The 288,358-nt window shown below is 37.9% G+C and overlaps 1 protein-coding gene and 2 pseudogenes across 4 annotated transcripts; 2 read left to right on the top strand and 1 right to left on the bottom strand.

Annotated features, from left to right (window-relative positions):
- Nucleotides 1-43,677: 43,677 nt before the first annotated feature.
- On the top strand, nt 43,678-50,923 carry LOC105067730 (uncharacterized; annotated as a pseudogene).
- A 74,794-nt stretch (nt 50,924-125,717) lies between these two features.
- TUSC3 (tumor suppressor candidate 3) lies at nt 125,718-265,751 on the top strand. Of its 4 annotated transcripts, XM_074353607.1 has the most exons (11): nt 125,718-126,075; nt 165,373-165,542; nt 182,491-182,608; nt 186,482-186,622; nt 188,041-188,181; nt 195,894-195,983; nt 238,503-238,566; nt 249,296-249,370; nt 252,676-252,766; nt 259,300-259,362; nt 265,274-265,751. In XM_074353607.1, the coding sequence occupies exons 1-10, from the start codon at nt 125,938-125,940 to the stop codon at nt 259,316-259,318; spliced, it is 1,047 nt and encodes a 348-aa protein (XP_074209708.1). In that variant the 5' UTR covers nt 125,718-125,937; the 3' UTR covers nt 259,319-259,362; nt 265,274-265,751. The 4 variants fall into 4 exon arrangements, with proteins under 4 accessions (XP_074209708.1, XP_074209709.1, XP_074209710.1 ...); XM_074353608.1 differs by lacking the exon at nt 259,300-259,362 and having other exon boundaries at nt 125,719-126,075; XM_074353609.1 differs by lacking the exons at nt 238,503-238,566; nt 259,300-259,362; nt 265,274-265,751 and having other exon boundaries at nt 125,719-126,075; nt 252,676-252,771.
- LOC105067731 (acyl-CoA-binding protein pseudogene) lies at nt 160,776-165,002 on the bottom strand (annotated as a pseudogene).
- Nucleotides 265,752-288,358: the final 22,607 nt, after the last annotated feature.

The following is a 288,358-nucleotide window of genomic DNA, read 5'->3' as shown; positions in this document are numbered from 1 at the left end:
AACAGGGACTGCCAACATTTCTACTTTATTAAAGCATACAACGTGGGAGAGCAGTTGTCCAGAGGTTGTTAGGATCCACCTGCCGTGCTTCGAAGCCTCGGCTTGTTACTAGAAGGATGTAGGAAAGGGAATGACATTTTCTGATTAACATTTTAATCAAGTGCTCTTCAGTATTTTTAGTGGTTGGTTTAAAGACTGGAATCAGAGAGACCAGATAGGAAGCTATTGCATTAAACAAGGTGAAATAAGAGAAAACCTAACGAGCAGAACAGGAGAACAGGGCTTGAAAACATCCTGAGGAGGGGAAAATAAATAGAACCTAACTATGTCGGGGGGGATGTGGGAGGAGGAACCTAGGATGACTTCCATTGTCCAGATCAGCTGGGCTGATCAGCCTTTTGGACCCTCAGTTTCCTGGTCTGTAAGGTCCTATAATATTGTAGACACATCACAGGATTAAATAAGATTTCATATGCAAATCCCTGTGGATAGCCTTGGATACACAAGGCACAGATAAAGTACAGCAACCTTTGCTTTCTATTTCTGCAGAAATATATATACACATATATATAGCATTGAGGAAGTCTTTCTGTGACTTTATAAGAGATTTTCTTTCAGTCTCTGTGTTACTGAGTAAGGAAAGTGAGGTACAGGGATTCTGCTGCTTAGATACAATCCACTAAGTTTATTGACTTTAATAAAAATATCTCATTAATAAGTTGATACATAGAGTCATTGTTATCATTTAAGTCATATTGTGTAAAAAAGAACTTGTTGAGCACTCTTATTAAATGCTAAAATATGCAGGCTTATGCTAGTGAAAGAAAAAGGAATTGAGCCAAATTACTTTCCAGTGAGCCTGCACAAGAATTCCCGAATGTATAATCCCATGTATAATGCCTTTTTGCTATATCCGTGCACTGTGTTACTAGGATGGTAAATATGTTGGGGTTTAATTGCCAATTAGTCCATAGGATTTTATACAGCTTTGTTCTCAGACTATTGTGACTTTATAGAAAAATAATTTTTAAACATACAACTTAAGTACAAATACATCTTAAAGAAATAAAATCACAAGATTATTGAGAGCTTTGCAAAAAACTCTGAAAATGAGAGCATTATTTTAGCAACAGTACAGCAATAACATCGCTCATTGTCACTACTGCTAAAGAAATATGAACGTTTATATGTTACAGTTTCTATTCAGATTGTACATTACTGGGATGCTTGTATTCAAAATCATATTACAGGCTGATAATCTGGTTATAGTCCCCTATGATAACAAGACCTCTTGCAGTTCATATGTAAATGTTCTTTTGAATATGCCTACTGTGGATTTATTAATGTGTAGTAAACATTTGGTATTTTTAAATAAATCAAAGACTAAATCTCAGGCTCTAGAAATAAGGACTTCCTAAAACTTCCACTTATTACTCCCCAAAAAATGGTCTGAATTTTGTCTTTGTTTACTCAAGATCTGAAGTTCCAGTATTCTCGAGGTTGCTCTCTAGGGTTATTTTTTTTTTCCACCGAAAAGGAGTTTTCACGAGGGACGGGTATAGCTCAGTGGTAGAGTGCCTGTCTAGCATGCAGGAGGTCCCAGGTTCCAGTTCCTCCATTAACATAAACAAACAAACAAACAAACCTAAGTACCTCCCCCACAAAAAATTTAATTTAATTTAATTTAAAAAAAGAAACAGAGTTTCCAAACCTTATAGAATTATATTTTTAATCCTTGAATTTTGCCCGATAGAAACATTAAAAAGTACTTACAAGTTTAGAGCCTATATCATCTAGATGGAGTAAATAGTTAATAACTATTGGATTTAATCTAATTAACATGGGCACATCTTACTGAGAACCTATCAAGAGTCTGTTTTTAAAAGAAAATGAAAACAGAAATGAAAAAAGGGAAAAAAATATAGTATTCTTTTAAAAATACTCTTACTTGATTTTTTCTTAAGGTCAAATCAAATTTTAGAACATGTAAAAGAATTCTTGTTAAGATGGTGAGCTGAGAAACAGGCCTCTAAATTCCTTTCATTTTTACCTTTAATCCAAATAAAATGTTAAAAAGATGATGCGCTGGAATTAAGGAAGGGTACCCCTCATGTGCCTTACAGTTAGAAGAACTGCTAGAAATGTGGTGCAGATAAAAATTTTAAGATTAGGAGGTATGCAGAAGTCAAAGTTAGATGTGCAATTTTATTTTCTGAAAAAGAATTGATAATATGAAAGTTTTGCTCGATTTAGTTCTATTAGTACAATATATGCTAGAAATGCAACCGGTCCAATAACACAGGGCTGGAAAGATGACAAGAAATCACCTTTTTTAAAATAAGCATTGACATGATAAAGAGTAAACAAATTTTAGTGTGATTCACTACTGAGGGGAGTAAAAATAATAATAATAAAGAAGGAAAAGACAATAGGTCTAAGACTTTCCTTAACCATTTTGTATCTGTTGCAAGGTACTTAAAAATAAATTTTCAAAATCAAATTAATACGTACTTGTGAAATAACTAATCTAAGATAGATTGATAAATATAGATATGTTGTATGTTGAACAAAAATATGTAAACAAGATAAATTTTAACAAAATTATCAACATATTTGCAGAAGTCCCCAAAACAAAGACTGTAATATATTCATCACTGCGACTGGCCATACATAGATATAAATTATTCCCTTTTTAGAAAAAAAGTGTTAATGTAATTTAAAAGTACTAACCCTCTCTTCATTCCTTTTTTGTACTGTAATATTCATTTTATTTTTCAAATTTTTATTTTTTGTTTGAAACTGGAACAGTTACTTAGACATGTTCAAAGTAGAAAACATTTTATCGTTTATATTTCTTTCCAGCCATTATTCTTTCTTTTTTTTTATTTCATTACTATTAGTAAAAACCATTTGTCAAATATGAGGGGCATATATCATTTATTTACTGTTGCATAGCAAATTATCCCACAATTTTGCAGCTTAAAAACAAGAAGAATGTATGATCTCATTAAAGTTGCTGAGAGTCAGAAACCCGGGCTCTGCTGAGCTGTGTGGTTCTGGTTCACGGTCTCTCACGAGACCGCGGTGAAGCTGCTGGGCTAGGCTACGGTCTTCCATAATTTGATTGGCTCTGGACACTTTCATTCCAAGCTCACTGACATGGCTTTTGCCAGGAGGCGTCGGTTTCCCACCAGATGGGCCTCTTAGGGTACTCACCACACGGCTTTAGAGCAAGTGCTCTGAAACAAAGAGAATATTCAAAGCAGAAGCCTTTTTTTTTTTAGTAACCTAACCTTAGAAGTACATAGCATCACTTCCACCATGTTCTATGGTCACACGTACCATCCCTGGTGTCATACAGAAGGAGACGACACAGGTATAGTAATACCAGGAGGCAGGGATCCTTGAGTGCCGTCTTAGAGGCTGCCTACCACATGGCAAGTGCTGGCAAATTATCTGCTCTGGGTTTCAAAATCCTAGGTACATCGCTGATTTCTGTTATCTGGAATAATTACTCATATTCACTACTTTTATCTTCCATTTCCCATTCTACATCCCATTTGTCTTCAGTCAGCATCTCAGCCAGTCAGTGTGCTTTCACAGAGGAGCTCCAATTTTTATTTCTAAAAGAGGTGAATTTTTGGTAGACTTGCTTGCTTGTGGTTGCAGTAATGTCCATACCCCAGGCATGGCAAAATTAGAAAGTGACCCAGAGGAGGCACGGCGACAGGACAGACTTCTTTCCTTTTCCACCATATATGAGCAAACCTATTCCTTCCTGCTAGTCAGAATTACACTGTAACCCTCCTTGTTGTTTGTTCAGTTAGTACATAAGGAGTAACAAAGGGCATGCTGGTGGTCAGCATCCAACTCCCTGGACCACTGTTGTATAACCTGATGAAAGTGTTCCTTTCTTGGGAATAAAGTCATATACCCTACAAGAGTACAGGGTTGCAGGGAGAAAAACAAAGACTTCCAATTAGATTATTTCTTATGAAGTAAAAATCACTGTTCACATTTTTATCCCTTGTAAGCTGGTGCAGTTAACATTACTGCCCTTCTATCTATGACACTTTCCAAAGTCAGTGGAAGTGAAAACTTCAGTGTGAGCCAAAGTGGTAAAGAGAGCTACTCATGACAGCAACCAAAAGCAAAAGCAGACAAATTACTTTTCTGAACTCTCCGAAGTAGCCAACCAATGCACACTGTGACTCAGAAGAGAAACTGCTTATTGCATAGGTTATGATTAATTTTCCAATTTAGGTACACAGGAAAAAAAATAAGTATGTGTCCAGGACTAAAAGCAAATTATTCTTGTGGATCAAAAATAAGTCAAGACTACTGACCCCATGTTTCTTAGGTTAGTGAGGAAAAGGATAACATTAAATATCCTTCTTTTAATTCTTCTATTTGGTTCTCCAATATGGGACTTTTCCCTTTCCTCACCTCTTTTCCTGAGAATAATTCTAGAGAGATGGTGAGAGAGTAAAAAGGCATTCTAAAACTAGCACACTTCCAGAGTTGACTTGGGAGAGCTGCTTCATTACCAATATCTGATAGTCTTAGATTTATTGTCTTTTCCATATCAGTTTAGTAATTATAATTTTAAAAGGGCTTAATGCTCTTATTTCTTTTCTCAACCAATTTTCTCTTGTTACAAATTGCTTCTTTAGTGAATGCACAGAATACACCCTGAATTCATAACAACAGCTCAGATTGATCAGGGGTAAGGTCTTGTTAAATATATTGATAAAATCACATTTCCATTTGATTTCCTGTTCCTCTATAAGGACTACATTAACTTTAAAGTTTAAACCACTGAGTAAGTCCAGTTAACAAAAGATGAAATCACTAGCAAATTGTTCTTAGGGAATTTTGGCAGACAGGAGAAAAAAAAAAAAAAAGGCTGTTACCTCTAACAGGAGACATAAATCTCCAGAAAACAGAAGCAAGCATAGTGCTTGGAAGTTGCAATTACTCAGAAGTACGTGTTGATTAACTGAATCATTCATTTGATTAAGTCACCTATTTCCTTATGAAGGAGAGTAGCCTCCCCTTGCCTGGAAAGATAAACATTTGTCAAGTATCTTGGCATATAATGCTTATCCTACTCAGCGTCTGCTCCCAGCATTCCACATTGCCTCCAGAAAAATAGCTAGGTCAGGGCTCAGCACAGCCTGAACAGGAAGACAATCTATAGTACAGGAAGAATATTCATAAAATGAAAGAAACATAGGACCTGGCTAATATCTGCCAGCAGGATCCTTGGAAATGTAGGTGAGATGGCTTTGAACTGGTTGAGTGTAGAACAGAGGATGGTTAAGGGAGGATTTATTGAAATAATTCAGTGTTCCACCTAATAGCAGGAATATGTGCAACATAGCCTGATACACTGCTGGTATGGCTTTTTGAGGCTTGGACATGACAATGGGCTATTGTAAATGAGGTGGAAATTAGAGAACTGCTTTGTAGAGCACCAAGAAACAGGTCAAAAGCCTCAGAGAAATGGGTTTATGAGAGTGGACTTACTAGATGAAAATAGAGGATTCTCTCCTTTCCTTCCTATGTTCCACGGGATGGCTCAATGGGCATTTGTGGGGAAAAAAAGGATTATACTGGTGAACACTTCATTTTTAAGATGCTGGTAGGACATAATCTCATGACACTGGGCTCTCTAGAATCATTGGGGACATCAGATTACAGAATGGCAGAGCCAAGAGGTAGTACTAAAAGTAAAAAATTATTTATTTGTTTATTTGCATTTTATTTTGAAGTTATCCTACACTTTAGAAAAATGTCAAAAGCAGCACAGAGAAATCTTTTCAACAGATAGCATTGGAACAACTGGATATCCACATGCAAAAGAATGAAACTGAACAGCTGCTTCCCACTATATCCAGGAATTAACTCAAAATGTATCGCTGACCTAAATGCAATGGCTAGAACAATGAAACATTTAGAAGAAAACATAGAAGTAAATCTACATGACCTTCGATTAAACAATGGTTTCTTAAATAGGACACCCAAAGCTCAAGTCAGAAAAGAAAAAAAAGATATATTGGAAAGCATCAAAATTACAAACTTTAGTGCTTCAAAGGACACCATAGAGAAAATGAATAAACAACTCACAGGAGAGAAAATATTTGCATATCATCTATCAGATAAGGGACTTTTGCCTTGGATACATAAAGAATACTTAAAACTCAAAAATAGAAATATTAGTAATCCACAATTTTTAAATGGGTAAAGGATTTGAATAGCCATTACCCCCCAAAATATATACAAATGGCCAATAAGTACATGAAAAAATGGTCCACATCACTAGTCATTAGGGAAATGCTATTCAAATCCACAATAAGATATCACTTCATACCCACTAGGATGAGTAAAATTAAAAAGACAGAAAATAACAAGTGTTTGGGAGCCTCCATATTGCTAGAGGAAACATAAAATGGCGAAGCTATTTTGAAAGAGTTTGAAAGTTCTTCGAAGTATTAAATAGAGCTACCACATGAACTGTAATTCTATTCTAGGTATATACCTAAGAGAATGGAAGATGCATCTCCACATTCACGTGAATGTTCATAGTAGCATTATTCATCGTAGCTAAAAATAGGGAAGAGCTGAATGCCCATCGACTGATGAATGGCTAAACAAATGTGGTATATCTACACAATGGAATATTATTCAACCATAAAAAGGAATGAAGTATTGACATGTTACAATAATGATGAATCTAGAAAACACTACACCAGGTGAAAGAAACCAGTCATAAAAAGACACATATGAAACCTTAATGTCAAGAACAGGCAGATCAATAGAGGCAGAGAGTAATTTAGTGCCTGCCAGGAGTCAGGGGCAGAGGAGATGAAGAATGAGCGCTGATGGGTATAGGACCTCTTTTTCGGGGTACAGAAAATGTTCTGAAATCAAGTAAGTGTTGACAGTTTCACAGTTCTGAATAGTACTTTTTAAGAGAGCAAATTTTCTTTTATCACAATAAAGCTATTATTAAAAAAAAAACACCACCACAAAAATCCAATAGGAAAACATTAAAGCCCTATAGCTGTCAAAGAAAACTTTAAAAAGTAGTACAGAGAGTTCAAATATACTCTTCATTCAGCTTCCTCTACTGATAACAACTTACATAACTTTAGGATAATGATCAAAACCAGGAAATTAACATTAGTGTAGTAGTTACTAGTAACTAAACTACAGAGGTTATTCAGATTTCACCAGTTTTCACCAGTTTTGCCCCTATTGTCCTTTTTGTGTTCCAGTATCCAGTCCATTCAGGGAGAAGCATGTCTGGAGCCAGGGGACACTCAGAGATCTCTTCAATCTTTTAAAGTATTTTTCAACTCAGAGATTAAGAATTATAAGATTCATTGAGATAGATTAAAAAGGGAGTGGGGGAGGATGAGAAAAGCCTTCAGGACAGAGAAGTAGATGCTAAATGAAATAAGTCAGGCAGAGAAAGACAAACGTTGTATGACCTAACTTAGGTGTGGAATCAAAAAAAAAAAAAAAAAAACTTAAACTCATAGATACAGAGAAGAGATTGGTGGTTGCCAGAGGTAAGAGGGGAGGAGAGGGTAAAATAGATGAAGATGGTCAAAAGGTAGAAATCTCCAGTCATAAGATAAATTAGTCCTGGGGACGTCATACTGCATGATGAATGTAGTTAACCATATTGTTTTGTGTATTTGAAAGTTGCAAAGAGAGTGGATCTTAAACGTTCTCATCACAAGAAAAAGAAAATTTTGTAATGGTGTGATTACAGATAGTAACTAAACTTATTATGGTAATTATTTTGCAATATGTACATATATCCAGTTATTCTGTTGTACACCCAGAACTCATACAATGTTATATGTCAATTATATCTCAATTAAAAAAAAAAAATCAGTGGTTGCCAAGGACTTGCAGTGGCGGGGAGGGGGCAAGAAAGGATAAACCAGGAGAATAGGTAGGGCACCAGGAATTTTAGGGAAGAAATCACGCAATCGTATCACTAGATGCAAAAAAAGGCGTTTGAAAAATAAGTGAATGAATGAATGAATGAATGAATAACAAGACAGAGAGGTGGAACAGAAATGCCCTGAGAGTGTGGCAGCGGCATCGTGAGTCTGCATCTTAGTCCACAAACTGGGCCATGCAAGATCTATAGCATTTCTTAATTTTCTTTAATCAGGCTAAATCCTTTTCATAGTCCTCACCTTAGCAGTCTGGCAGGAAGCTCAGCATCAGTCTTTGTTCTCCTCCAGCTCCCCACCCCATCTCCAGCGCATCCCTCTTGTCTTTATCTGGCCACCCGCATCAGGTCCCATTGGCTCATTCCATGTGGTCTCCCACCCCACGTCCTTCCATCTGATACATCTGTATCTATCATCCTTGGGCCGTAGAATTTTAGATGAAGCTGCAGGTCCCTGTGTCTAGGAAGCAGCTTTCCTAGGTTTCACAGGGGAAGCCCCTGTAATCGGCACTTTTCTTGGCTGCTTCCAGAGAGTAAGGAACCAGTCCCCACTTCTGGCGGCATGCACAGACGGAAATCTCCTCAATGTCCAAGCCTATCCTAAAGTCATTTCTAACTTAATCTCTTCAGTAAGCTTAGGTTTTACAAAAGATAAGCTTTCTTAAGCCCTGCAAAAATGCCCACGGCAAAGAATATGCAAAGGACCTGGCTTCTTCCTGGGAGAAAGGAAATGAAGCAAAGGAAACATAAATCATAGTAATAAAGGTACAATGTTACCTTTTCCAGAGACAAATAGCCAATTCAAACGGAAGTAAATGCTCACTGGAGAATTATCAAATGTTACAGAAAAGGCATCTTTAACCTGGACTTGGGGAGGTCAGGGGAATTTCATGGAAGAACTAATGTCTCAGCTGAAACCTAAGAAATGAACAGGGAAAGGAGAGTGGGGGAGGGAAGTTAGTGTGTGTCATCCCCAATGAAAGAAAAACGGCCTGCTTGAAACACTGGAATAAATTCAGTGCGTCTGCAGAACACAAAATGAGATAGAGTATTGAGAATTACACGTGGGTTAGACTGATGCAGAAGCGTGCGAGCCACAGTGAGGGGTCTGGTTTTCACTCTGTGAGCAACAGAAAGTCATTAAAATGTTTTACGCCTGGGGAAGCCAAAATCAGAATTTCACTTTTAAGGCTTATTTTAGTTTCAGAATAGACAACTGGGGGTGAAGGGTAACCCTGGTGCCTAGGGAACCAGAGCAGAAGCGATGAGACGCTCGCCATGATCCCCAGGAGAAAGGAGAGCAGTGTGACCCTGAGAAGTGGCAGCAGAAACGGAGGAAAGTGGGCATATTTCAAAGATACGAGGTTGTACCATCTACGAGATGTGACAGTATTGTACTTCATGGAATCTACGACTCCATTGATGTAAAGTATATCATTTTATATAGCACTGGGAAGGGAAAACCTGCCAGTTACTGAACTATGATAACAGCACTGATTGTACGAAGCACCACGATTTCAGAGATGTAAAATGTGGGGGGGAAACGTTTGGTTTGGAATCGATGAAACACAGTAGATTGGAGGTAGGAAGAGAGGAAGGAGGTGCAGATGGGTCTGGGAACTGAATGAAAAATGAGTGAGTGGGCAACTGAGAGAGCAATGTGAAGACTGTCAAATAACGTGAAATGATTAAATAAAATAGAAACTTGTGTGTTTCAAAGGGGTATGTTTTTAAAAATTGGCAGGCACTGATTGTAGAGGCTGAGGACAAGTTAGGTCCTCAACAGGAAAGCCAAGGTAGATGAGCCGCAAGGAAATAGGGCATTAGCAGAACAGGTTTACTGCAGAAGCCAGTGTTGAAAGCAGGTACAAGAAGAGAAGAACATTAGAAATAAACTTTACCGAAGTCACAGATCAGCCAAGAAGGGGTCTCGTGGACACTGCAACGTACATAACCTAGGACATTGATTTTTTTCCTTCAGTAAAAATTCGGTTGCATTTACTTCTTCAATTTTATAATTTGCTAAAGAAGAGTATGTGGTTTTAAGGGAATAGAAAACCTTCTTGATGAACTACCATTTATGTATGTGTTATGGATTGAATGATGTCCTCCCCTCCCCCAAACTCATATGTTGAAGCCCTAACCCCCAATGGGTCTGTATTTGGAGATACAGCCTTTAAAGAGGTAATTAAGGTTAAAAGAAGTCATAGGGTGGAGCCCTAATCCAATAGGACTGATGTCCCTATAAGAGGAGGAGGAGACCCCAGGGATGCTTGTGCGCAGAGGAAAGGCCACGTGAGGGCACAGCCACTTGCAGGCCAAGGAGAGGGGCCTCCGGAGAAGTCCTTGATCTTGGACTTCCAGTCTCCGGAGCTGTGAGAAAATAAACCACTGTTGTTACAGCCCCCCGGCAGGAGAGAGGGTGGGAAGGAGAGAATGTGGGAAGGAGGAAGGAAGGAGAAAAGTGAATGCTGCCGTATTTTCATTCACAGATGATGGTAATGGCCCAGCTTTACCAGTTCCTTACCCTTAAGTTAGAATTTAATATTTAATTAAAACTTGAGTTTCAAATGTTCCGTCACAAGTTTTCATTCAAATAGCTTTTATTAATATTTTAAAATCTGGTGTTTAAGCCAAGGAAAGTATAACCAGAATTATTCTAATGAGAACACCCCAAAATGTTTAGCTTGTTACCTGAAATACTTAGCTTAGATATTGCTAGACATGACTTTTGGCAGAAAACTGGCACTGCTTTCCCAAGTATCAAAACACAGCAATGTATTTTTTATTTTATTGATCTAGACTTTTCCTGCCCTGACATTCCTAAAACTCATGGAGCTCACTGAACCACTAACTAGTCATGAATTTTAGGGTTTGGCTTTTTTCTGACTCAGCACTTCTAGTTGGTATAACCTATTAACTAAAAACAGTTTCTGCCTTCCTTTTCCAAGCTTCAAGTCAATAAATCTTTACAAATGTACAGAACAAATCAAGAAAGTAGATTTGGAATCACTGAGCATTTGATACCACATTTAGGGACGCTCATTTTGTATATCACACTTATAATAATGATGCTACAAGCACATCAGCTTTAAATGCATATGTCATTGATCAGTTCAGTTGCACAGAATTCCCCATGAAAGGGTATTTTTGTACAGCATAAATATGAGGCATTTACACTTGGATATCTCTCAAGACTGAAATCTATGCCAGCCTCACTCCAAATTTCCATATTATGTAGTTACATAACGGATTCTATTTTTGACTATTTGCTATAAGTGTTGATGCTAATCTTTGTCTTGAGGACAGCAACCATTTTGGAAAGAAATCTGCGAACATAGAGTAGACAGTATTTTCACTGGGTACCAAGCTACCTAGAGAAAAATTTAAAACTCCCTTTTCTTCTAAACTGTGTGGTTGAACACTTTAACAAAAATACTAATTTTACAGGATCTGCAGCTTGAACTTTCATTCCTGCCCTAGAATGGAACCAGAATACACTGAAAGAAAATGCTGCCCAACTTTCAGGATACATCCTATATTTCTTGTTTCTGGCATGTGGGAATAATGCTAGGTGTGCCGGGGTGATAGAAAGATTGAAATGACAGATTGATTGAATCAGACCCTAATAGGGCCAGCATGTTAAAAGGATACCAGAAGTTTAGAAAAGTCTGGCCTCTCTGGAGAATACGGGGCACTGTATATACGTATTGCCCGCTGCGAATGATTCCAAGCTGGTGAAAGGTCAGTTGAAAAGAGACCTGAGGAATAAATGGTTCAAGCAAATGCTTGCTGGAGGGGTTGTTTGGAAAGTGATTTCAGGGAGCAATAAGCAAAGTCAAGGTGAGGAAAATAGGAAAGAATGTGTTCTGCAAGGTGGCCACAGCTATCAAGGACGCTAGCTCCATTCTGAGAAATATTCTGAGGAGCCCTAGGAAGTGCATCTCATGAGGGAAACAAAAGGGGAAAGCGTTTATCCATCCGTGTCCACCTCCCAGGGTGGAGGAGAGTGGCCTCAGGGCATCGGCTCCCCAGCCCTTCTGCTGTGTGTGTGGATGAGTGTCGGGTGGGCTGCGGTGGGCGTTCCAATCTGTGGCATCAAAGATGCCGCAAGGAGACACCATGCCGTACTTGCCTGAACCTAGTTCGTACTGGTCCCCACAACAGTGGGGGATGTAGGAGACGGGCTCGGAGGATCTGGCCTGAGCTGCTGCACGAGAATGCACCACTTTCCCTTCGCAGAGCCACTCGTTCCCACTGTTAAATCCACACCTTTGGGTGGTGGCCAGACCGATACCTGAACGATCGTGAGACTAGTAATGACAGCCCTCTTGCTCAGCTGGTCCCAAAGCCCTAAGTGACGTTCATCTCCTCCCTCCTCCATCATCCACTCTGGACTTCCCTCACTCTGGGTCAGGTCAGCTGGTCTAGGACTCTTGCATTGATCCAGACCTTCATCTTCCAGTGGCTTGAATCTGGGATAGTTAGTTTTGTGTATCAACTTGACTGGGCCATAGGGTGCCTAGAGAGTGGATCCAGCATTATTCTGGGTGTTTATGGCAGGATGTTTTTAGATGAGTTTAACATTTAAATTGGTAGACTGAGTAAAGCAGATTGCTTTCCCTAATATGGGTGGGCCTCATCCAATCAGTTGAAGACTTTAATAGAATAAAAAGCTCACTCTCCCCTGACCTAAAGGGAATTCCTCCTGCCTGACTACCTTCCAAGCTGGGAAGTTGATTTTTTTTTCCTGCCTTTGAACTTAAACTGAAACATCAGCTTTTCCTAGGTCTTGAGCCTGCCAGCCTTCAGACAGAACTACATCATTGGCTCTCCTGGGCCTTCAGCTTGGCGACTGCAGATCTGAGGATTTGTTCTCTGGGAAGCCTTGCTGTTCAGCTACCTTGTCGTGGTTGCTGAATCTCCCATTCACAGTGACCTCCAAACACAGAAGCCTGCCTCCCCATCCCCTGCCCTTCTCTCCTCGTACCTTCCTCCCTCTTCATGCCTGCACCCGGCTGCATCATGAGTGATTTCCTTTCTCAACATTCTCAAGAAGTCATTTAGTTTCTGCTTAGAAAGTTGCAGAGACAAGCATCTCACTACCTTGTAAGATAGCCTAACCTCTCTCCCAAAAGCTCTATTAGAAATCGCCTCCTTACAGTATTCCCAAATCTGTTTTCCTGTAACTTTGACTTGTTTACTTCTTGGATCTACCAGGGGCCACATAAAGTAAGTCTAACCCTTCTTCATCATAACAACTTTAAAAATCTTGAGAATAGAAACCGTGCCTTTCCTTCAAACTAAAGTCACCTCACATTTCTTCCTATTATATTGTGGTTCCTAGTTCTCTCATCTCCTTGTTTGCTTTCCTTGAACACAAGGCAGTGTGTCCGTGGCCCTTTTAAACAGTGTTGTCCTGAAGCAAGCACAGATCTCAGCTGTCATCTGACCAATGTGAGATGAAGAAAGACTATTCTTGCAGCTGACGAGTGCTGTCCCACTTCAATCACCTCTGCGTGGGACCCACCTATTTGTATTTTTTTCCCTCTGACAGTTCTGTTTCCTGCATACGAGCATCCTCAGTCTCACTGGACGTGTCTCCTACACAGATAGACATTCTTCTAGGAGTATTTCAGTCCTCCCGTCACGTCTACTAGTGGTAAACTCCGGCCACCCCACCTGACCATCTCCTCCCAAACTCCTTGCCGTGGTTTGAGGAGATGGAGTATCAATTGAGGTGAATTTGAAAATTTGCAACTGTCCCCACCTAGGTACACAGAACTCCATCTGCAGGTAACAAAAACCGGCCTCGGTCCTACTGGAGGAGTATTTCTTTTAGGAAGCTTTGGAGCCCACAGAAACATTGACTTCCACTCACTATTGCTGAGCCAATGAAGAGACACTAAATGACCCTATTTCTCCCAACCCCGGCATCACAGAAACCCTCTATGTCAGGCAGTCCCCCTCTCAGAAGGAGCGTGTTCTCCACCCCTTTGGACCACGACTTGACTGAACAAATTGCTTAATTTTGCTGACAAGAGTCAGTAAGTGTTCTGCCCATTGCATTATAATGAAGTTTCAATTGGACTTCACCACAGTCAATCAAATAAATTGCAAATAAAGTCAGAACACCTCCTTGCTTTGAAAAAAATGTATCCCATTATGGGCAGTGCTTTCTGTGTATCACCTCCAAAAGTGAGAAGAACTAATTTGCTCAGATATTCAGGGGGTAAATAAAAGGCCATATGGCAGCTTATTGGTTTTAACTCCTATTTTAGAACAGTTCTGGAGCCACAGGGAATTTGCAAGGATAATACAGAGAGTTCACACAAACTCCACCCCTAGACTCTGGTGCATTGGTGACAATCAGTAAACCAATATTAACACATTATGATTAATGAACGCCCACACTTTATCCAGATTTCATTGGTTTTCCCCTAATACCCTTTCTCTGCTCCAGGGACTCATTCAGGGTACCACACTCCGTTTCATCGTCGTCTCTTCTTAGGCTAATATTGGCTGTGACAGTTTCTCAGACTTTTCATGTTTTTTGTGACCTTGCCAGCTTTGAGCAGTACTGACAAGGTATTTGGTAGACTGTCCCTTAGTTGGAATGTATCTGATTTTTTTTCATAATCAAACTAGGATTACGAGTTTGGGGAAGGAAGAACCCAGGGGTTAAGTGTCATTCCCATCGCAACACATCAAGGGTTCATGCTGTCCACACAACTTGTGACTGTTGAGGTTGACCTTGGTCACCATGCTGAGGGATCGAATTCATTGCTGTTTTAAAAGCACCAAACTTAGGACTACCTCTGATTTAAACCATGTCTTTAAACCTTTGTGTGCAGCACATAAGGAGTGGGGAGTTATGCATGCCTTCCTTGAGGGTGGAGTACATGTGTATATTATTTGTAATTCTTGTAAGTGGGGTATTTGTCTATTCTCTCCCATTTATTTACTCATTTAATCATTGGTTTATATTGGCATGGATCATGGATATTTACTTTATAATCAGGGTTATAATCCAATACTACTTTATTTATTTATTTATTTATTTATTTATTTATTTGCTCAATTTGTGTCAGTTTTGGCCATTCAGAGCTATTTCAGTTGGCTCTTATGTCCCTTTGAGTTACCCCCATCATCGTGTGTGTGTGTGTGTGTGTGAGAGAGAGAGAGAGAGAGAGAGAGAGCATTTCCTTATGTTCTGACACTACAAGATACTCTAGGCTCATCTTGTGTATTTCCTGCTTTGGTCCTATAATCAGCCGTTTGTCCAAGGATCCCTGGTTCTTTTTCCTGGAGAACGGTATTAAAGACCCCGATAATTGTGCTAGGTCCCATTGCTACTGGAGTGTCATTGCTTCTAGACCCTCTCAGTTGACAGATCAAGGAAATATGTGCATATACAATAAAACCATGTGTATCTACCTTTCTATTGCTATTTATTTACCTAACCATCTGTTTAGATGCAGATAGCATATTAAGGCAAGTAGGTTTTAACCAATAAAATATAACTTACTAGGTCAAACTGTAGAATGTTGCTATTTTGTATATCACACGATAATCGGTCTCATGTGGCTCAATCTAATAGATCTAGAAAAGAGCATAAAACCAAAAGGCACAATTTAACAAATATCCATGTACCCATTCTCAGTTAAAAAAGGAAAAAAGAGCATTGCCAGCACTCATGTCCCCACCATGGACCCTTTCTCTCTAGACGTTATTCCCCTCCTAATGTTTGTCATGATTATTTTTCCACTTATTTTATATATAAAGTAAGTTTTAACACCCGAGTATGCATTCCATAAATATATAGTATTTCATGTTTTTACTTTTATGAAAACGGAGTCATAATACATGTAACATTATGTGTCTTGTGAGATTTTTTCATGTGCTACATGTAGATCTGGTTCATCCATTTTCACTGTGTATAATAATTTATGGTATGAATGTGCAATAATCAATTTACCCATTTTATTGTCGGCCGGTATTTGGTAATATTGTTTTCAATAGAGGCTGAAGAAGCAGCATATTTACATTTTGACTGATCTTCAGATTTCCTGTTGTCATGCAATTTCAAATTGATTGCTATTTTAGAAGAACCAAAATGAGGACTACCCCTGATTTAAACAATGTCTTAAAACACATAATCACCAGGAAACTTTCTGATTATCATTTGGCCTCTCAAGTAAACCTGCTGACGGAGAGAAAATTAGATGACCCGTTACAAGCATCCCCGTTTCCGTGACAATTGGACTTCTCGTTGTGAATGAAATAAATTGGCAGTCGGTTTTCATACATCTGTCTCAGGGGTTTGGTTAATAAGTCCATCTCAAAGAGACGGATCTTCTTTTGCTGCGTTGGTAAAATCAGGTTATAAATTCCAGTTCCCGAGTCCCCTTGGGAGGCAAGCAGGCAGCCTTCCACAGACAGGAATGCCCTGCTCTGCTTCAACTCTGAGCGTGATCAAGCAAGAGCCTCATTTTCCACTTGAACTTGTACAATATCTCACTCCTGTGCTCCCAACTGTGGGCAAATTGAACAAGACAATTCAACAAAAATCCTCCCAGAAGTATGAGTTTCTTATTTATAAGGATTTTTAATAATACTCTATCTTTCAATCAATTTCTACTTTCCATAATTTACTCCTTCTTTTTTACCTGTTCTAATTATATACTATTGTCTATGACAGAGATAAAATTAAAAATGCAGCATTTTAAGAAAGCAGCATTAAAGATTGTAAAAGAAAAAATAGATAACTGTATTTCTGAATGCACTGTATGTGTTCAAAATATCTTCAGGGGGTTGCATTTAATTCAGAGAAAAGTAGGTCAAACCTTCTAAGATCAATTTCTAATCAAATAGCTACTCTGCACTCTTGTAATATTTATTTTATATCTCTTTCATTAATGTCATTCTATCTTTCTCAAACAAAATTACACGACTTCTATGTTAACCACAATAATATTTTTCATTTCTTGTATGGATTTGTATTGTTAGAACAAAAGCAAGAACAATTTACCTTTAAAATGAATTGTATAGAAGGTTTTAATTTTAATCCTCCCTAAATGTGCTTTGATTATTTTTATAAGAAATTCTGGGAAGTGAAAAGAGTAGAAATCTATTTCTTTAATTCCCCTTTCTCATACTAGGTTCTTTGAATGCATGGATCTTGTAGATGTAAACAAGGCTTTATGAACCCTATCAGTTAAGTTCAATGTACTTCAAGCGTTTAGTTAATGTCTGGGATAGTTTTATAGTCTCATTAGAAAGAGCCCACGTTGAAATGAAGGCTGAGAAATGAACCACCTGGCTCAGGTGCAGCTGCCATTCACTGTATATCGCCATCTGCTGGGAATATTGGGCACTGCAATTGTGTGCAGAACCCCAAGTTTAGTGTAGATGGAAGGGGGCGAAAAAATAAAGAAGCAAGTATTAAGTGAATTTGAAAATAATACCAAATGTATTTAATAATTGAAAATTTTGCATTATATTATTAACTATTATCTTTTAATCATTATAATCAACGGTCATTTAAAAACAAAAAAAGATCCTTGTACTTTCTATGAAAGCAGGTACCATTCCCTAGTGTGTCTATTTTGCAGTCACCAGAAGGGGGCGCCGAGCATAGTTTCCAGTAAATAATAAGTATTCAAAAAGTCTTTCTTGAATGATTGAATGGCAGCCACTATATCCAAGTCCCTTGTTGACATATACCTTCCTTACAGCAGACAATGATTTCTGTAAAGTGTAATTTGAGCGGAAAGCATTACCTAATTGAAAGCACAGTTAATTTCTATTCTAGTGCTCCGTGGACTCATTTTGGAGGAAATCCATATAAAATGAATATTACTAGAAATGCAATGGGGTTTCATAAATATCTCAACACTGAGAAACACTTTGAAGTGACTAAAAGATTTTCATGAAATAAAAATGATGCAAATATGTGAAATAGTGTACCTGACTGAAGTGTCAGTTTGAATTATGTCCATGCCTAAAGACCTTTAGACAGACTCTGAATATTAATGACTCTTTTATAAGTTTATAACTTTGACACTACTATAGACTAGGGTATAAACAGAGAATAAACTGTCTGATGTATATGAGTTTAGAATTTTTAATTTCTAATGCTAATGCTTTGAATAAAAACGAAGTCAATAATTCTCCAAGAGCCACAGTCTTTGTGACTCTGGCTTCTGACATAGGGCCTAGCATAGAGTAGACACTCAAGTTTCTACTAAGTTATTTGAATTTAATTTAGGTACTATATGTAAATGTCAGGTGCAAGCAAGATGTAGACAACTATTTATATGGCCTTTCCATTAGTAGAATATACAAGCTTATTGAGAACAGAAAGTATATTTTTTTGTTTGTATATACCACAGTCTGCTTAGTGCTGGTAAACAGCAGACACTTAATAAATGCTTATGATTCACAGTTAAGGAGAAGAGATTATAAAATACTTTAAGAAGTAAATAGAGACTGGCATTAAGATGGGGTGAGGTGAAATAATGAGCTCACTTTGGGGTGTAGATTACTGTTATTTTTCTGGAAATTTATCATTTCTCATATCGGTGTGATACGATGAAGATTGAAACTTAGTTTAATCAAGGTCATGCAGCCAAGGAGGCTGAAGACTCAGGCCCAAGTCTACCTGTAGACTTCCCTCCAGCCCTGTTCCATCCCTGCCCTGTCATTGTTGTATCCCACCACACCGCAGTTCCATCACCTCCTACCCAATGGTTTTAGCATGCCCTAAATTCCCCAAGTCCTAGTTCTCAGCCAAATGCCTCTTTCTGTCTTTATGGCCCCTCCCCTTAGAAAGTGAGTGCACGCTAGGAATAGCTGGTAAAAAACACTAGCCTAGATGCTGTATAGGCAAGTCCTGTGGCAATAAGGCACAGTAAGCTTCTCTCTTATTCTAGAAATGAGGAACCCAATCTCCTCTTATGCAAAACAGTTACGAGCTGCTAGAGAAAGAAGTCATGTCCTTCGAGGGGGTCATTTATTTGCCTTGGCCCTTCAGCATGTTTTTAGCAAAACACCCCAGTGTAATATTACAAGGTAATGTTTAAGACTGCCTAGAAGTGTTCATTGATTTACTGCTCAATTCAAACCACCACAGTTATGCACTGAGCTATGTTTCCCCGAAATTCGTATGTTGAAGCTCTAATCACGAGTACCTCGGAGTACCTTGGCAGCCCTAGCAAACTAACACAACCAGGAAGGTTCTGGCTTCAGCAGAACCTGTGGCCTTCTGCTACACAGACGGAGCAAAACATGTGCGTCCGTGTGTCTGAGCGTGAGGTGATGTTGGTTGGTTGTTTCATCGCTAATGACTCTCCGGAGAGATACTGCTATGCTGAGTATCCATCTTCATGATTTACGTGTCTTTTATTTATTAAATATCTGAGAATAGCTCACATGAATTTTATTACAGCTTACTCTAAATGAAACCTTTTAAAAACTCAGGAATGTTTTTACGAATCTGTCATCAGCTGTGAGCTCTGTGATAGTCTTATAAAATGTGCCTGCTAGTGATTTGTCTGTCTGTTTCTTGGCAACTGAATGGCTTCTGGAGTGTCAAATAATGAGGTGGAGGAAAAATAAGGTTTTGTTAAAAATGCGATGAAAGCTGAGCCCTTATTATGGGAAATTTGCATAATTTCTTGGGGACTTAGAAGTTCCAGATCAAATCCTGTCAAACTATACCATGCCACCAAACTTAACCTGCCCCTTTCCAGCACAGGTTTTAAACTTCTAAGATCAGAGTTGTGTGACTTGTTAGTCATTTCCCCTTTTTCCTTTTTTTTTAATAGAAGTCTAGTCAGTTTACAATATTGTGTCAATTGCTGGTGTGCAGCATAATGCTTCAGTCATCCATATACATACATATATTCCTTTCATATTATTTTTCATTATATATTACTAAAAGACATTGATTATAGTTTTCTGTGCTATACAGTAGAAACTTGTTGTTTATTTATTTTATATATAGTAGTTAGTATCTGCAAATCTCAAACTCCCAATTTATCCCTTTCTACCCTCTTTCCCCCTGGTAACCATAACTTTATTTTCTATGTCTGTCTGTTTCTGTTTTGTAGATAAGTTCATTTGTGTTTTTTTTTTTTTTTCATATTCCACATATATGTAATATCATATGGTATTTTTCTTTCTCTTTCTGACTTACTTTACTTAGAATGACAATCTCCAGCTCCAATCATGTTGCTGCAAATGGCTTTATTTTATTTTTATGGCTGAATAGTATTCCATTGTATATATACACTACATCTTCTTTATCCAGTCATCTGTCATTGAACATTTAGGCTGTTTCCATGTCTTGGGTATTGTATATAATGCTGCTGTGAATATCAGGATGCATGTATCTTTTTGAATTAAGATTCCCTCTGGATATATGCTCAGGAGTGGGATTGCTGGATTATATGGTAAGTCTATTTTAAGTCTTTTGAGGAATCTCCATAGTGTATTCCATAGTGGCTGCACCAAACTACATTCCAACCAATAGTGTAGGAGGGTTCCCCTTTCTCCACAGCCTCTTCAGCATTTATCGGTCGTGGACTTTTGAAAGATGGCCATTCTAACTGGTGTGAGATGATACCTCATCGTAGTTTTGATTGCATTTCTTTGATAATTAGTGACATTGAGCATTTTTTCATGTCCCTATTATCCCTACCTCTTCTTTTATGTCAGTATACTTGTGCTGGGCCCTAGGCAAAGGTGAGGATGGTCTTCTCACAACCCCAAGTCGCCTCCCCCACCAACTTATACATAATATAATTCTGTGCACCCTGAAGGCACTCAGTAAGTATTAGAAGAATTAATATGATGCAAGTGTTTGGAAAGTGAGTTTCAGTTGCCAAGACAAGTAGGTAAAATGAACTGAGAAAATTAAGCAATTTTGAAATAACACGATAAAGTGTGGCAGGTGAGGAAAAATCAAATTTCCTAGCAGAAGTAGAGTCTTGGAGTTTTAATTACCTAAACCAGAGTAAGGAAATGTCGTCTTAATTCCAATGCATACACAAAGCTTAAAACTATGACAATTTACACTAGATTGGTGGTTTTCCTTTTGAATCCCGACAAGAAATGTGTTCATTCCTGTTTTACTATTGATGCCAAGTGCTAAATTAGAACTATTATCATTGGCTGGGAGAGGAATATGCTTAGCAGGGTTCACAGCATTGTCACAGCGTTTTCACCGCGTTACCCATGGCGGGGGCGGTGGGGGGCAGAGGTTGTTTTTAGCTCAAACCCTGAGGAAAAAGTGACCTTCTCATTCAAAAGCAGCTAAATAAAACCTCTTCTTTTGAGATTAGAAAAAAACAGCAACAAGCTAGAATGAACAGTGAAGTATCAGAGTGTAGCTGACGAGAGAAGCAGAATTGAAGTACTCAGATTAGAAAAAATTCTACAGATGTGAACAGAAATCAAGCTGTTCTAAAGGACCACAAGCAGAACACACAGCAAGCATGTCACTGAGCGTCACTGGCGGGAGGCCAGCTGATTAGGGCTCGGGACCCACTTTGCCCCACACCGGCCAGTGGTGGTGATATACCTGGAATAAACCACACCAAAAGCCAGAGCGCCTTATTAAGGGTCTGATGCTCTTGTGAAATTGCATCTCTGACAGTGGTCAGCAATAATGGCTTCCAAACAAACAAAAAAAAAAAAAAATTAAAAACTAAAGAAAACAATCAACAAATAGAAAAAAAAAGTATGATAAGCTGACATAGAATTTAAATAGCATTGCTAAGGCAAAATGTTGTGCGAATTCTAACTTGAGGCGCATCCCCTGTTGTGACGTTATTTTATCTCTGTGTCTTTTTAAGTTGGGTATTCTCAGTTGAAAGGTGGCCCCCACTGGCTTCTCTGACGAGTCTTAGAACACTGTTTCTCTGCACACCCAGTACCAGCTGGCTTTTTATAATATCCCATGGAGAGATCTATGCCACTGTTGCCTTTATACTAACCACCCCACTAGGAAACAGTTACAAGTTCAGAACTGTCCTTGGTCAAGTTCTACACTGGCATTTCATCAGAGCTGGGCTTGCTTTCTTCTTCTTCTTTTCGTTTTTTTCTGGAACAGACTGGAGTTGTCACACTTCTGAAGCAAACCTCCGTGATGTGTTTTGTCCTTTTGAAGTAGTCCTCTCTCTCGGAGATCTCTCTGACGTACGTGTCTGAAGTCAGAGTCCATTTCCCTTTTGATCTGCTAACCCTGGTGAGAGCCAGTCTCCCTCTGAGCTGCCCTTTGTTAGAGGAAAGATCTAGGATGAGTTCATCTCTGCCCGGCGGGTGTCAAAGCAGCCATTCGTCCAACCAATATTTGAGAGCTTGCGATCGGCTCACCGCCGCACTGAGCCAGGCACAAAGATGACACAAGGCGGCACTTCACATACAACGGATTCAGAATTGGAAATGGAAATTCAGAATGTGGACACCCATCAGCAGGTGGGAGAAGGGGTTCATTATGCCTGAGGGAGCCTGGTCACACTTTACGGAGGGTTTGGCTTATTCTAGGTCTTAAAAATGAAAGAGATTTTTTTTTTTTTAAAGTAAACTCTAGTATCTAAATTGATGAGGGAGATAAAGTCGAGTAAGGGAGAAAATGGTGTGAGGGAGAGCAAGGCGCTGGCAGCCGACTCCACTGTGAGTAACAGGCATCCGCAAACAGCGGCCAAAGTGTGTGCAGGTGAGCAGTCTGGGTCAGCTGGTAAACATTCTGTCCCGCAAGGTCCTCGGGGACTTCGGCTTCTTCTGTTTGGTCGCTTTGCAATATATGGATGCCGTTGCCCTGGTCGCCTCAAGGTCCAACCAAGATCGATGTTTCAGACCCAACAATATGTTCTCATTCCAGACAGAACAGGCGCACATTCAATCTGTGCCTCTGACCCTCTTGAACTCCATTTCAGTGATCACGTCTCTCACTCCTCTCCAGATACCTACTCGCATGCTGATGGTCATCTTCAAGATCTTGTGTCTGTAAATACCTGCAACCGGTCTTTTGTCTCCACTGCTGCCCGCTTGCCGACCCCCACTGCCTGACCCTCCCATGTACTCTGTCAGTGCATCACCAGGGCTTCCAGCTGTCTAATCTTACCAGTTACCTCAGTTCCCTCAAGTCCCCAGCAGCCTCCTTAATCAGCTTGAAACTTTGCTGTCAAACATTACGTTCATCCCTTGCATACACCCCCAACTCACTTACCTCCCTGTCAATTTGCCATGCTCCCTTAGCAAAACCCAAACTCTGCTTAAGTTCAGCTCTCTGCCTTCTGCGTTCCTGCACCTACACAGCTGAGCATAGTTGGAGAAAAACAACGACCTCAGCTATTCTCAATAACAACCTATAGGCAGGTCCTTGAAAGCCCGGCAGTTAGACTGTGGTTCCCAGCCCACTCTCTCCATCTCCTAGACCCTAAATTACACCTTGTGCTACATCCTCAAGCCTCCAACACTTCTCCTCCATCCTCAAGCCTCCAACACTTCTCCTCCATCCTCCATCTCAGCTGGTGACCTCTGATGCCCACCACATGCTCCCACCTGTCCACACCCATCCACTCTGCACTCCTGATTGTTCCACCTTCTGTCCAAGGATGTCTTTCCTCTTATTAACTAGACCCCATCCACTTTCTTTCCAGTGAGCAGCTCTGTTCTCTCTCTCTCTCTCGTGTCGTTAATGTTTCCTTCTCCCTGGTCCATTCCCAAAAGTCTTTTCTTGATCACAATTTCCCTGTGAGCTACTGACCCCATCTCTCTGCCATCTTTTATATAGAAACCTACTGCTCTTTGGGTATAGGAGGCACAATTCTATAGTGTCATTAACTTTTTGCTTTGTCTGGAATCTTCTTCCTCCAGGTACTTCCTGCCTAACTCCCTCACCTCCTTCAATTCTTTGTTTAATCACCCTCTCAGTGAGGTCCACTCAAACTACCCCATTTTAAATTGTCATGAGAACTAATCTCCACTTCTGCCTCCTGCAGCTCCTTATCTCCCTATCCTGCTCAAACTTTTCCCATAGAACTTACCATCTTCTAAGATACACTAAAGTTTACTAATTTATTATGACTGTGTTGTATTGGCTCTCTCCTTCAACCAAAATGTAAGTTTGAAAAGGAGGTGTGGTTTTTTGTTTTTGTTTTTTTTGGTTTTGGTTTGGTTTGTTGCATACAACAAGATGGTCCAATATTTACATTAATTTCAGTCTCAGCTGAATCCAGGTCCTTGGAGAAGGCCAACATTTGATTTCTAATTCTTTTTTTAAAATTGAAGTATAGTTGATTTACAATGTTGTGTTAGTGTCTGATGTATAGCATAGTGATTCAGTTATATGTATACATACATTTTTTCATATTCTTTTTCATTATAGGTTATTACAAGCTATTGAATATAGTTCCTTGTGCTACACAGTATAAACTTGTTGTTAATCTATTTTGTATTAGTAGTTTGTATCTGCTAATCCCAAACTCCTAATTTGTCCCTCTCCCCCTTCCCCTGTGGTAACCATAAGTTTATTTTCTATGTCTGTGAGTCTGTTTCTGTTTTGTAAATAAGTTCATTTGTGTCTCTTTTTTTTTAGATTCCACATATAAGTGATATCATATAGTATTCGTCTTTCTCTGTCTGACTTACTTCACTGAGTATGATCATCTCTATGTCCATACATGTGGCTGCAAATGGCATTATTTCATTCTTTTTTATGGCTGAGTTGTATTCCATTGTGTGTATATGTGTGTATGTGTGTGTGTGTGTATATATACACACACATATAAAATATATATAAAATCACAACTTCTTTATCCAGTCATCTGTTAATGGACAATTAGGTTGTTTCCATGCCTTGGTATTGTAAGTGGTGCTGCTATGAGCAATGGGGTGCATGTATCTTTTCCAGCTAGAGTCTGATCTCTGTCTCTTAACTCTGTTCCCCTCCCTTTCTTCTGCATTGTCCAGGAAGATTTCTCCCTTGGGGGAACAGTGGCCACAAACAGCTTAAGGTTTACATGATTCTTGGATTCCAGAGATCACAAGGGCACCTCAGAGTCCCAGGTGGGACACTGTCTGGGTCAGTTAATGAGCCCATCACACTCTGGCGATAATCTATTAGGCCAAACCTGAAGGCCCCTCCTGAAGAGCCCAGGGTGAGGCACAGTCAGAACAATCACGTCAGGGCTGTGTGGGTGGGGCAGGCTCTCTTTGGACAGGGGAAAAGATGACTTTCCCGAAATGGAATGCTGGACAAATTTTTATCTACTCTAGAACTATGGGAGACCTGAGAAACATTTACTTTTTATTTCTTTCTTATTCCTTTAACATGAGATTCAGCCCCTGGAAAACTGAACATGAAAAAAAAATCAAACAAAATCCTTATTTGAGTAATACCACTTTCAAGTTAGCAACATGCCCCATCAGAAATGTTTCTAAAAGTTCTTAAGCCAAGAAATAAACAACACTTTGCAATTTCAGGAAAAAATTAAGCATATATTAACCAAAAGGTATAATTTTTTTCCTTACCCTGCCAAAAAGTACTTTACTAAAATACTTTCCACATTTTTATTAAAATTTTATTATTAAAATATAATTAAGTTACACAGGACTTAACTTTATATCAAGTTCTGTATACTCTAGAGGTATTTTTCATTTATATATGTCTCTTTGCCGGCATGAAATTTGGTTCACATTTATAAATAAAGTTTTAGAAAACTCAAGTTAACATTAGGTTTAAATTGTTTTAAGGAAATGTATCTAAATTTCAACAAGTTTTAAAAAATCATTATTCTCTGTATTTAAATGCAAAGAATATCATTATAACTTATTAAAATAGCATATAATCTAGTTTATTTTCTTATTAGGGATCATTAATATATATAAGAGAGTTGTTTACAATTAGTAGCCTTCTCTCATCTTAACCTTTGCCTTAGAAGGCATTAATTTACTTATACACAAATGAATAGTTTATCTCTAATTAGTCAAGGCATTTATTTTTAAATACTTTAAAATTAGTTCTTCCCTAAAATATGTAACCATTACAAAATAGTAAAGATCATAATTTAGACTGTGTGGGGTTATCCCATTAATTAAAATTCTATCTATGGCACTAAGTAATTACAACTTTAAAACAGTCTAAGTTTCTGTGCCTCAAAGGCTAAATATAAATTATAATTGAATATGTAAATATGCAAAATAATTACGGGAGAAAATCTAATATTATGAAGACGTACCTCACTCTAACAAATACTTCCTTGGAAAATTGTGTGTAAATTGAACTATATTTGAAAGGATGAATAAGGAAAACTTACAACTGATACCTCTGTACAATGATTTTTTTAAATTTGCAACGTCTTTGTAAAATGGATGAGTCTTAATTTCTTCTTTTAAATTTCTGAATTTTCTTAAATAAGACGGGGTAAAGTACTGTCCTCTCTAAATCACTGAGCACAAGGACTGATGCTGGATCCACTAAAGTCAGAGAGAAAGAACATGGGATAAGTCTGTCTGGGAGATGGGGTTGCCATCTTGTAAATATAGGCAGGTGTGGAAACAGGTAGCATTGATATTTCTGGATTCTAAAAAAATTACCAAACTGTCATTTTTTCTAGGTTTTTCAAGTCACTTACTTAACTATCCCCAACATGTGATGGCTTAGAAAATTAACCTTTACTATTCAGGTTTACTGTAAAAATAATTCTAAAGATGAGGTATACGATGCTGTGTAGTACCCACATAATTTTTACTGTATGTAGTTTTCAGCAAAATACATCCTTATCCTCTTCTGTCACAGAGATAGCATTATCTTAGAGGCAGTGACAAAACATGAAAACCATTATGTTGAAAATTTTAAAACTTTTCATTCATTAGTGAGTTTGACACAGCTGACTCAAAGTGTGAAAGTAAATTTGTTAAAACTAATTTGTACTGCATTCTTAATATTCCTCCCATTTAAACATAGACTGTTCTTTAGAAATTCTTATTTTGGATTGAACATGTATGCTTGATATTTGTGAGATTTTAAAATAATGATGTACAGTGTAATAGGTTTATAACTTTTCTTAAGTCAGCTCAAATAATTAATTGCAAAATACAGAATTCACCATTAACATCCTCTTACTTCAAAGAGCCTATAACCTATGTTAGCATTTTTCCCAGCTTTATTGAGATATAATGATATATAACCTTGTGAAGTTTAAAGTATACAATGTGTTGACTTGATACATTTATATATTGCAGTATGATCACCACTGTAGCACTAGCTAACACCTCCATCACTTCTTCATGAGCATTTTTAAAAATGTGTACTGAGGAACCCTAGTACTACAGAATATAAATAGATGTTGCAGAAAAATGAAGGTCTTATGATCAATCAAGTTGGAAAACACAGGTTTAGAGAAAGATAAAGACATTTCCTTACTCTGGAATCATTACTATCCTAATTAACCCAATGGGACACTCTAAAAGAGTGGTAAAGAGAATTTTCCAACTTTATTTGCTAAGTATTTCTCTCGTTTTGAGAAGTTTTGTTTGTGGACCCTGTGTTTCTCAGAATAAACTGTCAGGACAGTCAAGAAAAAATACACTGTAACACCAGGAAGGACATGGCAGGAATCCTGAGAATACTGCTGCAACCAGTAGCCACATCTGCAATATTGTCACATAACGCTTGATTTTGATTCAAGAACTATTCAACTATTATAATTTAGAATCCTTAATCCTGATCTATTTTTGGATTTTTAAAAAATATTTGTACTTTTAGATATAATAGTGACTGGTACATTGTATGTGATAAAGAAATATTTACTTAGCAAATAATCAGTCTGAATCTCTACACAACCACTTTCTATCCATGTGGTTCTGGACACTGTCTAATCTCTTTAAACCTTACATTATTCATATGTCAAATGGAAATAATAGTAGTACTTTATTAGTCTACCAGTCTGCCATAACAAAATAACACAGACTGGATGGCTAAAATAACCAAATGTGTTTTCTCACAGTTTTGTGGCTAGAAATCCAAGCTCAGGGTGTCAGCAGGGTTGGTTTAATTCTGAGGTCTCTCTTCTTGGCTTGTAGATGACCATCTTCTCCCTTTGTCTTCACAAGGTTGTCTGTCTGTCTGTGTGTTGCCTGTGTCCTAATCTTACATATCTATAGATAGATAGATACATAGATAGATAGATTAATATAATATAATATAATATAATATAATATAATATAATATAATATATATACCAGTCATATTGGATTAGTGCCCACCAAATGACCTCATTTTACCTTAATTACCTCTTTAAAAGCCTATCTCCAAATACAGTCACATTCCTATGTACTGGAGATTTGGACTTCAACACATGGTCTGGAGAAGCACATAATTCAACACATAACAAGTACCTTAATTATTAGGTTGCCATATATGTCAAATAACACTCATAAAATACAGCACAATGTCTGGGATGTAGCAAGAACATACTAAAATGTATTTTTATTTTTATTGGCCTTGATTATTTCCATTTGAAAAATGTACTGGTCTAAGATTTTCAAATAAAAGTCAAGTATTTTGAAAATAAAATAAGAAACTATAGGAAAAATGATATAATGATAAATTTTGATGATAAAGAAGTAGAATTTGAGGGGAAAAAATGTCATACGATTACCAAATGTGGCAATCTTGAACATGCACCCCAGTGTTTGTAGCAGCACTATTTACAATAGCCAAGACATGGAAACAACCTAATGTCCATCAACAGATAAATGGATAAAGAAGATGTGGTATGTATACACAATGGAATATTTCTCAGCCATAAAAAAAAATGAAATAATGCCATTTGCAGCCACATGGATGGAGCTAGAGAATATCATATTAAGTGAAATAAGTCAGACAGAGAAAGACAAATACCTTATGATACCACTTATATACAGAATTTTAAAAATGATACAAATGAACTTTACAAAACAGAAATAGACTCATAGACAGAAAAAAACCTTATGGTTACCAAAGGGAAAAGACGGGGGAAGGATAAATTGGGAATTTGGGTTTAGCAGATACACACTACTATATATAAAACAGATAAACATCAAGGACCTACTGTATAGCACAGGGAACTATATTCAATAGCTTATAATGGAAAAGAAACTGAAAAAGATAAATATATATATCTTTTATAGCTATATAACTGAATTACTTTGCTGTACACCTGAAACACTGTAAATCATCTATACTTCAACTTTAAAAAGCATTTTTTAAAATGTGCAGTTCCTAAAAAGAGTTGAAAGTATAATTTATATACACAAGTCATTCTTTGCATAATCCTTAAAATTGTATGCTCATATTGGGCCTGATTCTTCCAGTTACAATCTAATATTATAATCAATGGATATATCAAAAAAGAAAAGATATTCAATTAACTGGAAATCAGAATCAGAAAGCAGGTACCAGCATATTTACTCTCTGAAAGTTAAACATGGCTTCAATATCACCATAAATGGCAAAGTGTAAATACTAATGAAGAGGAATTTTCTTTTAAGTATTGAGAGAAAGTTAAAATAAATCCAGTACTAAGAGGTGTACAGTAGATGAACATAAATTGAAGATCTCAAACTTTTAGCCTAAAAATATAATTTGCCATTCTCCTTATGAACGGGCTATGTCACATTTTAAGTTTTGTCAACTTAAAAGATTTTTATGTTTCTATGACTTCCGATTTTTGTAATAACTGGTGACTGACTAGCTTGGGTATTGAGCCACGGAAGAAGAAATGTTTGTTACCAAGCAGAACAGCAGATCAACAGCGAGGAGTAGGGTCATAATCCCAAGTAAGTTTTCTTGGTATCAACAATAGCTGCTAACCAGACTAATTAATTCTTAAATATGTTGAAAGAACCATCATACCTGTACTCAGAAGAACAGCAATAGAATCCGTACTCTTGATTTAATATGAACAATTACATATTGTGTTAATTAAGCGTGTAGCCTAGAATCAGTGTCTGCTGCCTAGTACACACTGTGATAACCAGGACTACTACTCAGAGGCCCTTAACTCAAGTCTGTGCTCTCTAGTTGTTCAAGTCAGAAGTGCATTCTCCTGCTGCCTAAATGCCTTCTGTTTTCTGATGACAATGCCTGGACCCTCTTGGGTGTGCTCTGGTGCTAAGGTGTTTCCAAGCCGCCATCACAGACTTTTCTGTCCTTTTTACTATCAGCAGCTGTATTGCTCTCACGCTCAGGACGGCTTGATCAAGTAGAACCAGTGATGGGCTGGTGAAAGTTTAACGGCTGACTCTTGGGGAAGGGGGCCTGATTTGTAGAGTTGCTGATTTCCAGCTACCAGCGTGCTAGCAACCATCTTGTTAAATTCCTGGTAATTTAACAATCTCCTCTGGCCAGCAGGTACAAGCGAGCTCTGCCACCCCACCGAGAGAGAGCACAATTAGACTTTCCCCTGTTTTTCCAGCAGAAGTGATTTAGCCGCTGCAGAATTCTAAGTAAACTCAGAACTAGAAGGGTCGCCACTCCAGCTCTTGTATTTTAGAGGGGAAGAAATTGCCATCCAGGGAGGTCAGTCGTTACTGTCCCTTGCACTGCGTCTTTATGACTTGTCTTTAAGCCGTGTCGCTCAGCAGACGGGAGTGTGCACGAACGTTCTTTCTTTATGGTACCGGATTAAAGATCAGCCTCTGATTTGCAGCTGCTGTCACTATTTGTCGAGCTTTTGCTGTTTATCACTTCAAATAATAAAATGATGAGATCTTTAAGTTCACTGTGACTGCAGAGGTTACCTCGTGCACAGGACAGTCCGTCCTCTACCCTCTCAGGCATATGATCATCCATCTCTTATTTCAAGTACTTTACCTTTTTCATTATTGGTCAGCTCTAACTGTGAGAAAATTCTTTTGAAATAAAAGGCAGGTAGTAATAACCCAACTTTAAAGCTGAGATAGCAGAAGAGACTCCAGGAAGCCTAGATCCAAAAGAAAGCCAGTAATATAACTGGAATTAAAACCCTGCATATAAATCTAGGCCAGTAATCTTTCTCCTGTTCCAGGTAATACCTCTCTTATTCCCGCATACGATGTGAAGAGGGTAAGGCAGGGATTGGGTTATGTGGATTGATTCTACAAAATTGATAACTTTTCAGAAGTACAAAGCCGTTTTCTATCCTCACATATCTGTTTGGTATAACTACAATATTCCAAAAACTTAGCTAGGTGCCACACAGCTTGCAAACAAAGATAAAAGGGGCTCTTCCCTTAAAAATCTTACAATCTAGTTGGAAAAATGACAAAAAGATATGAAATGATAGCTGATGGCAAAATGTCATAAATAATAAATGGCAATGAATAATACAGATACAAAGTATTACTAGAAGTCAAAGGAAAAAGAGTCTTAACTTTGGTGGATACAAAATGCACAGAAGATTTGGAATTAGACTCTTTACAGCCTGATCTCCACCTGTTTTTCCAGAATTACTGTTTTTTACTTTCCTACACAAATAGCGCAAAGAAAATGTGCTTTCATGTTGAAGTGCCTAGTGTACTTCCTCCGGGTGCCTGCTGACTCTATTCCCCACTCTTCTTCACTCTCCCTGCTGTTTTCCAGGCTCAGAACTGACTTTCTCTCTTTATATTTACCATATGTATTTTTTTTATTTTAATTTAAATTTTTAAAAAGTTTTTGTATTCTCTCTGTATTTATCATTCTTCAACCAGAGGAAGTCATCCCCAAGCATTTGAAATGCTTTGACACTTCTTCACAACCATTTTAGGATAATTTTCCTTTAAACAAAGCATTGTATTTGCATATGCAATTAAACACTTTTCTTTAAAGTAAAACCTAGGAAGTGTCTACATATTTATTACAATGTAGTTACCATTGCTTTAAACATTTTTTTTAAATTCTACTTTGGAATTGCCACCAGAGCTAATTTTAAAACCAAAAGAAGTTATGATTATTTTACTGCCAATTGTCATTTGGTTGTTGTTTCTTTCTTAGTCATTATTTATGGTTGTATCACTACTTTAGCTCTGCGGTTGACAATTGTCTACCTGGATTTAACTTTATAATTTCAACTATTATGAATGACACAGGAAACTAATGACTCACATAAGAGGCAATTTTTCTAAGGTAAAAAATTGAGTGGTATATGATGTAAGATAGCTAATGAGCAAACTTATGTAACTGCCCAGCATCCATGTTTCAATGCAGGCGTCTTTGTTCTCTACCCATCACCTTGTCAACTCCTGTACAATGCTTCTTTTAAAATGATTCTGGGGAGGGGAGGGTACAGCTCAAGTGATAGAGCACATGCCTAGCATATACAGGGTCCTGGGTTCAATCCCCAGTAACTCCTCTAAACATAAATAAGTAAACCTAACTACCTCCCCGCTTAAAAAAATGATTCTGAAAATAAAGCCACTTCGAAATAAAGCCAATTCTTTGTGCTAGTTTAAGCAGAGTATAGACCTTTGGATTGAAAAACAAAATGAAATGTTGACACTGATAATGTATCAAATTGATGCTGTGAATAAGGTACCTATACTTCATACGGAAATAAATAACAGATTTGTGAAACTTACAGTGAATGCTCCACTCAGGACAATAAGCACTCAACAAGCGAGAGATAAAACTGGAAAGAAAATTGAGAGTATAAGTTTTTTTCTTCCTTCCACAGAAACAGTATTATTCAACAGAAAATTCAGCTGTTACTTAAATTACTTTAGATTCATATTTATACATTCATTTCAAGTATGAAGGAGTCATTTCCTGTATTTTAAAAGAAGGAAATTACCTATCTAGTTCAGTAGTTCTCAACTCCTTTGAGATTAAAAGAACTTTGGAGAAAAAAAAAAAAAAGAACTTTGGAGAAATGATGAAACATTTAAAATATAAAAATATTTTTATATATAAACAAAACTTTGCACACAAGTTCACAATCCCTGAGGACCATCCAGGGAGAGCCCAAGATAAGAAAACCAGTTATCACTAAATTTAAAGATTCTTTAGACACAGAGTAAAAAGCATCAAGGCGTTTGCTCTATTTTATATTTTTCATCATGCTTAGCACATCGCTTTGTAGTCATCTATGTCCAGGAATATTGTAAGAATTGTCAGCTGTCACATCTTTTGAGTCTAATCAAGAGATATCTGCATATAATTTCCAGGATATCTATTCATTATATTTAGCTAATATACACAGTATAAGATCCTATTAAAACTGATCATTGTTTGTATCATTACAAGTATGCACATAATGGGTAACCCAGTATTTCCTTCTCTTTCAAATGCTGAAAACTTCCAATATGACTTCATGACTCTAAGATTAAGTGAGACAGAGCCCAGAAGACATGATTAGCAGCATGCTATTGTGTATTAAGTGGTCTCCACCATTTTTTTTTTATCTACTTGACATGCAGTAACAACACATCAAAGCTATTAAGATTAATCGCCTAATGATTAATGCTAGAGTGCATATGTGTAATCAGTCTGGAAGGGAGATTGCTGTGAAACATGTGGAAAATACCTGAAACCTAAATTCACTAGTGTAGTGTTTGCATCATTGAGTATCTTGCACCTAATGTACAAATGAGATCGTGTATGTGAAAGTGGTTTGCACTGTGATACGGAATGTAAAATAGAGATTCTTACCATCATTGCTTTCTCACCAAGTTAGGGGTTTGTACTGAAATGTTTAAGAAACAAAATAAAATCAGAAAAGTTTAAGTAAATTCTTTAAATAAGAAATGGGAATCTCCATACTGTTTTCCATAATAACTGCACCAAACTACATGCCCACCAGCAGTGTAGGAGGCTTCCCTTTTCTCCACACCCTCTATTGTTTGTGGACTTTTTAATGAAGGCCATTCTGACTGGTGTGAGTCGATACCTCATTGTAGTTTTGGTTCACATATCTCAAATAATTAGCGATATTGAGCATTTTTCTTGTTCCTATTGGCCATTTGTATGTTTTCATTGGAGAATTGCTTATTTAGGTCTTTTGCCCATTTTTGGATTGGGTTGTTTGTTTTTTTCTTATTAAGTATTATGAGCTGTTTATATATTCTGGAAATTAAACCTTTGTCAGTCACATCATTTACAAATATTTTCTCCCTTTCTGTTGATTGTTGTTTTGTTTTGCTTATGGTCTCCTTTGCTGTGCAAAAGTTTATAAGTTTAATTAGGTCCCATTTGTTAATTTTTGCTTTTTATTTCTATTGCCTGAGTACACTCCCCTAGGAGAACATTGCTAAGATTTATGTCAGGGACTGTTTTGCCTATGTTTTCTCCTAGGAGGTTTATCATGTCTTGTAGTTTGGTGGAGCCATTATGGAAAACAGTATGGAGATTCCTCAAAAAACTAAAAATAGACTTACCATATGATCCAGCAATCCCACTCCTGTGCATATATCTAGAGGGAACTCTAATTTGAAAAGATACAGGCACCCCAGTGTTCATAGCAGCACTATATACAACAGCCAAGACATGGAAACAACCTAAATGTCCGTTGACAGATGACTAGATAAAGAAGCTATGGTATATTTATACAATGGAATACTACTCAGCCATAAAAAGAATAAAATAATGCCATTTGCAGCAACATTGATGGACCTAGAGATGGTCATTCTAAGTGAAGTGAGCCAGAAAGAGAAATATCATGATATCACTCATATGTGGAATCTAAAAAAAAGAAAAAAAAAAGAGGGCGCTAATGAACTCATCTACAAAACAGAAACAGTTTCACAGACACAGTCAACAGTCTTATGGTTACTGGGGGAAATGGGGTGGGAAGGGATAAATTGGGGTATTTGAGATTTGCAAATGTTAACCACTATATATAAAAATAGATTTTAAAAAAACAAAATTTTTCTGTATAGCACAGGAAACTATATTCAATATCTTATAATAACCTTTAATGAAAAAGAATATGAAAACAAATATATGTACACGTGTACATGACTGAGACATTGTGCTGTACACCAGAAATTGGCACACTGTAACTGACTGTACTTTAAGTTGAAAAAAGAAAAAGAAAGAAATGGAGAAGATTCATTTAGGACCTAATCTCAACAATATTACTCTGACACACATAACCGAGCGTGCTCTGGTTACAGCCCCGTGGCTTAGACTGGCATCTATAGGTGCTTATCGGTAAGCAGTTTTGGGGTAAAGAAATCATCAGAGAACAAGCATGTAACATGTACTCAGCTGGTAAATGCTTTTCAGAAGTCCTTTCATGGCTTATTCATAGAAATTCTTTAGATAGAAAACAAGTGAGCTTTAGAATACACAGTAATTTGTTTTCATCGAAGTGTTCACGATCGTGCCCCTTCATTGCCTGAAGTAGCTAAAGTTATAGCACCTCGGCACATCCCGGGCAAAAAGCTCTAATCTGGATTGAAATAAATTGGTAGAAAGCACTTTTGAAACATGGAGACCATGAAACAGATTTACATTTCTCTCAAAAAATAGCCTGGAAAAGTATAATTGGAATTCACTAGAGAAGATTTTATCACTAGCAAACCCCCTGTACAAACTCATTTGTGCTGTAAATATTTCACTGGCTTGAGAATGGAATAAGCTTCCTTCTGAAAAAAAAAAAAAAAAAAAAAACAACCCACAAGGTAACAATGAAATAGCCTTTTCTGTAACTGCTTGTCCTAAGTATCACAATCAGTAATTAGATTTCCAGACGCATTCTTTATCATTTGCAGTTTAACTTGGCACTAGGGTGAATATAATTTTAAAAAAAATTGTAAGTCGTTAAAACTGTATATTCTTATGTAAGTCCACTCTCAAAGACCTGTACTTAGATAAGCCTCCCAACCCTTTCTTTTATTTGAAACAGGAAATCATTTGAGGTTTATCCCTGTAGGTTTGAGGATAACTTTCGCCTGGGAGAACTCGTCTAAACTCACAGATCTTTTTGAAGACACTTATGCAGTTACTGCTGCTGATGGAATACAAAAGAAAAACTAGAACTCTGAGTTACAGACTTTCTATATATAAAAACAAGAAATGACTCACCTCCAAAAATATTACACACATATTCTTGATTAATATTCTATACTATTCTTATTTCAGCAACTGGAAGGAGATGAAAAGGAGGCAGACTTTCCAGTGCTGTAAATAGCTGTGTCCTGTAACACCCCCACAGGCTAGCTGGCCACTGTATGGTCACTGGTGGCAATTCCAGCTTTTCAGCCTAAAGCAGTGTCTTGATTAAGGGCTGAGACCAGCAGCTCAACTCATACATAAACGTTTCATCTGAGGTCCAGTTCAGTAGCTTCAAGTGCCCATTGAGTCTTCACTCCCTTGAACATCCCACTATCAGCTCCATGTCATTATTTCTGAAATGAAACCCCGCTGCTCGCCCACCCCTTCCCACATGCTCCTTCTCCTTATCAATTGCTCTAGTTCATCATCGATTCCAACTTCTCTCCAAAATTTGGCTTGAAATAATTTCATTTTCACCTCCCTCATCAACCATCAGGTCTTCTTTTGAAATATTTTTAACATTTGACTCTCCTCCTATTGTTTATTCTGATGATGATAGTCATTAATCCACTGATAATCCTGACAGCCAACTCATTCATCTCCCTGACTGGGGTGCCCCCCTTTAACAATCCAACAAATCAAATGATTTCATCTTTCTTATTATTCAAATGGTGGAATTACAGCCCCTGGGAGCCACTAATTCCACTCCACACACATCATGACCACAGCTAAATTTTGAACACAGATTTGTTTTCTTCAAGAACACATTATGAAGCATTAAGTATAAGTGGAAATAGCCTCTCATTCCGGAACCACTGTATCACCTTGTTTTTAAAACTTAGGAGTAATCCTAAACTCTTCTCTCTCCATCCCCTCACCTTAAATCAGTCCCCAGGCCTCTCCCTGTATGTCTCTCAAATGAACCTCTCCTTCCTAAACCCTCTCAACCATTTTAGATCAAACTTTCCTCTTTTCTTCTTGAACAATTCCAGTAAATTCCAGTCTCCTCTCCCAGCTTTTGCCTCATTTCCAGCCTCTCCTAATCCATCCTCCCCAATACTATCAGAATTATGGTTCTAAAATATGAATTTGATTGTGTTCTCTCATAGAAGTTGCTTCAAAGCTCACCATCACCTGTATCAATTTCTCAAAACATAGTCCAAGATCACCTGCATCTGAAGAATGGGTTTTTTTTTTTTAAACAGACTCGCCGGTCCTACTTCAGACTACTGGATGGGAATTTCTGAAACACCCTGAAATAATAATACTAACCAGAATCCGGGGGTCTTCAGGCTAGTGTCTACTTCACATGCTCCCAGGATCTTATTCTCATCTACTTTCTGACTTCATATCCCCCTGCGCCTCCTTCCACCTACACCTGTACTGAGCCCTGAAGAATTGCTTGCATCCTCTTAGAAATGTGTGCTCTTCCATACATCTGAGTTTTTAAGCATGATGTTTCTTCTGTCTTGGCTGCTACCCTTTGCCACCATATCTGTGTAATAAATGCCAGTTTTCCCTCAAGACTCAGCAGAAGCAGCATCTTTACCTGGGAAGCTTTTATTGTCCTCCCCTCCCTGTTCAATTTAGTAACACACTTCTTACTTACCTGACAGTCCCTGCAACACCACTGGGCCATTATTTGCTTCCATGCTTGTTTCTTTTAGAGGGCGATGAGCTTCTTAAGAACTGCTAATATAGCTCCCTTAAGTTTATGTTTTTAGTACCTACCACAACACTCAGTAAACATTTGTTAAAAGGACGAATTGAGTCAATAAATGAGTGAAGGAGGAAGAGAAGATGAGGGTGGGTACCTGAGTGACCTCACAGTATCTGAAATAGTGTCTTACCAAAATATCCACTGCAAATTTTATTGTATGGCATTTAAATCGAACAGGAAATATCCAAGTAATGCAGGACTCTCAAACTCACAATTCTTTTTTATTCTCTCCCCAATTTCTTTTTTCCCATCTGCCAGTTTGATGTAGTTAAAATTCCTACCTTGGGGTAGTGGAAATTAATTGGCTTGGAAATAATGATAAATTAGCCACCGTTTATAAAATGCTCTCCGGATGAAAAGCACTCCATCACCTCTAAGCATTTTTTATTTATTATAAAATAAACTGATGCATTATCAATATTTAGACCACACTTGTGATTTATGCCCTAAATACAGTGAAACTTTTTCTCTGTCTAGTTCTAAAATCCAGGCTACCTTTCATTCTGGTATGTAGAACCTTATATCACTGTCACTGTGGTTAAGGCATATGATGAAATTAAATACCATTTTGCAAAGCCTAAAACAGTATTGTGGATTTGGGGATTTGTAATACTTAATGTATTTGGGCTCTTACTTCTGTGATGCTCTGGTTAAAATTTTATCTGCAATCTTGGATGGTCAAGAGCTAGTTGGGTTGTTTATGGCTAGTTTGGGAAGTATGTTACCTCAAGCTCAGGATATTTCAGGAAATACAGAAACCTACAGGTCTCAGCAAAGTGAAAAAAAAAATGCTAAACAGCTTCAAAGGATTCATGACTATATAAAGATATATACATATGTATATATAGTCATGTGTCTATATATAGTCATGTATACATATAAAAATATATAAACATATGACAGAGAGCGATATGAAGTTGCCAATTCTCTTTTCTCAGTAAGTACTGTCCTAGATTCTATGTGCTTGCTGTTATAATGTAATTTCTGTCCTGAAATTGAGACAATGGTAGATGACTTTACGTAGTAAACCTTTATTTCTCTCCTTTCTTCCTTTTTTTTTGGTGTAATTTTACTGATCCGTTAAACCTAAAGTTCTTGAAACAACACAATACATCTTTTAACATTCACAACTATTATTATGTTCATTTTACAAGGAAATTTAGTCTTTGAGACATTTTTTTAAAACTCGTCTGAAGGCATTCAGCAAGTCAGTAGCAGGGCTGGGTGTCAAACCCAAGAATGGCTCAAACTGATGTTCCTCCTCATAGTTACTATGATCTGTGTCCTTTAGGATAAAACAATGAACGGCCAGGCATACTAATTAGGTCCTGAGATTGAGGAGAACTGGGATTCTCAATACAACTTGTAAATATCCTTCGGTCTTCCTACTTCGGTTTTCCCAAACTCATCTGTGAGTTCTAGATTGAGGATGTTGCACGGAAAGACATTTTTTAAGTAAGGACTCTGTCATTGGTTAAGCAGCTTTCTTAGCTGCCAAAGAATGGCGCTCTGTATCCAGAGAGCAGGTGCCTCGCCAGAGCCCAGGCACCCACTGCGGCAGGAGCATCAGTGGAGTGACCCCTAATAGCACCTGCAGAAGCAGCACCATCTTTGGAGGGCACTTTTGATGGCAACATAAGCATTGCTTCAAAGCTACCACTTTGGGCTCCAGGATGAGATGGGGGAGAGGAGCAAATGTCTGATGCTTTGGCAGAACAAGAGGACTTTTTTTACGAAAAAAAGTGCAAGCTATTCCTGGAGAAATTATTTGAGAAGGGTGTGTTTTGGAGACAGATGTTCTCATAACAATGAATGATGTCTGAGCTAGGAAAAAAAAAACATTGTGACAGTTGTATCATGACTGTATTTTACTAGAACTATTCTAGTTTTTATTATTTTGAAGGCTCTCTTTAGTGCTAACGTTTTTTAATTTTAAAATAAAATATTTTATTTTATTAATGTGTTCCACTCAAAGCAATCATCTTAAGGTCACCAGCTCAAAAAAAGGAGCAGACATCAGAATAGTGTTAGGCTGCAAAGGGTTCAAAGGATGAATGGAGCACCACATTGGAATTTTCTTTTAAATATAATGCTAAACAATAAAATGGAAATGTGAGTTACTAATCATTTTTTTTTTCTCGCTCTGAGAGTAGGAAACTTTAGAGAGATCATTTGTTCCCTATGTATAATAAGTTGTGAAATGTTACATGATTTTATACATAAACTCTGTGAAGATCAAGAATACCTATTGAAACCATTGGCTGATTCAACCAGCCCATGATTTTATCATTTCCTCTCAAGAAGTGTGATTGTATGAAACAGCTCAGTGTGACCTCTTAGGGCAAGCCAGTCCCCAAAAGGGTATTATCCATGCTCCTCAGAGCAGAAAGCTCTTGAGAACAATGCCTATAAGGGTGAGAGAGAGAGAGAGAGAGAGAGAGAGAGAGAGAGAGAGAGAGAGAGAGAGAGGGAGAGGGAGAGGGAGAGAGAGAGAGAGAGAGAGAGAGAGAGAGAGAGAGAGAGAGAGAGAGGGGCAGGCAGGACTGGACAGGAGAGGCTGACTGCAATACTCTTGCAACAGAATTCTCAGACCACTGGAATTAGAATGGCCTAGCAGAGTTGTTCTGAATCAAAGAAAAGGGACTGGGACTTTGCACCCTGCAGTGACTAGTCATTGGCTGCAGACTGATCTTTGCAAGGGAATGCCACCATGGATGTGGCAGCAACCTTCAGAGATGATAATTCCAGGAGAGAGGTTCAACTGTGAACGGTCAGCAGCCAGCACACCTGGAAGCTGGGGAAATGGAGGGAGCTGATCCTGACAGCGGATCTGGACGGCACACCACCACGTACAGTGCAACCTCATTCTTGACCTTTTGCCTTTGTGTTCAGTGTTCAAGCCTGCTCCTTCGCCTTGGTTTCCTTGTTTTGATCCTATAGACTTTCTTGGACACTGGTTTGGTTCCGTCCACTGGTGCTTCCTTCTCTTGGCTATTCTGGATTGTAAGATGTACTTGCCATCTGCCCAAGGGTGAGCTAAGACCATGTGACTAGGATTAAGACAAAAAAAAAATAGAGTTGAGGTAGAGTTGTCAATCCTACCACAAAGTGATTCCTCCACATTCTACTTCGAGAATGATTATACGTAACTAAGTTGAGGGCATGTGACTTTCTTGTCTCTGTATACTTGTCCTTCTGTTTTATTTCACTTTTTCTCCACAACAACTAAACCAGCATCTCAACTTCTAGATCTTTGCTGAGGTTTGTATTCTCATGATGGTATTCTTCTCTCCCACGTATATCTAAACCCAGTGCCAAACTTGAGTTACACCTCTGCCTCAAATATTTCTCCAACTTTCTTGCCTCCTTAGCTTACATCATCTGTGCCATTCATTGGGTATTTGATGATAACTTTTGCCTTTGCCATTTTATACTAACTGTTGTCCATGTTAATAAGCCATGAATTTCTTGCACTTTTTTTATAATACTCAATGCTGAGCATAGTACCTCTCCCATTGCAGGTTTTGGTTGGTTGGGGTTTTTTTTTAAAGTTTCTTAGTGTTGTAGATTCTATTCTCTTACTCTTGTCAGGAACTATCATATCTATTGTTTTCTATAAAGTAAATGGATGATCATTTGCTTAAAGTTTATATTTCTCTTATTGAGAAATAACTGACACTTAACATATGTAAGTATAAGGTGTACAACTTGATGATTTGATACACATGTATGTTGTGAAACACTTACCACGATAAGGTTAGTCAAAACCTCTATCACCTCACATAATTACCACTTTTTAGCACGTGTTGATGACATTTCAGATCTATAGTCTTAGCAGCTTTCAAGTATATAGCACAGTATTATTAACTAAGTCATGGAAAGGGACCACACAACAAGCGTGGGAACCAAGAAGAGATGGCAGCCACTCGAGGCTAAATACAGCTAGACAAGGTCAAGACCAGGAAGGTGGATCCCACTGTCTCTCTCTCGTCCTCTCTTCTGATCTGCTCATGCATACCACTGGCCAAATCCAACTGGAAGTCAGGTGGCAAGAAACTTTGGATAATAAGTCCCTGGCTGTGAACTTTCTGGGGCACAGAGTAAGGCAGAGAAAGGTGGAGACTGGGTTTTGAGCATGTGTGTTAAAGATTGGAGAAGGGAGTTGGGAGCAATGAAGCCAGTGTAGCCAGGAGGACTTGGAAGGGTTGAACACGGTAGTCATGGAGGTGGATTTGCTCCCTTCCCCAAGCTGTCACACCACAGGACAGGGTTAGAACCATTGCAAATACCAAAAAAAGAAAAGGTTTGAGTCATTGAAGTTTTATATAGTCTTAATATTTTTATTCTCATAATTTAAGCATTTATTCATGATCCTGAAATGTTCTGCTAATAACCTTTTTTTTTTCCTGCCTGGAAGAAGTCATTTTCTTTTGAATACTAGAAACTTCTTTTTCCCAGATACTTTAAGCTGAGAAAATTTACTAATTAGGATTCTGTGGAAAAGATAATGAACTAGTGCCCAAATAATAATTATATGAAGTGATCTGTTACATTAAAAAATTTTTTTATTATATAAGTTTCAGGTGTACAGCATTACAATTCAACATCTGTATGCCTTACAGAGGGATCACCACCACCAGACTAGGTTCCATCCGTCACCTGACAGTTGACTCCTCCATTTTGCCCACCCCCCCCAACCCTTTCCCCTTTGGTAACCACTAATTGTTCTCTGTACCTGTGGGCTTGTTTTTATTTCATTTTTTTATTGGTATTGTTTTCTTTTGGATGCTATTTATGGGTGAAATCGTAAGGTATTTGTTTCTCTCTGTATGACTTATTTCACTTAGCATAATGCCCTCAAGGTCCACCCATGTTATCATAAATTACAAGGTTTCATTTTTCATGGCTAAGTAGTATTCCATTGTACACATGAACCACATCTTCTTTATCCATTCATCCATCAATGGATAGTTAGGCTGTTTCCATATCAGATTGATCTATGCTTTCTTAGTGTCCTCATTCTCACTTTTTCAGCTCTCTCCTACCTGTTTAACCAATTCCCTGCATTCAGTTATTAGAATAATTGGTGGTCTGTCTTTTCCTGGTTGGACTTAGACAGAGGCACTCTTTCTCACTGGGCCACTATCTTCATCCTTCTTCCCACACTCAACCCAATACATTCTTTTAAGAGTATTTATCCTCATAGACACAAGTGTATTGCTTCAGACAGTTTGAGACAGAATCTCAATGATTCCAGAAATACAGCAGATATATTTGCATCTTCTGTGTGTCGGGCACTGTGCTTAACATGGTAGGAAATATCTCTGTGTCATCCTAAACCTACAGTCTGTCAGGGAAGACAGATTCTACAGATGTGAGGGGAAAAACTATCACAAATGCAAGGCATGCTTATCCACGATATGTGAAATTTGGGGGTAAAAAAAGATTAGGTGAGGATTTAATAGTTAAAAATAATTTCATGCAGGAGTTGGGACTGGACCTCTCTCAAATGATGGGAAGAAGGTAATCAAAAAACCAGAGGACATTAAAAGCGGAAGAACAATTTGAGACAAAAAAAAATGGATCCAATATTTGTGGGGTTTATTTTCATTCATTCATCCCCTCCACCTATGTATTCATTTATTCTACACATATTTGTTCTCTATGCCAAGCCCTCCGAGATGGATGGGAGACCCTGAGATAGGTTGGGAGACCAAAACGGACACAGCCCTGTCCCTCAGTCTCGTATTTTAATTGGAGAAATGGGATTTGACAAATAATCACACCACAATTGTGTAATGGTCATTGTGCCGTGTCTGTCCTATGAAAAAAAGATTCATGGGCCCCTGGGAAGATACAATTGAGGAAACTAAGCAAAGTGAGGAAGGAATAGTTTTCCAGGTCCAGCCGTCGGCATGTGCAGGGATTGACAGGGAAAAGGAATGAGGAGGGTCCTGGTACCTGGAAGGAAAAGGAATGAGGAGGGAGCGGGAAGGCCTGGGTTCTAGAGTGACTGCCACTGCCATCTACCGGGTGCAAAGTTAGAAGCATTGCAGATCCATAGATAACAGGAGACCGAGAAGAAACAGGAAGGAAACTGCCCGAGCCACTTTGAATTTACAGAAATCATCAGCCCTTGGTCAGAGTCAGAGCCCCAGGAAATAACATTTCAGGCCACAAGCTGAGAGAATAGAAGACTTGAGTCCTCACCCCAGTGTGTTATAGCGGAATCTTGCTCACTAATGATTCCACAGGGGAGAAAGAACCAGGAGCGGTACCTGCTGTGGAAACGAAGGACTAGCTCTCTCAAGCGGGGCATTTTAATTTCCCATGCACAGACCAGAGCATGCTAGCATCCCCTGCTGACCTATCCTGTGGGTGTCCAAAATGCATGAATTGATTATAAGTACAGGTGACTTGGTTATAGAAAACAGTTCTGGCATTTGGCATAATGAATGTAAATGTTGCATGCAATAGAAAAGGAATCTAACACTTTATTTAAACAGGTTTAATTGATGTCAAGTGCAGTAACAAGTGGCAATACCCCCCGGCTTGCCTCGCTCCTCAGCCCGGGTGCAGATGCTCCCTGCTGCCTTGTTTACCTGCAGATTTAAACATCTAAACGCACAGGAGGGAGTTTCCGCTTTATTTCTAAAGCTTTCCCTTTTCTTTCCTTCAGAGATAGCATCTTTCTTTCAGTAGGAGAAACTGTTCCCAAAGCCTCTTGAAAATTCTTTTCCTGTAGACAAGTTCTGTGTCTTACGCTCTCTGCAACCAACGACCTACTCAGACTCGCTCCGGGTTGATGAGCCCAACCATCGGGAGCGGGAACGTAGGTCGTCTTTATTGGCCACTGCTTAACAACTGGACCCCTTCCTCCTCTCACTCTGCCTTCACATTGACTCCACGGGGATCCTAAACAATAGTAAGAAACCTGTTGGGGGTGTCAAAAGCAAATGTCAAGAAAACAGAGAGAACTGTATTAGGCTTATAAAATAGCCAGGAGGGATTTTTCTGGGGAACCGTCTTCCTTCGGACTGAAATGGCGCACCTACTTAGCATCCACAGTTTAACGTTAGCAAAGGGACTGAAGTCACTGAAGAATGCATCCATTTCTCTGTCTAGCAAACATTTGCATCCTATTTTATAATTTCTAAAGCAAGGCACGTTCGTATTCTTAGTGATCTTCCGGGTAGCAGTTTTAGACTTGGACCACTAAAGAGGTCTAAGAAGTTTTAGAGATACAGGTCTTCAATCTCTTGGCTGATGGTGGGATATTACCACACAAGAAATGTTCGGTGTTATTTTCTAATTTCTTGGACTATCTAGGAAAATAGTTTTTGGTTAACTCACCAACAGGATGAAATGACTGAATATCAAAGAGCCTGTTACTCACCACAGCTCTTCTAAGTATTTGGAGCATCCTAGCTGCCTGAGGTTTACAAGTGGCAGATTCTCCATCGACTTGAGTAATTTTGTTTTGAAGCACAGTTTCCATAAGCCAGAGGCCTGGGCAAACACTAATATCCCTTTAAATCAGAGGTCTTCAATTCCAGAGTCTTAACCTCGTGAAATTATTCTCTAGCAGTCCAAACCTGAAATGACTGGGTGTTTTCCTTGTCAAGCAGTGTCAGGACTTCGAGGGTTACCTGCTGTTTCAGAGATGTAGTGTTCCTTCATATTTAAACATGAAGGAAAACATTGGCCCCAAAAAGTACTTTTCTTATAGTGAAGTTTTGTGTTGCTATAAAAATACTCTGATTTGCTTAAAAGTCCTTTAATTATTCCCAATCAAAATATATTCATATTTATAGTGGATTTTTTTACTTGAAAAATGAAGCTAACCTTGATTTATCTTAAATATGATTAAGAACATTTACACTTTAAAATGTATATCGGCGGTTGTGAAATTTGCTTGCTATTTTTATAGAGTGTCTGATTTAAAACCAAACATCGCAAGGGAATGGATCAAAGCTAAAGATGTTGTAATTGCTTCTGTGAAAAGCTCCCTGAGCTCTGTCAAAAAAAATTTTTTAAATATTCATAGTGTATTTCCTGTAGTGTAAAAGCTTTCACGAACGAAGCAGAAATCCAAACATACATGCCCCTTGTCAGAGTGACAATGGGGAAAGAAATACCCCAATTTCTCCTACCATAGATCAGCCTGAAGACATTGCCAAAATTTGTTCTCCCACATCTCATTCTATCTTTGGACTTTTGATTCCTTCTTGCGGATTGACCACCTTTGTCCTGTCAGTCAGCGGTCCCTTACTGGGACAAAGGGGGATTGTTAATCCACTTCCCCACACCTGACACCTCCCGTCCCCACTCCTAGTCCTTCTGGGCTCTACGCTTTACAACTGGAACAGAGAGTTAATACTTAGACTATGTAACATGACTCCTGGGCCAGCTTCCCAAGGTGTTTGACCTCCCATTTACCTGTGAGAACTCAGCATCTCTCAAACATCACTGACAAGTGACTCATGGAAATCATTCCAGGGCCCTTTGGTCGGTGGCTGGGGCCGACAGTACTGGAGTGTAAAGACAGCTGCTTTGCCAGCTCTGTGTAAGGCTTTGCCTCCCTTTAATTTGCCTCCCCTCACCACCTCCAATAAGCCTCCGGAGACTGTTCTCCATGGATTTATGACAACTGCTTCTCTGACAAAAAGGTCAAGAACCTGTTAATCAGGAAGTGAACAGCAGCAGTACATTCTCTGCAATGCGCTAGGCACCTTGGGAACACAGAAAGAAGTGCAAGCTTCCAGTGGTTGTGAAACAAGAATCCTGGTCCCCAGTGGTAACTAGAGAGCCAGATGCGCCAGCAGGCTCCCCTGGGGGTGCTCGTAAGAGAGGCTGAAGGGGTTGGAGAAGAGAAACCCTCTACAGCGCCGACAGGGCTTGAGAGGCTGTACCAGGACGTGGGACTTGCTTAAAGCCACACAGGGTAAAATGACTTAGGTGGATAGTTAGCAAGCAGCCCTCTCAGGGCATTCAGAGATTAAATATGTGATTTTTAAAGCCAGAATAGTAGCCAAAAATGTCACAGTAAAAACAGGATGGGCCAGTCACCCTGGAATCGCTGGGGCTGGCACTTGCTTGGAAATGCAGGTGCACAGTGATTGGCTCCAAAAATCCTGGGAGAATGGGCTAAATAGATGTGAGTTTTGAAATTTTTAGAGGCTATGCCATACCTAGAGAGTTGGTCACAGAAGAGGAAGAGTCAGCGGGGTCCTAGTTCTGGAGAGCTTCAGACCCTGGTACCAGGACCAGAACAGCTTTCCTGGGGCCAATCCTGCCTATGACCCAGTTCCAAAGCCACATCCACAAACTGGATGGGTAAAACAACAGAAATGTATTCCCTCATTCTGGAGGCTAGAAATCTGAACTCCAACTGTTGGCAGGGGTTGGTTCCTTCTGAGAGCTCGGATGGAGAGTCCGTTGCATACCCCTCTCCTAGCTTCTGGTAGTTGTTGGCAATCCTTGGCGCTCTTTGACTCCAGTCTCTGCCTCTGTCATCCCCTCCTTGTGTTCCTCTGTGCCTTTACATGGAATTCTCCTCTCTGTATTTCTGTCTTCTTCTTATAAGGACACCAGTCGTACTGAAGTCAGGGTCTACCCACTCCAGTGTCACCTCATCCTAACTGCATCTACAATAATCATGCTTCGCAATAAGGCCACATTCTGAAGTACTAAAGGTTAGCTCTTCAGTACATCTTTTTGGAGGACACCATTCAACCCATGACCATATGTAACTTGAAAAATGGCAATAACTCAGGCCTTTCAGGCATGATGGCCCCTCAACAAAGTGTGATAATAGGAAATTAGTCTTCCAAAGAGCACGGAAAGGCAGCAGCTGGAGCAGAGAAATATCTTTATTACTGTAGTTTAGACGTGAATTTTGAAAATAGATTTGTGATATGGGTGGGTTCACTGTATTCCTACAGCCTCTATCTTTGCCCAGAAAAGCTCACTTGTTACAGGGATGCTCCTGGGGCAGTAGTGATTCGGCAGTCACACCCGTCGTCATCATCTGTTTAATCAAAATTAGCTCAGTCTCACACACCTCATGCATTTAAAGTGGCAAAGGATTAAAATAGTCTTAACGTAAGCATTCTGGTCACTTTGGCTCAGAACCTACCTCTCAGTGATTAGCTACTTTAGTGTGGCAGATTGATTGTATTAGTGGACAAACCTTTCATGTCTTTCTGTATCTATGCCCTTTAGTGTATTCTCTGATGCTGAATCTGGCCAAGTTACTTGTTTTGCCCATGGAACAAACGTGATTCAAGTTAAATTTTGAAAAACTCCTTGCACATTTCTGGTCTTTCTCTCTCCACCTTGCCCCTCTGCCTTTGACTTGATGACATGTCAACATGCCCAGGCTAGACTGCCTGAGGATGAGACACATTAAACAAAGCCTTGCCATTTGCCATTTGTCTCAGGTGAGAGCCTAGATGAGTAAGCGAGCCCAGTCAATATCAGCAGTCACCTAGACAACCTACAGTTAACTGAAGATACATGGAGTGAGCCTCCCTGAGCCCCGTCCAGCAGAACCAATTTACTCATAAATTTGAGAGAATAATAAATCATTGTTGATTTAATCTACTACATTTGGGGATGTTTGTTATGTAGTATTATTGTGGCAACAGATAACTGATACATGCAACAATTAATGCTACTCTAACACCCATGATTTTTACTGCAGCTACAGAATATGGTCAGCATCCATGCTTCAAACACAATTCATGACATTCTGGTGCAAGTGTTCAGAATAGGAAGGGTGTATTTTGGAAGAGAATAGATATTTTTGGATTAATGAATGTATGATTTTTTTCCAAGGAGCATCTATCTCTTTAAAAAAATGGAAACTGCAGAAGGAAATATCATGTCTTCTACATCTTATATTTCCCAATTTTGCAATTACATTGGTGACCGTACAGTAAGAACTCAATAAATAGTACTTGCTTATTTGTTAATTGATGGATGAGAATCAGCCACTATCCATTACCCTTGAGGAATGAACCAAGAAACAGAATTAAACTTCATTAAGAAAGATTTCATTTGGCCAGGAAGAAGACTTTTGTGACTTTCAAGGTTCCTAAACCCTAGAAAAGGATATTGTATTGCTTCTCTAGAGGACTGGTGCCTCTTCTGTGACTTGCAGAGAGCACTCTTCCATACTGACGTACAGCGTGGTCCACAGTCATGGGACAGGCTGATAATTATTCATAATCTTTTCTCTTTTTACAATTCTACATTCATGTGTTGACTTCAAGTTCTTAAGACAAAAGAAGCATTTCAAATTGTATGCTATTTTATTTAATAAAATATTTTAAGAAAAGTGTCCCAGATATAAAGGAGTAACATTTTATGAAATAACACCAAAACAGAACTATTAACACGAGCCACCCATTCATGAAACATTGAAGAGCCTTCATGATATTCAAGCACCGTGCTTGGGACTGGACAGACCGTGTAAGCGCTAATTTTGACTGTTGGTGAGGAGAACGGGCAAATAACTGTTCATGACAATGTGATTCTATAAGGGGCACATAAAAGAGAGAGTAACCAATTCGAGGAAAAAAAGGGAAGGCTTCCCAGTCAATATTTGAGCTGAAAATAAGCAGAAATTTACCAAAGAAGGAGAAGGAGAACATTTGGGCCAAGAGAACAGACTGTACCATCATCGTGAGTAGCTCAGTCTGAGGCTCCGTGGACTATCTGAGGTTGCGTTGGGAGATGAGGCTAGAACACAGACTTGGATCCTTACCCGTAAAACCAGGTATGCCCATCTAAGAAGTCATATCATTGCAAGCCACGGCAGGATTTTTATTTAGTTGGGACTTAACATGCTTATTCCAGGGAAGAATGTAAAGGATGGGCTAGAGTAAACTTGCACCAGAGAGGAAATATCGCTGCACATTCTCATGTGTAATACGTAAGCAGCCTCATTAAGGGCTAGCCTCGTGGTCTTGAAGATGACATGCCCAGCTGGTGAGACACTCTGTGAGGTGGCCAGCTGTAGTATGCTACAGTGAGTGTTTCTGACTAGTGTTGGCTTATGGTGAAGTTGTTGTGCTGTTACCTAAGACCGTGGTCTTTCTCTTCCAGTCTCAGTATGAAACGATCTTAATTAAGTCAAGGAAAGGGAAGAAGGTGTGGAAACCTGCCAGTGTTACTGAAATGTGGGGATGTTCTTAGCAACATTACAGAACTGATTATGAAAACTCTGTAAGCCTGGGAAACTGCGACATTTTATAACACTTGAAAACAAAAGCTTTTCAGATATCTGTTCCATTAGATGGACAGTTATGAGAATTCCATACTCAATGAAAAAGGGAGACAGGAATATACTAATTCACATTGAAGAAACAGACACTGAGAATCAGTTACAATTAAACACAGTGCATCAGCCAGTCAACAACAGTCACTGAGCGCCTACCACAGAATCCATCATCAAATGTGTGTGGGGTTCCTGCGGTTTGCGCAGCTCCTGCCGTAGGTAGCCTACCAGCAGTGTGCACAGACCTCGTCTCTCCTGGTGTAGAGATGGCTGGTGTTCCTATCTGGGCGGGCGGGGGAATGTCAACAAAGGGTAGTTTTTGAATAGACATTTTCCAACTTAGATTATACTGTTTTCCAAATAAAAACCATTTTCATCTGCCAGAGCCCTAAAAGTTTTAGGTCTCAACCAAGGGCACGGATGTGAGTCTGAGGAACGGAAGTGGCCAGGACAATCTCATGCTTGCGTGCTGTGCGGGCACCTAGATGTTGTGAAATATCTCTGAAGACATGGCGCTTCTTGGGACACTGGAGACCTAGGAGGCACTGGGCTGCAGACGGAGCCAGTGCCACATGGCTGAGGGGGTGACAAAGGATGGCTGTGAGGCGGATGTTGTGGACACAGGCTCGGGATGGACCTCACTCAGGAGACTGTCTGTGGTCTCAGGGAACCAAGGGGCCGTCTCTCTGCTAACCGACGCAGGAGCCGACATGAATGAAAAAGACAAAGATGGAAAGACACCTCTAACGGTGGTCGTGCTAAATAATCACGAAGAGTTAGTCCAGTGACTTCTTGACAAAGGGGCAGACGCAACTGTAAACAATGAGTCCGGCAAAGGCAGCCTAGAAATGGCCAGTTTCTGACAGGCAGAACGTAAACTCCTTATTAAAAGAAAGGAAAAACAAAAAGCTAATGCCCAAGAAGTCATCTATTCACTGACGGGGTGCCTCATATCCAAAAGCCAAGTGAAACAAAGCAAAACAGGGCTTGAAGTAGAGATGAAATTCTGCATCTTCAAGGGTAATACATTTGATTATTTATTTAGTTGAAGATTCACAGGCACTTTTGTAACATACGAGTGTTTCCACTTTGACAGACATCTTTTTACCTAAAAAACAAACAAACAAAAACTACAAGTAGTGTTTCTCCAACAGCTGCTACGTTAGAAACGTTTATTTTATAAAGCTGTCATTAACCCCACAGGACTGTCAAGAAACACTATTAATAGATGGAGAAGGGAAAAGATTAGGAATCAGATTTTTGTCAGAAAATAAAAATGAATACATTTGGCACCAAAAGGCAATGAGAAGGAACGTGAGAGAGCAGGAAAGGAATGGGTTCAGTGAGGGCGACGTCCAAAAGGTTAAGTCTAAGTGCTCAGTGCTGTTTTTTGTCAATACAAAAGAGTTAGAATTAAACGCTAAATGTTGAAAGTACATTGCAGCTAAATTTCATCCAGACATCTTCAGACAGAACGATTATGCATTTCCCTTTTTCCAAATAATTCTTTTGATGCCCCTGTGTAAAGAAATGCTTTTGTCTTATCACAATGAACAAGAACTCTGCAGAGAACTGTGAGAAAAGAGAAAAAGTTTTCTGTCTCAGGATAAAAGATATAGGAAAAAAAAATTTTTAAGTACTTTCAAAAATTGTCAAGCATCAGTGTTTTAATTATAAGAGATAGAAAAGCAGCCGTTGGGGACAATTAAGACGCTGCATTATCGTCACTGTTTCATAATTGTGATGCACTAAAGGTCCAGAAAGACTGTTTGAGTTTTGCATATCTTATAGCTAAAGTCAGTTATCTTCTGATTTCCCTTCTTTGCTTTAATTAGGAGATAGCGATCATAATATTTTAGAATGTTTATTCATAAATTTTGCAAATATTTGTTGAACACAGATGGTACCAAATTTGGTGTGATGCACATATGAGAAAGAGATAGCAATACAATTCCTCCTCTCAAAATGTTTCTAGTCTAGGGGTGTCTATGCATGAAATAACGCAAAGAGGTCAGCAAAAACGGTGAGTGCAAAAGAACAAACGTAAACATAAACGCCAAAGGTGTTCATCTCTTGCATTCAGAATTTAACTCAAAAGACTAGAAAGAAGACTGAAGTTTATCTGTACAATCTTCCACAACTTGCCTTTTGCCATGTGCATCAATTTCCTCATCTATAAAATGAGAGTATGTGTTTAATATCGTGTACTCCACAGCCCATTTCGTGGAAAGTACAGTGGAGAAAAATATCATTTAATACAATGCATGATGAATACACTGAGAATATTTACATTTGGCAGAGTTCGTACTATCTTTTATAAATCATATTCTTGGCTATCTCAAAGGGTTCCATATATTCAATTAAAATCACCTGGTAAAGGTCAATATATTGCAAAGGATTCATCCAAAACATACATTTTGAGCATTAATTTTTTTAGTCAAAAAATAAAATGTAGCTGCTGGTAGCATGTAATCAATATATTAGTTTTTTTTTTAATGTAATGTTGCAGAAGATATAATATTTTAACCAAGCTTATGCACACTAAATGGAGTATCATGCTGGCCTTTGAAAATTCACCTTTGGAAAGTTACATTTAAGTGATAAATTGTTGGCTTTTATAAAGGCCACTAAGTAAAAGTCATGTGGAATCTGCTTCTGTATCAAACGAAACCTCCTCTGGCCTCATTTTCCCCTCCAGCCACCACCTGCTTTGTCTGCTTCTCTTCCCTACAAAACTCCATGGAAGATTATTTCATTCCTTCCCCTTCTCTCTTAAACCATGTCCAGTCAGGCTTCTTCTCGTCCCCACTTCACAACAGTGCCTCTGTCAAGGTGACCAGTGACCTCATTCATCAGAAAATGTTAACAATAGCGGCCACTCCCTCTTCGCTGAGACACTTTCTTCCCCTGGCCCTAAACCGCTCTGTTTCATCTGACCTTACAGGTCTCCAGTTCTGTCTCCTCAGTGGCTGCTGCCTTCTCTGCCTCGTGGCCTGACTGTGGGGTGGCCTGGGGCTCAGTCTTCACCTTCTACTCTTTAGCACACAATCTCTTGATGATTTCAGCTAGCCACTTCGATTTCATACCCTTTGTATGCAAATGAGTAGACTTTTTTTTTTAAATCTCCTGCCAAGACTTCCATCCTGAACTCTAGACTTTGAATATCAACTACCTGCTCAACATCTCTGCCAGAATGAGGCACAGCCACAGCGAGATTAACATGTCCAACACGGAGCTGCTTGTTTTGGCTCCCTTTCCCGAAGTATTCCATTTATTATCGCCCCTGTCTTACTTGATAGCAGCTCTATCCTGCCAGTTACTCAAGCTAAAATTCCTGGAGTCATCCTTGATTCTTCATAGATCTGCTATCCAATCAGTCATAAAACCCTGATGGGCTGCAAAACCTGTGTGGGATAAATACGTCTTGTCACCATCTCCATTCATGGTTGGAGACACCATCATCCTTTAGCTGGATTGCACCCCTCACCCCATAACCTTTAAAGTGGTTTCACTGCTTCCAGCATTGACTCCTCTATGGCCTGTTCCCAACAGCAGCCAGAGTTATCCTTTGAAAGCAAAAGTCAGACCCTGTCCCTCCTCTGCCCTTCCGATAGCTCCCCATCTCATTGAAAGGAAAAGCCAAGGTCCTCACCATGGCCTACAAGGACCCACAAGGACATCTGACTCTATTACCTTTCTGATGGAATTTCTACTCCTCTCTCTTTATTCTACGAAGAAGACATGAAGCGCCCAGTATCTTAAGGCCGTTGTACTGGCTGTTTCTCTTCGGCTGAAACAATCTTTCAGGTATCCAAGTCGCCAGTTCCTTCACCTTCTTCTAGTCTTTGCTCAAGTATCACCAGCTCAAAAAAGCATCTCCAACCATCCTATTTAAAGTGGCCACGTGAACCCCCAGTTCCCTTACCCCATTCTGTCTTTTTGTACCACTTATTGCCATAATATAATAAGGTGTAAATTTTATTTTTATTATATTTATTTGTTATGCTCTCTTATTTCCCAGCTGGAATGAAAGCTCCACACAGAAGGAGACTTTTGTCAGTTATGTGCATTCACAGGACAATGAACCATGAACATAGCAGGTACTGAACACTGTAGGTACCTGTTCACTAAACAGAACTGAGAGACAGAGAAAGAGAAGGAGGTCTGCACGTCACCTGAGACCCTGAGATCTGGGCATGCATGGCATTATAACAGGGTGACACACACTCAGATTTTTATCAGCAAAAAAATTCCAATTCAGTTTTAACTAGTTTGATTTTATTTTTCTTATAATGAAACATATTAATAATTTTTTAAATGCATCTTGAACTCAAATTGCTTTTTCTTTCCTTTCCTCTTCTTCCCTAGGAGCAATCTAAACTACTGACTCCACTTACTATATCTTTCTTGTCCCCTATTCCAAACAACATTGTACTTTAACTCTCTCTGGATCCTTTTCTTTCCCCGTCTTTCTGGTACTCCTCTTTCCTTTCCTACTCCTCTGCCAAAATAAATTTTGTGAAATAAATTCAAACTGTAACTAATTAAATATTTACAAGTATTATATTCTCTTATGTACTAACTATGTGAGTCTTATGTTACTATTAGTGTTCTCCTGCAAGTTTGTGATACTGAGTAGTGAATAGCCAGTGTCTTCAAAAAGGCTTTTGGTTTATTCTATTCAATTCTGTTCTATTCTATACCATTTTTCTATTTTTACCCCTTGACTCAATACCGTAGTATCTCAACTTCTATCACTTTGTAACAGGTCTTCTTATTGACTTGAGAGATTATTACTTCCTTATTATTTATAAATGTCCTTTCTATATTGGCCTTTTATATTTCCATTCCATTTTAGAATCAGCCTGTCAGTTTATACGCACACAAGTACATGTGCAGATGCACACATGGCATTGTCTATAACACACAGTCATATATGTTTACATACATATGTATTTGTAATATGTAGATACATAGATAAATAGATAGATTGATAGATCAATCGATCGATCTGGTTTGCTAATATTTTTGCATCTATGATGATGAGATGAGAAAGACTGGTCTGTAATTATCTTTTCTTAAAATGTCCTTGTAGGATTTGATTTTAAGGTTATGCTTGCTAACTTTAAGATGAGTTGAATTAGGTCTACTTTTTTTCAATTTCAAGTTCAGCCTTACCTCTAGGGTGCAGCACACCAAGTTCAGCCCGACCTCATAGGTCAGGCCCCACGGGGCTGTCAAAATTCAGCCTCACTGGGACTCAGCACGTGCATCCAGGGGAACAGTATCTTTAAATTCTAAATTTGCTTCTCTCAATGTCCATCCTTGTCTGGATCTCGGCACAATTTTTCAATTCCTTGTTTGCTCCCAGTATCTATAAAATTTTAGTTTGATTTTCCAGTTGCCTTCAGGAGGAAAGTAGGTCTGGAGTAGCTACTCACTGTTACCAGAAGTGCAGGTCCCTCCAGAGATTCATTCTTGACTGTCCGAGGGGAGAATGTGGACTCACTCCAAGTGAAAGGACATGTCAGAGGTTCACTTTGACCCTCTCTTTTATGAAGTATGCCTGACATAAATGGGTATTTCTCTGAGCTCCATTACCCTCCCTGCCCTCTTGAGCATTCATTACAGGGAAAGGACTAGAAATTCTCATTTCTAAGGTTAGTTTTGATCCCTGTTGGGGGAGGATGTTTGGAACCTTATTGACGTCAGGTGTTCTGGGGAATACTCTCATTTGTCTCTTTCTGCTGTCACACTTTCACAGAGAAGACGGTCACTGGCAGCTCTGGGATGACATCATCCCAACTTAGCAACTCTAGCAAGTGGGAAGATTTCTCCCCTCTCCCAATAATTGTCTATCAGTCTCAAAATGGAACAGGACTAACCAAATCTGGACTATGTCTGAAGGGAGCAAAGAAGGAAAAACGACAATATTCTAAATAATAACCCATAAAACCAATAGGAAATGGAATAAATATGATGTCCCAATTGAAATTTTCTGGGCAAACAAAAGTGCAATCTGCTCACTGTGGCTTTCTATGTGCCCAGGACTACAGTCTTCAGCCTGAGGGATGCAAAGCTGAATAAAAAATAGTCAGTGCCCTGCTTTGTTACCAGCTTTAGGGGAGGAGTAGACATGTGCCATACCAATAATGGTGCTGTAACAAAGGTATTAAAAACATGCTATTTCCTTAGGGCTAGAAGTGCTCAATTCCACCTGTGGAGGTCAAAACATTTGCTTGGAGAAAGAGGTAAAACTGAGATCTCTTTAGGAGTAAGTAAGCTTTGCCAAGGTAGGCAAAGGAATAGCACGATTGAAATGAAAGATCATCTCCTGCTAGCGAGGGGGTGGGGGATTAGGTAGACTAGTAAAGGTCTTAATTTGCAATGAGGAATGTCAGAAGAAAACCGGTGTAAAAGTTACTAAGCCATATTCAGAGCTCAGCTGAGTTTGGGAAACTATAAATTTGTTATGATACCAACCTTCATGGTTGCGTGATTCTTTTTTTCTCAAGAATGATTTAGCAGCCTCTGTTTAGGATTGGAAATGACAGATGGATGTGCAGCAAGGTGAAATGTCCTCCCCAAAGAAAGGACATAATCTTATGACAAAAATGAAGGGGAGACTGCCAGACTGAGAGAAGGGGAGATTGCTTTATTTGAAGGATTGAAGATACAGAAGGTGAGAGATGGTTTTTCAAGTAGAGCGTGCATGTTGCCTGGAAAACCCATCCGTCGGACACTGTGGGAAGACCCTGGGGAGCAGATGTTTGTGTGTAAGTTCAAAGTGGTGCTGAGTCTGAGCCGTTAGTTCATGAAGTTCAAGCGCCTGCATGCTGAGCACCTGTGGACCAGAGCCAAAGATTATATTATTCTCTACCTTTTACTCAGACAAATCTCTCATGCCCTTGTTCTTACGGCTAGGAAACCCTATACTAGCTAACTGTGCTGTAAAAGGACAGGGATTATGCCAGGTTGCCTGATCACCAGTACCCTCCCACAAATATCAATTTATCCTGCAACACAAACCACAATTAAGATATGCAAATATATTCCTGTAAATATGCAAATAAGATGATCCTCTCTTACCCACCCAAAAGTCATCAAAGTCATCTTTCCTGTGATCCCTCTATTTCTCTCAAGGACATGTACCTCATCCAAGCAGTCAGTTCTGGTTCTTAGGTGCTCAAAGTGAGAAAACTGGGACTTACTTTGGTTTTTTTTTAGGAATTTTCTGCCAATATTGACAGAATAGGGATAAAATGCAAGTAGCCCATTTATACTGCTATCACTCTTAACTTAGTTGAACTTAGACTTAACTTAGTTAACTTAGTTACCTCCATTGATAACTTTTAGATTAGGAATGGCTTCTATCTTTTTTAAATTAATAAATATTTTTTAGAGCAGTTTTAGGTTCACATCAAAATTGGGCATAAAGTATAGAGAATTCTCATATAACCCTCTCCCCCCACAAACACGCACAACCTCCCTACCATTGACACCCCTCACCAGAGTTGTACGTTTGTTGCAGTTCATCAACCTACATTGATACATCATTATCACCCAAAGTTCATAGTTTCCAACAGAGTTCACTTTTGGTGTTGTACATTCTGTGAGTTTGGGCAAATATCCAGTGACATATATCTAACATTGTAGTCTCATACAGAATATCTTCACTGCTCTAACCATGGTCTTCAAGTGTGCTTTTCCACATGGTCTAATCAGCAATACATTTAGCAGAAATACTTCAGATTTACGATAGGTTCATGATATTCATTCTCTTTTCAATTACTAATCTATGTTATATTATCTATATTTACTATTATTTATATTATATTTGATCTACTGATAAATGACTTTATATTTTATAGTACATTCTTATATTAATACCACCATCTTGCCAGCAAATCTAGATTTAAGTATTTTTTTATTTGTAGAACATGTAATTATAAGTTTTTTCCATGGCAAAGAGAGTAAGTTATATTGTTGGATTCTAAATAAGAATATTGTAGGATTATAAATAAGACTATTATAAAAAGATATTGGGGATAATAAGTCCTAAGCAAGAAGCAGGTTTATGGAAACTAAATGCAGTATACTGAAAACAGCAGGGAGATAAAAAAGAGAAGAAAGATAATTCAAGATGATTGATTACACATTTAAGTATTTTAGAGGGTCAAAGACTTCAGGGAGGAATAAAGTCAAAGCCATGGGTCACTTGCTGATTTTGGTGGAGAAATTTACCATACTGGCAGTAGTTTCTACTAGAAGACAAATAGGTGTGTTCCTAAAGTCCAAACGAGAGAAGACTTTCTTCCTTGCAGACTAGTATTAGTAGCTTCCATTGAAACTGGGAGATGAAAGCAAGATAAATTAACTCAAAAAATAAAACCACAAGGCTGAGGATAAGAAAGTGTCCTTGTCTAAATTTAGCAGAGTTATTTATGCTCTAAAGCTGCATTTATCATTTACTGTAATTGATTCTGATTAGAATATGTTCACTCAAATCCCTTCACATCATGCTTTCAAACCAAGTTGTTGACTGAGTTCAACACACAGAAAGGTTATTGTGAGAGAAGAAAATCAACAGAGAAAAGCTCATACTCATATTTTTTTGACTAAAAAACTTTTGTATTTAGTACATTTGAATGAGATAAGAATGAATTCCAAAATGAGTATCAGCCTAATGCACATTAAATATTGTTGACTGTGCTTAAAAAAAAAACTATCAACGTTGCCATTTAATCATTCCCCATAGATTTTATTTTATTACTTTTTCATCAAATGTATATCTCTTTTCTGAGTCCTTTCCAAATATCCCTAGTTCTTAAACTGTGTAGTCAAAATCTTACACATATCCTGGTCTATCCTTTCTGGAATATAAAAGGGAAAGCATTTCACAAATGTCAATGAAGTGACAATCCAAAGGAAGGTGAAGTCATGAATTTAAATATTAGAAACTAATTTCTTTAACTAAAGGAAAAAAGTCTTTTATATAAAGGGATCTTAAGAGCAGAAATGTTCAATGGTCCACGGCCCTCTCAGTGACACATTAAATGGAGAACAATTGAGAATTCCATCACAACAGGGAAAAAGTACACACCCCTGTAGGAAAACCAGAAAAAGAAACAGTGAATTAAAAAAGAATGACTCATTTGAAAACAAAACAACAACAGAAAGAGAATTACAGAAAAGTTCATAACATTTGCCTTCGCCCACTAGTCACAAATGCAAAAAGAACCCTTGAAAAATGCCGTGTTTAAGTTAGACAGCTAGTATGTGAGTTGAAAAAAAGACTGAAAGTCTCTCAACTCAAATGTTAAGAATAAAAACTATTTAAAGATTCTTCATAGCTTAATGATGCATGCAATATTGAATTTTACTGAAAAGAATAAGCTAAGAACCATTTTTTATTTTTATGAGCATTTTCCCTATGTTGGATGCACCTCTTTGACTATAAATCTAGGCTGTTATAATTTTGAAATACTGAGTTAACTTATATAACTTTCTAAAGTGTAGCAATTCCTATGATTACTTTGAATACTAATATTCTACACTATATAAAAAAACTGTTCGGTCCCAAAGAGATTCACTAGAGAAAGGTAATTTCTAAGTGATTTCCTCTTGATGTTAAGAGTTCTTTTGGATAGATTGAAATTGTTCCAAAGAAATATGTCTGCTACAGTTAGGCCCTGGTAGGAAAGATATTACTTTGAAGAGATAAACAACTTTAAAAATGCACCTTTCAGAATAATCCTGATTTCATTACAGTTTGTTTCACTAAAACTAATGTAAGACTGTTTGGTCCTTTATAATGTGAGGTATTGTTCCCTGGAAGTAAAAGGGGTATGAAACTTCAACTCGGTAAGCAGAACCATCAACCCAGTTGGCGTTAATCACTCCATATCTCCTCTGTCTGAGTTAAACAGACTCCAGTTCTTATCTGGAAGAATCGATAATCTTGGTAACCAGTAAACGATAGTGACCAATTTACCATGCTCCAGTTGACTGTACACATTGATGGCTCGATTAACTCTGAGGCTTTTAGAGGAGAGTTTGATAGATTCTTTCTAAAAAGCATCTTAGAGCAACTTCAGGAATCCTTTTCACAAGTCCAGCAGCTCCTTCCTTCGTGAAACTGTACACTTTGAAAGAAATGCACACATGTACTCGTGATCAGAAAGGTGACTAGAGCTTCAAAAAGGAAGAACTTTATACATACAGTCCTGAAACGCCTTGATGTCATAGCAAAGTCTAGGGTACTCGGTATTGAGTAGAAGTCACTTGATGACAGCAGCAGAATCGTCATGGTTTTGGAGAAACTATAAACTGACAGCCATCTCTGACACCAGAACATAAGCCAAGCTCTGTGAGTTTTCCCTTGGTGTACTCTTTAATGCAGGTGAATGAAAAAGATAACTTAACTTAATGGTGCTTTGCAGCGCTAATTATTTGGTAATAATCAAAAGGTTTCACGAGCTGAGAAAGTTGTTTCAGTACAGCCCATTAAACAATGTGAAGATCTATTATTCCATCCTGCTAACTTTCTGCCACTCAGGTGTTCATTTGCCAGCTGTTTTCTAATTAAGAGCATATAAAAGGAGACTAACATGAGTGCACAATCAGACAAGTTTATCTGGTCCAATTTGGGGGCCAATAAAAAATACTATCTTTTATTATCATTTTGACCAAGACAATTATTAACATTCATGTTGACGCTATTCTAAGTCAGTGGAAAAATCTCCTCTGAGCCTGATTTACTATAGGAATCATAGAGATGAAGTCCTCTCTAACTTTAGTTAAAGTAACAGCATGTATTTTTATTCTTATGAATATGTGTAAGTTTATTTAAAATCAGCCGAACTCCTTTGTAGTAAACCAGTCTCTTTTTATTTCATGTATTTTATAATTAGTTAGTTTCAATACTTATGTGTTGATGGATCAAAACGATGGTCTCCTAAATGTCTGTAAACCAGAGAGATGAGCAGAGAAAAAATTAATAAAGGAAAAGAAGGGAACAAAAAAGAAAAAAGAAGAAAAAAGAAAAGAACTGAAGTAGTGACCCAAAGACATTCTTTTTCTTGTCTCCCTTTTTATTGTCTCCCTTTATTGCCCCTTCACAAGTGAGAAATTGGTTTTGGAATTGTTTCACTCTTGGGAGAAAAAAAAGTTAATTATCTTTCCCTTGACTTCTCTGATCCAGGGAGTTGGTCTCTCAGAATTATTGTTAAGGGAACAGCACCCCTTCTGCTCATTGTTGGACTGTATTTCTGAAGCCAGAGCTTTAACAGCTTTATACAGGTGCAAAGGTAAATTGTCAGGCAGAGAAACAGATATCAGTACTACCACATACCACATGCCAATAAAATAGACTGAATTTTAAGAATGAAATGCCTCTAAGCCAACTTTCTGCCATGGCTGTTAAGGAAAAATCCTGGTTTAAACATAGTGTTGGCTTCTGTTCAAAATTATGCAATTCATTAAGGCAGTGATACTTAGAAACTTCTGGAGAAAGAGTATCCTGAATTCTGAAAATGGATTTAATACTGTAAAAGAGATAACTTCAAAAGGTGAGCATCGTGTAGTGATTACGATCCAGTGTGCTTAGGTTCAAATCCTGACCCTGTCACCATGGGTAATCTCTTTAGCAAACTCCCACACCGTGTATCTCCGTTTCTTCATTTACAAAATGAGAACAGCAGTCGGTCATTTGTCTATATTCTTTAGAGAAATGTCTGCTCAGATACTTTGCCCAGTTTTTAGAGATGCCTTTTTATTATTGAGTTGTAACAGTTATTTTTATATGTTAGATAGAAGTCAGTTATCACATATATAATTTGCAGAAAATGCTCCGCCTCATAGAATTGATGTGAGGATTAAATGGTTTAAGGTAAGCAAAGCGCTCAGAATTAGAACCAGCATTTGGTATACACTGAATATTTGCTGTTGTGAAGCTTGGACCATGTTTTCTTAGTAACCCAATAGTCATGACTCTTAAATACTTTTCATCTGTTAAAGAACCGTTGATATTTCATAGAATCCAGGGATCTTATGATACAGTTTTCTCAACAGAAAGTAAAGAAGGAAACGAATGATCACCAAAGATTAGATGCCACATTCATCGCCTGAAGCCATGCTAGCCACACTTTAGCCATCTTGTCACTTTTCACCTTCCTGATTTTGCTATAATCACCTAATACCGGAATTATATTTTCAAGACACTTCTTTATATTGAACTAAGTAAATTTATTTCAAATCTGCAAAACAAAAAACTGAGTGATAAGGCCATGAATATAGATACTCATGGAAATATCAGATGTAGAACATTTGGGGAGATCATAAAAAGGGTAGTTACCTCAATAGGAATTTAATAAAACTGAATCTAGTTTATTTGGTAAAAAAAATCAAGTCAACTTTATATCAAGAAAGGCAAGATTAAGCCTGGTTTTAACACTTTCCAAGACTCACTTTTGAGCTTAAGCCCTTTTAGTGTCCTTGGGCACCAAGGACACTGTGTCCTTGTCTGTAAGGTACTAGCAGACTCAGAAGAGGCTTTCAGAAGTAGAGGAGCTTACGTATGAATACTTTGTTATCTGCAAAGCTAAAGCCTAAAACAATTTTTAAAATATTACCTAGAAGGAGCTGGCTTTTGTCCTAGCAAATCCAAGCTGATGATTCTTCCCTACAGAAGATTAGTTTTCAGTCCCAAGTTACTTATCATTCTGAATGCTATAGAAAGCCTATGCACTCTAACTTTTTTTACTTGGACCTCAGGTGCAAGAATTGGGTTATAGATTCCTTTTAATCTTTGACACACAGCACACTCATTATTGGCCCATACGTGGCCTGACTTCATTTAACTGGCTATTTGTAGTAACAAGGTAAGGACCTGCAAGCACATCACCCCAAACGAAAGTGAGGGCCTTGAACTTTAGCCTACATTTGGCCACCTGATTTCGAACCCAACCCATCTCCCTGCTTCCCCCACTGCAGGTAACTGTCATCCTGAATTCCATACTCCCCATTCCATTGCTTTCCTTTTTACATGGTGTTAATGCATCTAGATGTAGTCCTAAAAGGTACATTCCTAAAAAGTACACAAAGCGTACATAACACTCTTTCCTAATTACTCTAACTTCATACTAGGTCCTGGTAGCTGATCGGGCAACACTGCCTATGTGCTCTTATTCTTCTGTCGTATCCTGGCTATTACTAATTTACATCTGCATACATATTTTAGAATGGTCTTTTATATTTTCTATTTGATTTGCTTTTCTTCTTCCTTCCAGCTGAAAGGTCAGCAAGCTGGGGGCCAAGTTGACCTGAAGTCTGTTTTTGTGTAACCAGAGACTAAGAATGGTTTTTACACTTTAATGATTTCTTTAATATATACAAGCATACCTCAGAGATGTCGTACATTAGGTTCCAGATCAACACAATAAAGTGAGTATTACAATGAAGAGTCACACAAATATTTTGGTTTCCCAATGCATATAAAAGTTATGTTTGAACAATACTGTAGTCTGTTAAGTGTGAAATAACGTTATGTTTAAAAGAATAAAGTACATACCTTAATTTCAAAAAGTATTATTGCTAAAAAATGCTAACCATCATCTGAGCCTTCAGTGAGTCATAATCCTTTTTACGGCTGAAAAGTTTTGCCTCAATGTTGATGGCTGCTGACTGATCAGGATGGTAGCTGCTGAAGGCTGGGGTGGCTGTGGCAATTCCTTAAAATAAGACAACAATGAAGTTTGCCACATTGATTGACTCTTCCTTTCATGAACAATTTCTCTGTAGCATGCAATGCTGTTTGAAAGCATTTTACACACAGTAGAAATTCTTTCAAAGTTGGAATCAGTCCTCTCAGACCCTGATGCTGTTTTATCAACTAAGTTTATGTAACATTCTAAATCCTTTGTTGTCATGTCAACAATCTTCACGGCATCTTCACCGGAAGTCAATTTCATTTCAAGAACCACTTTATTTGGTCATCCATAAGAAGCAGCTCCTTTTCCATTAAAGTTTTGTCATGAAATTGCAGCAATTCAGACACATCTTCAGGCTCCACTTCTAATTCTAGTTCTCTTGATATTCTCACTACATCTATAATTACTTTCTCCACTGAAGTCTTGAACTCAAGTCATCCATAAGGCTTGGCATCCACTTCTTACAAACTCCTGTGAATGTTAATATTTTGATCCATTCCCATGAATCTTCAATGTTCCTAATGGCATCTAGAAGGGTGAATCCTTTCCAGAAGGTTTTCAATTGACTTTTACCAGATCCATCAGAGGAATCACTATCTGTTACAGCTATAGACTTAAGGAGTGTATTTCTTCAACAATAAGACTTGAAAGTCAAAATGACTCCTTGAGGCACGGACAGCAGAATGGATGTTGTGTTATCAGGCATGAAAACATTAATCATGTACGTCTCCATCAGAGGAGACCTCTTGGGTAAGTAGGTGCATTGTCAATGAGCAGTAATATTTTGAAAGGAATCTCTTTTTCTGAGAAGTAGTTCTCAATATTGGGCTTAGAATATTTGGTAAACCATCTTGTAAACAGATGTGCTGTCATCTAGGCTTTGTTGTTCCATTTATAGAGCACAGGCAGAGTCGATTTAGCATAATTCTGAATGGCCCTGGGACTTTAGAATAATAGATGAGCATTCAACTTAAATGCTCAACTTAAGGTCATCAGCTGCATTAGCCCCTAGCAATGAGTCAGCCTGTTCTTTGAAGCTTTGGAGCCAGGCATGGATTTCTCCTCTCTAGCTATGAAAGTCCTACATGCATCTTCTTCCAGTAGAAGGCTGCTTTGCTACATTGAAAATCTGTTGTTCAGTGTAGCTGCTTTCATTGTTTATTTTAGCTTGATCTTCTGGAGAACTTGTTACAGCTTCTACATCAGCACTTGCTGCTTCACCTTATACTTTGATGTTATGGAGATGACTTCTTTCCTTAAACCACATGAACCAATGTCTGTTAGCTTCAAACTGTTCTTCTGCAGCTTCCTCACCTCTCTCAGGCTTCACAGAATTGAAGAGAGTTAGGGCCTTGCTCTGAGTTGGGCTTTGGTGTAAGGGAATGTTGTAGCTGGTTTGATCTTCTACCCAGATTACTAAAACTTTCTCGATCTCAGCATTAAGGCTGTTTTACTTTCTTATCATTCATGTGCTTACTGGAGTAGCACTTTTAATTTCCTTCAAGAACCTTTCTTTTGCATTCACAACTTGGCTAATTGTTTGGCAGAAGGAGCCAAATGGAAAAGTTTTAAGTTTTACAAGAATTACCAAAATGTAACACAGAGACACGAAGTGACCAAATGTTGTTGGAAAAATAGTGCTGATAGACTTGCTCAATGCAAGGTTGCCAAAAAACCTTCATTTTGTAAAAAATGCAAAGTACAATAAAACGAGGTGTGCCTATATATGACAAAGACCATTTATGGCCACAAAACCTAAAATCTACTCTCTGGCCCTGTATGAAAAAAAAACTCCCAACTCCTGTTTTAAAGATTTACTCAATCTATATGTCCAGTGCATAATTCATTCTTCAATTTTATGTTTTCAGAATTTAGTTCATAAATTTTGTTCATTTGTTCAAAAAATTATGCTTAATATTTGGGTTGGTTCTTTTCACATGTTTTCTTGCTTATAGACGTATGGCTAATCCCTTCCTAGTAGCTTGTAGAACATTTCATTAGACTAGTTTTATATTCTCAGTTCATCTTTCTAATATGTCTGCCCCTAATGAAAATCTGCAGTCTGATATGCCTTTTTTCCCTCTTTTTAAGTAGTTATATATCTCAAGATCATTTTAAAGTGTAGGCCCTGTACTGAGGAAACCCAGGCATCAGAAAACCAATCACTGGCTCTTCAGACTATAAAACAGATCTTTGGATTAGGACTTTTTACTTCCCAAAGAGAAGCTATATTGGACACTCCTTGTATTATGATTTTCCAGCTCTGGGACTTTGGAGAAGGGATTGTAAGCAAATGCTAGATATCAGTTAGTATGCACTCATTTTTCTGGGATATTGACTCACAAGTGTCTATCTGAAGACTATTGTGAGGAGAAGCAAGAGCAGGACTCCAACGTATGTCTCATTTTCTTTCTTTTGGCCTTGAGCCTCTGAGGTTGTCTCCTGTCCCAAGTCAAAGTCATCACCTTACCCAATTATCTCAAAAAACGGTGGTCCCCACCACCCACTGCCTGGGTGGTGCTAAGAGAATATTAGCTGCTAAAAGAATAGTCTAACATTTTAAATTGATATACTTTACACAGACTTGGAAATTATACAGAAAAAGATTGTATTTAGTGTGAAAAATATACATGAGGTACTTAACATGCTTATTTAAATCATTGATTAAATTATATCCTGACAGATTTAGGATATAATTTTCCAAATCAACTCTGCCTACTTAGCTGGAAGAATTGGGCAGGCAGTTCAATACCTCCTTCTCAAAGTTATTTCTGGTTCCATAACACACAAAAATAAGAGCTGCATCTGAGTTACAGAAATACTTGATTGATTTTTACAAAGTAAAAGGAACCCTAAAAGAAGACAACGAAAAGCTAGCCAGAGAAAGTTGTATTCCTGGTAGAGGACGGACTGGAATCAAATAGCTGGCTGGAGGCTAGGCAGAACATCACGACCTGTCAGAAAATCTAGAAAGACACAATAGACTCCTTTAGCTAAAATAATCTATACATAACCTATAGACTCCACGTTGGGAATAAATAGTTATCCTATTTCTAAGAATTAGTCCTCTGTGTGATTTTATAAAGTCCCAAGTGATTGCCCCAAGTAAATGTTCTATGAATATATTTAAATCCTGTTTGTCAACTTTTTGGCAATTCAGGAAATCCATGCATTTATGCATGTGTTGAAGATATGTGTCAGTCCTAGCTAAAGAATCTATAACTGGATAGAAAAAGAGAGTGATTTGTTAAATACTTGATAGCAGTTGCATCAAGTCAGCTTGCACGTTGACAAGTCAAAGGTCTGATGGAAAATGACCAGTTTTTCTTCAAAGATGCTGACAGGAAAGGAGCTATTTGCTATTTTAATGGCGCCATGAAAGTAAACAGGCAATGTTACTGAGATGGAAATGCATGTCGGATAAATGTACATACTTATTCAATTCATTTTTAATGATAGGGAAAGAAGAGTCTGTTGTTCTCATGGTTTGGGGTCATCATTAAAATTTGAAATAATTGTGATAAGCAATAATCATTACCATACTTAATGTAACGTCACATGGACAGACATTCTTCAAAAAATTTGTTCCAATTAGCGGTTTTTGAGCAATCACATATATAAGCCAGCCATGCATTGCCCTTTACAGAAAGTGAAACGGATGGATGTGGTCACCCATGTCTGCCTTCTAAAACCACCGGCTTATGTGTGTATTACATTCTATCCCAGCCTGATTCTAGTTACCTAGTTTATCCATAATGCTATGAACAGGAGTAGCAGTAACATGTTTTGCCTTTTCTTAAAGTTTGGGAAAGTTGTAAAATTTAAGTAGATATCTACAACTAGTAAACTGTTACTCTGGTGGGGAAAAAATAATTTCCACATGCCTGTAGTTAGAGGAATTAGTACTCATTGGCCCTTTGCCTTTATTGATGGATCTTCTGATATTTAATTTGTAAGTCCATCCAAATTTCCTTTTTGACTTTGAGAAATGTAGTATTTAAACCAAGAACTCAAAACATTTTTAAACAAGTTTGGAGAGAAGGGGAAGTGAAAAGAAAGTCAGCAAAGAAAATGTTCCATCGCTGACAAGTGTTATCTTTCCTGGAAAAAAAAACAACAACTTGGCATTTTGCATGCCTATCACAGCCTCAGGACCAAGATAAACCAAAACAAACAAAAGCATCCCAGGTTCACCCTAAACAAGGTAAAACAGAGCAGCTACACTGATGGGGAAATGAGAGCTTTTTCTCACCTCTTTATTACTGGAATGGAAAAATATTCTAATAAATCTGGTTAAGAGTAAATATAAATTCATCTCCCACCACCACAGAAGTGTTATTTGAGTTATATTGGAGACAGCATAGCCTCCAACTTAGGCGTGCAAACTCTGGAACCAAATTTTCTGGATTAAAATCTTTATCCTATTTCTCATCGTCATTGTGCCCCTGGTCAATTTCCACAACTCAGTGGCTAAATTTATGCAGATACTAATAAGAACTACTTAACATGGTTCTTTATAGAAATTACATGTGATTTTACAGTTAAAACATCTTTAAAAGTGTCTTTTTTACACCCACAGCAAACCCTCAATAATTTTATGGTTCAACTCATACCAAATATTATTACCATTAAATTCATATGGTAATTATTTCAGGGGCATGAAGGAGTTAGGAGGCAGACCACGGTGCTGAGTGCTTTTGTGTTTTGCTCTAATTACTCTTGTGAGACATCATGATTTTGAGGGGCTGCCCACGAACTACAAACACCTCACTTTATAAAAGCTGAAATTGCCACATACCGGCTCCTCTAAATCCTCTTTGCAGCGCGGACGCAGACTCATAACCCAACATCAATTGAATGTTGAATCAAGAGCTAAAGATGCCCAGGAACGGGGTTTGAGTGAGTCCCCCCTGGCAGCGGCACTTCTCACACTGGATGCCGGGAGCGGAGCCCATTCACTGCCCGCAGGGTCAGCAGGGCACACCTCCAGCCACCCCCCAGCAGTGTCCTCACAGGGTGCCCTTCGCAGCATTTCTTCTGGCTCTGGAGGCTCTCAGCCCACTGCCCAGCCCCTTCGAGGTTCTGTGAGCTACTCACTATCCTTTTAGTTAGTTTCTTTTCTGCTTCAGTCAGCCAGAGTCTATTTCTATGTACCTAGAATTAAGATCTGTGACTGATAGAACTTCAGTGTTCTTGAAGCTCTCACCATAAGAGTCTATTAATTGTGTGCTTTAAAAAAAAAAATCTCTTCAGTGGTGAAAAAGAGCCCTAAATTCTCAGTTTACCAAATAAAGGATGTATCAAATACATATAAATCAGCTGTTTTCTGAATTATCTTTTAATAATAGTTTTTAAACTCATTGCACAAAAACCGTGATCCTTGTTTTTAAAAAAAAGAGAGAGTAAGGATAAACATATACACACACACGCACTTTAAACTTCCACTACCCAGAGATAAATATTAAGAGTAAATCCTCCCCAATTTTTCTATATGAGTTTGAACATTTATGTGTAAATATATACATAAAATTGTCATGTATCCATTTTAGCACGACTCTTTTTTTTAAAATGCATCATAAATATCTTTCCACTTCGATTAAAAAGTCTAAATCAAATTTTAATGTTTGCCTGATAGAGTTATAAACCTTATTTATTTCACTAACACTGTAATATTACTGGGCAATACATTATATCTAATATTTCAATATGGTAAACAATACTGAACACTACTCAACTCTCCATATGCTTTTTTCACATCTGCCCCATTATTTTCTTCGAGTAGTAGGACATTTGAAAGACTGAGTGGATCCATCTGTAAAACAGCAGGAGGCTGCAAAGGTGATTCTGTGCCTTTTACCTTTGATTAATATTTATGTACTCTTTTTTAAAGATGTTTTTATCGAGGTAAAGTCGGTTTATAATATTATACAAGTTTCGTGTGTGTGACATGATATTTCTACTTCTCTATACAGTACAGCATGCTCACCACCAAAAATGTAGTTTCCGTCCGTCAGCATGGGGTTGACCCCCTTTATCCCTTTTGCCCTCTCCCTGTCTCCTCTTCTCTGGGAACCACTACTGTGTTCTCTTTATCTACGTGTTTGTTTGTTTTGGTTTGGTTTGGTTTGTTCATTTATTTTGGTTGTTTGTTTTTTCTGTTCCACAGTTAAATGAAATTCATGTGGTGTGTCTTACTGCATCTGACTTACTTCCCTCAGCACAACACCAGTTCGAACAGCACCATGTGATAGAATTTTCTACCGTGATGGAGATGTTCTGTCTCTGTGCTGTGTAATGCAGCAGCCACTAACCATGCGTGACTCCTGATCGCTTGAAATGTTGCCAGTGTGAATGAGAAACTGCGCTTTTAGTTTTTAATTAATTTATTTTTTATTAATATAGGTACTCCCATGCATGCAGGGGCTACCATGTCAAATAAAGCAGCGTTTCACCTTTTACGACTCTTTTTGGACTGTACATTGTAACAAAATGCTGGTTTTTTATGTTCTTGTGTGAAATCCCTTAACATTGCTTTTTTGGGTAATGATTTTTTGACATTTTTCTTCACGTACACTTGATTTCCTGCAGAGAAGCAAACATAATGTCCCCTAAATAGGAAAAATAGAAATAACTGAACAAGTGACATAATTGCCTTTATGGATTTTCAAAGGTACTCATTAGCCTATATTTCTGAAGCATGTTGGTATCAAGAATGTCAAAGTGACAGAGAATCTGTGTGTCAAATCTATTTTAAAGCATTTGGTACATTTTTTTTTTGCTTTTTTTCACTGCTCTTTAACCATCAACTTTTTAGTTTTTGAGCATTCCAATTTAGAAGTAGTCTCTTTCATTCAAAGTTTCTTCTTAGAAAACTTCTTAATGTTCATTTTTAGTTTTGTAATGAGGTATCTAACAGTAACTTAAATTTGTCTTTAATCTCTGTTAATATCATATCTTCTTCATTCATGTGATTTTATTTCTTTTCAATTTTTACCTTTATTCTTCTAACACTTGAAGTACTGTCATGTATATAAACTGAGTTAGTTATAATGTTTTCCCATCAAAAATCCTTAGATCTTGTTCTATTGTATTCTAGATTTTAAGGTTGCATCCTTGAACAATAATACTGCTTGGTTTGACGGTTTGGGGAAACCTGTGTTTTCCTGAATGAATATTGTTATGGACTGACTGGTGTCTCATCCAAAATTCATATATTGGGGCCCTAACCCCCAATGTAACTGTATTTGGAGATAATACCTTTATGGAAGTACATTAGGTTAAATGAGGTCATGAGAGTGGGCCCTAATCTGGTAGGACTGTTGTCCTAGTAAAAGGAAGAGATCCAGAGAGCCTGTGTCCACCTGTACGGGGAGAAGAGGCCATGTGAGGACCCAGTGAGAAGGTGGCTGTCTGTAAGCTAGGGAGAAGGGCCTCACCAGAAACCAACCTTCACGGTCCGAGCAGACTAACACAGATACTCTCGAGGTTTCTCCTTGTACTGTGTCTCAGACTAAGTTTAGGAACATCTGTTATGCATGTGAACACTCCTCATTCTCTGTCATATTATCTCATTATTTTAATTGTGTGGTTCATCCCCTGCCTTTAGGAAACAGTGTTGAAATTGCTCTCCACATCACCATTTCAATTTTGTTCAGAAGCATTTCTATTCTTTGCTGTCAGTATGAATCTCCATTTGAATAGTGTTTTTATTTATTTCAAATCCTTTTTTTACTTCATCTACCCCCATGTTTTGTCCTATTTGGTTACCTATGCTTCCATTTTGTTCACTTTTCATCTCAATTTTTTCTCTCCACGTGACCTGTTGTCTCTTTTCTAAGCAGGCCATTATCTTTAGTCCGTAGATTATCACAAACATTTTCCTGGAATTTTTTAATAGATCCTGGAATAGATCATTTTTAGAGTTTTACTCTTCCCCACCAGGAGAGACTTTTTCTCTTTACTCTGCGATGATTTTAATAGCCTACACTTAGTTTTTATTCTTACTCATCCCTGATTCAAGATCTGTATGGACCTGGGACCGTTTCATTTTCCTCATTCCCTGTTCCTCGTTTCTGTCCTCAGAGCTGCAGCCGGAGGGGAGGAAGGTGTTAATAGCGTCACGTCTAATTTCTTGTTTCTAATATGCCTTCTCCTAGTTAATCCACTTCTTTCCTCCACTACCCAGTTTTCTGGTGCCTACATTGGCAGAGCAGAGGAAAACAGTCAATTTCCCAGTTTGTCCTTCTCCCAGAATGTTCTCCATCAGCACTCCATCCTGTTTTCTTCCTTAATTTGCTGGGATTTCTGTATTTCTCTCAAGATGAAGAAAACTGACAGATGAAAGGATGAGGGACAGGAAATGGTTATCTACCTACCTCTCTTGGTATTATTTTAAGGATATAGGAAAATATGTATCATTCTCTCTACAAATAATAAATTCCAAGTTTCTGAGTCAGAGAGCAGATATTTGGGACGTATTGACAAAGATTCTATCCTTGACCAAACTCTAATGAGGCTCCTGTGAACTCTCCTCCACTAGACCCTGACTTTGGGTCCTCCTTATACATCTCTACATTGACCAATTTTAGCAGGAAACCTGCTAAATCAGTTTAGCCAGATTCCCCTTCTCTCAATATCTGATCACTCTCAATGTCTGGTCGGGCTCCTCATCTTGCACCATTCCCTGGGTGATGTCTATTCACCCCAGCTTGCCTACAGCCAAAATTCTGTTAGGTCAATCCAGCCAGAATCCCTCTTCCCCTTGGTGTTCCCTCTTAGTAATTTTCCATTACCGGTCCTACCTGCACACACCATGCTCCTTGGCTATACATTTTCATTTTCCTTGTTGTCTTTGGAGTTGAACCCAATCTCTCCCCCTATTGTAAAACCCCATGAGTAGTCTCTATATCTGTTGCAGTAGCCCTCCTGAATAAAGTCGGCCTCACTGTTCTTTAACAAGATTCATGAATTTTTTTTTCTTTAAAAATACGGAGCCTCTTCTTATTTTTCAGTGCTCTGTTTTAAGAGGCAAAGATGCAACGTGTCGTATGCTATAGCCTGAATAGAATGAATGTGTGTGTGTTTAATTGCTTGCTAATGTAAAGAAAAATGTTGCATCAGACATTTGTTAAAGATGGCAGGACAGATTTTATTCAAACTGCTGCAGTAGAGAAGAGGGACTTGGGTTCAGTTGAATTCAGTTGAGAACCAAGCTCAACTCTGAATAAAGCAAAGAGAGATTTATACCTACAAGCAGAGTGAGGGAGTCAGTGGATGAAAAATTACTCAAAGGAGATATCAAGGGTAATAGGAGTCCTGTTAAACCGGTTTAATGAGTTTCTTGCTAAAAGCAGACCAACAACTTCATGCCAAGGATGGAGGATGAGGAACTTGATCACATATCAAGGATCAGGGGATTCTCATCAAAACCAGGCTTAGTAAGTCAAGGACACAGAAGACCAAGGTTGGGGCATAGACTAGAAGAGGGCTCAGGGGGTTTTTACCCAAGTTTGGTCACAGAGGCCAATCAGTAATGGCATTAATTCCTTCCAGATTGTATCATCAGGCTACTACTTATCAGCCCTGCTTTTCAATATTGTACACCTTCATCCTGTACTACACCTTTATGGAAGTTTAGTAAGAATGTAAGCAAATAATCCTCTGGGAACAGATAATCAGATATCCTTTCCTAACCGAAATTTAATTTTATTAGACCGTAGCAAGTTCACAGTCAGTGCCGTATTTCTTTCATTGGAATTTAAAATAGAAAGAATGGGAACTCTGTGTTCAATAATGCACTCAACATTTTAAATTAGCCCTTCTTTTAACTTTATCCTTTTTTTCTGTTCTTTACTGTTCTGTATAATTTATCAAATAAATACCTTTTAAAATATTTCCCTTATGTCACTTTTAATTATGTTCTAGCAGAAATAATGTATGTAACTTAAAGCTGAAAATAAAATACAACATTATGGTATTAATAGTATAGATAGTACAAATTTAGGAAAAGAGATAATTGAAAAAATCATACATATGTGTGAATGTGAATGCATATATATGTGTGAATGTATAAACATGTATAAATACATGTATGTATAAATATATATTTATAACATAGGAAGAAAAGTAGACAAGAATAGAAGAAAAACTAAATCCATGAAAGAGTCAAGCAACACTCATATTTAACAGTTTTATAACAGTTTTGATACTAGACTTTGTCTAGAAGTCATTTAAAAAAAAAGTTTGGGAAACCTGATCAATTCAAGTTCCCACGAGACAAAAAAACAAAACAAAAAACCTCCCCCACATTCTCAGGAAAACAGCAACTATTTGGGGAGGAATACTGGATAGAAATTTCTCCTGGGGATCTGCTTTCAGATCATTAAAACATCCATTAGTATAGTTTGTACCTGTTAAGATCCTTTATTTGCTCTATGCTTTGCTTAGGGAAGCACAAAGAGCGCTAAGTTCCACCCTGTCGAGTCATTCAATATGAGCACGCAGGACAATTCATGGAGCTTTCATTACAGCTTCCATGTAGCCCCCCACATTCTCTCTAGTCCCTACAACAGCCCCATTTCGCAGATGAGAAAACCGATACTCAGAAAAAGGGAACAACTTGCTAGTATTAGATAGAGTTTAAAATAAGATCCAGCTGGTTGTGAAAACATTATTCTGTCTACTTCTCACACAAGCATTTTGGCTTTACTTATTCAAGTTGGGATTATCCTGTTCTCCGGGTAGAATGCATTCATTTTATGCATCGCAGACATGAGTTAAATGGATTAGTTTGCAGAGAAGGTGTTTGCCTCCTGAGTTCTTGAGGATATGGCTGTAGGAGAAAATATGAAACTAGAGATATGGATACTGGTTTCCATGAAGGAATAAAGAGTCTGGTTTCTGGGAATGTCCAAAGGGCATGGCTGTAAGGATGCAGAGTCTCTTGCCTCTTTCTGTTATCTCAAAGCCAGTCCTGCTTTTAGCTATACATATACCTTTTAATATCTGGGTAGAGCTTATATCTTAGTATAAGGTAAGTGTCCTAATGTATTTCATCTGTACTATATTTTTAATGCTTTGAGAATTCTAAAACAGTGCAAGGGAAATTGTTGCTACATCCTTCAAACTCAAATTAAATAGTTGAGCTCTAAGCACTTTATAATAGCCACAGAATAAATGAATAAAATCATGAATCTCCTCCAGGATGACATTAGCCTTGAAAAATTAAGAAACATGCCAGATATCTTAGGAAAAATAAAAGCTGCTTAGAAATGTAGTGAAAGGAAGTGTGTACTGACTAGACCAAACAGCCTCAAGCTTTCATCCTCTTTTGCTTTTATCTGATGAAATAAGTGGAACACATCAACTGCTGAAAAGCTTTGCCCTTTGAACTTTGCAATGATTTACTATTTTTTTCATAGAATATAATTAATACAATTACAATGGTGCTAATGATTAGTGCAATGTTTCAGAGCAAACGTAGAACTTTTCAGGACTGCAATTTCAGAGATTATTTTAATATTTTATCCGAAAAGGCTAATTTTTTTCTTCAACTTTTGAAATAATGGCAGACGAATAATTTTTTTTTCAATTTGCCCATTTTCTGTATTTCCTCAACAGTTTTGAGTGGCAAACTGTGTAATAATTAGTGTCAAAATTGCTATAAAATTGAATTTGCTTACTGGAAAAAGATTGATTGAATTAACAGCAAGCTAGAACATAACAATAAGAAAAAAACATTTATTGCCCTGGAAGTCCAAAGACCTCAGTCTTACTTCAAACTGTCTCTTCGTAGGTGTCGGATATCACCGAATCTCACGGTTACCCTCGCTGTAGGATGATCTCATAGGTGTGAATGAACTGAGTGACATTTACTGTAAGCTGTGAAGCATAATATAAATGATTCATTTTATTATTATAAAATATGCGGACATCACTAAAAGTTCTACATTTTTACAGCTAATTATTCACTCTGCTTTCAATCAGACTTTGAATAAGTAACAGAACCAGAATCCGAACTCACATTTAACCTAAATCATCATGCTCTGTTGTCTATACTGCTTATGTGAAGAGCTCAGAAAGATGAATGAATTCTCTTAAGCTCGGTTTTCTCTGCCTACAATGGAGACAGTAATATCCAGCACACAAGATGACTGAACCGATATATGCTTCATCCCACATGTTCTCATTACAATCTGACAGTGGCATGATTCCATCCAGGAGTGGTCTCTGTCCCTTCCCTTTTGTAACCGTCTCCACCAGCAGTAAGCATCGGAAGTCACCTGTGTGACATTGGGAAGGGGTCCTACAACACAGCATGGCATCTACCTGGCTCACTCTCTTGGACCACTCGCTCTGGGGAGAGGCAGCCTCCTTGGTGAGAAGACACTCAAGCAAAACCCTGTGAGAAGAACTGAGGCCTCCAGCCCATGGCTAATGTCAAATTGCCAACCACGTGAGTGGGCTGTCTGGAAAGCGAGTCCTCCAGCCTCAGTCAGGCCTTCCGATGTCTGCAGCCCCAGACAGCAAGTGCCAGTGGCCGCAGAAGAGACCCTGCTTTTGAGAGACAACTGCCAGCCAAACCTGCTCTAGATCCCACAAACAGAAACCGTGTGAAAAGATAAATGATTGCCGTCTTCAGCCACTAAGATCTGGGCTACTGTGTTATATCAAATAGCTAACAGTTAACATATTCAAGAACCATTGTTCAATCTGTTGATTAACCTCTAAATGGAAATTGCCTGGTTATACCTATTTAAATTCAAGAGCAAATAAGGCAGTTTAAGTTTCTCAAAATCTTTAGTTTTGACTTTATACACTTAAATACAGGGAGAAGTTTTACCCCTCTAAGTTAACCTTCCAAAAAGAGGGAATATATATATATATGTATATTCATATAAAGTCCTTTGTATTTCTTAGGTACTAGATTGCTCTAGAGTTTCAATAACATTTATGACATAGGGAAGTGGGGGAAAGTCCAATATTTCTATATTGGTATCTTATTTTATATAATAGGCTATTTGAAATACTCATGTACTACCAAAACTAATAAAATAAATATTTTATGTAAACATTTGACTGCTTCATATGTATTCCTTAAATTCATATATTTAAGTCTTCAAAAAATTTAGAGGTCTTTTCATTAAGCTATATACAGTGCTTTATAAATTAAGCATATATGGTGCTTCAGATCAGTGAATAAACCAACTGCTCCCATTAAAAAAGATTTAATCCTTGAAAGACATTATTTACAAAAGAAAAAGCAAGTCACATTCTGGAAGATTTTGATCAAGTAACATTTATAATTGGAAGAAAATATTCCCAATACATATATCTGACAAAAAAATTTGTACCCAAAATATATAAATAACTTTTAAAACTCAAATAATGGAAAGATAAACAACCAATTTGTAACGTCAAAAGATTTTAACAGATACTTTACCAGAAGAAAAGATAAACAAATGACCAATAGGTGCACAAAAACACGCTCATTATTAGTGGTAGAGTAATACAAGGTAAAACTACAATGAGATAACATTACTCACCCACTAGAATGGCTAAAATTTAAGTTTGACAACAGTAAAGGCGAGCAAAGCTATGGAACAACTGGAACCTGACATGTCGGTGTTGAGAACGTGGAATGGGACAGCCACGTTGCAGAACTGTGCTGCCAATTTCTCATACACTTTAAACTCCTAGCAAGCAACACAGTTATTCTACTTCTAGATAATTACTTAAGAGGAAAAAAAGTATGTCCACCCAAAGACTTGTACAAAATTTTCATGGTCACTTTACTTCTAACAGCCCCAAACTGCAAAAGAATCCAAATATCCATCGATATGTGAATACATTTTGGTGAATTCATATAAGGGAATACTACTCAGCAATAAAAATGAACCAGTTCCTAAGACACACAACATGAATGAATGACAAAAACACTTCTCTGAGAAAACAAAACCAAGAAAAGTAATATAAACTGTATGATTCCATTTCATTAAATTCTAGAAGTGACAAAATTAATCCTGAGTGACAGAGGGTGGGTCAGAGAATTTTCTGTGCTTTGGCATGCTGTGGGGTTTGTGTGTGTGTGTGTATGTGTGTGGTGTGTGTGTTGGAGGATGGAGATGGTTTGACTGGAAAGAGACATAAAGACTTGGGGGGTGATGGAAACATTCTATAGTTTTTTGGATTGTAGTGGTTACACAGGGTATACATCTGTCAAAACTCAAACTGTATAATTAAAATGCCTCCATTCTACTCTATGTGAATTAGACCTCAGTAAAGTTGTTTCAAAAATGAAGAAAAAATAAAGAGACACGTTTGCAGCCGCTGACAGCGAATATGACTTCATTGGTGTGGTGCGATGTAGCCTCAGGCCGGCTGTGTTCTAACCTACACATGAACTATGTTGTTTCTTACTACATTTAGGAATAAATTTCCTAAATGGAATAAAACTTTTCTCTAGAATAAAAGAAGTTACTCCAAACAAGAAGTTGTCTTTTTTTGTCATTTTATAATAAAAATCTGAAACTATAAAAATGCAAAAAAACCAACAACATGCCCAGATGTTAAGTAAGAAATTCAAGAATAAAATGTATTTATTTGGAGATCGGGTGATGAGACTTGATTTCCCAGTCAACTCCTTCCAGACTCAAAGGAAATCAATATATTTTTGGAGCACTTACTGCGTGCAGGCACTATGCAAACATCTCATTTCATCCATTTAATATTTCAACAGCCAATTAGATGTTTATTTTAGTTATTTCCACTTTACTTAGAGGATACTCAGGATTTCGCAAGCTAAGGAACTCTAGTCAGGTAGCACGAGGGAATGGCATAGCAATGATTGGAACCCAAGATTATGTCACTCCATACTCTTTCCACAATATCACATTGCCTCTCAAATGTAATGTCGTCTGTTTTATTGAGAAGTGGATACAAAATAATTTGCACGAAATTTGCTTCTTAGTGCTCATTCATTATAACAATCATTGTGATTTGCATTTTCTGCCTATTTCCAAACTGAACAAAAACACTGTTCTGAAAGAATGTATTATTATTCCTGGAAGAAGATACTTTCTATTTATTTCCATTAAATTTTTTCTTCACATCACCTCTGAGAGCAAATATCTTAAGCTTACTCAATTTTTGAGGGAAGAATTGGATACTCACATAAAAGGCCTCATGAATCATAGCGTTGTAAATTTATGACTGTGAAATTTCTTTCCAGTTCCACTGATTTAATATCATAATTCAATAACATAATTCACAATTTCAGTGTGTCTTCTGGCTATGTGCATTAAAGAAAAATTAATTAAGATAGGCTAGCCTATTCAACCAAGTTATAATCAGAGTGAACAGATTTTTTTTGATTATCCAATAATACTTGAGAAATATATAAGATAATTCTTAGCTTTGAGAAAATTTATTTGGAGTATTCCTGATGGGAATATTTGGGAGGAATTTTCCAAACTTAAATTGGGAATCAGCCTGTTTCAAATATCATATGGAGAAAGCAAAATAAAAATCTCTCTAACTTATGCCTAAAACCTGACTCGCTTTTCTGTGTGACCTTCCAAAATGTCTGCTTCAAATGATTTCTGTAATTTAAAGCCTAAGAGATGGGGAAATATATTCTGAGATCAAGGATAATTGGCCACAAAAATGAACAAAAAATAAATTTCTAAAACTTTGTCCTCCATTAGGCTCAACTAAAGATTCTATATCATACTTACATCAATTTATGATATTGCCATGAATAAGTCATTTTTGAAAGTGACTTTTGAAGGTCTGAATTTTGTCTCTGTCTGGCCATTCCTTCTTTTGTGGAAAAAAGTTCATACAAGGTAGTCAAAACTTCCCTTATCATCTTAACGTTCTCCTTAAACATTCGTCAAGCCCAGACTTTCTGCCTAGGGTGGGGCTCTTGAGTTGTAAACTGGAAATGATGTCAATTTAAAATGTTCTACTCCATATGGTCAGTTATTCACATTTCTACTTCTTAAAAAAAAAAATTCAAAAATCTATCATGCTGCAAAAATCTGTTCAAAAATTTTATGCAATGAAATGGCAAATGCATTACAGACATAATCAGGCAGACTGCCCAGGCTCAGGGTGGATTATAGTCACTGATTGGACACAAATATTAGTTTATGGCTAGGTTATCTGAAGTTGTAGCTGAAATTGTGCACAAACTCTGGATCTATACCTAAAGCAAAATCTGAAATAATTGACTACATTTTCACCTTAATGCTATTTACATCAACTGCATGACACTATTTCACCGTTTCATGCTTTCTGTGTATGAATGATTAGACGTGGTAGAAAAAATACTAACTTTGGAATCAGGCAGACCTGGATTCTAGTCTCAGCTATGCGCCTCACCAAGGATGTGAGCTTGAATAAATTGCATCATTTGAGTCTCAGGCTGATGTGAGAAACAAGGTTTTCATTCTATCAATTCTTCAAATACGGGAAAATATTTCTAGAGAGAAGAAATTATTGGGCCGTTCCTCGGCCATAGCGTCAATAACACAGCTTCTCAGACTTCCCAAGAACTCATCTACACAATTGGCTTTCAGAAATATTTGCCTGGACGTGTTTATCAGCCAGGAATGAAAAAAGCTAAGCCCATATAGTTTAAACTTGCAAAGGAAGAAACCAAAAAATAATACTCTCTTAATAGGCAGATTTTTAAAAAAGTCCTCTGGAAAAGACAGAGCCATAAACTGAAAATGGACTGATTTCTCAGTGACGTTCAAGAAAGAATAAGATTATTTGATGTCTTTGTTGCTCCTATTTCAATAAAAAAAAAACCTGCTTTCATATACTTAACTCCTATCATATGCTTAGCACAATTGGTACTCAGTGGGGGGCTTGTAAACTCCGCAGGGGTCTTATCTAAGGGGTGCACAAGGGGAAGGTCATGGAAGGCGCGAGAGACTGCAGGTTATAGGCTGCTGGGGAAGTAAGGAATTTACGCTAATGCGACTCTGCGGGCTATTCTTTAGGGCTTGTGCCTGCATGAGGGGGCTAGGTTCAGGTTAAGCCCTACAGGCAGGTCGGCCAAACAAATGGATGCCAAGGCAACAATAGGACAGAGAGTTTAGCTAACCTCAACAGTCAGGGTGCTTTGTAAAATTTTTTAGATCTTTATTTTTTAATGTACATTGAATAAAACATTCTTTTGGTAGATGGCCCTGTGTGTTTTGACTGTGTGTACAGTGTGTAACCACCACTATAATGAAGATACCAGAGGAGCATCTCCCCCTCAAAAAACCCCTCCTGCTCCTGCTGTCCCTTTAAAGTCAATCTCTCCTCCATCCTCCAACCTTTGACAGCCCCTCATGTGTTCTCCACGTCTACAGTTTTCTTTATCCAGAATGTTACTTATATGGACTCTTACAGCATATAGCCTTTTTCATCTGATGCCTTTCATTTATTTGCAACTGGATTTATCAGTAGTTTGTTCCTTTTTCAATTGCTGAGTAATCTTCCATTGTGGGGACATACCACCATTTATTTACATTCCCCAATGAGCATATTTGGGATTTTCCCCACATTCCTCAATGATGAGAGAAGCTGCTGAAGTATTCATATACAGGTTCTTGTGCGAACATGTTAGAATTGTCCTTGGGTAAATTCCTAAACGAGGGACCGTTTGATTGGTGTATATTTAACTTTGTAAGTAACTACTAAACAGCCGTTGTTTTCCAAGTTGTGCCATTTTGGATCGCGCCAGCAATGTGACGCAGAGGACCTGCGTCCTCGCCAACGTCTGGTTTTGTCAGGTGGTCTGTTGTAGCTTCTTTATTTGTTGGTTTTGCTGTCTTAACAGGTGTGAAGTTCTATTTCATTATGGTTTTAGTTTGCATTTCCCTGGTGACTAATGACATTAAGCGTCTTCTCATGGGCTTGTTTGACAGCTGTATGTCTCCTCCAGTGGAGTATCTAGTCAAGTCTTTTACCCTTACTCTTATTGTGGTTGTTTGGGTTCTTATTTCTGAGATTTTAGAGTTCTTAATATAGTCTGGATGCAAGCATTTTGCCATATATGTGATTTGCAAATATCATCTCTCAGTCTGTGGCTTATCTTTTGTTCTCTTGACAGTGACGCTCATGTATAAATTTTTTTCATAAAGTAAAACTTAGTAATAATAGTGGGTAGCGAATCCTATAAATGTCAAATAGGTGAAGCTGGTTGGACTGTCATTTGGGGCTTCTATATACTTAGTGGTTTTCCGCCTGCTTGTTCTGTTGCTTATGGATAAAAGGTATGTGAAAGTCATCAAGCGTAAGTTGTCTTTACTGCCTTCCAGCTTTCATGGTTTCTAATGTCAAATTTAGAGCCGTTCACGTCATTGCTTACCTATAAATAATGTGTCATTTTTCCACTGATGCTTTCACGTTTTTCTTTGTCTTTGGTTTTCAGCAGTTTGGCTATGATGGATCTGAGCTTATGATTCTTTGAGTTTTCCTGTTTGTCATTCATTGAGCTTCTTGAAACTATAAATGTGTGTCCTTTACCAAATGTGAGGCCATCATTTCTACCTATAATTTTACCTCACCAGTCTCCACTCGTGATTCCAGTGACACTAACTTAAGACATTCTTACATTGCTCAGTTCATTTTTTCCAGTATTTTTCTCTCTGTTATGCAGACAGGGATGGGATCTACTGATTTATCCTCCGTTAATTCTTTCCTCTCTGATTTCCATTCTGCTATTTATCACATTCAGTGAATTTGGGTTTTTTTTTTACTTCAGAAATTATATTTTTCTGATTCTAAACTGTCCACTTGATTCTTTTTATAGTTTATTTGCAGAAAAACTCTATTTTCCTATTCAATTACATACCTTTACTTTCATTGGAATATACAAACTCATAAGAATATGAAATCATATGAAATCTGCTCTAAAATCATTGTCTGATAAGTCAGAATATGTTGATTGTCTTTTCCCTTGAGAACTGGTCACATTGTCCTGGTTCTTCTTATGCTGAGTAAATTTTTGAGTCCCACACATTTTGAATACGACATTGTGAGACTCTGGGTCTCATTAAAATCCTGTGCAGAATTCTAATGTTTTTAATTTTGCAGGGAATCAAGCCAGTTAGGTTAAGACCACAAGTTGTGTCCTGCCTTCTGTGGCATGGATGGAATGCTAGACGTGGTGAAACCACAGGCTGTCTGTTCATGAATGTCGGGTATTGCTGTCACCTTTGCCACCGTCTGCCCCAGAATCTCTGCTCGCTCACATCTTTGCACCAAAAAACTCTAGATTCAAAGTCTGGGGTGAGTGCACCTAAGCAGAGAAACGCCGCTCCTATACTCCTCTTCAGACTGACAAAGTGAATTTTCCACCACTTTCCAGTTCCACAGGTAGATGAGGGCTCTGGGTAACGCCAGCTAACAAGGCTCATAGGTTAGCAAATTCTCCAGACATAAGAGGTGCATTTACTTAGAGTCATACATCCATCCACAAATGCAGGCTCATTTACTCTAACTGGTTAAACATAGGTTAAAACCAAAATATTGTCAACAATAGCCACATCTAAGAGTAAAAATATTTGTTTTGTCAGACTGAGTATGTTATCAGAGAAGAGAAGACATTTATAGACAGAGCCAAAGCAAGTCTAAAGTTAAAATTTGCTTGTCTTTATTTGATCTTCTATATTTCAATATACAAATGGCTAATAACTAAAGAAAATGGTAATCAAATTAAATTTTATTGGCAGCATCCCTCTGCATCAAATTTAGGTATGTTTCTAATTTTTGAGGACTTAGACCAGAAAAAAAAAGCAAAAAATGTAATAAAAAATAAATACATGTATATTATACATATATACACATAGAGCAAATCACATTTGGTCTTAAGCAAGTTAATAGGTCCTTTAAATTTTTTTTCTAAGTTGAAACTGTCCTTAAGTTGAAGTCCAGCATGAAATACCTTTCCTCCCCGGCCACTTCCAGAATAGTTTTGATTGAATTATCTAAGTCACATTCTTAAAGCTATAGATGCTTAATTTTTGCCTTGAGTATTATTCAGTTCTCTATCATTCCTTTAGACTAGGAGAAAGATGGAGAAGAAAACACCAGCTAAGTGGAAAGATAAGTGTAGTGCTTGCCTATTCAAATCTCGACAGAACAGAGGTTCCCGTTTTGTAGTCCATGTTTTATTGAATCTAAGTTCTGCCATGATTTTGTAACACAATTCCCTCAGGAATTCTACATTTTGCATATTTAAATGTATTTACATTTTATAGATATTTATGTATTTTGTATTTCTTCTTCAAAATGCTAACATGAGCCCAAACATACTTACAAACATTCTTATCCTTGAGTAAGTTAGCATTTAAATATCTTGTTAACTATTCTTGAGAAGAAACAAATGCTGTCGTGAAAAATCCATTTTTCTGGAAGGAGATTTTGTATTTATTTTGTTTCTTTTCTTTTTTATTTCTTTTTCTTTGGGGTGAATGGGAGACCAGGCGTATGAACATGAGTAAAGGAGTGAATATCTCACTTTAGAGATTCAAAAGGAGGGAAACAATTATAAACCAGTCATTCAAAAGGGCAATGCTGTGCGGATGAGTTAAGGGGCTAATCTTGAGGAAAATGATAATAAAATGGACTACAGTACTCACTTTCAAAACCAAGTCATGTTAGAACCCCTCATCTGGAAGGTTGAGGAAAAAAAACTGCCACTGATAAGTGACTTCCGTATACTGGGGTCACACACAAGACACCTCCCCAAATCATCTCAACAGCTCGACGTGAAGAATGGATGTATTTTTGTCATTTTACAGATAGGTAAATAGAATTAGGCACCCTGCCTAATGTTATCTAACCAGCAAGTGGCAGAAGGATTCAAACTCGTGGCCATTTGGAGACAAGCCAAACCCAGGGTCTTTACAGTGTGTGCTGCCCTCATGAAGTTGGATGAATGGAATCCCAAACTGGACCTGTGTTTCTAACTCTTTTTCTTTCCCCCATATAAGACCCAATACAATAAGTATTCAGTAAATGCAAATTAACTCCCCTCTGAGTTGACATCCATTTTCAATAAGGTTAATTGTTAATACTATATTTGGAAGATATGGTATTTACCTGGAACTATGTGGTCACAACTTCTGAGGATGAGGATGAGGGGTACAGCCTTGAATAGTTACAACAGTGTTTCAAATACAATTCCTGCTCAGTTTAGCTGAAAAGAAATACTGCAGCCCATGGTCTGTCCTTGCTGGTAGAATAAATGTCACTCTAATATGAAACATTATAGCAAAGAGCTTGCTTCCTCTGAATTTTTTCTTCCAGTTGAAGTCTTGTTGGCACTGTCACTCAGAGCGTTGGCTTAGAGTTCATAGGGTTCATAGAACAAGAAAAGAAAACTCCAGTCCTGCTGAGCAAAGTTACCTCATTTCATTGACACAGTAATTGAATTTCACCAGGAGTAACAGGCGGAACAGGTATAAGAAAAGCTGCACGCATCCTGGAATTTAACTTCATTATTGGGAAAATTCAGGAAAAAAAAAAAGCATAATGCATAATTTTACAGCTGTGGGTTCGTGGTGATTTTTTTTAGCAAATGAATATGTGCACTTGTTTTTGCATAGTGAAAAAACTTAAAATTGAACATTCAAAGAAAGGAGAACACATCAAAAATAAGTGAAATAGCTAGGAAGTGTTGGCAGTGTAGAACTTGGGGTTTTTCCATAATCTCACTTTTATTCTTCCTCCGAACTCACATGGCTACATCCCATTCTCATCCCTTCCTAACCCTGAGCATCCCTGGCACCCTCTGTTCACATCACTCTGCTAATGCAGGCATTCTTCATCTGTCTTCAAGCCATGCCTCTCTTCCATGACATGTGTTGATACCGGAAATTCATTTACTTTATTTTGCAACTCCCACTTAAATGTTTGGATAACTGTCAACTGCTACAATCCAACTACTGCATTTATAAGTGTCACCTTTATACAGATGTTCTGCTACGTGATAATAATAGCTAATTTTACTAAGCAATTAGTACATTGCCAGGCACTGCTGCTAAGCTCTGACGGTTTACATTATCCTATGTCATCTTCTCAATAACCTGGAAAGGTTTATATAATTATTAGATCCATTTTATAGATGAATCTAGAGATGTTAAGAAACTTGCCTAAAGTTATAGGACTGGTAAAGGTCAGAGCTAAGACCAGAATCCAAATCAATCTGTCCACAGAGGTAGGCACTGTTTCCCTGTCTTTGGCTGGTGTTTACACGGTTAAGGCAGCATTTGAGATAATTTTTTGGTAGTATCATCTTTGGATTCAGCTAATTAGTACCAATATTATTCTTCCCATCTGTCAGTTTTCTGTTTATCTCTCAGCCTCTTAGCCAAATCCCTAAAGTGATTTTTAAATTCCCCTAGATAAACTTTGAGATCAGAAGCTATTTAACCCTGTCAGATACTCTCATTGTTTTAGAGCTGAAAGAAAAAATATAAATAAATAAACTGGAAATTTGAAACTTTAGAGTATTTGGGGATGTGCACCATTACAACAGCTATTTTTCTAATAAAGTAATCATTTTAGTTTTATATGAACATTATTGGCTTAAGTGTGTTTTTGCCTTAGTTTAAATTGTGCACATTAACATAAATACACAGAGCAAGGGGAAGTAAGTAATTTGCATTTTATAAATGTAATTAGCATTAATAGGATGTATGCACTCTGAAAGTCTAGATGATATAGTTGCATTAATTTTCTTCCCCTGATAGATTTAAGTGATTCCAGAATATATTCCTTTCTAATTAGATTGTTCTAACAAGGATAACTCAGTCTGATGAACATTTAGAGCTCAATAGAATAGGACTTCTGGAATTTTAACAACATAATGAGATATTTTTTGGCTTTCTGTACATAAAGCTTTCAAAAATATCTTTAAAATTATTCCTACAATACTTGTTTGCTCCTACGTAGAAGTTTCATTCTGAATAAAGTGAATTTTTTAAGACAGCATAGTGCAACTTGTATCCAAGGAATGACTACGTAATTGTGTGATTTTTCAAATAGGTTTTATGTTCTTATGTAAGAAAAGGATCCATTTAAAGGAAAAAAACCCCAGTAATATCTAATTCAATGTGAACACTGAGCCGAGTATAAGACTAATTTTAAAAACCTACAATAAATCCTAGGAAATACATTTAATCACCCCAAATATGTGTCTTATTTTCTAATGTATTATATTCTTTTGTGTCCTATTACAGCTTATCTTTTTTGAATAGTTCAGAATTACATAGTGTTTTGACTTTAACACACTATGGTCTTTTTATTGACTGATTAAACTGATTTTCCCCCCTAAGGAACATAGTACCTGTATCACCAAAACTAGGAAATCCTCAGATATTAAGGTTAAAGCAGGGTTCATTTATATTTTTAAAATGTTATTACAAAGGAATTTATTCTATGTTGTGCTCAAAAATTGGAATTTTCCAATTCCATTGACCAGAGAGCCTCCATTTAGTTGTCTATGAGGGCCCCCCCACCTTTTCTTTTTGAGTTTCCCGGAATGGAAACTCGAAAAACTGCCTACAACCTAGTATCAAACTTTCATTGTAGAGGTAGTTTAACTCTGCAAATAATGGCTTTCAATCAATTAACTAACTTCAAAAATCAACCTCACTTTTCACATTGGACTATTTGCAAGAAAGAAATATAGTGAGAAATATATTTGTGTATATACATACGGTGTTTTCATATAAATTGTCAAAGAATTGTAGACCATAAACCACATAATGTTGACTAAGTTATCTCCTTGCTTTCCTGCTTTATTTTTTTTTTCTTATTTTTCTCTTCCTTGCCTATTTCTAAATTAGGGTCCATAGTGCTACACAAATCAGTAAAACCTCCACGGAAGTTTTCCTGCGGAGAGGCTGTACTTGCCTTGCCTTGGTCTGGGCTGTCATACAGACTGAGTGGCTGCAACAGCAGACATGTATTTTCTCACAGGCCCGGCCTCCAGAATCCAGGAGCTGACGTGGTGATTTCTTCTGAAGCCTCTCTCCGTGGCTGGCAGACGGCTGCCCTCTCGCTCTCTCTTCACGTGGTTGTCACACGTGCCCCTGGTGTCTGCCTGTGTGTTCTGATCCCCTCTTCTCATAAAGACGCCTGTCTAATTGGATTAGGGCCCACCCATCCAACCCCATTTAACCTTAATGACCTCTTTGGCCCCGTCTCAAATACTCACATCCTAAGGTCCTAGGGGTTAGGACTGCAACGTATGAATTTTGGGACCTCATGAGGACACAATTCAGTCCATAACATAACTAAACTGCTCTTCTGCCAGTCTACTTTCCTGTATCCAGTACCCTTCCCTACAGAGAGGTTACCATTCTGTATTCCTGCCTTTTGGTCTTTGGTGTGGCCAATGAAATATAAGCAGAATTTGTTAAAGCCAAACGAATGGCTCCTTGTGGCTTGTGGCTCCCACGATCTCTTTTCCTTGGGCACTATTACGGGTAAAGGGTTCTTTAGCAGTCTGGAGCCCAGAGTAAAGACAACATAGAGCTTATCCGAAGCTTACCTTCAGTGGATATCTATGGTGAGCCAGAAATACATCTTTGTGGATCTAAGCCACTAATGTTTGGGGGATCATTTGTTTTTGTAGCATACAGCTTATTTTGGTTAGTATAGGCATACATCATTGATGTCCTATTAAATCATTCATGGTCCTTTATGCCCAAGAGTAAAAATTAAGTACCTGATGCCTCATTTTTGTTTACACTGGCTTTGAAAACAACAAAAATAACAATATTTTATTGATTAATAAAATGGGTAAATAAAAATTTATGAACCAAATATTGCATCTTAAATCCAGGAATCTTATGCATTTAACCTCATTCTCCAGAACTTTATTCAAGACACGTAAAGAAAACTGTTACAGCTTCTACTGGTGATTTCATGACTTCTACTGGTCAGAAATTAATATAAATAAGAAATACGTTGGAGGGGGAGGGTATAGCTCAGTGGTAAAGTGCATGCTAAGCATGCACAAGGTCCTGGGTTCAATCCCCAGTACCTCCATTAAAATAAATAAATAAGTAAACCTAATTACCACCACCCCCAATTTTTTTTTTAATTTATAAAGAAGAAAAGAAAGAAGTTGTGTATCAGCATGCCAAGCACTGTTCCTTTAATCATGTGTTTGAACTCCTACAAAACATTCAAGGCTATTTGTATAATTGTTCTTTCAACTATATGGAATATACTTAATCTAAATATGGTGTGTGTGTGTGTGTGTGTGTGTGTATAGACCCAATGAAATATTATGCAGACATTAAAATGATGCTTATAAAATATTTATATTGACATGGAAAATTAATGCTGTGTAGAGTAAAGCATAATATACACAAAATAATAACAAATTTGTACTGAAATTCTTAGAAATGGGGAAAAATATCAGAAAAAATCCAGGAAACACAATTTTAATTTTGGTATCTTTATATGGTAGAATGAATGACTTTTTTCTCCTTTTTAAAGTTTCTTTTGGGTTCCAAAGTTTGTACCTTGAGTACCTATTACTTTAAGTAAGGACTTTCAACAAATTAAAATAGTCTCTGCACAAAACACAGAAATTCAAACCGTATAAAATGTCAAGGGGCAAAATCATTTAAAACCACAAACACTCACAGATTGAAAACCACCTCAAACAGAAACACACAAAATATTTCTGTCTTCATATATATTGAACAGGAGAAAAGAGAGAGGAAAAGAGAGAAATGTGTTAATACCATACATGCTCTTTTAAGTTTAATTCTGTTCAACGTTATTGTTAACTATAGTTCACAAAAGAAAAAGAAACTGGAGGAAAACTGGATACATTTCAGAATTTCATATAAATGTTCTTAAGTTATATGAGTTATTAGTTCCTTTAAAAAAAAAACTTGAAAGTTAAGAATAAAGGAAAACTTTGTGATTTCTAACTACAGGCTGTTTCTCTGCTATAAAAGATACTGACATCGCTGTGTGTCCTCCTCTCCAGTCCCACCAGCCTACCATATATATTACATCGTGTCTTCTTTAGTGAGACTTTGAATGTTTCTGTTTGGTTATGCTGCCCCCAAATTTCAAACTGTTTGCTTTTTTTTTTTTTTTAACATTTTTTTAATTGAGTAATAGTCATTTTACAATGTTATGTCTAATTCCAGTGTAGAGCACAATTTTTCAGTTATACATGAATATACATACATTCATTGTCACATTCTCTTTTGCTGTGAGCCACCACTAGATCCTGTATATATTTCCCTGTGCTACACAGTACAATCTTGTTTATCTATTCTACATTTTGAAATCCCAGTCTGTCCCTTCCCAACCCCCTCCCCCTGGCAACCACAAGTTTGTATTCTATGTCTATGAGTCTATTTCTGTTTTGTATTTATGTTTTTTTGTTTGTTTGTTTTTTGTTTTTTTAGATTCCACATATGAGCGATCTCATACAGTATTTTTCTTTCTCTTTCTGGCTTACTTCACTTAGAATGACATTCTCCAGGAACATCCATGTTGCTGCAAATGGCATTATGCTGTAGGTTTTTATGGCTGAATAGTATTCCACTGTATAAATATACCACCTCTTCTTTATCCAGTCATCCGTTGATGGACATTTAGGCTCTTTCCATGTCTTGGCTATTGTAACTAGTGCTGCTATGAACATTGGGGTGCAGGTGTCATTTTGAAGTAGGATTCCTTCTGGATACATGCCCAGGTGCGGGATTCCTGGGTCATACAGTAAGTCTATTCCTAGTCTTTTGAGGAATCTCCACACTGTTTTCCATAGTGGCTGCACCAAACTGTTTGCTTTTGACTTAAATGGAGGCAATGTTCTCCACCAGCTCTTTGCCACACACTTGCCCTTTCTGATTTCTCTTGGTTGGCTGGGAGTTTTACCATCGTGTAGTTTTTTATAGTAGGGCACTCGTCCCTAATCTGTTACCTGAGATCTTTGTGTTCGAAAAAATCTGCCTCTTACATTTATACGTATTCTAGAGGCAGACTTTCTTTCCTTTGTAGACTTTACTTCATTTCCTTCTTGCAGGAAATGTTGGCTGTGAAAAATTCTGAGGCTGGTCTGATTTTCCCTGCTTGGAGCTGACTAATCTTTATTACCTGGAATCCTGAGGAAGTCTTTCATTATCATAGACATTCAGTTACTTAATAGGACATGTATCAATGGTTAAGAATTTTTCTTGGTGTGAATGATGCCATTTAGAACTTTCAGAATCAGTTTTTTTTTTCCTTTCACTAAAATTATGCCATATTTTATCTGATTACTTTATGCATAATGTTGTTTGGAGTCAGTATATCAGGAACTCCCTTTTCCTTTGTTTCCTTAGTTTTGGCCGTGTTCTTATCTGTTCGTTGCCATAAGCTTTTGTTTTATGAAATTCATCGTCTTTAAAGATTTTCTACTGCACTAGGCATTGTAGGAAGTGTCTCTATTCCTTGGCCTATCTTTTACAGCACGGTCCTTTCTGTCCCCTTTTTCTGTCTAATTATTGTGTCTGCAGTATGTGTACATAGTCACCATGTTATTTTATGCACATTATTCATGATTACTTAAAGCAGCTCTGCAGACCATTTTTGCTCTAATACATTAGGTGAACTCCCTCTGACACTATTCCCATTAATTAGAGAATTCTGTATCATCGTCTACGAGCTATCTGTCGAAAACCAGATGTTATTCCATCCATTTTTTCACAGTACAACTGTTTATCTGGCCATTTTGTTCATGCTCTGTCAACAGTTGTCTTCTGCCCTTCGAAACTTCTAGTCCGTCTTCCCCGCATTTAATTAAGTGCACCAATGCAATGCTGCCACCTTCAGGTCCCAGGCTACATGCAATTGGAAATTATAAATAATTGATGCCTTCCTTAAAAGGAAATGTGTATTTCCTGATGGGGTGGAGGTGGAAGTCAGGTACAAAAATAGTGTTCCTAGAGTTGACGCTGTCCTTCAAGTTCCTGAATGTCTTTCTAGCCTTTGGAATTCAGTATCTAACTTTGTGTGGTCCTCGGTAAGTGGTAAATTCACCCCCTATTTTCTCAGATTCTGGTTCTTCTCTGGTTCTGACGTAGGCACTGACCTACAGAGGGTAACACATTTGGTTCCAAGCGATCTATGCTCTCCTTTATCTGTGGACTCGCAAATATTTATTTGTGTATCCTGGCAAACTCCTTTGCTACCCCGTGCCCTAGGAATACCAGGCACGTGGAAAGAGACAACAGCCACTGATGATCTTGTGCTCATGTAATGAGTCTCCTTCTCAGAATGTAGTTCTCTCCATTTTTCCAAATCCTGATGAATCACATCTTAATTCACATCCCCACTCTGCCATAAGCCCAGTTTGTTTCTCAGGAAGCCTGGCGTCACATTAATCTCTCCTTATCAGAAATGAATATATTTCAGTACCTAATTGTTTTCTAGTTGCTTCATTTGTGCTCGTTTAGATTTATGATTATTTTTAAAAGCTACTGAAGAAAAGCTCCTTTAGTTTTCTTCACATTTTCTGGCACAATAGAAGACACAGTAAATGCTCAATAACCTCATAATTGTTATTTATGTGAGATACATCTGAGTGTTTGGTAAATGAGATCTAACGTATCTATCCCCTTCTCATTCCTTATTAGGAGTGATACAGATGAAAAGTAATATTAATCTCTTCACAGAATAATTTGGCAATATACCTTACTATTCTTGGTATGTACAAACCAGTTGCTTAATGTAAGCAGTACTTGCTTTGCAAATTAGTGCAGAGCCATGAAAATGACTGAGGAAGCTGAAACCATGCAAAGCAATCTTAAAAATCAATGGGAAAAGTTATGATCGTAGAAAGAGCGTTAAAAATGTTGTCAAAATGTTAAAAAGTCATACTGTGGGTTATAGAGAAGTGAAAAATAGTAGAAACAATTGTGTTTTTGCATATTTTAATTTAAAACATTTGAAAATTTTAAAGTAAAGTGTTTTATTTCTTTGCAAAAAACAAAAAACAAGAGTAATTGGAACAGTGCTTCCTCTCTTCTCACAGAGTAGTTTGTGACTGGAGCGAGCACCTTGTCTATGAGTTGGACAATCGTAATGCCCCGTTCTAAATCTGGACCAGTTCATTTACTTATCTCTTGCACTTTCAGTGTCAAAAAAAATCTCCAAGAGTATCTTGAAAGTGAGGGTTTTGGCCAGCATCACTTCCCCTGGGACACTTTCATCCCTTTGGTCACAAGCACATTCCTCCTTTGTGTCTGTAAGTTCACCTTCACCGAGCTCTTCTGTCTCCACATCTAGAGTCTTTCAAAAAGCAGCCGTGTCAACATTCCCACCACCAGCCACTGTAACTCCACTTCTGTTCAGTGTGAATAGCGCTTCCAGCGCCACCACTTTGGTTTCTTTGCTGCACTTTTATCTTTCGTGGCTAATTCCCTCTTTCAGTGACCATTTTCATAAAATGTCACGTAGATTTGTCACTGGAAAACAAGGAAGCAACATAACTACACACTTTCGCTGTCTGTGCAGGAACCAAATAACAGATACACAGTGAACAATTACCCACAGATTTTGAGAAAAGAGATGTGATTGGTCATTGATCATAATGTGCATCTATTATTTATGTAGAGATTGGTGGACTGAAGAGCTAAGTAACTAATTTTGTACTTTATGCAATTATTTAGAGTTAATATGTAGGGTAACTGAAACTTGCACTATGTTCCCAGCGGACTGGTATTGCTTAACTGAAATGTGATAAGGTAACTGAAATTTGTGTGAATCTGGACCATGCAAAGTGAGACTGCCTGTACTTGGTTTTGGATCATTCTGTAATTTCCAAGAATAATCCTCTCTTCCTACTCTATAATTATCTAAGATAAACATTTTTTGCTTTTATTAAATTTCAGGAATTTGTTCTACATTACTTGTTTTCAAATTTTGAAGTTAATAACAATGCAGATATACCTGTAGCTTCTTTAGTATATCTGTTATTCAGTACTAGGAATATATCCAGGTACTTCATGTATTCTCCTAGCAACTTAAGTCTTGCATCTTTTGAATATAATTGGAACATGATTCACCCAATCATTAAACATGTGTCTTATCTGAAGGGTCAGAAATATATACCTTGAAAACTTCCAGTTTTTATGCCATTATCTTGCCCTCAGGGATTGAACTATTGGGTTAGGAAAAGAAGGCACTATATATTAAAGGCTAACTAACAACCCAGTCAAAAAGATGAGTGCAATAGATCAACCTTAAATTAATCTTACATCTAGAATACAAACTTTATCATCTTCTTCTTAGTCTTTGGAAAACCAGTTGGAACAACTTCGTCTAGTCATTGTGCTATGACCCCCAAAATTCAAGTAACAGTGGGTGACCTTTTCCTGCTAAGAACTTTCCTTTGAATGTTTCAATCCAAACTACTTGTCACAGATGTCTGAGACTGTGTCAAAAGCGGAGAGCAGCAGAATATAATCCATATCACCTCTTTTCTTGTACTTCATGTGTACGTTTTACTGTGGTGGGAAAAAATACAACTATCACACGTGAAATTGTAATTATCAGTGGAATCTATCTCCCATTCTTAAGTACTTCCTCCAGGTGTTAGATGTTCCTCCTTCCCAGAAAAAAAAAAATCTAGCAAATAAAAACAATTCAGAACAAACAAACAAACAAAAAAGACCATACTAATTATTTTCACTTGGCCAATAAATACGCCATCATCCCTTCAGTGACTTGTTCCATAAAATTTGCCCTTTGATTTACAAGTCCAGCTGCTACTTACACAACATGGTATTGTTTGCACTTTTTTCTTTTTAGACTCGCAACATACTGGAATCTTTGCTCAGGAATAACCCCGCCTTATCCCAGCCCACTGCTCCACCAGCTGCCCTGCTCTCTGCCTCTGCTGTTGTCCTCACAGTGTTTACTGGGCTGTGTTGTTTCAAGTGGTCTTCCAGTGTGCCATCTGTAGTGAATGCATTTTGAGTCAGAATTCCTTCACGGTTGTCTTATGGATGTCATATGGAGTCTAAACTGTAGAAGGGACATGCAGCAGGGTTCTAGTTAACACGCATGAAATCATGTACTGTAGATAAGAGATACCTACGTCACAATGAGACACCTCTAGTCCAGTTTCCAACCTATGGGCAGCCTATCTCTCTTGGACTAAAGAATTACTACAAGCAGTTCTCAAGCTCATATTCCTGACATAGGCAGACTATATATCATAAACATGCATGTACTACTATTTTCATATATGTATGATTAAGAAAACACAAATCTATTTGGGTACTGAATTTATATAGTTTTTATCATTTTTTTAATCAATGGATACTTGAGAAATCTGTGGCAGATTAGGTTTTGGGGGAAAGCAGACTCTGAGATGGAGTTTAGCGTGCAGGATGTTTATAAGGGGTATCTGTGGAAGGGAGAAAAGAAGCAAAAATGGACAGAGAGAGAATTTGAGTTCTGATGCAGGACAAGAAACAGCCTCAGCTAACCCCATGGGGGATTCTTGAGTCAGAAGTTCCCTTCAGAGTAGCCACAAGTCAGCCTGAGATTCAGTCATCGGATGTGGGGTAATCAGGAAGTGCTGGGATCTTGGACAAGGAGGCTTTTGGGGAGCGAGGGAATTTCGGAAGGAGGTCTGACTGCTGAAGCTTTCCCAGCAGCTTTTTTTAGCAGCTCGAGTAACAAGTACTTCACTGAAGAGGGAGCTGTGCAGCATATCACAGTGTCCACTACAGCCCTTTCCTTGTGCCACTCGGAGTCACAATTTATACACATCCGGTGAACAGCTCCTCCAAGAAACCAATATAGCGCTCCTCCAGAGGGACACTTAGAAGAGAAAGGTTACTGGAGCTGTGAGATAATCGAAAATGCATATACTGGTCTCTGCTGCTAGTTGCTGGCACAGAGTCACTAAAATTCTTGTCATTTCCTAAGTGATAAAAGCAATAGGAGCATCTTTTGTTCTAATATTTGGTTTCTGGCCCCAGTTCCTGACACAGAGCTCCTAAATCCCTTGGAATTTCCTGGGTGATAGCAGAATCATTTGTTCTAATGAGGTGACTTTTGATGAACTCCTGGATGGGAGCTGGTTGCTTGTCCCATATATGCCCCATTCCTAGCAGGAGCCTGTCATGTTAGTGATAACTCAGCTTATCTCTATATATTGTAGCCCTTGAAATGTTTATGTATTCCCCCATCCTTGCTGTATAATTCTACCCAAGAAAATAGCCATAGGTCCCTGTGGGGAAGGATGGGAACCTTTACCAAGTATACTTGCCATAATCTTTCAGGGTTATTATTCCAAGGAAAGCATATTTTTCTTTAATCCATAGGCTCCGGATCCAAAGACTGGCTCAGATATAGAAATTGGGAAGAAATGTATAGCTTTATATTGAAGAAATTGCCCTTGAACTCATAATCATCCCCTTTTAGTTTCTTTTCATGTTACAAATTGACTGTATCTTTGTTTATTGCTCATTTATTTTGTCCCTATGGTCTTTGTGCTCTATTAAATTTGTCAAGTTCTTCTTCTCCTTCTGTTTTGCCATTAAATATGAAAATTGCATCTACCTGACTTCCGACAGGTAATTCTACCAAGTCACCTTTACTGGTCCAGGTCCTGTCATCCCTGTTTCAATCCGTGGTCCTAGTTCCCTAATGCTCTCTTTTCTCATCAGCCATGTCCTAAGGGAACCAACACTGCTAACTGCAGTGACGCTGGTGCCCCTCCTAACAACATTCTTTATAGCTTTATGAAATAGTGGACCCTCTGGGCCTCCCCATGGCACATAATCACCTGGTACATCTCTTAGCCTGACATAACCTGCTCCCTTCCCTGAGCCTTCAAACACATTTCTGTTCTCTGCCAAAGCCAAATCTGGCAGTTCAGCCTCGCTTATCACAGGCTGTTGGTTACCTATCCCACGCTTCTAGGAGCCATCCTGTTCGCAAATTTGCACTGTCTTCTAGGGTCATTACCACTCGAGTGTTAAATTCAGTACTCTGGGAGAGTGATCTCAAATTAATAAAATTCATCCTTTTTCCAACTTTATGCATTACCCTTTTGATCCAATACCTGAGCTCAATCCAACATAAACTTCCCTGGCTTTTGCTGGCATGTTGCTGGCAAGATCTTGCAAGTCCTTTAGGATAGAGTCATTTTCCTCCCTTACCAGGCTCAGCACATCCCCAGCTGGGCTACTCTAGCCCCAGGGCCTGAGTGGAGATAGGAACAGATCCCAAAGAGGGAACATGTTGTCTTCCATGGAAGAAGCCACTTCTTATCTCCAAGCAAAAAAAAGTGGCTTATCTGAATAGGGAGCGCTGGGTCACTTCAGCACCTCACTGTCTTTAAACTTAACTATTGCTCCCATATTTCTCAAACTCATGGTACATTATACCAGTGAAGTCAGTCCTTTTATTTGCAGATCATACCAATTCACTATTGGTAAAAGTTTTAACAATTAGTGCAGGGGGGCTATCTGTATTCTACCTTCCACCAGCTCTAGGGTCCTCTTTGTCATGAGGCAGTGAGGGATGCAGCTCCAAACCCCAACTTAGCATCTGCTTTCTCAAAACATTCCTGATATCAGGTGTCACTGGTCAGTTTGGGTTCCCTGTGAAGCAGATTCTTATGGAGTTTAGCAGGCAGGATACTCATTAAAGAGTGCTCTTGGGATCAACATCTGTGGAACAGAGGGGAAGAAAGTAGAAATTTCTATTCATGACCATGCAGTTATCTCAAATGTTATCAAATGTGTAAAAAGTTAACCAGAGGAAACTAAAAATTATTCTGGAAAATCCATTTGACAAAGTTCTTTTTCAATGTTGGTATCTTAAGTTAAATCTGAAGATCTACTATTTTATTTTGAATGAATTTTCAAAACCTTGACTAATGTGCACAGAGAATTTTCATAGCAGAATGAAAAGAAGCTGGTAGTAGAAGTCTGGGAAGAAGAAAAGGTGAATTTACTCATTATTTTAACAGATAGTTATTAAGCACCTACTATGTATGCCAGACCCTGTTTTTAGACACCAGGAATACTTCAATGAACAAAAGAGAAAAAGATCTTTGTTCCCAAGAAGATGAGGGAGGCATCAATGAACAACAAACACAATAAATAAGTAAATGATATTATGTGGGAAATGTGATTCCTGCTAGGGAGGAAAATGAGCAAGGTAGAGGGGATAAAGAGTGTGTTGATGATAAATTTCGAATTCATGGTGTCTGCACTGTAAGCATCTCTGAGAAATTTAGGTCTGAGCAGAGGTTTGATAGAGAAATGAACTGTGGGTACACAGAGTGTCAGCATTTGACCCCAAACCCCAATTTCCAAAGGATGATGTAAAGAGAGCCAGTAATTGAGCCGTCATCCACTTTTTGACCTTTTACGGTCAGCCTTGAAACTGTCGTGGTGCCTATGGGAGTGCCATTCAGCATGCTATTGTATTTCAGTGAGTGGATATTGAAGGTCACGGTCTACTGGGAGTTGAACCTTCCGCCATCTTGGTGCTAATTGCTGTGCCATTCTTTTAATGGTTCTGTCTCATAATTATACCACATTATTTAGTTAAAGCAGCAGAGTTAAATTATTTTGACAATGTAAACAATGTTCACATGTAAGCCAAATAGTGAACTGTGATTATGTCTTCCTACCATTTGCAGAAGCACATCTTTCAGTACCTTCCCAAAAAAGTGCAAGTGAGATACTATTTTTAGTTCTTGTATTTTTAAGGATGTCTCCATTTGACTTTTCATCTGGTCAGTAATTTATCTGGGTTTAGAAACCTCAGAGTTTTGAACTTTCTACACTCTAAAATATTTCTACATTGACTTCTAGTGTAGTTAGAAAAAATCTGGTATCATTCTGAGACTGATTCTTGCATGAGAGCCATTTTTCTTTCTGGATACTTCTAGGATATTCCTTTTATGCCTATTGTCTAATTTCACTATAATTTTCCTTGACATGGGTCTTTTAAATTCACTATGCTGTGCCCTCAGAGCGAGTTTTAAATCTCAGGATTCATACGCTTCACCAAATTTGGCTAGATGCATACAATTTGCCATTTTTGAGTGATTTGGTGAAAGACTTCAGAATTGTCAAGTGCATAATCTTCTCGCTGTACAGGTTCCGTAAGACAAGGCACCCAGAAGAGGAAAAGGAGTGGGAGTGTATTTTTTGCACAACTGCTTATCTAGGCCAGCCTCCTATTTTCATTTTCACTTGGCTCGTGTGCAGACATGCTGTATCATATAATTTCCATTTTCTCTTCTAATTTAAGATTTTAAAAGAAACTTGAAGAGCCTAAGCTATTTTTCAACACTCTATTCTTTCTTGACCTCAATTTCTCCATCAGTATATATTAGTCTTTTCTTGCAATAAAATCCTGTAGGATAAATAACATGTACACATAATACCCTTGAATTTATTAATCCAGTTGTGGTAGGCTGAATAACATCCCTCTTAAGATGTCCATATCCTGAACTTCAGAACCTGCAAACATGTTACCTTTGACAGGAAAGAGACTTTGCTGATGTGATTAAGGATGCTGATGGGCTCAATAAAATCACAGGGTCCTTATAAAAGGGAGGCAGGAGGGCCAAAGTGAGAGAGGGAGAGGTGTTGATGGAATCAGAGGTCTGAGAGGGAAAGAGACTTGAATATGCTACACTGCTGGCTTTGAGGATGGAGGAAGCAGTCTCTAGAAGCCTCTAGAAGCTGGAAAAGAAAACATCTCCCCTAGAGCCTCCAGAGGGAACCAGCCTGACTGGCCACTTGATTTTAGCCTAGTAGGCTCCTGACATCTGGAACAATCACATAATACATTTGTATTGTTGCAAGCCACCAAAATGGTGGTACCACCTTTCAGCAAAGACAGGAAACGATGTGTGAGTTTCCTAGCTTGTCACCTGTGGAATTTATATTAATCTGATATTGATATATAATTATAGGACTTAGTGACCAATTCCATAGCAATGTCTTTTAGGGGATTTATCCTGAACTTTGACTTTATAACCCAGATCCTTATGTTCCTGGGCTGAAAGACCCAAGAGGTATGGCTATAAAAAGGGTTTCTGTAGAAGAGAGCACACAGTCCATGTCCCCATCCACTGCTCACGTCAGGCTCTCAGCAAAGGCAAATCCCTAGTACTGCAGAGTAATTGTTAATAGTGTAGGTCTGGGTCCACATGACGGCTGTGCCGCCAGCCAGCTTTCTAACTTTTTAAACCTCTGTCTCCTTGATTGTAAAATAATAAAGATCATTTGAATTCTTAACTCATGAAAGTTTTGTGAGAATTGAGTTAATGTGTGTAAACTACTTTGCGCAATGCCCGACACAAGGTAGGGGTAAACCCTCGGCCAGGATAAGTTATCATTAGGATTAGTTAGTATCATTATTGTTAACATCAGTTTGTTAAATTATTCAAAAGGAAATCTCTTCCTATCGCGCCATATTGTGATTGCTCTTTTTTTTGGATTATGCCCCTCTGTTGCCAAACCCAATTCTTCTATGAAAGGAACTTTTGAGCTATGTTTTAGAAATTTGTTTCCTTCTTTTTTGTAGTTCATGTGTTTTCCATTTAAAAAGAGTTAGAGACTCTAAACAATACTATTCCAACATGCATTAAACATTAAACAAAATAATAGAAAGCTTATTGCCAAATGGTAGGAGTCGGGAAATCTGGCACCCAGACAATGAAAATAGGACAGATTGCCTTCCATCCACCAAGCCTCCAAAATATCCATCAGATAGAATAAATCACTTCTGTTATCAACACGAGAACTGGCTTTACTTTACAACTCTTTTCTTGCGTGATTCATGTCCTTTGTCACAGCTACTTTTTCTGTGATAAAATAGTTCAGGAATATTTTTTCCAAAGAAGACATCTATGTCAGTAAGTGAAACTGAGCTGTCAATTTGAAAGAAAAAGAGGAAGGAAGGGAGGGAGGGAGGGAGAGAGGAAGGAAGGGAGGGTGGGAGGGAGAGAGAGAGGAAGGGAGGGAGGAGGAAGGACCCAGAATGCTGTTCTGACAGCCAGGGGCTTTGTCTGTTATCATGGCATTGTGCCAAGTCTAGTTGTTTTCTGACATATTTTTAGGTTCGTACTTAATGGACTATGTCTATTTCTTTATCAGTCAATTTGAATGTTAATTGCTGGTGCATAATCTCAGCAACATTACTATTCCTGTTGGCAGTGAACAACGGTGCATTTCATAATTGCATGTTCCATGGCCACACTAGTGGCACCTTCCCAGTCTGGGGCTTCCTTTACCACCGGATTTCCCAAACTTGTCAGTCCTAAGAATCATAAACTAAAAATAGAGATATTCAGGCCTCTACTATGGAGAATCTGATTTGGCAGCTCTGTAGAGGGGCCAGAAAAACTATATATTTTAACTGATGACATCTATGGCAAATTGGGAGCACTACTTTATATTTGCAGAGTTACGGGTCTGGTTTGTTTTGTTTTGTTTGCTTTAAACACTCCAAGGAAGCAAGGATTGAGAGTAAACACATGAACGGATTTGATAGGCTTCCATGCGTGAGTGAGAACATGTCTTTCTTGAACTTGATTACAGATCACTGTAAAATCCTAAGGAACAGTATTCTTGCCGAGTCTGGTCACACAAACAATAGGACACAGCGAAGAGGCCAAAAACAATTTTTTAAAATCAGATTTATCAACTCTTGATCCCTGTCCACAGCAACCTGGTATATTGGTGCTTGCAGTCGCTTCCAGATGAGAGAGTCTGCATCAAAAATTGTAAAAATGCCTTGAGTAGAGACTCGTAAAAGAAAGGACGAGAAAGAAACTCCCACCTCACGCCAGAGCACATAGTATATTGTCTGAACTACAGAAGAACTTGGCATCCGCATTCATTAAGTGGAAACAAAGAAGAATAAGGTAAGCCTTAGTTTACCATTTCAAACATAACTTCTCCTCTTGCATATTTTGATTCTCTGGCCTCAGGGTCCCTTTTAATTGAAAGAAAGAAATGTTTGTTGGTTATTGTTTTTTCAGATATCTTCTCTATATATAACTCTGAAGCCTTACTAAAATTCTCTTAATAGAGATCGGTACAGTTGAAAGTGGAATATTTGTTGAAAATCAGACAGATGGTGACCTGGGGGGAAGAATGGGAAAATATTCATTTCCCTTATATCTTTTAGATTCCAGCTACTGTTTATAGTTAAGGAAAATTAAGAGTGTGTGCCCTTTCTAAGTTTTATCAAATTTTTCAAACGTTGATGCAGGAAGAGATAACAACCACAATCCTGCTATAAATTCCGGGTTTATGAGGCCTGAAGGACAGACCACGGCACAACAAGGTAGTTACACAATGCAGCGACTGACAGAATGGGTTTTCCTTTGGTAGATGTTATGATGATCTATGTAAATCACCTTTGGTCCCTACGGCGATGCATTCCTGCCTGTAACTCTTCACCATTGTACAGCTGAGAGGTCCTATCAGAGTTGAGAAAAATGTGCACGTTTCATTATTCGACTGCTTTCTCTAATGAGACTTAGATCACCATTCTGAAAAATAAAATACAGCAAGTGTTTTAACATCACAGCTGTCTGATATGATGGATAACAGTTCGAACAAATAGTAGACTAACCGAAGAGCTTAAAGGGGAAAGCTGAGGAATGATATGTAGGGCTATGTACATGCTCAGGGAAGACCTGAGAAGGCCCTGAGCTCTCAGTTCAGAGTGCTTGAGGCTCTGTGCAAGTAGCAAGTGAAAGCTAAAACAGAGTTGTCCACTGTTTGGTTGAATGATGAAAGCGTGGCCAAATGCAAAGACAACACCTTAGCAAAGACTAGGAGACTTGGTGATTCTAGGCATTTAAGCAAATCTCTGTCTAATCCTTTGTTGACCCCTAAGCTAATGAATAGAGACTTCAGTGGCCACATATGACAAGGAATACAGATTTTACAGAATTAATTCTGAAAAGTCACTAAATAAATCAACAGTTATAAGCCACAATAAGAAAAAGCCCTGGGAAGAAGAAAGAATCTGATTTGCAGAATTAGTACATTATCTTATTTTAAGTGTCCTGTTCCCAACACAAAATGATAAGACACACCAAAAAAACAGTAAGTATGGCCCATACCCAGGAAAACAAAATGATGAATCATGATGGTTCCTGAGACATACATCTGCAGGAAACTCTAATTTAAGAAGATATACGCACCTCAATGACATTCACAGCAGCGCTATTTACAATAGCCAAGACATGGAAACAACCTAAATGTCCATCAACAGATGACTGGATAAAGAAGATGTATTTTATATATTTTTATATATATATAAATTGGGTTTTGGGTTTTTTTTTTTCTTTTAACTGCCTGAGTTTCCAGACTGCTGGTCTGCCCTGCGAATTTTCAACTTGCTAGCCTTCAAAATCACATGAGCCAATTTCTCAAAATAAATCTCTTACTACACACATAGATAGAAGATAGAGAGATTCTGGTTCTGTTTCTCTGGAAAACACTGACTGACACAACCTGTAAAGGTAATTACATAGGTAAATATAAAAGAAAATAGAAATATATTTTTATTTAAAAATTCTTTTATTTCTTCTGTGTCTTTTTAAAAGACAACTGCATAAACAATAATTACAAATTTATGTTGGTTGGCATACAATATTAAAAGTTATAATGTAAGACTAAAACTTATGAAAGGGAGAGGAGCATGGAGCTATCTATTTAGGAGCAATAGTTTTATATACAACTGAAATTCAGTTGGTATTATTTCAAACTAGATTGTTATAAATTAAGATGCAATTGGTAACCTCCAGGGCAACTACTAGAAAAATAACACAAGTATGTAGCAAAACAAGTGACAAGGAAAATTAAATGATACACTAGAAAATATCTATTCAACACAAAAGGAGGTAGTGATGAAGAAATTGAAGAACAAAAAAATACATGACATATAGAAAAAATTAGCAAAAAGGCAGATATATATCCTACCTTATCAGCAATTACATTGAATGTAACTATATTAAATTCTCAAATTAAGAGAAAGAGGCTGGCAGAATGGATTTTTTAAAATGATCCAAGATTCAAGGTGCTGTCTACGAGAGAATCAGTTTAGAGTCAAAGACACCAATGGTGAAACTTACAGAATAGTGGAATGTATACCATGCAAACAGTAACCAACAGGGAGCTGGAGGGTCTATGCTAATATCAGACAGAATAGAATTTAAGATGAAAGTTATTACTAGAGAAAAATAAGACTTTGTAATGAAAAAAGGGTCTACACATCAAAAAAGACATACAACTCTAAGCATATATACACCTAATCTCAGAGCCCCCAAAAGATGTGAAGCAAAAGCCGACAGAACTGAAGAGAGAAATACACAATTTGACAGTAATAGTTGGAGACTTCAATACCTCACTTTCAATAATGTATAGAAAATTTGACAGAAGGTCAGTAAGACAACAGAAGATGAATTTGGACCCCTACCTCATACCACATACAAAACTTAACTCAAAATAAAGACTTGCATGAAAACGATGACACTCCTAGGAAAAAACATAAGTGTAAATGGTTTTAATGTTCAATTTAGCAATGATTTCTTAGATATGACACCAAAAGCACAAGTTACCAATTGAAGTTGCTCAAAATTTTAAAAAATGTTTTGCATCAAAGGACACGCTAAAGAAAATAAAAAGTCAACCTACACTTGGGAGGTAACATTTGCAAATCACACATCTGATAAGGATCTGGTATCAAACATATATAAATAACTCTTACGTCTCAACAATAGAAAGAAAAAGAGCCTAATTTTAAAAAGGGCAGAGGACTTAAATTAACATTTCTCCATCATTGTGAAATGATGTAGCTACTGTGGAAAACATTTTGCAGTTCCTCAAAAAGTTGAACATAATGTTACTGTATGACCCAACAATTATACTCCTAGGTATATACACAAGATAACTGAAAACATGTGCTCACACAAAACTTGTACATTAATGTTCAAAGTGGCATTACTCATAATAGCTAAAACCTGGAAACAGCCCAAACATCCAACAATCAATAAACAAAACATCGTATATCCATACCATGGAATATTTTTCAGTTGTAAAAAGAAGTGAAGTTCTGATTCATGCTGTAACTTGAATAAACCTTTAAAACACAAAAAGCCACATATTGTATGATTCCATTTATATGAAATGTCCAGATCCATAGAGAGAGTAGATGAGTTGCTGCCATGTGCTGGGGAGGGAATAATGGAGAGTGACTGCAAATGGGTATGTGGTTTCTTTGGGGGATGATGAAAATCTGCTAAGATTAGATACTGGGTGATGGCTGCCCAACCTTGTGAGTATACTAAAGCCCACTGAATTGTGCACATTAAAAGTATGAATTTTATGGTGTGAGAGTTTTCCCTCCACAAAAAAGATAAGACAGTGACACACACAGGGACCAGCAGTGTCAGGAAGCCATCACCTGCTGGAGCAAGGGGATGGGACTCTTCATGGAACCTGGATAGAGTTGTAGCTGAAAGAAATAGACCATGTAGCATCAGCACTGGCATTAAGTAGAAGATTGCAGCCACTGACAGATTGCTCCCCACCAAGGAGGGGAATCAGGAATAAATGTCTCTCTCTTCTCACCCTCTGATTCTCTGCCAGTGCTTCTGCTTTGCTGGACTCAATGGAAAGGCTTCCAGGGCACAGATCAGGGAGAAAAGGATGGAGAATAAATCTCGGGATGGGGTGAGGGGACACAAAATCACAACTCAGCACATCTCTTGTCAGCTACCCCCCTTTATAGTCCGTCTTTTATCTCTTCTTTAAAGCCTAGGTTTCACTAAGAGCTTATTACTTAGATTCTATTCGAATATTAGAAGTTATCTTTCAGAAATATCTTCTAGTGTACACACCTTACTTAGCATTTGTATTACACATTCACAGTCAGCCATTATTTGTTTCAGTGTAACTAAATACGTATTTTAACTTTCATTGTTCCACATTATTTTCCTTCCTCATGCATCCACCTACACTGAGGTTCTGATTTGATTTATTTGTTCAATTGGAGTTGTTTTTCAAGCATCTTCCTCAGATGTGGTATAACAAGGATATGATTTCTAAATCTTTGTATATCCTAAAATATCTTTCCTTATGATAGATGAAAGATAACTTGACAAGAAAGAGGATTTGGGGGTTAGAATAATTTTCTCCAAAGAATCTATAGATTGTTTTCCATTTTCTTAGCATTCAGTGTTATTACTAAGAATTCCAGTGTCATTCTGTTTTTTTTTTTTTTTCCTGCATAGATAAATTGTTCTTAACCATCTGGAAACTTTTATGATTTTTCTCATGGGGTTCAGAGATTGCACTAGGATGTAGCATATGTGTGCTTTCTCAGCAAGCCTACCTCCCTGGCACTCTGTAAAATCCTTTTAATCGACTGACTCAGCTCAGGGCTAGTATATCCTATTATTTAATTAAATATCGCCTCTCCTCTCTCTTTCTTTTTTGTTGTTGTTCTGGAGGACAGAATAAGCAAGCAATATAATTGATACGTTCATTATTTAAAATAAGGACATGTAGAATAGGTTTGAGACAGTTACAAAATATTCTGTAAAAAAGAGCAAAGATACCAAGGAGATTGTATAGAGTAGTCGCTTCATTGACATAACAAAAGTCACCTTTAATTACTCTCAAACGCTTAGGGAATTCCAAGTGTTTTTAGGAGCTGTGAGCCAAGAACGGGACGCCTCTCTCTGCCGGCACATCTCGCACATTCATTAACAAAGACTGTTACTTCCTGTGGGTGTTCATAATTTACACTGTAAAATCGAAGTGGAGTTAATGCCATCTATACGTTTTACTCTATGTGGCGTTACTTAAGGGAGAGTCATGCTCTTGTAATTGTGCAGATACTTAGAGCCGCTTTGTTTTTGCCTATTACGAATAATGACAGAGTCATTAGGTGTAAGCTGCCACCATGGATGTTTTCTTTCACAGTAACGTTCACGTTTGTACTAGTAATTTATTTTTATATTTTAGATATTTTTTATAACAGTGTGCCCAGCGTGGATTGGGCAAGAAAGTAATTATATAAGAGAGATTACAAAAAATTGTTCACCACGACAAAGCAGACAAAATAAAACATATTCCTTAGATGTTGTAATATTTTTAAATATATTAGCTGTAAAGGCCCAATGTAGAAGGCTGTGAAATCTGAAGGGCAGACTCAGCTTGTTATCACACCAAAGGCAAAACTCCACTCTTCACGGCACAGAGCTTCATGCCTCCTGCACATTCAAGGAAAACATAATCGCTGTGTTTTGTTTTGATTTTTGGTATGCAAAAGCCTCCTATATTTATTAAACCATTTTTACAATTATGTTTATTTGGTGTTAACATTTTTCAATTTCCGCTTTATCTTATTTACTTTCTAAATACGTATCAGAGTAATAACATAAGGTGGTGTTCATGATTCCTTTGGAATCAGCTCTAGAACCAGGTGGCTCTGGGTTAAGAATTATGACTCAGCCATTTACTAGTCGGTTGATTTACACTCTCTCAGCCTCAAATTCCTTATAAATAGAATGAGTATAATAAAAGCTATCTTGCATGGGTGTGGTTAAGATAGGGAGAAAATATGTAAATATTCTAGCTCAACGCCTAGCGTATAATGAATACTCCATAAATGATAGTATTATTTAATTTTGTTTGGCAAATCAGTGGATCACAGATGTTGTTGGGTTTACTTCTGGAATCAGTTTTTTTTCTATTAATAATCTATATGACTCTTCATATGCCAAACCACATTCTTGATGATTGTAGCTTTGTAGAAAGTTTTGGAATTGGATAGTGTGAGTGCAATCTTTTTCAAGATTGTTTTGGCTATTTAGGGTCCCTTGCATTTCCATATTAGGATGAGAGTGTCAGCTTCTATGTTAGTCTTTTTTAAAGGACATTTTTTTTTTAAATCCAGCTCTGTCAGCTGCCGATCCTCAGTAAGTCAGTTAAACATACTTACTTTTTTTTTCTAACTGGCTCCATTAAGGAATAAATATAAGACCTCTGGATGAAAGATTGACGGATAATCTAGATATATATTTTACTCAAATTATACTCCCTTACTTCTATTCTTTTTTGTGTGTGTATATGTATATTTTTGTTGAGGTATAGTCAGTTTACAATGTTGTGTCAATTTCTGGTGTATAGCATAATGCTTTAGTCATACATGAACATACATATATTCATTCTCATATTCTGTTTCACCATAAGTTACTACAAGATATTGAATATAGTTCCCTGTGCTGTACAGTATAAACTTGTTGTTTATCTCTTTTATATATATTAGTTAGTATCTGCAAATCTCAAACTCCGAATTTATCCCTTCCCATTTCCTTCCATCCTTGGTAACTAAATTTGTTTCTATATCTGTGAGTCTGTTTCTGTTTTGTAAATAAGTTCATTTGTCTTTTTTTTCCACATGTGAGTGATATCATACGGTATTTTTCTTTCTCTTTTTTGCTTACTTCACTTAGAATTACAATCTCCAGGTCCATCCATGTTGCTGCAAATGGCATTTTATTCTTTTTTATTGCTGAGTAGTATTCCGTTGTATAAATATATCACAACTTCTTTATCCAGTCATCTGTCGATGGACATTTAGGTTGTTTCCATGTCTTGGGTATTGTAAATAATGCTGTGATGAATATTGGGGTGCATGTATCTTTTTGAATTAAGATTCCCTCTGGATATATGCTCAGGAGTGGGATTACTGGATCATATGGTAAGTCTATTTTTAGTCTTTTGAGGAATCTCCATAGTGTTTTCCATAGTGGCTGCACCAAACTACATTCCTACCAACGGTGTAGGAGAGTTCTCTTTTCCCCACAGCCTCTCCAGCATTTATCATTTGTGGACTTTTGAATGATGGCCATTCTGACTAGTGTGAGGTGATACCTCATTGTAGTTTTGATTTGCATTTCTCTGTTAATTAGTGATATTGAGCATTTTTTTCATGTGCCTGTTGTCCATTTGTGTGTCTTCACTGGAGAATTGTTTAGGTCTTCTGCCCATTTTTGTATTGGGTTGTTTGTTTGTTTCCTTATTAAATTGTATGATCTGTTGATATATTCTGGAAATTAAGCCTTTGTCAGTCTCATCTTTTGCAAATATTTTCTCCCACTCTATAGGTTTTGGTTTTGTTTAGCTTATGGTTTCCTTTGTTGTGCAAAAGCTTATAAGTTTAATTAGTTCTCATTTGTTTATTTTTGCTTTTATTTCTATTGCCTGGGTAGACTGCCCTAGGAAAACAGTGCTAAGATTTATGCCAGAAAATCTTTTGCCTATGGTTTCTTCTAAGAGGTTTATAGTGTCTTGTCTTATGTTTAAGTCTTTAAGCCATTTTGAGTTTCTGTTTCTGTATAGTGTGAGGGAGTGTTCTAACTTCATTGATTCATATGCAGCTGAAGAGACTGTCTGTACTCCATTGTATGTTCTTGCCTCCTTTGTCAAAGATTAATTGACCAAAAGTTTGTGGGTTTATGTCTAGGCTCTCTATTCTGTTCCATTGATCCATATGTCTGTTTTTGTACCAATACTATGCTATAGCTCTGTAGTATTTTCTGAAGTCTGGGAGGGTTATTTCTCCAGCTTCATTCTTTTTCTGGCAGTCCTTGTTTCTATTCTGAATAGTCATTCAGCGTCTTCCTGACCCTTGCAAATGTCCAAATGTTACATCTTCCTTGGTTTGTTACTAGTTGTTGAATTTGAAACCAAAATTGGAGGTCATCCTATTAAGATCAACATAGAGCGCAAAAGACAGTGAAGTTTTTATTAATCAAGTGTTTTCAAATACAAAAATATATATAGTATATTTTAAAAGAAGTGTACTTTTCAAAAAATTTTACTATACCCTTGGAACTTTCTCAGAATTTTCTATTTTGTGAAACTATCCTACCTCAAAAGTTTTTAGGGGACTTTGGAGGAATGTATAAAAAGGTCAGGTTAGTATAGATTTTTATAATTATTTATCGTTAATGACTTTCATGGTTGAGTTAACTGAGTTTGACTCATCCTCATCCCATCGTATCAGAAATGCTTTACTGATCTTAGAATTTATATGTATTTGCTATATTCTTTCCTTCATATATTCAGCTATAGTGGTCATTAAAACAATTGCAGAGGAAGGCACTGCCAACCAATATACAGAATTCATGATCTATTTGAACTTTTTAAAGCAGGTTATTAAAAATGTCTCTAATGTTCCCACCTGACCTTAATTACTGACAATTTCATTTTGTTCACTAGCTTCCTTTGTTGCAGACTTGCTTCCCACTTTGATTACTTCATGGCGTTATTCATTTACAATACATTACACTTGGGCTCTACGTATTTCTCTTGATACATACATAGCTTCTTGGTACTGTGGCAGGTGATTTCACCCTCCTCCCCAAAATGGTTTGCGTTTCCATTACCATGCAGATTACTTTTCTTAATTAAAGTGGGTAGGTTTATAAATTGGAGCTGAAAGCATTTTGCTCCTCTATGAACTCTCTGTTCTACCATTCATTATGTGAAGTGTTCTCTCTCACAGTCACACTACCAGAGGGCAAAAATGCTTCTGATTTAGACAGGCAAGATTTAGACAATTAATTCTACGAACTATAAAAGGTCACTCACTATTCCCTCATTGTTTGCTGAATAATAACAATGATGAGTAACAGACAATCAGACAAAATACAAAAATGTGGGTCATCCATTACAAAGTATATTTCCAAATAAGTATGATTTTAACAGTAGTATAGATTGTTAGAGTGTTTATATTACTTAAGTTTAATTTTAGGGAGTAAGATGATTAATTTTATGCTCACTTTAATACAGTTAGTTTAATTGTATGCCAACTGGGGAAAAAATCTTAATAAAATGTGATTGAACTTTAGAAATATGAAGTTCTTTAAAGATCATTTAGTTCATGGTATCCGTGCTTAGATACTTTACAGACATGACCTGTCACTAATCAATGCCTGCACGTGCTTTGGAAGCCTGGACCTCTTCTGAACAAATGACTCTAGGAATCCTCTACCACTAGCTCAGAGTTGTCCCTGGAGATTATTCCTATTTGCCATAATTTCTCTCAGTTAAATCCCTTTATTTTTAGAGATGAGGATACTGAGAAACAAAGAAGTACATTGATTTCTGTAACATGTTAAAAAGTTATTCCCAAAACTGAAAGGAGAACTCAGATCTCCTACTTACCAGGACAGTGTTACCTGTCCCTTATCAAGCTCACCTCCACCTGATTCCTCCCAACTCTGTTGTCAACCACACACACACACACACACAAAATGAGACTTGGAGATAGCTATATACACACACACCTAGTAGGGTTAAGGTGAATAACAACTTAAACTCTGAATGATTGTGAGAGCATCCTAATATGTAGTATGAGACCAAAAAGCCACAACATTCACATTCAAGGTTAGTACACAGCTATTAGATGATTGTACTTTCTGGCAAAAGTGATCAAATTCAACAATGTATAACTCACAGGGAGACTTTCTTCATATTTCATTTTATGGTGTACATTACCCAATTGCTAAACATCACATTTAACAATTTTTAAACATCAGACACATCCTAACTATTTCACCTTCAATTACATATTTCCAAATTTTATGCTTGTTTGGTTTTTGCCCTGGGATATAAGGAACAGATTTCTGCAAAGATGTGTGTCATCCTGAAAAAGAAGGAGTAAATGTCCTGTCTTTTGGCACCATTAAAAATTTTATTTTTATTTCCAATTGACACATAATTCACATGCAAAAAATTTTACCCTTTTAATGTATATAACTCAGTGGTTTTTACTATGTTCATTAAAAAAAAACCTCTATGCTTTAGCAGTTATTCCCCTCTCTCCCTTCTCCCAGCCTCTTATAACCACTAATCTACATTCAGTCTCAATATATTTACCGATTCTATAGATTTGATATACATGGAATCATACAATATCTGGCTTCTTTCACTTAGAGTAACGTTTGTGCTTATCTCTTAAAGTCTCCATTTCTAGTTTTAGGTTTGTTTAGTATTTTTATAATGATTTCCTTTTACTATTTAAAAGAAAGTTTTTTGCACAATAATATATGCTTTTAATTTTCTGGCTCTTATATTTACAATAATCTCAAATTATACGTGTTATGGTTTTATCCTTGTAGTGTGTGACATGGAGAAAAAAGTAGAAAAATCAATAGAAAATAAAGAGAAATAGGAAAAAAATGTTATCAGGTCCTTTTAAAATCTTTATTTATTCTCCATAATGAAGGAAATTTATATACATATATAATACATTAATATATCTATGTATATAATAATATCTTATTTTAGCATAATGTTACTATATTGATAAAATAAGCTAATATATAGATATAATATATCTTATATAGAGAATATTATGTATATATAGATATATACAAAAATGTATATATTGTATATGTATATATAGTATGTATATATAAAATGTAATATATATAGATATGATATATCTTATGTATAGAATATTATATGTGTATAGAATATATACACACGCAATGTGTACTATATAGGAGAATTTTTTTTAACTAGTTGAATTGGATTAGGATATCATCAAGTCACTTCTCCTCATCAAAAGATACCCTCAGTTTCTATAATATTTATGTCTTTTTCTTTTTTTCCCCCCAGAATTATAAAGAGACATTAAATAAGCTACATAGGTGAAGAAATGGTGACTAGTCATGGCGGTAAATTCAAATTTTGAGAGGAGAATAAAGGGTTAAAGCAGCTTTATGTCGCTGAAGGTTTATTTTAGTAGGCACTTGAAAGTGTTTAAAGTCAGCTATGTTAATAATCCCTCACCTTTTCATAAAACTAAACATAAACTTTACACTCAAATTTGCATCTAAATAGGAAGAAATAATTTCATTTAAAAAATAAAAGTGGAATCATTGTAAATTTTATCATTCTCTCTTCTCTGTTTGAAAATGTTTATCACGCTATGCCCATGACACTACAAGACTCTCCTAAAACTGAATCAATAAATGAAATCTCTGTAGGCAAGTAAGTCACAAAGTAGCATTTGCTTATACAACAAAACCATTATTACGACAGCGTTGTGTCGTCCTATACTTTGGCTCATTGATTTGGCTTCCTACTCACTCTCAATACACATCTGCTGGCATGAGATTTATCACCCATCTTTTAATTAAACTGTTGGAGCATGATGAAGGAGTCATGATTGCGAGAATAATGATTGCATTTTATTCTCATATTGGGCTAATTTTAGGGTAGTTTTAAAACTTTTTTGGAGATAAAACCCTAATTGAAACTTACTAAAGACTGTAAAGACTAATATCTTTTGATATTAATCCTAGGAGCGTATTTTATATCGTCATCACTTTTCACAGTCCGTTGCTGTGTCACAGCGATACAGGCTTTCGACTGGTTTATTACTCATCAGTTATGGAACCCTGAAGCCAAAATAGACCTAGCGGTCTCGGAGCTGCAGAAGGGTCTACATCTATCATCAAAGGCACCTGGATGCTTGCTCTATTTTTAAATGTTTTTATGCATAAAAATGTCTCTAGTTCATTGACTAGCCTACTCAACATGGAATGATAGTTTTGACAAGCAGTTACAGCCAGTAGAACTCTCAATATACCTAGAAGGAAAAACTGGGGGCACCCATGGACATAGGAGAGCATATGCCCCTGCTATACCTAACTGGCTTCAGACAGATTCAGAGATTCGCCTCTTTGTCCTCCTATCCTTTCAGCTCCTAATTTTTCTCTAATCACATGATATATTTGTTAATCGTATTTTGAATGAATTCAAATTCAACAAACACTTCCTTTTTTGCAAGCCATTATGGAAACACTGAGAGAGGGAGAAAAAAGGAACGAGGCATGGTCTCTGTCAGAAGGGTTCCTGATTCGTTAAGTAGATAGAAAGGTTTAAATATCTTTAACATCACAAAGACTGAGATTAATGCTACAGTAAAACTGGATTTTACTTCCAGCTGTACCACTTAACAACATTATGACCTTGAGTAAGATATTAAACCTCTGAAAGCCTTCATTTCCTCATTTTTAGTGAGATAATTCATGCGAACCACCTGGTCCAGTGCCTGGTACGGTTCTGAAAAAAAAAATTAGCTACTCTTAGCTACTTGTTATTTAAATGATATCAGTCTGTACTTCTATGAAATCAAGAGAGTCCTATAGGATGCCATGAAACATCTCTTTCTCTGTATTGAATGAAACTTCTGCATTATATGATAACAAAATTTTTCTTGCATGTACCTGGAAATATAGAGATATATGAATAATAGAGAAGATTCATGGATTTATCACTCCATCATTTTGCTCACACATTCATATTTCTCTCTATCTGTTTAATTCTAGCCTGCAACCTGTTGTTGCCTCTACTCACAGGAAATCTTCCACAAATGTTATCATTTTTTTTAATACAGTAGAGTTTTTCTAGGTGCTAGGCCTAGAAGGAGTAGAAATGAATAAATGAAAATTCCTGTTCTTACAGTCTCATTGGGAGGAGTAAGGGGCAGTGGACCACATCTAATGGGAAGGAGTTAGTTGTGACCTAATTCCTAAGATCATTTACCTTTGAATTTATAATATATTATGGTCTTATAACAAAGAAAAGTCTTACATTTATGTAAACTCAGTGGCTTTTGCTTAAACTGATACTAATTTTTTCCTTAAATTAAGAATAGACTTTGTGGAAATGATATGCAGAATTAGTATTAGGAGGAATTTTATTTGAGATTTAAAGCCACAAAGAGAGTACTCTGTGTTTAAATAATTGTGACCATATGTGACTTCCCTGTTTCTTTTAATTTTTTGCAAGTAGATATAGATAATAGACAGACCTAATGAAGGACCCAAACCTATGGCTTATTCTACAGCAAAACTCCTTTCACTGTCATTGTCTCATATGCGGAGTTTTCCAGAAGTTGTAAGACGTGTGATATCACAACAGAATAAATGTAGAAGTAGTACGAGAATACAGCTGTCCTCTATTAAGCCAGACATTAACAAGACTGGCAAAAATGTAAAACAATGCCACTCTTTTCATTACCATCTTTAAAAGTAAAAATGTTTTTTATGTCAACAAGCAGTGAACTTACTATTATTTTTATTTTATTTTATTTTATTTTTTTAAATTATGTTTTTTATTGAAGTGTAGTTGACTTACAGTGTTAGTTTCATGTATACAGCAAAGCGATTCAATCATTCATACACGTACTTTTTTTTAGATTCTTTTCTGTTATATGTTATATATATGTTATATGTTATATATATATATGTTATAAAAAACTGAATATAGTTCCCTGTGCTATACAGTGGGTCTTTGCTGTTTATTCCTTTGTATATAGTAATGTGTATCTGTTAATCCTAAACTGATTTTTCCCTTTCTTGCCCTTTCCCCTTTGGTAATCGTAGTTTGTTTTCTATGCCCAGGAGTCCATTTTGGCTTGTAAATAAGACTTGTATCATTTTTACTATTATTTTTAAACAAATTATTTAAATTTTTTCCCAACTTTAATTTAGAACATGGCAAATATTGATAGATACAACCCACATAAACAAAAGCTCTCCGGGTCCTCAATAATTTTCAAGAGTATAAAGGTGTCCTGAATTCAAAAAGTTTGAAAACTGCTGCAATATATTAATATGTCCAGTGACAGGACTAGGCCAAGAATTCAGAAAGAGAGCTCAAAGTGGACTAGAAGAGTCCATGAAGACTTTCAGGGGAGACAGAACTTGCCTTGGGTCTTAAATGATAAAGCACTGTAGAATGGAAAGGGCTTCAAAGTCAGGGAGCCAAAATGAACAAAGACAGAGGTGCGGACCACAGAGTGGTGGGGGTATGGGGAAACTGGATCTGTTCGGCTATAATGCGAAAGCAAGTAGCAAAGTAAGAAGAAAAGTAACGAGAGGCAGGTAGGAAAGACAACGGCCAGAAGACAGGACTAGGGGAGTTTAACTTTAATCATACTGGCTTTAGGGAGCCAGTGAAGACTTTCAAGCAGGAAGGTGACATAAATGTAATTTTGCTTGGGGAAATTCGTGTTGGTATTAGATTAGATTCTATGTAGAGGAAAACTAGTAGAAATGTTTTCACAGAGCCCATGTATAAAATGATAAGGATCAGTGCTAGAGTTTCAGGGTTTGAAGCCTGGGTGATGGGGGAGAGTGAGGGTACCACTAAGGGAAACAGAGCACACAGTGGGATTTAGAAGGAAAGATAAAATACTGATTGATAATCGTAATAAGTCACCAGTTAATATTGAAGAGGCTTGTGGATCATAACTACTCAGTGATGTTTAGTGTCATTTAAATATTAGGTGTATTTCTTTACCACATTGGAAATTTTAACTGTGTGAATTTGTAAGCAAAGTGTATGAAATGTTTAGAAATTAATAACTGATGAATTCTCCATTTCAAATAGGCCAGGTCACTCAAGGCTTACTATAATTTGCACATTGATATAAACTTTTGGTCTGTTTCATTTAATAATCAAGAAAATTTCTTGTTGATTTCAGAATAGTTAATTCACACATTATGAACCCCTTTCTATGCAAAGCTTGAATGTTCCTGAAGCCTGAATTTTTCTCAACGGGCAAGGCACTGTATACAGCTACTAAGTACCTCTACTAGGCAACAGCCTCACTATCATTGGGCAAAACAAACCCCTGACTTAAAATGCTGTTTGTCTCATTCATTAAAACCTCCATATGCATTTCTCTCATCCTATCTTATATTCACTTACATGTAATTTTAATGAGTAAAATGATTTTTTTGGTAATAAAATCAATGTAGATTAAATCCCATTAACTAATAAATTGGGGTACTTACATTTAAAGCTTTTTGGTAAATTCTGGTTTTAGTCTAGAGAAATAGCCTTTGATATATTTCTTAATAACTAATTTAGCCCCTAGAATATATGGTGAACTCTTGCAGGAAACCAACTGAATTTGTCATAATATTCTGCCAATAAAACTTAATGACTGATTCTAATTTCAGTTATATACTTACTTTTGTTAATATGAAAAAATTATACTCAGCATTTGTGGTGCTTAAAAAAAAACTACCCATTGTTTCTTTCCTTGAAAGTGAATAGGTTAAAATGAACATTTATTCAGTGAAATAAAGTTATTGGCATATGAATACAGGCACATAAGATACCTTATTTGATGAATTTAGGAAATAAATTAGGGAGAAAGCTATGTACTTGGAGATTCAGTGTATGGTTTACTCATTAAATCTTAAAGTTCAATTTAACCTTTTATATATAATTCAGAAGAAAAGATAATTGAAAGGAAGTAAAAATAAGTTAGGTTGGTCACTTGTACCCTAACAACTTACAGCAATTTTAAACTGTGAGGACCACAAATCAAAATAACACTGTTAAGTATTCTGCAGCAAACTCACATCTGTCCAAGCTCAGACAAATTGTTTAGCATAATGAGGATAGAGAAATTATCTCTTCTGCTCACCTGGCTTCATCGTTTCCTTTCCAGTGTTTTCCTGGCTCTGCAGAACACTTCTTCAATTATTTCATATCTCTGAGATACTCTCTACGCACTCCTGTGACTCTCTTGGGTTCTTTTCTCTTTAAAAAAAAATTGCTACAGATTGTGTGAATTAAATAGCTTCAATCATGTGTCTGTATCTATATCTTCCGTCTACATAATTTCATTAAGATAAATTGAATTTTCTTAGTGAGTCTAGAATACTCTGGAAGTATTCTGCCAAAAAGCAGCCAGACTTCAGACTTTGATCTCAGGGTATTTGATATACAAGAATTTAAGAAAATAATGCCCTCCTCAATGGTCCCCACCTTAGGGCCCCCTGTTACTAACCAATAAACGATGCTTTGAAATAATATTTCTTGGCCCTACCGTATGCTCCACTGGCCTCTCCAGATGCATGGAGCATGCTAAATAAATAAGTGAAATGCTGTTTGAGATAACCAAATGCTCAACATAATCAAATCATATGCCAGGAGATGTTTCTGAAAATATCCCAAACACAAACATAGGTTCCAAAATGTAATCGTACAGGTGCATGCTTCTTAATACTGTGATTCCAGTTGGTGGATCTTTTATTAGACTATTCCTTAATACTGTGTTTTAAATATTAATCTATATTGACTTTGACAGAGATTCTAGGGCAGAAATCAAACAATAATGAAGAGATCATATGCAAAGGATTTTTATAAATGCTACTAAATTATATGAGTAAAAGGGAATATTTTAATTCAATGCTGTGGGAAGTAGCACTAGGCTGAGGTTTAACCGCACTTAAAAAAATAATTTTGCTGATTACGCAGACATACTACTTTGAGATTTCAGTTATTAAGATACAGCTTAAAAATCATTGAATACAATTTATCATAACATAAGAAACCATTTTTATCCTGAAATATTTCTTGGAAGTACTCATCATTAAAAAAACCCTCTTTTTTTAAATAGCCAGTTGCTTGAAAAATACTGAAATTACTTAGATATACACTGTAACAAGTGAATATATTTAGGAATATGAGAAAAGGCAGCTAGGATTAAATTTTAATGCCCAATATTTCCAATCATTGCTTTTCAAACTGTACTTCTGGGAGCCCTAGGTGTTTTCTGTTTACACTTCCCTCTATGTAACACACATGGGCATCTGTATAACAGTTCTAGGGAAAAAATTTTCTATGCTCCTAAATTACGTCATATCCAGTATGAGGGATGTGAGGCTGAAGTCTGTGTTCACACCCTCTCTCCATGGTAGTCTGTGCTCCACACAGCAGCTAGAAGGATGCTCTGGTGCATCCCTGATCCCTCCAATGGAAACATGCCAAATACCTATGCATGTTTCTTAGAGAAGGACTGTGTGTATCATTTCTTTCTTGCCCCTACTCCTGTGTTTACCCTAGTGTCTGGTAGAGTAGAGGAGGTCAAGTCCAGATTCAGTTAAATATCTACTGAGCACCTGCGCCCATAGAGGGAGACATTATATAGCATTTACAAAGTGTTAGGCACTCTTCCAAATACTTGTCCTGCATTCACTTCTTTCCTCTTCATATGCTCTTCTTATCTTCATTTTACAAATAAAAAAACTGAGGCACAGAGAGGTGATGTAATCTGCCTAAGGTCACACAGCTGGTTAAGAAGTAGAGGAAGGAGTCCAGCTCCAGAGCCCATGCTCCCAAACACTCTCCTAGAACTGGTGCAAGGAGGACAAAGATAAATAAAACACTGTCTTTGTCCTCAGAGTATTTACTATGCAGCAGGAGGGAAACATATTTTCAATGTCATAGTAAAAGATAATCATGACACTAGCAAATATTTATTAAGAATTTATATAGTCTGAGCTTTGTAATAATTTCCTTGTGTATGTTATTTAATTTAACCTCACAGTAATCCTGTAATTTTTTGATTAGGAAATTAAGATAATTTTGCCCAAGATGAGAAAGAATAAATTAGCTCCTGACTCCAGTTGGCTTAGATTCCTTTGGCTCTAACAGGCCTTAGTTTTCCTCTGCTGAATATAAAAAATTTCAGAGAACACACCAACATTCAACAAACCCACTCTGTGACTGTGACAAAGACCAAAATGAGTCCCTTTCACAATCTGCTCGGAGCATAGACAAAAGCAAGAGCAAGGTACGGACCACAAAAATGACCAAACATTCACCTTGTCAGCTAATATAAGGGACTGATCCTTTTTTGATCAATTTTATCTTTAGCCCTACTTGGTCCCTTTAACTTTCTAGACAAAAATTATTAAGATACCTTACCATGGAATTTCCCCTGCTTCTGACAGCTAACCCAGAGCAAAATCACACATTCCTGAATCCTCCCCAAAAGATTAAAAAACAAGCCTAAATTCTATAGCAAATTTCTTCTAACAATGTCTTACTGAGATTCCCCACCATCTTCTGTGTTTGCAACGAGCCAATAAACTCAGCTTGGTTCCACTTCAGGTGAGTTCTTTGGCTGGAGGCTATTAACAGACATTCAGGTTCCACTGAGACCCTGTCTGTTGGACCAGGACACTCGGCTCAGTAATAAGGTGCACACTGGAGCCCCCTTGAAACCTCTTCTTCCTCAAGTGTGCACGGTGTCACCCTGGCCACAGATGGGAAGTTAATTTCACTCTGAATGAAGCTCTGATTAATATTTCATTGTGATTCTTCAGTATTGGATTTGTTTTGTTTATTTACTTAGGAACAAGTTTTTCAGGACTTTTTGGTTGTACGATCAGATTTATGTTGTTTCTTGGTGAGTTGTTCTCTGGCCTCATCGTGCTCACTTCTGTGGTCTGCTTGTTGGGTATGCCGAGGGCATGGACGTAGACCTGAGAAGTCCGTTTTTTGAGCCAGTGCAGAGGAAAGAGTTCAGAAGGTGTCATCAGACTAATGTCCTTTGAGTAAAAATGCTTTAGGTCACTATTTCAAAAACCTGTAAGGAGTTTTCCCTCAATCTTGGGAGAAAGAATTTATTTAGTTTTATCTGTTCAGAGGCAGGGGGTTTTGTCTGGCTTCTGATCAAGGCAAGTTCCAGAGATACAAGGTCACACAGACATAGGCATTAATGATGACTGGAGTTCTCATGAGGCCGTCTCAGCTAAGCTGCAACTCCTTCAGGCCAAACCCCTGCTTCCTTTAATATTTTCTAAATATAATGTATATTTACTCTCTGACTGGTGGAATTTCCCAGAGACAATTGTGAAATTGCAATGACTGCTGGGGGACCTTTTGATGTTAGCAAGATGTTCGCTTGATAGCTCACTTAGAACAAAAGGGGGAGACACACTCATGGGGAGATTGCCTTGTCTACAACAAGGAGATTGTGTTATGTCATGTAGAAGACTCTTCATTCATTTCTATACTTCAGGGTTCAGTAATCCCTGGCTTTATAAAATTGCCTAAGACCCTCTCTTTTGTGCGTGTACATGTCAAAATGGGTTTTCCTGTGTCTAAACCTTGTCTCCTCTCCTTGCAGACAGGAGACAATGAGCTATTTACAGTGATAATTTAATATTTGTTGGAAGTTGGCTTCTTCTCACTTCTGATTTTTTTTATTTCTGTTCCTCTCTTTTTCTTGTGCTTGGGAAATTTTAAAGAGTAACAGATTAGAAAAAAATCATTTTGCTGGTATGCATGTACTCTGGGGATATCTAGTGTAGATAGACACTAAAAATTATTTTTTTTAAAAAAGATAAACTTTATTGTGTTACATTTGTTTTAAAAGTTTTAAAGGCTGAAACATGCATTTACTTAATAGCCTTCTTTACTATAATTATAAGATAAAAAAAGAAACATTAGTTCTAATGTTAAGAAATAACTTTTAGCAGTTTTTGAAGAGTATGTTAAACTTAGTTTACCATATAAAAATATTAGCACAATGTTTAGATTTATACAAAACCAGGGTTAAATTTCACACAGTTTAAATTCTCTAAAATGTGTTTGTGATTTAAATAAGTTATTACTCTTTTTCATGATTTTCTTAAAAATTAAAAATATATGAAAACATATGCATGTATATGTATATATACATGTATAATGATAATAGTGGACATCTTTTTAAAAGTTTAATTTTATGAAATTCCTCCAACGCTGCCAATCACAAGGACTTAATGTATTAACCAAAATTCTAGCTTCTTAACTAGCTTTAAGATCTTGAACTATTCAGGACAGCAGTGACTACTATTAATAGCCACTGTGGCTATTGAAATGTAAATTACTTAAAATTAAATAGGCTAAATATTCAGTTCTTCAATTGCACTAACCACAGTTCAAGCGCTCAATAGTCACATATGGCCAATGGCCACCAAACTGGACGGTACAAATATAGAACATTTCTATAATCAGAGCGTTCCATTGATAGCACGGCCTTAGGCATACGATTAAGATAATTAGAAAATAATCTTTGGGTGCTGGATAATTTTTAAGTAAGAAACATATATTAGTTTTGTGTCTGGATCTTTATGTTGTAAAAGTCATTCATAATATGTATTAATGTCATTAGTCTGTTTTTATTGATGTATAGTATAACTATATCACAAATTATTTATGTTTTACTGTTGATGGATACTTGGTCTCTTTCCAGCTTGAGGCTTTTATGAATAAAGCTGCTATACAAATTTGTACATGTCATGCAGTGAATATTTTCTGTGTAGAACTTTTGGGTCATGGGTAGATGTATTCAGCTTTAGCAGATACTGCTAAACAGTTTTTCAAGGTAGTTAAACCAATTTACTTTCCCTCTGGCAGCATAATCTGATAGAATTTTATCCTAATTTTTTTTGTGCTTGAAAGTCTTTTATTGATATTTTTATGCTTGAAAGTCATTCTTCTCTGCAAAAAAGAGTTAGATAAAGTTGAAATTTGATTTAAATGAATTTCTGTGACCATAAGGATATATTAAAATTTATATTTTGCACTGAATTATCAGTAGTTATTAGTAGTATCCAACTGAGCAAAGTAACATGTTATAAATTTGAGAAAACAGTAATAAACATGAAAAGCATGATTGTATTGGGAAAACATTACTTGTAGAAATAACTAAGGTTTTTTAAAAATTATTTTATGCATCTGTGGATAAATATTATTACTGGAATGAGATAATATTCAGCATCACTTTGTTCTTACTTTTAATTTTTATGCTAAGTGCTAAGAAACTGTGCTCACAATAATTACACTAGAAGTATCACAATATCACTCAGTTCTCTAAACATCTGAGTTAATGTGTCAGAAATTAGGTAGCATTCCATCCCCAAAACTATTTTTAAGTGATCTATAGCTGACAACTGGATTATTTCCTCCTTCAACATTGTTGAAAGCAAAAAAAAAAAAAAAAAGGAAACCTCTGATTAGCAAAAGGATTTTTGCTAAGTCATTAGAATCACTCACTTTGTCAACAGCTATACAGATATCTCTAACTATCCTTTTGTTTGCTGCCTTGGAAATTTTTTTTCCTCTGGGGGCTGCATACCACTCAGACTGGAAGGGAGAGACATCTTTCTTTTGCAAAGAGAGAAAAGTCAATTGTGTAAGAAAGGTGGGCAAGGAGAACAAGAGTCAGTCTTCACTTTTTCCAAGTACATCAATTTTAGGGAAGTACACCTAGTAGTTGAGATTTTGGAAATGAATTCCTTTAAAACCATTTGTCTATGTAGTCTTTGGTGCACACTCCAGTTTGAAGGCTGCCGGGTTAGAGCGAGAATAAAAGGTTTGATGTAGCTATGAGCCATTATTGAGAGTTTGGACTTTCTTTTTGAACCTATTGAAGGGCTGGTGAAAGTCTGTGGATTAAGGACAGTGACATGATTAATGCTGCACTTTTGGAAGTAAACAGAATGTCTGGATTCATCCATTCATTCAATAGCAAATGGACCATTATGTGTAGTGTGGATGTAGTGTGGACTCCAAGATGAAAAAGATACAGCCTTCTTGGAGTTTACATTCTACTGAGCAAAGACAGAGAAATGAGTATAAAAGCATAATGTCAGTTACTGATGGATGCTGTATAAAATATAAAACAGGGATGATTCTAGACAGTGTGGATACAAAGCCCCTGTCTCATAGTTTACATCTGAATGGGGAATTCTAGAAATAAATGAATAAAATGGCATGATTTCGGGTAGCGATATGTGGTATAAGAAAGTTAAGGGATATGTGTGAACATGAACAGCAAGGTTTTTTTTTTTTTTTTTTTAAGGGTGGTCTGAAAGATGAGGAGATGACATTTTAGGAGATCTGGGCCTCCACCTGAATAAAATGATCAAGTATGCCATTTGAACATCTAACCATGTGAAAAGGGTTTCACCAATTAAAACAGGACTGTGAAAGCCAGGGGCAGAGCATGCTTGACATATACATGGAAAACAAGAAAGCCAGTTTGGCAGAAGCAGGTGACAAAGCAGAAGAAATGAAATTGGCAGATGTAGCAAGAATAGAATGCAAGAAGGCAGGATTAAGCATCCTGGGACTAGGCTGGTAGAGGAGGATGGTAAAATTATAAGAAAGGGAAGGACGATGGATAATAATGAGGGCTAATGTCTTTCTAAGGAATGTTAGAGTTACTGAATGAGAAGATGAGACAAACCCTAAGACATTGGGGATAAATATGGGTGGCAGCCTAGGTGGAGAGGAGGGAAAATCGAAGGCAGCTCCCAGGCTCTGAAAATTGATAATTAGGAGATGGTGGTACCATTAATTACAATAAAGAAATGAAGACAAGCTGGGAAGAGAAAGTGGAAGATGATGGGTTTTGATTACACTGAGCATATCTGGATGTAGATGTTTAGTTGATATAGATCATATACTTCCTCTTGTCTCCGAAAAGACAAAAGAGGAGGCCATTTTCACAAAGATTCAAGGAAAAAGCAAGGAAGTGATCCTTTGGGAGTGAAAACTACTATGGGCAAAAGTCCTCATGTAATAGTGGGAAATCAAAAGCCTGGGGGAGTGGAGAAGAGGGATTTATTTGTAAATTCTTTTTTAAAAGGCAGTATAGCATAGTATTAGACAAGGGCTAAGGAGCTAGACTGCCAGAGTTCAAATTCCTGCCCCGCCCTTTCCTAGCTGTGCAGCTTTGAGTCAGATCTTCTGGCCTTAATTTCTTTATCTGAAAATTGTTAAAAATAGGATTTATCTGATAGGGTTGTTGTAGAGGAGGAATTCTTAATCTGCAGTCCATGAAATTTCAGGGCATTCGTGAAACTTGTATTGTAAAAATTTTAACCTTTATTTCTATTAATTTCTCGTGAAAAATCTCGTTTTATTCAATTATGGAAGACAGACAATAAACCATGGTAGTGTGGCTTCGTTTCCTATAGAAATTAGAGATACTTTCATATCACGGTAGTAGATATTTTGAAAAAAATTCTTGTCATCACTACTTCAAAATTATTTTTATTAGAATTGCCGTTAGATAAGTTGGTAGACTGCATATGATTGCAAAATTTTTCCACAGCCCTAGTGCCACTTAGTTGGCCAAGTATTTCACAACGCTGTGCCTCTGGGTCAATCGTAACCCAGCTGTGAAGTCTGATTGTGTGTACATTGGTTCCCACATCTACGTTGCTTTCCAGTATTCCCAAAATATGAATGTTTGTTGACCACCAGGTGAAAGGTGAATTGTTTTAATAATTTCAGTACTGGTATTTAATTATAATTGATTCCTTTGTAGCCCTAGGAATTTATGCATTTAGAAATACTATTTTAAGTCTGGGTCAATAGGCTTCGTCAGACTAGCATGACACAGTAAGTATAGAACTAGAGGCAGAGGAATAGAAGGCAACATGTGAATCCCTGGAACAGCACTCGGCCCATATCGGATGTTCCGTAAACAGTCTGCTGCTATTGTTCTTAAAACGTGCAGAGCAGGAATTGAATTGTCCTATGCATTTTTGCATTCAAAGTGTCTAACATAATGCTCTGCACTTTGGCGCTCCAGGAATGCTGAGGGAATGAAAAATACTAAAGAATGAAGCGGTGTAGGCTGGCTTCCCAGGTGCCTGAAATGGGGCTGCAAGGGACAGATGCGAGGTTGCGGGCGGCTTCTGCCCAACCAGGGGGATCCGGATTATGTTAGAGAGTTTAGGGGGCTCGGTATGTGACCCAAAGCCGTGTCCCTAAAAATGTCCCAGTGGGATCGGAGGTTGCCACGGGCTAGAGGCGCCAGGTCCTTGCTAGTACCTGAAAGCTCTCCTCCATCACCAAAGAAGGCAGTAAGGTCTGTCTCCAGCCCCAGGTGAAGCGCTGGGTTAACAGGACTCTCGCACGTTCCCAAGACCTGGTGTCGGCTTCGGCGGCAGGACAGCCTACGGCGCAGGCCACCGCGCGGGATAACCGTGCCCCGCACCGAGCGGGTCTCGTGCAGAGAGGTGGGCGGAGAGCTCCGCGCCGCCGCACGCGCCGAGGCGCCGGCTCCCTCGCCACGCCCACTTCCTGCCCCATCCCGGGCCTTTCCAGGTCTCCTCTCCCGGTGAACCGGATGCTCCGTCAGTTTCCTCCTCCTCCTTGTCCTCGGCCGCCGCCGCTGGGCTCCCTGGCGAGGCCGCAGGCACCCACGAGGGCACGGGCAGGGGGGCTCCCCGCGGCTGGCCTGGCGGGTGTGGAGCGTCGGTAGGAGCTGGGCGCGCACGGTTACCGCGCGTGGAGGAGACACTGCCCTGCGGCGATGGGTGCCAGGGGCGCTCCTTCACGCCGGAGGCAGGCGGGCCGGCGGCCGCGGTACCTGCCCACCGGGAGCTTTCCGTTTCTGCTCCTTCTGCTGCTTCTCTGCATCCAGCTCGGCGGAGGACAGAAGAAAAAGGAGGTACAAGGAGTCCCCTGGGCGCTCCAGGGAGGGCCGGGCGGGCCGGACGGCCGCGTTGCTAGGCAGCCGGGCGGCGGGGCTTGGGCGGTGGCTGCTTTCGGGCGCCAGCGGAGCGGTTGGGAGGCCTTTGCGCGAGTCCTTTGGGCCCCGCCGTTTCCGAAATGGGGTTGGCCAGTGCTTTCTCAAAAAATGGCCACGAAGCATCCTTCCTTTGTGCGTCCGGTACCTCACATCTTTCACATCCAGGGAGCTTCCTATCCTCCGTTGAAGGCCGAGCTTCAGGGCCCTCGGGTCAGTAGAAAGGGGTGTGTGGGACGTGAAAACACCCTTCAGGAGTATTCCAAACCTGCAGGAACGATTTATCCCTTGTGTTCGTTACCCTGCCCCCTTTGTTATTCGTTTCAAGAGGCAACAGCATAAGAAGGGTTAGAGTTATTCTGTATTTTTATTCTACATTTTTAAGTTGTATATTTTTCTTTGTGTTGAACTCACTGTGTAAGTGTGCGAATAACCTCACGTTTTTTGAGTTAACGCAAATTTAGTTGTGAAATCAGGTCACCTGATTTCAATTTAGTTCTCTAAGAACTTTGAGGGTGAGGATAGAAGTAACTGTATTTAAAGTAATTGTACAGTTAATTTGTGAATTTCGGTCACCTGTCAGTACTTTGGATGGTCGATCTGGCAGGATTAGGGAGAAACTTATTTTGGAAATGTAAGGTTTCTAATTGTCCTTTTTGTAAGAGTATTCTTGTGTTAATTCAAGATGGTTTTTCCTGGTGAAGTTTTATTTACATAAATGTGGCTCAAAAATCTAATTAGGGTTTAAAATATTAGCAAAACTTTATTTTAAAAAAAATTTTAGTGGGATGGTAATTAAGCGTATTTATTTTTTATTACTTTTTTTTTTTTCCTAAACGGAGGTACTAGGGATTGAACCCAGGACCTCGTGCGTGCTAAGCATGCGCTCTACCACTGATCTATACCTTCCCTCCAAAATATTACCACAGCTTTCTTGATAGCTTGGTAACAGGAGTGAAAAAACAGGAAAAATAAGTGATTCTCTTTCCTTTATTCTTTGCCTGAGACAACTTTGAACTCAATGTTAACTTCTTCCCTTTAGCTTTTTTATTGTAGCATGAATATAGGGCATACAGAAGTTTCGGTTGAGTTATGGTAAGAGGTGTAGTCAAGAACCACTGTTAAATTAAAACTATTTACAAATATAAACTAAAGGTATTTTTCTCTAGCGTTTGGTATTTATATACATTCCAAGAGTTTTAGATTTTATAGTTTTTCTTGAGAAAGGGAAGAGGTTTAAAAATGGGTTTTTTTTTTTTTTTTTTTTGGTGTAGATTACCAGAGGAGAAGGCAAAAAAAACAATGAGCTCCATGGAAATTCTGTGACCAGGGTAACTTTAAGTTGAAGAAAAAAAGAAAAAAGGCCAAAAAGTCTAAAAAGTGCACATCTTCAAAGCATCTTAGCATCTCCAATTGGAAAACTACTTTAAACATGTGAAAATGCTTGTTAATTTAGTATAATTATCAATTAGGATAACATCTGTTTCCATTCAAGTATTTTTTTTTTAATAGAAATTATTTTAAAACGGCAAAATTAAGGAGAAAATTGTTGAGGATTAAAAAGGGATGTCTTCCAAAACTGCTTTTATTTCTCTTGAATAGGAGAGTCTAATACTAAATCATGGTGGTGCTGTAGAATACACGTATTTTATTTAAGGAAAAGAGAAAAATAACAAACAGTTGGAGTTTTAATAATTTACTAAATGAGCATGCATATCTCTGAAATGTAGTCTAATTCTGTATTTGGTACTCAGTTCAAAAGGTGTGATCTTTTCCAATACTGGAAAAAAAAATTATTGGAAACATCACGAAGTGATTGGTCACCAGTATGTTACTTTTCTAGGGATATTAGAGTTGTTTTTACCATACGTGGCTGCTGCTCCTGGTGTGTGTGTGTGTGTGTGTGTGTTTACTACTGTAAATATTACTAATATAAGTATCAGAATAGTTGACTTGGCCTTGACATGGATGGGTATATTCTTTTGTTCTGAGAATCCAAATGGAAACCTAAAGTTGAGTTTGGACTCCGGAGTTGGACCCTGGTTGCTTTTAAGAAAGTAACGTTTATAACAGTGATGGTTCCCACCATAGGTTTTTGAGTTGAGTTTTTGAGATGGTCCAGTCACAGCTTATACTATCTAATTGTTTGACATCAAGCAAACTACTAACCTGAATTTTAGGATTTTTTTTGTTTAAAAATACAGATACAATACCTACATCTCAGGCTTGTCTTTGGGATCAAATAAGGCTGTATTTAGTTTACTGCAATGCCTGAAACATAACAGGTGGTCAGTAATTTCGTAGCTGCTCTTGTGTGTTCCTTACTTAAATGAAAGCATAGACATGATAATAAGATCCTAAAATATAAAAATTAAAAAAAATTTGCTAAGTAAACTGACTTTATAATAATCATAAATCATAGTTTATGGAGTGAATTGTCTATTGTTTATTTTATAAGGAAACACTGAGAATTCCAAACACTTACATTGTTTGAGAACTTCCCAGGAGATTTTACATCATGGGAAAAAATTGGTGGCATTCAAGGATTTAGGGGGGGTGTGTGTCTACATATCTATCTCTTCATGAAGACATTTTTTCATTAAAAATAATTAGTTTTATTCTTTATTTAAGAGTGTAGTCAAAAGAAATAGTTAAGTGAATAGGCAAAGAAAATTGGAGATTTTTGTAGTCTCCTTAATTACATTGAATACAGTCATTAAAAACTAATTTTTGAATCCTCACTCAAATGTCAAGTGATAGGAATTTTTGGGAGACTTTAGCTTCTTAGTAGTATATCATTTGCATATCTAATGAACCATGGGTTTCCATTATTTTGACAGTTTCTTTATTTCTTACAAAATCGTTAACACTTATCAGTTAATCAGCTTCATTTAGAATTCTTTTAATCTATAATGACCTCTTCTAATAATATAAAAAGAGCTCAAAATCTGTAATGATTTCCAGTGGACTCAGTAACTTTGCCATCATCAAAAATAGCTGCAGTCAGCCCTCCATACCTGTGGGTCCTGTATGGGCGGATGTAGGGGTGGCTGCATCATGCCATTCTATGGTATAAGGGACTTGAGCAGTTTCAGATTTTGGTGTCTGCTGGGATCCTGGAACCAATCCCCCTTGGATACTAGGACAACTATATTATAATAATTTATAATTTCTGCAAAGAAAATGATTAGGTAATAGGCCACGACATGTAAGTAACAATGAACATGCAATATGAAAAGCTGAGTGGCTCAAAAAAAGTATTTTTTAAAAGAGAAGTAGTAGTATGGCCTAAATGAAGTGAAATCTTTCAGTTGCCTCTGTGATCATGTCTGTAAGCACATTTTACCTATCTGGTTACTTTCTAGTGGTTCAGCCATGAGATGGAGGCTTTACTGTCTTAGCAAGTGATGCAGGGAGAGGATGGAGGTAAGCGATGGATTTTACCTTTTAGCAAAGAACTTAGGTGGAAGAAAAGGTTTGTAAACATAGGAGCACAGCTTTAAGAAATGCATAGTAGTTATGCATTCATATTATTCCCATTTATGCCAGTTGTGCTGGTGTCAGCCAGTCGTTTGACCTCGGGTAGAGTCTGTATGGTAACACGTTGAAGAGTGGTTGGAAATGATGGGTCTTACTTAGGTTGGCCAAAACTGCTTGTCAGTAACTGTGGGGGCTTAGCCTGCTGCAGTTGCATGGATAACGGCAGAAGGTGAGAGATTCCCGGGTCCAGGTGGACAGTTTATTACAGTAGTAGAATGGCCAGAATATTGGCATCTGTGCTGATGACTTGGGCCAGAGCACGCCTGCGAGTGTAGTGCCTTTCAGAGCAGGAGAGGAACCCTGAGCTTATGGAGCTCAGATTTTTTTATAATGGGCAGTAAACTCGTTTGACCTTAGCCCTAGAGGGAGATGTTATCTTTTTGAAACTGGAAATTAAGCAAACCTGCTCTTCGTTCTAGAAGAAACGCTGTGTGCTCTACAAACATCCTTGAAAAGATAGTCGAGAACAAAGTCAGTCAGTACTTGTGCTTGCAAATTATGGAGAAACCCACGGAGAACTGTCTGCCTAAGTGAGGGATTGTAACTTTGTCAGAAGGGGACACTGCAGGGTTATTTTCCTCCACACACACACACACTGCCAGCATGTTCAGTCCCATGCCTGGGTTCTCTTGTTCGTGGGAGACACAGAGAAAGGGAGAGAGAGGAAACATGACACTTGGGCCACAGATTCATCAGCGGCTTGTTAACTTTTTGGCCACATTTCCTTGTGCATGTTCTCTTTTGCCTTAAATATTCAGTGAGTTCGTATGTGCGTGTGATCGGTAGGCCTGTGAACTGCCTTACTGGAGTCCAGGTGTTACCTGGCGTGTTAGACCAGGTCATGAGTGCTTCTTTTGGTGAGACTCCCTCCTGGAGCATCATGCTAATCGCGCCCAGATAGAAAGCTTACCTGTGGCCAAGTGGAGCAGTGCTTGCGTTCCCCTGCTAGAGAGCAGGTAGATCACGAATAAACGTGTTTGTTATATAACACTGTGTGTGTGCATGTGCGTGTGTGTGAGCATATGTGTGGACCAGACAGGTAATGCGTATATTAGTCTATCAAGTTTTTTTCCTGTCTCCTGGCAAGATACCTGCAGCTTCTCAAATTGAGCACATCTAAAAGGGAACCCTTAATCCTTCATTCTGCCCATCTTGCTTAGCTGTTTTCTCATTGCTGTTAACCATGCTGTTTTATGAGGAACAAATTTTAAACTTCTTTTTAAGTAATCACTTCCCATATATATAATGTATCTTTATAGCTCTTATCCTGTATTTAGAACATTGCACACAGAGAGGCTGACTTCACATAATTCCTTGCAGAGTTGTACATACATTTGAGGAGAGCACCTTGCAAAAACATCATTCCTCTCTATTATACGTAGATATGTAAAACCTGTAAATACTTAGTTTGACTATTAAAACTTCAAAAATGTTATTCAGAAGAATATATGATATCTTTTTTCATAGTAATTGTTACCTACCTGAGTGGTTGCCTCTTTGTATTTCATGACAGACGAAAAAAGGTGTGTCAACAGTGTGCTTATATAGAGTGTTTCATAGTCTGTGGTAAAAGTCTTAACTTAGAACTGTACCATCCCGAAGCCATTAGTGAACTGAAAAAAGCTAGGAATAAAAGGAAGTCTTTACTAACATTTATTGTTATTAAATTTTTGGTTGATCATGTAAAGATACCTAACTCGTTTGACATTTGGAAGTGAAAAGGAGATTTTCATGTTACCACAAGAACTCAACTACCTTTAATGAAAAAGGGCACTGGAGTACAAGTTAGATAAATTATAGTATTGAATTTATTAAATAGAACTTTATTCTTGAGGTGTATTTTTAGAGGTGGTTTAACATTGTTATCAATATGATTTGACTCAACTTTTGGAAATATTGTGGTTCAGTGTCTTCTCTGCTTGGAAACAAAGCAAACCATTGGAAAATTAGTTCATAAGATTTTTGTGGTCAAACTTAAGGTACAAAATTGATTACCATTTGTGAAGTCTGTTTCCTTTTCGTATTAAATATTAAATTGAATGAGATACTTTCATGTAATTGAGTGAATTTAACAAATTTAGGAGTTGGAATTAAAGCTTAAAAGTGAAAAAAAAGTAGCAGTAGTGCAGATAGAAGGGCAAAGCGTTTCACTTAAATTGTGTATAATCTTCACAACATCTTGGTGGTTGTGGCACACAGTTTTGTTTGCCTTATCTTTGTTAACAGTACCTTGGTTTGGTTTAAGTAATAGGAGAAATTGGGACTATCCCAGGCCCCAAGCAGTCACCTTTACTAAGCAAAGATTATCATGATCCTCAGTATCTTGCAGATTATTGGTTTAGGAATGAACACATGATACAATCACATGGGGCTGTTTGAAACTTTCCTCCTTCTTCATGAAGAACACAGGGCAGGGGAATTCTCTCTTCCTATCTCTGAATCTGTGTATGGAATATGCTGTTTGAGTTGTTGAACCTGTGTTGCAGCCATAAAAGTACAGGCTTGGGGGCAAAACTGTAAGTTCAAGATGGAAATGTAGAAAATTGGGAAAAACACAGGTGCTTGATGACAGGACTTTAACTAGCTCATTGCTCCAACTCTGGACTTTGTGTTATTGAGTTAATAAGCTTTCTTCTTGTTTAAGACATTTCAAATTGAATTTCTGGTTTTCTTATGTGAAAGCATTCTACCAAGGAATGGTTGGATTAAGGATTTTACCCATGACTGTACAACTTGTAAGTTTATAGCCAAAGAACTCTTTCTACACTCCGAGTTAATAACTTAACAGTTACCTAGCTGTGAGGCGCTCTTTGTGAATGTTATTAAATCATAGTAGAGGACCATTTTGGTATACATATAGCTGTCCCCAATCTTTGAATATCAGTGGTCAGTATTAGAAGAAGCTTGTATGTGTTTTGTTATCTTTAGAAGTGAATTTTCCATGTGTTCCGTTTATTAAAGTAGTTTTGTTTTTATTGTATGAATTGAAATTTTCTAATTATGTCCAAAAGATTGTAGGAAAGAATTGGGAATGTATTTATTATGTGCCTTAAAAGCTACTGGCCCAAGAAAAGAGTGGAAGAGGATAAGTTATGCCTGAGATATATTTGCTGTAGGCTGTTTCCTATGTGAATATTTTTTAAAAAAAATGCTTACTCCTTTTGCTTTTGTGTATAATAGACTGGTACATAGTTCTGCTTTAAAGACGTACTAAATAAAATACAGAGAGATACTTTTATTTTTAAAATGGTTATATTTTAATAATGTTCTTTTAGTTAAAATTTGAGTTAAGATTAAGCAAAAGAAAAATTGGAACCTCTCTCAGAGAGGGTATTATACAGTGCTGACTGGTCGTGTTTTTTTAGAGCTGGTGCTTTCAAAGGGAATAAAGGGTTTTTCTCATACTTATGAAGTGAAGTGGCTTTGCTGTGTCTTGCTGGTTTCCTGTGCATTTTTCCTCTTGGAGCCTCAATGGGGAGAAAGGGTGTCCGAGTCGAGGCGTAGCCCTGTCATAATGGTGCTGATTCAGCTGAGCTGCCCACTGAGAGACGTCTGAGTCCCAAGCCCTGATGATGGAGCGTGTTCCAGATCATGGAGAGAATAGTAACCGGAGATGTGCCTGCTTGTGTGTGTGAGGCATGTGTGTGTATGTTGGGGTATGTGTATTTGTGGGGGTGTGTGTGTATGTGTGTTTAAACACTGCATTGTAGAAAGATAGAGCAGGAAGGTCTGGTTTCAGGTTAAATAACAAGGCGGGGACTAGAAATTAGATTTCCTGCCACCAGAGTTTATATTCCCATATTCCCATGCTCAGTTATGCTGTCATTGTCTCTGCCCCTCCCCTCCTTCTTACTTTTTTACACTGTTATTTCTTCTGTCTTTTCATAGCTGATATTTAATGAACTTCTTCATGGGTCCTTGTTTTTTAAACTTCACAATGTTGAAAGATTTGGCAGATCTAAAACCAACCTATTACTACTGCTTAGGCTTGACCCCTTTTATAATTTATAAATTAGCCCGTCTGTTTCTTCATGAAACTGTTTTAATAAGTGAAATTAGGCTAAGGTAGGCCGAAGTCACAAGAGTCAGAACTCTGTGACCTACCTGCATGGGTCAAGAAAGTATTTAAGTTTCTGTTCCATCCTTCTTCCCCAAGTAGTGCCTCCTACAGTCCCTAACACCAAGTAAAGCATTTTTCTACATCTTTTTGCCAAGGCCAGAAATCTGGGCACATTTCACTTAGCTTCAAACCTTTACTCACTTGTGACTGTTTTCCACCACCCCGTCCTTCACCCTAGCTGGGGATGTCCTCTGGGACTTCTCAGACCAGTGCTGTTTGGGAGTACTGTTTAAATACAGTTTAAATACCTACAGAAGGCAACCCAGAGTTCTTTGCATGCTATTCAGTGCTTTTTCTGAGTAAGCCTTTGATGGTCCTGTTTTATATCCCACCACTGTCACGTGCTTCCCTCTGGTGTTAACTTAAGCAAGTTACTCCTTCGTCCCTGTTTTGGATCAGGACCCCCCCCCCCACCCCCACCCCGTGCTCACGTGGATGGATCTCTGTGCTTATTCTTTACAGCACATATGTCAGTTGTCTGCTGTCTACCATTCCTGTTATTCTAAACTTCTTTGAGGAGAAGTATTGTGGGGTTTTTTATGTCTGTATCCCCATATTCAAGCATCGTGCCTTGTACTTGGTAAATGCTTAGTAGAGTTACGCTGGTCAAGTCACTTAATCTCTCTAAACCTCAACTTCCCTATCTGTAACGTGGGGATAGTCTGCTAGTCCATACTACAGAGTTGTGAGCCTTACAGGAGATAATGTACAGAACTTAGCATAGAGCCTGGAACATAGTAACTGCTTAATCTTAGCTTTGGCGCTGATGTTGGTGAATGAGTTCACAGGATGTACAATGGGTTGTTTTTGTTTTCAAAGTGATTTTTTATGAGTAGCCTAAACTGATTTGGCGTTATAAAAGAAGATTTTAAAAACACTGCTCTCGATACGCATTATTTTTCATGAACACTTTATTTTCCTATGTGATAGGTTCTGCTACTAAATTGGCTCTTGAGATTGTCATCATTGCTTTCTTCAGATGATTAAAGATTTGGCAGTGACCGTTTAATAATGGTTACTTTTCCAGTTTGACTTATTACAGCATTTGACAGGTGTCTTACTATAGCCCTATTTAGGTTCAACCTATTTGGAGTCCTTTGGGGCTCTTGGAACTGGAGGTCTGTTTCTCTCCCCAGGTTCGTAAAATGTTCAGTCATTGTTGCATTAAATACGCTTTCCCTTTTTCTTTCTTTTCTCTTTCTGGAATTCCCATTATGCAGACATCATTCTTTTCATTGAGTCCCATAATTCCTGTAGGCTTTCTTCACTCTTTTTCATTATTCTTTTCCTTTTGCTTCTCTGTGTGGATAATTTCGATTGTACTATCTTCCAGGTCACTGATTCTTTCTTCTCCATGGTCAAGTCAGCTTTTGAAACTCTATTGATTTCTTCAGATTGGTTATTGTATTTTTGTGCTCTAGAATTTCTGTTTGGGTGTTTTTTTTTGTTGTTTCTATTTGTTGAACTTCTCTTTCTGTTGAAGCATGGTGTTCCTAACTTCGGTTAGCTGTCTGCATGCTCTTGTAGGTCACTAAACTTCTGTAAGAGGTTTGTCTGACAGTTCATAGATCTGCATTTTTTCAGTATCAGGTATTTTTTTCTGGAATGAGTATCTTTAATGTTTATTAGATTTAAAGTAAATTAAAAAATAAGCGCTTAGAGATTTGCTTAGATCCTTTCTAGATGGTAAGCCTATATGAAAGATGGTAACAGAATGACTTACAGTAGCTTCTCTAGATCTTAAAGGTAATTTTAGATCTTAGAGGTTTAATCTTAGTAGAAGTTCTGTGATTTGATTATAGCCAATTATACAATTACAAATACAGTTATCATAGAGAAGCTTAATGAATATTTTTAATTTCAACAATTTAATTGAGCTGTATGATCCACAGAGAATAACTGAAAGTAATCATGGCAGAGCTATTTAAGTTCTTTGTATTTGACTCTCAGATAGCAGTTAGGTTTATACTTGCCTTATCTTTGGCTGTTTGAAATATATAATCTACAAAACCACAAATTAAAATAAGCTATTTCTATTTTTGTGTATTTCTATAGTTTTCAAAATACTGCAGACGGGCTATATCTGCAGTAACTCATGACAGATAAGAAAACTTAGAGAAGTAATTTGTCTGAGTACAGTCATTAGCCTTGGTCTCTAGTGTTCAAGATACACACTAGCAGAACAGAAGGAATGCATTTCATTATCTAAAAGGGAATTGGTGTGGGAAACAGGCTGTAAAATTCCTTTTCTTCTTATCCCTTTTCCTTGTAAAGCGACTGTTGGAAAGTTAGGTTAGCCCTGGGTCATTTTCTACATGGATTACAGTCTTTTTAGTTTTTGCATTTCCCAGGATTCGATCATGTCATGGTAAGTAGATGATCCCAGGAACCTTTCTGTGTTGTTTTACTTCTTTGTTACTGAAATCTAAACTTCTTCAGTGTGGGGGGTCCTGGTCTTCCACACCTGTGCCGTCCTGGTCACAGCAGAAGCCTGCAGTAGGTGGCTCTTCTGTGTGTTACGATTGCTTGTCTGGCTGTTGACTTCTGAACTATGTTGTGAATGTTTTTCATATTATGTCCTTTTTGATTATTTTAAATAGAAACAGCATTATTGAAGTAAATGAGGGAAAATAAATACTCAAAATACTCAAAGCATTAGGGTGTCATCTCCTTAAAATATGACACAGCACGTGCTACTGAATAAAGGGCCACGTCACTGACATTTCTCTAAAATGGGATCTACCATTCGTTTTTTCCAACAAACATCTATGTGTTAGACACCACGCTGGATTTGGGAGATGAAGTGGTGAATAAAACAGCTGCTGTCCTTGATGCATCCTATAGCTCACAGCCCAGTGGGTGATCAGGCTGGGAAACAGGCGGTTGTAATGTGTGAGAAATGCATAACCTGGGAACTCCTGGTGCTGTGGCGTTAGGCTGGCACATCAGGGTAAGCAGGACGCTGAAGAGGTGCCCACAGGCAATCACTTAATGAAAGGACTGTTCTAGGCAGAAGAAATAGTGCAAGGTGTGAAGTCCAGAGGTGTGAAAAGGCACAGCAGATTCAGGGAGCTTGCACGTTCTACAAGGCTTGGCTTAGAACGCGCAGGGTGGGGAGTGCCAGGGTGGAGGCTGGGACGGAAGCCGGAGCCAAATCCTGTGTTAGAGTCTAGACTTGGCCTTGAAGTAGTGGGAGGCATTGAGGGTTTTATCTTGGAGGTGGGGGTGGGTGAGGCTTATATTCAGGAGGGTCACTCTGGCTGTGCTGTGGGAATCAGCTTAGGTGGGGATGTGAAGGCTTCCATCTGCTCAAGAGGCCCCGGCCGAAGTCGCCGTGAGGTAGTGCTGACCGGGCACAGGTGGTGGCGGTGAGGATGCAGGACAGTAGCTGGGTTTTCGAGCTCTGTGGGAGCCAGATTAGGCACTTCTTGGTAGTTGATTATATGTGGGATGAGGGAAAAGGAGACAAGAATAATGATGTTTCTTGGTAAAAGGGAAATTCTATTTACTGAAATGGGAAACTGGAGAAGGAAGAGATTTTGGAAGGCAGATAACATGTTCACTTTTCAGACTGTGTGCAATGCCTTTGTAAAATCTAAACCGAGGTGTTTGAGTGGATTGTATGGATTTGGACCTTTGGGCTGAAGGTACAATGGATTTGGAAACCATTGTCAATGAGAGTTGCATTTTTGGTGTTGGTTAAAAACCACCTAGCCAGAGTACATAGAGTGAAAGTCAAAGAGCAAATGCCGATCCTCAGGGATGCCAGTGTCCCAGGGTCCTGCAAAAGGCAGGCTTGCAAACAGACCAAGACTGTGCTGCCGGGAAGCTAGAAAGAAGCCTAGCAGATTTGGGGTGTCAGGAGGAGAACGTTTCAAGAACAGAGAGGTCCACAGAGACAAATGGTGACTGGCGACAGGCTGAGCAGACACTGTAGAGATCCTCTGGATCTGGCAGGAGCAGCTTAGCTGCACTGTTAGGGTGGAGACTGGAATGTAGTGCGTAGGTTAACGAAGGAGTTGGTAACAAGGAAGCGGCGACAGCCACGACGTTATCAAGCAGTGTTGCTGTGAATGGGTGGAGAGTGCAGTGGGTGGTCGCTGGGGGAGAGGAGAGAGAAGGTAACTGAGACAGAGCAGGGGCCCCACGGTGGGAGGAAGGAGTGGGAACCCGAGGCCGTCAGGTGGCACTGGCTGTGTAGACGGATGTGAGCGTCTCAGGGCTGGTCACAGTATTTGGGTTTCTTCCACACGTGTTATAGGACTGCACTTTGCCACTCTTGTGAACTCAGACACGACCGACTTTGGCCTGTGAAGTGTGCGCAGATAAGCTCTGTGTCAGTCCCAGGCAGCAGCTTGGCGTGTCCTCACATACTTTGCCATATCCTCTTTCTCTGGCACCGTGACTGGGATGTGCGACGTGGCGGATGCCCCATCAGCCTAGGTCCTCGAGTGAACAGGCTGAGCGGAGTCTCTGCCGATCTGGAGGATGGAGATATCCACCTTAATTGATTTTTTTTAAATACTGAGATTTGGATCCCTTAGTGCCCTGTCATTTAAGCTCTCTGGATTGCTACAAGGAGTGGTGTGGACCTCTCTTCCATTTTGATGGGAGGAACGGATAAATGGAGGTGGTGCAGGTACAGCCCAATGTGTTCCTTTGTGGGCAGAGACCTTGTATTTTCTCTGTGAAAAGGGAGGTCAGCTGAGAGGGAGGGATAAGCTGGTAGGACTGGGAGGCTGAGGAGGGTGGATAAGGTAGAACAGGTAATTTACCTGTAATTACCCACTTTAAATAGCTGGAATAGGTCATTTTATTCAAAACAAAGAATCATTGTTAATCACAGGAAGGGCCACATAAATTTGGAAATCAGGTGTTACATAAAATCCTTATTTGATTTTTTTCTCCCTCTAACCGAGCTGAGAAGGGGAGTGCTAGGGACAGGATGGATGCAGGGCTGGAGATTTCCAGAAGGGTGAGGTAGGAAGAGGGGAAAGGAGAGTGAAACATACACTGTGGGTGCAGGATGTGGAAAATAAAGACTGGGTGCTGAGAGGGGACGGAAGAAAGGCCCCAGTGAGACCGGAGGATGAGTGTGTCGGGGGGAAACCAGAGTGAGGGAACTGGGAGACGAGGCTCCTGTCGCTAGTGGCTTCTGTCAGTTCACCATTTCAGAGATGGAAGAGTACCAGACGAGACCCTGGCGGTGAGCGGAGAGGTGGGGCTTGAAGTTGGTTATCTGAGATGATGAGGGTGAGGAGCTAAGGGCTAGGGTGTAAGACTTTACGTGGACTTGAACCAGAATAATGTGGGAGGGTGAAGGGTAGTGACCAAGAGATCCCTAGATGACAGTGACCGAATGAGGAGAGGATATCACACTGTGAAGGTGTGGTTCATGAAGGAGCAGGAGCTTTAAGTGAGGGCACAGGACTGAGGGGGTGCTCACTCTGCCTCGTCCCTGAGTGACAGTTAAGGACGATGGGTGGTTTCCATTTCAGTAGCTCCAGAGGATCCAGCTAAGAGAGTAAGGGAACGCTCATTACAGATACAGAAGATGTAAGGAATTAGTTGCAGTTTTGAAAATTTTATATGAGCTTTTTTCTTTGATTAGGTGACAGTACTGCAATCCTAAAATGAGAAATCGTTAGGCAGTTAACGGTAACCTTCATATCCCTCCTATCTTACGTCCAAGGTCTCAAAGCAATTTCCTGACGTTACGACGTTTTTATGAGTCAGATAAACTTTTTCACGTTTGCAGTGTTTCATATATATATGGAATATCACTTCTGCTTAAATGAACTTGCAGAAATCTGGCAACATTTGATCTTTTACACATTGCAGCCTTTTGTTTAGCAGCGTTAACTTTAGCTCGATTTCTCATAGACTGCTTTAGCTGTGCGTCATTCTATGAGCTATAAGCCAATATGAACTCAAAATAATTCATAGGTCTCTGATTTAAAATACATCAATAATGTATCATTTCTGGATATAAATGATCAAAACCAGTAACAAAAAGAGGTAAGAACTGATTTTTAAATAAGGTTTCATACCTAAGAAAGAAATGGAGAAACAGCAGCAGTGACAGCTAGGCAGGAGGCGGGCTTCAGAGATTTTGCAGATAAACGTTCCCAGCAATTTCTTATAACCAGGGGTGTCATTACAGAATTACTGCGTGCGGGTAAGTTCTGTAGTGATTTACCAACCACTGTTTTCTTATGGTTTTCTTCTGAGATGTTATTTGTAGATTGCATATAATGTGTCTAGTTGTAAAATAATCTTATCTCATAGAGAGTATGGTGTAGCTAATAATAGAGCTGCCTTGCAATGTATCTTTCCATCACTCTTATCTCCTCCTCTTAAGATGAATTGTCCGTTATGAGCATTCAGAAATAGTATAAAAATACAAACGTGGTTTGTGAATATATTCATTTTCTATTGATGCATAACAAATTACTGTAAATTTTGTGACGTAAAATAACACCCGTTTTTAATCTCAGCTTCTTTGGGTCGGAAGTCTGGGTTCTCCGTTCGTGGGCTCACAAGCTGAAGTGAGGGTGTGGCTGGGCTGCAGTCTGCACTGGGTTCTAGGTCGTCTTAGCTGTTGTGCATTGTTGGCAGAATTCAGTTTTTGGCACCTGTGGGAGAGAGTTGTTTATTTTCTTGCTGGCTGCATTCTCTCAGCTCTTTGAGGCCACCCTCAGGTCCTAGCCATGTGGCTCTCCCCATGGTCAGTTTAAAATGTGGCTGTTGGCTTTCTGCCAGGCCAGTGGGATTGCCTCTCTGATGCTTAACCTTCTTTGAAAACACTCACCTGATTAGGTCAGGCCCACTCAGTGTAATCTCCCTTGTGAATAACTCAGAGTTAACTGATGAAGGACTTTACATCTGCACATCTTTGCCATGTAAGGTAGTATAATTATGGAAGTGCTGTTTCTTCACATTCACAAGTCTTGTCTGTACTTACGAGGAGAGAATTCTGTAAGGTCTGTGGGTCACTGGGGATTATTTTAGAATTCTACTTACTAAAGTGGGTGAGCTTGCACTTTTAGATTTTTCTATACTTTTAAGTGGCAGCTTATACAATCAACATAAACAGTTATGACAGTCAGTGTATAGGACATTAATACAAGATTTTTAGTGAGGCTGTAAAATTGGAGTGATAAAATGGAAGTGACGATAAAATTGAAGTATCGGAGTTCAATCAGAAAAGCAGGACCAGAAGAAGATGAACACGTGTGCGTGTGCGTGTGTGTGTGTGTGTGTGTATCTGGATTTGTTATAGGAATTTGACTTTATGCAGTGGTGGGAGCTGGTGAAGCGAGGATACTGTTTGCATGTTTGCGGCTGGAGTTTGGGGTCCAAAGAGCAGCTGGGAATGGAGGATGCTGTGTGGTGGAGAAGAACAAGACCAAGCTGGAACCTGTGAGGATGGAGCGAAGTCATCCTCAGAGTGATTTTAAAGCTCATAGTTCTGAAATTACATAGGACTGAAAAAATAGTTATTCACAGAAATAAGGAGTTGGAAATGATAAGAATTATTTTAAACAGCTCACTCATCTTGCAGCCTCAGGATACCAGTTGCTAAATAAGTTCAAAGAGTAAAAGGCATTTTATTTTTTCACATAGGAAACCAACAACTATAATTAAAAATTTAAGTCAGCCTAAAACTTAATTGTTTAGTGGAATAATTTTAAAAATAAATTTTCTTAACATTAAGAGCATTATAAAAATGTTTCCCTCCCACCCACCCCATTACAGGATAAATCACTGTTCTCCTACCAGGTATTTACTGCAGTTTCAAAATAGAAACATTTCTAAGTTCTGATTTTTTTTTTCATTTTTATGTTGATGCTTTATGTATCTTTGTAAGCCTGATAGCAGTGGACCCTGCATTCCCAAAATGCACTTATTAATATTCTGAGAAATACTGGGAAGATACCTAACTTGGGACAGTCATCTTGTTTTTGAGTTAACATTTCTCTATCAGCTAAAATAAAAAGTAAAAATAAAAAGTGATTACTTGCTTCATTTGAAATACACATGCTAGCACCTTACCTTTATTCAGCTGCTAACAGATTGGTATAATAAAAAAGTAAACTATCGGATCCGTTGTCTCCATACTTGTTACTGAGTCCGAGTGGTGTAGAATTTCAAGATAATGCCTTAATAAAATCGACAATTTCTGTGGTATCATCGTATACTGATGGGAAAGATACATGTATCTTTTTAACAGGCACCTTTGTCTGTGTGGTCACAATGACTGCCTGAGCATATCTGTCAACGGCTTCTGGAGAGCCACTTCTCTTGTTGCCTTCCTGCTGTGGCTTTCATATGATCAGATATTATTATATTTGTTCTAAATTCTTTGATGGTGTGCCAGAGCTCTTTACCATCGCAGTTTTTTCTTCTTAGACACAAGCCAGACTGCATTTCCCAGCCTCCTCTGTGTTTATTTAGGTCCGTGTGACTGAGTTCTGGGCAGTGGAGTGTGAATGGAGGTGATTTGTGTCATCTCTGGCCTGTGTCATCTCGGGCACAGGTCAATCTTCTGCTGCCACCCTGTTCGGAGGACTCATCAGGATTGTATGACAGGCTTCCCTGTGAGGGTCCCTGTTCACATGCCTCTGAGATTTGGAAGGTAGAAAAGGAGAGAGGCCACTGCTCTTCAGAAATAGTTGAGGCAGATTCATGGGCAGATAGAAGGCTGGGAGCATTGTTCAGGAAAAGTCCAGGACGACCACTGTGTTCACTTCCTCTTGTTACTATGACAAAGTGTCGCAAACTTGGTGGCTTAAAACAACACAGATTTATTCTCTTATTATAGTTCTGGAGATCAGAAGTTTAAAATCAGTCTCACTGGGCTAAAATCAAGGTGTGAGAAGAATTGTGTTCCTTCTGGAAGCTCCCAGGGGACAATCAATTCCCTTGTTTTTTTCAGATCTGGAGGCTGCTCAGATTCTGTATGGTTCCTGGCTTGCATGGCTCCAGCCCCTTGCTTGCATCCTCACATCTCCTGTTGACTGATCCTCTTCCTTCCTCTTATAAAACCCTCATGATTATATTGGGCCTCCTTGGCTAATGTAGGATAATCTCCCCGTTTGAAGATTCTTCACTTAATCACATCTGCACAGTTCCTTTTACTATGTAAGGTGACGTGGTCCAGGTTCCTGGGAATTAGGATGTGAATGTCTTGCAGAAGTTGGGGGGCAAATTGTTTAGCCTGTCACAGTGACCCACTTAGCTGTTACAGACCAGGTATTTAGTGGAAGCCTTCAAGAAATCAAATAGCTCCAGGTGAGCTCTGGAAGATCAGCTGCTTTGAGATTGTTGGTCGCTGCTTTTCTTACCATAGTTTCTCCTGTACATCTCAGTGGTGGTCTAAGCTGCTGCTCCTCATTCCCTGTATTAAATACCTTTATATTTGGAGTACATGGTGTGGTTTCTGTTTTCCTGACTGAACCCTGACTGATCCAGAGTTCTTTCTGTATGACTGTTTGGCGTTGGAAGGAGTGACCTGGAAAGCCCTGTGTTGCAGGTGACAGAGCAGCCATCAGCCTAGGTGTCCGAGACTGTGTGTGTGGAGGAGAACCTCCCTGCTGTCCTGAACTCCTCACGGGCCTGTGATACGGAGAGAAGTCACTCAGATGTTGAGCTCTGTTTGGTACTGCAGCCTAGTCTCTTGCTAATAGAGGTTTTGGTTGAAAACTAAACATGAAGACAAATCTCATCTCTTTCTGTGTGTTTAAACACACCTGTTATAGAGTAGTACATTTTCCTTTGATATACGTTCATGAGTTTATTGTACAAGGAAAGCAGACTCATAACATTTGTGTCCATTGTTTATTAAAAAGTCACTGTCTCAGCCTCTGAACTCACTCACTGGTATGCATTCTTGGTTCTCTGGGCTGCATTTTCATACGATGGTTCTACTTGCATGTTTAGAACAGTGTGCTCACACAGTAAACTTTTTGCCCTGTTAGACGAAGGCACAGCGTTCAGCAGCTGTTCCTTAATGGTATACCCGTCTCTCAGGTGGCAGGCAGCAGTTTGACTGCCAGTGTATTTTCATCTTCAGATTTAAGGTGTTGTTTCTGGAGCTCAGAAGCAAATCTCAATGGCTGGTATTTTGAGGAACACAGCTTTCAAAGCCAGAACATTCTCTCACCTACTCTCCCTAGGATTATTTTGAACAAGTGGTATTGACAGAAGAGAGAAGAGAACTAGGCTCAGGTTTTGGTCTCAGGGTGACAGCTGGTGAGGGAAAGAGCTGGGCCTCCAGCACTGACCTTCCCACTCTGAGGTCACCGCTTTTGCCATCAGGTGTGCCTCACAGTAGGCCTGTGCACAGTTCACCTTGCCTCACAGAAGACACGTATGCCTGGAAGTTGTAACATGCATCGTATTTTGCTTTAACTTGTGCTCTCTGCTGGTCCTCACTTTGTAATGGCCACCAGGAGAGGGCTTTATTTAAGGTGCTCTTGGCTAAGACAATGGTGTGGCCGTTTGGGAATCCATAACGGACGTTCTAGTCATAGCTCTTCTAACTCTTAACTGTGTCCTTTTGGTTAAACCTCTGTGTCATTCACAATGGGTCACAATACTTCTGTCAGTTAAAAAAATAGAGTTGAATTAGATCAAAGATGCCTTTCAACTCTTACATCTTATCACGCCTGTTAATGAAAGTATTGAAAAATACTTCTGGGCAGTTGGGGAAGCATTATTTTCAAAAGAGCACTAAAGTTAATATTTTTCAACTAAAAAAAAATTCCTTAACTTATTGTTTCTTTAGTTAGCTACCATTGATCACTCACTGGTAATATCACAGGACTTTTTTTTTATTCTTCTCCCACATATTAGCATAATGTCATTTGAATTATTCATCTTCAGATCTGCCTTAGAACTTAGTCCAGTATCTTGCTCAGATTATATGCTTACTTAAGTAGTAGTAGCAAGCATTTCTTAAGTACATGAGGTCTCTTAACTGCAATTAAATAGTAATTGGAAAGAGGCCAGTTATAAAGCTAGTTAAAATGATGAATAATATTTCATAGAAGTGAAATTATCTAAAATTAAATCAAAATTATGAAAATTCATTCAATTGATCATACGCTTAAAATTTGGCTTTTAATTGCAAGTAGTCATGATTTGTTAGAATGAACAACATGGTAAGTGCTCATATTTTTTGGTGTAATTTTTCTCAAGAAAATTATAGCATAATCAGATATCTTCAGCTACTGCTTGACTTTTGGAGCATGATTCTCGAGGTCGTTTTCATAAAAATATTTTCAGGTTTACCAGTTCTCTCAGTTCTTTGATACTCATTCTTTTTTGAAGTGCCTAATGTCATCGTCCTACCTGGTTTTCCCATTTCTTATGTTAATCATTATTATTCTGGCAGATACTCATTTGTCAGCAGTTTTGCATATAATTTGAGTAGTTCTCCTGCATCGGTTTTTAAAATCGACTTGATGAAATCCTTTGACATTTGTAAGATTGCTGTCAAGCATAATAATGACCGAAACACAGTGTGACACGGGGTTGGGACAGATGCCAGGGTGAAGGGAGGATGGATGGTACATAGGGGGTATTTTTATAAATACTTGGATCATTAGTGAATAGGAAGTAGATAGCCTTTGCCTCTCTGCAAGTCTGTGTTTTTTGTGTGCGCATATCAAGTACTTAGATAAGTAGGATCTGCGGTGGCACATGCAGGGCTGAAAACTGTAGTGAAATTGCTGAGATGAAGGGCTGGCTTGGGTTGGGCTTGCTGGTAAGGAAGGTGTGGTGCCTATTAAGTACGGTGTGGTGCCTGTTCTTTTTGTCCTCCCTGGGCCGTCGTCACTCCTTTCCCGCCTTTTCGTATTCATCTTAACAGGTGCCTCTTTAAGGACCACAGAGGAGAGCGTGCTACCAGCCTGGGCTGGTCATACCGCTCACACCACCTGTCAAATTTGGCTCGGAGTTGAACAAGTGACTTAGAGTCATTCACTGGGATTTTCTAAATGGAACTAGCAGCAAGATGTAGGTCACCTTGCTGACTGGTGTATGAAATGGGAAGGATGTGATTTTAGGTTGCCTATCCCTTCTGGCATGAAACACTCTGATGTACAGAAGCTAAGCAGATAAACAGAGATTTTCACTGATGCAGTAAATACTCAAATACTAACTCGGTGCCAGTCTTTGTTCTCGGTGACACCAAAATACAGAGATAAACATAACATACAAAAATTGTTGCCCTCGGGGAGTTTCTTTGGCTGAAGGGGGCACTCAGCACAGTCTAGTTCTTCCTTGTGGTTATTCCTGAAACCAGATTTGTCTCCATCCTTCCTTATTGTAGGTACTTACACAGTCCCTTTTTGCCCAAGTTAGATTGAATTAGGCTTATGTCATTTTTAATTAAAGGTACTTAGATAACAGTGAAAGCCATGCTTTCATTAGGAAGATAATACAGACTTTTGAAAAATAAATAAATTGCAATTTGTGACTTTGAGTAAAACTTTGTCATACATTTTTATATTTTTTCCCCCTGGTTTTTGGTAAATGGAGATTACCTTGTCTTTTTTTTTCTCCCTCCATACTCCATTTCAAGCTTTAATCTCTTGGTTTTCTGGTAAAGCACTCTGGTTGCCTAGTTTCTTTAGTCATTCAGAGAGATACAACTATTTGTTTAATAAATGTTTCCTAGTAGACCTGCTTTAGATTCCATAGTTTTTTAGTAAATCATTTTTAAAGAGTGCTGTATGATACTTGTGTATTGAATGAGCAAATGTTGAGGACTAATTATAAAAATTCAGTTTCTTAATTTCTTCTATTATCGTTGTATATGGTTGAGAATATGTGACACAACTTTATTTGCGCTCTTACATCTGTTGAAATTCTTTTGTCCTAGAGGCTTCTGTATTTCACACAAGTACTGCAAGATAGGTAAGCACCTTAATTGTTTTAGTCACTTATTCCTTACCTTCATTTATAAAGTTTTTCTTGGTACCTGCTGGAAAATGTATGGGCAATTTATTTACATGTAAAATATATACTCCTTAAATTTAGAATAATTGAGGTGAGAATCGGAGGAAAAGTCACCATATGAATTTGAGATAACAAGCTACAGCATAATGGTAATGAAACAACATTATACATACACATAAAGATGAGTTTACCTGTCCCAGAATATCTCTGTAATTATCCTGACATCTGGACCAGGGCAGAGGCAATAGCTTATGGGCAGAAGGAGCTGGGTATTCAGAAGTAGGGTAATCATGTCATTTATTGTCCAAACCAGGAAACTTGGGAGTGAAAAAAACTGGAATTAATAATTTTGGTGAGATAACAGTAAACTGAGACTGCCCCTGGGTTGGCTAGGACATATGGTCACCTTAGTTAGAAGGAGGACAGAAGGATTTTAAAATGGATACACAGTTAGTGTTTAGTGTGTTTTGTTGACTGATTGGAATGATTTTTTTTTAAAATAGGAATCCTGATCAAAAATTTCTGTTTCTTTCTCTCTATATTTAAACACTGTGTTACACTCTTGTGTGGGATTACACTCTTGTGTGGAATTCCTTATCTGTCCTGTGCTGCACAAGGGTTTTCTGTGTTGCTTTAGTTGCTTTTGTGCTGCTTGCTTCTCTTAATTTTTAAACTCAGATTTTAAAATTTTACTATTTCTGTCTTTACTTACTTAAGAAGCACCTCATTTTCAAGAAAGATAGTGGTTTATTTGCATCCATGTATTTATAAATAATGAACTTCGGATTATATATGAATGCTGGTGGAAAAATTTTCTCAAAAAAGCCCATAGGTATAAAAAGGTATCCACATTATCGTTACTCATTTATTTTTTATAGTTTGTCAATAACATTGTAAATTCTTGGTAACTTTCTCAGAATGGTGAAACCCTGATATTGCACATTATGTATCCTCCCTGTCATTTATTTCATTTACTTCACAAAACATGGTAGCATGTTTTATTCTACCATGCATTTAAGCACCAGAATTTTATTTCATAGATGAAGTTCAAAGAGTTGAAGTTATTTGCCCCAAATCATGCAGCTAGCACTTGTGCTAATATTCAGATGCAAAATCCACTTCCAAGCTGTGCCTCTTAATTAACTGTTACTCTGTCTGTACGTCTTGTACTGAAGCAGAAGAATGAATACACACCTCTGGGAACCTGGAGGTGCGGCAGGAAGCCACCTGACTGTTCACATTGTTTTTGTGATCTTATGTTTTATACTGTATAGACATTCAGCAAACTTTGCCTTCTATTCTGTTGTTGATTAGTTTTTTTCTAATTTTAAAAATCTCTTACTGTTTTTGTCCTCTCAGTTGTTGAATATAGCTGTTGCTTCAGGATGGTGTATCATTTCTTGACATACTACCAAGTCACCCCAGGGGTGCCCAGGATTATTCTGTTTGAGAAACAAGAGAGTCAGAATTATACTGCCTTCCAACAGAAGCCACATCCAAAGTTATTACAGCTTCAGCCATGCAGGGCTCCCACCTGCTTTTTTTTTTTTTTTTTTCTATGCAGGGGTCTCACTTTTCTGTTTCTCTGCATGTCTTTTTGTTGAAAGCTAGATATTTTAGATAAGATATTTTAGTAATTCTGGATTCTGAATACCCTTACCACCAGCTTATGTCCTTTTAGTGTTTTTTTTTTTACTTATTTGTTTAATGACTTGCCTGGATTAATTCTGTGGAGTCTATTTCCCCTGCCAGGTTCAACCTCTGCTTTTAATGATTAGTTTTTTTCCCTCCTTATTTTTATTTTTAAGTCTGGCTGCCAGTGACTGGTTAGAGGTTGTGATTAAGAGCTCAGACCCAGTATGTCTTCCATCCTTTGCCAGTGGGTCTGTGTGTGGTTTGAGGAATGTTTTCAAAGTTAAAGGAGTTTTCATGTCTTCCCTGTGTTTAGCCGGGGATTAGCAGCTGGCAAGTTCTTTCTCTAGTAATTCACGTACAGGCAGACCTTGTTTTATTGTGCTTCCCAGATACCATGTTTTTTACAAAATAGAGGTTTGTGGCAGAGTGCGTCAAGCAAGTCTACCAGCTCCATTTTTCCAACAGCATTTGCTTGCTTTGTGTCTGTAATTTTGGTAATTCTTGCAATATTTCAAGTCCTCTGCTAGCCAAAAAGATTGTGACTTGCTGAAGGCTCAGATAATGGCTAGGACTTCGAGCAATGAAGTATTGTTTAATGAAGGCATGCACACTGCTATTTTAGGCTTAATGCCATTGCACACTTACTAGACTACAGTGCAGTGTAAACATAACTTTAATATGCACTGGGAAACCAGTTGTGATATTCACTGTATTGCGATGGTCTGGAATTGAACAGCATTTCTGACATGTGCCCGTGGACGTGCTGCTTTCCAGGCCGGTAGAGGTGAGTATAATCTTAGCAGGGCTTTTTTTGGTGGGGGAGGAGGACTGCCTCTTCCCTTGAATCCCTCTATTAAATCTATGACCAGTGTATTGTTTTTCTTGCTGCTGCTAATACCTCATTTTCCCTCGAATTGCTTGCCAATATCATCTCTGTCCCACATAACACCTCAGGCTGTGCCATGGAGCTGCCACTTCTCATGTCCTGCTTCTCTTGCCGACGGAGCCTTGGTTGTGCTGTCCTGGAGCTGGGTATGTGGGCAGTGGTGGCCCGTGTCTCCCTGAGTGACAGCCCTGCCCGGCGGGTAGGGGTGGGAAGGGAATGGTGGTCCCTGGTCTTCTCAGTTTCCCTCCTGGTGCGGAACCTTCTTCACCTGATGCCCTGTGAGCGGGGGCAGGGCCAGGAAAGGGGATCTCTTCCTCTTCCTTCTCGACTCATCTGCCCGGAATGACACTTCAGCATGGAGCTGGGTGGCAGTGGGAGCAGTCTCTAGTCAAATGCCACCAACTCCTGCTGTTATTACCAAGATTCAGTAGATGATCTTGAATAAATGCTTTTCAGTTTTTGATATGCCCTTAGATCAATTTCCAAAGACTTTTAAATGATTGCTTTTGATGATTTTAACCATCGCCTTCTATTTTGCTGAGGAAGAGAATCTGCCAAGCTCTCCTCACAGCCATTCTGGAAATCCTGACTCTTTGAAAGCATTAGAGATACTTAATGCATCTGACAGATGATGAGATTAATACATGGGAGGCTGAGTGACTTATAATAGTGCCATAAGCTACTTGGTGATGAATCTGACCTTTTCCCCCCCCTTGATTTTAGGTTCTGCTCATTCCATAATTCCAGTGGCTTTCAAGCTATTATTAACATAATATCAAAATTCACTTTTAGATGCCATGGGGTATACTGAAACCAAACTAGCTAGGGTATGGTTTATATAGCTGTGGAATCTTTCTTTCCATCGAATACAGTGTTGAGCTGAGAGTCTAGATTGATGCGCCCTCTTCTCTCCCTGTTCCATGTGTATCTGGAGCTCCAAGGTGAATCTGCTTCCAGATAAGGGAGATCAGTTCTTTTGTTAAAAATATATATACATGACAGTTGTGCTGCCCCACTAAAATGGCCCAGCGAAAACTGGTAGTGCCTGTTCAAGTTATTTTATTAATAAGTGGCATAACAATATTAAAAAAATAAAAATAGGAAAAGTAACAGCCATAATCTGTATCCTCTTATAATTGCTCTTTTTTTTTTTACATATTATTTCTTGAATTTAAGGCATACAGTTGATATGCTGATGTTAAGATTTTTACCTGCTCTTGAAATTAAATGTAATAATATTTGAAAGGCAATCAAGATTATTCTACTTTCTCAGGGTTGATTTGACTGGTTTTCTGTGGCTCCATATGAATAGTAGAGTTGTTTTTTATATTTCCGTCAAAAAATGCTGTTGGGGTGTTGCTAGAGACTGCAGTGAATCCGTAAGTCACTTTGAGTGGCATGAACATGGTAACAATATTGTCTTCCAGTCCATGAATGTTGAGATATCTTTCCTTTTGTTTGTGTCTTTTAAAAATTTCTTCCTTCAGTGTTTTGTAGTTTTCATTACAAAAGTCTTTCACCTCCTGAGATAAGTTTATGTGTTAATATAATATTCTTTCTGGTATGATTGTAAATGAGATTGTTTTCCCGTTTGCCTCTTGAGATGGTTGGTTGTTAGTGTGCAGAATTGCGTATTGTTGATGTGAATGCAAAGTGGTGCAGCCACTGTGGAAAGCAGTATGGAGGTTTCTCAAAACATTAAAAATATAATTGCCTTATGATCCACATGTCCCACTTTTAGATGTTTATCCAACACAAGTGACATCATAATCTCAAAGAGATACCTACACTCCCATGTTCATTGCAGCACTATTCCCTGCAGCCAGGGCGTCCAGCCAGCCTAAGTGTGTGTGGTAGATACATTCAGCCTAAAAAAAAAACAGGAGTATGTGACAACAGGGATGAACCTTGAGGACATCATGCTAAGCGAAGTTCTAGTCACTGAGAGACCAGTACCTAGAGGTATCTAGAATCAGAGTGACGTGGAGTTGTCTGGCACTGGAGGGAGAGGGAAAACGGGGGGCTACTGATCGGGGGGCATAAAGCTGCCGTTAAGCAAGGGGAGTAAGTGCTAGAGGTCAGCTGTATGCAGCATCGTTCTTGTGGTCAGCAGTACTGTCCTGTACACTCAGAATTTTGTAAACAGGGCAGATCTCATGTTCATTGTTCTTACTGTAAGAAAATAAAATTTTAAAAAAATTACTCAACTCAAAATTACTCCAAAAAGACTATTCCAAACACCAACTGCAAACAACTATGAATGATACAAAGCCTGACAACGAAACTGCGTTAAGGTACATCCTGGGCTGTGCTTCCTCACATCCTTAAAATGTGGTTTATGCCTTCCTAGCCAGGACTCATTGTCATGTCAGTGGACCAGGTTCACAGCAGTGAACATTTCTGGTAGGAGGAGAGTCACCGCTGATGTGGTTTCCCTTTTCCTGTGACCTGCCCGACATTTCATTCCATCCTGGGAAGTCGAAGAGCAAAATTTTTTTTTCTGAAGATGCTTTAGAATTTCTCTGTAACATCTCTCTGTCTCTTTTTAAAAATGTTGGCATTTATTTATTTATTTATTTAAAGTATAGTTGATTTACAATGTGTTAATTTCAGGTGTACAGCAAAGTGATGCAGTTTTATATATATATTTGTACTTCAGATTCTTTTCCTGATTTGAACTGGGCACAGAGGCTTTGGAATGCACTGTAATATCTATGTATAAGATAAACATTTACTCCTGGATGATTATATATATAGTGTCAATACTGCAGAGATGTCACACTACTGTGTCTTCATTGGCATTGTTTCTAAACAGAAGTCTGCTGTCACCCTTTTATCTTTGTGCCTCTATCTAATGTACCTTTCTCTTTCTCTGGCTATTTTTAAGATTTTCTATTACTGGTTTTGAGAAATTTCTGCTGTGCTTTGGTGTAATTTTCTTTGTTTCCTTGCTGAGGATTTGTTGTGCTTCTTAGATCTGCACACGTGAGCTTGCACTTCTTAGAGTGCATAATTTCATCAAATATTGGGAAATTTTAGCCATTTGTTTCTTCAAAAAATTTTTTATCCTTCTGTCTCTTTGAAGACTGTAATTACACAGTTATTGGGTCATTCAAAGTCGTCCCACGGCTCATTGATTTTCTGCGCAGTATTTAATTGTCATTTTCTTTTCTCTCTGTTTCATTTCAGACAGCTTTTATTGTTTCATCTTCAAGTTCAGTAATCTTTTCTTCTGCATGTCTAATCTGCCATTAATCCCACCCGTCATTTTTTCATCTCAGATATTGTAGTTTTCATCTCTAGAAGTTCAATTTGGGTCTTTTTTATGTCGTTCATGTCTAATATTTTGAACACACTGGATATAGCACAATGTGCTTTTGTGCTGATTTTGACATCTGTGTCAGTTCTGGGTTCATTTCTGCTGATTTCCCTCCTTATAGAATGTACTTTCCTGCTTTTTTGCATGCCTAGTAATATTTGACTGGCCTAGACATTTGGAGTTTTCCTATTGGATGCTGGTTATTTTTGTATTTCTCAGTATCATTGAGCTTTGGTCCGGGATGCAAGCATTTTTGATCCTTCTGGGTCTTGATTATGAGGTTTATTAGACATTGCATGGAACAGCATTCAGTTTAGGGACAGTGATTCCCCACCACTAAGGCAAGGCCCTCTGAGTCGTCCACCCAGTGCCTTGTGAATTTGGAGTCTTTCATTCTGGCTGGTGGAAACAGGAACTATTCTGAGCTCTGAGTGCTGCGCACTGTTCTCACCATCCCTTCAGATGGATCTTGTGCAGCCTCAGGTAATTTCCTCACGTGCAAGTTTTGATCAGCACTCAGCTGAGTACTTCAGGGGAACCATCTGTAGATCTCCAGGTTTCTCTCTTTGCAACTCTCTTTAGTACTCCATCCCACGATTCTAGCTGCCTTGCTCACCTGGACTTTTAGCTCCTTCTTAACTCGGGGAGTCAGCCGAGCTCCATCTGTATTCCTCCTCTCTGCCCTCAGCCCGGACGCTCTTTCCCAGCAGGACGGTGGAGTGGTCATTGGGCTTAGCTTGTTTGCTTCCTGTCTCTTAGGCATCACTGTATTTCTTTAAAACTATGGTTTCATGTATGTGTCTGCCTTTGTTTCAGGCAGGTGGGTAAATACACTCTCTGTTAGCTTATGTTGGCAGAGATGGAAGGATTATATTTGTTGCCGCTTTTTGAAAAGCACCCTGAGATTGAAAAGAGAAAATTTTAAAGGAGCTAGTCATTTTCAAGTCTAGTGCAATACAATGTTAAAACATTTTAGCTTTATAATTCTTTAAAGTTATCTGAAAAATAAGTGAAGGTCTTTTCTAGCGTGTGTATGGAAATCACAGTAGACAAACACAAATCCTTTAACTTTACAAGTTGTACTTTTCCTGTCTTTGCTGTAACAGTTAAAATGAAAATCTTAGTAAGTTCAGGGTATATAGGGAGTTAATGACTTTAGTGAATGACTGTAATTTGACCAGTTGAATATTAAAGGTTTCAAGGGTTTATCTTTTTCTCCAGGTCTTTAGAGTTCAGGTTCTGTGTCCCATAGCTCCAGGATGATAGCCACTGTTCCCTAGACTTCGTCTGACAGTTTTCTAATCTCCCATCTAACGTAATACAACGTTTATTTTCTGAGAATGAGTTTACAAAGGCATTTAAGTGTTAGGAGAATACTGACATTTGCAATGAAAGTAAAAGAAAATAATATTGCTGTAGTAATAGTAATGGAGAAAAATATTGAATGATTGAATTGGAGGAAAAATCAGAAATTCTTGTATTGCAGGATAGGCACATTTGATTAGGATTTAGGTGGGCTTAGAGCACCTAAAGAGAATGTTAATTAACTTTAAGGAGTATTAGAAATGGGTAATGAACCTTTATTTTGGGTGTAAGTTTCTTTTTCTTAATTAAGTTTTTATCGTTCTTCTTACTCTTAAGTTTGTTAGACATACAGACGTTATTTTATTTTTGTTTTGCCTTAATGGGTTACAGATTAAAGTGAATTGAACAGCCATTGCGAGAGAGGGGTAAACGTGAGTATTTGAGGAGGTGACTCAGCGGTGGTCATGAGATACGAGGTGTGGGATATTGTTTCGCTACTTAAGGACTGAAATCGCTCTCCTGAACCCTCTCAGTGCGTAGTTTCAGCCACCTGATGTATGTGTAGGTGCTGAACTCTCTGTTAGCGTTGTCGATCTTGCTAGTGAAGGAACCGTGTCCCTGTTAGATGGGATAAATGGAATATCTGTGTGAAACTGCTTCAAAACAATAGAAATGGCTAATCTGAATTATCTAATAATTACTCATATTGAGAGTTTGTGTGCAAGTACTGTGTTGAATACCTTATGTGTTTGGTGGAAATATCTTTGTTTCCCATTTCAGCAGGAAAAACAGGTTCACTGAAATCAAGAGAAGTAATTAAAACTACAATTAAAACACTGCAGAATTAAAAATTATGGGTTAATTTTGTAAAATGTTATCAGTGAATGTGTTCTCATGGTATCCAATGATTGCAGATGTTAAGTGGGTTCATTAACTGAAATAATTCTTATGAGGATAAGGTCTTAGTCCATTTCAGAGGACTGTTATTTTAATAAGCATTATTTGTGTTTATTCATTAATTATAGTGGCTGTCTGCTTTATATTTGTAAATGTATAAAATGTGTTACCCCCCCCCCAAAAAAACCCCCACCAATCACGAATGTTTCCCCAAACTATTCTGTGACCTGTGCACACTCACAGTAGGCATGGAAGGTCTAAGTGCTTAAAGTGAGAGGTGTGTAGATGGAATGCATCTGGGGAGAAATGTTAGCTCTGAAGCGAGAGGGACCATAGTGGTGATGCCCCCACCTAGTGGTGGAGCCTGGTAACGCAGCACTTTAGAATGAGTCTGAGGTCCCATTCTGTGGAGAATTTTTAGTTTTTTTAAAAAAATTAAGCCACAGGCCACATAACTCATCAGAGCTAAAACTTGGGTTGCTTCTGTAACAGTTTAGACTTAAACTTAACGCTTTCTGTTTAAATTTATTATTACCCACTTACAGACTCTGTGGTTCTGTGGCAGTAGGGGGCATCGCTTTAATGTTAGCTTCAAGCTAAACTGAGGACACTTGAGGAAGGAAGTAGAGAGATGTATTTTGAAGACAGTGGTGATGGTTCTAATGTAGTGAAGGTAGCCAAGAGATTACTTGAACTTCTTAAGGAATGTGGATTTTGAGACTTTGGGAATGGTTTTTCTAGATTTAGGATGAAAACATATGCTAAATGTTTTTATATTTCTGGTATCAGTCATTAAACTATGAATTTCTATTAGAAGTCATTTGTGTTTTTTTTCCATTGTGATACACATTACACTAACTGAAAAATTTGACTTTAATACACGTGTGAACGTAATGTTGGAATTCTTCCTGTTTATTACATTGATGTATGCTTTGGGTAGGTTTTTCTCTCCAAAAAGTTGTTTTTTTCTGCATACACTATGACTACCTGTAACTTTATAGGAACTGTTATACCTATACTGCATTTTGTTGCTTGCTTTGTACCAGTTTTTATGAATATTTGCTTTGTTTGCATGTTCTGTATATGAATTTATTCAGATAATGTGGCTGTTTTTATTGTGGTTTGTTTTTTAGTTTTCATAACTGAAATGCAGTGTAAGTATTTACTTTTACTTTACAATTTGTATTATATGAGACTTCATTTACTAGTAAATTTATTGTTTTATTGCTTGCTATTTATGCTGAACTACTTATTTTCTATGGAGTCTGTATAGAATATATGATAAAATTTGATTTCTCTGTAAAAAACCTCCATTAAATGAACTTTAATTCAGGTAAGATAAAAAATATTTAAAAGGTTTTATTCCCCCACAATTTGTCAAGTGGATTGTATTTTTCACATCTTCACATTTTATACTCACTTGTTAAAAGTGCTGAGCTCATTTAGAGGCAGTTTCTGGCAGTGGAACGAGGAGGTGATAGCATGTGTGTGATACCGTGATACCCAGCAGGGTTTGCAGTCAGACAGCGCAGGTAGCCCTCTGTGATCATGTGCAAATTGCCTCATCTTTGCAACAGTACACACAGGCACACACACGATATCTGTTAGTATGGTGCCCACAGTATCGCATGCATTCAGCCTACGTTAGCTGTTTCTTTGACACAAAGAAAAACGGCAATGAAAGTGATCCATAGAAAACTGAAATGAGATGATTACCTCATACCATAAATAAAAATAACAAAAATAAAAACCTAAGTGTAAGTAAAACTTTAAATAAAACTTTAATGCTTTTGGAATAGGATAATATTTTATGATGCCAGAATAGAGGTCTTTTTAAATAAGATACAAAGAAGTGCAGATTGTAAAGGAACAGATTGAATCTGACCACATTAGAAAACAAAGGTATCTGACAAAAGACACCGCAGATAAAATTACATGTAAGTCCTAGATGACAGGAGATAGCTGCCACTCATGCAAATGTTTGATATTAACTAGGAATACATTACTCATTAATTACTCGTAAGGAGCTACTATAAATTGATAAGAAAAGAAAACTCAAATTGAAAAATAGGTAAATGACCTGAACAGGCAGTTCTTAGAGGAAACCTGAATAGTAACATATTAAAATGCCTAAAATAGCACTGATCACCAGGGATATGAAAATTAAAGGAAGATTGAAATGCTGTTTGTTACCCATCAGCTTGGAAAAAAATTTGGGAAGTCTGACAGTTCTGTTGTTGGTAAGGATGTGGGAAAACAGGAACTCATACATTGCTGGTGGGAGTCTACTTTGGTAAAACTAGTTTCGATAAGCGATTTGGCAGAATCTTACAATTGATTTACTCACTTCTTTAGGTGTTGTGGACAAGTTTGACAGTCTGGTGAAGCCTATGCACATCTTTGCAGAATCATTTTTAAATGAATAAAATAGGTAGAAATACAAAAGATAATAACCTTCCTGAAATATTTTTATCCACATACAAGTGTGATGCAGTAATGTTTGTTTCTTTATGAAATCACTTTAGAGCAAGAATCTAATGACAGGTCTGATAACTGTTGTGAGTTCAGAGTAGTGAGGGATGTGAGTATAGAGTATCGGCAACAAACACAATGGAAGCGGAAAACAGCCCTGATTTTTACTGCTTACAGTGTCACAAATTCTGTTAATTCTACTGTTTGTTGTCGCCATTTATAACTGAAATGTTAAATTTTAGTTAGAGATTTGTGAAAATGAAGACTTTTTTTTTCTCCTTTCCAACTTCATGGTCTCCCTGAATTCTAATCGTGGAAGCTATGGAGTCTCGGTTTAGGAACTCTTGTACATCAAGTCTCTAAACCATGAACAGTGCCCATTATTATAGCATTGTTCGTAAGAATTATAAAAAATGAGAAAAACTGCCTGAGCATTGTTAAGAGAAACAGAAAGATTCCATGTGATCTATTAATATGGTGGATGCTCTACAGCAACGGAAATAAATGAATTATACCTCTGTGTGTCAACATGCATAGGTTTCTAAAGCACAGCTTTGACTTTAAACGTTTCTGTGTGAAATTGGAAGAGAACATTAAAAAACACCCCAAAATCATCTTGCATATTGCTGATGATTTTATGTACCTGTTTGTGTGTCTATATAGAAGTCTTTAAAAGAAATGATACTTTGTGGAGAGAGGAGAATAAAATGGGTAGGAGTTCAGATGGAACCTGCAATATTTTAAGTATGTTAAAAAAAAAATCTCAGACAAACCTTCCTCAGTGATAATTGTCATTTATAGAGAGTGGGTAATAGGTGTTTGCTTTGTTATTCTTTGTACTTTTTGAATTAAAACAGTTCTCAAAATTTTAAAAATAATGATTATGTTAAAAATATTATAGTGATTGTAAATATTGCGATTAAAAAGAAGTGGTGCAGAGATAGGCTAGTTGAAGGGGTTAAGTTTTGTCATTTGGTTCAGGTACACGTGGGTTGCTCATTTACATTATTATACAGTTGATGTTTTGTGACTGATACAAGCATTTGTTTGCTTTTTGCTTTTCTGATGAGATTGTGAAAGTAAGCCTTTCAGTAGCAGTTGATGTTTACGGTAGCAGAATGGAAACTCAATTAGTGTGGTTAGGACTCTGTTGCTCTGCAGTAACTTAGTAGCCCTGAATCTGTCCATTTCTGGCATGTTTATCAGCACAGAAGCGCAGAATTTTATCTTACTAGACCCAGGAAAATGGTTTTATTTGCTGAGCTGATACCGGCTTCTTGTATCTCTTCTCTCACTAAATCAGATTGAAATATCTGGGGCTGCTTCCTTCAGTTTCTTAGTGAAGAGACACATTAACATCCTGGTCATTGAAGAAGAACTTTCGATACGTACTCCAGGTTATTTTCACTGAAATGAAAAGGTGTCCGTCAATAAAGATGAATGTAGTGGTAACCGTGCAAGTTAGAAAACAATGAAATGTCTTCATTTTCCCCAATACCAGCCTGACCAAAAAGGAGGGATTAGGTTGGAGTGAAGTGAACGTAGCTTCCAAGAGGGTGGAAGCCTGGGATTGTCTGTTCTTCCCTCGTGGCCTCTCTGGTGGGCGTGCACAGTGGCCACATTGTGGTTTTAGTGCACATTAACTTGATGAATAGTCGTTTTGAGCACCTTATGTTCACAGATGTCTTCTCTTGTGAAGCTCCTGTTGAAATCTTTTTGTGCTTTTTAAAGAATCAGTCTGCCGCCTTCTTACTGAAATGTAAGGAGTTCTTCATACAAGGCCTTCGTTGTGTTGTTGCCGTTCTCTTCTCTGTCTGTGACTCTGTGACTTTGCCTTTTCACTCTTCTTGGTGTCTTTCAGAAGTTAATACTCAGTTTATCAGTTTTTTCCTTTAGCGTTAACATCTTTTTTCCTTTTCTTTTCCTTTTTTTTTTTTTAAAGAAATCTTTGTATATCCTAAGACCATGAAGCTATTAACTCATATTTACTTGTAAAGATTGTATTGTTTTGCTGTTCATGTTTAGGTCCTAAATCCTATCTGGAATGAATCTGTGTATAGTGTGAGATATGGGTCTAGATTGAAACTCCTATTTGAATACTCTGCAAATATTACACATTTCCCTTTCTCTGAGTGATGCTTATATAATTGTCCTGGTTTAGGATTCTAATGAACTTCATTTTAGGGTATAACGAGGTTACAGGAAGCTGCTTCATTAGATTCACATGAGTGTTGGGAGCAGCAAATGTGGGAGTAGTTGTCAAGTGATATGCCAGTTGCCTCTGATGTTAGCTCTGCTGCAATCCTCGTTTTAGGTCCTGCTCTTGCCTTGGTTTGGATAATGGGAAAAGTTGTAATCTATGAAAATGTTAACTAGAATCAGAATTTATATTGAATGGCTTTAAAATTTTCTCTTAAATATGTTCATTGTCATTTTATACTTTGAGAGGCTAATTTTGCTATATCTTTGTATGACCAGTTTGTAAAACTCATCCATGAATGCAGTATTTTCTAATGAAACAATAATGTTTAACATTAAATGTAAAAATTTAAATAATTTAATAATGAAACATTTTGATAATGGTTCTGTTTAGTCATAACATTTTTCAGTCATTGAAGGCATCTCATTGCAGAGACTAAAAGTTATCTTTTCATTTACCAGACGAGGAGACAGAGGATTGGGGTGGGGTGGGAATGGGTTAAATGCTCTGTCCTAGTGATTAGGATTTGGCGACGTGGGACTAGAATCCAGACTTCTTCATTTCAGTTTTCAGGTGCTGAATCTTTACTCTTGTCTATTATGTCTGCTGTGTTACCATATTTCCCGAGACCTTGGAGATCCTCAGTTACTTAGTACCAAAATCATGTTTCCTGGGGGAACTATGCATTTTTGGTGCGTTACATTCCAACACATGTTATTTTCATTAATTTTATTTTTTATCACCTCCTGGAGGCAGTGAGTATGTGCGGACGGGTTGAGAAGTGGGTGCTGAGCGTGGAACCAGGCTGTCTCATTAGGAAGTGGGATGCCCCTTTATGCCCTACTAGCTTCCCTGCCCCATAACTTTAAAATTTTTTAAATGTTTTTATTTAGATATATTTTACATATCATAAAATTTACCCATTTCAAATGTACAATTCAGTGATTTTCAGTTCCCAAGTGGTAAAATCTTCACCATAAATCAGTTTTAGAACATTTCGTCCCTCCAGTTAAGATCCTCATACCTGTTAATCTCTGTTCCTATCCCCAGGCCACACCTGTGAATAAAGCTTCAGTGACACTCTGATAAAACAAAGAAACAAAGAACTGGGGTCAGCCAGGGTCAGTAACCATTTCAGCCCCTAATCTGGTAGAGTGTCATCTTGGACTGTGTTGAGCAGCTGGGTTAAGTAGCTGTTTATTGACTTCACCCACAGTATTAGAAGAACGAGGCATTGTGTTAGTTTAGATGAAATACAGGGCTGGCAGTCAAATCCACTCCCTTACATTCCGTACTTTTCCTTCAGTTCTTCTACGTGTCGACATAAGCTTTCATGGCATCTTCCTTGGAGCCCCTTTCAGCTCATTCCAGGCGTCCCACTGGGCCTTGCCTTTGATGTCCAGCATCCCAGGCCATTCTGTATCTGTGTGACCCACGGTCACTGGTTTGTAGTGGCTGTGGATAAACAGCCTGGTCTTCAGGTGCTTACCTTGCTCGGCAGCCTTCTCAAACTCAGCCTGAGAGATGGCAGCAGGGGTGCAGCTTACCTACTTTCTATCTCTATGCATTTGCCTTTTCTAGACATTTCATATAAATGGAATTATGCAACGTGTGGTCTTGTGTATCTGGCTTCTTGTGAGTTTATGGTGTTTTTGAGGTTGTCCATGTTGTAGCGTTTATCCGTACTTTGTTCCTTTTTATTTCCCAGTAGAATTCCATTGTATGGAGATAACGCATTTTGTCTATCCGTTCACCAGTTAATAGCCATTTAGGTTTTGATGACATTTAAATTTAAAATCGTGCTTCCACAAATTGTAAATTGTTTTGGACGTGACCTAGTAATTTGTGAATTACCAGATTCTCCTTTGCCAAGGGCATGTGGTACATAATCGTTTGTATGTGAAACAGTTTCCTTGGGTTAGAATTGCAGTTTCTAATTTCATCTCAATGGGTTTTGATAGCACAGAAGTGCAGCTCATCAGATTGATCTCTTCTGCACATTATTTCCTAACTAGAGAATCTAATACCCGACTCTCTTTAATCGTGTGTTCTAAATTCACTTTTAATAGTATTTTTGCCATTGTGTTCTTATAGTGTGGTGTTTGCATGTTGGCTTTTTTAAAATACATTTTTTTTATATTAAAACTTTTAAGCAACTGGGGCCTTCATATTAACTTGTTAACTGCATATTACCATATTACCTAGGTTTGGCACACGTGATATATGCTTGCAAAGAATTACTTTCTAGGTCTAGTCAGGGAATGAAATTGAGCGACTTTTATAATAAACTGCCTCACTGGGTCGATAAGTCTATCTTTGTTTAAATGGCCTCCAAGTTTTTTTTAAAGAGTGCATACGTGTATGTGTATAATACAAAATACGTATTTGTAATATACAAACATATATACATGTGTAACACACGTGCACCTACACACCTGTCCCTGTTACACAGGGAAAACAGCGTACGTATTAACAATAGAAAGGCCGAGTTTGAATCCCTATTTAAGTACTTATGATCTTGAGTGAATCAGGTTCTCTGAGCCTGAATTTTTTTTCTCTGTAGAATGGGATTATTGGTACAGCCCCTGACATATTATAAAATGGGACATACCTTGACTGGTACCTGACACATTGGAAGTACTCCTTAAGTATTTATTCCTTTTCTTTGACTTGTAGTAGCATCATCACCCATACCATCATATGAGGCTCCATTTTAAAAACAAACTTAATTGTTGTGATCACTGTGATGGAAGTGGTTGTCATTGTGATGATACATTGACATTAGTGAGGTGGGAAGGCAAAGGTTTTCATTTGGCTTACATAGGTTTTATTTTTTTCGTTTGTTTATTAAGGTTGTTTACGTACTTAACCCAGACTTGTATATCTTCTAATGTTTCCTTGTGTTTTGCTAGTGTGCACAGATGAGAGAATTCAGAGATGGTGTAACAGGTGCGTCAGCCTGTTGATTGCTGGCTTTAAAGGGAAAAGTGCTTAAGGCAAGAAATATGAAAACTGATCATTTTGCTTCTTATGGGTGGAGAGTAGAATAAAAGTAGATAATCTAGTGTAGGATTGGAATAGGTTTGGAGGTGAATTTCAAAAGAAATAGAATTCTGTTCTTTCTTGCCTTTTAACAGTGATTAATTCATATTTTAGAAGTTTACAAATAATACATACAGTTTAAACTAGAAATTTGCATATGACATGTATGTTCATATCTTTATATTCTAGTTTTATTGATGTGTAATTGACATACAGTACTATATAAGTTTAAGGTGGATGGCATAATGATATGACTCACATATATTATGAAACGATTATCACAGTAAGTTTAGTGACTCAGTAACCACCGTTCTACTTTCTGTTACTACAAGTTTGACTTTTTTCCCTTCTTCTTCTTTAGATTTCACACATAACTAACATCATTCAGTATTTATCTTTCTGTATCTGGTTATTTCACTTAGCATAATGTCCTCCAGGTTCATTCATGTTGTTGCAAATGGCACGATTTCCTTCTTTAAGGCCAAATAATATTCCACTTTTTTTTTTTTAATCCATTCATCTGTTGACAGACACTAAGGATGTTTCCATATCTTCTTGGCTTAGCCTTTCTTTTTTTAAAGCTTTTATGATTCGGCTTTCATTTTCCTTTATAGCGAAATTATCTCATCAAGTGGCAAAAATAATCATTGCACAATTAGTATTAAAATCAAAGCCATGTGCCTTCACTGACAGTGCTGTTTTCAAGTAATAAGTGCCATTTGAGTTTTCACTAAACATCATCATTTATCATATTAAATTCATATCTGATTCTGTGAATAGGTTTTGACATTACCTTTGTAAGTAGTTTTAAATTTGTTTTAGTTATGTGATATAGAAACATAAGAAGTTTATTGCTGTTACATTTCTACATACTGGAATAACATTATAATAAAAAATAACTAAGACACCTGGGAGAAGGGACCACAAGAGTTTCTTTTTTAAAGGGGATAGTACAGTATTAAAATTTGAGAAATAGCATTCTATAAGGTTAGTGAAGGCAGGGACTGTATTATATTTACTCTTACATTCTCAGGTTCTACTTCTGTGCCTTAACGCACAATAAATACTCAGTATTTTTTGAACTAGGGGCTGCCTGCTCATACATAAACACGTGTTTTTTAGGGACTGTGAATTTCTTTAGGGCATGCTTCAAGTATCAGCCCGAGGATTTCCCAGCCAGCCCATCAAAAGCTGTTGATCTGAGAGTTTTGCCTGATGGCCGTATTTTTCTCACCATCATGACCCTGATCACAATACTTTCAAAAATTAAAAGTAATTACTCATTTTGAGACTACATCAGTATGAAGCAACACTGAACTATAATCTTCTCTCTGAACGTACGGCACAAAAGCTTTAATCCCACCGTAGACTGACCAGTAGGTAAAACTTGAGCACATTAAAAAATTTAGGGAAATAATGTATTTTTATAGTATATGCTTTTGTTTTTCTTTTCCTTTTGAAATAATTTTAAGTGCATAGAAAAGCTGCGTATTTGCAGTGGACGTGGGGGTGTAGATATCTCTTTGAGATTCTGACTTCAGTCCTTTTGGCTACATACCCAGAGGTGGGATTGCCAGATCAGATGGTAGCTTTGCTTTTGATTTTATGAGGGACCTCCATACTGTTTTCCACAGCAGCTGCACCATTCTGCGCTCTGCCCTCCTTGCATACAAGCCCTGTCTCTATGAGAGAGAGATTCACGAGGAGCCACTCACTCTGCTGCTTGAGAAGAGGGGAAAGAAGTTACACCTCTCCCTAAGCCCTTCTTAGATGTCAAATTCAAGCCTTTCTCCCCTGACCACTAAGGCTTGCCTGCTTTTCCAAGGCCCACAAATTTCTCAGGAATACAACCCCACAGAAGTTTTGTTTTTTGTTTTTTTTTTTTTTAAATTTCTCAGACTGTTTCAGGTAAAATGAATGACCTAAAGACAAAGAGCATTCTCTGTGCAAGCTGGAGTATTACTTTCACTGTCCCCTCCACCCTGGAACAGAGTGTTACCCTGGCCCCCGGCTCCATTGGTACCATCCCGCGGTCTCTGTGCCTCCTGCCATCCCCCTGCCTGCTCCAGGTCGCCACTGTCCTGACTTTCAGCAAGTAGATTTTTTTTCCCTATTTTTGACTTAACATAAATAGAATCATGGCAGTGCTCTTTGGTGCCTAACTGTCCCCACTCAGCTTTGGTTGTCTGTGAGACTCCCCATGTTGTGTGGAGGCCCCCGTTCTGCCACTGCTAGCCGGGAGGCGGTGGAGGGCAGGGTTTTTCCTGCGGTGTTTGGCCAGAGGACAGCAGTTCTTTTTCTTTCTTACCGGCTTGCCCCTTTTTGTTCTTTGGGTTGAGAGAGCCGGCTTTTCTTGCGGCTCTGTTGGCTCTGTGTCCGTTGGTGGTCTTGGATTGCCAGCTTCTCTAGCACCCAGTCTGGGGTAGGTGGGGCAGAAGGGAACGCAGGGAACTCGCCGCCATGTCATTCTTCATTTTGGGGACCCTCGCCAGTCTTCCTCCTTCTCTCCACGTTTCAGTGGAGTTTTTCACATAATGACCAGAGTTTTTACATATTTAGTGGGGGATTAGGGAAAAGCCTATGTAGTCCATCTTCCTGGAAGTGAAAGTCTGTTTTACTTTTGATATCTGTTCTGTAAACTTTCGCAATCGTTAGGAAAAATAAATGAAATATTTTATGCATATGTGGTCAATTAACAATGAAAGTCACCAAAACAAGAACTTTTCACAGAAATTGAATTTAGGTAAAAAATAACCGTATAATTTTTTTTTTTACATGAAGTTCAAACTGAAAGACTTTAACCCTGTGTAAATTTAAATTCCTGTGCTTAATTGCAGAATCTTTTGACCGAAAAAGTAGAACAGCTGATGGAATGGAGTTCCAGGCGCTCCATCTTCCGAATGAATGGTGACAAATTCCGAAAATTTATCAAGGCGCCACCTCGAAACTACTCGATGATCGTTATGTTCACTGCTCTTCAGCCTCAGCGGCAGTGCTCTGTGTGCAGGTAATGTGTGTATTTAAGCAGCTGAAAGCTATTACTGTCTGCTTTTATATTTATTACAGCTGAGATGAAAGTGTGTCATCGAATGAAGCGTCTGTTCAGTATGGTGGTCAACTATACCTGTGTGCGTTTAAACATAGACTCAAAGTCAGTGTGTTCTAGGAAATGACTTTGATAGGCTAATTTTTTTTTTTATTGTATAAGATACTTACTGACCAGTCTACATGTAATTGTAAGACAGATTTGCTATCTTTATGTCCTGTATAAAGGTACATAGGTTATAGAATTTGGTTCAAATATTGCCTTGTAGGTCACTTACTTCTATCTTACGGGCAAAGACCCCTTAACATACTATATGTGAGTAGTTTAATAGAGAGGACACACTCACTTGAGGAACTCCATTTATCTTTCAATACCTCTAATGATTAGAAATTTCTTTCTGTGACACAGAAGTAAACAATTTGAAATGAATGAAATATTTTTCAGTGGGAACATACTGAAGAGAACTTTGGACAAGTATAAATATAATATCTATGGGACAATGCTCTTTTTAAAGTAAACATTTTTATTTTGAGATAATTGTAGTTTCACATGCAACTGTAAGAACTAACACAGAAGAATCCTGTATACCTTTTACTCAGTGACCCCCAGTGGTAGCTAACATCTTGCAAAGCTATGGCACAGTTTGACAAGCAGGGTGTTGGTACTGATAACAGTCAAGACACAGAACACTTACCTCACAGGAAGAATCCCTCCTGTCGCCCTTTATGGCCACTCCCACCCCGTCTCCCCACCCCCTGAATTTATTCTCCATTTCTGTCATTTAATCACTTCAAAACTGTTTTGTAAGTGGAATCATACAGTGTATGACCTATGGGGTTTGGCTTTTTTACTTATCATAGTTCCTTCAAAATCCATCCAAGTTACTGCATTTAGCAACACTTCCTTCTTTTTATTACTCAGTAACATCCTATGGTATGGACATACAGCAGTTTGTTTAAGCATCCATCTGGTGAAAGACAGCTGAGTTGTTTCTAGTTTTGAGCTGTTACGAGTATTCTTGTGCACGTGTTCATAGGAATGTAAATTTCCATTTCTCTGGGATAAATGGCCAGAGAGTGTGATGGCTCTGTTGCATGGTAGTTGCATGTTTATCAGAAACTGACAGAATGTTTTGCCGAGCGGCTGTGTCGTTTTACATTCCCACCAGCAGTGTATGAAGGACCTAGTTTGTCCATATCCGAACCAGCATCGGCGTTGTCACCGTTTTATTTTAGCCATTCCATGGGTATGCAGTAATAGCTCATTGTGGTTTTATTTTGCATTTCCCTAATGTAATGGCGTTGAACATCTTTTCCTGTGCTTTTTTGTCACATGTGTGTCACCTGTTTAGTGAAGTATCTTTTCATGCCTTTTGCCTATTTCTAATTGAAATTTTCTTTACTGAGTTTTGAGAGTTCTTTATATATATTGTAGATAGTTCTCTGTCAGATATGTGGTTTTTAAATACTTTCTCCTAGTCTATGGCTTGTCTTTTCATCCTCATGACAGAATCTTGTGCAGATTTTAATATAGTGAGTCCAGTTTATCTGTTTCCCCTTTTACAGATCTTACTTTGGTTATCAGATTGATCTCTTTTTTGCCTAGCCCTCAATCAAAAGGTTTTGTTTTTTTCTCTGTTTTTTAAAAGTTTATAGTTTTATGTTTTACATTTCGATCTGCTCTTTGGGAGAAAAAAATTCAGTCTTTCATCACTAAGTATGAAATTAGCTGTAAGGTTTTCATAGATGTTCTTTATCAGGGTGAGGAAGTTCTTTACTAGTTTACTGGGACGTTTTATCATGAATGGGTGTTGGATTTTGTCAGATTTGGGGGCAGTCAGTGGCGTACGAGTTTTCTTTAGGCTGTTGATATTGTAGATTATATTGAGTTTCAGTGTTGAATCAGCCTTGCATTTTGGAATAAATCCCACTTGATTGCAGTGTATTCTTTTTATGTATTATGGAATTCTGTTAGCTAATATTTTGTTGAAGAATTTTGTGTCTAAGTTCATGTCAGATTTTGATCTATATTTTTCATTATTTATACTGTCCTTGTCTAGTTTTGGCATCATGGTCATACTGACCTCATAAAATGTACTGGGAAATGTTCTCTCCTCATTTATTTTCTAGAAGAGTGTGTGAAATTACATGATTTTAGAAATCGTGTTAATTCTTCTTGAAATGTTTGATAGAATTCTCCAGTGAAACCTTCTTGATAAATTACATATTCCATTTCCTCAGGGGTTAAGGACAATTCTGGCTGTCTGTTTCTTCTTGGCTGAACAGTTTTTCTTTTCAAGAACAAATACTTTTTATGTGGTGGCTCCACATTTAAAGTCTTCACATTGTATAATCATCTGTAGGCTTTATGTAGATTTCTAAAATCATTTTGAACTTTACTGGACTCCAAAATTATTAGTAACATGGGCCAATGAAAAAATAAAACAGTTTCTCTTAGACTAGCTTGCAGAAAGGGAATTTCAGTTTTCTGAAATTTTCATGAAAGATCTCATCACGGGCTAATAATAAGTGTCTGTTGGGGCCTAGCTCAAAGCAGGTAGAAAAGGTGGTGAGCAGAGTATTTTGAAAATCAGCACTTCAGGTGATTGAGTCCCCTCCTGTCAACTTGAGGGCCTTACTTAAGTGGGCATTAACATTTGTCAGAATCGGGCTCGCGCCAAAGGACTGGGTATGTTTATGTTTATCCAAGGGATGCTGAAAAGCCCTGCAGAAATACTCTTTAGTTGGCATTTGGTGTAACAGTTCAGATTCCACACAAATACAAGCTGTCTTCTGGCATCCTACAATACCATGTATATCTTAGGGAAATCATTTCTTTGCTTCTAAGAATTGAACATACTGATTTCCTATATTCACCACTATTATGATGAAATCTATTAAATTGATTATTATGTTTTTCTGCAACTATTATCTAGAAAGAACTTTATTATCCCGGTATTCATTTCAGTTATATAATTGTATTTTGACAACATAAACCACAACATACAATTAAACGGTATATCCTTTAGGTAATAGTTTACTTAACACATTCTGTTGCTAAATGCTTAAATATGGACCCTCAGTTTTTTAATGATGCTCAAAATAATTTTTATTTGCTTATTTATTACAGCCTATTTTGTAATAAACTTTCAAATTTTAGAATAGTTTTACATTTACAAGAGAAAAAGTTAAGATAATTCATGGATCAAGATGAGGGTGAAGTTATTAGAGAAGAAAGAAAGAGCAGGTGAAGGTTTAGAGGCAAATGAAAAGTGTTCCCAGACCCAGACTCTGATTTCATTGTTTTGGGGTGGGGCCAACACATTGACATTTTTAAAAACATGGTCTAGGGAAGCCTAGCGTGCGGCCAATATAGAGAAAGGGGAGATAAGCAGGTTCATGATTGACAGCTTTTAAAAAACTTAATTTCATTGAGGAACAGTGGGAATGGGGGGGCTTGACTGATTGGGTGACTGTATAGCATTGACAAGGATCCTTTATGAAACTAGAATACCCAGATTTTTAGTGGAGAATTTGTAGAATTAGATGATTTTCTTCCCCAACATTCAGCAATTTAGGAGCAAGAACACCCTCCGTAGGGGTTGACATGTTTTCTTGTATTCTGCGAAGTGGCTTAGGTGAATATCGTGAGAATGGTAGTGAGAGTGTATTTGTGAGAGTATATTTGAAATGTGTAACTGTGGGTGCAAAGTTGGATAGGGGTCAGAGAAGCCAGGGGACGGTTGATAAACTATGTGTGATACAACTAAGCTTAGATTTTCACAAGAGTGAAGTACAGGTTTTGTGTAAAAGGATGATGGGTTGAAAATTAGGAAGTGGTTATAAAGGACTTATTTAATAAATAAGTAAAATGCCAAAGTCTAGTGTGGCTGATCGCTGATGTTACAGGGAAACTTGAGGGAAGGGTGCTGAAATCACTCAGGATGTTAGTGTAACAGGAGAGGGAAAAAATTAAGTGAGCTGCAAGAGGGATGCCTTAGAGTTTGTTGGACGAGGATGATACGTTTATATTGTAGAATAATACAAATGTAAATGGAGGATCTGTTAAATAATAGTGGTTGAGCAGTGGTCTGAGATCTGCTGTCACTGAGCCAAGAGAGACTGTGAGCCATATGATCGTGGGCAGAGTGAATCAGAGATCTCAAGGTGACAACGAAGATGAATGGGTAAAGAGGAGTTCTCAGAAAAGTTTTAAAGGAACAGTATTCAAATTGTGTCCCATATTAAGCCCCAGAGGGAGTTGTAGATTCACTGCGAAAGGCACCCTGTCACCAGCAGCCATTTTTTTAAAACATGAATTAAATTCTCCTTGGTCCTTCTGTGTCAATGTAATTTTGAACCATTTCTACAAAACTGCTGTAATTTTTTATAATCCTGTAGAATCATTGAAAAGTTCATAGCTATAATTTTAAAAGATTTCCTTTGTGAGACTTCTCTGCTTTTTTTCTTTAAGAAAAAGTGAAATTTTCTTCTAGAGCTAACTCAGATTCTCCAGTTGCTTTTCTTTGCCGAAAGGCTGGCGAATGAGCTGTTGGCTTCCTTGTAAGCCCTCTTCTCTTAGCCAGTCGCTCTGCTCTTCTTTCACAGTCAGTTTATTCACAAATTTCAGAATTCAATTCTCACCTTCCTCAGTGCTAACATCAAACTCCTTTGCCAAATAGAGTTGTTAATTAAGACTACTCAGTACAGTTCTCACCTCCCGTAAGTGATAACTCCAAACTTCCTCTGTCAAATTGTACGATAAGGAATATTCCCCGTAATTGCCAAGTCTTTTAAGATGCGTGCTACCACAGAGTTACTCACCTCTTCCAGAAGGCACTAAAAATCCTAAGAACAAAAGATCCTCTTCTAAAGTTATTACTGTAGATCAACTGTAGATCGATACATACAAGAAAAAAAAAATCCAGGTGAAGGAAAAGAAAAAAGTACTTGTAGAACCCAGCAGAGTGCACACAGAATCAAAGGTTGGTAATGTGCTGGAAATTAACATATTGTTGGACTTCAAATAAATGGAAAAATAGTAATTACAAAGGTATTCTAAAGAGGAGAGTGAATAAATTATTACATGGATACATTAGGTGTTAACTAGCTAACATCCTTCTCTAATTAAATAAAATTATTATTTACTATGTGTAAACTATTTGGGTGGTCCTATGTTAAGTCATTTATATATATAATGTCTCATGTCATTCTCACTACTCAAAAAGGCAGGTCTGGAAAAAAAAATCCATTTTGTATTTTTTTGTTTGTTTTATGAGGGGGAGGTAATGAGGGTACTGGGGATGGAACCCAGGACCTCTTGGGTGCTGAGCATGTGCTCTTCCACTTGATCTATACCCCCCCCCCAATCCATTTTGTGGATGAGAACATCAAAGCTAAGAGGTTCTATACTTTATCCAAAGTCACATAGCTAACTAACACCTGTCAGGGTTGGGATTTGTGACTCCAGAGCTAGGAAGTTTAATGCTTTCCCTAAGTGCGCATATCCCTCAGTGCTTTTCCTCTGTGAACTGGAATTTGCATTTTTGCTTTTGCATTCCCAGCTAAGATTATTCATCTTTTAGGGCAAGGATCCATCAGCCAGCGTTTCTTAAACTCATCAGATCATGAAGTGCTTTCATTCAGAGTAGCATCTCAGAACAGGGACCGGTGGGTGGGCGGTGGCTGGCCAACACCAGGTGGAAAAGAGCTCCACAGCCTTTTGTCTTATTACCGTGAACTCACATCTCTTAGGAGATTGACTCTAAAGTGAGCACATCGGGTGAGAATCGTGTACAGATAAAATCCCTCTTGTACATCTCTTAATGCACTTGTAAGCACTTTCTAAATGGCTTTGGGACCACAGCCCGTATCGTTGCCTCTAGTCCTTAGATGATGTTTCCCTGTGGCCTTAATTCCTAAGTGTTTCTAATGTGCCTGGCCACCTGAACAAGGCATCTCACATGCCGTTCACACGAATTCTTTGCCTGGCTTGGCTAACACATGAGAACTGCTTCGGGCTTGGTTGAATCCATGACTAGTGTAAGAGAAATGTTGTTCTAGGGCTATTGCTGAGGTCCACCTGGTTTAATTTCTTTTTAGGTTGAAGGTATATGACTGAACTTAACTGTATTAAATTTCTTCCTAGGTGTCTCTTCCTCAGATTGCATAATCCCAACTCTTTTAGAATGAATAAACCAATGTTTTCAATGAACTGTCACTATCTATGTGACACTGTAGCCTTCTCTGAGTTCTGTGTTCTGTGTTCTGTATTATTTGTATATAAAGTCCAGCTTTAGTCACCCATCTTAATTTCAGACCTACAGAAAATTGAAACAGTAGTGCAAAGACACCAGTGTACCCTTTACCAAGATTGACTAATTTTAACATTTTGCCACATTTGATTTTGCTCGTGGACTTAAAGACGTACAAGATAAGCGTTGAGTTTTAAGTTCTGTTCAGGGTCTTACTGAGGACTATAGGCTGGGAGATAGCCACTCAACCCCGAGGAACTGCTCTGAAGAGGTAGGGGAGGAGCCAGTTTATATGTGATTTTTCTGGGTGGGGATACATGCAGTCAAGTACACAACTTGGCAAAAGATTACTGCTAATCCCGAAGAACAGATACCTCAAGTTAATGATTTTAGTGCTTTCTGTGTATTGGGAAGATGCAGGAATCTGGGGTCATTGAAATTCTTCCTGAGATGTGCGTCTAACTATCTAGGGGCCCATCTATCCAAAGCACAGAGTGCCTCATCCTGTTTTTCTTCCTGAAATCTCAGGGTGCACTGTCACTGGGTGGCTGCAGTGGTTGCCACTTAAGTATCAGACTGGGTGATAAGAGATGCTCTTGTTCTTCTCCGTTCCTGTTCTCCTCTAAATATAGGTGAAAAACGAGTCCCATACCAGCAAATGTACTTACAGCTTGTAGACATCATGAAATATCACTGTTAAATATTCAGTATGCATCTTTTGAAAACAGGACATTATCAGAATACTGTTATAACTTATGAGTGAATTTACATTATTTTAATGATACAATCTTAACATTTGTCTCCAAAATGTCGTTTATAACCTCCCCACCCCAGTCTGGGAGCTTGTCCAAGGTCATCTGTTGCATTTGATTGTGCCTGTCTAGTTTCTTTTAATCTATAACATTCATACACTTTTGACCTTGGCTGCTTTTCTTTTTTTTGGGGGGGGGGGGAGAATCCAGATCCTTGTATAGGGTCCCAGAGTCTGAGTTTGTCTGCTTGTTCCTCACCAGATTAAGTGATTTGCTTTTGGCCGGAGCACTGTAGGGATTATTTGTGGACTCCTTAGTGTAGCGTATTGGAAGGCACAAAATGTTAGTTCATCCAAAAGCCAGTGAAGAGATGGATCACCTGATCAGGGTGGTGGTCACCACATCTTTCTGTTGTGCAAGTATGTCTTGTTTCCCTTGTAATAAGTGTTTGGGGCAGGTGAATGGGTTAGGAGAGGGGATACTTTGAGATCATGTGACTATCCTGTTTCTTGGTACATTTTTACCCAGCAATTGTAACATCCATTGATAATCTTTGCCTGAATTTGATGTTATATTGGTGGTGGTGAAGTGATTTTTCAACATTGTATCATCACTTCTACATTAATGAGTTGATATTCATCTACAAGGGAGAGCTTATCCTCCTTCCCTTTTTCCTTTTATTTTGAGTATCTCAGCGCAGATTCCGGTTTTATTCACTAATCCATTGCTATGATGATTCTTCTTCATTGTGCAAGTTGCCCTTAATTTGACCAGTGGAAACCAACTTCCGTGTCCTTTCTGACTCTACAAGACATCTAAGCCTACTTCATACTTCCCCTGTCATGGAACTGCAAGAAGCACTTTTGTCAAGGAGCTCTTAGTCCTTTTGGTAGGAAACGATATTTAGAAAGCAAGAACTGGGCAAGTGACACGCTTTACTGCTGGGGTGGTATTGCTTTCAGCCCTTTTTAGCAGACAGAGCTCAATGTGAGTGTGTGTATGTGTATAAATTAGGGCTTTCAGTTAGATATCTCCTATTCCAAGCTAACACTGCAAGGTTCTTCCTTTATTTCCCCATCCCACACTACTGTCTCCTTTCGCCAAGATGAAAAGCTGAATCCCAGCAGTCCTGATATATTTGTTCACTGCTCTCTTACAGTGCATGTAAAATAGTTTTAGAATTACACCACCAGTATGATCTCTGAAAACAAATAGTGAACTAGACTTCCTAATTTCTGTGCAGTCCCTTTCTTCTTTTAACCTTAGAAAAGAAGACTTTACCTCAGAATATAATGTTTAAAACTTACTTGAATTAATCCTTTTCTCTGTTGGTTGTATTTTCATTTTGATGTACAGTTAGATTCATTTGTTAACATCTGTGTTCAGTTTTAGGGTTTGCTTTGCTACACTTGTTGGTTTAATTTATCTTTTGACTATGCAGAACACCAGCATGCTCTCTGTAAACACACATCTGTATGCTCATGCGTATATGTGTGTATATACACACAGACCTTTATATGTAAACTTGGAGAAATACAGAAGTGGACGCTTTTAGAAGTGTCAGTCTGATCCCTGTCCTCTTTGCCTCATTCCCTCCCACCTCCTATTGGTAATTATTCATTAGAATCTGGTTTATCCATTCTGAATATTGTGTAGTTTATTTCATCAGTTTCTTGTGGATGGAGATTTAATTTTTTTTCTGATACGTATTTTGACTTTATAAAAATGCCACAGCAAATATTTTTGTGCATATTTTTTGTATTTGTGGGGATGTATCTTCAGGGTAAATTCCTAGAAATGAGGGTGCTGGGTTACAGGGTGAATGCATATGTAGTTACATTGTTGGTGTCCCATGTAGAAGGCTTGTGCCATTTTGCACCCCCGCTAGCATCTGTCAAAGTGCCTGTTTCTTCCAGTCTTGAAACAGAGTATGTGGTGAGCTGTTGAACTTTATGCTAATATGATAGATGAGAAATGCAGTTTCGTTTTATATCTTTTCTGAAGTTGAGCATCTATCCATGTTTAAGTGTCATGTGTATATGTTTTTCTGTGAACTGTTAATATCTTTTGTTCATTTTTAATTTTTACCTTCAATTGTCAGTAGCTGTTCATATGTTAAAGAGAGTTATCCTTTATGTGTGGTACAGGTTGCAAATGTTTTCTCCCAGTTGGTCATTTGTCTTTTGAATTTGCTTACGGTGTTTTTGTGTGTTTTGTTTTGATTAAGAAAAAGGCTTTTTTAATATTAAATGAAGTTGAATTTATCAGTTTTTCAATTTTGTTGCTTCTGGATTTTGAATTGTGGTTGGCAGAGATGTCCCATGCCTGAGTTACAGGGGATTTTGAAGACTTAGTACAAAACTCCCTGCATAATATTGTATTGATAATTTTATATTGAGACATATTGAAATAGTATTTTGAATATATTGGATTAAAGACATTAAAATTTGTTGCTTTTTAATTCTTGTCACGTGCCTGCCACGAAAAAGTACATACATGGCTTGCACTATGTTTCCGTTGGACAGCAATTTCCTAAAGGATATATCCAGTTTCCTTACAGTGTTCGTGTATGTTTCCTATTACTACTGTGACAGATTGTCACAAACTTAGTGGCTTAAAACAGCACAGGATATTGTCATACAGTGCTGGAGGCAAGAAGTACAGAATCAGTTTCACTGGGCTAAAGTCAGGGTGCTCCCGGAGGCTCTTAGGGGAGAATTTGTTTCCTTGACTTTCTGGCTTCTAGGGCTCCCTGTGTTCCTTGACCTGTGGCCTGATCTTCGGTCTTCAAAGGCATCCGCACAGCATCTTCAGATCTCTCTCTCTCTGACTTCTACCTTGTCATCGTCACACCTCCTCTCTGACTCTGACATCCCTGCCTCTCTCTTATGAAGACTGGATACATTGGGTCCATCTCGACAACCTAGGATACTGTGCTCCCCCCCCCAGATCCTAAGTTACCATGTCCACAGCATCCTTTTTACCATGCGAGGTAACACAGTTACCGGTCCTGGGAATTAGGATGTGGACATGTTGGGGGGCTATACATATTCAGGCTACCTCATTTTTGTAAGGTTACGTTGTATATATGTTTATACTTAGACTTACATTCTTTTTTTTTTTTTTTTTTTGCATTTGGAATATATTCTTGTATATGGTGAGAAATAAGGATCTTTTTTCCCCAAATAGCTATGTAATTGTTTCACTACTACTTATTAAAAAGTATATCTTTTCCCCAGTGATTAGAGATGCTGTCTTCATCATACACCAAATTTCGATATATGGACTGGAGTACATGTTTTTAATTGTTTGATGTACCTTTCATATATTTAGCAGCATTACATTGTGTGAATTCCAGAGGCTTTATTATAGTTTGTTATTTGGTGGGGCTCGTCTCCATTCATTTCTCAAGTTGATCTTGCATTTTTATTTCCCCAGATGAGCTTTACAGCCAGTTTGTTTCATTCCGGAAAAGTGCTTGTTGATACCTTAGCTGGGGTTGCATATTGACATATCTGTGTGAGGAGAACTGACATCTGCATGAGGTTGTGTCGACCCATAGAACTAAAGATGAATTTTCATTTGTACATCTTCTGTGCCCTTTAAGAGTGTTAGATTCCTCTCACTTATATTTTGCCTATTTCTTGTTAGCTCTATGTAATCTTTTTATTGGAATGTTCTATTATATATTTTAACTGCATATTTTTGTGAGTACAGGGAGGCTGTTGGTTCGTGTATGCCACACTACTGAATTCTTTTGTTCTTTGCAGTTAGGTTTGTTACTGCCTCTGAGTTTTCTGAGTTTACCGTCGTGTCATCTGCAAGCAGAGTTTTGCCTTGTCTTTTCTTGACTGTGTTGGCTAGTACCTCCAATACAGTGTTAAACAGTAATATATATAGCAGATATTCTTGCCTTAATGTTGGATTTTTGGGGGCCAAGGAATGCCAAGGATTGGCCACCACCAGAAGCTAGGAAGAGTTCTCCCCTGAGGTTTCAGTGGGAGCATGACCCTCCCTCTTCAGAGGCGTTGGGTCCATTTAATATATTTCAGGGTATTGAGTAAGGTCTTCAAATACATGCAGCACACATCCAGAGAGAAGTCACTCCGCTGGAATCTTTGTGCAGGGTGATGTTTACCAGCTTTTTTTCCAGGGTATCAGCACCATGATAGGTGGTTCTGCTCACACCAGATCTCTCTCTCTATATCACTGTCTATAGAAATTCGATTAATTTGAGGTTTTATGAAGACATACTTTGGAATAACAATGCAGTATATAGTTATATATGCATAATTCATCAAAATGTGTAACCATAAAAGGCATACATTGGAATTTTGATATGAATTGGTTGCTTTATAGGAAATTTGATTAACGTTAAAAAGAGAAACCGTATTTCTTTAAAAATCCTTTCAAGGGCATTAGAGATACAAGTTAGATTCATCTTGGGAGCCATATGAAATATACACAATGACAAATGAGTTAAAAATCCTTTCTAGTTTTATATAACCCTTTACAAAGGATTACAATATAAAATGTCTTAGCATTTGGATTACGTGATGTTTTTTCTTGTTTCCATAATAAAGAATTGAGAAAATTTAGTAGGACAGATTTCCCAGAACTGTGCCCTGCAGTTACTGCTTAAGCCTTCCTGGGTGCTTTGCTGCAACTTCACTGCCCTCTTCAGGCTGCATGCGACTCTATTAGAAAAATTCACAGCATTCTGTCCATTCATAAAGTTAGGCATCTAATGTTCCTATAAACTACTAAATACTTTCTTTTAGCTAACAGTGTTGGAAATGTGCTTATTTGAGTTATTCAGTAAACGCTTGGAGCGTTTGTAGTTCTCAGCTTTCAATTTCAAACGGCAGTGAAGTGGAACGGTTTTAATAAGCACCAGTGATGCCGTTGCTCATTAGTTAGTCCCAGCTGACGTAAACATATGCAAGAATCCAGTGAATTTCTTTGTCATCAGGATTCTTCTACCCCTGTTAAACATGAGGAAGTCAGAATATGGGGAGATAAGAGATAATGGAGTTAAGTTATTGGGGCACGTTCCTTCTAATGAGTCTTTTATACTCTCAAGAGACATCAACATTGAAATGTGTCTTTCTCAGGTTCCTTGAATTATTTTTGGTGACAAACAGATCTGTTCCTTGTCCTATTGCTACTAAATTACACTCAACAGAAGAAAGCTGCCATTTACCTTGTCAGTATTAAATTTTTTCTAAGTATTTGTGTTGAGAAAAATGTAATTTGCTTGGCTCCCTTGGAATTCTTTATTCCACCCAGATGTGTCCCTAACTAGACACAGCACGTGTCGAGGACGTGGTTGGTTGCTTTGCTGCTCTAGATTCGAAAGGAGAGTATGTAAGGAACAGGTCGTATCTTCATTTATATGCTATTTTAATAGCCTCACATATTTGCCCAACTAGACCATTATAGTAACATTGTAAGTGGTTTGCAAACATTTTTTCCTCCTTCAATGTATTATACACACTGTTGCCAGATACAGGTTTCTTAATTAGTATTTTGCATAATCCACTTCTTTCAAAACACATGTACTTCTTTACTGTTTACAGAAGAAAGTCAGGATCTTACTCTCTTTCTGCTGGAAGAGAGCTTCCAGTCTCTTCTTTCCTTATTTTCTAACATGAAACCAGCATTCTGTTATTAGACCCCATAATACACATTCCAGACTGGGCAGTCTTTGTTTATCTTGCTTCTGTTACCTTAGTACTCTCTTCCTGTCTTCTCGCTTATTGTTATTTTAGTCCATCCATTCTTTTTTGCATTTTTTCACATCCACACTTTGTCCAGCTGCTCCAGTCTGCTGTGTAGCACCTACATTCTGCTTTCTTTTTTTCAATAAATAGATCTTATTTATGTATTAGAGTCCTTTCTCTAATAAGCTTCTTAAGTGGAGACTGAGGTATCCTTTTTCCTTATTGCAGCACATATTAAAATGCTGAATAAATATCATTGATGATTAAGATCTAGGTTCTATACTGCATATGAAAGTTGACATTAGGGACATGATGGTAGGTGATGGTTTATTTACTCATAAGCTTTCAAGTCAAGACCACTATTCCTTTGACAAACAGCATACATTTCTGACAGTACATAGATCTGAGGTGTTTCTTTTTTTCTTCCTAAGACCACCAATACAGTGAAGTAGACTGGCCTTAAAAGAGACATGAACCTGTGACATAAATCTGACTAAGCAAGTGAGACTTTTCAGAATTCAGAATCTCTGATTTGCTGTTACTTAGCTTTAGGGTGTATATATAATACTGACTCTTTAGGAAAGTATATTATTCATCATCATACCTTTGTTAGATGCCTGTTCTGGACTAGGTCCTAGCCACTGAACAGTCCGTGCATAACCATAATGTGCATAAACGGAAAAGTGTATGCATAAAATAAACAGCAGTGCCTGGGAGCTGGGAATTTCTATTTCCGACAGGTGCCTGAAGTATTATAGAGGTTTGGAGTGACTTCTGAAGGAGAGGCTTTTTTGAGCAAGCTTTTGGAAGAAGGAAGGACACTTTAAGCAAAGGACTTAATGCTTTAATGCTTAAAGAATGAACACAGGACGTCACAAAACAGAGAGACCCTTTGAGCGTATGGTACGTTCGTATGGACATGGATCGTAGATGTGAGCTGGGGCCAGGGTCTGGTGGGTCTGGTCTGTGATTCTGCCCGTGGTCTTCATGATGTAGACAGCGGGGAGCGCTTTAGGGCTTTGGAACAGAGGATAGAACCTACAATTGATTGTTGGGAAATGAAACTGGAGAGAGTGGATGATGGAGAATACAGAATTTGAAGGCAAAATGAATTCATCCTCTTTGACTCCTCGGTACTACTTACCACGTTTTCTTGTTTACTTTCTTCAGAGTGTTTCTAATTATCTGAATTTTGGTGTGTACTTGTATGAGGCATCTTTTTCTCACTAGAGTGTATTCTCCTTGACATCAGGGCCCTTGCATTTACTATTCCCTCCTTCATTACCTGACACATTGTTGGCACTAAGAGAGATTCGGGGAGTGAATGAATGCATGTTTAGTAGATTCTGGTAGGTCTGGGGGAGGTTGTAGCATTACGAGGGAAAGAAATTCAACATTATCCCCGTCTTATATCGTTCCAAAAGACACTACACACAGATGTTGAATACTAAAATTGTTTTCTTCCTGTATATTTTTCAAAATGAAGCATTTTCATTTCTTAGAATATCATCATCACAAGAATTCCAGTTTCTTCTTGCTGATTTGCCATTTCCCTAAGTTTCATTTTAACAGTTAAAATGTGTTTTTGTGTAAAATGTTCTTTCGTGTAAAAATAAGCTGTTTCCTTAATTGTAGTGCCATCCTTTTAATGCTTTTTTAAGGTAGCATCAGTCTCTTGAGTTTGAGTCTGCAGAGATGTTGTCATATCTACTTAGTCGTCAGTGCCAGCTCACCGTGTGAAGTTACTGTACATTTTTTCTTTGAAAATCAGTGATAAATAACTACCTGTAATATTATATTCTATCTGACAAAAATCAAGTCGGATTTTAGGGCTCGTGTTGGTCTTAACTTGGTTTATTATTTAGGCGTAGAGGAGCTGGGGGGCGCCCTGAGGGAGGGTGTGAGCGCGTGGTCGCATGGACCCCTCTGGGAAGCAGACAGCAGGTTCTCATTTACAGCACAGCATGGGTTTGCCAGCATCCTCAGTTCTCTCCTCTCCAGGCCCTTTGGGCCTGCTCTCCCTGCCACTGGAAATGCTCATTCTCCAGCTCTCTCCTGTCATACTCTCAGGTTTTCTCATTTTTTGCACGCATACTGCCTTGCTATCAGTTATATCCTAAAGTAATGTCACATGCCTTACATTTCTTCAGACATGTTTGTTTCAGACTTAATGGACTGCTTGGCCTGGTACACAGTTCTAGATTGAAAATGATGTGCCCTCAAAGCTCTGAAGGAGCTGCTGTGGTACCTGCCAGCCTCCAGTGCTGCTAACAACCAGCCCCATTCCCACCTCTCTGTTTGCCCTAGTTGTCGGGTTTTTTCCCTCTGAGTTTTTAGGATTTTTTTTTTTTTTTAAATCCATAATGTTCTAAAATACCACAGTATGTCTAGCTGTTGTCTTTTCTTATTTGGAACCTGGGAAGTAATTTTAATTTGAATACTTAGTCTCCTTTAATTGTCTTAACATTTCCAGAAATAGTTCCTTTGTCTGTCCTCTCTTTCTGGGACTCCTGTTTGAACTTTGGCTTTATTGGGTTAGATATATCCAGGTGCGTCTCCCCTTCCTTTCCTTAATGTAGTCCACATGTGTCTTTTTGTTCTGTCAATTTTACTCAACTCTGTCTTCCAATATTAGTTTGAGAAATTATATTTTCAGTTTATAAGTGCTTTTTCTTTTACTTTCTTTGCTCATTTTTATATGACATTTTTTGTGACTCCTGGTAGGAAAAGCAGTCTGCTGTGCACTCTGATCATCCCTGCGTTTTCTTGCTGGACATGCCAGAACACGGAGGGTTGTGTGTGCAGCGACGGGCCCTGAGGAGTGAGATCAGGTCTTTGATCAGAGCACGAGGCTTGTTACCACGTACTGTAAAAACAGTGAGCCCCTCCGACTCAGTATTGCTCTCCTGTAACACAGTCGGCTGTGTGTGCCTGTATCTGGGAAGGACCTTCTGTGTCACCTTGAGAGTGGGAGGCATGAGGAGCTGACAGAAACAAACAGGAAGTAATAAAACCCTTCGTCTCTGACCCCGGAGTCTGCTGCCCCCGCCAGGGTCCATGAAGCAGTGACGGGCTGGCTCGTTAGCAAGGTGAACTCTCAGAGCCGGCACCTCTGCGGCTTCTAACCCGGTGTTTTTCCTCGCTTTCTCCTGCACTGCCGTCTTCTTTGAGGTTGTAACTTCCTCCATCAGAACTTTTCCACTAGCTCTTTCCACTAGCTCTTGAAATCTCCTCTCTGCTGCTGACTGTGCTCCATGTCTTTTTGTTCTCACAGGGTTATACCTTCTTATCTCTTCTGTGGGGAGGGGGGCTCTCCAAACTCCTGTGAATAGTCAGCTGTATGGAGGAAGCCCCCACCTCTCTTTAAACTGTTTCAGCCACCACTGTCGCTTCTTGTTTCCATGACTGTGCTGCCATCCTTCCAGCAACACCATTTCCCTATTTCTAATCCATGTCTGCGCCTAAAAATAGAGCTTTACTATCTGGAATGTCAACAAAATGTCCAACAGAAATGAATTCAAAATAGGAGTCGTTATGGCTCTCAGAGGAGTGGTTGTTTGTGGCGATTGGTTCAGCTACTCGAGAAATTTTTGCTTACTCTTAGGTGCGAATGTAAATGCATTTTTATCTGGATGGACTATATAAAGGTGCAGTATAACTATTTACAGTTTTAAAACATGTATCCGTGGTATTTCTGTTAAACTGAATTGCAAAATTCTCAAAAAATGCTCTATGCCTTTTACTGAAAATCATCAGAAGGATGGCACAGAATGATTTTATCCCCAGAGTAAGAGTTGTCGCGCTTCCTGCTCAGAGGGCCAGGGTGGACGTTTTGCCCACAGCTTGGGTTGCAGCCGCGCGGCTCCGCCCGTACGTAGCGCTGCAGCCGCGGCAGGGAGTCCGTGACTCACCTGGTGGTGCTGCCGGAAACCTCGTGAATGACAACATTTGAATTTCACATAACTTTTACACATCATGGAATATTCTTTTTATTTTTCACTTCCACTTAAAATATAAAGTCTGTTTTCTGCTTGCAATCCATGCGAAAACAGACCAACTCTTGCCCTCGAATTACCTGTTTTATTAATAGCTTATTAATTATTCATGCATTTATTTATGAATAGGTCTGTTAAGGCTTGAATACTGATAATGTCTCAACTCTGTCCCATTATCCTGATCAGGCAAGCCAATGAGGAATATCAGATCCTGGCTAACTCCTGGCGCTATTCGTCTGCGTTCTGTAACAAACTCTTCTTCAGTATGGTGGACTATGACGAGGGAACAGACGTTTTTCAACAGGTAAGAGTTTTATTTTAATAGTGTTGGTTCTGGTTGATGCATCTTTGTTTGCCAGATAAAAACACAATTCATTGACTATCATGTGTAGTTATTAATTCTGTGAGAGGATTAATGTTACCTTTATCATTACACAGCTTACGCCATGAGTCAGGGAACACATTTTAACTTCTGTACTGTAAATAGGTTTTTTCAGCATACAGTGGCAGTTTACGTACATTAACCTTATTGTGATATTTAATTGTATGTAGTTTGGATGGTATTTTGTGTAAATTTGTGAAATTTTTATGTAAGATTCAGTGTCAGTTTTACTTAACCTTTACTTCTTCCAGTGTGGCAGTTTTATGTGTAAAGTATTAAGTATTTATTTAAAAGCGTTTGTTCTTTGTTACGGACTGAATTATGTCCCTCCCAAACTCATATGTTGGAGCCGTAACCCACAGTATGCTTTTGGGAGGGGTACAGGGCCTTTAAGGAAGTAAAGTTAAATGGGGTCATATGGATGGGACCCTAATCCAAGAGGACTCATGTCCTACTTCTTATGAGGAAACAGCCCTGTTGGCATTTGTCATGGTTATATCATCGTCATTGCTAACATTGAGTCCTTATATTCCATGGACTCTTCTAAGTGCTTCATATGTATTCTTTCATTTAACTTCACAACAATCCAATGAGAAATACTGTTTTTATTTCTATTTCATAGATGAGAAAATTAAGGTATGGAGAGGTTTAGTCACTTGTCCCAGGTTACAGAGTTAGTGTAATATGGAGATAGCATTTGAGCTCAGCTCTGGCCCCCTGATCCCTGCAGTTACTGATTTTTCATGTTTTTCACTACCTGATCATGCCTTTCAAATGTAGAACTGATTGCAGTGCCCAGCATTGATTAACTCGGGTCTCTTGGTCTATTTTATTTTTCTCACATGTGACACTCTTGGCATAATTCTTTACTAGGTCATGGAAAAGCATTTAGTTCTGTCAAAGAATCGAGCTCACTAATTGTAAATGGGCCATTAGAGAGTATTTCTGCTTATTCCAGATTGATAATTCATTCTTCTTTGCCAGTTTCTAGTTGAATAAGATCAATTCTCTCTTTTTTACCTTCAGTACCCTTGGTCTCTCCTATTAGTATTCTTCGTTTATTTCTTCCCCCATAAATTTATTTTGCCTTTTGGACGTGCTTCTTTTTTGTTCAGCTATTCTGCAGATATTGAGTGCCAGCCTACTCTGTACAAGCAATGAATTGGTGAAGGAAACAGTTTTTCCCCTATAAAGAGCTAATAATAAAGAAAAACACATAAATATGTAAGTTCAAATAAGTATAAAGAAAAATTATAGTAGTCTTAAGATCCAAATATTATTTCATGTAATTTCTAGGTCTCTCTTGAATGTCAGGAGAATTGGCCTTAGAGGTCCTCAGACGGAAGTGCTGTTCGCCGTGTGCCTGACTCCTCTCTGCCTTCTTAGGCGGCAGTCATCCAGGTCCAGTCTGAGTGCTAGAGCAGAGGCTTCAAGCCTGAACACCTACCCTGGCCTGGAAACTAAATGAAGAAAGCTGGTTGGATTTAGTTTAGTTTAATTATGGTATCTTTGTTTACATATGTACTTAGTAAAGAACATTTAATTATGCAAGTAAGGAACTAAAATTTTTAATATACTGTTTTTATTAAAACAATCTTTCTTTTTTACAAAAATAAATATTGAATGGAAACATTCAAATTTCACTTCTAACTGCTGTAAGAAATAAAATCAGCAAAACAGCAGGCAACTGACCATTGGCCTCATTGTTGAGGAAATAGAATGGCAGGGGTGGAGGGAACTCCAGCGGACTGGACAGGACCAGTTGACTCCATGAGAGAGAGGCAGCTCAGCTCTGTCGAGTGCAGAAATGCAGCCCACTGTAGCTAGATCTGGTTTTCAAGTGGAGGCCTGCATAATGAATTTTTATATGGAATTTCTCTATCTTTGAAATGTTGATTGCTAATCCAGAAAGAAAACAAAACAAATTGTGGGGCAAAGTAAACCCGCCTTGTGCTAGGTACTGACTCTAGGCTGCCAGTATATAAATCTATAGATAGATATAATTGTTGAGTTCTTTTATGTGCTCTAAACATTTTTTTTTTTTTTTAAGTTTGGCATAGATAAAGAGAGTTGAAGACAAGATTGGTTTTAGTTGAAAAATTTCCTCAGGTTAATTTCGTTTCAGCAGAATTCTAAATATGGAACAGCTTTTTGTCTTTTCCAAAACCTAGCCCCTGGCTTAGCAATAAGAATTTTCATTTTAAAAATGCAGAAATGCAGAAAAGTTAGAGCTGTTAATGATTTTTATGGGGAAGTTATATTTTGTTTGACTTGATAACTACTTAAAGGTTCTTAATGCTTATGTTTTCTTTCTAACTACTGAATCACATTTTGTTGACATACTCTCTCTAAACTGGTATTTTAAAGCATTGTCAGCAATAAAGTGATGTCTGAATATAATATTTAGAACCAGTGCAGAAATTTGTCAATTCCTGGCTGGTTGGAAAAGTAACGTCTTTGTGATTCTCCTGTGATGGTTGAGGCTGTGTCTGACGACAGGCCGACAAGTTAATGACTATGGCATTAGAAGGAGCTCGGCGCTAGAAATCAGGTCCTTGTTGTACCCTGCTTGGTGCAGCCATGGGGAGTATGTATGTTTTAATTCAGATGAAAGCTTTGAGTTATATGATTTTTTTTTTAACTCTAGGATGTTAAGTCTTAGCCTAGAGTTTCTGACTATCCCAAGGCAGGGACTTCCTCTCTTGATTCTTCTATTGACATGTTGGCTATAACTGTCTCTTGTGCATCCATCAGGAAGACACATAGGAACAAAGCCTGGAGTGGGAGGAAGCACAGGGCAGAAAGGAACTGGTGACTGTGTTTTGTTCAATTCATTAAAAATTATTCAGTGTCCATAACATGCAAGCCCACACTGGTCCTACTGTATCTTTACCTTCATGTCAACTGTGATCTAATGTACATTATTTGATTTTGCTTTTTATCCTCATTATTGGGAAATGCTGAACTATATTGCAAGTCAGGGCCAGAAATATCTGTGCTTTTCATTTGAAATGTATTTCTTGGGCAGTTGGAATTTAATATGTATGTATTTTTACAGTTTACTCCTCAATGCAAATTAACTTAATATTTACTTTTAGATACTATATTGTTAGTAAGTGCCATTTATCCCAGGGTACTGTTCTATTCAGTATACTTTTCAAATGGAACTTGCCTTTAGAAAATAATTGTGAGAGAGAACCATTTTAAGATAGTTGAAATAATACGAGGAATTTAACAGAAGACCGTCATTGTGGATTTCTCCGACAGTCTGGTAAATTCAAGTGGTTTAGAGCGGAAATACTGGCTTCTGTTAACAGTCATCATCATTTTAAGCTCTTTAAAGTTTTCATAGAGAAGTCAGTATACTTAAAATATATTGTAGTTTTTATCTTTCAACAAATGCTAGTCCTTTTTCTTTAATAAATGCTTAAGAAGTGAAATAGTCTGTGTACTGCCAAATTACAGTATTTCTGTTTTGCACTTTGCATCACTTCATTCTTTACTCTAGTTATAGAATTATCAAATAAATAGAGGATACAGCTGAGGATATGAATGATATATGTTAACTCAATATTCAGCAAACTTGGCCAAGTTCATGAGTTCTTTTTATTCATTTTAATGTACTGTTGAATGAAAAACAGTAATTAAGCTCTGGAAAGCCACTTGGATTTTCATAATAAATGCTTTCTTTCTTTCCAAAATTCGTGCAGAAAGAATATAAAAATGTTAGATTAATGATATATAAAGATGGCTGGGATATTATATGTAGTCTTTTTTAAATCTCATGTTTTGCAGCTCAACATGAATTCTGCTCCTACATTCATGCATTTTCCTCCAAAAGGCAGACCCAAGAGAGCTGATACTTTTGACCTTCAAAGAATTGGATTTGCAGCTGAACAACTAGCCAAGTGGATTGCTGACAGGACGGATGTTCATGTATGTTTTTATTCCCCACAGTTTTTAATTAGTGGCTAATTAGCTTGGTTTGTTAGAACATCGTAATAAGGCCACAGGATTTTTTTTTTTCCCCCAATTTCTCTGTAGAATATTTCTCCTTGCTTTGGGAAAACTGTCTGATAGCTGTAAGCTAAACTTTGATCAAGGTAGGTGAATTTAAATGATTTTTAGAATAATGGTTCTTAAAATATCAATGAACCATTAAAGAATACATGAGTTAGGCACAGAGTAATTTCAGCAGCTTAAAAAGAAACTGAAATTTGCTCAGTGGTCTTAGTAATCAAAGAAATTCTCATTAAAAAGCAAGACGTATAGTTTTTATTTATCCTTTGGGCAAATATAAAGGGGATCATACCCGCTTTTCAGGAGCCGTGTGGGAAAATGGCCCTCACATATACTGCTCTTGAGACTGATACAACTACTTTAAAAGTAGATATCATGTCTTTATTTTATGTAATTTAACTTACTTCCACTTCCAGGAATTTAACTGAAGGAATAATCAAGAATGATTTAAATTCGTAGCCATAGGGAAATTTTTAAACATTGATTTCAATGTAAAAAATGGTAAAGAAATCAAATGTCTAAAAATAAGAGACTCATTAAATGTGCTACAGCCTAGACAGTGGTTTGCAAGAACATTTGACGCAGAAAAAAGCTCTGAGTATAACCAGTGGAAAAGTAGGTTAGAAAATGATTTTTCGATCTACTGTTTATGTACGTTTTATAGCATGATCTAGAAAAGCATGAATAGAAGTGTAGCTATGTAGACCATTTATTTAGCAAGGAAATGAACCAAAATGTTGATAGTGGTCAATGTCTACTTGGAGAGCTATGGCCCTTTTGTCCCTTAATCTCACCAGTTTTCTGCAGTGAACAATTATAATCAGTCATTCAAAAAGTACACTTACCTTAGAAGTGATACAGAGAAGCACTATGTTTTATCATAAGGTATAAACATTTATTCTCACTTGAGATAGATGTCTCATGCTATCATCACTGTAAATAAAATAAGTATTAATGATATTTTTGTAACCAAACTTCACTTCGTAACGTGTCATTTTTTGGAAATGTTTTGGCAAATATTCAGCTCTATTTTGAATGTATCATTTATTTGGTACAAAACATTAAGGTAATATTGAAAAGTACTTTTAATTCTTTATAAGAAATATTAAATTGTAATGAGGAATGATTCTTACACTGTACATAGCCGTGAGGTTTCAAGGCACAGATTTTTGACTCAAGAGAGTAAACGCAGTGTTGGTGCCAGGTAGGAAAAGTGAAGCAGCACCTACCTTTCTGAATTATTTGTGTTAAAGATCAGAAGGACTTGAATATGATCAAGAGGAAAAGATTAATATTTTTCTTTAACTTTTAAACCTTTCACTGTATTCTTGCAGATTCGCGTCTTCAGACCACCCAACTACTCGGGCACCATTGCCCTGGCCCTGTTAGTCTCACTTGTTGGCGGTTTGCTCTATTTAAGAAGGAACAACCTGGAGTTCATCTATAACAAGACTGGTTGGGCCATGGTATCTCTGGTAAGTTACCACATTTACCCTATTTCTTTGTGTAACAGTATAAGTCCTGTAATATTAACATGACCCAGATTATTACAATAATGGAAATCAAGTCTGAATGAGAAAAATTAACTTTTTAGGACTTAGGTGATATAATTTAAGTTCCCCGTTAACCTAGACTGTGCTGTCTGCCTTCTACTTTTCACTATTAGAGTGTAATGCCTTTCCACGTGTACTTGACATACTACAAGCGTTGAATAAATATATGCTGAATACATTTAGAAATACACCAGGAGTTAAGAAGAACTAGTAAGTAGTTGGGAGTCTCTTACAGACTGAAGCAGTTTAGAAATGTACTTGTTTTTTTCCAGCAACTGTTTTCTTGTGTCTCTATTGTATGTCTGATATCTGTTAGGTACTGGGGCTATGAAGACATAGACTATAAGTAATTCATCGTGGGGATACAAACTAATCGAAAGATAAATAGGTGTAATAGTACACACGCTGTGATGGAGGTAAGCACAGAATATGACAGCAGTACATGGGAAGGATACCTAACCTTGAGTGAGGAAAGTCGCAGCGGGCTTCCCAGAGCATGTATGATAGCTTCTGTTCTAAAATGCTCACCATGGTGACAATGAGCATTCAATTGAGGGTGAAGTCTGGCGTCAGGAAGCCTGGTGAGAGTACTACTAGGGGAATCCAGGTGAACATCAGCCTATTTCAGTTTGTACTCAAATGATTTTGATTGTGCTAAATTTAAAAAAAAAGCTAATAAAATGGAAATGTTAACATTGTATGATTAAAATATATTCAGACAATGATACAGCTGATATTTATAGTTGTACTAATTAGAAATTCAGACAGCACCTCTGTGGCTTTCGAGTAGGTAGATATAAATTTGAAGTTTGGATTTTTAGAGTAAGGAAGTTTTTTTTTCTTTTTTTTTAAGGAAAGTTTCATAATATTTTCTCACTGTGTGATAACTGAGTTAACACTAATTTGTTATATTCTATTTGATGTAATTGGATACTGTCAGTTATTTCATTCAGAGTGTCTTGGGTTTTGCTGCGGCTAGTTTTCAGGTAGCTTCCTTGAGTAAAACTACCCAGTTTCTTGGTAAAAATACAGTCCTTTCAAAGTGTTGCCGGTAAGTTGAAACTCCTTTAGTGTTTGAACATTATCATACCAAATTTTGTCACTGTTTCAATCTAGTAAAAACCGAAGTCTCACTAAGTCAGTCTACTTAAGATGTAATCCTGTCTCTGAATTAGACTCAGATGACATGAGAATGCCTTCATTATTTTGGTCAAAAAGACCCCAGAGTTACTGTTGTAAGTTGGTCATAATAGACATTACTATTTACTGCATCTCTTCCTTCTTTTGGGGTATGTTTTAACTATGAAAAGGAATTTGTATTATCCTCATTGTATTTACAAACAAGGAGACTAAGATTCAGTAAACTCAACTTGCGGAAGCTCACACAGCGAGAAATGATCAACTGTGTGTATCTGACTTCAGGTTCTATATTCTTTTTATAAGGCTGGGTTCTCTAATCTGGGCACACATCTCATATGTTGGATGTTTAACCGGGTGGATGCAGTGAGCCATTAGGACTATAAATAAACGTCTAAGAACATTTATATGTACATTAATGTCAGTGCTTCAGTGATCAGTTTTCTTGCCTCTTCTGCTACATCATGCAGATTTTTTTATTTTTCTTTGAATCTGAAAGCAAATGAGCTTGGCATAACAAGATAATTCTAACATTCACAAACACATACCTGAGAAGGAAATCTTGGCAGGTATGTCTACTCCCCAGTGGCAGCCTTTCAGATGTCAATAACAGGCTGCAGAGAATAGACATGTTTTCAAACATACTTTTTGAAACATACTCTGAATACAAAATGGAATTATACAAATTTGTGGCGTTTTTTTTCTTACCTGCTGATAGCTTATGAGAACTATTTGAGTTACTTACGCCATGAGGTCAGATATACAATTTGAATCTTCTTTACCATTTTCTGCCTGATAGACCATCACAACCAGCCACTGAACTTGATTTAAATGAAAAATTGCATTTGTTCAATTCCAGTCTTTCTTCATCCTATTCTTGAGATACCCTTACAAGCTAAGAGGCTATCCAAACTGCTGAACCATTTATTCAGATTCTTAAACAATTGTCTACTTGAGACAACCAGTATCCCATTTCCCTTTGGAAATGGGAGTATATTTTAAAATTATTTTTGCCAAAACACTGCTGTCTGTTGAAAGCCTTGGATTGCACATAAAATGTAATCGCCTAAAATAGAAATAGTAATGAAATCCATAAGAGCAGACCAATTCTCTAATGAAAAAACTGTATGCAAAAGGAAGATAATGAGAGAAACACTGCAGTAAAGAATTTCTATCCATATGGCTCACTTCTTAGAAAAAGACCCAGTCTACAGTTTAGGATTCTGTCTTTTATCATTGCATCTGTGCAGAAGTACCTCCCAGGGGATTACTTAGTGGTCTGAGTCCTCACTTCTGGCTAGACTGTATTCTGTGTGGCTGGTCATTGTTTTTCTTTTTCATTATCATAGTCATATTAGTGTGTATGACTTACAGGATTAACAATGAGTTGTATGCTGGGGAGCGGAAGCTATTCATAGTGCATTAGGGTATAGGATAGAGACAAAGCTTGCAATTTCCTGACATAGAGGAAGTGTAGCATATGCAAATATTAAAACATACATAGATATTACAGCTTTCTGGTTTTGAGGTTTAAAAAAAATAGGTAAAGAAGTATTCATAATTCCTTCTTGGTCTCATGCTTCCTAAGGGGGAAAAATGCTTGTTATCTGCTATTTATTAGATGCTGTTGATTGTTTATGGAGCTGAGTGTGCATTGGTTCTGGTTTGGTTTCACTCTGCCTTCCAGACTTCCTCCACCTCCTAGAGATGGAGGATGACGGAAAATAAGCACGCGCGTTACCTGCTTCATGGCGAGAGTAGAGTAGAATGGTTGGGTAAAATGTTGAACTGCGCAGCACATAACTTGAGAGAATGTAGAACAGATGTATAGTTCATGGTTTTCAGAAAGAGATGGGGACTTGGAATAAGAAAAATGAGTTAAAATGCTACATTTTGTAGCCCTGAATGCAGATCTTCATGTCACTCTAAAGCTCTTTATAGATGGTTTTCAGTTCAAACTAGAAGTATTAGTGTGATGAGTAGTTACATTCATTTCAAACACAAGGAAAAACATCCTGAGAATCTGCAATTAAAATCATGAAAGGTAAAACATCATTTAAAAGATCTAATAACCCAAACCTTATTATCACAGTAAATCTCAGGAGGACAGATGCTGCTTTCTGCCTTTTAATGCTGATGCTCTGAATTGCAGGATGATTCAAGTACCTTAATGTTTCTTGTGTCTCAGAGAAATTATATCAGTTTAATTATGTAAGTTTTATGAAAAACTTAAAAGCTCAAGATTAATATATATATTACACAATTTTCACAATTCCTGGAAGTTCTTTGGTGTCTACACATTGTGGTATGACATAGGGATTTATTTTTTGAGGCCATTCACCATACGGCAGCTCTGACTTCAAATGCAACTTTTTCCTAAATAAAATTATGTAACTTGTAATATCAGACAGATACTATCTGTGGCATATTATTTTGATTATTTTGTTTTCTTTACAAGTGAGAAGCAAATAATTGCTCATAATATTTTTTTTCCGATGAGGGAATTGTTTTGTTTTCTCCACTGGGCAATTGAATCATTTGGCCATTTGAAGGCAGGTATGTTTGTTTGCAAATAGGTGATTTCTGTATATAGCCAAATGTATATTTTTGTTTGTGTCAGAAGTATGACAATGAAATGAATTAATATATATTTGGGTATACTTTTCTTAATATAGTTCTTAATTTGCTTTAATGAGGATAGGCAATGGCCTCAAAAAACTCAAAGAACATTTTAACATTACTCATAGGTGGGTGGACCTGCCCTTTGTATATAATAAGCAAAAAACTCAGGCAACCAGATACAAATGCAAAAAAAACCAAAGTTACAAGCAAGCCTCAGTGTGAAAATCCAGTACATGGTGTGACTACCTAGCTTCTGTAGTCTGCACCACTGCTAGTTTCTTCTTAATCCAACTCAGTAATGGTTATAAATAATACTTGTTGAAACACTTATGTATAATTCCTTTCCATTGAATTAATATTTAGTCTTAAGAAGCTTTTCTTGGTAGCCTTAAAGGACCATAAAGAAACTTCCCACCTTTTTTCTTACAATTGTAGTATATGAATTGAGTGATAATCAAATAATGATCATGTTTCTGTATAATATAATCTTATAAATTTGTTATAAACAATTCCTTGGTGAGTAGTAGGGATAAGTATGAAGTCCCTGGCATGCTGCTACTCTGAGCATTTACACCAAATAAATCCTTAACTTGTAAATAATTTAATGATACAATGTACGTAGAATATTTAGGCTTTCTGTACAGTTAATTTTCACCTTCACTAATAGCTTATTTAATATTCAAACTAAGATATCTTAAAATTCACTCTTGGTCATATTTAAATTTTGTGTTTTACAGACAAAAGCTAATTTTTTTAAGTTTTCAAAGCTATAGCCATTGCATAGTATAAATCTATGAAACAAATTTAAATCCAAGAGTTGAAAGCATCTAATGATTTCCTTTTTAAATAAAATATGAATCTAGGTTTCCCCAAACTGAATCTCCTGTGAAACCTCATTGTGTAGAACAGGTAGAAGCACAACTGCTGCAGGTGATGTGGGCATCACACACACCGAGCCGCTGGACAGAGAGCTGGAGGGTCTGATCCGCTCACTTGCTTCGATGAGGAAAGCTTCAGGCCAGTAAGATGTTTAGTTCAATACAGGACTGTGGAGAGCCTTAGATCAGAGACAAACACCATGTGGTTGTGTTCAGTTCAGTGTTAACTGAATGCATGTCTGTTATATAAATACCTATGTATATAAAGTAAGTAGGGATTTCTAAATTTACATTTGTATCCCTCAGTGTCTGAGGTCAGTCACAGGTAGATTGAGCCTTATCAAGGCCGTAACTCAGTCAGTACATGACCGATTGGATTAACGTGATCACATATTACTAAGACTCTCTTCTTAAGTTCATTTGGTTTACTGCACAGTTGTCCAATTTCTTTGATATTGTCAAGCATTTGGCAAAATTCAATATCCATTTATCATAAAATTTCTCATTAAAGTGGGCATAGAGGGAACATACCTCAACATCATGAAGGCCCTATATGGCAAGCCCACAGCTAACATGTTACTCAGTGGTGAAGAACGGAAAGCTTTTCCTCTAAGATCAGGAAGCAAGCAAGGATACCCACTCTCACCACTTGTATTTAACAAAGTATTGGAAGTCTTAGAGCAATTAAGCAAGAAAAATGAAAGACACCAAAATCAGAAAGGAAGAAGTAACTGTCCCTATTTGCAGATGACATAATACTGTATATACAGAGACTACTGACAACTAGAACTTACAAATGAATTCAGTAAGGTCGCAGGGTACGAGATCAACACACAGAACTCTATGGCATTTCTGCATGCTAATGTCAAACTATCAGAAAAATCAGTTTTTAAAAATTCCATGTATAATTCATCAAAAAGTGTAAAATACCTAGGAATAAGTTTAACCAAGGAGGTTAAAGACCTGTCTGTACACAGAAAACTTTTAAATATGACACAAATAAATGGAAAGTTATATGCTTATGGAAGAATATTGTTTAAAATACTGTGATATAATTGTACCACCCAAAGCAATCTACAGATTCACTGCCAACTCTATCAAAATATCAACAGCATTTTTCACAGAAGTCGAAGTTTGTATGGAACCACAAAAGACTCTGAATGGCCAAAGCAATCTTAAGAAAAAAGTTGGCGGCATCATGCTCCCTGAATTCAAACTTTATTACAAAGCTGTAATAATCAAAACACTATGGTATTGGAATAAAAATGGACACTAGATCAGTGGAAGAGAACAGAGAGCCCAGAAATAAATACACACATACATGATCAATTAATTTATGACAAAGGAGCCAAGAATGTATCTTGAGGTAAGGAAAGTCTTGTCAATAAATGGTGTGAGGAAACCTGGACCTCCGTCTTAAACTTACCCCATATACAAACAGATAAGAGACTTGAATGTAATACCTGAAATCATAAAAATCCCAGAAGAAAACACAGGTGATAAGTTCCCTGACATTATTTGTGATAATTTTTTGCATTTGACATCAAAAGCCAAGGCAAAAAAAAAAAGCCTGAATAAACAAGTGGACTCTATCAAACTAGAAAACTTCTGCTCAGCAAAGGAAAAGATCAACAAAATGAAAAGGCAACCTGCTGAATGGGAGAAAATATTTGCAAATCATATATCTGATAAGGGATTAGTATCCAAAATACATGCAGAAATCATACAACTCTATAGCAGAAACAACAATTCAATTTAAAAATGGCCAGAGGATGTGAGTAGACATTTTTCTAAAAAGACATACAGATGGCACAGGTACATGAAAAGATGCTCAGTATTACTACGCATCAGGGAAATGCAAATAAAAACCACCATGAGATATCACTTCACACTTGTTAGAATAACTTATTAAAAACTCATGAAATAACAAGTATAACAAGTATTAGTGAGGATGTGGAGAAAAGGGAACCCTTATGCACTGTTGGTGAGAATGTAAATTGGTGCAGCCACTATGGAAAACAGTATGGAAGTTCCTCAAAAAATTAAACAGAATGACTGTATGATCCAGCAGTTCCACTTCTGGTTACTTATCTGAAGAAAAACAAAAACATTAAAAGATATATGCAGCCCTATATTCATTGTAGCATTGTTTACAATAGCCAAGATAATGGAAACAACCTAAGTGTCCATCAGTGGGTGAATGGCTAAAGACTTCATGGTATGTACACGGAATATTATTCAGCCATAAAAATGAAATCTTGTCATTTGTGACAACATGGATGGATCTTGAGGACATTATGCTATTATATGAAATAAGACAGAGAAAAACAAATACTGTATGATCTCACTTATATATGGAATAAAAACAAAAAACCCTGGGGGGAAAAAAAGTATAGATACAGAGAAGAGATTGGTGTTATAAGACAGCAGGAAGTATTTTAACCTGAAGACACATTTCAGTCTAAAGATGTTCAAGTATGCAAATTTAAGCATATTATATATGATTTAAACAAAGCATGCTTCCATATAAGTTATGATGATTGATTGACTTCTGATTCATACTGTTTCTCCTCCACCCGCTCTGTAATGCCAGGGATTTTTAAGATTAGTTCACCAAATACAGTCATTTCCACTAGATCTAGCCAGGAGTATGGTCTCTGTGAATTATTCCCGGCTTGAGCTAAAACATTGTCTTATCTGTGCTTTTGACTAGGTCTGGTTAGGACATATCAGACTGCCACCATGCCCAATGCTTTACATGTTATTCAGTTTAATCATCAACTTATGTCTTCAGCATAGCTGGTATCCCTATTTTATAGATATCAAATCTGAGAAGCTGGAATAACTAATTTATCCAAGATCCTGTAGTAAATGAAAATTATTTTAATGGATGAGCTGAGACATCAATTTTTAGAAAGTAGTTTCATGACCTTTTTTTTAATGCAGCATTATATTTTTTGGTTTACATGTTATAACATCATACCCTGTTTTTTGCAGTGTATAGTCTTTGCTATGACTTCTGGCCAGATGTGGAATCACATCCGTGGACCTCCATATGCTCATAAAAACCCGCACAATGGACAAGTGGTAAGTACATGTTCTAAGCATCAGTACTCTGAACTTTAATCCTACTTACATAGGTATCAGAAATTATGTTTAGTATTTAGTAAGAAAGGATTCTATTTGTAAATCTATGTTCTTTCTCTTTGCATTGACTATCTCTACCATATACATACACACACGCATATATATATATATTTTTTAAGTTGACAACTGCTTGAATGTAGATGTTTTAAAAAAAAAATCAGTGAACTATACCATATCGAATATATACACATAAATTATTTTTTCAACTTTCTATACTACTATGGCAGTAATATATAATGCCAAAAAAGGAAATAGAACAGTTTGTAGCCAGAGTCCCATCGTGGTAAATTTAATTTAGCTCAGAAGAGATTAATAGAAACATCGTTAGGACCCCTGGCGGTCATTGTATTAGGATGTCAGGAACTGTGTGCCACAAAATTAAAAGTGAAGTTGGTGCGCAGTTGGATCAGTAGCACAGGTCACATCAGGAACGTCTGTGGAACGGACGCAGCTTGTTTGGTCGCCCTCCCTTTCCCTTTGATGGGTGGGAAGTGCTGTAATGGATCAGCTTTACAAAACACTGTTTTTGAGGCTTGGTATTAGGTTGGTGAAGATTAACAACTTTCAAATGTGCCCTTTTCCCTAGCTTTTTCTTTTGGAAAAATATACAGATTTTGAGGAAGAATATAAGGACACCCCCTCATGCACTCATCACCAAACTTAATCAATTATCAGTTCATCACCAGTCCTGTCTGATCTGTTCTCCCACCCACAGTTCTCTTTACCTGCTGCTGGATTCTTTTGAAATAACTGCACAATATCATTTCATACATAAATATTTCACTACGTCTCTCTCAAAGATAAGGTCTTCTTTAAAAATCATAACCACAATGTGACAATCACACCTAAAATAGTAATAAATTCTTAATTTCTGAAATTTTAGTTCTGAGTGGAATAAAATTTATGGCAAATATTAGTAATTCTCTATAAGTATAAATATATAATTATGGAAGCTCATGAGATTTATTTTTCATTGCCTAACAGTGCTTCAGATATCTTTAATGTTAAAGAAAGCTAACAAGTTATTTGCTGCTTCTTCCTAAATTGTCTGTCTCTCTCTTTGAACTTCTTTGTGGAGCTGTAATAGAGGGATATAATTTACTTTATTTATTGCATGTTCCTTGGCGGCCTAATCGGGTATAAAGGACTGGATGCAAATTACGAGAGTTACAGTCATTGATAAAACAGAATAATCAATTTGGTCTCCTGTTTTTGTGAACGTTTTCAGATTTCTAGAAGTCAAGGATATGGAGTCAAAGTTAGACTGGCCAATCAGCTGCTATAGTAAATCAAACATGGTTTTTGCCATGTGTACTACGTACTTTTGAAATCTCTCACTGCTCAGAGGAGTAATTTGAATGTTTTTAATATTCAAAATTATTTTACAGAAAAAATAATTGGGAGTAACAATCAAGCAATAAAACGTCCTCTTATTTTAAGGTCTTCCCAACCACCCTGTTGAAAAGTCGAGTCCTTTTCTCATCCTCCTCTCTCCAACCCCTGTTCACTACCTTCCTTTCCTTTTTACATTTTTTTCTCCATACCACATATAACATGCTTTGTAATTTACTTATTTTGTGTTATGTTTGTCATTTGCCATAACCCAGCAGGATATAAGCACCTGATAACATGGCTTTTTTTAATCGGTTTTTGTCCCTGTTACATAGAGAAGGGCCTGACCCAAAGATTTGATCACTGTTGTGTTCATGATACTTAACAGTATAAATTCAGGAAATCTTACACATTTTGTATTAGTGCCTTTTTAATATTCTTCTAAAATGATATTCCTTACATAAAAAACATTATGCATTGCTTTTTATTACTGTGTATGATTTGTTAAAGGATGTGAAAAATTAATCAACATTTTTTTGAAATGTTTCAGCTTGTGTAGGGGAATAAAATTTAATTTTCCCTCTACTGTTGTGAGTTTTTGGCTGAAACCCCTGTAACTCTGATGGCCCAGAGGAACACATTAAGAAAACAGAATTGTCTATTTTTAAAAGGAAAAAGCTTTTCCTTCAAAATTGCATCTACCTGTCAGTGTTTTTATTTTAGCTTTTCAGCACCTTAATCAAAAATGAGACTTAAGCCCAGATATTTAAATCTTAACTAAGATATTTAAAAAGATGAATTTTGTCCCAAACTCTTCACCCTCTTATATTTTATTTAGAAAAATAGATATTTTCTTATCTTTGAATGCGGTATTAGGATTGAAGGAAAAAAATCATGAAAATCTTGGAAATACAGGAGCTTCTTGCTATTAAAACAACTGTGCGGGTGTACTCTTGGCCAAACAGATGTGGATACAATTTTGTATCGATGTGAGATACTAATGACTAAGCAGTGTAGACAATGCCTTTAACCTGCCTTAAAGTCAGGTTAAAGGGGCAGGAGAATGTCGCCCATGAGTATACAGCTGTTTTGCTTGTTTTGCATTGTAATACATTTTGGCAAAACTCCCCTTCCTGCTTTTTTTTATAAGCATAATGTCAACATACACTGGAAAAGAAAACTGTGGTTTAAGTTTTGTATTAATGAATTGATTTGCATAATGTGTTTCCCTATTACTGGAACAAAATCAGAAGATTAACTTTGCATTATAAAATGAAATGGTACAGAGTTACTTTAAACAGTGACTGTCCATTAGAATAGTGAATGGCTTTCTTTGTAATAGATGCTTAAATTTCAAGATATAACTTGAAAATTAGCACTATCCTTCTTTGGTAATTTCTTCATATTTTAACCTATAGTCTAAAGAGAAATTACCATTTAGGATTTATGTTTTTGAGAATAACTATAATTAGGCAATTTATCTCTTTCAGTGGTAGGGAATAAAATGACAAAGTGAGTATCTTATGAATATTTATAAAGGAATTTTGTAATTTGGCATTAATCCTTGATGACCAGTGCACATTTAGTACAGTAACGTATATGAGACAGTAATCTTACTACATTTTTCATATAACTATTTACATTTTAAAGACTTATTTCTAGGTAGCTATTACACACAATTATCAGCTAATTGAATTTTAATTTTTGTTGTTTTCCTAAATTGTAAAAATATTTTGCTTCAACTGTGTTAAATGGTTTAAGACATTTGTGTTAAAATTGTTCATGAAGATTTATTTATTTCACTGTTTAAAAATGGAAAGAAAACTGGTTAAAGACTTGATCAGGCTCCTTCACAAAGGAGGCTAAACAGATGGTCACTAAACATATGAAAAGGAATTTACCCTTATTGGTTGTTAAGAAAGTTAAAGGTAAAACGCAACAATGTGCTATAACACCCTCACCAGAATAATTAAAATCAGTAACACGGATACCATGCAGCATTTCAGTAACTAGTATGTGAATTAGTTCAACCAACTTAAAAGCTGTATTAAAACTGACTGTATTCATACCTATGATCCTAAAATTTCATTTCATAGGTATATACCCAAGAGAAATGTGTATATATAATCACCAGACGACTTGTATGGGAAGGTTAATAGCATTATTCTCAGTAGCCCCAGATCAGCAGCAGCCTCAATGTCTGTCAGTAGTAGGATGAATGAATAAAATGTAGTGGATTCAGACAGTGAAACATGTGTGCGTGTGCATATATAAATATATATAAAACCATAACTACTTTTTACATGCAACCAAAAGGATGAATCTCAAAAATACAATGTTAAGTGAAATAAGCCAAGCACAAAAGTTTATCTACTGGAAAACTTTCATTTTTTAACATCAAGACCAGGTAAAACTGCTGTATGTGTGTGTGTGTGTGTGTGTGTGATGTCAGAAAAGTGGTTACCTTTGACCTAGGTGGGTAGGAACTGGAATGGGACACAAGGGCACGTCTAGGTACCTTATTTCTTCAGCGAGGACAGGTACACAGAAGCGGTCTGAAAATTCATAACTGCAAACTGGTGAAATAAGCACTTTTCCCTATGCATGCTATAATTCTGTTAAAAACTTTCCAAATCATAAATGATTTAAATACACACTTAAATGTGTGTGTGTGTATATATACTCAGAATACTGATAATCCTGGGTTCAACCCCACCACTTATTTTTTTGTAGATGAGTTTGTCTAACTAATGGTAAAAACCTACCTAATTGGCTGGTTGCAAGGATTAAATGAGATAATTGTTTAACATTATTATGCTCTAAAAAGTTTTTCCTCATCAGGTGTTTGGTAGACACTGAATCTAATATTACCCATGTGGAAGTTTACAGTACACCTTCATTGATAAAGGAACCTATTTAATTCTGTTTAACCTAGTACCTCTCAAATGCATTTTTGTCCTCAATTCATCTTTCCTAAGTACTAGACACATTCTGGGAAATGCTGATAAATGAAGTGCTGTGAGACACACTATCTTACAGATTCCAAATAATAATACTGTTTGGTCAGAGAGCAGGTGTTTTTCAAATGAGGAAAAATAATAGACCAAGAGAAAGCAGAAGTCAGAATGGTGGACCTTGTAACATGATTGAGTGCCATTTGAAGACTAAGTTGATAATAACTGAACTGAGTATTTTTAAATATAAATTTAAAGTTTAGACATAAATAATGTTAATAACAGTGGTTAATGTTGGAATCTGGATGCTAAAATCTATTTAAAATGTTTGACAGAAATTCTAAGAAACCCAAGAGCCCTGAACAACCTATGAAACAGAGATGATACCTGCTGTTTTCCTGTATAGAGGCTGACTAATTAAACATAGGTGAAAGGCCATGGAACGTCCCTAACCTGGATGAACATAATCCTTTAAAATAACATGACTAAGGCCTAATAAGCCCCTAGAGGCCTAAAGACACCCTGGCCAGGTGCAGTCCTGGAGTGCATCATTAGCTTCCTGGCAGTTTCTCTTTTATCTGATTCCTCTAATTATTCTTTGAAATATGATACTTTGGCTTTTTCTCTTTCAACTTTTAAAGTTTACTTTCTGATCATAAAATTAATAAGTACCCATTATGGAAGTTTAGAAAATTATGAAAAAAAAAAGTATCAGCAGATGCTACCACCACCATGCAGCATCTCTTGTCAAAGAAAGAAAACATGTAGTTAAGCAAACCGCCTCCCTATAGGTAACAGGTTAGAGAGAATATCGTTGCACTGAGCTGTAAACTAATGAGAAACACGAAATGCTGACCATTAAAAGCTAGGCTAGTTATCCAAAATGTAAACAGCTTAAAAGGCCACTGAGAATTGAATAGCCTTTTCTTGCATCAAGCAAATACCATACACACACAGACAGAGTTTAACAAAGGGGATGGGTCTACAGACATTCCCGAGATGATGCCATAAAAAGATGACAGTGACACAGAAGTGAAGACAGATTTTCAGGGTTAAGATGGTGGCCAGGTACACCTCTGCCTTCTTTCTCGTTAAATACTGGCAGGGATTCATCAAAATGCAAAGCTAGCAACAGAATTCCAAAGTAAAGCTAGTTAAGCCCAAATCCCAAAGCACAGAAGATTTACTGAAATGGACATTGGCACCCAGTTTTTTTGTGCTTGTCAACTTCCTCCAAGTTCACTTTAAGTATTCATCAGTCTGCTTACACCTCTTTTACTTATTCCCAGAAATACCATTTCACTTTGCATGTATTTCTTATCTCGCCAGAGTGTTTTGTTTTGGCCTTGTGCTGTCAGGGCTATACTGAGCTTCTAGTGGGAAAGACAAGCTAATTGGTAACAGATTGCATTGCCGGACTAAAACGTGAAAAGCCATGGATCTTTCTGGGAAACACCAGTAATGCTTCAGAAGCATAAGCTTCACACCCATTGTTACTTCTACACTTGATAACTTTAAAACCCTGTAATGTTAGGTTCCTGGTACCAGGACTTCAACTTGTCCTCGTTCATAAAATTTCAAGGTAGGGAGAAATAATTTCTGTTCTACTGCTGTATTGAACTTTACTGTCCCTATGGACTGGCTGTCTTTCATGAGGAAATGAAGAGATGTCTGGATGGTGAAACTCGCATCATACCGTAAGGGTTGAATTTGCCGCCCACCCAGAGTACCTGTGGTAGTGCCTGGATGCACTGTTCAGTTGTCACAACCGTGGGGGCACGTGCCCTCTACTAGCAGCTGGTGGTGGAGGCCAGGGTTGCTGCCACACGTCCTACAGTGCAGAGGGCAGCCTCTCACAGCCAGGGGTCATCTGGCCCAAAACATCGGTGTGGAAAATGAGGAGTCCTGTTGTAGAGCTTCAGAGAACCTTAAATATAATTGTTTTCTTAGGTATTTTTCATCTAAGAAAACCATCCCAATTAGCATTTATACACAAAGGATGACTTTTAAAGTTTTTTTTTGTTTTTTGTTTTTTTTTTTTTACATTAAAGTAGCTATAGTTGAATGTTTAGGGTGGTTGTATATATTGAATGTCAACAGGAAATATGACTGATGTGTAAATAAATGTTTTGGATATAATAGTTTCCTTTATCTTATTAAACATGATTTAATATTTGGCATTCTATATGCATAAAAAGATATGTTTACATAAGAGAAAGTAAAAACTACTTGTAGGTCCACAGAATCATTTTTATGCGTTTGTCATGAAGGCAAGAGAAACATTTAGAAAGAGAACAAACAGTATAGACTTCTTCCCAAGCTCTGCCTCTTACCAGGTGTGTCATTGGGAGGAAGTTACTTAGTCCCTCTTTTCTTGTATGAGTCTAAAATAGCTTTTCTTATCTTATAGTTGTTTATGAGATAAAATATGACAATAAGCACTTTTAAAAGTTGAAAACACCCCTGTCTTAGTTTGGGTTCCTCCCAAAATAGACCCAAAGACAGTGATTCAAGAGGAAGTAGTAGTTCATACAGGAGGTGAAGGAAACATGGGAAAGGAGTGGGGAACTGAGTTCAGGAAGGGAAGGCAGTTTAAAAAGACATGTTATCATAAAATACTTAGGAATAAATCTGACCAAGGAAGTGAAAGACACACATGGAGAACTACAAAACATTGACAAAGGAGAAATTAAAGATGACTTAAAGAAATGGAAAGATATCCCATGCTCTTGGATTGGAAGAATTAATATTGTTAAAATGGCCATACTACCCAAAGCAATCTACAGATTTAACGTGATCCCTATCAAATTATCCAAGACATTTTTCACAGAACTAGAACAAATAATGCTAAAATTTATATGGAATCACAGAAGACCCAGAATTGCCAAAGCAGTACTGAAGAAAAAGAAAGCAAAGATGGAGGAATAACCCTCTCAGACTTCAGACAACACTATAGAGCTACCATAATCAAACAGCATGGTAATGGTACAAAACAGACACATGGATGAGTGGAACAGAATAGAGAGCCCAGAAATAAATCCACAAACTTTTAGTCAATTAATCTTTGACAAAGGAGGCAAGAATATACAATGGAGTAAACAGTCTCTTCAGCAAATGGTGGTGGGAAAACTGGACAGCAGCATGTAAATCAATGAAGTTAGAACACTCCCTTACACCATACACAAAAATAAACTCAAAATGGCTTAAAGACTTAAAAATAAGACAAAACTTTATAAACCTCTTAGAAGAAAACATAGGCAAAACATTATCTGACATAAATCTTAGCAGTGTTCTTTCTCCTAGGGCAGTCTACCCAGGCAACAGAAATAAAAGCAAAAGTAAACAAATGAGACCTAATTAAATTTATAAGCTTTTGCACAGCAAAGGAAACCAGAAGCAAAATAAAACGACAACTTACAGAATAGGAGAAAATATTTGCAAAAGATGAGACTGACAAGGGCTTAATTTCCAGAATATATAAACAGCTCATACAACTTAATGGGAAAAAAAAAACAACCCAATCCAAAAATGTGCAGAAGACCTATACAGCCAATTCTCCAATGAAGACATACAGATGGCCAATAGGCACATGAAAAAATGCTCATTATCGCTAATTGCCAGAGAAATGCAGATCAAAATTACAATGAGGTATCACCTCATATCAGTCAGAATGGCCGTCATTCAAAAGTCCACAAACGATAACTGCTGGAGAGGCTGTGGAGAAAAGGGAAGCCTCCTACACTGTTGATGGGAATGTAGTTTGGTGCAGCCACTATGGAAAACAGTATGGAGATTCCTCAAAAGACTGAAAACAGACTTACCATATGATCCAGCAATCCCACTCCTGGGCACATATCCAGAGGGAACCTCAATTCAAAAACATACATGCACCCCAGTGTTCATAGCAGCACTATTTACAATAGCCAAGACATGGAAACAACCTAAATGTCCATCGACAGATGACTAGATAAAGAAATTGTGGTATTTTTATTCAATGGATTAGTACTCAGCCATAAAAAGAATAAAATAATGCCATTTGCAGCAACACGGTTGGACCTGGAGATTGTCATTCTAAGGGAAGTAAGCCAGAAAGAGAAAAATACCATATGTCTTCACTTACATGTGGAATCTAAAAAAAAGACAGACAACTTACTTGCAAAACAGAAACAGACCTTCCGACACAGAACAAACTTGTGGTTACCAGGCGGGGCGGGAGGTGAGGGGGGATAAACTGGGAGTTTGAGATTTGCAGATACTAACTAATATATATACAAAATAGATAAACAACAAGTTCATACTGTATAGCACAGGGAACTATATTTGATACCTTATAGTAGCTTATGGTGAAAAAATATGAAAATGAATATATGTATGCTCATGTATCACTGAAGCATTATGCTGTACACCAGAAACTGACACAACATTGTAAACTGACTATACTTCAATTAAAAATACACATACAAAAAACAAAACAAAAAAGATGCAGTGAGTGCTGGGGGCCACTGAAGCTGAACACTGCTCGGGGCTGCCTGGGAGCCAGTGTAGAACACATATAGCGGCTTTTCCACCCAAGTGGTGAGGGGACTGCGTGCTCCTTCTCTGGGGAAGACGTTACTTTCCCTGCACTCGTAGACAGTCTCTCACAACTTCCAATAATATGCTAATTTTATTCTTCATCAGTAGATTCCAAAGCAAAGGAAAAAACTCATGAAAGAAACATACTTTTGAACTGGTGTTTTTAAGATGCCATGCTCTGAAAAAAATGACAAATAGCCAGATTTTCTTACCAGTTGTGAATAATTTTTAAGTCAGTATTGTATTTGTCCTGTAGACAATCCTGTAGGAAAAAATGTAAAACTATATACATGTTTAAGAATATCTATCTGTCAGAAACTGTTTTAACAGTTCTTATATAGATGAACAGATCATTTGTTCCCTTGTAGAAGGTTTGTTATTGATGCTCTGTCAAAAGGGCTGTGTTTTGAATTGTATATTCCAGAAGTGCATGCACTACAGTCCTCTTGGCTCTCCATCCCCACTGCCCATTCACCTTATTGTCAACAGTATTTCCTTTGGGAAACACTGGACAGAAAGGTTCATAGTTTGTGGCCATCAACAGAATACAGGTGTATAATGTCGGCTGTGAACCTCTGATTCTAACTTTAATAATTCAATTTTATAACTAGGCCGAGCTAATTGGATCAGACAAGCTTAATGAAAGACTGTGGGGTATGTTTGTTGGGTCTTCATTTAGCCATCAGTTTAAAAAAATTAAATATATTTGTAATGTTGGTGACTGTTCACATTTTCACATATTACTTGTGGAATAAAACGTGTCTGCAAGGATCTAAAAATGTTACCAGTGTAACTTTCACTGCATTGAACTTAAATGTAAATGAATACAGAGAACATAAAGAAAATTAATAGTGCCGGCAGTATGATACTGTGCTGATCTGCAAGTTTATTTGTCTGTCACTATTAAGAAGCTATGTAATGGCACAAGTCAGGTACTAATGGTCTCCTTAACAGCATGAAAGTCATCACAAAAGCAGTCATTACTGTGTAGCTGAAGGGAGTCTGTGTAATAACGATATAGCTATATTAGACATAAAGACATTTTCTATTGTTAAACAATCCTCTTGAATGAAATGCATTCAGTGAAATAAAGCTTACATTTAGATTATAACTCCCAACAAAAATAAATATATTCTCTTTTTTTTTTTTTTTTAAAGGCTCAGCTTTGAGCTGCTGCCTGAGGACTGCTATGGGTTTACCATATATAATCCAAAATTTTTCACTACATTATACTTCACTTGTGAATGTAGCTAAGAACCGTGTACTAGGTGCATGTGCAGAAACATTTTGTTGCAAAAGCATGCTCCTTAATCTAGAATTTATCACTTATGTAGCACTTTGTGTCTCGGGTCTTAAACTTTCTCCACTGCTCTACACTCTCATGCCCCTGGGATTCTGCATGCGCTAGCACTTTGAGGGACATAAGCTGAATATTGTAAAGGCTTACTTAAACTAAATACAATTATTTTTTACTAGAAATATTTACCAGGATGTTCAGTAGTTCTATTATAATCTTAATACCACCAGCAAAGAGAATGCCAACGTATAATGATAAATTTTTAACAAAAAATCAGAAAGGTAATAATTGATAAAGATATGCAGAAAACACACGGTAGAGTTTGGAATTGGGATTTTGCCTTTTCATTTATTCATCCCTTTGTTTTTCCATCCAATAAAAATTTGTCGAGGGCCCATGAAATGCCAGGTACTGTATCTGCCCGAGTGGTACAGGTCTACCATGGAGCTGACAGACAGTGGGGAGATGTATGGTGTGGGTTTGCCCCAAGTCTCAGTCATAAAAGCTCTGCTTATTATTGCATTGCATGGTATTAGAGACTGAATTGTTTGAGAATTTTGCTCCACTACCATGGTCACTTTGTTGGTAAGACCTTACATCTTTTGTCTTGGCAGTCTTTCCTTAATTTTTCATTCCTTTTGGTTTTTTAGTTCTCTGTGTCTAAGTTGGCCACTGGTACATCTCCTTGCCTTTATCTCTAGCATCTGCTGCTGCTTATCTCTGCCTTCTCTCCACCTGGTTTTGACTTCCATCATCACAGCATGCACTCTTGATCCTAAACTCACGGATCTTTACCAACTTCTGAATCCAACCCAAAGTGCTCCTATACTTCCTTTCAACTGTTGCTACTTCCCATCCTGGCAATTAAGGAAGGACCATGTGGTTTGTATCCATACTGCCTGTCGAAACATTTCACACATGATAGATATTAAATAAAAATAAAGCTGAATAGATGAAAAAATCTTTCTTTGCAGATAGGAATGCAAGTTGTATTTTCAGCCTTTCAAAAATGTAGAGTATGTTAAAAAAAAAAAAAAAGTTTCCCTCCTAAGGTTTGCCTGTGATTTGTAATTAAAACCCTGGAAGCACATACACAAAGGGATTACAGAACTACAAAGTGAGAATGTGTTCTACTATGTCCAACTTAATCCAATACAGTTAAACATTCTGAGAATCTAGAATAAATGTGATTTCAGAGAAAACAGGGGAAAAGTGAAGGCAAGAAGAATGACCCTCCCACTGAGAAAAGGATAAATTATTTGCTAACTGGTTCACATTATTTAAATTTTTTCCAGTTTTGGTAAATTAGTACATTGGAAATAATGCACCAAATAGACCCTTGTGGTCATTAAAAACCAAGGAAATTATTTTCATCCTATATATTAAACATAATTTAAATTAAGCATATACATTCCAATTTGAAAAAAGCATTTTAGAGTTCTCTTTCTACAACTTCAAAATCAGTGTAAATTTCAGTAACAGAATATTTATTATTCGTTGCATGTTTTGAAACATTATATTTTGATTCTCTAAAATGCTAATCAGTGATTTAAATACAATTAGATTAGGAACCATGAGAAAATTTGTATAAAATTTAAGTATTAGGTTATATTAAAATAAGTTTTAGTGTTTGTTTAAGTAAGCTTTTCCCCCATAAAGTCTTAAATATCACACGTCATATGTGTCATATATGCTTATCAAAACAGAGAATCAAAATATAGTGTGTCCTTCTTGTATTAAAAGAAATGTCACAGTGTGATTTGGTCATGTTGTAGACCAAATTATGCTATAGTTTATAAATTAGTTCTGAAATTTAAGAATACTTAACAGCCCTAAGGGGAAGAAACAGTAGGTATGCATCAGAGAAATTTCCCATTATTTTAGTGGAGTTATGCTGAATATTTTAAAGTAACAATAGATCGCTCACTCTCTCTGTCCCATTCCCTCTATTCTCTCTTACCCATTTCCTCCCTCCACCTAAATATTATTAACCCTTTGGTGTCATTCGAGCTAAGTAATAAAATAGCCTAAAGCATGCATTAGAATAGGATACAGGTAGAAAAATGAATCAGATGTATTTTATTTGAATTCTGGTTAATAATGAACACACAGTACCTTTTTTTATTGTAAGTATTATAATAGTTGGAATGGCATTCCTCCTTTTCTTTACTTGTAAAACCCTCTTCCTCTTTCCTAGTTCAAGTGTTGCCTTTTTTTTTTTTTTTTTTTTTTTTTTTTGATGAGGTGGTTTCTTTATACCCTTGGGTGAATAAAGTTCTCCAATTCTGAATGGTCATGGTAGTTATTTGTTCTATTTCAATCTTAGATATTTTTTTGCCTAATAATGTCCACTAATAAAATGAAAGTATCTTGGCCACAGAATCAGAATATTACTCATCTTCATAATCCTCTTTATAAGACTATACAGATTTGTTGAAGGAATGAATGAATGGGCCAAAGAACATGTACATAAGATGACCAAATCTTGATGGATTATGTACATTTTATTCTATATTTGGGCTGATAATGCTACCTGTGTTGGCCTAGCTGTTTATAAAATGAAGAAGTTTTATTTTTTGTTTGCTTGTTCTTAGGCTAATCTAAGAAAGTAAATGCTTTAAATTGATTTTGTTTTACTAACTAGGAAACCATTGACTACATACAATACAGAAAAATTACTTCTATGTATGTATTATTTCATACAGTGCATGAAATTATTCTAGGTATATGTATCTAATAGTGCAGTAATAATTTATCTACACAGGTTGTAATTACTGAAGTTTAATCTGTTTGAAAGGTTTTGGACTTGTCCAAAAGATTTAATCTGGGCTTACCGCAAACTATGTATTGACATGCAGAGTATATGCCATAAAATATTTTAAAGCAGTTTTTAAATATTACTTGCCTCTACTGTAACTTACAATCTTTTATTTTATCCCTGAGCGTAAAAACTGTTAAAATTTATAATAGTCTAAATAAGCCTCATGCCTAATACGAATTTTATACTAGATGTACTAGCAGAGTTGCTGTGTTAATAATGCAAAAATAGTTTAATTCTCTCCCAAAAAAGCAGTTACCGTGAAAAGCAACATTCTACTTCTGCCAAGAAACAAAATTATTGTGTCATATACCAAATCTTTCAAGAATCTGTCAAAAGCTCTGAAAGTTAGGTAACATTACAGCTTTCTTTCCCTAAAAGAATGAAAACTTTTTTTTTTTTTTTTTACAATAAAGGGAACATTAGAAAACAAGCAGTCACTATTTATTGTGTCTGAAATTTGATTTGTAATCTATAAACTTATAAAATCTTTAAGTTACAGTTTGGGGTTCAAAATGTAAATTACAAATCTTTAGGAGTGCTTTTCCCATTATATGAGCTCTCATCACACCACTGTGCTCTTTTTTTTGAGGTATATACTTGTCAGTTTCAATTTAATTGGATATGCAAACTAATACTTACAGTTTATGTTCTCAGGAGTTTTTGGTGCTCAAAATGGTACATGTGTTTTAAAATTTTTTAATACCTACAAATGTGCAAGACTGCACGTAGATTGCAGTACCACTTTATCATTCTTTAGGAGTCCTGCACCTGGTCAGTTCATACAAACTCTCTCAGGCCTCATACATAAAGAAGAAGTGTCTCCAGTATTATCCTGGTCATCTCCATGGCACCCGAACTGTTTGCAGCTATTTCAAAGCTATATCTGATACCATATTTTGATATTAAGATATCTTCCCAGTACCACTCCCTCATTTTTACAAAAAAATGAAATGTTTTTCATATCTTTCATTATGATGTAGTCTTCCTGATAGTCTCATACTGTTTAATTTTAGTTTTGATGACTAGAAACCATTATTTTTCTCCAGTTCCTTATTGGTTAATACATTAGTTCTGAAAGCATCTTCATTCATCTTCAACAACTTTTTAAATAACTTAACTGGTTTATTAAAGTACACTGTAAATATAATGAGCAATCATTTAACTATAATAACTCTTCAGTGAGTTATAATTTATACTTCATTACTATTAAGTCATTATTGAAGACATTCTCATGTTGGAGAGTTTTTTCTTTGTATTTTTTTCCCAAACACTTCTTAATGTTCACTATGGTTCTAGGAAGTTTCAAGCCTTCATAGCTCTCTTTCTCGTTCTCTGTTTTTGTTTTTACTATTTCATTAATGCTAGTGAAACTCCAGACAACTTTTTTTTTTGTCTCCATCTATCATTAGTCAAAGTCTGTCATAAAATCTGGCATTAGTAGGGGTAGTATGACCTGAGATAATTAATGTAACGTAAAAGTGCTACTTGTCAAAAACAGCAGTGTAGGTGAACCTAGCCTCCTAGTGCCCCCCATGCCCCACAAAAATCAGTGACTGGACAGCTCTGGGAGACCGAGCTCTGGGACAGCTCTCCGCTCTCTGGGAGACCTAGAGAGTCCACTTAGGAAGTTTTAGCAACACAGTGGAACAAAAAACGTGAGAATATCACAAGAAGAGAAGGAAGACAGCTTCATTTTGCCTGAATCATCACATTCCCCCAGGCTGGTGTTGTTCAGCACCAGGAGGAAACTTCCCAGCTAGAAAGAATTCTCCTTGCTTAAAAAGGAAATGTGGACAGAGCAAACAGCTGCTTCAGCCTTTTGGGACACTGCACAGTGGTCTGCTTCAACTTCCACCCGTACCAACATAGCTGAGACTTACAGAGCCAGCAAGGATCAAGGAGGAAAAGCAGGGGCTACTGTTAGCACAAATGCTGTGGGAGTGATTGTGTTTCACAGAGACCTGCTCTGAGGACAAACTCAGCAGATCTTTGCACTGATGAAGCCAAAGGCCAGCCACTCCATCATGCACCCCCAGCAGATTTTGCCAGCTTTCACTCCACAGGTATTTGCATCTGCTGACACCAGCCACTGGAATTCCTCCCCACCCCTGTACTATCAGGGTACACCAGCAGCCATCCTGGTCCTCTGCAGCTGCACATGTGTAAGACACCAGCTGCCTGAGTCTCTCCCCATCTTCGCAGGAGCCTGGGAACCACGTCAGCAGCTGGCTCAGGGCTCTGCAGTGCAAGACGCAAGCCTAGATACCCCTACCAAACTGTCACCATGTCCAGCAGCCTGACCAGAAGGGATATCTTGCCTGATCCCCACCAAACACACACACACCTGGTGCCACCACACGCCCCACACTTGGTTCTCTGGATCTCTAGACCCAGGGTGACAGCATTCTCATATGCTCCACCCACAGGTGACAGGCTTCCCTTATTAAAGTTAGTCCATAAAGTCTGGAAGTGTGACTCCTTCTTAAAATACCTAGACACCTACACAAGCTTGCAGAGATCACAGAGAATCAAGGAAACATGACTCCACCAAAGAATACAGTAAACCTCCAGTAACTGGCCCCAAAGAAATAAGAGATCCAGGAATGCTCAACAAAGAATTCAAAATAAGTGCTCTACAAATGCTGAGAGATCTGTAAGAGAACACAGATAAATAATTTAACAGTACCAGGAAAACGATACAAGAACAAAGAAGTTCAGCAGTGAGACAGAAAACATTAAATAGAACCAAACAAATGTTGGAGCTAAAGGATCCAGTGCTGAACAGTCCAGTAGAGAGCTTCAACAGCAGACTTGACCAAATGGACGGAAGAAAGAATCAGTGAGCCAGAAGGCAGATTAGTTGTAATTATACAGTCAGAGGAACAAAAAGAAAAAATGAAAAGGAACAAAGAATTCATGGGACTAATGGAACACCATCAAGAGAAATAATGTATCCATCACTGAAGTTCCAGAAGGAGAAGGGAGAAAGGGCTAAAAAACTTACATAGAGTAGTAATACCTGAGAACTTCCTAAATATGGAGAGATACTTAGATATCCAAGTTCCGAAGCTAACAGGTAAACCCAGAATTTCAGTTAAAGAGGATCTTTAGGACAAAACTATCTGAAATCAAAGAATTTTAAAAGTAGCAAGAGGAAAAAATTTTGTCATACACAGTAACCCCCAGAAAACTGTCAGAACATTTATCAACAAAGACTTTCCAATACAGGAGCGACAGGGGTGACAATATTCAAAGTGCTGAAGAAACTGCCAACCGAGAATACTTTACCCACCAAAGTTGTCCCTCAGAAATGAAGGCAAGATAAAGACTTCTTCTAATAAACACCGAAGGGAATTCATCATCACCAGACCTACTGTACAGAAGTACTGAGAGGAGGTCTTCAAGCTTCACCAAGAAGACACTCATCGAGAGCACGAAAACAAGAAAATGCACCTTTACTGGTAAAGGTAAGCACCTAACCAGAGTTAGAATGCTCTAATACTGTAATACGGGGGTGTGCTAAAACACTTGACTGTAAAGATTAAAGGGCATGAGTATTAAAAATATCTACAGCTTCAATAATTTGTTAATGTAAAACAATGTGAATGGTGACATTAAAAATATAAATGGTAAGAGACTAGAGTTTTTGTATGTGACTACAGTAAAACTGTTACCAGCATAAAATAGATTTTATATATATATAGGAGATGTTTAATGTAAACCTCGTGGTAACTAAAAAGCAAAAACCTACACTGGATTCACAGAAGATAAACAGAAGGGAATCAAAGCACATCTCTATGAAAATTCATCAATTCACAGAGGAAGGCAGCAAGACAAGAAAAGAACAGCCAGAAAACAATTGATAATATAGCATTACTGAGTCCTTACCTAACAATCATTAAATATAAATGTACTGAATCTCCTAATCAAAAGGCACAGAGTGGCTGGATGGATAAAATAAAAGACCAGCTCTACACTGCCTATAAAAGACGCACTGCTGCTTTAAGGACACAAGCTAAAAATGAAGGGATGGAAAAAGACATAGCATGAAAATGAAAAGCAAAAAAGAACGGGGGTGGCTATCAGACAAAATAGACTTTAAGTCAGAAACAGTAACAAGAGATAAGAAGGTCATTATATAATGATCAGGGGGTCATAAGAGGCTGCTGTGAACAAAAATAACACCAACAAACTGAATAACCTAGAAGAACTGATAAGCTCTTAGAAACCGTGAAGATAGAGGATATTTGAACAGACCAAATATAAACAACAACTGAGACAAGATTCAGTCATCAAAAGCCTCCCAACACAGAAAAGCCCTGGAACAGGTAGTTTCACTGGTGAGTTTTACCAGACAGTTAAAGAAGAATTGAATTAACATCAATCCTTCTCAGACTCCTCCAAAGAACTGAAGAGGAGGGAACACTCGAGCTCACTTTACAAAGCCAGAATTACCTTGACGCCAAAGCCATGTATGAACACTACACAAGAAGAAAATGTTAGACCAATATTGCTAACAAACATAGATTCAGTATTTCTTGACAAACCATTAGCAAATCTAATTCAACAGCACATAAAAGGATCATACATCAGGATAAAGTGGGATTTCTCTCTGAGATGCACAGGTGGTTCGACATAGGCAAATCAGCAACTGTATCACATCATATAACTAGAAAGAAAGATAAAAACCATACGATCGTCTCCATTAATGAAGAAAAAGCATTTAATAAGTTATAACATTGTTTTATGGAAAACATGCTCAACAAATTGGGTACAGAAGGAACATACCTCAATACAATAAAGGCCACATATGACCAGTAGCCAATATCATACTCAACCGTGAGATACTGGACGTGTTTTTGCTGAGATCACCAACAAGACAAGGGTGCCCACTCTTGTCCCACCTGTTCAACACAGAACTGGCAGGCCTACACAGAGCAGTCAAGCAAGAGAGGTAAATAAAAGTAACCAAATCAGAAAGGAGGAAATAAAGCTCTTTGTTTGCCAAAGGTATGATCTGATGTATAGAAAATGCTAATGACTCTACAGAAAAAAAAAGTTAGAACTAAACAACAAATTCAGTATTATTACAGGATACAAAATCAACATACAAAAACCAGTTGGCATTTCTATACATTCACAATAAAATATCTGAGAAAGAAAACAATTCTATTTATAATACTATCAAAAAAAGTTAACAAATTTAACAAGGAACTGAAAGATCTATATACACCATACACTGAAAACTGAAGATATTGATGAAAAAAATTGAAGAAGGCATAATAAATGAAGATATTCCATAGCCGTGGATCAGAAGAATTAATATTGTTAAAGTGTACATACTATCCAAAGCCGTCTGTAGATTTAATTAAATCCCTATCAAAATTCTAAAGGCATTTTTCATAAAATGGAAATATCCTAAAACTTATATGGAACCAGGAAAGACCCTAAATAGCCAAAGCAATTCTGAGAAAGAACAAAGCAGGAGACACTGCACTTCCTGATTTCAAGCTATATGACAAAGCTGTAGTAATTTTTTGGCAGTCCGGTACTGGTATAAAACAGACACACAGAACAACAGAGTAGAACTGAGAGCCCATAAATAAAACCTCACATATACAGTCAATTAATATTTAACTTGGGAGCCAGGGATACTCAGAGGGGAAGCATACTCTCTTCAATAAGTGGTGTTAGAAAAACTAGACAACCACAGGCAGAAAAATGAATTTGGACACCTCTTACACTACTCAAAAAAATTAACCTGAAATGGATTAAAGACTTAAACCCAGGACTTGAAACCATAAAACTCCTCGAATAAACATTGGAAACAAGTTCCTTGACATTGGTCTCTGCAATTATTTTCTCGACGTAATACCAAAAGCATAAGCCACAAAAGCAAAAATAAGTGACACTCCATCACACTAAAGAGTTTCTGCACAGCAAAAGAAATCATCAACAAAATGTAAAGACAACCCACAGAATAGGAAAAATATTTGTAAATTATATATTCAATAAGGGGTTTATATCCAGAATACATAAAGAACTCATACAACTCAACAGCAAAATACTACCCTGGTTAAAAATGAGCAGAGGATCTGAATAGACGTGTTTCCGAAGAAGGCATACAAATAGCCTACAGGTACATGAGGAGATGCTCAATGTCACTAATCATCAGGGGAATGCAAACCAAAACCACAGTGAGATACCACCTCACACCTGTCAGAACGGCTGTCATTAGAAATAAAAGAGCTAACTTATTTGGAGAAAAAAGAATGCTTGGGTACTGTTGATGGGGATGTAAACTGGTACAGCTGCTATGGAAAACAGTCTGGGGTTTCCTCAAAAAAATAAAACTCGAACTACCAGGTGCATGGAGATGTGATGCTCCCCACAGCACCATCAGACAGCTTGTTAATAAAGCAACGCTAAACCTACGAGAACTTGCTGCAGTAAGAAGGCTTTTGCAGTGACTTGGAAGTAAAGTAGGGTATTTACAGGATCTTAGGATCTGGACTCAAATGGCTGAAGGTGGGCTCTTCAAGGCGGGCAGCTGATGTAGAAGTCACTAAAAATTTTGAATAGAATAGTTTAGGCTTGCTGGACTCTTAAGAGGTGAAAATTTTACAGTAAGCTCTTTGGCCAGGTGTGCAGACTATTGTCTCTGATAAATTGATCTGTAAGAACTGCCTGAAGCAAACAGTGCAGTTATTTTTTTGGTTTATAGTCTTATCTTTGCCAGGCAAAGATTTCTTTGAACAAACCACTAAGTCATGTTGACACAGATGGTCTCAGTGCTCAGAGGTAAGTTAAAAGGTTGTTGATGAATTTCAAGTTATTAAGGCTGGAACCAAGGTAATAGTGGCGTGATGAGAACTGAAGAATCGTTAGGTAAGGACTAAATATGGTGTGCTGGGAGTGAAAATAAAGAGATTCTGCTTTCAGGGCCTGATGGGAATTATTTTTGTAGACTTTGGCATTTACTTTTCAACGACTTTTCATAGATCTTATAGATGGAAGGGATTCTAGAAGTTAGCAAGGCCAGAACTTTCTATTTGAGTAAGAAACCCTTTTACAACATCCATATAAAGTAATAGTTTTTGAGCCTCTTCTTAAACCATTTAGATAAGAGGGAACTTGCTTTCTCAAGAAACAGCCAATTTTCGCTTTACTTGTTGGGAAGGTGTTTCTTATACTGGTTTGAAAACTGTTCCTTTAAAATGCCTAATGTTAGTACTCTCCTCCCCACCCGCTGAAATCTCAAATTAGTGCCTTCTAAGTGTCACAGATCAGCCGAACAAATCTGAAGTGGGTTATCAGTCCCGACTGTTTTCTAGGCAGCTTATTTCCAGTTCCTTCAGCTGTTACCACGCGGCAGGTTTGCAACCCCTCACTGTCCTGGTTACTGCTCTGTCTTACTCTCTGGCTTGATGCCACTCTTAACTGCATGGCTCCGGCCTGAATATTCTTCTCTAGGTCTGTTCTGAACAGGGAGGCGTAGGAATACTTATTTCTGGGCACCAGATTTATGTACTTCAACAACAACGACAGTAACAAAACTTTCTCTGAGCTTTCTCATAGGTTCATCAGACTGTTAACCTTGTGGCTCATTTGGCTTCAGCATTACTAGGCACAGTTGAAGTTATAGGAAACTTCCAGAGAAGTGAGTTGAAACTACCTGTTTATGTGCATGATACTTGGAAGGATATTGTCCCCACTTTCAAATTTAAAAGATCCTCTACTCTCTGTGTCATTCCTGTACCATCTAAAAGTGAATGGAGGTAAGCAAGGTTTTGCAGTGAGTTGGTGGAAGGAAAAACCACAGTTCTGTAAAAGAGAAAATCTACTCGTGCTTCTGTAGGATGCCCCCACAAAGAATTAGTGGTTTGAGAAAAAGGGATTAGGGAGTATTGTCAGAAGCCGGAAAGAATAGACAGTGTTTGGATTTCCTATGCTCTTAATGAAACCTCTGTCCTTCGGCGGTTAACCCTCAGGCAGGGAGAGGTGCAACACGCTTGACTCTGCTAGTCCTAATTTTTTGAAAGCAGCTGTGCACAGGCAGCAGCACTGATGCTCCCTCCTTATTGTTTGTTCAATTTAGACCCTCCTACCGGGAGGAACCGCTGAGATTCTTGCTTGTTGATTCCCCAAATGATGGCAAACCTCACTCTCCTTGCGTGGCTTGTTATTATTAGAAGAGGCATCTTTCTAACCGCTTTCAGAATTCAAGGACTTTGTAAAATAGCAGGGGACACTGGTATAGCTATAAACTCTAAAGAGACACGTGACTTGAGCCTAATTAATTGCAGAACATAATATGGTAGAAATAGAGGTAAAACAAATAATATATTCCAAGTACCCTACACTATTCATTTCTTTTTCTGAACTATTTTAAGTGGGCATTTCTTCAAATTTACTGTGCTTTGGAAAACCTGAAGTTTAAGTCTTGTTTTGATCATGTATGTGTATCATATGTATTAGTGTTGCTGAAAATAATAGTTTTTGGCAGCCTTGTATCCACTGGTTCATTCATTCGGCAGAAGTTTAAATAGAGCACCCGCTGTGTGCGGGTCCCGTCCTAGGCCGGCTGCGCGCCGCCGCTACGCGGGGAGCAGAGCAGGCGGGGCTCCTGCCCCGAAGGCTGTCCTCTCCGTTGGGGGAGACAGTGAAAAAGCAAATGCGTCAGGTGGTAACAACTTCTTTGAGGAAAAAAAAATGTTGTATTAAGTGTTGGTGCACACTCACTGATAAAACCTTCTCAGAAGACTGCACTCTAATTCCTTGAGGTGACTGCACGCGATAGATGAGGGAAAGCAACAGAGGAAGCCCGAGGTCCCTGCACCGCCCCCGTGCGGTCCTGCTCCCCCGCGGCGGCGAGGACGGGTGCGTCGCTGTCAGTCAGTCGGGCTTCTTAGCTGTTACAGAAGTAGCCTCTCTTTCTGCCGTCGCCCCCTGCTTCAGGCTCTGCATCTTATTTACAGTCAGTAAAACCCCATCTGCCCTCCCTTGCGCATAAAGCTTGAGTCCCTGGACTGTGAGTCAACAGAGATCAAATTGAAGCCGTCCATTTTCTACTGTTTGTTTTCTTGTCTGTTGTAAAGTTGAATTTTAGATGCCAGTTGAGTACTTTCATTGTACGAGGTTTAATTTCCCCCAGATTTCAGTAGTGAGTCTGACAGACAGAGAGCCTCTGGTACCTGACGGAACTGGACTGGAGGCTGGAGGCAGGAGCACCACCCCCGTTCTTAGTGCTCCCGATGCAGCTCGGTCGTCTGAACTTTCAGTACATCGTGACTATTAAGGCACAAGTTTATGGTATCTTTTGACAGATAGTCCTATCTGCTGCTTATTTTCATTTCAGAACCTAGTGTATTATTCTCTGTATTTATTTTATCAATAGGTCAGTGAAGGAAGCAAAGGAAAAGAAAATTTTACTTCTGTTGAACAGCATTCTATTTTGAGGTGCTTTTCTCCCGAGGAAGTGGAACAAAGATTTCTCATAATATGTAATCTAACAAAGGCATTTAATTAGGTATAAAATACTGGTTTTTAAGTAAGCTTATTAAGAAAGTATTCTTCAAACTTTTGTCATGACATTGCACTTATCAGTGAAACAGGTATCAGACTCGTAATGTGAAGACTTAAAAAGCGTTTGAAATGTCACCAGAAGCAGCTTCCCTTCTGAAGTTATGTTTGCAGGAATGGAGAAAAGATAACATGACTATCAGAGTCTTCACAGGGGAGCCAGTTTCATATTGCTTATGTTAAAACGTGGTTTGTAATAAAAGATAGATGTTAATACAGTTGTAAACATTTCATAACTTGAAAATAAAACTATAATTATGCCTTCTGTATGGATGAAACAAACCACACTGAACTCTTGATTGCGCAAAGATCTGATCATGAACATCTTCTGAACACCCTTCTGTTGTACAAGAGTTTCAACATTTCACCAAACTAAAGTGCTTTTAGAGAAGGATATATTAAGCTGTCAACTTTATTCTACTCTTTATTCCACCATTTTTTGCTTTTAAGTTTGGGAAATGAAGCTGTTGGTGAACTCCCAAAATTGATTCAGCCACCCAGAACAACATTAAGCAATTATAACTAGAATGCTAATTCTGATCACTGAATCACATGAATTATAAATCCTGTTAACTCTTAAGAGAAGAGTATTCCATGGGTTTTAGACTCCATATTGTTTCTCAATACTGATTTTGTTTTCTTTGAGTTACCGTGTCTCTCAAAGCTTTAGCACCATTGCTTAGTGTTTCAATAAGTCTGTCAAACTAGCCTGATTTTATATAAGATGGTATTATTTTGTTTGAGATACTTTCATAGTATGTGCGTAGACTAATTGAACCCAGATAATATGTTACTGTAAAGGCGTATACAGCAGAAAAGGGCTTTTGCCAAGCTGTTCTTAAAAGCCTTCAATTTACCTTGTAAGAAATCTGACATTAGGTTAAAGGTGCTGGGCTTTGCTGAGCTATCCTGAATGTCTATAATAGGACATTTATTATTGTCTTTGTAATGACAGCATTGTATACAGTATAAAAACATGGAAATTGTACAGCTTGTCTTATTTTTTAAAACCAATACTTTAAAATTTTTAGCAGCTAATTGTTGGCCATCTGTTATGTCAAGCACCACTAAATACTGGAAATGAAACAACAAATGAGTTACTTTTCTCTTGACGTACTCCCAGACCCACAGGGGAAAGGACATAAGTGGGCAACAACCATGTGACTCAGTGACAAATGTAAGCTTCGGTATATTTCTGAGAGAGCAAAGACGGAGACACAACCTACTGCCTGGATGAATATTAGGAGTTGAGAGAGTCCAGAACTTAACATTTAAAGTAGGATTTGACAAATGGATAATTGAGTGAATTTATCTTCTAGAATTGCCAAAACAAAGTACCACAAACTGGGTACCTTAAAACAACAGAAATTTGTCAGGAGGCCAAAAGTCTGAAACCAAGATACTGGCAATGTTGGTTCCTTCTGGAGATTTCTGAGAATGAAACCATCCCTCACCTCATTCCTAGCTTCCAGGGATTGCTGGCAGTTGTTGGCACTCCATGACTTGTGGATACATCACTTAAATCTGTCTTCACCTTTACATCACCTGCTTATCTGTGCTTCTCTGTCTCTTATGAGGATAACTTTTTGGGTTTAGGGCCTACCCTAATCCCATATAATCCCAATCCTAACTAATTAAGTCTTCAAAGACCCTGTTTCCAAATAAGGTTATATTATGAGTTTCTAGGTGGACATGAATTTTGTGTGGACACGATTCAACCCATTCACTGAGCAAAGTACAGTCATAAAGTAAAGAAAATGCCTAAAGGCACAGAGGCATGAAAAGTTATCAGGAGGTTCAGGGTAATAAATTAGAGTAAAAGGAGTAAAATTGAGTGCTGGTCAGGTGATGCTAAGAAATTTGATTGATTGAGTTTTGTGTGCTGCACTAAGATGTTCAGACTGCCTGCTGTAGGCATTTGGCTGCCAGAAACCTGTAAGCCTTTGAGTTGCCTGGATGGATTTGTATTTCGGGGAAGTGATATGTAAAACTGTTGGTTGCAAGACTGGTTTGAAGACTGAAGTGACGGACGGTGGGATCCTGAACAAAAAGAGTGCATCTGGACTGGTGGTTACAGAACTTCAACCACACTTTCCGTCCAGCATTATTCTCGGCATTTTGCAGGTTAATCTGCACAACCATGGTCCTGTTTCAAGAACTTTACCAGACATTCGAAGTCATGAGACTTAATAAAAGCGAAGCAGAAGACAATTCAAGTCAGTATATAATCAAGTATAAACTTAGTAGTTCTGACTTAAAAATACTTCAGTGTTTCAGATTTAAAACAAGATCTCTGTTGAGTTCAATGCTTTAAGAAGCCTCGTTGAGAAAGGGGTACTTAATTTAGATTTGAAAAGCCATATTTAAATTGGTTCAAAAGAGGACAAAAAGAACCCCAAATGAGAGGACCACACGTGAAGATGAGATGGCGGGGATAAAAATGGAATGTGTTTTACAGAGAAGACAGCCTGACTGGAACAGAGAGGGCAGCCAAACAGTAGACCGTGTTAAATGTGAAAAGCTACGCATAAAAGTCTGGCATATGTAACACCAGGGTCATCTGTCTTGGAAGGTCAGGTAGACGGACCGGTTACCTGCAGAGCTCACTGGTTACTGGAAGCTTTCTTTTGGCTGTATCATCTTGACAGCAGCTTTCAGTTCTGTTATTTTATTAGAGGGAGCAAAGCCAACCTGGAAGCTTTTGCTCAAGTCCACACAAGAGATAACAACAAGTACTACGAGAAAAGTTGTATTTTCTCTATTTTTGACTATTTTACATATTTCTTAGTTCTTCTTTGGCATATTGAACTTCTTGCATGTATTTTATACCCTCTGCATTTTTTTCCCCTTCTGCCTTACCTTTTACTTTGCTCATCAGAATTTAGCTCCAGGCAAAACTCACGTGAGCCATCTAAACACAGTGTATCTAAGAGCACAGGAAAAGCCTGAGTGACGATGGCGATGATGACAAGGGACCACCTCTGATGTGTTAGGGGCTTTGCAAGTTACCTTCTTCAGTGGGTACAGTACCCTTATGTTATCCTCCAAATCCAAGGGAAGAAACTGACTCACCAGTTAAGCTGTTTGATCAAAGTAAAATTGCAACCTAGGCCCCTCTGGCGGGTAACCTTGAGTCACGGTTACTGTAAGGTAGCATGGTGACTTACCTTCATCTTGGTGAGGTCCATGAAATTTCTGGCTTCCGGACTCAGCTTCGTTAAGTGACGCACAAACACGTGTCTGTCTTCTGTGACGTCCTTATTCCTGTAAAGTGAACATTAGGTATAGTTATTGCTGCCTTTTACCCAAGGCTCTAGGTGTAATGACAGCCTGCATTTCTAGCTCTGCCTCTACTTTCTTCCTGGCGCCCCATATACGGTCCCCGCTGGCCTTACCGCACTGCTCCCCGCTCCACCTGCCCTTTCAGGAGTTTTCTCCTTTCCCTTCTGTCTGTTAAAATGTTACTTTTGGTTTTATCTAGTTTTGACAATATTGTCCAAGATACCTTGTACGTGTCTCCATTCTTCCTTTTACTTTCCTTATGTTTTGTATGCTGCCACTTACGCCACACAATTTCAATGCATAATTATTGAAACTGGATGATAAACTTCTTGCAGGCAGAAACTGATTGTCCTCATTTCTGTGTTATCTAGTATGGGGCCTGGCACTTTGTAAGCCTAGACAAGTAAAGAGTAAGCGTGGAAATGAGTTCTGACCTCAAATCTATAGTCAGTAATCGGGCTGCTTCCTGGCCAACGGGAGGAGAAGGGTGTAAAATCAGCAGATTCATTGAACAGCTCAGAAATGCCTGTGGCAGGAGAGAGCATTGCTGAGATGATAAAGAAATTGCTTTTGAATCCCTCAACTACTGTTTTTCCAGTTATGTTCTGGAAACTGTCTGCATAGATTCCCAGGGTACTTGTTAAAATAGAGATTCCAGAAAGTGAGATCCAGAAATGTACCTTTGTGGCAAGATTTCTAATTTATTTACTTATTTTTTAATTTATCTGTGTAGCTCTTTTTTCTAGAAGCATTACATACATTTAAGAAAGTGCACAAATCCTGAGTGTGAGTTAATTTTCATGAAGAGAACACACCCATATAACCAGCCCCAGATCGAGCTGTGGTTTGTAAGCTGCTCCAGGAGCCACCCCACACTCCCCCGTGTTCACTAGCCAGCGCACCTCCTCAGTCCACCCGCCAGGGGCTTCCCGAGTTTCACGTACAGTACTGCCTGCGTCCAGGCTTGCTCCTGGTAATGCAGACACAGCAAGCGTTATTCCCCCAACTATCTTTTTGTTCTTCTCTCCCCTTTGTTTTCTTGTCATCTTCCATCCCTCCCTCCCCGCTTTCTCCTTCATAATAAAAATTCATAAACAACTCCTTCTGGAGAATTCTTCTGAGTTTTCCCTCACTGTTGAACTCCTTAAGCCCTAAGACTGCATTTTGGGTGTCTCTCCCTCCTCTTGTAGGGTTCCCAAATTAGTCCATTAGGCATAGAAGATTCTGATGTTTCCTTCTCAAATATTATTTGGAAGATTGAAAGGATAAAAATTTCAAACCATCTCTCCCACTGATAATTTTACTTTTTTTTAAGCCAAAAGCTTATCTTGGAAAACAGGTTACTATGTTTTAAAGGAAAAAAAAAAAAGTACATATATTTTAAAGTTGCTTTAAGCATTAATTAAAGACTCAATATGTATGAGATTGAGGTATACAAACTATTATACATGAAAGATGAGCAACAAGAATTTACCGTATAGTGCAAGGGATTATACGTAATATAGTGTAATAACCTATAATGGAATATAATCTGCAAAAAAAAAAAACCCAAATCATTATGCATACACCTGAAACTAACACAATATTGTAAACCAAGTATACTTCAGTTAAAAAAAAAAAAAGGACTCAATTTTAGAGTTTGTGATAGTTTAACATTACCTTTAGGTAAGTATACTACTGTACTGTGCAGGCCTGGTTGACTAAGTAAGTTAAAGCTGTAAGCAGTTTTGACTGAGTTTGGTTTAGCTTGAAGAAAATATCTGTAAGTGAACAATAGTACCTTGATTGTTTATATCCATAAAGATGATGTTAATTGCCAATATATTTTATCTTTTACTGAAGTAAGTTTTCCACTTGAGAAATTGTACTTGACAGTTAGAGTTATTCTATTTGAGAGTTTGGTTTTAAATTTATACCTTCTTTCTCTCCCCTGCTTGATAACAGTTTTTACTATGTTTTTAGGAACTAAAAGGAAACTATAAATAAGAAACCAACTTTATGAATATTGTTGTGATTTCTTAAAACATTACAGTAGCTACTATGTGATATATTAATTTCAGTTAAGTATGATAAATTAGAATTGTGCAGTCCTTCATTTTTAAAAAATATTTTCAAGTGGAAAAATCCCATTAAGTTGATTTGTAGCATTTCTGTAAATGATGTTATTTTTTATTTCTTAGGATTGACGATTATATTCTTTGTGTCATTTATACTGTTTGGGGGAAGTACCATCTATTTTCAGGGATTTTTTTTTTTAATACTGAAGGCAGTCACATAGTAATTTCTTTGAGAAATAAGATTAGAGGGTCTTAAAGTACTTTTACAGGTTATCTGATTCATTCCTCTGTCTTCAGACATGAAAAAATCTTTTTTTCCCCCCAATCCCTTTGTTCAGAATACACATGCTATCAATTCTTTTAGCACACTGGCTTCATATTACCGTATTTTCTCTTTAAATATAACCTGCCTATTCATTCCACTTAAACTGCTCATTTGAGAACTACTTGAAACCTCATCAAAACTTGCAACATCCAAAACCAAGATCTCAAACTTGAAATTAAAATCATTGAATTCAGTTCATCTGTTCTCTTAGTCCTGCTTCCTCTGGTTTTCCCTCCTGGTCCATTTTCTTATATCTCTCATGTTTTTCCATTCTGTGACACGCTTCCAAGGGACTTAACTGGCCTCCAAGGACACTGAGATCAGCCTTTCTTTAGAATCTCCGTCCTCTTTTTTTTTTAACCATATCCTCCTTGTCAGTATCCCTTCCTGTTAAGCTCTACTGTCTGCTTGGCTCCTCCTACTTGTAATACACTGTGGAAAATCATAGATAAAGTTTGATTTAATGTTTTCCACAGCGTTTGTGCCTCAGGTTCCTGACTGGTGCATCTCTCTCCTAGTATTCACACTCATTAGATGACCTTCTTTCCTATGTGAGCTACCAAAAGGGTTGCCTGTGCATGAAGTTACTTCATTTCTTGGTCCCTCCCCAGTGCCCTTCTGTCTGGCTCCTGTCCTCATCACTCCACTGAAACTCACACTAGGCTCACCAGGGATTTCTCTGCTGTTAAATTAGAGGGACATTTTTCAGTCATTTTAAAAGTCTGATTTTTACAAAGCATTTGCAAGCAATTCTCATTTTCCTAGAATATGATAAACTACTTCGTGACAAGAGTCAATATTTTTGCCTTTCTTTAAAAGAACATGTTGTTCCCCAAATATTCCACAACTATTTTTGTAAGTGTTGTAAAAGACTCAAAGGCCTCTCTCCTCAGCTTGGAGATAGATGGCCGTCTGTACGTGATCTTTTCTCTGTATGTGTCTTGTCCTGATCTCCTCTTATAAGGACACCAGTCAAGCTGGATTAGGCCTTGTGTTAATTACCTCTTTAAAGACCCAGTCTCCACATTCTGAGATACTTAAGCATATAGATTGAGGGTGGGAAGTTGTACAGTTCAGCCCCTAAGAGAGGGTTATTATGCAACTGAAACATCTGTTAAACAGATCTCTCATGGAAACTATTGGCCACTTATTCATTCTCTAGGTCTCACTTGTAATACACTGAGCCACAAATACATTTTTAATGCATTAATTACTAATGGTGGAATACCCTTTTGAAATATCTGGAAAAATATGATTTTTTAAATTAAATGCTTAATAAAGCAAATAGTAGCAGACATAAAGGGATAAACTGATGGGAACACAATCATAGTAGGAGACTTTTAACACCCCATTGACATCACTGGACAGATTTTCCAGACAGAAAACCAATAAGGCAACAGAGAAACTAAATGACACAGTAGAACAATTGGACTTGTTTGATATTTTTAGGATATTTCATCCCCAAAAAACAGAATTCTTTTCAAATGAGCATGGAACATCTCTAGGATATATCATGTACTTGGGCACAAAAGAAGCCTCAGCAAATTTAAGAGGACAGGAAGTATTTCAAGCATCTTTTCTGACCACAATGCCATGAAACTAGAAATCAGCCACAGGGGAAAAAAAAAAGGAGAAAAAAATGACAGCATGGAGATTAAACAACATGCTACCAAAAAACCAGTGGGTCAATGATGAAATCAAAGAAGAAATTAAAATGAGACAAATGGCAATGAAAACATAACCACACAAAATCTATAGGCTACAGGAAAAGCAGTCCTAAGAGGGAAGTTCATAGTAATACAGGCCTTTCTCAAAAAAGAACAATCTCAAGTAAACAACCTAACCCATCACCTAAAAGAATTAGAAAAAGAGCAAACAAAATCAAAAGTCAGCAGAAGAAAGGAAATAATAAAGATCAGGGAGGAAATAAATAAAATAGAGATTAAAAAAATAGGAAAAATCAATCAAACTAAGAGCTATTTTTTTGAAAGAGTAAACAAAATTGACAAACCTCTGGCCAGGCTCACCAAGATGAAAAGAGAAAGCACAAATAAAATAAGAAAGGAAAATGGAGAAATTAAAACCAATACCACAGAAATACAAATAATCACAAGAGAATAGTATGAAAAACTATATGAAAACAAATTGGACAACCTAGAAGAAATGGACAAGTTTCTGGAAACATACAGTCCATTAAGAATGAATCAAAAAGAAATAGATCACTTAAACAGACCAATCACTAGAAACAAAATAGAATTAGCAATAAAAAAAACCTCCCTACGAACAAAAGTCCAGGATCAGATGGGTTCACTGGGGAATTCTACCAAACGTACAAAGAACTCATACCAGTCCTTCTCAAACTCTTCCAAAAGATTGAAAAGGAGGGCAAACTCCCAAACTAAGTCTATGAAGCCACCAGATACCAGAATCAGACAAAGACACCACCAAAAAAAAATTATAGGCCAATATCACTGATGAACATAGATGCAAAAATGCTCAACAAGATATTAGCAAACAGAATCCAACAGCACATAAGAAAGATCATATACCATGATCAAGTTGGATTTATCCCAGGGAGACAAGGATGGTTCAACATATGCAAATCAGTCAATGTGATACACCACATCAACAAGGAAAACAAACAAAAATCACATGATCATCTGAATAGATGCAGAAAAAGCACTTGATAAATTTCAACACCCATTTATGATAAAAACTCTTTACCAAAGTGGGTATATAGAGAACATATATTAACATAATAAAAGCTATCTATGACATAACCTACAGCCAGCATAGTACTCAACAGTTAAAAACTGAAAGCCTTCCCACTAAAATCTGGAATAAGACAAGGATGCCCCCCTCACCACTTGTATTCAACATAGTCTTGGAAGTCCTAACCACAGCAATCAGGCAAGAAAAAGAAATAAAAGGGATCCAAATTGGAAGAGAAGAGGTAGAACTGTCACTATATGCAGACAGAACATGATACTATACATAGAAAACCCTAAAAGCTCCACACAGAAACTACTAGACCTGATAAAAGAATTCGGCAAGGTAGCAGGATACAAGGTTAACTTACAAAAATCAGTTGCATTTCTTTACACTAACAATGAATTAGCAGGAAAAGAAAGTAAAGAAACAATCCCTTTTAAAATCGCATCCAAAACAATAAAATACTTAGGAATAAATCTGACCAAGGAGGTGGAAGACCTATACATGGGGAACTACAAAACACTGATTAAGGAAATTAAAGATGACTTAAAGAAATTGAAAGATAGCCCATGCTTTTGGATTGGAAGAAACAATACTGTTAAAATGGCCATACTGTCCAAGGCAATCTACAGATTTAATGTGATCCCTATAAAATTATCCAGGACATTTTTCACAGAACTAGAACAAACAATCCTAAAACGTATGTGGAATCACAAAGACCCAGAATTGCCAAAGCAGTATTGAAAAAAAAGAACAAAGCTGGAGGAATAACTCTCCCAAACTTCAGGCAATACTACAGAGCTACAGTAATCAAGACAGCATGGTATTGGTAGAAAAACAGACATATGAATCAATGGAACAGAATAGAGAGCCCAGAAATGAACCCACAGACCTATAGTCAATTAATCTTTGACAAAGGAGGCAAGAATATACAGTGGAGAAAAGACAGTCTCTTCAGCAAGTGGTGCTAGAAAAACTGGATAGCAGCATGTAAAGCCATGAAGTTAGAACACTCCCTCATTCCATACACAAAAATAAACTCAAAATGGTTTAACGACTTAAATATAAGACAAGACACAATAACTCTCCTAGGAGAAAATACAGGCAAAACATTCTCTGACAAAAATCTTACCAATGTTCTCCTAGGGTAGTCTACCCAGGCAATAGAAATAAGAGCAAAAATAAACAAATAGGGCCTAATTAAACTTACAAGTGTTTGCATAGCAAAGGAAACCATAAGCAAAACAAAATGACAACCTACGAAATGGGAGAAAATATTTGCAAATGATGCAGCTGACAAAGGCTTAATTTCCAGAACATACAAATAGCTCATATAACTCAGTAACAAAAATACAAACAACCCAGTCTACAAATGGGTAGAAGACCTAAACAAGCAGTTCTCCAATGAAGACATACAAATGGCCAATAGGCACATGGAAAAAATGCTCAATATCACTAATTATCGGAGAAATGCGAATCAAAACTACAGTGAGGTATCACCTCATATGAGTCAGAATGGCCATCTTTTAAAAAGTCCACAAACGGTAAATGCTAGAGAGGGTGTGGAAAAAAGGAAACCCTCCTACGCTGCTGGTGGGAATGTAGTTTTGTATAGCCATCATGGAAAACAGTATGAAGATTCCTCAGAAAAACTAAAAATAGACTTATCAGCTGATCCAGCAATCCCACTCCTGGGCATATATTCAGAGGGAAGTGTAATTCAAAAAGATACATGGACCCCAGTGTGCACAGCAGCACTGTATACAACAGCCAAGTCAGAAGCAGCCTAAATGTCCATCGACAGATGGCTAGATAAAGAAATTGTGGTATTCTGGTACAATGGAATACTATTCAACCATAAAAATAAAACAATTCCATTTGCAGCAACATGGATGGACCTAGAGATGTCATTCTAAGTGAAGTAAGCCAGAAAGAGAAAGAAAAATACCATAAAATATCACTCATATGTGGAACCTAAAAAGAAAGAAAAAAGGACACTATGAACTCATCTACAAAACAGAAACAGACTCACAGACATAGTAAACAATCTTACGGTTACTGGGGAAAGCCAGTGGGAAGGGATAAATTTAGGAGTTTGAGATTTACAAATGTTAGCCACAATATATAAAAATAGATTAAAAAAGAAAAAAGTTTCTTCTGTATAGCACAGGGAACTGTGTTCAATATCTTGTAATAACCTTTAATGAAAAAGAATATGAAAACGAATATATGTATGTATATGCATGACTGGGACATTGTGCTGTACACCAGAAACTGACACATTGTAACTGACTATACTTCAATTTAAAAAAATTGTATGTTTATAGTACCTACTAATAACCACCAAATATCAATATTCACTTGTTAAAAATTTTATCAGCAAAAAAATGCTTACTTAAAAAAACTTTTTATTTAATGAGCGCAGTCTAAATTTAAAAAGAGTAAAACTGATTTTATTAATTTAATATTCATTCTACATAGCTATTTAAATCATCACTTTTTCTCTAAGATTTATATATGAAAGTTCCTGCTAGCTTCATTTGAGAAGTTAAAAGATACAGAATTACTAACAGATGTTCTAGATTTTTAAAAAATTCCTGAATTACACTGTACAGATTTCTACAATCATTTTACTTTTCATTTTAGGGTTTCAGTATATTTTACATTTAAATTACTTTGAAATATGTTGAAGTAATTAAGCCTGTTCTCTTTTTTAAAATAATGGGAATGTTCTCTATTCTATAAGTAATATATCCTTTTCCCTCAGACAGATAACACTATTCATGTGAGTTTAAGTCCAGAATACTAACATTTTAAGTCCATATGTGACTAAGATGCAGATTAAATGGTACAGACAGTAAGTATTATAATAGTTTAAGAGCCTTCAGTATTAACCACCCTGAGGCAAAATTATCTGGCAAAGTTTTAGTAAAAGAGGTAGAATTTGAGTTGGCCTTGAATCAAGCTGTTTTGGTAAACCAGTAAGAATAAAGATCATTCCTTGGTATGAGCTGCGGAAGGAAGAACAAACAAACAAAAGAAACAGCCTTAAGAACCCATATAGAGGTGGAAATGAAAACTGAAATGTAATTTTTTAATAGAAATAATATGAGAAAAATTGTACTTAATCTGGCACCCCAGTCATGTCTACCTCCAAACCCCTTCCCAGGAGGATAAACAGTTTTGCTTTCCATCCTCTATTAACTTCCTTGTCACATTCTACCTGTTTAAAATCCTCTCCCAGGATTCCTAGTTTATCTCAACATATCCTACGTAGAAATACCCTGTTTACAGTTAACCCATCTTTGGAGCCTTTTTCAGCCTACAGTAACTTCAACTTTTATGTTTCTCTCGAATTCACTGAACACATAACTATATAAATAGCCCAATTAGAGAGGTCTTACTAAATTCCATGTAATTTGGTAGCTAATTCTATTAACTTCTGATCTGTTTAATCTGGTAGCAGTTCGCAATAAGAAGGATGTGTTATCTCCAGTTACAAAGGAGTCAACTCAAGCACAGACTCAAATCTTGGTCTACTAATTCCAGAGTGTTAAGCACAGCACCCTCAGTTTATTTTGCCTCTGTGATTAGAGATCTCTTAATGCATGTATTACTGTTTCTTTTTGAGCAAAAACACCATGCTTTATCTGTTTTTGAACTCTTAGCTTAAGTACTGAGTAGATACTTGTTGGACTGATTGATTCATACAAAGGTATTTGGCTTATATTGCCAAGGGCTTTGGTCCCAAAGCAATTTTAAATTTTCAAAGGGTTGTGAGCAATGGATTGATGAAAGTGGTAATTTTGGAAGATTTAGCTAGAAGTGAAGGATTGGAGAGTAAAGTTTAGAGAGCCCGTAATCCAAGCATGATAGGATAAGCATTCAGACAGACTCGGTTGTGTCAGGGTAATAGAAAAGCAGCAAATAGAGAATCGGGAGTGTTCACTGGCTTTAAGATTGATGCAGGCAGAAATGTCAAAGTTGAAACTTAGCTCATGAGAAGAATGGTTGCATTATTGACAGAAGCATGACGTCTGTTCTGGCAAAGATAAGTTACTTTATGCTAAGAATGCTGACGTTTGAAAATATTTTGGTTTTAGAATATTAGGAGATTCAAATAGAATATTCTAGGAGATATATCCAATTAGTAGTTACTCCATAAGATGTGACAATCTAGAACTGGCTGAGAAGTGGGTCTTTCAATACAAAAGACCTGTTGAATTTTAAAATATGAATCATCCAAAGGAAAAAGATGTAAAAAGAAAATAGAACTTGATGGACAAATAATGTAATTTATCTCTTCTATTATTACAGAGTCCTTACCAATTAAAAGCACATGTTACCATTTTTAGCGACCTCTGTAATAAACCCAACTATATAAATGAATGTTAAGATTTTGTTTAAAATTCATGTATCCCCAATTGAATGTAAATGTTTTATGTTTCTATTAGTATAAATACTAGAATATATATTTACTATGAATTTGAACTTTAAATTTTTACTACACATTCTGTCAGTTATAAAGCTGTGGTCTCCTTTTGCACAAGAACACACAGGAAACAAGAAATGCTATTGTTCTTCTTTCAGAATAAATCCAGTATCAAATCACTTGTTATCACCTGTCATCAGCCTGCTTTAAACTACCAGCATCTGCTGTCAGGATTACTGTAGTAACTCCCTCTTGTCTCTTTGCTTCTACCCCTGCTTCATTGTAGTCTCTTCTCAGCATAGATCAGGCTAATTTTCTGCTCAAAACCTTCCTATTAAGGCTTCCCATGTGACTCGGTAAAATCTGAGTCCTCACCAATACGCTGACCTTTCTGCTCCTTGCACACGCTTCCACCTTAGGGCCTTTGCACGGGCCATTCTTCCCTCTGCCTGGTATGTGCTTCCCCCCAAACCAGTATGGCTAACTACTGTCCTCAGTGTACAATTCATTTTATTTTATATTTACATATATGTATTATATTTTTACATTCTTTTTTTTTTTGGTCTCTGGCTCTGGCTCCCCACCCCCAGCACACACAGGCACACACAAACCCTCGACAGTCAGCCCCATGAGGCCGGGGGTGTTTGCTCTGTTCACTCTTATCTCAAGTGCCTAGAAATGTACCTGTCACTTGTTAGACACTGGTGGAATAAACAGATGTAACAACAGCAGCCAACACTTAATGCAGGCTTACTGCATGTCTTACTTTTCTGAAAGCTTTAAATGATCATAACCACCTTGCTCTACGGATAAGGAGCCTGAGCCACTGGTTGGCTGGGTGACACACGCAGTCCCACACGGCCAGCAGCCTGGATCGGAGCCAGAGCGCCCCACCATCAGCGAGGCCCTTCTGCCGCAGACGACTGCTGTGTTTGGTGCTGTGAGGTTTTTACGGCAGCAACAGAAGTTGTCTGTTAGCCTCTGTATACAAAACACTTCTCATATACCTGGATTCACATTGATAGTATACTGATTAAAGATGAATGCTATTAATTTGAAGCCTTCAAATACTAAGCTTAGCAAATAGAAAATTACACCAAGAATTTGATGCCTCACGTGGTAAGTCAGCAGGTTCAGCCAGTGACATTCATCACTGTTAAACCCATTCTCAAGGCCTGCAAAGCCATGGAGCTGTCAGCAGTGTTACACGGGTCTGATACCGGAATCCTCATCAGCGTCACTTCCGCTTCTTGGACAGGTTTCATTTATCGTACCTTTGTGCGATATTTCATACCAGATGTCAAGATGAAGTCTCTGATGTCAGAGATTTAAAGGCAGTGATTTCCCTGACTTGCTCATCAGAATGCAGTGATCCTGGACTTGTGGAGAAGATGGATGACACTGGACTTCTAAAGCAATTGGCATTAGGTGAACTTTAGAGAAAGTGTCATTCTTAAGACAACAGAAGGGAAGTTTCAAGGATGTCAGCAAAGCTGTCTGAAGAACCAGACTAGACAAGCTTTCACAGCAGACAGTCCAGCGTGACGAAAGGGGACCCAGAAACTCAGCGATAGTTTGCTCGTGCTGCAGTCAGGCGGTGACGTGAAAGAATACCAAGTCCAAAGTGCGTGCGGAGGACGAGCTCACGGGTGTGCCCCACGTGGTTAAGGGACAGTTTCCTAGCCACCCAGGGTCCTTGTCATCCACGTGAATGTACATACGTAGGATTATCAAAGAATTCTCATGTGAGCATTGAGAGTCGAGATACGAACGTTCATCTCACAGATACACACACACACACAAAAAGGAAAAATGTAAGAGACTATGCTTCAGAAGACAGCAGACCTTGCTTACTTTTTGTTTAAACGCACTTTATAGACTTTGCATGATAATCTTTATCACCTAATAGCCCCATGAAAACAAAAACTTATCTGGACTAGGAAGACAAATTTCTGGGTTTCCTGGGAGAAATCATTCAGTTTCTTTGCAAAGGTAGAAGAGGGCAAAAGAGACATTCTGCTCCTAATGCATTTCTCATACCAATTAGAGCTGCAAAATATTTAGTGATGTGAAAGGAGTGGTTTTATTTTTAACACAGAATAATGTACATTTTAAGCTACCTCACTTGGTTTTTTGGTTCTTGCATTTTGGATAGCATTTATAATGATGACAGAATAATAATCTTTCTTGATGGTTGACTTTTTCCCAAGGATAAAGAGAAAAAACCCACACACTTTTTATTATACTTTTCATATATACCTGATATGACAGAGCTACCAGAACTTTTGCATTTTAGATTTACTTACTCAGTGTATCTCGTATCAGAAGCTACTCAGTTGGATTTTAAAATGTATAACAAATAACTTCATTTTGAACTTACTACTTTAGTTACCAAAAAAATTCTATCAGAGTAATTTACACTATGTATTTCAAGTTTTCTTTTATTGGTGAATAAAACGAAATCTATGCTAGGTCTAGAAATGTGCTGTTGTCAAGAAAATAGTAATTACTAAAATTACTCAGAAGTTGAATCACAGGACCTGGTAAGTTACTGCCGCACACTTGGAAGAGACTTAGTCTCACCATGTGGTCCTATTTTTACCTCTCAACGAAGCACAGTGAATAAGAGCAGCTCTCTCTTCCTCATCAGTCATTCCATCAGTTTTGTTCTGAAAATAAAAGCTGCTTCTCCAAACATAGTTTATCCCCAGTAGCTGACTCACTTTGCAGGGGGCTCAGGGTGGTTTCATGGTCTCCGGGGAGCCTCCCAGCCCTGCACTGTGTTCTCATTGGCTGACCTTCTAGGGAGAGGCAATTACAGTGAACTATTTCAGTGTATTCTGGTTAGGATTTCCTTAGTATTGATTGGAATTTGTTGCTGTTGTTCTGCTGTTACTGCCCCCCGCCGCCTTACAGTACAGGAACCCCCAGTCTGATTGACACTGTAATTCAGGTAAAGCTCATGAGGAGAGTGATTTCTCTGCTGTGCTGTCAGGGCTGCCAGCTTTCTGTAGAGGAGGGTTTGACTAAGGCCCGTCATCCTCTTCCCAGCCTGGGGTCACAGCTGTCCAAGCACCGCCCCTGGTTAGCAGCCGCTAGCCCACCGTTTGGTTCTTCCATTTCAGTGGTTTCTGTCTCTCTTCATTTTCACCACGTGTCTGGTAGTATTCTAGAAAATCTCTCAGAAGATTGAACAGGATGATTGAAATTAGAGTTTTTAGAGCTAGGCTGGGCTGTTATCTGTTGCTCCCTTGCCCGAGAAGCATCGTGCAGTTCCTTCTGTTGCTGGGGCTCACGGAGCACCCAGCACTCCTTGGGCTCATGTCCCTGGGGCTCTCTGCTCCTGCATTTAAAGGAGCAGGTCTTGTTTATAACAAGAACACCTCATGCTAGTGTGATGTTTTCTCTGAATATATAGCGATTCTTTTAATAGTAAAAAAAAAAAAAAAAAAAATTTCTACTAGGAAGATGTTCTCTCTGACTAAGCAGCCTTTGTGACAGTGTTTGCAGGATTACACATCCCCTCTCCCCACACAGCCTCTTGCAAATGCAGGCACGTAGAAATGGCTTTCAGCTCATGAACAGTGCAAATTCCTGGTCCTACCACACAGACTTATTTTATTAGAATCTCCATATATGAATTCTGAGAATTTGTTTTTCATCAATATCCCAGGTGAATTTATGCACACACATTTTGGGACTCACTGACCTGGGTTGAGTGGTCCACCTTCTGGATCCTCAAATAGGGTGAGGAAAAAAGTCTCAGAAGCCGTTTTGAGAGTGCGGTGAGGGCAAGTAATGGTTTCACACTCCATAAGCGGCCATGCAGTAAGTTTAGCTCAGTTAGGGCTAAAAGTCACCCTAGCATTTCAGTCAGCAAGCGGGCTTACTGCAAACTCCCGACATACAAAACACTTCAGTAAGCAAATCAGATTTACTATTTTCATAAAGAACTGTTTTACGTGTGTTACACTCAATTTTCAGTTTCGATTAAGTCAAACTTCTAATGACATACGTAGGAATTTCAAGCGCCAGGTCTGTGTGGCCTCTGGGGAAGTCAAACACAGCAGCATTCTCTGCCTCCTGGATGTAGGTAATACCTACCTACATCCCTTCTTTCCGTCAAACCCAGAAGGACTTGGCCTTGCCGTTGCATGGTCTGCAATCACGTCTGCCATTTGGTGCAGCAGCCTAGCAAGAACTAGTGCCACGTTTACGTAGTTGATGAATACAGGAAGGACCCCTAAGGAAAGGGCTGGAAATGTCTAACTATCAGGAAGTGGGAAATCTTTTACTCGAACATCACAGCAGGAAGCACCTTGGGATTTCAGCTCTTCCGTGCAGCAGCAGTGGTCACCCAGGATCCTCCCGTTTACCCACAGAAGCCAGCCTGCCTGCTCACACTTTGTTTTCACTAAAGACTCAATTAATTGATTCCATCGTAAGCAAGATTAGAGCATCATACAGTGGGAAGATCATAGAATGCCTTTAAGAACTTCTGGTACATTTAACACCAAATAAGATAGTGTCTCTTCCTGGAGGTTCCTATTCTCAGAAAGAAACTGGAAAGGAAGTATTGAAGATTATTTTGTTTTAGTATTCCGGGTACCTGAATACACAAAGGAGATCTGGGTCTAGGGTGTCATTACTGCATTCCTACTAACTTATATATTTTAAAATAGCATCTTCCTTATTTAGAGTCACATAGTGAAAAAAATGATTGATTCTATTACATATAAAAAACAGATTCCTCAGATTTTATATCAAAGTCTGAAGGACTGGGCTGCAGATATAAATACAGGAATTGTCAGGACAGAAATGATTAAACTCATTGGGTTGGGTGAGAATACCTGGGAAGGCTGAGTATTAGAGAAGAGGCTCAAGTCTACAGAGCTCCGAGGTACAAGAGAATTTAGAGTTCGGGTGATGAGAAGGAACAGCCAGGGGGCCTGAGGAAGGGGAGCCAGTGAAGCAGGAAGAGCCAAGTGAAGAAAACACGATGGAAAGGGAGAGAGTGAGCACATGCAGCCAGTTCTTCAGAGCGATCAGGTCGAGTAAGACCGAGATACGACCATCGGATCTGAAATGTGGACGTCTGCTGACGACACTGACCAGAGAAGATGCTCCACTTAAAAAGTTCTGAAACCACTCACCTAGAAAATCTCTCAAGTTTTGCTCCTCTAAATGTGTGGTTCTAATACAGGCAGACTGCCTTGCAGTTGTTATATAAATCTGGGCATATTATCCAGTAGTGCTATGTTCAGATATTTCAGTCAGTCATACAGATGTTACTTTAATTGCTGTAATGGCCAACATTTAATTGTATGATTGCCAGTTAAGCTTTTATATGGCTGTTCACTCATTTTCCTTCCTACCTTTTGGTAAGTTACTGTCTGCTGGAAAAGGCATGGACCCTGGAGGCCTTCAACCCCGGGTTACAGTCCAGACTCCACCAGTTACTTGTTGTGCGATCTTAAGTTAATTTCTCGAAATCCCAGTGTCCTCATTTGGAAGACGACATGAGAATAACTACTTTATATGGTGGTTAAGATATGATGGGCTAACATAGGAAGCAGCCAGTCAAACGGCCAGCAAGTAACAAGGTAGCCCAGTGAATAAGGGCTCAGTATCTGAAGTCCAGCAGGCCTACTCTCAAATCTCAGATTTTACATACCCCAGACATGGAAGACTCAGGCAAGGTCCTTCACCCAAGCCTTAGTTTCCTGCTCTATGAAATGGCTGTAATGAAAATACCTATCTTGTAGGATTATCAGAATTAAATGAGCAATTGCAAGTAAAACTTTTAAGTGTCTCTCACACACACAGAGTGCTTGATAAATGGCAGTTATTAGCACTTGGTATGATTGTATTTATTATCTATGCTGTTAACAGTTATTAGAATGATAGAACCTTCATTTCTTAGTTCTCAGAGTCTTAGTTTCTAATCTGACTTGAAGCAATTATAGTATTTGTCATGCTACACTGTTGTCATTCATTAGTAATGTTTAATAGAGTAAAAAGGAAACATACGTGATCGCATGCCTCAGAAGCTGTAATAAACCAGAAATGGCTATTTTTTTTAGCCACTTTTGCTTGAAACTGTGCTTTAAAAATAGATCTAAACACACCTTTGGATGAAGCAGCTGCACTGTGAATCGCCGAGAATTAGAGATGGAAATAAAGACCATTTAGATCAGAGTATCAAGAGCAGCCTTTACATGAAAACACTAAGACAGCCGACGACAAAACACAGAGGACTGTGCACACTTCAGAAAGACCCCAGGAATCACCTGATCCAGTTCCTACCTTTGCAGACGAGGGGATACTGAGTACCTGAGATCTCGTGGGTGACACGCCCGGGGGAAGGACAAGAAAGAGTAACTTTCTCACTCCTGTAGTTAAATGCTCTTTCCATTAAAGCAGAAATACCATGAGAATCAGTTTTTCAGAAGCAAAATGTCCTGGATGAAGATTTTTGTCAGATTTCTGTAATCGACTGATAGCAACTAATACAGGTCTTACTAGGCATAGAAAACTACATTTTTCAATGGGGTAAAATAATTTTAATTATATTTTGAAAAAAAACCAGTTTAAATTCTCTAATAAAATGAATGCATTTATAAAAGTATCTCCTTATTTTAAATACTTTGATAATGTGGTAAAGAGTGATATAAGAGTGATAGGTCATTTTTTTTACTTAAAGGATGGAAAATCATTAAACTTAGTTGCTCTAATTTGTAACCTACGCTATATTAAGCACATTTTACAGTAACTCTGGAAGAATCATTACATTGTGTATATGTATTTGTGGTAAACCTTTTAAGAAGTTACATTGTTTTACTGTGATGTTAAGTTGCTTTCTACAGTTTACAGTAACATCAACCATTTTTAGCTGTTATTTCTAGTTAACTAATTTTATTCAAAAATAACTAATATTTTATTCAAAAATTATAAATAGGAGTTTAATTAGTATATTTATCCACTGTTTATCTTCAAGGCACAAAACTACACAATACAAAGAAAAAAAAATCTACCAAAAAATCTGCTTTTCCCCAGATTGTAATTTTTGCTTCTTTGTCTTGTTTTATAGAGCTACATTCATGGAAGCAGCCAGGCCCAATTCGTGGCAGAGTCACACATTATTCTGGTACTAAGTATCCTTTAAAATACTGATGGATTGAAAAGAACAAAGCAAAGCTGCATGCTATCAAATTGATTTTTTTTTCCTAACAATATATATGAAGACTTTAAAAATCTTAAATTTTAAACTTTACCATGTGGCTAATTTTCTAATTCCTATGCTAATTATTTTCCATTACAATGTAGTTTTAAAATTCTCATTTATTAATAGACTATAGCTTTCTCTTTTCTACTGCCTATTGAATTTTGAAGTGTAGCCTTTGCTCTGCATTGATTATCTCTGGCTAGGGTTTTTTGTGGTGTCTGTATGATTTTCCCCTGTAGGATTTTAACAGAGAGAAAAAAGTGTCCTATAATATAAACAGCAGGATAAAAAATACACATATATGGTACTGGTTCCCTTAAATGTTATTAGTAAGAGAAGAAAGAGTAAATTTAGGATAACTAGACATCTTTTTGGAACATGACAGACTAAACGTTATAAATCAGATAATACAGTGCAATTTATAGTTTAGAGGCAGAAGGGTAAAGAAAACAGAATGAGAGCAAAGAGTTAAGGCTCATGTATCTAAAAACAAACTCTGAATATGATCAGAATGAAGTTAAGTTACTTTTTGGGTAAACAACTGCACTTTGGGGGAACGCTGACGTTTGAGTCTTATGAAAATGTTTGTAGGTTAAATTTATAGTGTTGAACGTATTGAGTCATTCTCAGGATTTAAAATGTGCCTTATAGTATCATTTATAAAGTCAGATTACTTTCCTGGTTACTAAGATTCATATTCAAATGAAGCAGTCTAGACCATAACCAGTTAAACCTTTAAGGATTCTTAGAACTCACCTAGGCCAAAACCTCCTTTTATAACTAGGAAAACTAAAACCCACGAAGTTTATTTGACTTGCCTTGGGTTGGAGGAAGAATTAGGATTAGGGTTCAGTTTTCTTGTTCATGGTCTCCTGGTTGTACAGGTACTTAAGCTTTAGAGGTAATATTTTATTATGGTCTGTGACATAGGATTTCATGAATAAGTGTCAGTCAGGCCATTGAAGTCCTTAATTTTATTCTGGACAGAAAAGACTTTTTTAATCCTATTAGAGCTTTTATATCTTATTACTTTGTTCTGACAGTGCACTCTGTAATCCACCAGCAAATACATATTCGCTACCTTTAATTCTCTTTTACTTGCATTGTGGACACGGCATCAGGTGCCGGTACAAACTGAGCCTGGCGTTACTCTTAGAGGAAAGGGGTGGGAGGCGCTTTTAAGTTCTTCCCACCCAGTTCCCAAGAAGCTCACAAACTCCATTTGTAAAATCAGGGTTATTGAGCCAACTAACGGCATGGCATTTTTCTGCGGAACAAGTGAGACAACACAGATGAAACGTCTAGTACCCACTCGAGGCTGACATTTTTCCCATTATGTTTTCCCACCTTTCTCACTCAGAACTTTGCTGCTCACAGATAGCGTGCATAAACATTGACTGGTTGATTCTTTGACACTTGCCAAAGGTGTAGATGTCCAGAAACAGAACAAAACAAAAAAAAACATAGTCCTGTGGTATTTATCAGAATTCTAAAGTTACACTGGGAACGGAATGGCTTAATTTTTTCTGGTGTGAGAGTCATTGTGTCATTAATCATGTGTAGTTAACTAGATAATAAAATGACACCTTTAGAAGGTTTGACCTTGGAAATGAAGCTTGAGAAGACAGACTGTAAGACTCCACTTTCTGTTGCAGGGGAAACAAACATTGTCTTTTTGAAACTCACTGAACAGCATCCTCCATCTTCTTCCTCTGTATCAGTTCTCAACATTTTTGTTCCTTTCACCCTTGGCTACACATACTTGAGTGCTTACACAGAACTGTATCTATCTGTAGCCCATTCCTGGCATTTATTTAATTGCCCATGTGGTTTATGGCTTCAGAATTAGGGAGCTACAGTGATGAGTACTTTTTTGCTTGAATTTGTCTCATGCAAAGAAACAATGTAGGTATTTCCAATTCTATTCTCAAATTTTGATCTTGAACTATATGGTTTCGGTTTCCTAATTTTCATATGGTAAGAAAGTAATAATACTTTCTGCATATCAGAGGGGATTTAGGTGAGAAAATGAAATACTTGCAAGTGTGTTTATAGGAACATCTCCTTATTAAACATTAAGGGCAGTGTCTTATTTACTCTTAATTTATCTTTTAATTATATAATTATGAAGCAAAATGCATTTGTTAAAATACAAGACCTCCCCCATCTACAGGAAATATGTTCCAAGACCCCCAGTAGATGCCTGCATCCTCAGATAGTACCAAATCCTGTATCTCTTTCTTATACATACATACCTATGATAAAGTTTAATTTATAGATTAGGCACAGGAAGAGAATATCCACACTGCCAGCATCACTTCTCCGGCGCTTTGGGGCCATCATAAAGTAAAATAAAGGTGACCTGAACACACTGCAATCCCCCAGCAGCTGACGTGCTCACAAGATGGTTACTAAGTGGCTGATGAAAGGGTAGCGAATATAGCAATGGATGCTCGGGACAGAGGAATGATTCCCATCCTGGGTGGGACAGGGCAAGAAGGTGTGAGATTTCATCATGCTACTCCGAAAGGCACTGAAAACTTACTTTAAAACTTAATATTTCTGGAATCTTCCATTTAATGTCTTTGGACTGCGGGTAACCGAAACTACAAAGTGAACCCACAGAAAAGGGGGTACTATTTATTGCAGGTTACTTTCTAGCTCGTATTTGTATAATTTTTTTCTTTTCTGCCCAGTTTTAATCCATGATGTAGCATTTTAGCGATATACTTGATTCAAAGCAGCTAGTCTGTTAAACACTAAACCAAATCAGGAGTTGCCCACACAAGGAATGAAAAGTTGTGTTGAGACTATCACTCCACTGTATGGCAGGATATTCTCCAAGGTTTCATTTCATGGCTCATTGGCAACAAGCTCAGATTTAGGATACAAAGAAATTTCACAAACAGTATGAAGTCCCTCCACATAGATTATTTTTTTATAACAGAAATACAGAGAATTAAAAGTCCCTCTTCTCTTTACACTGCCAGTAACTATTTGTTGCTTTACTGTTCCTGTTATTTTTATTTACAGACATCTATGAGGAAGAGAAATTCCTTTTAAAATGGTAGGCTCAGTAAAAGTTGAGACTCTATTGTATTAATAATTTCTGATTTTACTTTCACTTGGCAGAGTCTACTCGTATTTTTTAAACTTACTATGTTATTTTTTTTTTGTAATTGGCATGTGTATTTTTTCTCTTCATGCAAAAAAAGAAAATGTAAATTCCAGATGGTTACTTTTTTGTTTATCTTTAGAGAACATTTCTGCCTTTTGGTTTTCTCCAAATTTAGTATGCCAGATCATTAGATGCAGTTGATATAAATACAAAATGTTATTGAAAAACTCTAAGAACAGATGGAGCCATTTGATGTCATAGGTTATAGATTCACATTTCTTAAAAATAAGATTTTTTTGTCCCTATTAGCAGTGTTTAATTTCAGTTCCTTATTAGAGAAAAAAAAAAAAAAGGGAACAATCCTAAGTGGTCTTTCAGAGAAAACTATGTTAAGAAGACATTTAAAATATTACGACTTTTAATATGAAATGTATGAACTGTCTGAGACTAACTCATATAATCCTTTGTATTTTTCCCAGTAAAGAAATTTGTTTTTTCTTTTAATTTTTCATTCAGTTATGTTTCAACATCTGATGCAAATATATTTGCAGTTTACAAGAAGGTAGACTGATAGAAAACTAGTTGAATCCAGGGTGACAAATGCTATAATCAGTGCTTGGTAGCAGCAAGAGAGGAGGGAGCAAGTTGATGCCTGGAAAAGTTGAGCTGCCTTTTCAGGTGGGTTTTGATACGGTAGAAAAGGAGTTTCTCCCCAGATGGAGAACGAGTGAGTGAGAATATTCCAGTGGAAGGTACAGCAGGTACAAAAACATAAAATGAGAGCGTATTCACAAACTGTGAAGGGGAGATTAAAGGTTAATTGGCCCAATTAGTGAACATCTTCCCATACCTTCCTAAGAAGTTTGAACTTTTTCTGGATTCACCAAGATATGTTCTACGTGCCAGTGGGAAAACAAGACACAGGAGTTCTAGGCTTGGCTTTACTGTCAAGTGTATAAATTCTGACCTGTCCCTTAATTCTGCACATCTGCTCAGTTCTAGGATCTCAAGAAGATGACATGAGATAAATATCAATCAGAAATACAAGTTCTGATATAAATGACCAAGGTTATACTAGCAACAGCAATAGTTTCAAAATACGTGTATTCACATAAAGATCACGTTTGCTTTTCCTATGAGAAAAGCTTCTGTTTTCCATTTAATACAGAAGAGTGTGATTTTGCTCTGATTCATTTTCAATCTATGATAGACAGCAAATGTTTCTTTTATTTTAATGTGTTACATCCAAGGAGAAACATACTGTAGAAGAAAATTAACGATAGATGCAAGTTGAAGATATTTTAGATATAGATAGAAGACTTAAAGTCTCTAATATTCTGGCTTTTTTTCAACATCTGTTCTCATTTATCTTTAAATTGACAATCCTGATTCTCTTCCTACGAGCAACAGTAAACCTAACATCATGTGCAATTGAGAATGGATTATAATGTAATGCAAATGTATTGTTACCAGTTCAGTAGGGTGCTCATTGACTCTGGGTTTTGTGTATAATTTACACAAATAGCAGCTTCTGTTTTATGTAGGATCATGTCAATATTTTGACTTTTAAGCAGTAAGAAGGTGATTGACAGGATAAGCAGAGAAACTGGAGAATGCACAGTAGTTGAAGTGTATACTGCTATGATATTAATCGATACCAACGTGCAAAGTAATACATGACGTAGAACAAGGGTACATGTGGACGTGCAGGCACGGGCATTGACAATCTCAGAACAACAGAAAAGGTCTCAGGAACATTACAGTCTGTCTACTATATACCTGCATCTCTGATTCTCTTTTAATGTTGAGACTCTTTAATAAGGCATAGTCAAAGTGGTTATGCCCATCAGTTTAATGACAGAAAAGCATCTGTTATTCCAGAGTTGGACACAGACTCTGAGAGATTTGTAGGGACTTTGATTAGTCATTCAGCTTTCCACCCAGTGAAGGAAGCCCTACACATTAACTCTGGTAAATGACCTTCTGGCCACTTCCTCTTTATAAATCAGCCCTTTATCTTAAAATGTTTACGTTACAAATGTGCTTTTTTTCTCCAGATTAATTATTATGTATGCTCTCTTTTAGCCAGAACTGTTGTTTTCCTTGATACAGTCAAAGTTTAGGTAAATAATTCTTAAAACTCAAAGGCCTTAAGCTTACAACATCTTTAAAAGAGAAAGAGGGCTGACAAGTTTAAACCATTTTAGTTTAATCCATGTGTCTTAATTACAGCCGTCAAGGTTAAAGTAGGTTCATGGCTCATTCCTTACAGCCTGGAAAACTCACTCTTGCGGGAAACATTCTGAGTGCACCATCACACTTGTTTCCTAACCCTGCTGCTTTCCAGTAAAATATTTTACCTGGGGGTTGTACATAACACCTGCATCTAGTAATCCTTTTGCCTTAAAATTTGTACTTTGGGATCATACACACAAGGGCTTACTAAGTTTTCCATTTATTTTAATTAAAAACAAGGCTAGCTTCCTCACAGACAGAACAGTTTGTGGTGTCTTCAGCCCTGTCTTAGATCCTCTATAGCAGGGGTTGGCAAACTAGAACCAGCAAGGGCCAAATCTAACTTGTCTGCTATTTTTATAAAGAAAGTTTTATTGGAACTCAGCCACGTCTATTCATTTCTATATTATCCATGGTTACTCTTCACTGCAACAGCAGAGCAAAGTGGTAACAATACGCCATACAGCTTGCATAGCCCACAGTATTTACTTTCTGGCCCTTTTTAATAAAGTTCACAAACTGCTGTGTAGAATGTGGCTAATAGAAAGCAAAAGCCCACAAGCTCATTATCCCAAGGCAGTTGCTTGCAACTTTTCATTGTCTTTCTTTTCCTGCATTTCTCTTCTTTATTGTTTGTTTTTAGAGAGATGAAATTACATTGTTTATGTACATGTTCACTTGACATAAAATTATTTTTATGCTTAGCATAAAGATACAGATTATGTTAAAATAGATTTAGCTATTTTGTTCCTCCCACACTCTTTTCATCTAACCCTCTGTTATCATCCTACTTCATTTCTTCTGGGTTTTTGTTTGTTTGTTTGTTTGCAGCTTTCAGTCACAGGCTTTGTGACTTTGCATAACTTATCCGGGCCTCTCTGGCAGCTTCAGTTTCCTTATTCGTAAACTGAGGATAACAATGGTACCTGCATCAAAGAGTAGTTAGTACTAGATGGGACAGTGAACAAAGTTTTTATCCTTTTGGGCTAACACTGTAGTGACAAGAAAAAGACAGTAAGTAAATTTAAAAGACACAGGATCTACAATTTCTTTCAAAAACAATGTTATAGAGAAAAACAGAGCAGGATGAAGGAAGCAGAGAGTTCATAGGAGGCTTCTCTGTTGTCGTTTGAACAGAAACCTGAAGGAAGTGAGGGAGTGAGTTGTGTGGATATTGCAGGGGAAGAGCATTCAAGCAGGAGAATAGCAAGTGCAAAGACCCTGAGGCAGAGGGGTTTCTCTTGGAGAAATACCAGGGACAGGGATAAGAGCAAACACGGGCAGAGAAGTATAGGCAGTGGGTCAGGATATGAATCAGATTCAGCCTTGAGGCCATTTGAGTTCCTTTGATTTTACTTGGTGAGGTAAAAAGCTATCAGAGTGCTCTAAGGAGAAGGATGACACTACCTGATTTACTTTTAAGATATCAGAAAGTCCATGTTACCTGAAGCATCTGCTGATTCAGTGCAATCCCAATCAAAACACTAAACTAGAACACACAGAACTAGAACAAGTAACACTATAATTTGTACGGACCCTGATTAGCCAAAGCAATCTTGAGAAAGAAGAACAAGGCTGGAGGTATCATGTGCTCTGGTTTGAAAGCATCTTACAAAGCTACAGTAATCAAAACAGTATGGCACGTGCACAAAAAGAGACACATGGATTGATGGACCAGACAGCCCAGAAATAAACCCATGCACTTACGGTGAATTAATCTACAACAAAGGAGGCAAGAATATGCAATGGGGAAAATACAGACTCTTAAATAAATCATGTTGGAAAACTGGACAACTACATGCAAAAGAATGAAACTGAACCACTTTCTCACACCATTTACCAAAATAAACTCAAAATGGATTGAAGACTTAAAAGTAAGACTTGCAACCATAAACTTCCTAGAAGAAAACATGAAGCCATAAGACTCCTAGAAGAACACAGACAGTAGACTCTGAAATTCATCTTAGCAATACGTATGTATTTTTTTAATGTCTCCTCAGGCAAGGGAAACAGAAGCAAAGATAAACAAGTAGGACTACATCCTTCTAAAAAGCGTTTGCACAGCGAAAGAAACCATCAACAAAACAAAAAAGTAGCCTACTGAATGGGAGAAGATACTTGCAAATGATGTATGCAGTAAGGGGTCAGTACCCAAAATACACAAAGAAGTCAAACAACTCAGTATCAGAAAACAACCCAATTTAAAAAAATGGGCAGAGAACTTGAATATGACATTTTTCTAAGGAAAACATAAAGATGGCCAACAGACATATGAAAACGCTCCACATCACTAATTATCAGAGAAATGCAAATAAAAACCACAGTAAGCTACAACATCACACCTGTCAGAATGGCTATCATCAAAAAGACATCAAATAATAAGTATTGGTGAGGATGTGAAGAAAACAGAACTTTCGTGCACTGTTGGTGGGAGTCTAATTTGTTACAGCCACTCTGGAAAACAGTATAGAAGTTATTCAAAAAAAAAATTAAAAATAGAACCACAGTATGATTCAGCAATTTTAATTCTTGATAGTTACCCAAAGAAAACAAAAACACTAATAAGTCAAAAAGATACCTGCACCCTTATATTCATTGCAGTGTTACTTCCAATAGTCAAGATATGGAAGCAACCAAAGTGTCCGTTGATGGATGAATGGATAAAGAAGATACATACAATGGCATTATTACCCAACCATCAAAAAAGAGAAATCTTGCCATTTGCAATAACATGGACGGATCTAAAGGCTATCATGCTAAGTGAAATAAGTCAGAGAAAGACCAATATTGTATGATCTCACTTTATATGAAGAATCTAAAAAATGAACAAAAAAAGACACAGATACAGTGAACAGGGTGGTTGCCAGAGGGGAGGTAGGTGAGGGATTGGGCAATATAGGTGAAGGGGTTAAGAGGTACAAACTCACAGTTGTGAAGCAAATTCATGTGGATGTAGTAGATACCACGAGGAACACAGCTGCTAATACTGTAATAACTCTATGGGACAGATGGTTACTGGACTTACGATGACGATCACTTCCTAACGTATTTACATGTCCAATCACTATGCTGTACACCTGAAACTGACACATATTATACATCATTTCAGTTAAAAAAAAAAAAAAGCTAGAGAAAGTTTTTAAGACTTAGGGGTAGGAATTAATTTCATCAGCAAGAAATAATAACCAAAGCTCATAAAGGAAAAGAATAATAATTTTGGCCATATTAAAATGAAAACCTTCTGCATAACTAAGCACTTTAAAAGACAAGTAGAGGAATATATATGCAACAGCTCAATCAATTCATATCCAGAAAAAAGTGAATCCTGTAAGTTACTAAGAAAAGGCAAATATGCTTGTGGAAAAATGGGCAAAAAAGTAAATAAGCAGTCTACATACGGAAGATTAAACTAAAAAAAAAGGAATTAACATACCAAAAGATACTGAAGACTCAGTATTAGTACACATCCCACTCAACAGCTCAATAAAATCAATAGTTTGTCAACACTGTGCTGGTGCAATGTAAGAAAAATGGAAACTCTTAACACTGCTTGTTTCAGAGAGTAGAATCCCACCTAGTAAATTTGAAAATACACATACCCAGCCTCTCAAAAGCTCTACCTCTAGGTGTAGACCCTGGAAAAAATATTACACATGTACATATAAAAAGATATTCTTTGCAGGAATATTTGTAATAGCAAACATTTGGAAACAAATTTCCCATCAGGAAGATGAAGCAATGATATACAGTATACTCTTAAGAAAATGTTACAGTCTTGTCACAGCGCTGTTTGAATTTGTGTGACGTTCAACAGCAATTCATGTGAGAAGCATGTTGGTCACATAATTTTCAACATTGTAAGTTTACAGAGGGAGAGTAGTAAAAATGGTATGTGGTGTGAAGATACATTAACAGGGTTATGTTACACCTCAGTGACCATAATAAATACTTAATAAAATTTAGAGTATTTAGAATTAGACCTTTAAAATTTTTGCTTAATAAAAAACATTTCTCCCTAAGCACGTCTATGTTATGTGTGCTTATAAAACATACATATAATGTACATATGGGTAGATGTCTGTGTATATTCAGTTTTATCCTGGGAATATTTTAATGTATGGCTTTACTCTCAAAATTTTAAAGCATTTAATTTTGGAAACCTTGCTTTCCCCAGAAATAAAAATAGTACCTTCCCCCCTTCTGATTTTATTAAGGAATTTCAGAAGCTACTCTGCAGATAGTCATAAAATACATATTTGTTTTGTTTATATTATCATTTAAAAACATTATTTATATTTTGAATAGGTCCAAATTATTTTCCTCATAGTTAAAATTAATCTAGAAGTCTGCATGAGTTTTAATAGATCAAATATGTAAATTTAAATGTGTAAATTAGAATTTATACATGCATATTAAAGGGTGCTGTCGGAGAAAGATGAAAGGAGAGTCCTCATTTAAGGACTTAGTAAGTCCTTATTAAGAATCTCCATCAGTCATCTCAGTTTGCTCCAGAGAACTAAGTTAAGCAGGAATTCCCTATGTATCAGCAGTTTGAGTGATACAAGCTTTTTTTTTTTTAACCATTTTATTATTGGCAACATCCTATCACCAGGGACTCGAGGCAACCTGTGTCAGTACCTTGTCCAAAATACCTTAAGAATAATGAATCCTTAAAGTGCACAAAGTAACGTATTGCTAGTACAAAACATTCATTCTCCTGCACTGTCCTTTCAGGCCATCACTATGTGATCGAAACTCAAATCATTTAATAATTATTTAAATTTCAGAGGTTTTCAAACTGTTACCATGGATTCCTCAAAGTTTAGTGGTAGCATATGGCAGATAAGTGCTTTGGGCAGGGGGCTGGTAGTGGCTTTTTCTCTTGAATACATTAGGCTTCCAACCACAGTTGGTTCCATGCTGAATACATTCCAATTTTCTAGGATTGCCAATGAACTGTCATTCTAACTATAATTAGTGCGTATCTTTATATATAATGTGAAGTGTCATTGACTTTGAGTCCCTGTAACTCATACGCGCTATGGAAGTCCTGGAATTTAAGAGCATTTAGAATTAGACCTTTAAAATCTCACAAATTAAAGTTTTCAGTTTTATAGTTTGAAAATTAAGGCATACTGAAATACACATAGTAGTAATTTTATATTCTGTAAAGAGTGAATTTTATTTACCTCTGTGTGCATTTGTAATTTAACCATTCTGGGGCAGACCACACCGTGTTCACATTCAGAAAAGTAATAGACTTTATTTGCATCTTTTTCTGCTGTTTCCTTGACAACTGCTACAGATGCTGCTATCACCATGGGGATGGTTCTTCTAAATGAAGCAGCAACATCCAAAGGAGATGTTGGGAAAAGACGGAGTAAGTCTCAGTGTTGGTGTTTCTGTAATTTTGTTTTAGTCTTAAGATTCATTTAAATCAAGTGGACATATATAAAAGTCCTTTGTATACAAACTTGTAAAGAAATGTTCTGTTTTGAAAACAGTTGTCGTGTTCCTCTTTTCTATCTCTTGGATGTGTGTGTGTGCACATACTTAAAAATATATTTCTTTCAAAATGGGATTGGGTGATTTTCTGTGGAATTGGATAGAAAGGAGAGCCGGTATGCACCTTTGTCAGGCGTGTTCTGCCTGATCTCTGCTGAAGCTGGAGTCTCTGTAGTAATGTCCACCCAACAGGAAGAAGTGGAAAATTCTGTGTGCAGTCTTCAGAGAGCTTGTTGGCAGACGGGATGTTGCCTCTGCCACGCAGTTCAGGGGTGCATTCAGGGACTGACTCAAGTTTTTGCATAGCTCTTGTACCCTGAAATATCACAACACCTTCCAGTTACCTCCAGACCGCCTTCTACCAACATTTAGAAAGGGGACAGCTCAGGATACCACCTCTTCCAGAAGTGTGCCAAGATTTACAACTCTACCAAGTCCCGGCATTAGGTTTTAAGCAAATTAACTGTTTTATCCTTTGACAGAACTGTTCCTTCTCAGAGTTGTAGAAAAAGAATACATTTTAATGAAGTAACATTTTTGACAGGAAAAGAGAAAATCACACGGGAAAAATCTTCTGCCTTGGGGAGCACAGGTTAGCAAAGGACAGAGAGCCTCACAGTCAGTATTTTGTGCAACAGACCTTTTCATAATTGGTATCAAGTCCTTATGTGACTGTATGATTATGCCTCCACGAATCTATAATTAGATTTTTTTCTCAATATGCTTTCCATTTCTGAACCCTTTTAAAAACTCACAATTTATGAGCGAGGAGCATAGGCATCTGGAAAACACTGATAATTTATTAATAAGTTTAAAATAAAAATCCAAATTTCTTTATGAGAATTTTAGCCAGAGTGATAGATAAATAAATTGGAGTGATTTCTAAATGCGTAGTTGTCTGAAGTGCTGACATGTTTTGGATGTAATTAATACAGTTTGGTTTACCCTGTTTTCCCATGATGCCATCTGCACACCGTTGTAAAGAAACTACCGAAGCATGAACGAATTACTTTGTTAATCACTGTTCAGAACATCTTTTTATATCTTTTGAATAAAAATGTGGTGTTCTTGGGAGTGATAAATAATATTTATAAGGACAAATTCTTATGTGATTAGATATTTATTATATATCCTGTCATATTAAAGTAGTAAGAAATATGTAGTAATTTTTAAATCTCATATCTACAATACTGAGTTTATAAAATCACTACTTCCAACTTCTATCTTGGTAGATTTACATGTATATATATAAAATCACTCCAATCCCTACATGCTGCCCATTTATTTATTCATATGTGTGTAAAGAGGTGAGTAATGGGAAATATATTTTTAAATTATTCCCTTTTGATTATAATGGGATTTTTATTTTTGATACAAGTACTATGATAACAGGTTTGTATTTACTTGATTCTACGCAGTGGAACTTTCCACTGCGTAGAATCAAGTAAATACAAACCTGTTTTACTTGATCATCTGTAAACAAACAAGGCTACTGAAAGTGGCAAAGGGAGTGAAAAGAATTCAGCTTTTGAAGAAAAAGAGGAAAGGAAGAAGTACTTAATAAAAAAAATACCAAATGTAGGACGGTATAAAGTCAAGCATTGTGTAACGAAGGCGCGGTTTAGCAAGCATCTTGTAAGCAAAGTTGCAGTGTCTAGTGGCTGGTCTCTGTCATACTTGGATGTTCTACAATTTAAGGGGGAAAAAAGTGTTTTTTTCCTTTTGCAGCATTCAGCACCCTGTTTTTTGCTTTATTTTCTGCCAACTTGATTTGAAGTTCAAGTGCATAAGTGTCATCTGAAATGAAATGTCATCAAGGCTGCAACTGAATGCTGTTAAGCACTTATGACTTTTCACAATTTGTTCTCAAAACTGAGAGAATAGTATTCCTATAGAGTTGCAGGAAAACAGATTTTTAGACTGTGGTTTGACAATGCCTTATCTACGCCCTGATTTCCAGGACTGCATTTAAGCCTGGTCTAATTTTTATCTGAGATTCATTTTTTAAAATCACATTTCATCACTATAGAAGCATACAGAACTGTTCCATTTTTCTTGTTTTCTTCTGCCTTAGTGTGTTTAATCTCTTTTGTCTTCCCCCTTTTTTTTAATAATTAATTATTTTAGATATTTCTTTGTTTTTTAAAGAATTCACAAATGAAAGGGTATAAGTATTGTGCAAATGTTTTATTCTTAAGAAACATTTAGGTATTTCTTATCAAGAACTAATTTCTACTTATTTACAGAACAGATTCAAATAAATTTCAGGTTCTCCAACTATTATGTTTTTTCATCTAAACATACCTGCATTGAATTGGCTCATTTTCAAGCATTTAAATTCTAAGAACATGTTCATATGTATTTCACTAATAGGAATAAATCTTAATTAGCCAATATTTGCATATTTTTATTATATATTATATATATTTTGTCAGTCATCTATTTCAGAGTAAAAACTTCCTAACAGAAAAAAAAATGTAATTTCCCTACTGTCAACTTGCCTTGGGCCAAGTAATATTGAAACCCTAGACCACAGCACACGGTACAGTAACATACACCTTGGGTTCCTTTGTAAAGCAAACAGTATTTTGACACTAACACCAACTATTTAGGGAGATTTTCTTCCCTTTGACTCCCACAGAATCCATATTTCCTCACCCCCGAGCTTCTATCCCTAGCCTTTGGTGTGCTGGGATCAATTACTGTTTTTAAGCAACAGGCTTTTTACTAAGGCAATAATCTAAAATTATATTTCGTTATAAATATTGCATGGCATCTGAAAAGCATGAAGTTCTGTCGAGCATTCTAATAATGCAGATGTCTCTGCTAGGCCAGCCAGGACTTCAGAGGGCGGGGCTGGTCGCCTTGTTTGTGGTTTATCGCTCATTCTGTTGTGTTGTGTTTTGATGCCCCTGGGGGCGTTTTGGTACTTGTAGGAATTCTCTCAGAGAAGAAAGCCATCAGAAGACTTAGATCAGTCACTTTTGTTGTTTCCATACCCCAAATTGTACATTTTCATTGAGAAGAATGTGGAAAATAATGCTTGTCTGGTTTGTTGTACCTGTGTGTGCCTTGAACTTTTCCATGTAAGTATGCCGTAATTCATTGAATGCATTTAAAAAATACGAACCTTCAGGCTGCCGGTGTCCAGACACTGACGGTGTTTCTGTCTCTCCCCAGTCATTTGTCTGGTGGGATTGGGCCTGGTGGTCTTCTTCTTCAGTTTTCTACTTTCCATATTTCGTTCCAAGTACCACGGCTACCCTTACAGGTAATATCATTACACTAATGTGAATGCTTTCGTTTGTAACTAATAGAATAAACAATTCCAGTGGTTAATAGAAACTGTTTAAGGATTAACATCTAGTAGCTAACTTATTTGCCAGGTGATGTTAAATTCAGTTAAGCAAGTTTTTGAGCACCTGCCATGTGGTCAGCATAGACTGTATAAAGGAGATACAAAAGTGTGGGCCCAGTTCCCAAGCAGAGTACAGCTTCATTTAGAGCTGCCTGTTGTGTGTATGTCATCCATGTGCATCTACATATAACAAGATGTTCAGTATATAATACATGTATTATATATGCATTTATATAACAAGATATAATATATAATGTATATATACATATACACAGAATAAGATGTGTATTATATATACATACACATGACAAGATGTGTTTTAAACATTGTGGAATTTATCAATTTTTTTTTCTTCCCTTGGTTTGCCTATCCATCGTGATTTTTACTTCATTTGCAAAGTTTTTTTTTTCTCATATAATCTACTGCTCAGTGTCTAATGAACTTCACATCATCTTTTGAACTCTGCAAAGTTCTAGCTTCTTCAAATAAGAAAGGCCAACTTGAAAGGGAAAATTAAATGATAAAATAATCTCTGGCCACTAGAAGTTGTCATAATGAAGATCTCATAAGATTTTCCCCAGTATATTTTCATAACTGAGCATGGGAAGATGCTGAAAATTCAGTCCAAAGCGATCTAATAACCGAACTATAATTTTACTAAAGCACAGTACAGTTGATGTGCCCGATGATGGCTGTCGGGGTCATGAATTCGGCATAGGTTTCGTTGTTGAGCACATTTCTCCCATAGCTCCTCACAGAGGAATGAACATTCCACTGCTGTTTCCCTGCGGAGTCCTTCTAATAGCTCCACCCATCCTTCTCTCTAATGAAGAAGTAAAGGTCCTGTATTTCCTTTCTCAGAGACTTTGACAACTCTTTAGAACTAGTGATATGTTGATGGAAAAATAAAACCTCATACCTTGTATTTCTTTTGGATGTGAAATGAGCAAGTATTTTAAGAGGACGTTTCTACGTAGCTGACGGCGGCAATGAACAGCTTAATCTGGGGCACAAACTAACCCCGTGGCAGGGAGATCTGATCATGGGCTTGCAATGGAAGAATAAGGCTCCTCAACCCCACCTATGATCTCGTGGGCAGAGGCACATTAACAGTTCTCCTCTTCCCTCACCAATTAGAAATACATATACAAAGGGAGTGAAAGAAATGTGAGCATCAGATCTGAGCTGTGGGACTATCTGCCTTTAGTCCTGCCTACAGTGTAAGTGAAGTTTTAAAAACATTAGTTCTGAGGATGAGAGTTGTAAGAAAGGCAGGTCAAGTCTCCAGTTTGATTTTCTCCTTGACGTTGGCTGGCTGTCTAATTTTGGTTTTGAAAATGTTAAGTCAGACTAATCAGATCAAAATTAAATATACCCAAGAAAGATGAAATGTATGTTTCTCCTTTTCCCCCTACCCTAAGATTGAGAGTCACAGTTCTGTGTGATTGGAGTCTTAGTTTGACTTGCAGGTGTTCTATTAATGGCATCTGTAAAAGTATTTCTCTTAAGTTTTATTCAGGGTGTCAAAAAGCACGGAAGAATTCAATATACAGCCTTTACAACGTGTCAGTAAAAGGTGTCTAACAGGTGAAGTACAGGAAGGGATGTTGTGAGATTCTTAAAACCTGTTTAGTTGGCAGAAAAGGGGGGAGGTCAGGAGCACACTGCAGCTCTCCGTGTCTAGCAGAGTGTCCCATCCAACCAGAGTGTCATAGATCATTCCCTGTCTAGGCTGTTCTCTGACACAGCAGTGCAATGGCTAGGAACAGTAGAGAAAGTTTTCACTAGTTCCATACAGTAACGTTACATTTGACAGCACTATGTTCGTTATGACATGAAGAGTTTAAGTTTGTATTTCTTCCCCGAGAGGTGGCTGTCCCTGAGTATACAGATCACTCATCCTCTGGTTCCTTACCCAGACCAGACACCCACGTCCCCTGGGAAGCTTTCCAAACACGTATTCAAGTCTCACCCTAGATGCACACAGCACACTCCGAACCAGAGTACACGCTTTATCTTTTATGAACGTGGCATCGGACGTTCCTGTTGTGTAACCAGTCCTGCTCCCTTGTCAAGGCCCCAGCGGGCTAAGCAAGGATGAGGCGGCCGCCAGCTGGCCCCATGGAGCTAGAAATGGACATGAAATCTCTTGTAAGAAGTTAGAGGAAAATCATGCCCAAGACATTGTGAATATGAAATTTGACATAGTTCAGATGAAAACCCCTAAGAAGGAGCTGCCAAGAAACAGAATCAAAACGGAGCCCAGCAGAAAAAAAAAAACAAAAACAAAAACAAAAAGAACCTTGGGACAGCGGTGTGCTGAAGGGGTGTGACAGGAGGCTCCAGGGACATGCAGGCGGGAGCCTGGCTGCTCCCCCGCTCTCCCAGGCTCGCCATCTCTGTGCTATCTGCTTGACGCAGCTGGCCAGTGCCTCCACTGCCCCATTTAAATCATTCCTGTAGTTTAATCATCTCTTCCCCTATCACTTGAAAGCTTTCTAATCTCTCTGTAGTCTCCTGAGAACTTGTGTTTGTATCTGCTTTTCTGCATTCTGTCTTTTCCATGGATGCAGTGGTGAGTCGTTCATCGAGCTGTGAATCCTTGTGGCACTCACGCCTCACCCCTCTCGGATCACTCAGCGCTGTCAGGTGGATGGGGTATGTTTCTCTCATTACACTGACAGCATTCCTCTGAGCTAACAAAACACAGCAGAGGGGAGCATTAGGAACACCAAGTACCAGGTTCTCATTTGAAAATGTTTATCCTCTTACTCGTCTAATACGTGGATACATGCCAGAGTTCCCTTAGTATGGGAGATACTGCTTTGGGGTTTGTTTTTAATCCATTGCATCATTTTCCTTCAGAATAAGGGTTTGTTTCCCCCAGAAATTTTATCAGTTCTCTTATGAATGATTCTGGTAAATAAATAGATGATTAACATCGAGAGCAACTGTTGGAACAAGGACTGGAGAGAGTAGACACCAGAGATTTGGATAAATCCTGAGCTAAATTTTAAAACCTTGGTAGTATAGTGGAAATACGTATCTTCCAACTAGTTCACTGGAGAAAACGGGATGGCAAAAGGCTGAGTGAGAGAGGGAATGAATGAAAGGAAAGAAGACAAATAATTCTGGGAATAGTTGAAAAGTGAGATGTTTAAAAAAAAAGAGAGAGAGAGAGAAAGACCTTTTCTCACTGAATTCTGTGGGAGAAGCTTGGTCAGTTACGAACACAATACCATGTTCTATGAAGGAACACTGGGCATTCCCAAAAGCACGTGTCTGGCACCAGCATGGTAGTCCTCGATCAAAAATAAGACACACCAACCTTGCTCTTACGGAACAAAGGCAGCATGTAGGTCGAGATACTGGACACCGTCATTACAGCAAGAGGGAGCCCTGCAAAGCAGATTCTGGAAGCTGTGCCCTGGCCCGAGTACTTCTGAAAAGACCTATGGATGTCCATCCCCACCATAATGAATCAGAAGCCCTGGTGACCAAGAGCTGAATCAGCCCAGTATCTTGTGCCACACGTACACTGAGGTAGGCTTGCCAGAAAAAGAATACGTCCCCAGCCAAGACCCTGTCCTTGACTTTGAGATGAGCTGCTAGGACCAGTCAACAGTTTTCTTCAAGAATAGAAAACCCTCTCACTTTGTACCCACTGGAGACAATACCTGTACTTTGGATAAGGCTCAGGATGCCCCTCAGGGAAGACGCACACTTGAACAGATCAGCAGTGACTCGTTCACAAACACCTCCAGCCCGGGGCTCCGGCCCCAAGGCCAGCACGCTCTCTCGGGTGGTGTCTTCACCTTTGTCACCTCCGTGTCTGTGTTTTACATTTTGGTGAATTGTAACTTTTGTACCAAGAAATACTGATGATACACAGAACTATGTCCAGAATTATCTTTAAACCAGTTTATTTCCTCACGGTTTTGAGTTCTGCCACCTTTAATTTCTACTATATAGAGCGTTCTTATGTTTTTCATTTTCATCTTAAACCTCACAAAATCTTAAACATTTATGCCCTTCAGATTTTCTCAGTACTTCACACTGCTGTGTTTTTGATGTTGATCTTTGTGCTGCTGAAGGGGTGAAAGTCTATGTTACATGTTTATCCTATCTCCTTAAGTCCTCCCCACATTTCTGTCTTAAGGTTTTTTTTTCTTACAGTATCAGTATGTTTCACGCCATCACTAAGTTCTCCCAGATCATCTTCTAAGTGACAGTAAGCAAACTTTCCTCATTTAAATCCCTCATCTACTTGTTACTAGCTCTGGGACTTGGGGGAAATTAAGTAACTTTTCTAACCCTTGGTTTTCTCATTTGTAAATGGGAAAAATTTTTAAAGACTTAAGCTTTTGTAAATCACTTACCACACTGCCTAGTACTAAGTAAACGGCACACAGTATTAGTTACTCAATAAATATTTGCTGCTAATTATTATTAATTCTGATACAAGTATTTTAAACATTTAAATTTAACTTTCCCTAAGTAGGATTTTTCATTACACTAAAGATTAAGTGACTGTTTTATATTTGCCTGATTCAGTTGGGTTTAAGAACAGATTTTCCCTGAACCTTTGATGAAATTAATTGGACTCTCAAATCCCTTGAAATTATCAGTGACATATCAAGGATTATTAAGAATTTGATCTAATTACCATCTGAGCCGTAGTTCAGAAAACAGTTTCATTCCAGCGGTAGCACTTAATTCACTTTGTATATTTAATAAAGATTTACTTCAGGGCTCGTTCCATTTTCTAAGAGCAAAGTGGTCATGGTCGTACATGACAGATCTTTTCTTTGGAGTAATTACTTCCCACTGTTTTCCACACACACACTGACTCAAAAATGTTCTTGAAGAATTTTTCATAAAGATATTTATGACACATCAAGTGTCTACTATAGTGTAAAAATTCTCTGCTCATTCTATCACTTTGCTTCCTGTATATGACTGTAGTTGTCTTAAAGAGGTAGTATGTATGGTGCGATGGAAAAACACTATTAGAATCACAAGACCTGAGTGCAAATTCAGTATCTAATTCTGTATGTTAGTTAAGAACCCTGGCTTAACTCAGTCACACGAATATGAGTTTGAATCTTGCATCCTCTCTTCTCTAACTTTGGGATTTGGGGTTACTTAACCTGAGTTCCCTTTTTCCTTACCTTTAAGGTAGTGTTTTTACAGGGCTGGATAACTTAACTTTGTTAAGCCTGTTTCTTCGTCTGTAAACTTGGTAGAATACCTGTCTCAGAATTTTGTGGGGGTAAGTTATGTAATCAGATTTGTAGTGCTTGAAATGTAGTCAGTTCTTCATAAACAGTCGTGACTTCACCTACCTCTTGCCTGCACTCGCCTTATTAGCACCTGGTTATTCAGTAGTGATTCGCCAATTACATCTCTCGCTAAGTATTCATATACAGCTTTGTGTGATGAAATTCTTTTCATTCTAGAGTACTGGAAGGTATTTGAGTTGGTCCCTGAAAATACCTTTTTTTCTATCTCCAGAGTGCTGTGCACATAGTAGGTGCTCATCATATACTTGTTAATTGAATGTGTTTATTCAGAAACATCTTTTATTTATTCCTTATCTAAATGCACCAGGAACCATTAAGATAGAAACATAGTGGAGAGAAGAGTACTGGTTTGCCACATTGCACAGCTCCCCAAGATGGAATTCACATCATGTGACACCCCGTGGAGTTGTGTTATTCCATACACCTAAAGGGGTGTGTGGAAATACTATTTCAGAAACCTGAGGTGTGAAGATACATACTGCAGCCTCAAAGTAGATCCTGAGCTGGCTGGCATCACACACACACAAGAAGAATAAAAATATAATTATGCTTACAATGGACATAGAAACTATCTTCCATTGTCTTTAAAAGATACTTGTGATTGATGACGTACTTGGTTACTTTGAGAGATGATGAATTACAAAAAAGTGGGTCGACATCCAGTGAGGGCAAGTACAGAGTAACAGCTAGCATGACAGACACTGAGAAAAGTACGGTGATGAACACGCAGAGCCAGGCAGAGACGCCCAGGGTGTGGAGTTTGGAGCAGCATCACGCCCACCTCCGCATCGTACTGAGAGGTGGACCTTTCCTTGGTAGGGAAAGTACAAGACACAGCCTTGAGCTCTGCACACAGGAGACACAGAAACGGTGTGGGCATCAACCCACGGTGTGTGTCACTGGTAAGAACTTCACTGGGGTTGCCTTTGTCGTGCCTTTGAAGAATGCCAGAAAGGACCAGAGACTTAGAGATGGCTCAGACAAGAGCTGGAGTGCTGCACAGGCACCCTGTCTGTCTGTCCCCTGTGTTGTCTAGATAAAGAATACCGTGCTATATCTTGTAATAACGCTGTACAAATGGACATGGAATCTTAAGGACTATTTTCTCCATATTGTTGTATTTCACTGTGGTGTATTGGAAAGTGATCTGGACTTTGAGTGAGAAGATGTGATTTGGACCATGGCACTTTAAATCTGTAACCTCAGGCAAGTCTTTTAATCTTCTCTGAGCCTCAGTTTTCCTCATCTTTCAGATAATGACCATAGTATTTCTCTCATAAGTAAGACAAGGGGTAGCAAACTATGGTTTTACAAATGCAAGGTAACTTGAACTGTGAGATGTCAGATTCCAGTCATATGCCATTGTACTTAGCTGCTACAGGGACAAGTTCTCAGATAAAAATTTCCAGCAGTAGACTTTGAGCCATGGAATTAAAGACTGACAAATAGTATGTTTTTTAAAACAATAATATTCATATGCATGCATATGCCCTCCCATTCAAAGTAACTCCATTTGGTTACTTCTGTTTTATTACTTCAGGGAGGAAAGCAGAACTGAACAGTTGACAGGAAAATATTTCATTCTGCCTAGGAAAAATGTGGTCGAATCCCTCACCCCACTAACAAACAGCGTAAACCTCACAATCCAAAAGAATTCAAGTCTCCTAAACACGTACTAGCTTTTTTTAAATCAAGACTTGATAATTCAGAAATAAATAAGGAACCTCTGTATAAATCCAAAGTCATTTTTGTAGAAAACTCAGAATTTTGATCTTGCACCGCACATGCCAGCCCCTCACACCTCAGAACACATGGTCTGCGCTGAGCAGACTCACAGACAGCCAAGGAAGCTCCCGATGGCTACTTCCATCGTGCGGGTATGACTGTCTCAGGCAGAGACGCCACCACCCAGCAGCCCCGAGAGCAGGGACGGGGGGAAGCTCCTGTCATCTCCACGTTCTGTTCCTTCCCGTCCCCCAGCCTCACCCCGCAGGCCAGCTTTGTTCTTTCTCCCTTGGACCCAGTATCCAGGCCTCTGCCCAGGCCGAGTTACTAATAACAACAGCCACGTTATCCAGCTCTGACAGAGCGCCCCCCCCAGGCTGTGTGCAGAAGCGGCCCCAGCAGGGCTCACACTCGACAGCTGTTACCCTTTGTAACTACAGATACGGAACGTTTCCGTTCCCAGTGATCTTTCCCAGCTCCTAACAAAGTCCTGAATTTCTCTACGCCTTTACTTTAGATCACGTGCTTCAGACGTGATGAGTTTTCTGGGTTTGATAATTTTCTGAGACAAAGAAGAGAGGCCTGGGGCTTTTGGCTCGAGAGACCGGGCTGACAGTCGTTCCGTCTTTCTCTCTGCACCCCTCAGAACACTTACGAATACAAAGGTTAGAAAGTCCTGAGAACAGTGATCACTGAGTCCTACTCACTGCGAGGCCCGTGGAACGGCCGTGAGGTCAGCTAGTGGCCTGCCCGCGTTCTGAGTAGAGCCCAGGCTCCTGCTCCTCTCTGCACTTCTCTGGACACCAGGACGAAGTCGGAGCAGCACCTTCTGTGAGACAGTGTGCCACGACGTCACCGTGAGGTCCCTCTGACTTCCCCCCCAGAAGTGAGAATATGAGACAAGGTCAGTCTGTCCAGCTGAGGGTCTCAGAGAGAGCTTAACCCCCTCCCAGTAGGACAGAATTCATTCATTCAAGAGTACCGTGTACACTGGAGAACAGACAGAGTCATTAATTCAAGAGAAGTCAAAACAAAACGAAATGCAAGCCACTATTTGGTGCCTATTCAGGTATTTCCCAGAAAGAGAGAAGGAAGAGACATTTCACTTGTCATAGGGGTCTCCGGTGGTCACCCCACAACCAAATCCAGGCACCCCTCCTACAACCCACCTTGCCTTGTCGGACTCTGGTTAACCAGCTCCTCTTGGACATTATGCCCTGGATTTTGTCACGTGACACGCTTGCCCCTTCCTTTTTCCTCTTAGGTTACTTCTCAGTCTCAATGTACGTGTCAAATCCTGACCGTCCTCCTGAGATCTAGAACCAGACCTCAGCACCGCAGTACCACCTCCCCCGCAACTCCAAAGCCAGCCTCGTCTCTGCTCCAAAACCTGGGTCTCCTCCTCTTACTTTCCCTAAGACACTGTTATTCTCATAATCCTACATTTAGGATTTAGGCCTCCATCACTTTCTATTCCTGTCTTGATTTCTGCACACAGTATCTTTTTTCAGACTATCACCTGGCCTCCTAACTTCTCCCCCGTATATAGTCGTTACCTTTGGTAAGCCATCACTTATTCTCCAGTAATGCAGAATTATTTTAAGATAAGCACAGATTATGCTGCTTCATTAAATTCTATTAATGACTGACCAGAAAGGAGAAAAGTTGATGCACGATCCTTCTAGAAGCTATAGCTAAACAAACTGACGAAAACTTTATAGTCCCAACACTCAGTTTGACAATATCAACAACAATTTGACTTTATATTTTGAACCGAGGGAAGGATTATATTAAAGTTTAGTTCCAGCCATTGCTTGTTTGGTGCAGGGTTAGCAACCGCTGCCTGTGGCTGGATCCAGCCCACTGCCAGGCTATGTGCCACAGAAACAGAATGGTTTTCACAGTTTTAGGTCATCAGGGAGAGGAAGGAAAAAAAAAAAACAGGAATACAGTGACCTGTGAAAGCTACCTGCAGTTCGACTGTCAGTGTCCCTGAATAAGGTTCTGTGGGCACAGCCAGACGCGGGCGCTTGAGTGTCGTCTCTGGCTGCTTTGGCCCTGGAGCGGCCTAGTTTAGTGGCTTCAGCAGAGACCCACGGCCTGACACACTTACTTCCTGGCCTTCCGCGGAAAGCGTGCTGGCTCCTGGTTTGGCCGGATGGAACACAGCACGGTATTTTCTTCCCTTGTCTCCTTCAGTCAGCTCCTCTAGCTTAGGCTGTTCCCTCTTCATTTCTCTTGTTCTCAAAGTCAGTGTTTTCCTCTGTTTGCTTGGTTTTTAAATTGTTTTAAAATTTAATTTTAAATTTGCCATCCTGTCAAGTGCATCACTGTGTTGTACTGAATCGTATCCAGGTCTTTCCTCCAGAGAAGAGACACAACGGCCCTGACTTACCCATCATTCGCTGTCTCACAGCACCCTTCTGTTCATAATACTCTTCTACACAGTAGATGATCAGGAAGTCTTTGTTGAATACTGACTGAAGCTGACTTTTGGGGGGCCTGAATTTGGAAGATAGCTATGACTTTACCCCGTCTTTGCATACCCAAGGCCCCTCTGCAGCCCAGACTGGCTTTAAGCAATCATCAAGCTACGCAGACTAGGAGCAGTTGCATCCTTCAGGATGGGAGAATGGGGAACTTCTGGGGCATATCTGGCTGGCCCTGTTCTTTATCTGGTCTTCCTGGGTACCACTCAATACCCTTGCCAAGCAGCCTCCATCTTTAACTCAGGTAGCAGTCTGAGTTGACCATATGCAGGCATTCACTTGAGAATAAGCCAGCCACGGTAGCAGTCAGTGGTACGCGTACACAGGCTACTGTGAACTATAATGAGATTCATTCATGGCGGAGGGTAGAGAGAAGTCCAGACAGACGCTGACTGTGCCACCCAAGACAGCTTCCCGTCTCTGGGCAAACAGATGGCAACATTGAAAAATAAAGTCTAAGAAAGAGTAATATAATTCAGTTCCTAGTATTCAACAGTTTTTAAATATGATACAAAAGCATTTTTATGTGTTTTTATGATAAGCCTTATTAGGAAAGATCATGTCCAAACAGTATTAGAAGCATAAATCTGTAAGAACTGTTAGATGACACATTAAAATTGTTAAACAGGTACATGTGAAAAGAGGAAAAAAATACACATCAGACCCTGATAGATAGAAATGAGGTAACTTTTTCTTGAGTGATGGGATCAATGTAAGACATTTGTCATACACCTGGACATTTATATAATGAAAATAAAAACAAGCATGAACTATAAAATGACTACCTAGAGAATAATAGTTTATACTTTTCTAAGAAACATTTTAAAATATTTGACACTTTTATGCAAGTGTTTCCAATTTCTTGAACAAGTACTTTTAACTCTTTATGAAAGAGCTTTTAATTATAAAATAGGTAGTACTGTGCTAGATTTATCCTCTACTGTAGTACAATAGCAGAAGTGGCAGTTCAGAATTACATATGTGTTTGTCACTTCATGATATATCAACCAAAGATTGCTGTAACAGGGTTTTGTTTTGTTTTGTTTTGTTTTGTTTTTCAGTATTTCAGTTTGAAACAAAACCCTGACATTAACCAACAGCTTGGTGACTAAGGAGTCTCAGTCTATTTCAATAATAGGAAAATATAAAGATCCTTTTACTCTGTGAGTGTAACATATAAAAGTCAAAGAACCTTTTTCACCTTTCCAGCACCAAAAAGTTAGGAAGTCTAAAATGATCATAGAGGGTCATATTACTACCCTTGCTTTTATGGTGGTAATATTTTTAGCAATGCCAAAAAGTGATCTTCCGTACTCTATAGCTTGAAATGTTTGGACTACTTCTCTAAGAACTATAAAATCTGTTTAAGTTCTAATTTTTCAACTTTAATTACATTAAATATTATATGATCAAGTTTGTTGTTGTTTTCGTTGTTTTTTATATTAACCCTCATCCTTCAGTTAGGTTTGTCTTCAGGGCAGTGTTGTAACTGAAGACAGAGAATGCCAAAGCGTGCATCTGCTCAGGACTCTTCTGTCTACTCCCTGTCACTGGTGTTAAGGATGACATGGACTGAGCAGCACCTCTGTCTTACTGCTCTGAGTTTTCCTGCTGACATTCTTCATGGCAGTAGTCACCCTTGCAGTACACTGAAGTCACAACTTAGCTTTAAAAATAGAAGCGTCTTGTTACGTCTAGATATCAGCGCATGATTTCTGTCTTTTAGTAATTCCTCAGAAGCAGATACATAGTTTATTTTGTATTGCATAATTACTTTATTATATGATATAAATTAAAATATAGATGACATATTTTAAATATGTGTATAAGTATTTTATATACTGCTCTATCATATACTCTAAATATTTATTTACTTTAAGCATACAGCATCACCAGGATTACGGAGTATCAACACTGACAAGGGCTTTGGAGATCGTCCAAAACAAGTGTTCTTTTCACTAATGAGGAAACCGAGGTTCAGAAAGACGAAGTAACATGCTTAGGATATTATCATTTAAACAGCCAAATATTAAACTTAATAGTTTGAACAGTTTTCTAGCTACATGGCTTTTCAAATTTAATAACCATTAAATTTCATTTTTGTCTTTAGTTAAAAATTGGTTTGTCTCTGGTAGTCCTAAAGTTATGTTGTCAAGACCTTAAAAAAAAAAAAAAAACACCAAAAAACTTACTGCATGTGAGCAGAAACGTACAAATATCAAACAAAAGCTTAATGTTATTTAAATTGACTGAAACGATTTTACAAACTTCAATAAATTTCTGTTCATGGATTAAAGTTTTGCTTAGGGAGGTTAAGAAAGGAAAAGTAGTTACCTCTTACTTATTTCTGTATGTACAAACATCTGCTTGTTTCATCAGAATTTGATGACATTTTAAATTATGATTTATGATACATTCTTTTTAGCTATTCAATATAATAAAGGTATAAATTTTTTTAAAAATCAAGTGTTTAGTAATTTTAAGTAAATGAGTTATAGATTAAATAATGCACAAAAATATTTTGTTTAGGACATTGAAATGACCCACTCCAAATATTTGTTTCAGTCCATTCCCTCCTTTTCCCCTCCACTGTCGGTTTAAATGCTAACTGAACTAATGGTCTAGCCAGCAATTAGAATGGCTTAAAAGAAACTACCCAGACTTAAACACAGCAAGTTCAAGTTCTTTCAGCACCTTCTTCTACCCCTGACCTATTCTCACCAAAGCCTGATCCCATCACAGGAACTAGTTCAGAGAAATTGCCCTGATATAAAAATTAGAATGAGGTAAATTAATGTATCTATGACACTTTTATTTTATATATACATGTACTGATTTAGAATGGAATAAAAAGCATATTGTGTTTTCCTTATTTTCAGCATATAATTTTCTTTCTTTTTCAGCTTTTTAATTAAATGAAGCCAAGTGGGATTTGCATAAAGTGAATGTTTACCATGAAGATAAAGTGTTCCTGACATACTGGTTTGAATTCTTGAGTTCATTTCCTTGCTCACTGTGATAATCCAGCTTATTCCTGTATCATTTTTTAAAATGTAAGTTTTCCTGGGAAACTTAATGTATAGAAGTGGATGGTTGAATTTAATATGGAAAGAACAGAGGAAACACTGAAGTGTTTTTCAAGTTTATTATATTCAGTGTATGCTATAGGACTGAAATAAATGACAGTGTAATTATGAATTCATGTTTTAAAACTGTTCTCTCATTAAAGAAAACTACAATGTTAGTAAGGGAAACCTATGAAATGTATCTTCAGCAATTCTTGAGGCTGTACAGAGTTAAGGTGTATGCATGAAAATATGTCATGTACTGAACAATTATACCTACTGCAGTTTCAGTATAAAGGACGTGTATGGTTACAAATAGTGTTTTGTTCTTATTGATGGTAACCAGATAACAGAGACAGGACAGGAGCTGGATGCACAGTGCTTGGATGCCTGCCCTGGGAAACAGGTTCTTCCCAGGATGTAAATCTAAAGCTAGCGTGACTAAATCAACATACTTCAAAGGCGTCAGGCAAAGGAAGTGACACACCACAACTAGGAATTACATCCTCCCACTTTGCAATTGTCACCCAAGAATCCAGATATACAAACCACAGAACTAACCCGCTACGGCCATTTCCCTCTTGTGTTTTATGGAAGAAGCTTGCCATCAAAATCTTATTCCCTGAATCTAGAAAGAGATTAGTTACCCTAATATGAGCAAGTGACTCAGTGAAGCTTTCTTGAAAATCAAATACAGGAGTATAACCACTATTATGTTTGTATATCCTGTTTTAGTTTATGTAGCATTTGCCCATACATTATGGTATTTTTTCTGAACAACAATCTGTAAATTAGATGGAAATTTTGATAGGAAATGTAAATTTCTCTGACTTACTCGAGTACCAGAATCTGAAACCAAAAAACACAATGGAGCTTGTAACTGGGCTTTCAGACTCTCAAACCTGAATTTTTATTGTTTGTGGTGCTAAGGAGGATTTAGAAACACAGCTATTTAATCAGCTCGATTAATTTTTTTTAGGCTTTGTTGTCTAATTTTCATTAAGATCGGAGTAAGAGACCATGAGAACCTAGCTGAGAGTTCCAGCTGTATCGCCTCAGAACAGGAACCAGCTGTATATCCACTGCGTTTACCCATTTTGCACCTAGGAAATTCACTAAAGAAAGAAATATAAAAGCCCACAGGGGCATGTGAAGTTAAATCCCAGGGCAGTGTGTGTGCTGGTGGGAAGCTGTCTTTTCAAAACATGATTATATTCAGCAAAAATTGCCAGGTAATTCTTAACTATGTTAACCTTATCACATTTACAGTTATTAATAATCACATTAATTCCCCTAGTTTCTGTTCAAAGATTGATGACTTTAGTACTGGAATGGCATTTATGGAAAAGCAGTAAGTGATCATAAGAATTCGTTTAATGCCTAACCTATGCAGCATTTCAACCATAAAACCTTAATCTATTGCATATTTTTACATTTTCTCAAGTTCACTCAGAACAAATAATAAAATTGGAGTTTGGGGCCAAATTTTACATCGAGTAATTGTTTTATTAATTATAATCACTTTTGTTTGTCCCTTTAAGACTCAAAATTCTTATCAACAACACACATCTGAACTCTTTAAAGCCCAGTAGTGTTCAAGCATGGTCAAAGTCAGAAAGTTCTCAGGCACCGTGACTCAGGGAAGGAGAACCTCCCTATCCTGCCTGTAGTATGCACCCTCCTCTCATTAAATACATGCCAACAATTCCACAATTACAAACTTTAATGAGCTGTTGTTTCTCTATAGACATTTACTGCATTAGGTATGGGGAAAAACTGCCCTAAGATAGATCGTTACTGGAAAGCACTATAGAACTACAAGGAGTGGCTCAAGTGTAGTTTGCTTTCAGAGTGTATCATGTGGAAAATCACATAGCTAATACACGCTAGCTTTCCCTCTGCCAAACAATCTAAATTAAAAAGTTAGTTTGAGTGTTGGTAGGTTATATCCTCTAACGTCACTTCAGCTAGATTCACTATATTGAAGACCCCCTAAAAAACTGATTGTATGTTTAACAGTCTCCAGTTAAGAGTCAGAAGAATCACTCTCCTAACTCAGTTGAAGAGGAAAATCATAATATGAAATTCCATCTAAAGGAGGCTAACTGATAAAAATATTTGATAAATAAATACTGGTGCTCAGCACACTGTTCCTGACATGAGATACTCACATGAGTAAGCCCAGCAGTGCTGTATGTTTACTGTATTTTTCTCCCCACGTAAAATAATATCCTTGTCAATTACAGTTCAGCAAGCATGGTGATCTGGGGTGATCAGACCTTGTAACCATAGAGCTTGACAAGTATCTGCTTTCTTGCTGTTATGAGAACTTCCCTAAGGATAGATGAAGGGATTGGTTATTCTAAGTAAGGAACAGCACGTCACTGAGATCAAAGACATTAAACATTGTGTTTTAAGAAGACTGGTGACAGGAGCAAGCACATTAGCTAGAGCATCAAGGGACAGAACATTTGAATGGACTCCTGGAAACTTAACGTTCCTCAGAGTCCACAGAGTTCAGCAAGTTTAAAATATTAAAACAAGATGGTTTTCAGACTCCAGCAGGAAGCTGTACAGGGTCACACCAATAATGAACCTAATAGTGATTTTTCTAGTAGTACGAAAAGGGTGAGCATAGTGGCTGGTCACACTCAAAGGATACAAGTATGTACCTATCAGCCCCCAAATTTCCTTATATAATTCATGAGCATCTGTCATTTTAAAAATTTATTCACCCTTTTTAAATCTTCTTATATGGTAATGTTTATACAACTAGAGTCTTAAGTATACAAAGTTTTAATTAAGGATCACACATTCACACGATAAAATCATGTCCCATTCACCCACATGTTAGTGCGTCTACTTCCATTAAAAATATGCACCTGTCAATGAAAATGGCAGAATGAGAAATTCTAGGGACCTGCGCCCTTCATAGAAGCACTAGAAAAACTGGGGAAAAAACTTTCCATTGAAAGTCTACAAAACAGTGGAAAGTTTACAGCAACCACATAAATGCTAAAAAAACAAAATTGAAAAACCTGAAACTCAGAAGGCTAGCTTAATGGCATTTCATCTTATTCTTCCTGCAGCCTCCTGCTAAGAAGTTAGGTGAAACAAAAGAGGCTATATACAGAAGCTGTTTCTGTAAAACACTGAAAGGTACATGAATATGCTGCTCTCTGGGCAAAAGATAATGGTTGGAACAAACAAACAATAGACACACAGCTGAAAGCCTTGGGGGGGAACTAGGGAGTGAAGTACTTTGGGGAATAATGGCTTTGAAAAGCTCCCACGTATTCCAGGGACTCTACCAGGATGTGCCAATACCCCAGGGCAGGTGCACCCTTACGAAAGACCTGAGAAGACTAAGAGCTTTTACCTCTTGCTGATCTTTACACTCAAGCCCGAGCAGAAAGAGCAGGCTAAAGCAGAGCTGGGAACTCCCCAGGTAAGTTGAAGCGCCTCAGCAACAAGGCAGTCATTCTGCAAACACGAGGAAGACTACATTCTTTTGTTTCGTTTGCTTTCTCTTCATTCCAGGCACTTAAGGAAAGCTGTCAAACCACGAGCAGACCGCTAAGCTAATGAGATAGAAACTTCACAGGCCACACATGACAAGGAATACAGTTTTTTTTAAAAGAAAAGCTTTGAAAAGTGACACCACTACAAACCACAATGAGCAACAAAAACTAACTCTGGAGAGGGAACAGAATCCAGTTCCCAGAGTTGCAATAATATTCAGAATGACCAGCTTCAAAAAAAGGCAAAGAAACAAGAAAATGTAGTTATTCACAGGGAAAAACGAAATTAACAGAAAACCGTCCTTGAAGAAGCAGACACTAGACTTGCTGGATAAAGATTATAACTGTCTTTAATATACTCCAAGAGCTAAATGAAACCATAAACTAAGGAAACAAGGTGAAAAATGTCTCAAATAGAGACTAACAATAAAGAAAGTTATAAAAGGAGTCAAGTGCAAATTCTGAGGCTAAAAGATACCATAATTGAATTGAAAAATCCATTAGAGGGCCTCAGTGGCAGAAAAGACAGAAGCAAGCATCAGTGAACTTGAAATTCCGTCAATTGAAAGGATCCAGTCTGAGAAACAAGAAAAAAATGGAGGAAAAATGAGCCAAGCCCAAGAGACCTGTCAGACACCATGAAAGATACCAATATATGCCCAGCTGTCCCATGGGCACCACCTGCCTCACCCACACAATGCCCCCCTCCCCTGCAGGGACCAGCTCCTAGTCAGTGGCGAGTATGAGCGTTTTTTGAGGGCTAGTGAGCATACAAAGAAAGCTGGTCCTTCCACACTACTGGGGAAAGCATACAAATGAGCGTTTCATGGCACAGCCCTAGGGAAAGCAAAGGAGAGGCTCTCAGCACACACCTGGCTTTGCAAGATTCAAAGAAGGCAGATCATCTGAAGAGTCTTACCTCCTCTCTGAGCTGCCACAGAGGGGACAAGCATGGAAAAGGTACATCCATAGGAAAGCCATTATAGAAAACATGGAGGTTCCTCAAAAAATTAGGATACAACTGACGTATGGTTTGGCAATCCCACTTCTGGGTATTTATTTATATGATAAAACTGAAATCAGTATTTTGAAGGGATATTGGCATTTCCATGTTTATTTCAGCATTACTGACTGTAGCCAAGATCAACATCCTAGTGTCCATTGTTAGATGAATGCGTAACGGCTTAAACTTGTGGTATATGTATACAATGGAATGTTATTTAGCCATAAAAAAAGGAAATTCTGCTATTTGTGACAACATGGATGAACCTGGAAGACACTGTGTTACGTGCAATAAGCCAAAGACATCCTGTGTGATCTCACTCATGTGGAATCTAAAAGTCAGAATGTATAAAACATAATTTGACAATAACATAAAAGCAAATGGATGAACCTGTATGAGCAGTTTTTGTATACTATTGAACATAAGGTGTGTCTTTCTAACTAGATTTTTCTTAGTTTAATTGCAATCCTCAGGGAAACCATTAAGAAAATAGATTTTAAACTATGCAGAAAAGGAAACGAGAAGGTCATCAAAATGGTACACAGAAAAAAAAACCAACACAAAAGAAAGTGGTAATGGAAGAACTGAGTAACAAAAAAGATATGACATATATAAAACAAGTCAAGAATGACAAGTCAGTCTTATCAGTAATTAGTTTAAATATAAACATACTAAACGTTTTAATTAAAAGCAGAGATTGGTCGAGTGGATTTTAAAAATATGATTCAAGTAAGACGGATGTCATGGCTGTATAAGACACTCCTTTTGTCTCTCCCCTGCAATCTACAGCTAGTCAAAACATCCGTAGCAAAGGTTCTGTCACCAAATACATGAGGATGCCTGAGTTTCACACATCTGCATCTGAAGGTAGGTGGACAGGAACACATGGAGGAGGCAAAACCAGGGCAACAGCAGAGGTGGTGCCTGCAACCCCAGACCCTGGTAGCAGCCGGGAAGGCAGCACACAAGACTTCAACCCCCTGGCTACAGGGGTGCCTATGGCCACAGGTGGCAGCAGGGCCTGCACACCCAGTTCCACCAACCACAGCGGCTCTCACAGTGTTGGCTCCCTAACAACCATAGATGCAGCAGAGGCACCCATGATCCCAGATCCCCCTACCCCAACCCTCCCCCCATCATGGCGGTGGGTCCCTGTGACCCAGGTGACAGCGCAGTGGCCACCGTCCCGGTACCCAACGGCAATGCCAGTGGCATCAGTGAAGCTGGCAGCAGCAAGGCACCAGTGACCCCAGAGACACAAACAGCAATATCAGGGGCACCAGTCACATCTCTCACAAAGGCAGCAGAGGGGAAAAAGAGCTGATTCTCAAATACAGCCAGAGGCAGCCCAGATAAAAGAAGCCAAAGACTTGTGCTATAGCGCCACCTACTGAAAGGCAAAAGAAAAGCCCCTAATTACCAACCTGTTGAATTGTTAGAATCAAAGTAAAAGAAAAGCTTCACCTAAGGAAGAATGCCGGCAGAGGAACAACTCAAACACCATGGAAAACCATGGTGACAAAAGCTGAGGGAGCTCATTGCCACCCGATCTGCCTTCTAGTATTGAGAAGCTCTTCCACCTTAAACGAAAAGGCCCAAGTACATAAAACTGAGGAAGGTGAGAGACAGAGTCAGAAACCTGAAACTCTGTGCCAGGACAGGCTGTTAAACAATTATGGCATAAAAATTAAAGGGGAAAAAAGCTGTAAAAATAACTACAGCTACTTCAATCTGGTAACAGACTCACAACATAAAAAGGGATCATTTCAAACAACAGAAACGTAAGAGGAAAGGACTAAACTCATCCAGGCAAATGAAGATAAGGTGCTACCAGCAGAGAACAGACTAGTCCATCTATGAGACGTTCTGTACAAACCTCATGATAACCACAAAACAAGTCTAGAGCAGAGACACAAAACATCAAAAAAGGAATCTAAGATAAAACGCAGAAAACCACCGAACTAAAATGGCAAACAGGAACACAATGAAAGACAATGGAGATACAGAGCAACCCAAAAGTAAAAAGGAGAACGGCAGTAGTAGGTCCTCACTGACCAACAATCACCCTAAAGGTAAATGGGCCGAACTCGCCCATCAGAGGACTCAGTGTGTCCATGTGGATTAACAACTTAGGCCCAACTCACGCTGCCTCTAGGCGACTCATCTCAGCTCTAAAGACAAACACAGGGTCAAGGTGAAGGAATGGAAGGTGCGCCTCCAAACAAAGAGCAGCCAAAAGAAAGCAGGTGTGGCCATACTCGTATCAGGCAAGACAGACTTCAAGCCAAAGAAGGTAACAGGAGACAAAGTTGAATGTTATATAATGATAAAAAGGGACAATTTATCAAGAAGACACAGCGTTTATTACTGTATATGCATCTAACATAGGAGCATTGAAATATATAAAGCAATAATCGGCACTCAGAGGAGACACAACAACACAGAAATAGTAGGGGACCTTGACACCCACTTGTATCAATGGATGGATCATCCAGACAGAAAGGCAACAAGGAAACGGTGGCCTTAAATGAAACATTAGACCAGGTTGACTTAATACAGAACATTCTATCCAAATGCAGCAGGATGCACATTCATCTCAACTGCACAAGGAACATTCAAGGATACACCATGTTTGGACACAAAACAAGTCTCAAATTTAGTAAGACTGAAGTCATATCATGCATCTTTTTCAACACAAGGGTATGAAACTAGAAATCAACTACATGAATAAAGATGAAAAAAATCACAAATATGTGGAAACTGAACAACATACTACTGAACAACTGTGGGGTCAAAGAAATCAAATTAGAATTTAAAAACTACCTGGAGACAAGTGAAAATGAAAATGATACGAAAATCCATGAGATACAGAAGAGGTGGCACTAAGAGGGAAGTTTACAGCAATACAGGCCTACCTCAAGAAACAGGAAAATCTCCAACAAGCTAATCTTACACCCGCAGTAACTAGAAAAAGAACACACCAAAAAAAAAAAAAAAAAAAAAAGAAAAGAAAAGAAAAAGAAAAAAGAAAGATCACAGTAGAAATAAATGAAATGGAGACCCCCCCCCCCAAAAAAAAGATCAATGAAACTAAGTGCTGGTTCTTTGAAAATATAAAATTGACAAACATTACTAGACTACGGAAAAATGAGGGAAGGCTCAGATAAATAAAAATCAGTGGATACCACAGTAATACGAAGCAGCATAGGGAGCACCTTGAATAGCTGTACCCCAACAAACTGGACAACCCAGAAGAACTGGATAAATTCTTAGAATTATACAAACTTCCAAAACTGAATCAAGAAGAAACAGAAAACTTAAATAGACCAATTACTAGTAAGGAGATTAAAACAATAATCAAAAACCTCTCAAAACAGTAAAGTCCAGGACCAGACAGCTTCACAGGTGAATTCTATCAAACATTCAAAGAAGACTTACTATCCATCTTTCTCAAACTCTTTCATAAAATTGAAGAGGAGGGAATGCTTCCCTCCCATTTTACAAGACCAACATTACCCAGATACCAAAACCTGACAGTGACAAACATGAGCATCAATGCAAAAAGTCGACAAAATATTAGCAAACCAAAGAAAACAATACATGTAAAAGATCTGATGATGCTCAGGTGGGATTTATTCCAGGGATACAAGAATGCTTCAACATCTGCAAATCAAGCAATATGATACACCACATTAACAGAATGAAACAAAACACATGATCATCTCAGATACAGAAGAAGCTTTTGGCAAGATTCAGCACCTGTTAATGATTTAAAAATCTCCACAGGTACAGAAGAACGTACTTAAACATAATAAAGGCATATATGACAAACTCACAGCTAATAATCACACTCACCAGTGAAAAACTGAAAGCTGTCCCTCTAAGACCACAGACGAGACAAGGATGTCCATCCTCCCTACTCTTACTCAACATGGTATTGGAGGTCCTAACCAGAGCCATTAGGTAAAACAGAGAAATAAACAGCAAAGATGGAAAGAAAGAAGTAAAATTGTCACTATTTAAAAATAGCATAACCTCACATATAGAAGACCCTAAAAGCGCCACAAAAAAAACTATTAATAAAGTTTCAGGATATAATAATCAATATACAAAAATATGCTGCTTTTCTATACATTAACAATGAACTCACTGAAAGAGAAATTAAGAAAACAATCACATTTACAAAAGCAACAAAAAAAGAATAAAATACCTAGGAATAAATTGAACAAAGTTGGTGAGAGACCTATACACTGAAAACTGTAAGACACTGTTGAAAGAAACTGAAGACACAAATAAATGGAAAGATACTCCATTCTCATGGATTCAAAGAATTAACATTACCAAAATGTCTGTATTATCTGAAGCAATCTACAAATTCTGTGAAATCCCTATCAAAATGCCAAAGACACTTTTCACAGAAACAAAACAAAACAAAACCCTAAAATCTATATGGCACCACAAAAACCCCAGATAGCTAAAGCAGTTCTGAGAAAAAAGGAACAAAGCTGGAGGCATCACGCTCCCCAGTTGCAAATTATACTAAAAAGCTACAGCAATCAAAACAGCATTAGCATTGGCCAAAAAACAGACAAAAACATCAAGGGAACAGAACTGAGAGCCCAGAAATAAACCCACGCATGTATGGATAATTAATTTACAACAAAGAACATACAATGTAGACAGGGCTACCTCTTCAATAAATGGTGTTGAAAAACTGGACAGCCACATGAGAAAGAATGAAATGACCATCATTTTACATCATACATAAAAGTTAACTCAAAATGGATTTCAGATGAATATAAGACCTAAAGCCATGTAAAATTCCTAGAAGAAAACATAGGCTGTACACTCTTGGATGTAAGTCTTAGCAGTATCTTTCTGGATATGTCTCCTCAGGCAAGGGAGACAAAAGCGAAAACAAACTCGACTCCATCAAATTAAAAAGCTGCACAGTAAAGGAAACCATCAACAAAATTAAAAGACCTACCAAATGGGGGAGGATGTCTGCAAATCATCTCTATGGTAAGTTAATATTCCAAGTATATAAAGAACTCATAACATAAACGCAGTCAAAAAAAACAGACAGAGGATCTGAATAGACACTTTTCCAAATAAGACACAGATGGCCAACAGGCATGAGAGGATGTTCACCACCAATAATTATTAGGGAAACGCAAGTCAAAACCACAATGAGATGTCACCATACACCCATCAGAATGGCTGTTACCAAAACGGCAAGAATAAGCATTATAGAGGATATGGAGAAAAGGGAACCCACACATACTGTTGGTGGGGTGCAAATTGGTGCAGCCATTATGGAAGTTCCTCAAACAGAACAGAATTACTGTATGATCCAGCTACTCAACTTCAGGGTATTTATCCAAAGAAACAAAACCACTAATTTGAAAAGATAAATGCACCCCTATGTTCACTGTAGCACTATTTACAACAGCCAAGAAATGGAAGCAATCCAAGTACTCACTGATGGACGAATGGAAAAGACGTCCTATACACATACATAACATTCATATACAGGCACATGTACAACAGAATACTAATCAGCTATTTAAAAAAAAGGTGACATCTTGCCATCTGTGACATGGATGGACCTCGAGGGTATTATGCTATGTGAAGTAAGTCTGACAGAGAAAGAAATAGCATACAATTTCACTCATATGTGGAATATAAAAAATAAATGAATAAACATAACAAAACAAACACATAGATACAGAGAACAGATTAGTGCTTACTAAAGGGAAAGGGGGAGGTGGGGAGGGTGAAATGGGTAAAGGGGTCAACTGTATGGTGATAGATGGAAACTAAATTTTTGGTGGTAAGTATTCTGTAATGTTTACAGAAGTTGAAATACAATGTACACATGAAACATGATGCTACAAACCAATGTTACCTTGTTATCTTTAAAAAAATCATATGGTACATGCAGAAAAGACTTTTCTGATACTGATATCTAGTATTCTTCTACTTAGAGGCACCAAGTCTAGCCCAACATATTCAGAAAGGTTTGAAGGACATAAAAAGATATTGTTCATTCATGTATACCTTTGTCAGTAAAATGTTTTTAAAATTTAAAAAATATGATCCAACTACATGCTGCCTATAAGAAACTCACTTCAGATCCAGAGACACAAATAGGCTGAAACTAATAGGTGGAAAAAGATATTCCATGCAAATGTAACAAGAGATAAAAGGCAAGTAGAGGGCAAAGACAGTGCTATAAACCAGTAAGATCCAACATAGACACAACACTCAACCAACATGAGCATGATACACATTGTCCCCCAGTTCACATGGAACATTCTCCAGGACAGACTATGTTTTAGAAGAGTCTCAGTAATTTTTAAAATATTGAAATAATACAAAGTATCTTCCCCAACCACAGTGGAATGAAACTAAAAAATCCATAACAGAAGGAAAGCTAGAGAACTCACAAGTACACCTGACACTTGAACAACGCAGGTGTTAATCTGCAAGAAACAGGCGTTAAAGCTTCACAACCTTGGATTTGGTGATGGTTTCTCAGATATGATACCAAAATCACAAGAAAAATAAACTGGACTTCAGCAAAATTAAAAACTTTTCTGCAAAGGAAATTTTCAAGACAGCAGAGAGAATCCAGAGAAACAGAGAAAGTGCCTGCATATCAGATCTGCTAAGGATCTAATATCCAGAAGATAAAGAAATTTTACAAGTCAACAACAAAAAGATAAAGTCTCTATTAAAAATCGATGTTGGAGGTTGAATTGTGTTGCCCTCAAGAAAGAGATGGAAAGTCCTTATAATATCTCAGAATGGCTGATTCAGAAATTAAGTTGTTGCAGACATGTTTAGTTAAGATAAAGTCATTCTGTAATTGGTGACTTCTTAATAGTAAGACTGTTACCCTTACACAAAGGCAACCTTGGGAGAACCACGTATGAAGACGGAGGATTGGCAGCTTGCAGCTACAAGGCAAAGGATGCTAAGTATTGCCAGCAAACCACTAGAAGCTAGGAAGACACAAGAATGATTTTTAGGGGGAAACATGGCCCTGCCACCACCTTCATTTTGGACTTCTAACCTCCAAGACATTGAGAGACCATCAATTTCTGTTGTTTTTATGTCACCCAGTTTGTGGTACTTTGTTTCAGTCACTCTGGGAATCTAACACAGTGGCCAAAGACTTGACTAGTCAAAGATACAAAAATGGCCAACGAGCACATGAGAAGATGCTCACCGTCATTAGGGAAATGCTAAATCAGAATCACAGTGAGATACCAATTCACACCTACCAGAACAGCCATAATTTAAAAAGGAAAACAACAAATGTTAGCAAGGATGTGGAAAAATGGGAGCCCTTACACAGTACTGGTGTGAATGCCAAATGAGTAAGCTGCTTTGGAAATAGCTTAAGGTTTTCTCAGTGAATTAAACATACAATTGCCATATGGCCCAGCAATTCCACTCTTAGGCATATGCCCCCAGGAACTGAAAACACATGTTCCAACAGCAACATGTACGCGAAGGCACACAGCAGCACTGTTCGTAACTGTCAACAGATGCAACAACCCAAATGGCCATTAGCTGATGGAGGAACAAAACGGGTGTATCCATGAGATGAAACAACATTCAGCCATAAAAAAAAAAAGGAATGAATTGCTGATACGTGCTAGAATGTGTCTGAACCTGGAACACATTATGTCAAGTGAAAGGATCCAGACACAAAAAGCGGCATAGGGTATAATTCCATTTATATGAAATGCCTAGAATAGGAAAATCCAGAGAGAGAGTGGTTACCAGAGGCGGGGCAGGAGAAGGATGGGAATGACTACACAACAGGTTCAGGGTTTTCTTCTGGGGTGACAAAAAAAATATTTTGGAACTAGATAGTGATGATTGTTGCGTGGCGTTGTGGTGTATTTAATGCACTGAATATACTCATTAAAATGGTAATTTTTAATATTTATTTTACCAAAGAAATTACACATGTAACTATTACCAGCAACCTATATCCAGTGCTATTCAAGAAGACATGGTCCTCTCATCTGGAGTTCTAGAGCTTCCATTAGGTACCAAAGAGGTAGATTTACACATATACACACATATGTATGTGTAAATACAATGTCCATAATGGTAAAAGTCAACACTTAATTCTTTTAAAGAAAAGAGGCATCACTTCTGAGTATGCCTCTTTTTCCTGGTGTGCCATGCCTTCCTGCAGTAGTAAAGAGGTTGACAAATGTGGAAAGCAAGAGAAAAATAGGCAGAAAACAAGATAATCAAGACAATGCCAAAAAATAAAAAAAATCAAATGATGGAGGTGGGAGAAAGGTTAACTGATTTTTCAATTTTTAAAAAATTCTCTTTAAATTTTACTATGAGTTGTTAGATGTGCTCACCCAACCCACTGCTTTTGAAACGCGTGGTGGGTGCTGTGGGGTGAGGCACGTTCAGCTTAGTACTATGCAGAGGGCGGGGACCTTGAAGAATATCTTCACTGGTGATGGCTTTTCTATCAGCAGCTGACGATGAAACAAGATTCATTCCCACTTGAAAGCTTTTTAATTTCCAGTGCCTCATGTTCACCTATGATCAAGTAGCTACACTTTTTTCTATACCCCCTAGGGAAGAAGGCATTTCTGTCCTCAGCATATATTTATAGATTCCCTCATGAAAGGACCGGTTCCTAAAAATTGAGCACATGGCTCACCATTACTCTAGGAGAGAAGGCTGGTGCTCGATACCTAGGGGATACTGTTTTTGAAGCATCTTTACAATACTTGATATGTCAGTATGCTGTTTTCAAATTGCAATCCTATCGTAGGTCAAAATGCATGATTTCTTATTTGCCCGTGTATTCATATTTGTAAGTTTCAACACAGCCTTTTAACCTTCTCTATACTACCATTATTTAGTGTTTAAGACATTTTAAAATTTATCACTGTTCTAGATATTCAAATTTATTTTTAACACTCTTTTGGGGACTTAGTAATATTTTTGCCACACGCCTGTTTTGTAATTGGCAGTGAACTAGATTATCATTTAAATGTTTCTTCATAATGGTTGTAAATTCTACCATTGCAAAATATGTTATTCTAAAGCCTTCTTTGGATATCATAATTATTTAAAGTGATGTCTTCCAAAAAGATTCTACAAATCTCTATAGGATTAAATCTTTATTATATGAAAAATAAAAGCATCATGATTACCTTTACACCTTTATTGAGGGGTAAGAGGTGTCACCAATCTATTCCCCAAAAAGAAGAAAAGAGGCATAACTTGCCTCTATCACTTTCCCATAGCCCACATTTCCTCTACTTCATTACTTGTAAAGGGAGATTTTATTTTATCATATTTACCAAGATATGATATCCACCAGGGCACAAAAGTGAATGCACAGAAGATCTTACATGATGTTTGAACGTAAACTTGAAGATTTAATTCAATTTTGTACTCTGCTGGATGTTTAGTGGGTCAAAGAGGAAACAGCCCCAGAGCTTAAGCACATAACAAAATATACAAATAGTACTTTTTAATAGGGCACCTCTGACTTTTTGAAATTTTTGCACATAGGTTCTCTCACTTGAGCCTTTCAGCTTCATATAGTTGATAGGGCAAGTGTACCTACAGATTCTGCTGTTGTCTGTGGCACAGGATCGTAAGTGCTCCAAGACTGACCGGCTGTGATGCCCATTGGCTCAGTGTTCCTGACTCGCCCTCTTCACTCTGGAGTTCCCTGCACACATACATGAGGACACAAAAATGTAAATTCACAGAAGTTCTTAGAAAGTAAGGTTATTGACATAGGTTTGTCAGTTTCTTGGAAGAATTAGCCTAACTTCAGTGCGGATGGACCAGATTAGAAATGATCAGCAGAGTCTGTGCCTAGGTCCCAGGAAACAAAAATAAGAACATTTTAAGAACATCTTCATTTCCTTCTCCACCCACCAGTCCCAATGTGCCTCACCTCAGAGATTCAGAGCCCCATCCTGTCAGGCAAAAACGCTGGTGAACAACACTTGTGCCCAACTAATTAGGAGTTGCTTCTCAGGTACCAAAGCTGATTCCCTAAGGACCTGATTTCCTACATACATTCTGGAAACTATAATTAACACTCAGGTAACAACCTAAAGTGAGAAGAGAAAAGTGTTACCAGTAACAGAAACCATTTTCCCAATAACGGCATCTTTTTAGTGTCCTGGGAATAACAGACAAAGAGACAAGGCAGAAACACCTGGGCTCCAAATTCAGCTACCCCTCTACTCCAAATAATACACAAGCAGAAGACTTGAATTACAATGACTATCTTTATGGAATTTCCCTTTCATTATATTCATGTCTATCCTACCATTCAAGAAAACTGCATTCTCAAGTGGCATAACCAAGATGAAAGAGAATATTGACCAATAAACCCATCTAGTACATCTCCCACAGTAAATGTAAAGTGTTACCATATTTCAGTTAATTTTCGTTGTGATTAACACTACAAAGAGCATCATTTCTGCCTTTTAAGGAGAGAAGATGGAATAACTAAGAAACATTATTTTTAGAGGGTAAATTAGGATTTTCTAAATAACAACAAAAATACCCCAGACCCTAAACATTCTTTGAAGTCTCTTCATTTTCCTACCTCACACCAAATTACCAAAATGTTATGCCATTCCAAGAAAGGGTAACATTGTGCTAATCTAGTAAAGAACCAATTTCCAACACTAGTAGCTAAAATATTTATAAAGTTCCTTCATGAATTGCAATGTAACTTCAACGGTAATTCAGTGTTAATTCTTTATATTTTCCTGACCTATTTTAAAAGCTAGTTTTATGCATTAACTCATTATTTCTGTAGTTACACTGGCCACTAGAGCTAATCAGCTTTTTATACAGTGATTGCATTTTACAAAATTAATATCGTGCTCTAGTTAACGATGGTAGACTAAGCACATGTGCTTCCCACACCTCTCAAAAGACCACTGAAACTTCATTACATGCAGAAAAGAAATCTGAAACAGGCTTGATAACCATAAATTATGCCATCGGACACTTTTAAAAAGTGATTTCAGTAAGAAAAAGTCATTGGGTTCTGCTTAGCAGATTAACAACAGCAAAGACAGTTGGGAAGATGGGGAGGTTTTCTATTGATACCACTTCAAGTTGACCAGTCAAGAAATCGAAAATAAAAACTCATTTAGAAGCATGGCAGTAATCAGAAAAAACAAACAAACAAACAAGCAACAATTAAAGTATGTGTATCTTCATACCATGTCAGAAATCTTCCCTCATGCATATCATACAATTTTGAGCCAGGTTTTAGCAAGGCCCAAACTAGGGCCTGATAAAAGTGAACTCTCTTTGGAAACAAAACTTACTCAGATCTTATGACACTAAATGAAATAGTATGTTATTTATTAAACATTACCCCTCAAATGTTTATGAGTTGAAAACATTTATTTTAAGGCATAGTATGTCCCTGTACATACACTTTCAGGGGAAAATATTTTAATGTGTCTAAAATGAAGGGTAATAGAATATAAAAGTTAAAAATGGGAGAAAGTATTCAAAAGGACAGTAAGAAAACTGGTGATTCTTGTTTTATCTCAAGGATTCTCAGCAGTAACGGTTTCTTCTTTCTCTTGTTAACTTAGAACTGATCAGGGAGGTCAAATAGAGACAAAAGTGCACGATACAGTTTTCATTTCCTGAGTCTTCTCACATACACACAGATATACTCACAACACACTAGAAACCAGTTAGAGATTAGACTAGGGTAGAATGAGATGACGTGGGACTGGAGAAGGCAGAAGGGGAGTCATGAGGCTTCATGGCTTTTGATCTACACTGTTATTTACTGATTTTTATTTTCTTCTTGTCTTTTTATTCATTCACCCCCACCACAATGCACCTCAAGAATCAAAACTTTGGAATTCTCCAGATATTTCAGATACACGTGTAATTGTAGTTTGACTTCATCCTTCCATGGCTTAATGCATGAGGCTGAAAGGATGCTATCAAGTATGGCCCAGAAAAAATAAATCACCTTAGAAACTATTGTTTTAATAAAAGCTGTGTTAACTTCTGAGATTTGTTTTCAACGTGACTTCAAAAGTAAGCAAGATAAGCAAGTTGTTTTTACTGTCAGGCTCATACACACTAATCATACAACAATGAAAATATCAATGTGCTGGTTAATGATGGATTTTAGAAGCCAATCCCCGCCAACGAAACCAGGCAAGAAATTCGGAAGGCAGTAGACACCGTGGATGGTGATTCGGTCTGTGTGAAATCCTGCCCAATGCTGTTTATCATTGACCCAAATACAACAAGTATAATCAAAGTCTGATAAAAAATTGTCAAGAAAACACATTAAAGGATTTTACATTGCCAATGAAAACCTCTCCTAAAAGAATGAGACCAGTATCGGTGACTGCTGTGTATTTTCTCACTACAACCAATCACTTCCTTCTCTCAGGACATGTATTTCCAAACTGTTGGGATCTGATGCTTTTACCTCCTAAGAGCTGCTTCCTGTATTGGGTCGTACTGCGCAACAGAAGTCAACCTGACCGAAACGCGTCGCCCACTGGACTGCTCATCCCCTGGTGTCCCGGACTGAGAGCGTCTGAGCAAACAGAACCACACTCCCAGGCCTAACACTGTAAACCCTGTTCATATCATTCCTTCTCATTCTTCCAAGAATGAATGCTTGCTAGGTTGAACTTCAGTCATAAGCCCGAGTACTTGTTAAGGAAAGACACCATTTACCACTTGGAGAGATGAATGGAGTTACACAGTCACAAGAGGTAAATCGTTTTTCCTCAACTGTTCTATTTCTCATTCTTTTATAAAGAGTAATTCAGAAGGAGGAATGTAACTTCCAGGAAAGTGCTTCCAAACTCCCCTGAACCCTCTGGCCTGACCCGTTCTGCTTTCTACAATCCTTCCCTTCACAGGGTGATCAGGACAGACCATGGCTGCAGGGACCTTGGAAAACCAGCCAAGAGTGTGTGTGGGAGAGAACTCTGATTTGAGATAACGTAATCTAAAGTAACTAAATGAAATCTAAAACTAGACACTGAACTAAATCACGCTTTTACATTAGAATACAAGTATTCTTTCATTCTTGTGGGGGAGGCAAAGGCTTATCTCAGAGTTAAATTTTTAAGCTGGTTAAAACAAAACAAAACAAATCAAGTCTTACCCAAGCTGCCTATCTGTAAACAGATAGAAACATCAGTGAAGAGTGCTATCAGGTAAAAGGTTTATCTCTCTCAGATGCCTGTTATTTCATTGGTCTCCTGTTTCAGAGTTTGCTAGGAACGCTGTCAGCACCAGGGAAACAGGACTTAATGGCAGAGACTGTGTCACTGAGAAATTAGCGTCCTCATCATTTTAAAGCAAATAGGTCAATAGGAGAGTCATTCTCCTACAAAGAGAGAGGGGGCTTCAAAGAATTTATTGCTGGTGTTTCTACAATTTTCAGCCATTTGGGGAGACACTGTGAGTCTCCCTGGCAGGTGTTAGATTATTAGGAAAATTAAGCAGATGGCGTTGGCAAACCATGCCTCCCCTCATCCTCAGCTGCCAGGAATTCTTACCCGCAGGCTTACCTTCACATATGCTTGTTTAATGAAGCTCCTGCCATTTCAAGGAAACAGATTCAGTGGCATCACTCAAGCACGCCAGGTACTATGAATACATAGCATCATCCACATTTTCCCAGAGTGTTAGGCAAAAACCCCTTTGTGTCCTGTGTCACTCATACCTGCCATGGAGATGCCTCGTGTCACTGGCTCAGAGGAGGAAAGTACATGCACCTCAGTGGTTGTTTGCAGTGTTCAGCATCATGCAAAATGGATCCGGTACCCTATGTTGTCACATGACACCAGCAGCCAAGCCTCACGTCTCTGCACAATGAAGTAACAGAAAACACCATTTCCACGCATGGTGTTTCCTGCTGCCTAAAGCATCCACTTTGGTGGCATTATGTTTGCCTTTTAATTGTAGGCTCATTTGATTTATCAGCCAGTCTTAACAGACAGCTCACAAGTTTGACAGAGAATCTCATGCAGGTGCCTAATTAAGGCCATGAACATAATGAAATTTTATGAATTAAAGACATTCTGAAAAACCAAATCACCCTAACCAAAAAGATAAATAAAAATAAAGATCACCTGTGACAGAATCAGGTATTATATATGTTGATATACAGTTAAAATACAATACAATCAATTTCAAATCTATTACAATGAGCAAAATTGGATTCGCTCAACAAAGACATTATTGCATTTTTACCGGGAGCCTGCACAGTGACACACACGGGGGCTACAGTAAGGCACGTGACACACACAGTCCTTGCTCTTGATGAGCCTACAAATGACAAGAAAAAAGAAAAGCCGGTGCCAACAAAGAAGAAAATTATCGGTCCTGTGAAGGCACAGGAAGGACACAGACATCTCGAAGGGCGGTGGTGCCAGTGAAACGCCTTGTGAGGCTTGAAGGATAGTTGGCGTTGGCCAGGCAAAGCACTGAAAACTCCTGGCAGAAACCCAAACTAGAGGAGAATCGAGGTACATTTGAGAATATGAAATTACTCCAACATGACTGAGATGCCCTGTGTGAGAAGAGGAGGGACCAGAGGTGGGACTCGAGACATCTGGAGGGTTCCGATCATGAGGGAGCCGGCAAGTCTTCATACGGACCTGACAACTGAGCCTGTTGGCAAATCCCTGGAGGTTCCCAGGCAGGCAAGTGGCACAGATTTGTATTTTAGAAAGGGCATTTTGAGAACCACGTGGAGAATGGACTGGGTTGGGGCAGGCATGGAGGAAGTGGCAATACTCAAGACAAAAATAGGATGAACTAAAATCAGGGTGATGGAAGTGGAGATGGAAAGAAAAACGATTTTATCACAGAAGATCAATCCACAACCTTCCCTCAACCCAGTATTTTATGAGAATCACCAGCAGACGTACCTTCACTGAATCCATCTGCCCTTTTCTATTTGCTAGTGTAGATGCTCAAGATAAAAACATGCTGACTGGATAAATAGCCCCTTCTTAGTCCATGCTGTGTGGTTACACACGTGCTCATACACGTTTGTCTTTAGATGTGTGACTCTGTATAAAGGTAAGCAGTGGGGATCCTATCACTTCTGTACAAAGTAGAACATACCCTTTGAGTTGTTTTCACTTTTATATGCCCAGAACTGCTCACCTCAATACCTGGCATGGATTTAACTGTAAACCTAGACTAGAGCTCGCCTAATCTGGTTCCTGATTGGTTATCAGGACCGAGGAGCCCACTATTTTGAGAAATAATACCCCACTGTTGACCAGCTCTGTTTAGAATTTTTTCCCCTTTACAATAAGCCTAATTTTGTCCCCATAAATTCCACACCATTGCTAATACTGAAATACAAAACCATTCCCTTTCTTCTTGTCTGACACTGAGAAAAAAAAATTAAGGTAAGAAATCAAGGAGGCTCATTTAAGACCCACTATCCACAGTTTAAAAAATTTTACTAGTTTGACCTCTTGGTAAAAAAGCCATGCTTTAGCCATCTTTTCCCTTACTTTCACGACAAGGTACTCACATGCTGTTCAACTGCTCTGAACTACTTTAAACAACAAATCTTGTTCTGACATCACCTCTGTGGCCAGCCTTCATCACTTCCTCTTTTTCTGTCGGTATAAAAACTCACCTATAAAAAAATTACTGAAGTGTCTTCTCCAAAACTTTCCTTTCTTGAAAGCTATAGATTTTCCCCATTTGTGCTATCAGTCCTGTTTGGATGACGAGAGTGTTGTGGTCCATGGGCTAGACGTCTGCTTTCCAGTTTGGATTTATATTCATAAAACAAGTAAATCTGTTATTAGCCAGCCTCTAAAGCACACACATGCATGCACACACACTTCTAAAGGGAGTGGCCATTTATTCAGTATTTATCGGACACAATATATATACCAAATAATGATAAAAACTTAGCAGTGAATGACGTAGAAAATACGTCTGCTCTCACATTCCCAGATGAGAAACAGGTAACATCCAGACCCCGAAATAAACAAAAATACACAGTGGTCCATGCTGCGCAGAGAATTTGAAAAGGCTGATGTTCCCGAGTGGTCCCTACGGAGAGGGGAAGAGAGACCGTCTCCATGGAAACAACATCTAAGTTGAAGTGGAACAATGACTGGACGACTTCACATCTGTACCTCCCCCTGAATGTAGCCTGGACCAAGACACACAACCACGTTTAGGAGTCTCATTTGAAGTTCGCAGTCACAGACCTCTCTATAGGATCCTGGACACTGCTGTCAATCATAGACTCGTAGTACTTTTTTTCTATTCCATTTCATACCTATTACTTCTTCAAACCTCTGATACTGCCTTTTCTTACTCTGCTGAGGCCCCTGCTCCCTGCTTCACTGAGCAAATGGAGCCATCACGGGATGTCTCTTAGGCCCCCACTGCCACGTCTCCCGGTTTGTGCTGCCTTTTCTCCTGTTGCTCTGAACCCTCTGGGCTCTGACAAGGCTACTTACTGCTCCTTCCACCTCTGCAGCAGGCCATTTGCCTCGGCTTGACCCTAACACGGGCCTCAGCCCCACTCCCCTGTCTCTCCTCCACTTTCCACATTTCCTTCTCTCCCTGATCAGTCCAGCCATCATCCCAGACTCCTGCACATGAAAACTGCTTCCCCTTGCACAGAGTAACAGCCCGAGTTCTTACACGGACTGCAAAGCCCATGAGGATTTGGCCGTGGTGCTTCTATGACTCTCTCTTCCTCCTCCACCCCCGTCTTGTACTGCTCCAGCCACACTGACCTCCTTGCTCTTCCTTGAACAGAGCAGAGCACACATCATCCTCAAGGCCTTTGCACTTCTGTTTTCTGCTTCGACCTCTCTTTCCCCTAGATCTGTGTGATTCATGCCCTCACCTCCTGGGTTCTTTGTTCAAATGTTACTTATGACACGGTCCCTACCTCAACCCACTCCAGGCCCCTCAGCACTTCAGACCACAGATGAAGGTGCCTGCAACCCAGCCTAGACCCCGATACTGAAGTTCCAGATTTGAAGTGCCCAAAGCGTGGGAAAAGGTCCAAATAATAAAAGTATCTGTGATCGGTAAAATTAATTTTAAAAATAAATAAATGAAAGGGATCCAAATGTCACCCTGTCATTGATTAATTCCCTTGCTAGCTTTATTTTTCTCATTTCAAATTGGTCATTTGAAACACCCAATGTTCCATTTATTTTTATAGTGTATAGTCTGCCCTCACACACTCCACTAACCTCCGTGAGGACAGGATTTTTTTTAAAACACTGCTTGATTTTGCTTTCTTATTGCTTTAACATCACAATGTAGGAAAGAAAAAAAAAAAAAAACCTGGCACATATAGGGTGTCACTCAATGTTGGCTGAATGAACTGGATGCAGGCAGGAAGGAACGAATCTTGCAAAGATCATGGGAAGGACTATCCCAGGCAGAAGGACTAGCTCGTACAAAGGCTGCTCTGAAGAAAAGCAGCTTGGTGTGTTTGAGGAAACCAGAGAAGACCAGGCTGGCAAGGGCAGAGGAGGAGGTGGGGGAGTGGACCAAGATACTTCCTCCGGGGGAAGTAAGAGCCAGGGAAGCGATAAAGGTCTTTGCCGCCCGAGTGATGGCTGCTGTCTCTGGTGCTTTTCTCCCTCTGTGAGACACTCAATGAACTCGGTGTTTCCACAGCAACACTTCCGAACAGTGGTCGTCCTGCTACCGAAGGGCTCCCCCAGAATCTGGGCGGGACCTCAATGCTGCCTCGGTCCTTCAGCAACACCCTCTCCTTGCCCATCACATTCTTCTGAGGACTCATCGCCTTTTGAGAGTATGTTTTTTCTGTAGCAACACAGCCAGTATCAAAGGTGTTTTCTCCTTCTCATCAAGTCTATTCTAGAGGTAACTAACTGCGTCTTCCACTTTCCTAACTGCAAAATCAGGTTACATCCTTATTACATAAAATGGATGATTGCTCCCAAATGAAGGCATAGCCCCCACCCCTAACTTGAGTTCGCTGGAATGTGTTGTCAGGTGTGAAGGATTTGAGATTTTATCCTACTTGCGAGCTACCAAGTTAGTCTGCCAGTGTCACGGGTGTCGCAGAAGACGTCCAATTCCTCACCACAGACGGAGAGTTTGTTACTTAAAGCCACAGCAGTAGCCGTAATAATTGGCTTTTTCTGCTCCTTTCTTGCGCTCCAGTTCCCAGAAAGCAGCACAGACAGGACCAGTTGGTGCCTGTCTGTGCAGTGGGCTGAATTACTAAACTTTGCAAACAATTTTTTTTAAGATGAACATTAAGCATGTTTACCCTTTGCTCCAAAGGGGAGCACTGCCTTTATTATATTGGCCAGTAAATATGCCTGCCCT

The sequence above is a fragment of the Camelus bactrianus genome, chromosome 26 (genome assembly GCF_048773025.1).
Source record: "Camelus bactrianus isolate YW-2024 breed Bactrian camel chromosome 26, ASM4877302v1, whole genome shotgun sequence".
Lineage (NCBI taxonomy): Eukaryota > Metazoa > Chordata > Mammalia > Artiodactyla > Camelidae > Camelus > Camelus bactrianus.
This window is presented reverse-complemented; position numbering and strand designations above follow the sequence as displayed.

What these genes read in the sequence shown, in the direction of transcription:
- TUSC3 (XM_074353607.1), top strand. Translation starts at nt 125,938, where the DNA reads ATGGGTGCCAGGGGCGCTCCTTCACGCCGGAGGCAGGCGGGCCGGCGG. An exon ending in GAGGACAGAAGAAAAAGGAG is followed by an intron (nt 126,076 to 165,372) that starts GTACAAGGAGTC and finishes GCTTAATTGCAG; the next exon opens with AATCTTTTGACCGAAAAAGT. An exon ending in CTGACAGGACGGATGTTCAT is followed by an intron (nt 186,623 to 188,040) that starts GTATGTTTTTAT and finishes GTATTCTTGCAG; the next exon opens with ATTCGCGTCTTCAGACCACC.